We start from the raw sequence: 288358 nt of genomic DNA, 5'->3' as shown, positions 1-288358 counted from the left end.
GACAGTGATACAACTAATTACAATGCTCTTCACATCTGTAAAAATTTGTAAGTGTCTTTGATGACATGCCAAATCTTCTCAGACACCCTTACGAAGTATAGCCACTTGTGAGTCGCCTTCTTGATTGCTCCATCATGGAAGCTCCAGGACAGACCTTGATGGAGTGAAGACCGATGCCATTGATGCTGTAGGCTGAGTTAACAACTCTCTGAAGTTTTTTCCTGTCCTGTGCATTGGCACCTCCATATGAGACAGTGATACTCAGACAGAATACTCTCCACGGTGTACCTGTAGAAATTTACAAGAGCCTTTAGTGACATTTTAAACCTCCTAAGGGATCATGGGATTGGAAGTCTGCAGGGTTTTCCATGATCTTCCCATTATTTGCTGTGGTGGTACACCACTGGCCTACTGCAGGGGGTAACCTCTGTACCTGCAGAAGTGTAAGGGGACAGGACAACATCTGGCTGGCTGTCAATCAGTCGGCCTGAATGGATCAAGCCCCACCCGGTCGGGTATCAATCACCTTCCGGGATACAAGCCTGCACCGGCCTTCTGAGACCTCACTCAGAGTTGCTGCAGCCACAGCTAGCCTGGCTCTGTGGAAGTCTTTGTGGATTATAGCCTATTGTACAGTCTTTATCTTTGTGAGTGTCTGATTCTTGCCAACAGTGCACCACACTTGCCACTTTAATTTCACATCCCACTCCTCCTCTGACCCATCAATTTGCGGTCTTCTGTACCAGTAAAGAGCAGAGTAAGATGGTGACAGAAGATATCTGGACACATTGCACCTTCTGAACTCAGTAACAAATTCTAAAGCTTCAGGCAATCTGATTTTTCAATCTAGGTCAGCTTGTTTGTTCCTCTTTCCCTCTTTTTATCTTTCTGGAAGTGGACGACATGCCCTGCCTGATCTGCTGATCAGGTCTTTGTTCTGCATTTTGCAGGTCCTGCAATCTATTTTTTTTTCATTTGCTAATTGTGCCAGTCACTCATTGACCAGATAACTGTGTTTACAGTTTACCCTATCAGAGATACTCCCTCCCTTCCTCTTCTCTGCAGCTCAACAAGGTTCAGTTCTCTCTTCCCATTCCAATGCAGAATCTTTGACCTGAAACAAATATTTTTTTCTCTTCCTATAGATGCGGCCTGAACTGCTGAGGGTTACCAACATTTACTACTTTTAGATGAGATACAATAATGATTACTGACTTATTTTATGTTAAAGTGGAAAAATCTAAGACTGTTTGACTAAAAGTAGACCATTTTAAGATAGGCACTTGGCCACCAAGCCTCAGCTCTAGATTCTAAGCCAGATGATATGGTAATTACTGAGAGGCTGATTCCTTTAGAGAGGAGTATGTATCTCTCAGTACGAGATAGTCATGCAGAACTTGGAAAATTAGTCTTTTTTTTTTAAAAAAAAGAGTTTTGTGAATCTTTGGTATGGTCAACCTGAGCCAGTTAGAGATGCTCAGTCATTGAGACCTGATCCCATGGGAATGGCATAAAATCAGCCATAATCTCATTGAAAGGTTGAGAATAGATTGATTCCTTATGTTCAAGTATTTGTCATTTATATTTTATCCTTTTAATCATTATTATACATAAATTGAACATGCAGCTGTATCTAATAACTTCTATTTATTATCATGAGGTCCTCATGAAGATTGCTGATCATACATTGCAAGACTTCACCTGGATCAAAAGGATACATCAAATGCTGTTGAAGAGTGGAGAGCACCAACTTCCTAGGATTCCACTTACTTAATGGCCTATCATGGACACACATCTCCTCAGGTGTCAGGAAGGCACAACAGCCACTGCACTTCCTGAGAAGACTAAAGCAGGCAACGCTACCAGCCACCATGCTGTGAACCTTCTATAAGAGCTCTATCCAGAGCATCCTGACTGGCTGCACTACAATTGCTGTAGAGAAATGGATTGAAGGTCAATCCACACGACCAGAAGATTGGCAGAGAGGATCACTGGGGTCTCCTTCCACCACCCCACCCACCCCCCAACAACATGATCTACCAGAATCCTAATCTGAAGAAACCACGCAAAATCATTGAGGAACCCTTCCAACCCACACTCAGCATCTTTTAGCTGTTCTTATTGAGAAACAGGTACAGGAGTATCAGAGCCAACATCACTAGGCTGAGAAACAGCTTCTTGCCACAGGTAGTGAGAATGCTGAACGACGAAAGGAACTGCTCAACCTAACCATCTGAGACTCTCATATTTACAAAACAGTATGTATTTATGAATGAATACTTGTCCTGCATATGCATATGGTCTGTAAGTGTGTTATGTTTGTTGTGTGTCTGGGTGCTTTGCACCAAGGGCTGGAGGACGGTGTTTTGTCGAGTTGTACTTGTGCAATCAGGTGACAATAAAACTTGACTCGATCGCTGTCTCAGAACACAAAATGACTGTTCTGCCTTCAGGTCGTAATAATAGAGATATCAGCTCTTCCTAGTTCCACATTCTTAACTGCTCTCTGGATTGCTTCCACCTGCAAAAACTTTTGTCCCTGCCTAGTGTCAGTCTGCACATCTCTGGCATCACAACTGCCTTTCTCAGCTAACGGAAACGGTTTCTTAACCTGTTCACTGAATACCACCATATGCATTGAAAGTCATGACCTGAATTCAAATAGAATTGAAGACATACCATGCAGCTTGTAGAAATGGAAATGATCAGAAATCCAACATCTTAAGTTCTCCGTCTCATGCGGATGCAATCAATGAAAAGAGTGAAAAACAGGCAGACTACTGAGCTGATTTTCCCCATTGCCAATAAACAATTTTATCCTGTAAATCCACAAAGTTTGCATCCATGCTGCTATAATTTCTCAACTGCTGTGTTCGTGAATTTTAAAGCAAAATTCTTTTTAGACATTACTTGAAACAAAGTCTAAAGTGGTGCTGTTCTCCCTTATGGCACAATTACCTGCCGCTCTGGTTGTCTAGGAAGAATGTTATTAAGCTGTAAAAGGTGCAGAATAAAAATCATTGGGGCGGAAGAGCTCGAGTTATCAGGAGAGATTGAATAGGCTCCCCCTCACCCCCCACCCCCCACCCCCCCACCCCTGCTTTAGCGGAGAAGGTGATGACACTATATCCATGTAATGTTGACTCATCATATGTGTAAACTTTTTCTAACACAAACTCGAGAATTCAGTACTTGAGAATTCCACTGGTCACCCAATTATCGGGATATTCAAGCTTCTCATAAAAGGGAGCGTCCAAGGAATCCAATAATAGCATCAGCCTTGTGACACCCAATAAGGTGGTGATGAAAGTCTAAATTATACAAAGCTGCATCCACTTTTACTGTAACACATCTATTTTCATTTTGCTCTGTATTTCGAACTGGAAATTTAAAAATCATTACTACACATTGTTTGATTTCCAGAATTGTAATTTGCCCTGAAATGATCAATTAGGTCCTCATCAATGGGTTTATGAGGTAGTCCCAGATGAAATAGAGCAGAATTGCTACTTTATAATTTAAACCTATGATATATTTTTATTCAATTTGATAAATGCATGCACTTGTTTCCATGGACATTATTTAATGCTTTGTACCACCAATATGAAGTTAATTCTAACAAATTACAAATAATCTGTCATCTCGACAATGAAGGCCAATCATTCCTTAACAACGCACCAGAGAACAAGAAAATTACTTTAAAAAAAAATACGGCATTGCTTTCAAATTCTGTGAAACAACATTTTTGATTTCAATAGGACTGGGACAAGTATAGGTTGCATGAAAAACAACATTGTGCATCATTATTAAGCATTGAATCTTCATTTGGAGGTCTCTGATAATTGATTAATTGAACCAATTTACTTTCAAACCATCACAATAATTGTTTACACTACAGTAAGAGTTTCTGAGGGGTCGGAGATCATTTTTTTGAAGTCAACCTTCTTCTGGAGCAAGCCACAAATGTCAAAGACATTAAGCCGTATTTTTCGGAGAACTGAGAATAGAATTCTGCAGGATTTGAAGAATCCATCTTTTTTTTTTGCTCTCTTGTTTATAGCCTAATAATTATTTGCAAAATAAGCATTAGACCAGAAAAGCCTTGGCTCCTCAGATCCAGGTATTAAAACGTGTGATGTGGAATTTAGACTTTTCACAGCTACAAAACCATTTCCATGGAGATGAGACATCTTTGTCAGATGTATTAAAATCTGTTACATGGGCACCAAAGGTCAAAGACATTTCTCTGCACCCTGACACACATCCACGTCTAAATGAAATGCCCAGATGTATATGAGAAGTACTGTATTCAGTTTTTCACACTCAAAGTACATGGCATACATTTTCTGCATATTTTTCCACTGAACAACACCTACCAACAAAGATAATAATTTGCTCTCATGGAGTCTGTGTTCTACAGAATGGAAACAGGCCCTTTTCCATGCTCGTCCCATTTGCCTGCATTTGGCCCATATTCCTCTAAACCACACATATCAAACTCTGGCCCGCTGGCCAAATTTGGCCCGCGATATAATTATATTTGTCCCGCAACATCATTTCAAAAATGTATTAGAGGTGGCCGCCGCACCAGTATAGCGCATGCACAGTAATACAACAAATCCCAGAATGCATTGGCGTCAGCCTGCTAATCACCCCCACCTCCTCTGTTTACGTTGCAGGGTCTCACCGTGGACTCTGGTTTTGGGGCCTGGCCGGTGTCGGGGAAGCCAAGGCCACTTCCCAGCGCCCGGAACCGGAGGCCTCGGGCCTGACCTCGCCAGGACCGTTGCCCACTCCCCCTCCCTGCCGCAGGCCGATCCGTGACTCAAGGTGACGGGGCCGCTGATCCGCTGAGATGCCGCCCTGCAGCGAGAGCCAATACCCCCGCACTGTCGTTGTCCAACCCGATTGCCCGCAAACCCCGCCCTCCCGCACACAGGCCTGAGTAAGTATTATGAACTTTAATCTCAGGATAAAATGATCTTCCAATAGTTTCATGTCACAGTGATAAATATATTCCTGGTTAAAAATGGTCCTGCACCTGGATACAAGCTCATTAGGCATAAAACTTGAAAAGTGTGTAAATCAAAAGATATCTGTACCAATGGAAAAAGGGCATGGCAAATAACCCTGCTAGAGTTCATGCCCACAATCAGTCACCCATTTGATTGTTTCAGGAATCATGTTATTCTCCCACATTCTCAATAGCCCTCAGATTTTACTATTCGACAGCACACTAGCAACATTTGACAAATCCTCTATAGAGAAATATTATTTATTGAATATTTTATTTCTCATTTGTTAATGCTTCTGGAAAGAGTTTATCCAAAACTATTATTAAACATTTATTTTAATAAGAAAAAGTTTAACATTACATATGTTGAAAGAAGAGAAAACATGCAGATGTTGTTGAAAATTTTCAATAAATATCTAGTTCGGCCCTCGACTTAGTCCAAGTTTTTAATTTTGGCCCTCCGTGAATTTGAGTTTGACACCCCTGCTCTAAACCATTCCAATCACTTGTCTAAATGTCTTCTGAATATTACAACTTATCCCATCTCTACCACGTCCTCTGACAGGTTGTTCTGTACACCCCACCACCGTGTCAGAAGAAGGTGCCCTTCTTAAATCTTACCCTCTCACCTTGCATTTATACTTTCTAGTTTGAAGTTCTCCTACTCAGGAAAAAAATTGATTATTTACCTTACTTATGTCCCTTGTGATTTTAAGCCTAGATAAGGTTAACCTCCTACACTCCATAGCAAAATATCCCAGCCTATCCAACCCCTCCTCATAATTCAAGCCCTCAGTCTGTGTAGCATTCTCGTGAATCTTTTCTGCAACCTTTTCCAGTTTAATAACTTTCTGACAGTTGAGTGATCGGATCTGCATGCAGTACTCCAAGTGTAGTCTCACCAACCATCTTGTACAATGGTAATACAATGATCTTGCTCTTCATTTACTACGACCGATGAAGGAGGATACATGCCAAATGCCTTTCTCACCACTCGGCCTGCCAGTGTCTCCACTTTCATGGAACTATGCACAAAGACCCTCAAGCCTCTTTGTTCTAATGACACGCCAGACCCCTAATGCCGCCGTGCAAGTCCTGCCCTCATTTCACTGAGCAAACTGCAGCTCCTCACACTTATCCATATTAAATTCCATCTGCCATTCCTTGGCCTACCTTACCAGTTCAAAGGATAAGGGGATCACTGGCAATGAAAAATGTTCGACCAAAGTTTCTCACTGTCAACCACCAATTTTGGTGTCATCTGCTAACTTATTTATCATGCTAATTATATTTAATCAAAACATACTACAATTTTCTCAATAATATTGTTTTCAATAGCTATTGATAATTTTTTTATTTGGCTCACAAGATATAGAAGCAGAAGTAGGCCCATCGGGTCTGGCCCACTATCCTAATCATGAGCTGATCCATCCTCCAACTCACCCCACTTCCTAGCCTTCTCCCCATAATCCCCGATGTCCTGACTAATCAAATACCTGTCAACCTCTGCCTTAAATACACCCAATAACCTCTCTTCTACAGTTGTGTGTGGCAACAAGTTCCACATTCTCACAATCCTCTGACTAAAGAAAATTTTCCACATCGGTTTTAAATTCATGCCCTTTTATCCTGAAGCTGTGCCCTCTTGTCCTAATCTACCCTACCATGGGAAACATCCTTGCACGTCTACTCTGTCTAGGCCTTTCAGCATTCAAAATTCCTCCATGAGGTACTCATCATACTCGTGCATTCCAACAAGTACAGTCAACTTTCTGATGGACTATTATCAATATTCATTATCTATTTACTAAGGTACTGTTAATGAAAAAAATTCAGTGACTCATGATTTATTCAGTTATGACTTGTGGACCCTGGACACTGCATCAGGTAGTATGATTTAGGGATCTGCAACATTTTGAATAGGTGGAAGTCTGGCACAGTGATCCATAAGTCTCACCCAAAATCATTTTCAAGCAGATGAAGTATTGGTCCTACTGGGATTTGCTGCTGTGGTCTTTATACTATTGGCAGGAGATGTCTGCAGATTTCCAGAATCCATATTATTTATAATTTGAACAGTAGCAATATAACAGATTCTTCCACAGTGTGTCCTATTCATACACGTGGTCCAACCCAGAAGAATGAAGGCTGCAGGATCAAACACATGAAAGTCCTCCTCTAGTGTGTGTGTGTGTGTGTGTGTGTGTGTGTGTGTGTGTGTGTGTGTGTGTGTGTGTGTGTGTGTGTGTGTGTGTGTGTGTGTGTGTGTGTGTGTGTGTGTGTGTGTGTGTGTGTGTGTGTGTGTGTGTGTGTGTGTGTGTGTGTGAGAGAAAATTTTGCAACTGCTTTTCCAGCAGTGTTGTGAATGTACTTTTACCACACAAACTGCTGACGTTCATCAAGATGGTCCTCACCATCAACATGGGGATGGTCGAACATTTTTCATTGCCAGTGATCCCCTTATCCTTTGAAGTAAAGAATAAAATAATTACTAATGTTTGGCCCTGGTAAGATTCCCCATCGCACTCTTCTCCTCACTTGGTGGTATATCAGCCAGCAGACACCTAAAATTGTTTTCCATTCTTCCCAAACTACAGATTCTATAAATTATCCACAGTCTATCTCCTAATTGTAGCTGATTACAGAAATTAAAGGTCTTGATGTATTGTGTTATATTTATAGAGAATATAATGTTTTAATGGCTGTATACAGGGATTAGGCGGTGGTCAATGTGGCAGGCACCAAGAGATTTCTTTAGGCAGTCCTTGTACCTTTTCTTTGGTGCACCTCTGTCACGGTGGCCAGTGGAGAGCTCGCCATATAACACGATCTTGGGAAGGCGATGGTCCTCCATTCTGGAGACGTGACCCATCCAGCGCAGCTGGATCTTCAGCAGTGGGCTGATAATGCCTCAAACCGTGCATCTTGGCGCCTCACAATTTGGCGGGCAGCAACCTCCTTTGAAGAAGACCGCAGAGCCCACCTCACTGACAAAAGGCAAAGGAGGAAAAACCCAACACCCAACCCCAACCAACCAATTTTCCCCTGCAACCGCTGCAATCGTGTCTGCCTGTCCCGCATCGGACTTGTCAGCCACAAACGAGCCTGCAGCTGACGTGGACTTTTTACCCCCTCCATAAATCTTCGTCCGCGAAGCCAAGCCAAAGAAGAAGAAGACAGGGATTAGGAATCAGCAAGTTGCCAACCAAATCCTTCTGTGGGAGTTTGAAAACAAGCAATATTTATCAGAAAAGTTTTAGAGTACTAGTTCAATGTGTCCATTCTAATTATTGTTATCTAGACTTTTCTATGTGAATAATTAAGCAACAGAACAGAGTGAATGTGTCTTGAACTGGGTCAGAAAACTAACATAGAATTGTGCTGCCCTCTATTGTTGGAAGCTGACAAAAGAGTAATTCAATTCTGATTAAAACAGAGGCCTGATTGTTCCAAAATAACAACTAGTGCAAGTGCAAAGAATTACAGATTGATTAACAATCATTGAGAACCAATGGGCCAGGGAGTCCAAACATTAGACCAAATCTAGCTCAATTCAATCCACTCAAAATTCACTGCAAAGATTCCACTACACTGCCACTTACAAGTAAATATAATGGACTGGAACTGGTTTGTCATGGTGGATAACTACTTAAAACAATATTGTACCATCCCTTGATGTCAATTCAATTTTATAACATTGCAGCAAAGGTAACAGGACTTCTGAATCCCAAGCAAATAGTGGGGCTAGTGGTGTATCTTCTCAGTGAGATGGTTTTTGCTTCTTCTGCAATTCTTCAATGGAAGAGGAGTTAAATACAATAAGTAAGTCTGCAGTTGCTGGGGTTAAGTACAATCCACAAGTGTGCTGGAGAAACTCAGCAAGTCACACAACATCTACAGGAATTAAAGAGTGACTAACATTTCAGGCACTTTCTCAGGTTGGTCATACCTAACGAAGATCCCAGGCCCGAAAGATTGGTCTTCATTTGCTGCCTGACCTGCTGAGTTTCTCCAGAACATTTGTGTATTGCAACATTGGAGAGGAAGGTGAATTAAACAAATCGAGGATGAGAGAATTAAAGAAAGACAGGAAGAAGCGAAAGAGCAAAGGCCATTTTAAAGATTACATTTTGGCATCTGTAAAATCTAGAATGGCATTTGAGTAAATGAAAGGATGTTGCACAAATTTAAAATCTTCCCTTCCTGTTTGAAAAGGCAGACTGTCAATTCATGTTAATAATTAAGTCCATCCACCACATCTATAGAAAGTAAACTTGCACAGATGAGAATTTTTGAAGTGAACCATTGAAGGACTATCTCACAGGTGTGTCTTAATTGCATTATTATTTTCCCTCAAACTTTGGATACTTTAAGTAATTCTGGTGCATGAAATGATTGCTTAAACTTAAAGACTAAATGTAGATTGTGAAAACCCTGTGCCATTGAGGAAGATGTGACAATTGGTTGAATTGAATGGAACATCAAATGATATCCTCACATGCACCAAAGAACAGAACTTTTGTTGAATTTAGGATGTAGAAGGAAAAATATCATTGTAAAAAAAATTAGAAGGAATATCCATGTATTTACACAATTAAAACTGCATATTTGGGAATGTTACCAAATTCTGAAGATTTGTGTCTCCCAACTTTAATGCAATCACTATTTAAAAGGTGCCTAATATGATATAGGATTCAAAACTCAGAAAATTAAACTTCATGTAAATTAAACTTCTCTGGAATAAAGATGTCCCATGTAAAGGTGAAGATACCTTATAAATAAACTGCTCACCCATTGTAAGAATCCCATGAAGGAGATCAGAGCTGGAAAAGATTGATTGTGTAAGGGATGGAGGTTTGTGGTGTGATCATTTTTTTTTTGCTCAGTACAATAGTTGGTAATAACACTGAAGTAGAATTTGGTCACCATTATAGCAAAAGCTAGATTTGTTGGAAGAGGGGACAATAAACAAATTGACAGCCATATGCTTGTCTTGAAAGCTCAGTAATTTTTTTCCACTGTGGGCCTTGTAGGTTTGCAGTATTTTTCAAATCTCTGTTGTCTTACAAAAATACATGGTGTGCAATAAAAAATGTTCTAACCGCCACATTAAATATGCAGAGAGAAATCTGGAATTGGATTGTTCCAGATGCATTCTCCATTTCAGACTTCACTCTGAAAATTTAGTATAATCTGTGTTAAGTAGTTCCAGATTAAATTTATATGCATCTTATGATCTTCTGCTTAATGAATAGTTTACGTTTGACATTGGTCTTGCATTTTGCTTGCAAAATATAGGGCAAAATTTGGGCTCCTAAGACTACCAGAATCATTCTGTGATGAGTGAGACTGGTTAAATTTGCTCTTTTTGGTTTTCATTACTATATTCCTCTAAATATGCAGTAAAATTTTATTTATCTGTTTTAAAGCATTGTCAGTATTAAGCATGGAGAGCAGCAAATAGGCTATTGCATCTGAAAACCATAATTATGTGGAGAGGCACTCAGATTTCAGTTTCACTGGCTAGTTCTCAAAGTAGCTGAAAGTGACATGATTAATGTGCTCCTTTACAATGGTGTGTGTATGGAAAAGTCTGTAATAAGTGCAAAGGCAGAATAATTACACAAAGCAACGTTTTCCCTCCCCCAAAGGGAAACAAAAGTGAAAGCATGCACACTCTACACACTGTAGAAGAAACTGCTCTAGTGATACACTCTTCATGGTCATAGTACTGCAGAACGATTATAAACCAACAGACACTGAACAGCCAAGCGTGAACAGAGTTGAGTAGGATAAATGGACTGTGTGATTGCATACAAAAGGAGCAAATATTCCTTTCAAGATGGACACAGGGGCAAAGGTCAATTTGATCTGAGAGTGTGACATTAGGGCAATGAAGATGAAGCCATACATCTATGCAAATCCTCCACAACTCAAACCCTACTACGGACAGAGCATTTTGACATGAAAGCTATGTGTAAACTCAAGGTGAACATTAAAGATAAAGAGTGCCACCTCTGGTTCACAGTAGTCCCAGATGGACATGAATCACTGCTTGGTGACAAAGCATGTGAAAACTTAAGCCTAGTCAAAGTGGTTTACATACTAGGGAAGCTTATTGTATTAGCTGATGTGTTATCCAGGGTAACGATGCAGAGTGAAGCACAGAATTTCCACATGAATCTGATTATTGAATCTCTTCCTGTATCTGAAATGAAATCCAAGCAGATCAGAACTGAAACAGAAAAGGATACAGTTCTACAGAAGGTTTCAAGAATATGAATGAAAGATGGCCTGGAAGTTAATGTCAGCCATACTACAACATCAGAGCTGAGCTGAATGTTGTCAATGGGCTAGAACCCCAGACAAAGCAGAATTGAGGAATGACAAACACTGCAATCAGAGATGCTGAAAAGGGTGCATGAGGGGCACCTTAGAATGGAAAATTGCAGGAAGAGGGCCAGAACTGCTGTTTATCGGGCAGGGATAAATGCTGACATTAACAGGATGGTTTCCAGCTGTGAGACCAGTTTGAAATATCACACTAAGCAGTCAAAGTAACCCATGATCATAATTGATTTATCAGCAGAACCATTGCAGAAAGTTGAGAGTGATCTGTTCCACATGGATGGAAATAAATACTTGCTGGATATTGACTATATAATCGAACTATCGAGATATTGCACTGCTTCCTAATGTGCCTGCTGCTTGTGTGATCAAACATATGAAATCAATCTTTGCAAGGCATGGAATTCTTCAAATTGTCTGCAATGGCAATGGACCATGCCACAGCTGTGGAGAATTCCAGAACTTTGCAGAAGAGTATAATTTTTGACATGTGACTTCAAGTCCTCTGCATCCACAGTCAAATGTTAAAGCAGAGAAAGGAGTTCACATAGTTAAACAGTTGCTCAAGAAAGCACAAGACAGTGGCGCAGATACTATCTAAATCTATCGAGTTATAGAGCTTCATCTCTTGAATGTGGCATGAAACCTGCTGGTTTTAGACTACTCACCACACTTTCCTACTCTGCAGCCCAAAACAAGAACAGAGATGTCAAAGATGTTGGACGAAAACAAAAGCATCTGCAATGGAGACAAAAAGCAAACTATGACAAGTCAGCAAGAAGCTTAAGGCCACTGGCACAACAGGACACAGTGAGACTTGGAGATTCCAACAATTGGGACAAAAAGGCTACTGTTCTGGTGGAAGTAAATCCAAGATCCTCCACGGTCAGAACAGAGGATGGTCAAATGCGGGCGAGAAATCAAAAGAGCCTGCTGAAAACATGAGACGCTGCAGGAACAGGCAAATGCAGAAGATCCAGCCTGCACAGCAACATAGGGAACATTACCAGTGCTAGACAGTAGAGGACCAGCAGAGCTGACACAAGTGCTTGTGTTAAGAAGATCCACATGTGTTATCAAAGCACCCAACAGGCTAAATCTCTAAAAGGAAAAGAACTGCACAATTAAAGTTTGTGCTGCTAATATCTGTGTTGAACTTTAAATTGAAATGAATACTGTATTTCTTTATTAACATCTCAAGGAAAGGGATGTGCTAGTGATAATTCTGACCATTAGAGGGAGTCGGAGATGAGTTGTTGCAGCTCAGAGCAGATTCAACATGGATGCCTCCATGAGGTTGTGAGTGCTTTAGCTAATGAAGTATTGTTGTTATAAAATAATGCAAGTTTCTTTATTACAAAAAAAAGAAACATCACACCAAACAGCTAATGAAGTATTGTTGTTATAAAATAATGCAAGTTTCTTTATTACAATAAAAGAAACATCACACCAAACAGTGATATCACAGAAAAATCATGCCACCACATTATTTCAGATGGATGCATATCATGTAAACATGTTATTGAAATGATACATTGGCAAGGAAATAGTTTGGTAATTTTTAATTTTTTTCTGGACAATTTGTTAATGATTTGTTAAATGGAAACAAGGATAGAAGTGGAAAACTTTTCAATATGCATGACCATTCAATAATTAAAACAGTCACAAGGTCAGTTGCACAAGATGGCCAGGGCATATCATAGCACTTGGAATGTAAAAGACACAATGGTTACAGCTTGATTACCTGGCTGAGAACATCTCTTGCTGATCTTAACCAATTGGTAAGAGATCTTCTGAAATCCTCAATCGTTACCTTATTTACCTGGATTTGTCTTGGCAATCAAATGGATTAAAAAAGAGCTGCAAATCACATCTGATCACTTATCGAATAGAGCTTCAATTTCAGAGAAAGCATTGTTAATAATTTGAACTGTATCCAGGTTGAATGATCTTCAGTGATTACCATCTTGGTCAAGAGTATTAGACAATCGTTAATCCACACATGATCCACTTAGAGAGACAGCAAATGAGGAGTCTTTAGAGCACCTAGTAGTGACCTTGCCTCTTCCCTCTCGTGCAACATCTCTTTTCAACCTTCCTTCAATACCCCAGCAGTAACCTTACAGTGAACACCATTCTCTTAGGTCTCCAGAATTCACACCTGACCTAATCCAAGTCTCAGAGATCCCAGGATAAATATAACCCTCAAACAGGAGACTAAATGTCACTGATTTCATTATCGACTACAAACAGCACCCATCCAACTCAGAAGGGCTCATACCCAAAATGTGGGTTATACATCTTTACCTTCCTCTGGAGGATGAAGACCAGCTGAGTTCCTCCAGCATTTCTAGCTTTTTACTACAATAACAGCATCTGCAAATGTTGAGGTTTCACCCATCCAATTTAAAGCAGGTCCTTCAACATTAATCCACTACATTTTACAGTATTGCAACTTGGCCTTGATTTAAGCTTCCTTACATTTCTCAATAGGTTTGCAGACTTGCACAGGAGGTTAAAAAAAAAATGATTTTGGGACATGTTCAGATAATTGCTTTGCCTGGCATGGTCTGAGGGAAGTCTCCTCTAATATTTTTGGATTGATTTCCCCATGTCACACTTTATTGCACATCCACTGAAAAGATGAAACATGATTAGACTGTCAAAAATACAAAATATTAAACTTTTATAATACTAGCTTTCTCAATTGTTTAAATGCAAAATACAGTCATTTTATTATTCTTGTGATTTTTTTTTTTAAATTCTCAAGCAGCTTTAAAAAGCAATGAATGCACAAGCACGTCCACTTAACGTCTCATTTGAAATTTTCAAAGGAATTAAGTTTAAAGCAGGTTCTGTCTGGTGTCCCTGTCAACCACGGCTGGATTACGAGAATAAAAACAAGATGAGCGTCATCATTAACTGCAGAATTTTACAGCTAAAGTACTTTAGCACTACAAGCTCTTTCCTAGATCTGTGTGGATCAAATATTTTAGTTCATTAATATTCTTGGCTATGTTAAAATGCTCAGGAAATTTCTTGGTCTAAAAATGGTTTTAGTTTTTTTTTGAAAAGGATCATTCACATTAGTTGTAGAAAGCAGTCACACTCATTTTATTTCTAAGCAATTACCATAAATTATGTATTATTTCTTTGCATTTACTGTCATAAGCACTTCTTTACTGGATTTAAAGGTAGTTTCTTTTTCCAATTAGAATTGTGAACTTTGAAATTATAACATTGGTCCTTCATTTGCAAAGTTAACTTCTGTGGCTGTAAAATAATCAGTGATTTGTTTCCATGTGTTTATTTACAGTATGTAGGCATAGATTTATAACCCTTGCTCAATTGTTCTTCGGAAGGGAGTAGTAAGTAACGCTGTAATCCAACTGGAGAAAGTATTCCAACAATGCTCTTCAGCGGGAATTTCAGGACCTCAAACCAGTACAATAGAGAAAAGGGTGACCTGTTCTCAAGTCAGGATGGAATGTGACTGAGATGGGAATAAACAGGGAGTAGTGTTTCCATGTGCTTGCTGCCCATTTTCTTCCTAATAGGAAGAGGCTGCAGATTTGAGAGTTCCCTCCAGGTGAAGAACTGCAAGACATTTTGTGGACACCACACATGACAGCAATGGCAGTGGATGGAGCGAATGGTTTTGGATGGTGGATGGGGAGGAGCAAGCAAACAGCCTGCTTTTTTTCTGGATAGTGTTCAACATCTTGAGCAGCTACAACCTTAAAGGAAAGCAGCACATCCAAGTTCAAGGACAGTTTCTTTTCCTACCTTTATCACACTCCAAAATGAACTCACACTGACGCAACTGATGCCCTTTCCCTATATTTTATAACTTTACATTTTTCTTATACAAGATCATAAGATGTAGGACAAGAAATAGGCTATTCGGTCCATTGGGTCTGCTTCTCAATCTAATCATGAGCTGATCCATTTTCACATTCCGCCCCACTGCCCAACCTTTTCCCCCATAACCTTTGATGCCCTGGCTAATCAAGAACATCAATCTCGGTCTTAAATACATCCAATGACCTGGCCTCCACAACCACCTATGGTTTAAAAAAATCCACAGGTTTACAAACCTCTGGCTGAAGAAATTCCCCTACATATCTCTGTCCTACAGAGACACTGTTGTACAGATCACCACTTTCCCAGGAAAGGTTTAATGATCCAAGAACTTGCAACCCTGGCCCTTGCACCATCTTTGGAGCCACACATTTATCTGTACTATCTTCCTGTTCTAACCTTGCCAAGCTTGTGGTACCAGGAGTAATCCCAAAATAACTACCTTGGGAGGTCCGGCTCTTCAGCCTCTTTCTTAACTCCCTAAACTTACTTAGCGGTACCTCTACCTCACACCTGCCTATGTTGTTGGTACCAATATGTACCTCAGCATCTGGCTGGTCATCCTCTCCCTCAAACATATTTTGCCCCCTTGTTTGTTATTATTCCACTATCTGCTCAAGGAGTAGGATTGGCTGAAAAGTATCCAAAATTAAGCTTCTCATTTTACTTCATTATATGAGACAAATAGAACAATTCATTTGTGTTGGAAGAACTTCTGGGCATAAAGAGGTAGCAAAATTCTGGGATTTTTTTTGAAACTTGGCAGAGACTGATATTCAGTCAGAGCAAGAGGGCACATGGAAATAAAATGAGCAGATCAGCTGAAATACCACCAGAGTATGTAGGCTGAAAGGTTTGTACTTATTCAAGTGATCGCAAGACCCTTTGCGCACCTGGCATTTGCCAGAGGTACTGATAGATCAGGCATGGTTGGTAATATGCCTTAATTACTTCCCAGAAACTTGTCCAATGTGCATGCTGTTTATTTACATAGCTTGTATCCCAAATAACATTCAATTTCTAAACAGCAGACAGTGATCATGAACAAATTTCTTTAATGGGGCAAGCAGTGCATCTCCCATAACTAATGAAGCACCTGGTGTCTAATTTCATGTTTTCTCCAGGGACCATTGAATTAAAACTTTTTATCTACAGTCATTTCCATATGATAGCAATTCTCTTCACCAACCATCACCTTGGAGCTCATCTACTGACCAAACAACTTTTAATTTTTATGAATATAACTTTGTGATCTATTTGTTGTAAAAGGAGGAAGCAATGAGCTAAGAAAAGCTAAAACTAACGTGCTTCTATCAATGTCATTAACCACAGGAAATCTAAGGTCTTTAGCTAGGGATTACTTTGATCTATTCCCCCCAGTCGATGTATTCTCTGCCTTGCATCTCCTCTAATGCTGCTTCCTCCGGCGATCTAATGATGGGAAAAGATTAATAGTCAGTAGCGAAATATAGCCACAACTCACATGGAGGTTTTCTGATGCATGTTTAATTCTCAGTTATCTCAGCACAACCATGTTTAATTTGTTTGACACCACAGGGTTCAATTTTCTGACAATGCAAGAAAACATTTTTGAAGAATAGTTGTCCGTTGCTGCCATCTGGTGGCAGATTGCAAGAAGATAAAGATTATTTTATTGTCATGTGCACATTAGAGAAAATTTGTCAACTTTTGTGCAACATGAAAGCCCAGGAAAGAGTGCCTCTAGCCCAGCAGCCCTATCAATAAGAGAAAGAGAAGTAAAAGAGAGTGTCCCTTGCATTGGCCTCCTGCGCTTCTGTAACCTCTCCAGCTGCATGGCCTCATGTGCATTGTAGCAGCCAACCTGAGCTCTTCATTCCAAATCTTCAACATGATAACAAAGCTGCGTGGCCTTTCAGGTGCACTGCTCAGCCTAACAAATCAGGTCCTGTCTCCAGCAACCTGCTGAGAGTCCTTCAGCCTCCAGGCTCCTAGCAGGCCCACTGCTGTGTTCACTGTGCCAGTAGAGCCCTTACCCAGTGATTATCTACCCTGGTGCCCTGGACATGTCCACTTGATACCCCGGAGCCCACAACCCTCATGGTCTGCTGCCATGTTGGTCAAAGACCTCCATGGGATTGCTGATTTAATAAAAACATAACCAGCCCCTTTTACAAGCCATTTAAAACATCGGGCCATTAGCACTATGGCCAGGCAATAGGACCCTGTGGAGGAAACTGGAGCACCTGGAGGAAACCCACACAGATATAGGGAGAACATACAAAATCCTTACAGACAAACCTAGGACACTGGCGCCGTAATCTTTGTCATACTGCTGGCTTCAGTCACTGTTCCATTATGTCCCTTAATCACTTTACTTTTTCAATTTTGACTTCATTGTCAAAACTCTCGCACCACAAATGGCAATTATTTTATTGCTCCATTCTATTAACCTGATGTCTTCCATTGGGAGACCCATGCAATCAGCATAATCCAGGGAAGGAGGTCTAAGTAACATCATTTAGGGCTCAGAAGCCAGTGAAACTCAGGGGGAACTCCTGAATGTCCCAGGGATGCTCTACTTAGAAAATGTTGACAAATAGGAGTAGGTGTTTCAAGGTGAGGTTAAAAAAACTTGCTCTTCTGAATAAGATGGTCCAAAGCCACTCAAATTCCCTCACCTGCAAAATCAAACAACTTTATGTGTTACCTATCTGGTGGTCAAGCTAGCTAGTGTATTGGAGGTGATAAGTAGTTACAATCTACCAAATCATCCTCTGTGGATTGAAATGGTTAAGTTCATCCCTCTGCTGCAAAAATGTATGTTCATTTTTGTTTTAATGAAAACTGTAAACAGAGAAGTAAGGTAATCCAAACATACAACTTAATTTTATGTAGAGAAATGGTGGTCCAAGGTTGCATCAAAATATGTTTAACAAAACTTTTCCAATGTGGTCTTACCAAACATTTGTTGTTTTGGCTCTGTGGGGGGGGGGGGGGGGGGTGGGAAAGAGAGAAATAAAGGAGAGGAAAGAAGACATGGAGAAAGCTGGGGAAAGGTGTGTTGTTCCTCCAATTTGAAGGTGGTCTCAGTATGGCAGTGTACAAGACCATTAACAGACATGTTAGCAAGGGAATGAGGCAGGGAATTGAAATGGGTGGCCACAGGAAGATCCACACTATTGCAGCAGACAGAACGGAGGTGCTCAACGAAGCGATCTCCCAGTTAATGACGATGTGGAAGGACTTGCCAGGAGGAGCGTTAGGCATTCCTAAATATAATGAGCAGTTATATTTAAACATATTGCTGAGCTTGAATGAATAACAAGAGACTCTCAAAAAGATTGGGTGCATACTGATAAACCCAATCTATTAAAAAATGCTCACCAAAAAAAAAATACTGCTGGGAGCTAGGAAATGTCTTTTCTTGTTTTCAAAAATACACAGGAAGAAGAACGGATAATGTAAGTGAGTCTCTTATTTGGCAAAGTGCTTTCATGATCTAAATTAATTGATCTGCAAAGTATGAATAATCAAATGGTCCAATGAAACAACGGTCAGCGTAATGAGGCTCAAATAATTACAGCAAAGTGCTGTACTGATTATATTTTCATTGGAAATGCAGCTTGAGGACTTTCACTGAACAGCTTTTGAACCACTTCATAGGAATTCAAATCATTATTTCAATCAAACAAATTACATTCCATAGAAAATTTTGTACACAATTATTGGGTGAGATTCTATTTGCTATTCTTTGTTATTGTGAGATTTTATCTTCTATTTATACTTAGAATTGTGAAATAGACATATCCCCTCTAATTGCTGCTATTTTCTTCCAGCATTATAGCCAATCTCAGTGGCTAATTTCTGACATTAGATGATGCTTGGATTAAAACACAAACGCCTGCAGACTCTGTGATTAAAGTAAAGACACAAGGCTGGAGAAACTCAACAGGTCAGTGTACTTTATATAGGAAAGATAAAGATATACGACCAATATTTCAGGCTTGAGCACTTCAAGATATGAGCAAAATGCAGACAGTTTCCGGAACAAAATGGTGGGGGGGGGGGTGGGAAGAGATGCAGGACAGGGGGAGGAGCACAGGCAGAAGGCAAAAGGTGGATAAGGGAGGGTACACCAGGGGGAGAAATAGCTCTGTGAACAGAGAGAGAATGGGATGGAAAGCTCGTGGAAAGAAGAGAGAGGAACTGGGAAGAGAGGGAGAATGGGGAGTCGGCTAGCATAAAGCCATCCAAATATAAAGTGTTCCTCCTCCAATTTATGGGTGGCCTTGGTTTGACAATACATTTCATATTATAGGGATGCTCACAGGTTTTTCTACAGATGACACTCAATGTTTTAGAGCTCTCTTTGCTGCAATGCTATCTCAAAATCCATCCATTCCTGGAGTAAGAATTTTCTGCCCATTTCATGACTGCTCTCCAACAGTAAAAGTATGAACTAATGCCTTGAAAAATATAATTGGAGCCATTTTTCAAAACAGCAGGAGTTGTGTTTTTCAAGTGTTTTCAAAAACCCTAAAAGAACTCCACTATCATTCTGCCCTCACCCCCACATTAGACATCAACAAGTAGCATTGATATTCAGCACCAAAACAAACCACTTGGTCGAACCAGTCTGAGCCAGTGTTGTGCTCCACTCAAACTTCCATCTTTCCTCATCCAAATCTAGAATAATTTTCTTGATAATTAAACTGTCATTTAAAAAAAATTAAACATTTACAGGATAAAGAGGATGAAGTAATTGCCTGTGTTCTTTGCCCTCGACAAGGTGATGTTGAGTCACTGCAATCCTTCTGGTGATGCCAGCCCAGAGATTTGCTGGATAAAACCACCTCTGTCCATAATGGAGGAAATATGAAATTTTGTCATAAGTTATAGAAAGATGCCATATGAAAGAGACTGGGGCATTTTGCTATGGTAAGTTATCCTACTGGCCTGCACATATTCAGGACAAGGGAGGAAGCAAGAACACCCAGAGGAAACCCACGTAGTTTGTTTCCAACAGCTATCTGAATTTTGAAGCTCCCTTTATTACATTAATTATGGACTACTCGGACACCACAAAAGGATTGTCTGCACTATTACAAAGTCCTTTATTTTTGCACAAGAATATTTATTATCTATTTATTTATTGTCTATATTTAGCAGCAAGTATAACACAATGCTATTACAGTGCTAGCTACAGGGGCTTGAATCCAACACAGCCTGCAAGGCGTTTGTACGTTCTCCCCATGACTTTCGTAGGTCTTCTTCAGGTGCTCCACTTTCCTCCCATCGTCTAAAGATAATGTACAAGATTTGAGATTAATTGATCTATTTGGGGCTTTGTGACAGAATATGTTGTGTTTTATATTGTATGTAGATATGATTTTGTATCACATACAAACACTTCAAAACAGATCTCATTTAAAATAGTGGAACTCTGCTCAAGCCAGACAGGCAGGCTGCGAATGCCTTTGCAAATGTTTTGGGGTGTGCCCAAGGGTCTTCACTGATGGATTGTTGTTTTGAAAAGCAAGAGATAAAAGAACTAAGAAGGTTTAGGTTTGGAGCCATAGTCTGTCTGAGTGAAGGTTGCTGTTGGGAGGGGGAGGAACTTTGTGGAAAACCCCCATTTTGAAGACTGGTTGTTAGGGCTTAGTTCAGACTGGTAGTCCATTCAACAGCAGAGGACTGGCTACCTAATGTTTCACTTGTTATGAGAAACAAAAAGGAACTCTGTGGAGACCTGAAAGAAAGAGGTCATCATCTGGAAAACCCTGATGGGGCATTTTTTTTTCTGCAAGACACTGACATGGCTGATTAGAAGGGATCAGTTTGTGTCTGTCAAACAACAAATCTCCCTCTGAAAACTGACAAGAACCTTCCTGAGTGGTAACCATTTACCTTTCAAGCACCAAAGCCTGGTGAACTTCATAAATGTTAAATTCTGTGCATAGTACAAGAATTGCCTGATGCTGGTGAACTTGGAGGAGTGAGAAGTGAGATTGGACTGTGAATCAAAGAACTTTTCTGAACTTGCACACACATGCGCTTAGAATTAGAAGGGGGTCAAGTACGTTAATAGCAATAAGTTAAAGTTTGATCCTTTTTTCATGTTTAAAGATAATTAAAAGCAACATTTGTTTAAGTAACCATTTGTTGCTGCAGGGTTTTGGGGTCCCCTGGGCTCGTAACAGCTGGAAGGACCTGTTAAATGCCGTATCACAAAAATATTCAATTAAGTATGCAATTGCTGTTGGGTTTTTTGTTTTTTTTTTTATATAAAGTTGTTTTGTAGTTCGTTTTTACAAAGTGCCTGCTCAGATGTAGCAAGAAAAAAATTCTGGTTTATTTTTATGATGTATATGGCAATAAATCAAATATATCAAAATCAAATATATCAAAATCAAATATATCAAAATCAAAACTCAATGGTGGGGAAAACATCAATGATGCACAAAGTGCTGGAGGACTGCAGCATCCATGGAAATAAAAATAGTTGACATTTCAGGCCAAAACCCTTCATCAGGTCAGGGAGAACAAACAAACTTCACAGAGTCAGACACTAGAGATCAGGATTGAATCGGAGTTGCTGGAGCTCTGGTCCCTCATGCTTTGATTGGTGATTTGGAAATGTCAACAGATGAGATCATTGTCCAACTTGCCCACACATCATGCTCACCACCCATGTGATTCCCGAGGCCTTGCTGCCTCATTCAGGAAACTAGAGTAGTCCACAAACATCTGGAAGCCCTCACTCAGTACAGATGCCCCATCTATGGTATACTGAACAGTCTCTGAAGATCTCGACCATTTAGAAACAGTAAAAATAGTTAAAAATGAAAATATAAAAATAATTGAGAAAGATTTGAACATTTTTAAGTAGCAATTATTTAGGATATGTTGAATTTATATAAATTAATTGGAAAAATTAATGTTCATTAAAATAAATAAAAGACAAACAAGCTCCTCCATTTCACTTTACCTTTTAAGTGAAGATCTGTAACCTTATTCATATAGCCTGATACATTAGTTTCAGATAATTCTAATGCTTGAAAGACTAGATAAGACCCACATCAAACCCAACATGGCAAGATGAAGAAACATCAATTCCTGACTTTCTACACAGCAGGATTCAGGTGAGTAAATTGGAAAATAGAACCACTGCTTACTTATTAAAATTATCCAGCCCATTATTTGTGTTTTATTTGGTACAAGACTATAAGAGATAGAAATAGGCTATTTAGCCCATCAAGTCTGCCCCACTATTCAATCCATTTTCCAACTCAACCCCACTGCCCAGCTTTCTCCCCATAACCTTTGATGCCTGGCTAATCAGGAACTTATCAATTTCTGCTTTAAATACACCCAACATTTGGCCTCCACAACCACCTGTGGCAAAAAACATTCCAGATTTACCACCCTCTGGCTAGAGGAATTCCTCTGTATCTTTGTTCTAAGTGGACACCCTTCAATCCTGAAGTTGTGCCCTCTTGTCCTAGACTCTCCCACCATGGGAGACCACCTTTCTACATCTACTCTGTCCATGCCTTTCCGCATTCAAAGCTTTTCCAATGAGATTTCCCCTCATTCTCCTAAATTTCAACAAGTAGAGGCCAAGAGCTGTCAAACACTCCTAATTTCATTCATTCCTGGAATCATCCTTGTGAACCTCCTCTCTATGATGTAAATGGTGGAATTCAATCTTTCCAAACTCAGTTCTGAAAAATGGAGAAAAGCCTCAACAATTTGTATTATGCTTTATATTGATATACCACTTGTACTCAATTTCTATTGTTTAAAATTGCAGAGACACAAGGTAAGCAGTATGTATAAGATTATCCGTTTCTCTACATTCCGCACCTTCTATCATATATTCTATCACCTCTGGGCCTCTCCCTGGTTTAGGTTCTTGGGTCCCTTGTTTCTACAAGGGCTCAACTCAATCGAGAGCAACTAGAATTCATATTGCGTTCAGGGAAACATCAATTATCATACACACAGCATTGTTAAAAAGCATGCTACATGACTCAATGTCATGCCAAACATTTTAATTTTCTCATCTTTTTTTTTAAACTTCCATCCATTAAGATACACTAATGAACCAAGTTGCTAATCATTTTTCTTCGGCAAGTACTCCTGGTTCTCAGAGGGCTGCAGGTTTACGAAACCACCATATGTACAACAGATGCGATTAACCAGTACTTAGAACCTCATTAGGAAAAACAAGATGGGTTACAGGGCTGTCTCAAGCCTCACTAATATTTAAAATTAGGCTCTGTGCATTGAGCAGTGATTTTCCTAAACATGCCACAAAATTCTTTGTTTTGCAGCAATACTATATAGTGCAAATATTGATATAAATGACATTTCAAAAATAAATAAATAGATAGTGCAAGCAAAATAGAAGAAATTGAGGTAGTGTTTGTAGTTCATTGTCCAGAGAGGACGGAGCAGAAGAAGCCACTGGGAGTTAGTCTTCAGGCTCCTATACCTTTTCCCTGATGATAGCAGTGTGAAGAGAGCATGGCCTGGGTGGTGGGGGACCTTGATTATAGGCTGCTTCCTTTAGGCACTGCCTCTTGTAGATAGACATCTTTGATGGAGTGAAGTCCAGTGTCAGTGATGTCACTGGCTGAGCTAACAATTCTCTGGAGTTTTTATTCCCTGTTTTGTGCATTGGTGCCTCCATACCAGACAGTGGTCCACCCAGCCAGAATGCACACCACACTACACTTGCAGATATTTTCAAGAGTCTTTGGTGGCAAGGCATTTCTCCTCACAATGTATAGCTGCTGGCAAGCCTGCTTTGTGATTGCATCGACATTGAGGCCCCAGGATACTTTCAGAGAAATTGACACCCAGGAACTTTGGCATCAGTTGCTCCAAAGAATGACTGAGCGAAAGTTTCTTTGGTATTAGTATGGCTCATGAAACAGCAGAGAAGTGCATACTAGTGGAAGGTAGAAAGAGAGGAGGGGACGAGGGACTCCCCAGTACTCCAGTTCACCTAGGTTGATTCAGAAGCATTCCTCCTATGATGTGCTCCTGTCTACTTGGGTAGAGAAAGGCATAGAGGGATATGGACCTAATGAGGGCATTCAGGATTGGCATAGGTCCACTTCAAAGTCAGCATCAAGGTGGACCAAGAGGGTCCATTTCTGTGCTGTATGTTCCAATAATTCTACAATTCTACTCCAGGCACAACCACAAGCTTTCTACAAGGGATGGGGTGCAGAACCATTGTGTGTGGGGGGGGGGGGGTGCATCCAAGAACCTTCTGACTGTATTATTGATAAATGCCATTCCATTCATCCCGCAGTCCCACACCTATCTTTTGTAGGTCGTATTACATCTGCTTAACCATAATGGAAAAATAAAAGCCAACTTAAGACTAGAATTCCAAGTCAATTTATAAATGAAAGCATTCCAAATTGCATTTCAGATATTTTAATTTTTAAAATCACCTTTAGCAAGTGCATAAATGCCTGACTCGCATTCCTTCACCTTCCCGAGAACACCCCCACCTCCCACCCCCGCCCCCTCCCCCAAACTGGATATAGATTTGCTGCTTGGAATTTACTGATGCTCAATGGAAACTGACATTAGAAGATGACCACAAGCAGTTCTGAGGCCAAGTTACTCAGCTTCATAACAATTGCACAAAATGAGATCATCTTGCAACTCAACTGGCAATAGCAAGGGCGAGCTCACAGTGGGATCGCAAATATTGTCATTCTGAAATAAGACTACATGTTCATACCACCAGGAGTCGCTCTGACTCCCTGAAACAACAGTCCATGAAAGCCATTGCAAAGTAAATCATTGCATCGCGGACATCGAACATTACAGCACAGTGCATGCCATTTACCCCACAACGTTGTCACAACCTATAGAAATCTTTACAACAAACTAAGCCTTCCCTAGCTTATATTCATAATGCTCCAATTTATTGCAGTCATGCGCCTGTTTAAGAAGCTTTTAAATGCCTTTATTGTTCCAGCCTCCAACCCCTGGTGCACAGAATACTCTTTAAAAAAAACTTACCACTGATGTCTCTCCGAAGCATTCCTCCCCTCACCTTATACAGATGATCTCTGCTGTTTGCTACTCTTGTCCTGCAAGCCCATGCGAACCGCATTATCCCATGCGAACCGCATTATCCCATGCGAACCGCATTATCCCTTCCTCCCCCGCCCCCCCCTTCCTCCCCCGCCCCCCCCCTTCCTCCCCCGCCCCCCCCTTCCTCCCCCGCCCCCCCCTTCCTCCCCCGCCCCCCCCTTCCTCCCCCGCCCCCCCCTTCCTCCCCCGCCCCCCCCTTCCTCCCCCCGCCCCCCCCTTCCTCCCCCCGCCCCCCCTTCCTCCCCCCGCCCCCCCTTCCTCCCCCCGCCCCCCCCTTCCTCCCCCCGCCCCCCCCTTCCTCCCCCCGCCCCCCCTTCCTCCCCCCGCCCCCCCTTCCTCCCCCGCCCCCCCCTTCCTCCCCCCGCCCCCCCTTCCTCCCCCCGCCCCCCCCTTCCTCCCCCCGCCCCCCCCTTCCTCCCCCCGCCCCCCCCTTCCTCCCCCCGCCCCCCCCTTCCTCCCCCGCCCCCCCCTTCCTCCCCCCGCCCCCCCCCCCCTTCCTCCACCCCATACATACAGCTTGTAATAGTCCTGGAAGAAGTTAGGGTTTTGGTCTGGCTCAAAGTCCTGGGGCTCAACACCCCACTGTGTTATTGGATCATAGATTTTGTCTCCTCCAGATCACAATCAGTGAAGATTAGTAAGAACCTCTCCTCCACAATCTCCATCAGTACCAGAGCACCACAGGACTGTGTTCTTAGCCCCCTATTTACACCTATAACTGTGTGGCTTGGTATAACACTAACACCATCTACAAATTTGCTGACAATACCACAGTAGTGGGTTGTATCAAGAAAGATGATGAATCAACATACAGGATGGAGATTGAAAACATGGCTGAATGGTGCACCAACAACCTCACATTCAATGTCACCAAAACTAAGGAGCTGATTGTTAACTTCAAGAAGGAAAACCAGAGGTATATGATCCAGTGAACATTAAGGGATCAGAAGTGCAGAGGGTGAGCAAATTTAAGTTCTTGGGAGTCACCGTCTCAGAGGATTTTTCTGAATCCAATACACTCATGGCATTGTGAAGAAAGCATGTCAGCCCCTTTACTTCCTCAGGAGTTTGCAGAGGTTTGTTACAACACCAGAAACCCTGGCAAATTTCTACAGATGTGTGGTGAAAAGTATGCTGACCGGCTGCATCATGGTCTGATTTGGGGATATCCATATCCCTGAATCCAAAGCCCTCCAAAAGGTAGTGGACACAGCCCAGGGCATGGCACAGACAAAACCCTCCCCACTATCGAGAACATCTACAGTGATCGCTGCTATCAGAGGGCAGAAGCAATCATCAAGGATCCACACCACCCAAAACCCATTCTGTTTTCGTTGTTGTCATCAGGAAGGAAGTATAGGTGTCACAAGACTCACATCACCAGGTTCAGGAACAGCTGCTACACCTTGACCATCAGACTCCTCAATGACAAACAGACTGATTTTTTTTCTCTGCATTGCACAATTTGTTTACGTGTTATCAGTTTACAGTTCTTTAATTGTTTACATATATACTCTATGTACAGTTTTTTTTTGCTCTACCAGTACGTGGTAATTCTGTCTCACTCACAGAAGTAGAATCTCAGGACTGTACGGGTTGTCATGTACAATATGTATTTCAATTTAAATTTCAACTTGTACTTTTGCTTGTGCTAGGACATTTTTTCCCCATAACAATTACTTGAACTACCACCTCTCATGCACATACACAAATAATTACAGTAAAACCCCTGGTACCCGAGCTTATGGGGATTGGTAAATGCCAGATAAGTGAATTTGCCATTTGTTTGAGATTGTGTTGTGTGAATTGGTGAACTGACCACTAGGGGGTGCCAGTTTTAAATTTTGGTAATTTTTTTACCCATTTATTTTCTGTGATTTCCCCGCCCCCCACCCCCCCTCACCACCACCCATCGATTGCTTGAATTCTGTATAACAGGAATTTTATTGTACGAATTAAAATGCAGGAGTTGCCTCTAAAAGGTGCTGCTTCCTGAAAATAACATTTCACCATTTGTTTCTGCGACAGAGCAGATTATGGACACAGCAAAAAAAAAAGTTTGATAAGTCACGGCTAAACACTCTTTCTGGACCTGGAAAGATGAAATTAATTTTCCAAATTAATTTTTTCTTGTTCAATTTCTGTTTGTAAAAAAAATTTGTAATCTGCTCAGTTGAGGATGTTGATGGTTGCTTGTTTCCTGATCACATCACCTCCAGATGGCCTACAGAGGGTAGAATGCTGACTGGATATTCTGCAGAAAATGTATCCTGAACAAGGTGACTTATGGACAAAGTTTTGTCACTTGATCCTCACACCCAAATCCGGTTAACTGTACTGGACAGTAACATGCTTCAAATAAATTAACATTTTAGTGGATGCAAATTAAGAACAGCAAATCAAAAAGAATAAACTAAGAGGAGAAATATTGGAAAAATGATGTTGGATTCTGATGCAAAATCTCAGAATGTCAGATAAGAAAGTCTTCCTTTTTTTTTTTTACCCTTCACTATGGACTTGAGTTATATTGTCAGTTCATATCAGTCTCCGCTTTTCAATTCATAACTGAAGTGCACCAAGTAGCAGAGAATTGTGCTTCTGCAGTAGGCCTTGCCATAGAAAGGTAAATCTCATCCATTTCAGAGAAAATCATTTAGCAATGTGTTAAATACTGCTGTTCACTTCCTCTGACACAGGAAAATAACTATTACAAGTACAGAATCTCATTCCTTTCGGTTTTCATTGCAGGTCCTCCATTCTGTTTATTTATTTTTTCTGTATTTCTGAACTAAATCTTTTCTCCTGTTTATTTTTAAACCTGATTTTGAATCAAGTTCATCCATTTCACTTCCTGTTTAATTCTTTTGCTGTTAATTTCATTGCATTGAAATTTGATTTGTTAAGGAGAGATACTCTCTCCCTCGGTTTTATTGGATCATATTGACTGGCTCAATATTGATTTCAGCTCACACTCTCATTAATGTCATTCAAAAAAAAACTTCAATTTGCAATAGAAAGTCTAACTAATGACAGATGCTGCTCTATTCACTTCAACAGCAGATTATGGCCCACACTTTTACAATGTGACATGAAAAGCAACTTCTTTTAAAACAAAATTCCAAAGACTATGACAAAAGCTAAATATTTTAATGCAAAACATTAAGTCAGTATTATTGTATATAATCACATTAAAATGATTTGAAAATGTATGATCTTGATCAATAATATACATGTATTTGTAGAGATATCCAACTTTATCTTCACATTTTATTAAGATGTAAATAAGGAGAATATCCAGAGCATAAAAGAAATAGCGCTTGGGACAAATGGTTCCAGGGGCTGTTGAATGTCTACAACTTTAATCACTGTCAAATTGTGGCTTAGAAGCATCTTCAAAATAAAACTGAGGGAGCGATTTAGTGACAGCAAGAAATTCAAAAGGATCCTACAAAATCTTGGGTACCAATAAGGAGAAATCAATTGTACTGACAGAGAGAAAAAAAACTATTGCATTTGGAATGGTACTTTGAATATCCACAATAAAAACAGAAAATGCTGGGAATAAACGGCAGCTCCAGTTGCAGCTATGAGAAGAGAAACAGCCAACTTTCAATGTGATGACTCGGTGCCAGAACGGAGAAGACAAAATACAATCAGAGCTGGAGATACTCAGAAGGTCGATGTTGTGCCAACCATATAACCATTTACAGCAAGCAACAGGCCAGTTTGGCCCTACTAGTCCATGCCAAACATCATCTCCCACTGACCCACATTTGGCCCATAACCCTCCACATCTCTCCCATTCTTATACCTATCCAATTTTTCCTTGACTATTAACATCGATCTCGCTCTACCATCACTGCCGCAAGTTCATTCCATACCCCCACCACCCTCTGTGTGAAGAAATCCCCCTTCCGTTTCCCTTAAACTTTTCTTCTTTTACGCTCAATACATGCCCTCTTGCTTGAATCTCCCCCATTCTCAGTGGAAAAAGTCTATCCATATTTACTCTAATCATCCCCCTTATAATTTTGAATACCTCTACCAAGTCACTCCTCAACCTTCTAAGCTCCATGGTATAAAGTCCCAGCCTGCTCAACCATTCCCTGTAACTCAAACCCTGAAACCCCCAACAACATTCTCGTAAACCTCCTCTGCACTCCCTCTGTACTGTTTATATCCTTCCAGTAATTCGGCAACCAAAACTGCACATTTTCCAAATTTGGCATCACCAATTTCTTATACAACATCCCAACTCCTATATTTTATACTCAGATTTATGAAAGCCAACAAACTAAATGCCTTCTTCACCACCCTATCCACGTGATTCAACTTTCAGAGAATTATGTACCATGACTCCAAAATCCCTTAGTTCCACTGCTCTTAATATGCCCTATTTTGATTAGTCCTACCAAAATGTAGCACCTCAAAGTTATCAGCATTAAACTCCATCTGCCATCTTTCAGCCCACACTTCTAGCTGTCCTATATCACCTTGTAAGCTTTGATAATCTTCCTCACTGTCCACAACACCACCACCAACATTTGTATCATCTGCAAATTTATCAATCCAATTTGCTACCCTGTCATCTAGATTGCTAATATGCATGTCAAACAGCAGAGGATCCAGTACCGATCCTTAAGGCACTCCACTACTCTCTGGCATCTCCCATTGAACTGTTGTTGAATTCATTTCACTATATCATTAATACCAAATTCTTCCACCTTCCTTACTAACCTCTTATGGGTCACCTTATTAAAAGCCTTACTAAAGTCCAAATAGCTAACATCCACCACCTTCCCCTCAACCTTTTTAGTAACCTTCTCAAAAAAACTCTACGATTTGTTAGATACGATCTACCATGTACAAAATCACACTGACTACACCAAATTAATCCTTCTTTCCAAATAGTTGTATATACCATCTCCAAGAACATTTTCCATTAATTTTCCCACCACTGATATCAGACGTACAGGCCTATAATTACCATGTCTACATTTGGATCCTTTTTTTTGAACAGCAGAACAACATGAGCCACCCTCCGGCTCTTCCCCAGAGGCCAATGACATTTTAAATATTTCTGTCAATGCCCCCACTAACCTCCCTTAGGGTCCTAGGGAATATTTTGTCAGGACATGGAGATTTATCCACCTTGATCTTTTTCAATATAGCTAACACCAACTCCTCACTAATTATATTATCCTGGGCTCCCTACCATATTTCTTCTCTTCATCTGGCTCAATATTCTTTTCCTTAGTGAAAACTGGAGAAAAAAAGTTTAAAATTTCACCCATTTCCTCTGGCTATCCCCTTCCACCTTCAAGGGTTCCAATTTTATCCCTCACTATTCTTCTACTTTTAATGTACCTATAGAAACCCTTTGGATTTATTTTTAATTTTCCTGCCAAAGCAGCTTCATCATCTCCTTTTAGCCATTCTAATTTCCTTCTTAAGATTATTTTCTTATATATACACTCCTTATATCCTCAAGCAGTTCATCATTCATTACTGTTTATACCTGTTGTACACATCCCTCTTCCTCCAAACCAAGTTCCCAATATCTTTTGAAAACCAAGGCTCCCTACAGTTTCTAACCTTTCCTTTAATCCTCATGGGGACATACCAACTCAGCACTCAGAACTTCTCCTTTGAATATCCTCCACTCTTTCCAGAAAATATCTTCTCAATCCACACTATCCAAATCTTTTCTCATTCCCTTAAAATTTGCTTTCTTCCAATCAAGAATCTCAACCTTTGGCCCACTTCTAATCTTTTCCATTACTAGCCTAAAACTAATAGCATTGTGATCACTAGACCTAAAGTGTTCCCCAACCCAATCCTCTGTCACCTGACCCAACTCTTTCCCTAATAGAAGATCCAATACTCCCCCATCAAGTCAGTTCTTCTATGTATTGATTAAGAAAACTTTCCTGAACACACTTAAATTCTACCCCATCCAGCCCTCTTACTGTATGGGTGTTCCATTTAATGTTCAGAAAGTTGAAGTCTCCCAAAATATACACAATCTCCTTACAACTATACTCATTCAATTCCCTCAGCCCATTTGGTGGTTCTACAATGCACTCTATTAATGTATGCATGGCTCTGCCATTCCTCAATTCTACCCAAATAGCCTCACTGGATGATCCCACCAAACCATCCTGCCACAGCTCTGCTATAATTGTTCTAATAAGAAATGCAACTCCTCCACATTTTATCCCCCCTGTTCTATCACACCTAAAACAATGGAATCCTGGAATAATTAACTGCCAAACATGCCCGTCCTGCCACCAAGTTTCACTGATGGCCACAATAGCATATTTCCATGTAGCCACACATGCTTTAAGCACATCCTCCTTATTTACTATGCTCCTTGTATTAAAATATATGCACTTGAGAGACTGTCCTCCACATATACTCCTTTTGTTACCATCTACCTATTCTTCTCCCCCTTTCCCTTCTGAGCCAACAGTCCAGCCCATGTGCCAGAGACCTAACCTCCATGACTTGTCCCCTGTAGTTCATCCCCCACCCCCAACAGTATCCAAAGCAATATACATGTTGTTGAGGGGAACAACCAGAGAAGTACTCTGTACTGCTTGCCTTCCCCCCGCCACCTTTTCCCCCCCCGCCACCTTTCCCCCCCCGCCACCTTTCCCCCCCCGCCACCTTTCCCCCCCCGCCACCTTTCCCCCCCCGCCACCTTTCCCCCCCCGCCACCTTTCCCCCCCGCCACCTTTCCCCCCCCGCCACCTTTCCCCCCCCGCCACCTTTCCCCCCCCGCCACCTTTCCCCCCCCGCCACCTTTCCCCCCCCGCCACCTTTCCCCCCCCGCCACCTTTCCCCCCCCGCCACCTTTCCCCCCCCGCCACCTTTCCCCCCCCGCCACCTTTCCCCCCCCGCCACCTTTCCCCCCCCGCCACCTTTCCCCCCCCGCCACCTTTCCCCCCCCGCCACCTTTCCCCCCCCGCCACCTTTCCCCCCCCGCCACCTTTCCCCCCCCGCCACCTTTCCCCCCCCGCCACCTTTCCCCCCCCGCCACCTTTCCCCCCCCGCCACCTTTCCCCCCCCGCCACCTTTCCCCCCCCGCCACCTTTCCCCCCCCGCCACCTTTCCCCCCCCGCCACCTTTCCCCCCCCGCCACCTTTCCCCCCCCGCCACCTTTCCCCCCCCGCCACCTTTCCCCCCCCGCCACCTTTCCCCCCCCGCCACCTTTCCCCCCCCGCCACCTTTCCCCCCCCGCCACCTTTCCCCCCCCGCCACCTTTCCCCCCCCGCCACCTTTCCCCCCCCGCCACCTTTCCCCCCCCGCCACCTTTCCCCCCCCGCCACCTTTCCCCCCCCGCCACCTTTCCCCCCCCGCCACCTTTCCCCCCCCGCCACCTTTCCCCCCCCGCCACCTTTCCCCCCCCGCCACCTTTCCCCCCCCGCCACCTTTCCCCCCCCGCCACCTTTCCCCCCCCGCCACCTTTCCCCCCCCGCCACCTTTCCCCCCCGCCACCTTTCCCCCCCCGCCACCTTTCCCCCCCCGCCACCTTTCCCCCCCCGCCACCTTTCCCCCCCCGCCACCTTTCCCCCCCGCCACCTTTCCCCCCCCGCCACCTTTCCCCCCCCGCCACCTTTCCCCCCCCGCCACCTTTCCCCCCCCGCCACCTTTCCCCCCCCGCCACCTTTCCCCCCCCGCCACCTTTCCCCCCCCGCCACCTTTCCCCCCCCGCCACCTTTCCCCCCCCGCCACCTTTCCCCCCCCGCCACCTTTCCCCCCCCGCCACCTTTCCCCCCCCGCCACCTTTCCCCCCCCGCCACCTTTCCCCCCCCGCCACCTTTCCCCCCCCGCCACCTTTCCCCCCCCGCCACCTTTCCCCCCCCGCCACCTTTCCCCCCCCGCCACCTTTCCCCCCCCGCCACCTTTCCCCCCCCGCCACCTTTCCCCCCCCCGCCACCTTTCCCCCCCCGCCACCTTTCCCCCCCCGCCACCTTTCCCCCCCCGCCACCTTTCCCCCCCCGCCACCTTTCCCCCCCCGCCACCTTTCCCCCCCCGCCACCTTTCCCCCCCCGCCACCTTTCCCCCCCCGCCACCTTTCCCCCCCCGCCACCTTTCCCCCCCCGCCACCTTTCCCCCCCCGCCACCTTTCCCCCCCCGCCACCTTTCCCCCCCCGCCACCTTTCCCCCCCCGCCACCTTTCCCCCCCGCCACCTTTCCCCCCCCGCCACCTTTCCCCCCCCGCCACCTTTCCCCCCCCGCCACCTTTCCCCCCCGCCACCTTTCCCCCCCCGCCACCTTTCCCCCCCCGCCACCTTTCCCCCCCCGCCACCTTTCCCCCCCCCGCCACCTTTCCCCCCCCGCCACCTTTCCCCCCCCGCCACCTTTCCCCCCCCGCCACCTTTCCCCCCCCGCCACCTTTCCCCCCCCGCCACCTTTCCCCCCCCGCCACCTTTCCCCCCCGCCACCTTTCCCCCCCCGCCACCTTTCCCCCCCCGCCACCTTTCCCCCCCCGCCACCTTTCCCCCCCCGCCACCTTTCCCCCCCCGCCACCTTTCCCCCCCCGCCACCTTTCCCCCCCCGCCACCTTTCCCCCCCCGCCACCTTTCCCCCCCCGCCACCTTTCCCCCCCCGCCACCTTTCCCCCCCCGCCACCTTTCCCCCCCCGCCACCTTTCCCCCCCCGCCACCTTTCCCCCCCCCGCCACCTTTCCCCCCCCGCCACCTTTCCCCCCCCGCCACCTTTTCCCCCCCCCACCTTTCCCTTTCCTCACACTCCAGTCTGTTGGGGGTGACTGTCTCCCCATAACTGCCTCTACCTCCCTTATGATCTGCAATTCATCTAGTTGCAACTTCAGTTCCCTAACCCGGTCTTCCATGAGTTGCAATTGGATGCACTTTTTGCAGGTGTAGTCATCAGGAACATCTGTGCTGTCCATGGCCTCCCACATCCTGCAAATGGAGCACTCAACTGCCCTAACTACCTCCATCACCAGCTCTTCAAATTTAAATTAGAGTAAATTATATAAACTTAAAAAGAGACTTACCTCATGGGGAGCTCTTCCAAAGCCTCGAGCCAAAGCTTTGAAGTCCCACTCCTTCACTAGGCCACTCACTCACTCACTGGGCTGCTCCTTTAGCAAGCCCTCCTTTTTATTGGTTCCTGCTAATTTTCTTAATTTCCCAATTAATCCCTCCCACAATAATCAATGACCAGCAGTCACCAAACTCATCCAGCTAAAGGCTCCTCAACAAGTGAACAGCAAGATAAGCTGTCCTTTTTTTAAATTCTACTGCACGACCAATGTCACGCGCCTGCGCACTAGGCCCCCACCAGATTTTCAAAATCAACCCAGAAAATTAAATAAACAAATAAATAGATAGCAAGCAATGAGTAAATACACCTTTAAAATTAAATAAATAAACAAACACCAATAAATAAATAAATAAATAAAGAGCAACAACCATCAATGACTACTCACCAGCGACTCTCATGCCTGAAGGCTCCTCACCAACCCACCCTTCCTCATAATCAGGGTACCCTCTAAACCATGCACACAAAGGAAATAAATAAACACACATTTGAGTATGTGTGTGTATGCACAGCTTAGAGGGAACATGGCCTGTAACCCTCTATTTTTCTTTCATGCATGTGCCTGTCTAAGAATCTCTTAAATGCCCCCAAAGTTTCAGCCTCCACCACCATTCCCAGCAAAGCATCCCAGGCCCCCACAACTCTCTGTGTTAAAAATATTACCCCTCGAGTCTCCCTTAAATGTATTTCCCCTAATTTTATGTATATGTCTTCTTGTGTTTGTTATTCCTGCCCTGGGAAACAGGTGCTGGCTGATCACCTTATCTATGCCTCTCATAATCTTGTAGACCTCTATTAAGTCTCCTCTCATCAAAGAGAAAAGTCTCAGTTCTGCTAACCTTGCCAAACAAAACTGGTCTTCCAATCCAGGCAACATCCTGGTAAATCTCCTCTGCACCCTCTCCATTGTCTTCACATCCTTCCTATAATGAGGTGACCAGAACAGAACACAATATTCCAAGTGTGGCCTCACCAGAGATTTGTAGAGTTGCAACATGACCTCTCTACTCCTGAACTCAATCCCCCTATTAATGAATCCCAGCATCCCATAGGCCTTCTTAACTATCCTATCAACCTGTGTGGCGTCCTTGAGGGATGTATGGATTTGAACTCCAAGCCCCCTCTGTTCATCCACACTCTTAAGTAACTAACCATTAACTCTGTACCTTCAGGCTTAAACCTTTAAACAAGGTCTACATAAACCTTCTGGTTTATCCAAAATTGCAGGATTCATTATTGAGTCTGATTCATACCCAACTGGAAAGATTCAAAGCACCGATACAAATATGGCGCAGCTGAACATGCATGGAGAATGGTATAGAGTTATTCAGAGAAACGTCAAAGCAGGTCGTTCACACTCATATGGTTCTGGAATAGTACGATGGGAAGGGTGAGATGGATGGAGACTTTGAGGCGGGTACACCTATGGTGAGGAGCATCCCAGCTTGTCCTTGCTCCACAAGAAAACATTTTTCAGTTGAAATAACAATTTAATGCTCACTAACAAGCAGATTGATCTTCTGATTTAAGACTGAGGTAAAATCCAATTGTCCTGCAATGACGACAGTTTGAATCCATTCATGTGGTTTCCACATGCTTCGTGATCACCAGCTGTTACTTCCAACCCATTTTTGAAAGACAGCCTGACTTGCGTAAGCCCTCAGACTAAGGTGTTAGGTGCTCCTGCTCTAAATCCACGCATGGTCTGCTGGGAGATGAGTTAATCTCCTGGATTTAGTTCAGTATGAAGGCACGCAGAGACATAACTAAATTAATAACTTCTGTTTCAAATACAAAAAGCAGTCTTGTTTTGACCTTGAACAAGCATAAGAAATGCTGAGAATATTTGATGTAGAGTCTTAATCTTAATTAAGTAATCTTAATTACTGACCCATTTTTAGATCTTTAGATGTACTGTTCACCAAAGTTAAAAGAAAATAAATACAATCAGTGATATAACCGTGACAACTCAACTGTATTTCAACACAAACCTTCATGATCAAGGAATCACACTTTCCAATTTAATTCTTATCAACCAGTCTTTTCATTGGGTATCAAAGAAAGAAAGGTTTTCATTCATGTAGTTCAATTTTTTTAAAAAGTATAATTATTGCTGTGACATAGCAAGCAATTTCCAAACAGAAGGTTCTATTAACATGAAACTGACCAAATATCATTTTTGTGGTGTTTTGATTTGTGAATGACACCATCGTTGTGGAGAGGATCTCTAACAATGTGCATAGAAGGGAGATAGAAGGACTCATGACTTGGTGCCAAGACAAGACCAAGGAACTGGCTACAAACTTCCTGAAGAGGAGTGGAGCCCACTCGGTAGTCCTTATCAATAGAAATGGTAGACAGACAGTGTATTTATATAGCAAACATGAAGATACATAAGCCTTTCATCAGGTATGAGCAAAATGTAGACAGGAGCACTAACAGAATGGTGATGGGAGGGGCAGGGGAGGACAACCTTGCAGACATGATGTAATAGGTGGATAGGTGAGGGAGGATACAAGAGAAAACAAAGGAGCAGGGGGGTTTTGCCCTGTGATTAGAGAGGGAAGGGTGTGGAAAGCTGGAGGAAAGGATGCAGAGGGATAGGGAAGGATTGTGAATGGTCTAGCAGTACCCTGTAGTGGAGCATCACTGTGTGATACAGAAACTAGACCATCCAAGACTGTAAAGTAATTGCATGGGGGTTCTGAACATGGCTCAGACTTTCACACATAGCTCCTCCCCTCCGTTGATGCCTCCATGGAAAAGCAGCCAATATTCTAAGTGTCTTCTCCTACTCCGGCCTTACTCTCTTCATCAGGAAGAAGGTTCACAAGTGTGTGATCATGATCCACCACATTCAAGAACAGTTTCTTTCCTGCTGTTATCTGATTCCTGAACGAACCTCACGTGAGCCCCATTGCATCTGCTCCACACCAACTGATCTCTCACTATAACTCTACACTTTTGTACTATGTCTTATCTGCTGTACTATGTTTCAGATGTCACAAAACAAACATTATCACTGCATTTTGGTAGATGTGACTATAAACTTTATCTTGAATTTGACGGGTACACCTGGAAAAATGTCTCTCTGCCTTCAAATTCATATCAGGCATTTGCTTACATAACATTTCCTTTGAAAGACCAACTCCTCCAATTATGACTTTCATGGAATAATTACCAATTTCCAGAGAAGAAGCTGGAGTAACTGCCTTGGCAACATTCAGTTTAATGCAATACTAAGAAGCCATAACAAAATTGATGTAAATTTGGTGATTATTATGGAGAAATTCCTGCAGTGATTGGATTGTGACTCAAGAAGATGGCTATGATTACCAAGCCCAACATCAACAACACATGGGGTGGTCATCTTTGGGCAAATGTTTAACCGGTTGATTCATAGTAGTAAATTAACTGCAAAGGCTAAACAATAAGTGATTCACTTCTTCACTCTTCAGAGCCTTTTTACCTTCAATAAAGTTTAATAATATTTCCAACTTGGGCAAATGGCCACAATAGCATCTACTCATGAGAAAAGGATGGTGTACAAGGTCAACAAACCCCAAAAAATAATCCTTTCACCCATCACTAGTAGCGATAGCAGTGTGTGCAACTTATGAAAAGCCTCTTATGCTTCCTGCGTTCAAAGGCTTATATTGTGGAAAAGGAGATATGTAACATTGAGAATCCACTGTCTGCCTAGAATCTCTTCCCGGACATGTATATTCCTGGTGATCATCTGATCTACCTACAGCAATAACCAATTATAGCAGCTATATATAAACATACAAGCCATTCTTTCCATTTCCACTGGTAAACGTCCACTAATGATAGGTGATGAACATAGGTGGTTAAAACCCAAATCTTAATACCATTAGAGATGAGCATTTATGTGTCATTTATTAATTGAAGCTTTGATGTTGTGATTTTGATAGCCTAATTTCTAAAGTTGCCATCCTCTATAATTAGACCAGACCAGAATTTTGCATTGGGTCTGGCATCATGCTAAATAGGGTCCAATAGCAGCGCACATCCCAATCCATGTAAACTAATACCAAAAGTCATGTTTCCCACTTACTTATCACAGTCATAATATTTTGTATTTGTCCATATTGAATTATGGTAGGCATTTGGCAAAGAGGTCCATGTGGAAGAGGGGATGGTGGCCGTGTAACTGGGGAAGAAAACTGAAGTCCACAAAGGAGAAGGCAAAATGTGAAAGAAGATGATACTTAAGACAGAGAAGTATGAGACAAAAAACCTGATGTATCGCAGAAAAAAATATTCCCAAGACTGGGCCTTATCAGAGTGTTCTACGGACAATGTCACTGCATAAAAGACTTTTTAAATAAATTATATTCTTGTATTTTACTGTTCTGACAATAGGGCAATCCCACCATTTCCATGTGTGTTAATCAAATGAATACTACCTGATGCTAAAGATTTTTGTCCATAGCTTTTGCAGGGCTCTATGCACCTGAATGTCATTCCAAGTGCCTGGGTTGACTGATGCTTGAAAGTTCAGGACAAATACATCCCTTATTTGTGGTGTGACCATGGGATTTGGCCTCATTACATTCAATTTCCAAAAAAAGGATCACTGGCCCAATGCCAGTTTAGTGAAAAAAAAATCTGACTTTTATTTGAGCACAATTGTTTATAAAATAATGGTAATTGCATTTCTGTGGCAAAATCCTGGCTTTTATTTTTCAGCGTATAGGTTCTGACATTAGCAATGCTTTAGAGGATGGGAAGGGGTGTCAGGGAGAAAAAAAATCCCAAGCAACTCATTCCCATTAATGTATAAAGTAAGGATTACACCAACTGCCAATATTCCCACATTTGCTTGCCCTCAATGGAGCCTGTGGTTTTGAAAGAGGTGGGAATCATATGGTTGGGCCCCATCCTAAATTTCCACTGGAAATTATTCACAAATGTAGAGTTATTGTGCCAAAGGTACTGATAAGAATTGGCTCAGAAAATCAGAATTACTGTAGACTTCTCTATCCACAAACAAGGCCAGAAACTGACAAAACTCAGCTGTCTGAAATCGACAAGTTCATGTAACATCCACTTTTAGTTCATGACCATTCTTGAGTCAAATATGCTATCTGAACATCTATCAATTTCAATAATTAATAGGTAGCAGTGGCCATGGGACAAAAAAATATTTTCAATGCAGACAGGAAGTAGAATGAACTCAATGGGAAGATGTATAAAAATAATCTTGAAAAACAATATACCAAATTGAAAAGCATTAAATAATAATCACTTTGGTTTTTCTAAGAAAGAATAGTTTCAATGCTGGTTGCATTCTTTACTTTCCCAAGATAATGTCTTATTTTGCTTGAGATCACAGGGGAAAATGAAAGCCCCCTGGTCCTAAATCTAGTGATAGCATCGCTGAAATTTTATGACTTTCTTTACAGTTTGCTGTATTTGTTCCCTTTCTATGGAATTTACAGCTTTCCAAATAGTGGAACTTTAGTTATGCATGTCAGAATGTTCTGGAGGTAACTCTCAACCAAAGCACAAACCTCTTCTGCAACTACATCCATGGTCAGCATTCCATTAGTTGCCAGAAGATTTACAATTTGAACATGATAACAGTTCAGTAGAGGGACCTCCACTTGTCACACAAATATGTGGGTTTCCAGACAGATTAAAGTGCACGTCGACTTTAGTTTCATACAGCAGGGCGGATTTTCTGCAATGCTCTTATCTAAATACTGCATTTACGATGACAGGCAATTGAGGTCAATATGCACCAGAATTCATTTCTGAAATACATCTACTTGACACAAGAAGCTTTTAGGCAAGGTCATGACTGATTTTTCTTTGTAGACTGATGCTTTCTGAGCAAGCCACTTCTCAGTCTCACTTTTATCAGGGAATAAAAAGAAGTCTGAAGATTGTTACGTAACATGAAAGAATAAAGAATGCAGACGTACTGCATGATCTCAGACAGGAGGCCATACCCTGGGCATTACTAACTCGGAGCTTATTTTTCCAGCCAGCATGTTAGGAATCATAGAATTTTATATCAAGATAGACACTACACCCGAGGTTTTCAAACTGACCCCCCCCCCCCCGAACTCTCATTTTATCTTAAATAATCCCGACGCCATAAGGGCTCTGTGATTAGTAAGGAATTGCTTGACGTGGTATGTGAGGGGAAAAAAAAAGGTTTGTAAACCATACCTAATTGACTCGTTATGTGCACAGTTTCATAACTCCAAAGGAAATGGGCTAATGACAATATTTTCTCAAGCAAGCAAAATATTTAAGTAACAATTGGGTCTAGAGCAGTGATTCTCACCCTTCCCTTCCCACTTACAATCACAAAGCTCTTATGGCATTGGGATTGCTTAAGGTGGGATGTGAGTTGCGGGGGGTGGGCAGTTTAAACACAATTGCGCTATACTTTCAAAAGCAATAAGCATTCCGTTGATTTGTTCTCACCTCCATGTCAGTCCCTTTTGGGTAAATCCCACTACAGAAACTCAAGGACAAAAGCAAGGCTGTGGAAGTTCTGCACCAATGGAGTTGTAATCTTTTGGATGAGATGTTCCATTTGTTCTGTAAGATGAATGTAAAAGTTCTCATAGTGTGTAATCAAAGAGGGCAGCTGTCCCTGATTTTCTGACAAAGAAAATCATGAAAACAGCTTATCTTAATATGAACTCATTATTATTTACAGAGGTTTGCGGTGCACAACTTGACTGCCAGCTTTACTATATTATCGCAATTACTCTAAAAACTTTATAACTAGTTCAAGGAACTTCAAAATGGATGTGAATGGTGATATATAAATGTCAATCTTCATTTGTTAGAACTGTTAATTTCCCTTGCTGCTATGTTAGAATATTCTTTCGATCGCTGTTTATGAAGAGGTACTGTTGGTCCTATACTTGTTCCAGATAGGTCTTGTATAGTTCTCTTGATGTTTTAACTGTACAGGGAGAACAGGTCTGGTGATAGAACACAAGCTTGTCTGATTCTATTGACTCTTCAGTAATATTCATGAGAATATAAGTGGTGTTTGATGTTCTCTTGCCTTCAACAAAGCTGCACTGTTCTTCACTGATCTCTAGTTTAATTTTGTTTCTTATTCTGAACATGATGATTCTAAATAGAGTTTTTGTGAGGTGACTTCATTAAACTAATTGTTCTGTGTTGCACCTGGTTTCTTTGGCATTGCCAAGAATATTGTCTTTCAAGGTCTTCTGGTACTTTGCCACTGTTATATATTCTATTCAATATGATTGCTAATTTCTCTACACCAAAATCTTCTAATCTTCATACGGTTCAACCAGAAAGTTATCCATTCCTTATGATTTCCCCTTTTGCACTTTCTTCATAGTTTGTTCAATTTCTTACTCCATTATTGCTGGGACTTTGTCGTTGCCAATGTCAAAGTTTTCCTCTCGGTCTTTGTCATCGTATAGATCTTTGATGTATTCTGACCATCTTTGCATTATTTTTCATTTTTCCGTAATTGTAGAGTCGTCTTTTGCTTTTATACATCCTGCTTTTACCTTGCTTTTCTTTCTATTTGTAACCTCTTTAATCTCATCATGTATATGTTTACTGGACATAATGTCAACAACCTCCGCTAAGCAGATGATGCAGTACTGATAGCAAACAGTGAAGTAAATTCACAGAAATGTGGATCTACCATCCACACAGAGAGTGAAAGACTTGGCTTAACTTTAAACAAGAAGAAAACTGAAGTAATAGTAAGAGCAAAGAAACCTGATGTTCCAAATTGTAGGACCTTATTGGGAAATGAAATCCTGAAACAAATTCACAACTTCATGGGTAATATCTGATGGCACATGCAAAATAGACAAAAAAGAAAAAAATATCATGTCAAGAACAGCAGTTATAGAAATGAGAAACATCCTAACGAACAAGAAAATAGCAATTGACGTCCGCCTTAGAACTCTCAGCTGCTACATTCTTCCTATATTGATGTATGGCTGCGAGTCATGGACCATGACAAACACAATGAAGAAAAGAATCAATGGAGCAGAGATGTGGTTTCTCAAAAGAATGCTGCGTAGATCATATACAGACAGGATAACAAACAAATAAGTTCTACCAAGAACAAAAACAAAATGTGCATTACTCAAAAGAATCAGTAAACTGCAATCAAAATTATTTGGACACATCATGCGAAGAGATACATTTGAACATTTAGTTACAACCTGAAAGCTGGAAGGAAAAAGAACCAGAGACAGACAGAGAATGAAAATGATCGATGGATTAACATCATGGATAGAAACAGGGGAGGCAACAACTACAATTCAGAGGGTCAGAGACCATGATGGATGGAGAGACATGATTGTCCATGCTGAACGACAAGGTACCTGAATGACTATTGGTCCAAGTGAGCCTCCAGGTAGAAACCAGTTATTCTAATTGTTGCACCAAGAAAGAGATTCTAGAATCTGGAATCCAGCAGGTCAGGCAGCATCCATAGATAAAAATGGTCAGTCAATATTTTGCGTAGGGACCCATTATTGAACTTAATGTAGTAAAGGGTATAATGGGGGATGGGGGGGGTGATGAAGGTGGGGGGAGAAGATGGAGAGAGCTATAAAGTGATAGGGCTTTAAACAGAAGGTCAGAGAAGTGGGGAGACAGGTAGAGGGGGAGACTAGTGGGGGACAAGAATGGGGAAAAATTAATGAGAGTAGGTAAAAAAGGCATGGAAATAGAGAAACCAATTAAAGGAGAGTGTGAGATGATTAACAAAACAACGTTCATGCCAATTGTTCTCTTGACCCATTTGATAACATTGTGATGACCAACTTTTTGATCACTTAGCATAACTTTCTCCTTCTACCCTGACAACATTTCTTTTGATAAATTTGACCAGATTATTTGTTAATTCTCCCAGTTTAAGTGAAAAATACATTTTTTTTAAAAATCAACCTTCTGGAGGAAATCAGTAGGTTGGGCAAAATCAGGAGGAGAAAAAGAATGGTTGACTTTTGGGTCATACCCAGTATGTCCATCACTCTGTCTCTCCCACTGATACTGCTTGACCCAACTGGTGTTTATTTTTTGCTCCACACTCCAGCATCTGCAGTCTTGTGTGGCACCTTTTTTTTTAATATCTTCTCATTGACAAGCTATTTCATCATTTACATGTTCATGGACTTTCTAAAGAATGGCCTCAATGATAGAAATTCTGACTGCAGCCTAGCCAACTCATAGGAACAACAAGATGACCAAGAATTGGCACAATCATTATCTCAGATGATCTTTCCTTGACCCAACACACTAATGGCACCATGAAATCATGGAGAAAGCATGTCAGTGCCTCTCCGCCCTCAGGAGTTTGCTGAGTTTTGGTAGGAAGGAATTAAGGAATGTAAAATTTTCAGTTGGACCTGCAATACTGTATTTCATTCACTGTCAAATCTTTATACTGCTTCATCCACACTTGGATATATTCCTATTTTTGGAACCACATCATAAACTACTTTTTGTCTCCCATCCATGGCACAGCCTAAATCTGCAATTCTCACAGCTCTGTAGACCACAGGATGGCTGATAATATCTTTTTGCTAAGTTGATCTATCCACCACATCAAAACAGATGTGCTGAGTTGGCAGTGAGAGAGGTTTTTTAGGCTTCATTTCCAGATAAAACATTATGGAGACAATGGCCAAAAGCAGGAAGTGGTTCCCAAACTAGGTTAGCAATGTAGGAATTTCCAGCATTATGCTTTTTGACTGGATTTTGCGTTCCACATTAGGGGTAATTTTAATACTTTGAATGGTTGTGGTGCAATGGAGGTTGAGGGTGTTAAATATGAAAAATCACTCATTCGAACAGGAGTGCTTCAGAACCCTTTGGATTTAATCCAAGCATATTCACAATCTATTGGGAAACCGCATTAGGGGAGAGGAAGACTGGTAAAGTAAATGTGTTATCAATTCATTAAGAATGACTTTTTAATTTTAGTTTCAGGATTGAATCCAAAATGTTCAGGTCCCCAATCCCACTGAAATAAACCAGTGAGACCCAGAGAGAGCAGAATAACGTTGGACAGGAACAGAGCAGTTGGCAGTGCAATGACATGATAAATATAGGCACTTCACTTCTCTTGAATCAGTCACAGATCGTTGGTTGGATTCGTGCTTAACTTGTTGTTGAATTTATGCCCTTTTGTACCTACCAATACGTTTACTTACTTAAGGAAGCAGAGAGGCTGCACAGACTTAGGTTGAATAGGAAAATTGGCAAGCAAGTGGCAAATAAAATACAATGTTGGAAAGTGTAAAGTCAAGCACTTTGGTAGAAGGAATAAAAGGGCAGACAACTATTTGGATGGGGAGAAAATACAAAAATCGCAGGAAAGGTACTTGGGAGTCCTTGTGCAGGATATCTGAAAGGTTAACCTCCAGGTTAAGTCAGTGGTGAAGAAAGAGAATGCAATGTTGCCATTTATATTTAGAGAAATAGGTATAAGATCAGAGATGTGATGCTAAGGCTCTATCAGGCACTTATGAGGCCTCACTTGGATTATGGGATACATTTTTGGGCTCCTTATTTAAGAAAGGATTGGAGAGAATTCAGAGAAGATTCACAAGAATGATTCCTAGAATAAAGGGATTAGCATATGAGGGACATTTGATGGCTCTTGGTCTGTTCTCCTTGGAGTTCAGAAGAATGAGGGGGGACTTCATAGAAGCATTTTGAATTTTCAAAGGCTTGGAAAGAATAGTGTGGCAAAGTTGCTTTCCTTGGTAGGGAAAGGACAAGAGGACACAACTTCAGGATCAAAGAGCAGCCATTTAAAACAGAGATGTGGAGAAATATCATTAGCCAGAGAGTGCTGACAGATGTGGAGGCCAGGTCATCGGGTATATTTAAGGCATATATTGATTGGTATCAGAATAGACAGGGCATCAGAGGTTATGGGGAGAAGGCCTGAGTGAGAGAATGGATCAGCTCATGATGTATTGATGGAGTAGACTCAATGGGCCGAATGGCCTACTTCTCTTCCTATAATCTTCTGGTATGAATATTGTTCATGCAGCATCACTGGAGGAAGAGGATGAAGAACATCTGCATCAGCCTGTCAGAGAGAAAAGACAGCTCCTGCCCACAGGGTAATTAATGGAAAGATGTTCTGCTTCTTCAACATGGCAGAACAGCTGTAGCTCAAGAGGACAACACAGCCACTGTGAGCTGGCCCAACTCTCCACTGGATCTGGTTGATACACACTGCTGGTAGCTTTTGGTAGCTGGGATTCTGCCCATCCCTCTACAACTGGATTTTTGATGACCTCATCAACAAACCCCAACCAGTGCAGATCAGCAATGTCACCTCCTCAATGCTGGCCATCAACACCAGAGCTCCCCAAGTCTGTGTGCTTAGTCATTCTCTTACACCTATGATTATGCAGTCAAGTCAGCTCCAAATTAATCTACAAATTTACAGATGACACCACCAGTGTTGGCTGAATACCTGGAAATGATTAGTTAGAACACACGCTGAAGATCAAGAACTGAGATGGGTGGCGCCAGAACAACAATGTTGCTCTCAGCATCTCCAAGACCAAGAAGCTTGTTGTTTATTTTAGGAAGGAGATGAAGGACCACACAGTTGTCTGCATTGTTGGGACAGAGGATGTGAGGGATAGAAACTTTAAAATTTTTGTGGAGGGGGTCCATGTTTCAGAAGGCCTTTCCTGGAAGCAGAGGCAACTGTGAAGAAGGCGTACCAACACTTCTACTTTCTAAGGAGTCTGAGGAGATTTGGCATGATGTTGAACACTCTATCAAACTTCCATTGGTATGCAGCCTCACAGCCTGGGTTAGAAATTCAAATGCCCAGGAATGAAGGCTACAGGAAGTAGTAAACAGTCAGGTCCATCACAGATTCTAACCTCCTATCCATTGCAGACATCCATGAAAGGTGCCGCCTCATAAAGAACCTCTCTACCCTAGTCATAACCTCTTCTCACTGCTACCTCCGGCCGGAATGTACAGAAGCCTGAAAACAACACCTTGAGGCTATTTTTCTTTCCAACAGACTCTCAAACATTCTCTTGTTACTCGAATCGTGGACTGCTCCCACAGCCCAAAAGCACTTTCTGCACCATGGCAAGTCATGGCTTTCTGTAATATGATTATTATTAACTATCATTCTTATGTATTTATTGTCTTTTTTTTAATTCAATTTAGTTTAGTATTTTAGTTTTTATGCAAATACCTGGCTGCAACAAGGCATAATTTCAGTGCCTATATTGCACAATGTTTTTGACAATAGATTCAATCTCATTATCATTTTCATTACCAATGTGACTACCATCCTCAGGACTTCGCTTTGAGGTCACTCAGAGTTCTGCAGGAGAACCCAGTTATGCAGGTACATGTTCAAAATTAAAGTTCACATTTATTGTCCGCTGCAACCGTGTCTGCCTGTCCCGCATCGGACTTGTCAGCCACAAACGAGCCTGCAGCTGACGTGGACTTTTACCCCCTCCATAAATCTTCGTCCGCGAAGCCAAGCCAAAGAGAAAAAAAGAGAAAGAGAATATACATGCATAGCATCACGTACAAGCCGAAGATTCTTGTCCTGTGGGTCAGGCAGAATTTTAACTTACAAGTAATGCATAAAACCATACACAAGAAAAAATACGTATACAAAAAAAGAGAAATGTAAACAAAGAAAGAAATGTAAACAAACTAACTGTGCTATACAGAATTAAATATTCAGTAACAAATAATGTGCCAAGGAAGAGTCCTTAAATGAGTCTCCAATTGAGTTTATTGTTTTGGAGTCTGATGGTAGCAACTGTTCCTGACCTGGTGGTACGAGTCTTGTGGCTCTTTTTCTGACGGCAGCAACAAGAGCAGAACATATCCAGGGTGGTGTCCCTCCATGATTGTTGCTGCTCTCCGACGGCAGCATTCCAAGTAGATTTTTTTAATGGTGGGTAGATTTTTTAGGGAGGGCTTTCCGCTCTGAGGTATTTGTGCCCCCTATACCAAGCTACATCAAGTTCTACACATTTAGAAGTTTGCCAAGGCTTTCAATGTCATTCCAAACCTCTGCAAATTCCTGAAGAAGTAGAGGTGCTGACATGTTTTCTTCATGATAATATTTGTATTTTGAATACACAAAAGGTCCTTGGAGTTAGTAACTCCCAGAAATTTAATGTCTCCACCTCGGATCCCCCAATGAGCACTGGATCGTACTCCTCTGGTCTTTCAGTTGGGAATGATAAGAACATCTCCTCCACAATCTAAGTGATTGTAAACTTGGATTACTTAATATCACCAAACCATGGAGCCGATTGTTGACTTTTTGTTGTCTACTGAGCCACGCAGTCATAGGTGAAAAGCGAGTAGAGCAAGGGGTTAAGAATGCACCCTGTGGAGCTTTGGTACTGATGGAGTTTGTGGAGGAGATGTTCTTACCAATCCCAACTGATTGTGGTGTGGATGTGAGGAAATCCAGGATCCAATTACACAGTGGGGTGTTGAAGCTCAGATTTTGAGTTGGCTGATCAGTTTTGAGAGAATTACAGTATTGAATATCGAACTGAAGTTGACGAAGAGCATCTTGATTCATCCATCTTTTCTGCCCTGGTGTTCCAGGGCTTTGTCTGGAGCCAGTGAGAAGGAATCTGCTGTAGACCTGTTGCTGCGGTAGGCAAATTAGTATGGATCCATTTTGCCACTGAAGCAGGAGCTGATATGCTTCAACATCAACCTCTCAAAACACTTCCTCACTGTGGATGTGAGGGCCACTGGTCAGTAGTCATTGAGGCAGATACCTAAATCAATAAGGTAGATAACATGTTCCTGTAATATGAAGGATAGTTTCTGTGCCAACACCACTACGGACGATGCCAACCTGAAGGAAAGGATATCATTTCCAGATTCTCATTTGTTAATGTGCCAACAGTCAACAGGAAAATGTTTCTTCAGATGTCTGCAGGCAGCTTCTTCGATTCCTTCATTTTATGCCACAAGAGGAAGAAAGTATAAAAGATCTTTTCAGGCTTCCAGACAGGTTTGGGGGCTGAAAATCAAAAGAAATAAAAATAGACACTAAAAGACACCCAGCAAGTAAGGCATTATCAGTGAAAAGAGAAACAGACTACATATTTCAGGTTGTCAAGCATTAAGGTTGGCGACTGAGGGATGAAATAATTGATTGAGACCTGACCCATGACTGAACTGGAGTTGCCAACCAATGAATCAAGATTCCAGATTCAATTTATTGTCCTGTTGAGTCCTAAAAATCTTTCCTTTGTTTATCCTGCAAGAAAAACAGAGTTATAAGTAAACCAGTACAATTTTTAAAACAAGTGAGAGAATGCTTTCAAATACATCGAGTTTGGAGGTGAGGAAATCCATGTTTCAAATAAATAGTGGAGTATTGAGGCCCAGGTCAGGGGAACATTCCTCATCGTGGGCTCAGTAGTGGAGAGGGTCATGAACATCAAGTTCCTGGGTGTCAACATCTCTGAGGATCTGTTCTAGAGCCTCCGTATTGATTCAATCACAAAGAAGGATCACCAGCGGCTATACTTTGTGAGGTGTCTGAGGAGATTCAGTATGTCACCGAAGACTCTTGTAAACTTTGACATGGAGAGCATTCTGGCTGAGTGCATCACTGTCTGGTATGGAGGCACCAAATCTCAGGACAAAACAAAACTCCAGAATGTTGTTAACTCGGCCTGCGACATCACAGGCACCCGTCTTCATACTCCATTCAAGGACATCTACATGAGGTGGTGTCTTAAAAAGCAGCTTCTATCCTCAAAGACTCCCACAACCCAGGCCATGCCCTCTTCACTCTGCTACCATCAGGCAAAAGGTCTAGGAGCCTAAAGACGAGCACTCAACAGTATAAGGACAACTTCTTCCCCGCTGCCATCAGGTTCCTGAATAATCAATGAACCAAAGACACTTTTTGTACACTATTATTTTTATTTTCTTATATTATTGTTGTAAGATGGTTCATAATATGAATGTTTGCACTACAGTTTGCACTGGTGATGCTGTGCAAAACACCAAATTCTGTGACTTGTTCATAACAATAAATTCTGATTCTGAGGTCTTGAAGTCTGGGGATTAGTTCTGAGGGGATGATGGTGTTGAATACTGAACAATAGATAATAAAGAGCATTCTAATGTCCAGGTGTTCCAGGATTTTATGTTGAGCCATTGAGGTTTTGCTGCAATTGATAAATTAGAACAGTTCCATGACGCTGCTCAGAGAGCAGCTGACATATTCCCAAGGAGTTTGCGGAGGTTTGGTATGACATTGGAAACCTTGGCAAAGTTCTAAAGGATGTGTAGTGGAAAGTGTGCTGACCGGCTGCATCACCGCCTGGTCTGAAGGAATACCTCTGAGTGAAAAATTCTGCAAAAGGTAGTAGACTCAGGCCAGAAGATCAAAGTTAAAACTCTCCCCCACATTGAGAAAACCTACATGGAACATTGCCACAACAAAGATCAAGAATCTACATCACACAAGACATGATCTGTTCTCGCTGCTGCCGTCAGGAAAGAAGTATAGGTGCAGCATTTACTCATAGTTCCAGGTTCAGGAACAATTGCTAACTTTAGAATCATAACCAATGGTCTTAATCTGATACTCATTTAAAGCCTCTTATCTGACTCATTTTTTATCACTATACATTTATACTTGTATATCTGCAAAGTCAATTTGTTTAAATTTATTCTTCCTTTGAGTATTACCATTACTGGTAATTAGAATTTCTGCTCGGCATGCAGAGAAAGAATCTGTGGTCATGTATGCACTTTGAATTTTGATTGCCATGTACTCCACTGCATGGCACAGTAAAGTAAGCCAGACTCGGATATTTGGGTTGGACTGAGCTTTACAGCAGAGGAGCTAAGGAAGAAAGCAGAGCAGGAGGTGGAAGAAGGAAGCACCACAGTTGCTATACAAGAGCCACACATTATTTCTTGGATGTATGGGGCCCCCTGTAATTGTGTGGAGAAATTGACATGCAATTGGAAGCTTATCTGTGTCTCTGAAGAAAATGGATCAGCCCACGCTGAGTTGCACAAGGGTCCAGTCCAACCCCTGTAGCTCTTAGACAGTCCATGGCCTCTACATACCAAAGCAAATAAAGAGAAGTTGGCACAGCTCAGCAGGTCAGATGCTGAGCCCTTCCAGCTTCTCATTGCTTGCTCAAGATTCACACATCTGCAATTTCTTGTGCCTCTGTTGGAAGGGAAATTGACAATTAATCTGGCAATATTTTGGTAAACACTGATAAAGGCCAATGGGGATCAAATTCGGATGCACTAATCCTCTTGTTCTGATAAGATCATGAGAACATACACACTTCCATGCTCATCAACCATGAGATTACTAGGTAATTGGCTGCAGATGCCCAAACGATGCAGTGGAAGTAAAGGATTCTTACCGACAATGATAGAAAGCAATTAATTTAAAATGTTTCCCCAGAATGGAAACTACACATTCCAACTTAAAGTAAAAGTGCAGACATATACTCATCTTCCATCATAATTATTTTGTCCTTTTTCTTTACACTGCTTTTCCTTTGCACTTTAGCTTCACCAGAAATCAAAGCAGTTTTCAAGAATTTTGCTCTCACAAGTGTTCTTTAGCAAAGGCATTGATTTGGCACCTTTAAAGGTTGTCTCACACGAGTGCAGTGACAGATATGACTATCAGATGTTTGACTCTTGTAGAGTTCCAACAGAAGAAGGATACAACAAAATTCAATTTGATATCAGATCCATCTCTATAATGTCTTTCCATTTTGCCTGAGTATGTTGAACACCTTGTCTCTATCCATCACAATAGCATCGTTCTCCCAGTGGCACCCATTTCAATTTCCTGTTCCACTCCCTCTGTACATGATCTCATACACTGCCAGACTGAGACCACCTGCAAATTGGAGGAACAACACCTCATCTTCTGTCTGGACACCCGCCAACTGGATGGCATTAACGTCAACCTCCAGTTTCCATTATGAAACTTACCCTTCCCTCCAGTTTAGTGATTCTCAATCTTTTTCTTTCCACTCACATACCACTTTATGTATTCCCTATGTCATAGGTGCTCTGTGATTGCTTACTGTGGGTGGGAAGAAAAAGTTTGAAAACCACTATTTTAATCATACCTAATTGACTTGTTATGTGCATGGTTTCATAACTCCAAAGGAAATGGGCCAATGACAATTTTTTCTCAAGCAAAATATTTCAGTAACAATTGGGTCTAGAGCAGTGATTCTCAATGTTCCCTTCCCTTCCCTTCCCACTCACATACCTCCTTAAGCAATCCCTTACTAATCACAGAGCACCGATGGCATAAAGATTGCTTCGGGTGGAATGTGCGTGGAAAGAAAAAGGTTGAGAACCACTGCTCTATACTCTCTCTCTCTCTCTCTCTCTCTCTCTCTCTCTCTCTCTCTCTCTCTCTCTCTCTCTCTCTCTCTCTTTCTCTCTCTCTCTCTCTCTCTCTCTCTCTCTCTCTCTCTCTCTCTCTTCCCTTTCCCTGTCTTCTTTCACAGAGCCAAAATCAATTCTCACCTTTCCTCTTATCATATCCACTTTGGGCTGTTAGTTTAGACTCCTCTCCTTCCCATTCTTCCCCCCCTTAATCTCTAGTCTTTGTTAAGATGCCTGCCTGCTTATTGCTTTAACCTTGAAGAAAGGCTCAGGCTCAAAACATCAGTCATATATCTTTGACTCCAGTGGGCACTGTGAGACCTGTTGAGTTCCTCCAGCATTTCTGTGTATTTTACTACCATCTCAGCATCTGCAGACTTTTGTGTTTCTGTTTGTAGCATGTTAGGGTGCTATAATATTCTGATCAAAGCAAACCTTCGTGGGAACCTACTGTGTGATTCACACTGTCAGGATAACTCAGATCCTACATATAAATTATACATTTTTCAAGCATTTGAGAGTCCAAGAGTCATAGAACATGTAATTGGGTCCAATCAATCCAACTGTGCTGACCAAGGGGCCTATTATGTGCAAATCCCATTTGCCTGTGTTTGGCCCACTCTTCATTGATTTTTATTTTCATTGACGTACTTGTCCTCAAGTCTTTTAAGCATTTTATGTCTTCAATTTTCAATTATAAATAATTTTGCATTCGATAACATGATGGCTTTAGCATCACATGAATCCTTGAGGAATGTAATTGATGGATCATGTCACTTCCTATGAGAACAAATCATCTTAGTGCAGGTGACATGATTACCAAAGAAAGAATATTTTGATGGATCCCATGTTCATGGAGGAGGAGACCATAAGGGTCTGAAATAAAATCCTCTTTTTACTTAAAACACTCAAGACTAACCAATGGCAATTCATGAAACTTCTTCCCAGCTCTGCTCCCAGCCCCCTTCTTGATACAACCTCTTACCCTGCTTCATTTTTAGCATCATTTTATTTTAGTGATGCCTACTCACTTTCTCGAAATCTGTGTGAGGATTTCTACTTCACGTTTTCCCCACAGCTTCGTATTTTCAACGTTTCTCATGAGCCAAGCAATTTCCCCTTCTGGCCTTTGTCAGACTATGTTTATAGCTGATCTTTTATGAGGTCTTAGAGAGGAAACATGGAAGGATTTTACCATGCTTGCCTTTTGATCATCGCCTGGTTTTAGTCTGGAGAAAAAGGTCAGATAGGGGTAGTCATACTAATGGACAATAAGCTGATAAATAGTGTGAGATCCTGTCCACCTTTTTTGTCACTCGGCCTGGATCGATATAATATAGATAATAACTGGCTCATTATTCTAAGCTGCTGTTTTCCTTATTACGTGTTGTCTCTATTTGTATGAACCACAGCAAAATTAAATGATTTTTATGCTCCTTTTACACAATTGATAGTCACATAAGAAGCCTTCACATCCTTCGCTCACATGGGCATCTGCTTTCAATTATCTTGCGAACTGGTGGTTGATGAGCATGGGTGTGTGTATGCTCCTATGATCTTATCAGAACAAGAGGATTAATGCAACTGAATTTGATCCCCACTGGTCTTCTGGTGGGTCTTCATCAGCTTTTACCAAAATATTGCCAGATTAATTGTTGCTGGGTGGGAAATAAACATCTTCTCTTTCAATGGCAATATATTGATTAGTCTGGTTCATATAATGTGGTAGGGTTTATGCATTATGGTCCCGATGCAGAGATATTTTTAATTTCCACTCTGAGTACCACTGGAACATGTCTGATTTCTTCCAACATTATTGAACCACTGAAACATGAGCATCATTTCAATTTTCTACGTAGTAGGTTATGGACAAGTAATAAATCCAGTCGAGCTTCAAAATATTATAATTTGGGGAAATTTATCATTGTTAAGAATTTTAAAAGTAGAAATTTGTGTGGACACCTTTGAACATTGTTTAATGGAATCTGCAAAAAAAACCTTTCTTTTTTAAAACTATTTACATTAGAGGGTGGGAGAGGCTATCCCTTGCCTAAATATTTTAATGAGAACCATCTAGCAGTGCAGCAACAGATACCAGAAAGTGTGAATCCTAATGGCTCAGGGTGTGCAAAATCACGACCTAAATTGAGACATGTGCTACTGTTTCCCTTGTTTACACAAGCCTCCATAAACACTGGGCTGCCTGCTCCACAGCCCGTCTCCAGTTTGCTGATAAGGCTGGCTGAAAGTTTGAACAGTCATGCTGTGTCCCTGTCAATCTTTGCAAACTAGCTGAAAAGCACTGGGGTGGAAAATATGGCTCCCTTGAATCACTTCTTTGGTAAAGACAAATCAACATTTGTGCTGTTGGAAAATTAAAACAGCAGAAATAAAGTGTAAAGTAAATGACTGGCAGACTGCAGGTGCTTTTATTACAGCTTAAAATAGCAAAATGGTAACATTGTTTGAAAAAAATGGCGATGAAAATCCTGATGGAATAAAGTGTGCGTATGAATAATTTTATTCGTATGATTTCTTGTCAAACTTGATCCAGAGTTCCTGATGTACTTTTAGCTCCTTTAAAACCAGAATTCACAAAGACTATCAATTCCCACATTTCACAGTTAACCTGGAATAGGAATTTCCTTTCAACTTTCTCAAATGCATTTTTAATTTCAACCACACATATTAATTTTGAAAGAATTAGTAATGTCTCTTATAGAAAGTTGTAGATTTTTCTGTATTTTTAAAATAACTTTAGAAAGGTGATTTCAAATCACCAACATGCTTTATCAAGTATTACATTTACATGTATGATGGTCCATCAGCAAACTTGACACATCACTCAGAAATGTTCTAACATGGATTTTTCCCACGTGCTTCTATTCATCTTGACTCCACGAGACTGCTCCATTGTAACAGACGGGCTTTGAACTCTGCCTGGCACGCATACATTTCCTGCATTAATGGGGAGCAGTTTAGTAATGGAGTGATTGAGATTCCTTTTGATTCTCTCTCTTATGCCTGTCTCTCTTCACATCATCACACTTTCAGGAAGAAGGATTGGCTGAAAGCTGGCAAAATCGGAGTGCTGCTTACAGCTGCATGTGTTCACGGTGCTCCAGTGGAACTTGAAAGTGACATCCTGGTACTTGACTGGAATTTTATTACTACAGTCAGAAGCAGGAGACTTCTGCTGAAGGAAACCATAACCCAGCCCTCACCTCCCAGTTAATTTTTCACGCAAGTGTTGAAGGCGGTGTTATCTTTGTGCCTTGCAGGCACATTGCCCCATATTGTTAAGGTTACACTTTCAACTGTAACGTGTACATTCATACAATATTTTTTTCATATATGCAGGAGATTTCAGGAAATCTAATCCATATGATTACTTGTGAAGATCTCATCAAAAACCAGGATCTCTAAACATTTTTTTTAAAAGACTTTAACCTTTAATAAATTGCAAAATAATATGGTGTTTTATTGCAAAATCTGTGTGGAGCATTCATACCTAGATCATCCTATACAGCTAAAAGTAGGTCTTTCCCTACCCTATATTGTCAACATATCAAAGAGAACAAGCTGGCAGCTTGGCAAAATGGGCCAACGCCATTGTTGCAAAAATTATGGCGCAAGTCAGAAATATCAAGGCATATCTTCTTTGTTAAGTAGGAGGACCCTGGTCTATTAATCAAAGGAAAACCAATAAACATTTTAATGATTACATGGGTCAGAGTTCAAGCCTGCCTTGATACAGGAATGATTAAACTGTCATTAGGAGGACCCTAAACACCATCACAAAGCATAGATGAAAAATCAGCCTCTGATTAAAGAACAAAGTAGATTAAGTATGAATTGTTTGCCTGTATTTACGTGTATAGATTTTATAAAAAACTTGGTACATGTTTTAATAAACAATTTTCATTAATCTTTATATTTATACCAAAAAACAATGTTCATATGATTAGATCTGAATAGTCCACAGCTATGTCTAACCTTCGTCCTTGGATTAATTGAGCTGACAGAATTATTTTACCTCTGAGTTATCCTTTTCTAGACTTATATCATCGCGCCAAGAGTCTAAATACATCAATACTTCTCTCTGAGTTGTTGCATAACGGTCACTAAACTGCCATGGCAGTTTGGGATATTTATTTTCATCAAAATGAAATACATCAAAAAGAATGAATTTTGGTAACCAAATACAATTCTGTGAATTTTGATGGACTATTGTATAAAGTATTGCTGACTGGTTTGGGGAATTGCTATATTTTTTTTTCAATGGGGGTCCTACACTGCCATAAAAGTAAATTTAAAGAAAGTAACAGTCCATTTAATATTTTATGGAGAAAAAAAGTTGCTCTTTCACTTGAAGTGTCTTTCCCATAAACTTGATCTTGTAGAGAAATGCAAAGATTTACCTATACAAGAGCACTTATAGAATCTCCTGAAAGCAAAGTCATTAAAAGTTACATAATTGGTTTACTCAAGAAAAATTTTAGAGATTCCTTCAATTTTTGATGGATTATCTGCTTGAATAACCTTGAATTATTTCATTTTATTTGTTTATTTTTAAAGTAAATTAAATTATTTTTAAAATTCAATTGCAGCAAACAAAAAAAGGAAGTCAATTCCATTTCTAAGCAAAAGAATCTTGCAGCTCTCTCACTTTGAATACACACCCATAAATAACATTCTACCATTGTGCTCTTCATGTGTTTTTTTAAACATTAAAATTTCTATTAATCTAGCCTGATGTAATTGCTTTACTGTCTTGTCTTAAAACTGAAAAAGATCAAGCAATTGCTTTCTTTGCTAATTTGTAGCAAATCATTTTTAAATTTTCCTCCCTTATTTCACAAAATACTGTTGCCCACTCGAACTCATTACACTGTCTCAATACCATATCTAGCTGTATATTGTAAAACAATTTGCACAGCATTCAGTGCTGGATGAGTAGAAATGACCTCAAAGTAAATATCAAGGAAACATCAAAGCTATTTAATTTGTCTCAGCAACAGGATAGCTTGTTCTCCACTGCCATCCGATTCCTGAATAATCAATGAAACAAAGCCACTGCCTTACTTTTTGCGGCCTATTATTGTTAGTGTCCCATTTATTTATTTATTTATCTATCTATCAATAGCCATATTGTAAGATGGTTATAATATGTTTACACTTTGATGCTGCCACAAAACTCTGTATTTCACGACTTACTCATGAAAATAAATCCTGATCCTGATTCTGATTGTGCGTTCGCATGTTTTGCACTGAGGATTGTATTTCTTGATTCCAAATTTCCAATTTATTGTCTGAATACGTACATGACATACATGCAATCCTGAGTTTCTTTGAAAGAGTTTCCCCTGCTTTGTTCCTTGCAGAAACATCTATTACAATGCTTTACTGGCTGTTTTTTTTTCTTGTTTGTGCTTTGTTATTTCAGTCACAAAAAAAATCTGCTGACCAAGTTCTACTTACTCCCCACCAGAATATCATTGACCTGAACTGACTTTTGGTTAAGCAATGCCTTAATATTAAAGTCTTCATCCTTGCTTTAAAATCATTCCACAACATTCGCCTTCCCTATTTCTTCAATCACCTCTTCCTTGTAATTCTCTAAAACTGTGCTCTCACATTTCTCAAATTCCAACTTTTCAAGCATCTTGATATATAACAATTCCATGATTGACAGCTATGTCTTCAGATGCCAAATCCTTGAACAGAGGAATTCTCTCTTTAGCTATTTTCCCTCCTTGTTATCCTTCATATTTGAAATCTCTAATTTTTACAAGTTTTGGATCTCACCTTAATATCTTTATGCAGTTCATGGTCATTTTATGATGTTTGAAAAATCTCTCTCTTAGGACTCATTTTACCATGTGTTGTCGCAGAGAAAAAACTGCATTATTATAATATAAAAAATGCATTCCATCTAAAATTCAAACATAAAAGAAGGAAGACATCATAGTTAAACACTTGATCAAGCGAACTAAGTTAGGTGCAGAAATTTAAAATGAATTCATGTGTTCCCAATTCAGGCTGGGTTCCTCCTGAGTAGTTCAAAAACAGTTGGAACACGAAACACTAGTGCACAGGATGGAAGGATTTATATAATCTTAAAGAGATTTTTAAAAATCTTTATGCATGATTGTAAACTATCCCTTTTACATAGTTAACCCTCAATAACACTTATTGATACACTGAGGATCTTGCAAACTCTGGGAATCTCAGTTTACGCTTGATGGTGTAAAGTTTGCTGAAAGTTACCTGGTAATAGTATATTTCAGAAATGGAAACTAGTTGTGGGATTTCCTGGATATTAGATCAGAGACATGTACTAAAAAGTGATGAGATTCCAAGCAAGTCAGACACTGCAGATGAGCACCAAAGCAATGTAAAAACCATTAAATTATATTTGACTAACAAATAGGATAACGTCTAATATTTATGACCAGGAAAATTATTAATGAGGGCACAAATCTCTCAGAGCTTACTGTATAAGATTTCAGAAAATTATTAACAGGATTTAACATTGAGATATATATTGCAAACCAATATTAGAAAGTCAATAATCTTCAGTGTTTTTGATGATGAAGGTGAGGTCAGCCAAATTTATTAAAAACTTTCCAGTTTTCCAGGGGACATCCTCTGGCTCCTTTGCAATGGATCACTTATTGAGGTTAATATGGTAGAAGACCTCATCCAATTTTTCAAGTTCAAGTTTATTGTCACATTACAGCTGGTACATTGAGAAAGGGTTTGGTGTGAGAACAGTCCAGCAAGGCAACTCTTACATGCATGCCACAGTACAAAACAGAAGAGCAAGAGCACATTATAGTGTCCAGTATTATGGTGAAAAGATAAGCTGGTACACAGCAAGGGCAATACGAGATCATTATTGTAATGTTTGATGAGGAGCCTAATGGCTGCAGGATAGAAACGATCTGTGAACCTCACAGTCCACTGACGGGAGGAGGGAGAAGAGAGGGTGACCAGAATGGGATTGGTCCTTCAGTAGGTTGGTTGGCTTTCTGAGGCAGTGGGAAGTGTAGATAGAGCTGATGAAGGGGAGGGAAGGTTACGTGAAGTTCTGACCTGCATTCACAACCTTCTGCAACTTCTGATCTGGGTCACAGCTGTTCCCCTACCACACTGTGATGCATCCAGCAAAGATGCTTTCATGAACCACCAGTGGAAGTTGTTCAGGGACATGGGGGACATTCCGAACCTCTTTAGACTTCTAAGGAAGTGAAGGTGTTGGTGTGCCTTCTTGACAACTGCATCAACATGGCTGGTCTAGGTCAAGCATTGGGAATGTAACTCCCAAAAACTTGAAGTTGTCTGCTATTTCCACTTCAATGCTGTTGGAGTGGGCTATATCTGTTGATGTGGACAGGGGAGTGGGCTCTACCTGTTGATGTGGACAGGGGAGTGGGCTCTACCTACCCTCCTGAAGTATCTGATCAACTCCTTTGCCTTGCTGACATTGAGGGAGAGGTTGGTATCTTGGCACCAGACTTCTAAACTCTTATCTTGTATTCCATCCCATCATTATTTTATACCAGGCTAACAGTTCTTGTGCTGTCAGTGAACTTAAAGATGAAATTGTAGTGGTATCTTCGTATAGTAGGGAGCTGAGTGCACACCCTTGAGGAGCACTGCTGTTGAGTATGATCACAAAAGAGGAAATGCTTCCAACCTTGACTGGAAGCCTGTAAGACAAGAAGCGGAATGTCTAGGCGCAAAAAGGGTACTGAGGCCAACCTCCTAAAGTGTGAGGATACAAGTATGTTTACTGGGAACTACAATAATGTAGTCAATAAACAGCAGATTTTGATGTTCATGTGTTTCAGGGCTGAATGGAGAGCCAGGGAAATGGCTTCTGCCCTGGTCCTGGTTGGATTGTAGGCAAATTGAAATGGTCAACTCAGGCTGGGGGGGGCTCAACATGACGTGAGTCATGTCCAGCCTCTCAAAGAACTTTCTGATGGTGGATGTGGGAGCCACAGGTCAATCCTCCTTTCCAACAATTATTGTGCTGTTCTTTGGTACTGGTATGATGATGGCCTTAAAGCATGTAACAGCCATGGGCTCTTGCAGAGATAGATTAAAAATCTGTGAACACACACACCAGCTCATCTGCACATGCTCTCTGGGTATGGCCTGGCACACATAGCCCAGTTGCTTTCCTGGGTTCACTATCAGAATATCGATTTGATATCAGCTGCAGTGACCATTGGTGCAGTAGTTTATGTAGTTACTGAAGTCACTGTCATAGCCTCACTGGCTCCCTATTCAAAGCAAGAATAGAAAAGATTAAGCTCACCAGGGATAAATGCACACCATGACATAGTCACCAGGTGACCATGATGTCCTCCTGGGAATCATGAGGAATTGAGATAGGAGTGGTACCTCCTCTTAACTTCCCTGATAGCTTTGCAAAGATTGTACTTCGATTTACTGGATTGGACAACTTACATCTAGGCACATAACCAAGATGACCAGTTTTCCAATGATTATTGTACCCTGGTCTTCCAGCCTTTGGTCATATACCCAGAAAAGTCTCCCTGACGTTTCTGTGTCCAGCCAAGAGAGAATAAGAGCTATTTCTGGGAATTTGCTGGATTCGTCCCTGTCCTTGCCTTAAGTTACAAAGGGGACTGATGCAAATTACAATGAGATACATTAAACAGCCTAAATTGGGCACAGACATTGTCGACAATGATGTCAGACACTGAGAGGGAATGGGTTTTTGATGGTATATTTCAACATTACTGCAAATTGAAATTTGGCACCAAATGTGCTGCATAAAATCAAGGCCCAGGAGTCTGGCCTCTTTCCCGAATAAAATAGTGTGAGGCTCCAAAAAGGCAATGATCTTCCCATTGCTTTGGTTCGACATCTCAGGGAGTAGAAAATATATGCAGTGTCAAGTCTGCTTCGTGAACAGCTCAAGCAATCCTGCGGACCCCCCAGGCACTTTACTAATCTATTCAACCTTTATTTAAGCAGTAATAGAGCTGGGATTCACCTCTCACTGTTCCCCAAGCACTTAAATTTCTAACAGTTTCCACAGAGCGTGATGCATGTGTTAATCAGGGTATATCCAGGTCCCTCTCCTGGCAGGTAATTTAAACGTTGGTCTGCACCCTGATAAATTGACTGGTGGGTATCCATCAGTGCAGGATGCAAATATGGATCAAGTTCTTCATTGTTTTCCAACTAAACTAAATTTATTAGCTTATAAGGTCTTTATTTCAAGGGTTTTTTTTTTGTTTTTTTGTATTATTACAAAATGTAAAGACTCTCATAGCATTGCCTGGCATCCCCAACAATAAGAGAAAGAGAAGCAAGAGGCTCTTCAGATTCTTTCCTGCACTCCAACAGCCTCTGCATCCACACATCCTACCGTCCGATCCATCGATGAACCTGAGGTCCCAGTTCTGACCATCCAATACAAGCAGGAAGCTTTCAGCACCAGTGGCCACTTTGGGAACCCCTTTTTGCCTTTGGCATCCTGTCAAATCCCATTCCCACTAGCCAGTCTCCAGCAGCCCGCAGCCTGCGTGTGGCCTTCCTTCGCCAATCAACAACTGCCTGAGAGGGACTGAGCCCCTCATTGCTCCACTGGCCTTGATCACCTTCCCCATTGGGACGTTTACTTTCTCAGTTAGGAAGGGAGAGGGTATTCTTCTGCCTTTGGCTGCTGATGGCCCAAAATTCACAGCCCCTCATGGTCCACTGCCAACATAGAACACAAACACTTCTGTGGTTTCAAGATGTTTTTTTAAAAAAAACAGCATCAAGCCATTTAACAAGCTGTTTAAGATCTGTACGGGGCCGTTTTCATCACAACTGGGCACTGGGACCCGGCAGAGGAGTGTTGTGTCTCTGCTCCCCACTCTCCTGGGTTCATGCTTGTGGTAGCTCTGCCATTGCAGTAGGTCCAGCAGTGCTGCCATTTTCACTGCTTCCCCTTTTACTTAGAAAGAAATAAAACTGCCGGTTTTTCTTCATTTGCTAAACCAGGGTTTTCAAAATATGTCAGAATAGGGACACATCAAAGTCATATCGTTTTATAAACCACTCGTTATACTTTTGTTTTAAAATCAAAAAGGTGATAAGAAATCTGATGAGATAACATCACTGCTGAATGCCTGAGACAACCCATTTCAAGCTCATTTGCCTGCATTGTTATCTTACAGGGACACACAGGCAGGTTCCAAAGCACCAATGTGTGTTAGAAAGTTTCCATTAGCCATCCTAATTCCAGAGCAAGAGTTTCATTCCAAGTATTGTTTAGACCAGTGGTTCTCAACCTTTTTCTTTCCACTCACATACCACTTTAACTATTCCCTATTCCATAGGCACTCTGTGATTACTAAAAGATTGCTTAAGGACATATGTGGGTGGAAAGAAAATGTTTGGAAACCACTATTTTAATTGTACCTCTTTGACTCGTTATGTGCACGGCTTCATAACTCCAAAGGAAATGGGCCAATAACATTTTTTTCTCAAGAAAAATATTTCAGTAACAATTGGGTCTAGAACAGTGATCCTCAACCTTCCGTTCCCACTCACTTACCACCTTAAGCAATCCCTTACTAATCACAGAACATTTATGGCATAGGGATTGCTTAAGATGGAATGTGAGTTTGGGGGGCAAACGTTGGGGAGGTGCTGGATGCAGCAGCGAAGTTGAAAAAGCAAATGCCAGGTGGCACAAGAGGTTTGCTTGCATGGTGGCTGAGCAGATCATGAAGATGGTGGCCATGACCAAGGTAAGAAGTGGCGCAGGCTGTTGGTGGTTGCCATGAAGAAGATTCTCATGGTTAATGGCTACACTTGGAGCACCACAACTTGTAGGTCAACTGAACCGTGTGCAGCTGGGTGAGCTGAGGCTCACTAGTGCAGATAGCTGGCTGCAATGCCTGGAGGACCCTGCCGCCTGCCGGTCGGTGTGGTGCTGAAGGCCGGTGGACAGCAGGGCTATCACAACCTGTCGATTGCGCACAGCTTGTTTTCCCCTCTGAACAACTGGCTTCAACAAAGATTTTGGAGCTACCAAGAGATGGAAGCTGGCCAACTTTTGGGGCGCTTTTTGCTGTCTGCGCAGGTCAGTGTACAAGAAAGGTGGATTGTTTCGGGGTGGAGAATAAACGGCAATCAGCCCCATGTTCTGCTCCCCGAATAACTCCCAGAATGTGGGCTCATAGTGATCAGGAGAAGGGAAGGAGTAAAGACAGATTGGTGTCTCACAACCCTATATCCACAACGTATGTACGTACGTACGCGTTCGTGTGTGTGGTGTGCCCGCGTGCATGGTGAAGGACACTTAGAATGGAAACTGTGTCTATTGGCAGCAACACATTTAGTATGTGGTGGATTTTTGTGTGTGCTTTCTGTGCATTATTTTTAATGGGGGGGGGTGTGCCGATATCAATGGTAACTGTAGGCCATCACTTTACCTAGACATGCCACTGAAAATGATGAATTTCTCATTTCTCCTCTGAGCCTACTTAAACTATCAGTGAAGGCTCTTATATTCAGGAAACAATATGTATGTATTTATTTGTATGTTTGAATCCTTGTCCTGCCTGTATGTGTGTTATGCCTGGTTGTGTGTCTGTGTGTTTTGCATGGAAGACCGGACAACACTGTTTTGTCAGGTTGTACTTGTTCAATCAGGTGACAATAAACTTGACTTGACTACTTTTAGGGTGATGACTTGTCTATTGAAACTGGATCATGCTACCTAAGCACAGACCTGTGCCCTAATCACAGGATAATCTTGTTGATCTAGAAATTGCAGGGAAATGCCAGCTGTTCCACTCAGAATCTTTAGCAGTTCTACATGCAAGTGCCATGAATCAGGGCTTCTTCGGAATTTGGGTGTGAACTCTACTTGCCCAAGCTTGCTGTCCTCATAACTAAATCCATCTTGACTCTGTTGGGCTCTGGTCCAGTGGCCATATGTGAAGATGAGGCAACTCCTCAATCGCATACAAGCCTCCAATACCCAAGAATCAGGCAAGAAATTTGCTGGAAGTTGACAGAGATCCCAGTCCACAGAAAGTTAAACCCATACGTCGACAGCGTGCTGGTGGTTTGTTATGGCAGGAAGCTGTTCAGTCAAAAGTTTGGACTGTGTGCTATGTGTTGTAAATGTAATAGTTACAATTAGAAATGTGATGAAATAATGGGGTGGGGTGATTAGGGTGGTTTTTCTTTAGGATTTCTTGTAGTTTTTTTTCTATGTAACAATGAAGGATTTTGATTATTTGTTAATATTTTAATCATGTAATTGTGGTTATTATTTTGTTTTCCAATAAATAAAATATTTAAAAAAGAGAAATGTGATGAAATGCCTGAGTTGTGTTAAGGCAAAGAAAAGGATCATTGTGTCTGAAAGTTACAGCACCGTCAAACTTAGAGCTTAAATGTTCATGAGATTGAGAGCATTGAAAGAAAATGAGGGTGCAAGAGCTACCAGTGAGAGAGGACAAATGCAGAGCATGAACATTAGCCATAGCTTCATTGCTTGCAGTCTTATCTCATTATATTCTTGGCCCCAAGAAGCCCCACTTCAGGCAACTCAGCAATGTAATTTTTTTAATGCTCCAATACATTATTGGTGCAATTCTGCACACATGGAGATACCATATTTTATAGGAGAAGTTAAACTGAAGGAAGCTCTGTCTGGTCTCTCAGGTAGACGAGAAGAGCAGTTATCTTAGACGCCTCAACCCATATTTACTCTTCAGCTTAGAATGCAAACAGATTACCTAGCAATTGATTATATACTTGTGCAAATTGACTGCTGCAATTCTACAGCACAGAAGTGACTGCTTTAATTCTAAAATATTTTGCAACCTTCTGAAAGGACCGGGGAAAGCTATTGTTTGAACCTGAATATCACTTCTCTATCTTAGATAAATAGATAGCATTTTAAAGCATATATGTCAATTTCTGTGAGATTATAACATTGAAAATACTTGACATCTCAGTGAAGAACTAAAGATAACTGTTACACATAAATATCGTGCTTCAGAAATACCTGAGCAAGTTCACGATTCTCAAATTGCTGAACGCTTTTCCCAAATTCTCCCTTCTCATCTCACCTCCCAAAGAGGTGAAGTACCATTCTTGCTTATTTAGTAAAATCCACATCCTGATGGCAAGATGATTTGCTCAGCCTGATTAATAAATATAGGAGGGGAATTAAAGTAAGGTCTAGAGTTACATTGAATGGTTGCTCAAGGTGCTGAATAGCGTATTTCGGCTCCTATGTCTTATGCTTTTATGAGTGCAGGGAAGGGAAAATCTTAGAAGTTTGGTTTGTGGGATGGAAGGAAAAAAATAAAGTCTGAGTGATAAATCAAACCATTATCTGTTTGCATTTGGAGATAGTTGGCAGAGGACTTAAGAGCCCAGCAACTCTCTGCATTCCAGGGTGATTTATTACTTTTGGCAGGTGAGTATTTCTCATGATCCAGTCTGATGATGCCAACATTGGCTCCTGGAACAAAGGGCAAAGGTAGGTGCCAGTACAAGGGAACAGTTAGGATGGGAATGTCTCGTGGTTCGAATGGTGACCTGGACATAAAAGGGAGGGAAAAAATGGGTCAGGGAAGCCACTGGGAATAAAGCGACAAAGAGTCAACATTTGAGATTTTTCAGCTGCAGGTGTACAATTGGAGAAAGCTTTTGCAAAGGACAACATTAAAAAAAAAACATGAAATATGGGTAGAGAACAATTCAAGGAAGTGATAAGAGGTTGCCCTATCCGTAACTGAAACGGCAAAAGTAAGACCTAATGAGATGGCAAGGTCAAGAGATAACCATTGAATGATGTCATTTGGGGAGTTTACTTGGAAGCCAAGGAGAGGAATTAATTCAGAATTCTGAGGATAATGGTTTGACATGAGTGTTAAAATGAAAAAGGAAGATTCAAAATGCTGAGCGACAAAGCAAGAAAGGAGAAATGAATCGACAGTTGATTGACTCAGAGACAAGATTGTTGCCATTGCGTTAAGTGATTTTCTGATTTTGCAAAGATTAAAGCTTCACAAAGGATTCTCATGGAATCACAAAACAAAATTCCGAAAATGACACAATCCTTATTAAATAATTCGCTGAGCTCTTGCAAGGTCGTACCAGTTCCTTCCCCAGACCTCTGCAATTTTTCTCAAATAAGTATGTATTCATCTTTCTGCTGAAGGAGACAATTAACTCAATTGTCATGTTAACAGATGAGGCATAGATTATATGGAACACAATAGTACAATTGATAGGTCGGTTCATAATGCTGACAAAGCCTTTTGAACTACTTTCAAATGTCCCTGGTAATCCAATATGTTAAATACATTTCAATTGCTCCTAGATGTTGTTTTAAAATTCTGGGGGAAAAAAGAATAAAACAGTGATAAATCATCTTAAAGTACTCGGAGACAATTAAAAATATTTAGGCAAAATAAAATACATAAAAAACAAGTGAATCTCTTCCTTGTTTTTAATTTCTTACTCAAGTTCGAAAAGAAGAGCTCACACTCACATTATGAGTTAGGCACCAGTAAGTTTATAACTATCTTGCCAAGGAATGTTTTACTTGGATCAGAGCTTCTACAAATGACAGATAAAAAGTTGATTTGTACTGATATTTGCACTACAGCCAAACTATCCAAGCATTCACAGCAGTTCCATATATCAACAAAATCTTTATTCTGCATTTCAGATTTTTTGTTTAAAAATATCGTGCTAACTCCATGTGAAACTAATTTTGCTGTGTTGACTATACCCAGTGTTAATAATGGAACAAATTCTAAATTCATCATTAAGAGCTCCAAATGGATCAGGAATTTTATACAATGCAAATTAATAGGAAAAGAGTTTGAGCATAGAAACTCCATGGCTGTTTTAAATTATACTTGGATCATATGCATGTTTATCTGATTCATCATGCATTGTATTTTTATTCAAAAATATAATACAATTGATATACCAGAGATGCATTACAGTTTCAGACAAGGAGATCCTGGACTTTTTTTTATAGCCACTCTGTGCCAATCTATTATGAAGCGTTCCATTTGAATTGCTGTAATTACTGTTCTCCATCTGGGATATGTTTCTTTTGGAGAGGTTCAGATAATGATGGTCAGTCTGTTTATTTAATTGCTAGATCAGTATCAAGATACAAAAATCAATGATTAGTTGATATTTAAATGGTTAAAATGTTTCTTGTATTGATCAGTGAAGACATATTTCAACCATAGAAAGTCCTGTTCATTTCCAGTGCTAATTAAGAGTCTATTCTTCAATTCTCGTCTGCCAGTACAATGAGACAATATATAATTTCTAAAAGCAGTCCTGCTGCAAGTCAAATCCAAGTTCAAAAGGTCAACTTTCAGATTTATTGTCAGAGTACATACATGACATCATATACAACCCTGTGATTCCTTTTCTTACGGGCGAGGCAGAATTACCACTTTTTGGTAGTGCAAAAAACTGTACATGCAAATAAATAATGTAAACAAAATGGCTGTGCAATACAGAGAGGAAAAAAAATCAATGAAGTGCCAAAGTAAGAGTCCTTAAATAAGTCCCTGATTGAAGGAGTCTGAAGGTGGAGGGGTAGTAGCTGATCCTGAACCTGCTGGTGTGAGTCTTGTGGCACCTTGACCTTTTTCTTGATGGCAGCAATGAGAACAGAGTGTATGCTGGGTGATGTGGATCCTTCATGATTGCGGAAGTATTCCCTGTGGATATGCTCAATAATGGGGAGGGTTTTGCCTGTGATGTCCTGGGCTGTGTCCACTACCTTTTGCAGGTCTTTACGCTCAGGGGTATTGATGTCCTCATGCCAGACTGCAATGCAATTGGTCAGCACACTTTTCACCACATATCTGTAGAAATTTGCTATGGTTTCTGATGTCATACCAAACATCCACACACTCCTGAGGAAGTAGACGTGCTTTCTTCATGATGCCATTAGTGTGATGGATCCAGGAAAGATCCTCAGAGATAGTAACTCCCAAGCCATTTGCTCACCCTCTCCACCTCTGATCTCCCAATGATTACTGGATCATAGATCTTTGGTTTTACATGATGACTGATAGACTGGTGATGTTTAGCCTGAACAGTTGAACTATCTCTTGCTTCCTTTATACATGAGCTTGGATTCAGAAGTTAGCAGTAAAGGGACAGAGTTCATCACTGACCATGAAGCCTGGTCAAAACACAAAGACCCAGCAGGGCTCCATAGCATTAATTCTCCTATGGTTACTTCATATTAAGTGGCTGTAGCATGACCAATTTAGCTGAGAAGGCAATTCCATTGAAGAATTGTCACAGACAAAATATCCCATTCTAATCTGTCAAAGGCCTTTTCCACATCCACAGCTATGGCCACTGCTGGATCCACCCCCGACTGTGCCAGATGTACTATATTAAGCAATCTAGCTATGTTGTTCACTGATTGTCTCCTTTCTGAAAATTCATCTTGGTCTGGATTCGTTAGTTTCAGCAAATATTCTGCCAACCTATTGGCCGATGCTCTTGCAATGATTTTATAATCTTTAATAACAAGATGGGTAAAATTGGATTGGGTCAAACATTTATTAATTGGGGTGAAAAAAATATACTGTACACAGTGTAAACATGTAAACAAAGAACTGTAAACAGATGATAAATGTAAACAAACTGACTGTGCAATACAGAGAGAACAAAAAGAAAATCAATAAAGTGCACAAGTAAGAGTCCTGATTGAGTTTGATGTTGAGGAGTCTGAACCTGAACCTGGTGATGTGAGTCTTGTGGCATCTATACCTCTTTTCCGATGGCAGCAGCAAGAACAGAGCATGTGCCTTGAGGTGAGAGTCTTTGATAATTGACGCAGCTCAACGATGACAACATTCTCTGTAGATGTACTCACTAGTGGGGAGGGTTTTGCGTGTGATGTTCTGGGCTGTATCCAGTTCCTTTGGAAGGGCTCAGGTGTATTGATGTTCCCTTACAAGACCATGAAGCAGCTGGTCAGCACACTTTCCATCACATATCTATACAAATTTGCCAGGGTTTATGATCAAAACCTCTGCAAACTCCTGAGGAAGTAGAGGCACTGACGTGCTTTCTTCGTGATGCTATTGGTGTGTTGAGACCAGGAAAAATCCTCCAAGATAGAAGGCCCTTTCATGCCAAGCCTCCACCTGAAAGGCGGCTATTAGCATGGAGGAAAAAAAAAACTTATTTACAAGGAGTCTTGCATCGCATTCATATTGAGCAGTGCCTCATAGTGCCCTCTGGAGCTGATGGAGGTTGGGCAACTGGTGCAATGGCGCAGCCAGCTAAAAATACGCAGCAGAAAGGTTCCAGCTGCAAAAGGATTGTGGGTGAGGAGGACAGCCATTGTCCTGCCATGTTTTGAGTTGTTGACGTGTGGCCCCGAAGGCTGATGTTGCCCAGTGAGGTGCTGAAATGGCCAGCAGGGCTGTCACAGCCAACACCAACTACCTCCGATGGCCCCCACCCTGACAGAACTCACCCCGACAGCCCCCTCCTTGACAGCTCCTGCCAGCACCCCCCCCCAACTTGACGGCTCCTCCTGGCTACCCCTGACCTGACGACTCCCTCCGGCCGCCCCTGCCCTAAGGGGTTCATGGAGGGAAAGGGATGAGTGGGTGGATGAGAGGGGAGATGGGTCACTGGCTGACAGTGTAATCGTGACACCATCAGCCTGCCCCTAGCCAGCCGCTTGCAGCGACGCTATATTCATGTGAGGTGGCGGAGCAGCTGAGAAGGATTGCAGTCAGCGACTTGGAGCCGGCAAGGGTGTATTCATAGAGGTAAGTCTCCCAAAGCAAGAGCGGAAAATCTCCACCTTTACAGTCAGGCTTTTTTCACTGCATGAAAAGGCCTAGTGACACCCAGGAATTTAAATTTGCTTATTTTCTGCACCTCTATCCCTCAATGATCTCTGGATTATATACTCCTGGTTTTCCTTTCCTGAAGTCAGCAATCAGCTCCTTAGTTTTAAGTGCAAGTTTGTTGTTGGTGTACCATTCAGTTAAGTTTATAATCTCCATCCTGTGTGCTGACTCATTCCCTTCCTTTATACAACCCACTGCCATGGTATCGTCAACAAATTTGTAGATGGTGTTATTGTCATTCCGAGCCACACAGTCCTTCAGAGCTCTCTCAGTGGAGACCCATGAGTACAATTTGCCACGAGATGTATTGCATTGGTCTTGCGCTGAAAGTAGTGAACTAGGTGTAAGCTGAGAGGGAAAAAATTTTAAAAAAGTCTGAAGAGGCAACTTTTTCATTCACTGAATGGTCCATATCTGGAATGAGCTGCCAGAGCAAGCTCTCAAAGCAGGTGCAATTATGATCTTCAAAAGACATTTGGATTCGATATGTGGATAGAAAGTGTTCAGAAGGATATTTCACAAAATTCAGGCTACCCCAGAAGCCAACTTAGTTAGTACAGAAGGGCCTGTCCGTTCTGTTTGACTTATTCCAATTCAGCCAGGGGAGTAAGATTTCCATTTTTATTTGGCACGATTTGTCGAGGCAGAATTTTGAGCACAAATTAAACCCAATGTAGATCTTGCTTTTGATATCTTCTGCCTGGCTTGAAGTATACTCTAGCAACAAATAAAGGGAGCTAGAATGAGATTTTCACAATTTTTTCTCATCTGTAAATATTTGAATCAGGTGCAAGAATATTGACACATATATTTTAAAACCCTTGAGATTATTTTTTTTAATACTCTAAAGGGGATAAATATTGTATCCAGGTGTAATTAGAAAAATGACTGTAATCATTATATAATATATTTTATAACATTTAAATTGTGTTGAGTATTTGTAATAATTGTCTGATTTAAATATATATTTTTTATTACAAGTCAATTCTGAAACTACATCTTATCATCACTGCTGGCTACATTTTATAAAATGATACTTTAAAAGACCAGCAGCAGTTCCATAGATGGCAGATTTTATGTTTGTTTCTGGTCAAAAAAAAAATTAGTGAAAACTTCAGAAAAGTAAACTCTTTTCAAAATATGTGCAATTTCAAACACTATTTGCACCTGAATTATCAGTTGTGTCCGGGACAGAATCTCCACCATAATGTGTTTAGCAAATTGCTTTATTTTTCATGCAATTAACAAAAATGTTCAGAACATAGCACTTGTTTAATTTTATAGAAATGTAAACAAATTTAGGAGATATAGATTAGGTCTGAGGGCAGGGCAGTAGAAGGAAGCCACTTTTTCTGAAGAAGGAGAAAATCTTAGATGGAGGGACACCCTGGGAGAGGATGTGGTAGAGATGGAGGAATTGAATGAAAGGAATAGAATTCTTACAGAAGATGAGGTGTGAAGAACATAGAAAATCGAATATTACTGCACAATACGGGCTTTTTGGCTCATGATGGTGACCTGACCCATATATACCTGTCAAAAATTAATGAACAAAATACTCTAAGTGTGGTCTCACCATAAATTTGTAGATTTGCACATGACTTCGTGTCCTGACTAATGAAGCCCAACATCCCATATGCTTTCCTACTGTAACTATTCAATCAACCTACATGGCAACCTTGAGAGATGCATAGAGTTGGACTCCAAGGTCCCTCTGTTCCTCCACACTCTTGGGTATCCAACCATTAACCCTATACTCAGCATTCTGGTTTGACCTTTAAAAATGCATCACCTCACATCTGCCACTTCCCCAAAACCCCCAAATCTGCATCCTGTCTATATCCTGTGGTAACCCACAACAGCCTTCAACACTATCTACAACCCCTCCAACGTTTGTATCATCCACAAACCTACTGACCCATCCCTCTACTTCATCTACCTATAAAAATAACAAAGAGCAGAACAGATCCTTGTGGAGGCGTAATCAATGCTTATAGGAGACAGGGTGGGCTATTTGTTTCAAACTCTTCTTTTGGAGGCAGCTTGTTCAAGGACAGCTTCAATATTACAAAATCATAAATAAAACCCAATTCATCCTCTTTGAAGAAACAAAGGCAACACAATTGTCCATAGTCATGAAAGAGGAGATGGGACCAGAGGTCTCAGAGCCATGATCATTTTGAATGGTGGGACAAGCTTGAACCATTGAATGGTCTACTGCTGCTTCTACTTTCTTGTGTTTCCTTGATCAGCATCCATTGCTACATTTTTCTACTGGGATTCTTAACAAGTAAATTAATACTAATCAGAGAAAGGATTGAAATAATTAACCAAAAATGTCATCTAAAATGGGCACCAGTTGAGCTAAACAGTATTTGCAACTGGGAAGTAGGTGTACAAATATTTGTTTGGCAAAGACCTTCTCTCTGTAGAAGCTGCCAATGAGATTATAATTAGAGGGAGATGCCATCAGTGACCAGTCCCACATCTAATGCTCCAAGCCAAGTATATCTGTATCATCAGGTCATTTTAATTCGCATTTGAAGAAGCAACTGAAAGATTCATCCTGGGGTCTCAGAATTTAATGCAAAGTTCACTGTGGTACACAGCTGGGATGTCAATTGTGTGTGTGTCCACTTTGAAAAATAATTATTAAACCCAAATGTACCTTAACAAACTGCAACCACCTTTCTGATGAAAGCTGCATCAAGGTTCTTCTTTGGCTTGGCTTCGCGGACGAAGGTATTCATTACACAACAACATTCGGGAAAGAACGTGGTCAACTACTGTTCAAGTATCAGGTTACATTATTTTGCTGTCTTACAGTACAATATCTGATCAGAATGAATTTATTTTAACCTCTGTCAGCTTACATAGACTTCATTTCATAAAACTAATCTGTGTCATCTGTCTGTTTAAACATTTTCCTCGTTACCTTTGGAAACTTCAGATGATTTTTTTGGGGGGGAATAGATATATAGTTACATGTATGTTTTCCACTGACGCCAACAAAAATCATAACAATGTGGTTTTGGTATTGGCTAACCTTAACATTCTAATTTAACCTGGAGACCTGCAAGTAGATTGCTTTTACTAAATTATATACCGTAGCACAAAGGTGCACAAAAGTACACAAATATCTTATTCTGCCCTGTAGCTAGCAATAGCTTGTGTATTTTTTTAATGTTTCAGTTTTTGAAACAAGAGTTCAAGTACTCAAATTTAATTTTCTTTCACCTCCCCCCCACCCTCCCCATAAGTTGTGACCGTTACTCGAAAGGATTTTTGGAACGTGATGCAAGTTCTTTATTAACTGTCAACTGTCACAAGTCTCCAAATGAAGTCTAATGTCCCTTTTACTTCAAGCACACCTTTCCACAGCTTTCTGTTTCTGAGTGGCTGTGGAAGCTGTCAGCCTTTAAAGCAGATCTTGCCCAACATTGCATGGACAAATCCATTAAGGCTAGTTGCACGGGATGATTTGTGCCTTTGTTGGTAGTGTAAAATCAGTCACTTGTTTTGACCCTGCTCTTGCTGGAATCTGAAATGGGTTCCCCGGATGTTTGTGCTCAGTTCACTCAGTTCTGCTAGCTCTTGCTGTTCGATTAAACAGTGGGACGCAGATCAACGTTTTACCACATGATTCTGCCAAGACTTCGCAGAGTTGTACTGGGTTTTATCTTTCAATACTCTTCTGTGCTTTTCTGATTGCTATTTGTTGACTTGGATAAAATGAAATAATGCTGTAAAACAGTTTTGGTCCAATATTTATTTCATGTTGTGAAATGCATTCATTGAAGACAGTTGGTAATTAGCAAATGTACACAATAATCTTACTTGTTTAACCACCACTGCTGCTATAATAACAAGCATTCTTTCATTTTAATGTAAACTTCTAAATGAGAGGAACATATTTCCAATATTTGATGACAAATGAGTTGAGCACCTAGGAGAAGGTGGGTTCTTGAGATTAGCCTATGCAGCTGCCAAACTGGGTATTAATAACATCGGAGGAATATCACTGTGGTAAAATATTGGTCCTTCATCATTAGCCATTTGCTAATGTTTGTAACAGCAGCTAAATTAAAAGGTGAAAGAGCTGAACAGACAATAAACTGGCCCTATTTCTTGGGCATCAGATTGCTCTCAATAATTGAGGGGAAAGAAAGACCTCAACAAAAGTATAAATAGCAACAAAATGGATGTGAGCTGTGACTCACATTCATGTTTTTAATATAATAAATATTTGAAGAGCAGAAAATATTGTCATCTATTGTTGGGGGCTGGTGGTGGGCTGTCAGGAGGGAGTGGGGCGGTGGGATTGGTGTTGGGGGCTGGTGGTGGGCTGTTGGGAGGGAGTTGGGTGGTGGGATTGGTGTTGGGGCTGGTGGTGGATTGTCAGGAAACTCTCCAGACAGCCTGCTGTTTGGCCAACCTTTTGTCAGGAATATATGGGCAAAATTGTTCAAGGGAACTCTGCCTGGATTTAAAAGAGTAGGTAGACTCACTAGAACTACTTTTCTAAAGGAGCACACACTTTGGATAAAAGCCACTCTCTTCACGGTGGCACAGTTAGGGGTAGTGGTTAGTGTGACGTTATTACACCGCCATTGACCCAAATTCGAATCCGTTGCTGCCTGTAATGAGTTTGTATGTTCTCGCTACGACCCGCCATGATTTTCCCTGGGTGCTCCAGTTTAGGGCGGCTCTGTTGGCATAGTGGTTAGCTCAATGCCTTTACAGTGACAGCGATTGGGACCCATTCAGGGTTCGATTCCTGCGCTGTTCATTCTCCCCGTGTCTGTGTGTGATATCCCCAAGGTCTTCAGTTTCCTTCCACCGTTCGAAACCTACCAGGGATATAGGTTAATAGGGTGTAAATTGGGTGGCACAGATTCATGGGCTGAAATGGCCTATTACCATACTATATAATTTTAATATTTACTGCCACCCTCCAAAACGTACTGGGATGTAGGTTATTGAGTGTAATTGGACAGGAAGTATTTAAATGGCTGGAATCGCAGACCCCAACCCTAACCCTAAACCTAACCCTAACCATGTAATAAATTAAAAAAGAACTATAATTTCCTTTCATTCCATCCATCATGTCCACATCCAGAATGAAGGGAATCAGTGCAATGGTCCCTTTAGTATTACGAAGGATTGCAATAAGACTGCAATCAAATGTATTGGAGACTTTAGCAGGAGTCAGGAAAGTTTGAAGAACTTGAGGACAACCCTATTTAAATATTACAATTTTACTTTTTCTAGTCAGTTACATTTTGCATCTTTCAACTAAGTCAACTAATTTGCTTGACGTTTAGGGAATTGCAAGTGTTCCACAATAGTTCTGTATTATAGAACCACACAGTGAATATAGCCATGCAGTAATACCTGTACCCTGTTGAAACCAGTCAGCTCTGCATCAGCTGGTTCGGAAAACAATGAAATGAATTGATTCCAGTCAAGTATAATATTTCTTTAACTAAAAATTCATTTCGCCTGATTGTATTGAGAGCGGGGTTTATTAAAATGATTTGAAGTCACTTATTCCATTGCAGAGAGAAATAACGCGTAAATTATATAAATACACTGAAAGAGCAGAAAAGAATTGGGCAAGCCTTGTGGTTCTGTGATTTGGTGAAATCCTTGATCCAAAGCCAGGCCAACAGGGCATAGGCATTCGATGATGGCAGTACATCCATCCTGCAATGAAGATAAACTTTTCTAAATTTTGTTTTCTACTGAAGTGAAATATGGTCAGAATGTATTTATGTGGAACAGAATATTGTTCAACATCTTAAGAAACATATCTTGAAATATCCAGACACATTCACAAACATAAAGCATTCTCTCGAAGGACATGTAGATAATAAGAATGTTTACAATACAGTTTCTTCATGGTTAGATCCATCTGTCAAATCTGTTGAGTTTTTTCTTGTCTTCTGCATTTTGGATGTCCAAGTTGAAGATTTTGCACTTTTACTAACAACTAATTGTAGATTACAATAATTCCTCATTTTCAATGTTTCTTTCAATTGCTCACCACCAAAGCCAAAATTGCATTCCAATCCGATTTTCTGATAAACTATTTATCTTTCATTGCATCTGAACTTATGAAGATAAGTGGGAAAAGGAAATTGGTCTCTGAAAGTCTTTGATAGCACATGCTGTGAAAAGCCTGCCTCACTGTTATTTAATGCTTCTGAAATAATGAAATATGTTTTAAAAACAATTACTGTATTTGATGGCCTATAAGACCTCCTTCCACCCCCCCAAAATTGCTCAAAAGCATCCCCCGGGACTTATATGCAAAGTTGAAAATGGTGAGTAACGTCAACAGTGATCATCTCTGTCATCTATTGTTGGGGGCTGGTGGTGGGCTGTCAGGAGGGAGTGGGGCGGTGGGATTGGTGTTGGGGGCTGGTGGTGGGCTTTTGGGAGGGAGTGGGGTGGTGGGATTGGTGTTGGGGGCTGGTGGTGGGCTGTCAGGAGGGAGTGGGGCAGTGGGATTGGTGTTGGGGGCTGGTGGTGGGCTGTCAGGAGGGAGTGGGGTGGTGGGATTGGTGTTGGGGGCTGGTGGTGGGCTTTTGGGAGGGAGTGGGGTGGTGGGATTGGTGTTGGGGGCTAGTGGTGGGCTGTCAGGAGGGAGTGGGGCGGTGGGATTGGTGTTGGGGGCTGGTGGTGGGCTGTCAGGAGGGAGTGGGGTGGTGGGATTGGTGTTGGGGGCTGGTGGTGGGCTGTCAGGAGGGAGTGGGGCGGTGGGATTGGTGTTGGGGGCTGGTGGTGGGCTGTCAGGAGGGAGTGGGGCGGTGGGATTGGTGTTGGGGGCTGGTGGTGGGCTTTTGGGAGGGAGTGGGGTGGTGGGATTGGTGTTGGGGCTGGTGGTGGGCTGTCAGAAGGGAGTGGGGCGGTGGGATTGGTGTTGGGGGCTGGTGGTGGGCTGTTGGGAGGGAGTGGGGTGGTGGGATTGGTGTTGGGGCTGGTGGTGGGCTGTCAGGAGGGAGTGGGGCGGTGAGATTGGTGTTGGGGGCTGGTGGTGGGCTGTCAGGAGGGAGTGGGGCGGTGGGATTGGTGTTGGGGGCTGGTGGTGGGCTGTTGGGAGGGAGTGGGGTGGTGGGATTGGTGTTGGGGCTGGTGGTGGGCTGTTGGGAGGGAGTGGGGTGGTGGGATTGGTGTTGGGGCTGGTGGTGGATTGTTAGGAAACTCTCCAGACAGCCTGCTGTCAGACCCCTCACTGGTCCCGCTGCCCTACTCCTCCCCTCACAACAGCCCGTTGTCTGTCACTGCGCTGGTCCCGCCTCCTCACTCCCCCCCCCCCCCCCAGTAGCCTGCCACTACTCTCCACGCTGGTTCTGCCACCCCACTCCCTTCCAGTGGCCCGCTGCCGTTCCCATGCTGGTCCCACCACCCGGCTCCCCCTCTGGGGGGTGGGGTGCGAGGCGGTGGGACTGATGGTGGGCTGCCAGGGGGGAGCAGGGCGACAAGATCAGTGCATGGAGCAAGAGTGGAAATTTGTTTTTATAAAATATTTTCTGCTCTAGCTAACCTTCTTTTGTTTTGTCTTGTAAATTACAGCAGTATTATTATTAAAAAGATTTTTCCTGTTGTCCTAGTTGCATGTTTTGTCCAAGTTTTATACTGTAGCTACATATTTCAATAACATTAAATGCTTACCCGTAAATACACTAAAAAACATTCTTGGTATTCCCTGATGAAATGGTGGGGGGGTGGGGGGGGGGGGAGGGTTCTTGTATGTCCATGGGTCTTATATTCCATAAAATACAGTAATTAAAAGTGTAAACATTCAGCAAAATAAGGAAGAGTAAACAAAAAGCTTTGCTATTTTTTTAATAAAAGCATAAATCTAAGAGGAAAGATATTTGATAAGTTACAAAACATCCCTGAACTCAGTGGTGAGATCGGGGCCCAAGCAATTCACTCTAACCCTGTTCAGATGTTCTCATACTCTTGTACTGTAGTTAGCTAACATTGGCCTGCAGAGTGGGCAATTAGTCACCATGCCCTCCAGACAGAGCTATATTGACGTTATTTTCTTTCAGTACCCTTTGACCGTGCAAATCTATTTTTTTCCGGAATCACTTAACTCCGGTAATAGTCTTCAAATGTAACTCCAACAGCATCTTGAGCTTATAAACCGGATCCAATCTTGTCTTCGGTGGATAAAAATAAGAGATGGAAGGCTTGTGATGATCTACTAGTGTTTACTTAATGATGTGTTGAGATCCCTCTCTCGAAATAAATTATGTTGTCTTGGACTAAAAGCAGCATATGAAAGCTCAGCATTCTTAATGTGTATTTATTTTCACTTCCTTCAGTATGTCCTAAAGTATTTCACATTCAGTTAAGAAATTTTCGAATATAAATATTTTTGAATGTTTGAAATTGCAGCAGCTCTCATAATCACCATAATGATCCAATCATTGATGAAGTGATATTGGCAAAGGAATAGCTTGTGATGAAGGCAATAAGATGGTACCCTCAACAACACACTTGTCAACCTCTTTTGTGCTCTCTTTTCTTTCCCAATGTGCGACAACCAGAATTGCACAGGGTCCTTAGGGTGACCTAACCAATGCTATATACAACCATAATATTTTTTTAACGTAGTCATAACAGGCCCTTCGGGCCCATGAGCCCTTTTCCCCCTAGATACATGAATTAACCTACAAGCCTCATCTGTTTCTTTGGAGGAAGGGAAGAAGCCAGATCACCTGGAGGAAACCCACACGGACCAAGGGAGAAGGTACAAACTCTTCAGCAGGGCCGGATTTGAATCTGGGTGGCATTCACAATTATTATACTCCAAGTCTCAATCATCTATCAGTAGTGTCAGGCCCTCACTACTCACATTTCCCCATCAAATGATCTGAAGGATGCATTAAATTCTTACTTTAAAAATTGAGGTATATTTACATCAATCCGTTTCTCTCTTGGACATTTTACCTTGTTTGCACCTGGATCTGTTGTTACACTGGACACAGAAGTGCCTCATATATCCTTCCTCCAGGTACACGGACTCTGTATCCATTGACTGACAATAAAACTCAGGAAAAGTTTCAGACATCAAAGTCGTCATGCCAATAGTGATCCCCTGGCCTACGCTCCATGCCAGTTCTGGGAAGGAATTGATTCTTGTTTTATGGAAGTGTCATCGGCATACAAAACACATTTGGCACTAACAAGTTTATTTCATGGGCACAATTCAGGATGCGAATGTAAGTTTGTGCTTGCCCAGAAGAACATTTGTAATCAACAGATTGTGCCTATGTGTGTGGTTTGGAGGAACTGTATTTTTTTTCCCCAAAATGGCAAGAAAATGCCTGACAACAATGTGGCCTGTTGAATCCTGTATAGTGGTATTCACGAGCAAGGAAAATAGTCAGATAGCTCATTCAATTACTATCATTCTTCTATTTTCTTTCAAAATTCAAGATTTCTTCATTGGCACTTAAAAGTACAATTCAAGTAATATCACACAAAATTGCCTTCTGCCTGCCATAATGCAGTCAAAAAGGTGTCATTAGTATCGCCCAGTGCCCCTTAGAAAAAGATAGAAAGAGAAGCAAAAGAGAATCCCTTCAGATTCACCAAGTGTCTATGGATTTTCCTCCAGCTCCTGCAGCCTCTGCAGCTGTACAGACTCCTGTTCAATTAATCAGCAATCTGAGCTCCAGATGCAAACCTCCGACATGATCAGTCAGCCCTCAGTGCCCAAGGCTCTTTGGGAGATGCTCTTGCCTTCAAGGACGTATACTTAGCCCACTGCTCTACTCACTCTGCACCCATGATTGTGTGTCTAGGCACAATTCAAATGCCATCTACAAATTTATCAAAGTCACCATTGTTGTCGGCAGAATCGCAGACGGCAATAGGAAGTGTACAGGAGGGAGATGATGGAACAGCTAATTGATTAGTGTGCAACAACAGGAACGTTGCACTCAACGTTAGCAAAACCAAAAAGCTGATTGTGGACTTCAGGAGAAAATCAGTACACAACATTGAGGGGTCTGCAGTCGAGAGGGATAACACCCTCAAATTCTTGGGTGTCAACATCTCTGGTGTCTCCATATCAATGCAATCAATAAAAAGACACCAGGAGATTTTGTAAGTTACCGAAGACACTCAAAGATTTCTGCAGGTGTACCAAGGACACCATGCTGTCTGGTCGCCTCAACCAGCAACATCTTGGGCACCAGTCTTCAATCTATTGAGGACATTTACAAGAGCCGGTGTCTTAAGAAAACTGCCTCTATTTTCAAGGACCCTCACCGTCTAGGCCATGCCCTCTTCACATTGGCACCATCAAAAAAAAGGTACAGGAGGCTGAAGACACGCGACCAGCGGCACAAGGACAGCTTCTTCTCTGCCATCAGATTTCTGAATGGACAATGAACCACAGACACTACCTCACTTTCTCCTATTTTCTTGCACTATTTATTTATTTTTGAAATGTATTTTATAGCAATAGTTGCACTGTAATGCTGCCACAAACAATCCATTTTGTGACGTTCATGACAATAAATTCCGATTCTGAATTCCTGCTCCCATCTCATGTGAACTTTCTATTCATGTTGAATAGTGAAGTCCGCACAAACGAGATGGTCATGCTCCAAATTTGGATACTGACATTGAATGAAATAATCAAAATCATCAATTTGTAAATTCAAAACTATCGTCCAATGTTGATATTCAGTGACAAGTCACATTGAACGTTTAGTGTTTTCATGTTTTCAGTCCACAAGTTTGCAATAATCTCAAATCATTTTCTTCCCCATTACTCTTGTTCTATTCAGTTGAGGTTAAAAAAAAACATTTATAAAAAAATGATGTTGTGCGAATTTTTTTTTCCCTGTGACCAAAGGATGTGCGCACTGAATGCTTGTGCAAATGTAAACTTGAAGCTGTTTCAAGATCATTTTGGCACAGCCTATCTCTCATGGCTAATAAAACTGTATTGGCATGTTTTAATATAATACATGTATGATTGCACTCAATGAAGTAACGTATTTAGTTAAGATTTTATTCTACATTATTTTAGGTAACTAACCTTTTGTGAGCACATTAATTTCCTTTGTACGCCGGCTGCAAAATATGTGTGTGTGCAATCGTGCCCAGCTTAGAGGGAACTGCGATTGGAGCATCTATTAAATGGATTGACAAACGGATTGTTCAAAAAGATTAAAAACAATTATAAATATACATTTTGTATTTGCACCAAATAAGAAAATAAGAATTCCAGGAATTCTTCTATTATTTTTACAACAGACATCTGACAAGAAATGAAATATCTTCTGTGAATGCTGCTGTTTTTACAACTTTTTTCGAAACATTGCCATCACTCTGCGTTCTTGTATGGAAAGATTAAGATGGTCTCTTTGAAAGTTTTATTGGCACCTTGATGGCCATGCTCCCAGTCAAATAAGAAGGTCACAAATCATCAGTATTAACAACATCTTGTGCAGTATGGAATATTAGTAGAGTGCATTAGTCAAACTGACCTGGATAAGATAACAAACATAGCAATAAATATCAAATTAATGTCAACTAAATATTATATTTTGCCTCAGCAGAGCAACAAATAATACAAGTTATAAAATGAAGGAATGAGAAGGCTAGAGCAAAGGGTGTGATGTGACCAATAGCTCTTCCATGGTCTTCACAGGGGAAAGAACAGCCCCATAAACAATGGGAGAGATTACATCCAGCATCATGTTACATGTAGGTGCTCAATCTGGGAGTACTTTGTTTCTTCGTCATGTGAGTCAATGCAAGATGGAACAAATATATTTTCTTTTAGTTATCACCCATCCCTTTTGGTGCCTGAGAAGTTCTAGAATTTAGACCCAACAACAGTGATGTGTGACTTGGAGAAGAACCTGCCAGTAAAGATGTTTCCAATGGACCCTGTTCATTATTAGTCTGTATGTACTCCGGGCTATATGATAAAAGCAATTGTTCCCAGGGACGCACAGAGAGTCAGACATCCAGGACTGCTGGAAGATCATCAGCTCGATGAAAGACACACTTTAGCCTGCCTAAAACGTTTTAGCCTTTAAGCGCACCAAGATGTCGGTGAGGGAATGCTGCAGGCTGCAGGAGTATGGGCTTAGAGAAGTACAGAAGCTGGGTACAGCCAGCTCTCGAACACTATATGGGGAAGGACCACAATCAAGAGTCCTCCCATTACCAGGCCTTAAGGAGCTGAGTCAGAGGGGAAGTCCCTCAAATAACAGAGTGGGAAGAAGTAACAATGTACCACAATGGTGTATTTAGACAACAAATGTAACAATTTACATTGATTGGAATGTACAGATAAAATTGACACTATACGTGTGAAAAGTCTTTGAATAGTTTTCTCTTTTGGGGTAAATAAGTTATTGTGAATAAAGTTTTTGAGAGAAAAAAATAATGATAAAAGCAACTTATATTCAAATATAAACTACCTTATTGGAGTCTAAATAGTATGATGTTATTATTGAAGAAATTCATCTGAAAGGGAAATGAACCTTTAATTTGATGATATTTCAAACAATTAAGGAATATATTGAAAGCTTGTTTTAAATCAGTGGTTCTCAACCTTCTTCCTTTCCATTCACATACCACTTTAAGTAATCCCTAACCCATCCGTGCTCTGTGATTAATAAAGGATTGCTTAAGGAGGTGTGTGAGTGGGAAGGGAAGTTTGAGAATTATTGCTCTAGACCCAATTGTTACTGAAATACTTTGCTTGAGAAAAAATTGTCATTGGCCCGTTTCCTTTGGAGCTAAGTAACCATGCACATAATGAGTCAATTAGGTACGATTAAAACAGTGGTTTTCAAACATTTTCTTTCCACCCACATATGATCTTAAGCAATCTCTTACTAATCACAGAACACCTAGGGCATAGGGAATACTTAAAGTGGTACATGAGTGGAAAGAAAAAGATTGAGAACCATTGATTTACATTGTGCATTTGTATCACAGTTCTACATCTATCATTAACACTGCACATTATCAGTACATTCCCTGAAGGGGTGTGATAAATAATATTAAAGTATAAAAACAATTACATTTTCATTGCAGACACAGTACTCAAAAAATATATATTTTCAAGTACAGTGATTTTTATGTGAAATCCACATTGTTATATACTGGTCAAAAGAATGTTCATTTTGGTAACGTTAATTGAGGGAGGAGTATTGTTCAGCATTCAAAGAGAATAAACTGATATTCTTCAAATAGTACCACAATGCGCTCAATTATTAAAGCAGGTGGGCAGAACATCTGTTTTAAATATCATCCGCAAATCAACATCTCTGACCACGCAGCATTCCCCGAGCACTCCACTTAAATGTCAGTCTGGATTATGATTTCAGAACCATGCTTCTCTAAAGAACTGAAGCTCCAGGGAATGGAAGTTGTATTAAAGTTGCTTTGCAAAGCTTCAGTTAAACTACCTTTGGTATGAAGGCATGCAGTTTCGATTTATTGGAATGATACCTGGACCCCAAGGGTTGCTGGAAATACTACTTGGTAATTTGTCTAAATTTGCCTCTTTTTAAAATAATGTCTCACTGCACAGCTTAATGCCAACCTCATAAATCAATACACTCACCTTTGAGATTTCAAATTGTCAGTTGCCAAAATCTGTCAAAGTAATCTTTGAGCTTCTCGTATCCTCACGCTTTGCCCACCTGACTGTTTGTGTCGCCATCTCCAGACTTGGATCTGCAATACCTCTCCAATGCACTTTGCTCATTGCATGGGATACGATCAGCTTTCTGCTCCCCACACTCTGCTCTGATCTGTTCCTCCATTTCTTTTAAGTTTACTCTCCTCGACAGTAATTAACTATATATGTTTTCACAAGGCTCCTTAACCTTAAATGGCACAGTCCTGGCAATTCAAAAAGATTTTATGAGTTAATTCAGTGTGGATTTAAGAATTGCATCTCCCTTCTCCACCCCCCCACCCCCACCCCACTCCCAAGAAGGAGGAGCACTGAAAAAAAATTCCAAGAGGCTCCCTGACCTATAAGATATCAGCAGTGCTAATGAAATGAAGACAAGCAAAACCTGCCATACAGCCTGCTTTCTTTGAGAAAAAAGAATTTTGGTGTGCTGTCAAGGGCTGAATGTAGTTATAAAAACAAAAACTATGGTGCAATGCCAAGGACCAGCCATATCCTCAGCTCACAGACACTTGATGAATTTGCTTATGTTCCTGTGGGTATAAGGTAGTATATTTATCACGCTGCCTTCATTAACCAGTACTGAGTAGAATTAATTGAAACCTTATGAAGAAATGCCGTAAATAATTGACGTTACCTGTGACTTGAAAGCATACTCTCAGTGTAGCATTTTCTCATGCTGTTAGGTGTTCAGGGAACAACGAGTTAGAAGCGTTAACAACTCCATAATATTCTTCTACAAGTTCAATATTGGTTAACATAGCTTGCTATTAAAAAAATTGTCATTTTTTCAGGTGTAAACAGCTTGCTTGGGTCAGTTAAAAGCTTACGTTTCCCAACCAATGGGGCATTATTTACAAAAATTCTTACTCGTTCTTTCCTTGCATTCATTGGCTTTCTTCAAAGAAGGAACATTTTGGAACCGTAAGCAGTGATACAAAACTAATGAAAACAATTTGACCTGAATAATGATAATCCTTTGGAATAATTTGATTCATGACGAATGATGAATATTGCTCAACCACGTTGTTTTTCTAGCAGTATCATCAAGATTGTTGAAGCCCAAATAATGCTTAACATTCAGTCACAAGGAATTGGAATAGTCAAATCTGCCAAGAAAAGTGTTTTATTTCTAATTAATGATTTGTATCAAAGATGATAATTGAAGTGGGAAGTGAACCATAATTTCACTTTTTTTTTGTAATTTCACTGTAAATCCCTCTTTTCCCAATAAAATCATTTTTGATTCACTTTAGCCCTTTCACTCTGGCTAACCAGAGAATTGGCCATTCAGTGATCCAGTTAAGGAAGCTGTTTTTGCCTTTCACACCGGACCAATGTTAACCGATTCTCTGTGTCCTTTCACACTTATCACAAGGCATCCCTGGGGATAGGGAATGTTATCCTCCACCGGTGACATCTGAGTGACATTCATGGAGTGATGGTGAACCTGCCCTAAATCCTGATCAATGTATTATGATCTTGTATTTAAACAAAATTAATCATGCCTAATTATAACATAATTATGTTCAGCACAGTTTGAGCCATTCAGATCTTCTTGTTGTTCTGACCTTTATAATTTTATAAAATACCATGGGAAAGCATAGTCGCTCTTACAGAGTATTTTGAGGTAACTTGGGATGAATTGCTAGAGTACTGCACAATTTATGAACAGCGTGGGAAAGTCCTAGCGGCAATAGCTCACAATGTATAAAAACCATTGAAGAGAGCTATGGTGGACCTACCCTCGCAGAATTCTGTGCAGCAGCGAAAGGGCTGTATGCACAGAGCACTTATGAGCATTCATGGAGGGGTTTCTCTGCCACATAGAATTCTGGGATGGCAGATACGCCTCTCTCTTCCCTGTTGCGACTTTCCCATGGTTCTTTAGACATTTATAAAGGTTTATATAGGTCGGCAAAGTTTATACCTTCTTTTTAATCTTTTGTTTCCTTCACGTTCCTGCACTCACACAAAAACGTAATCAAAGTGTCACTGCTTTATCCCATAATACTCTATGCCCCTTTCACACTGGACTAATCATTTGCTGGGGTTGATACTACCTATCAATGTACAATTATCCCTGATATCTGATGATGCCTGCATGCCAATTAAAAAGCTTTCACACTGGACCCTTAACCAGTAGATTGGCCATCAATTACTGGGACAAGGTGCCAGTGTGAAAGGGGCTATTGAGAAGGCAATTGAGAAGTATTGAGAAAAGACATCAAATTGGAGTTTCGCAGGCACAAAGAACAAAAAAAAATCAAGAGATCAAATCAGCTGTTGTTAAACACGAAGCAAACATCTTCTGTCAGGCAATCCAAGGATGACTACAGGTCAATTCCCTCACCAGCTCAGGAAGGGTAACCCGTAGGGATGAAAGGAGTCAAAGTATCACATATCAGGTTCCGGCCCTAAATTGTGCAGTCTTGGAAATTACCCAATGGGTGAATTATCTTGTGGATGCCTTGCCTGTGGGAACTATATTCATGGACCACCACAAATATTAAAAACTTGATTTCACCACACAATATATTTTAGCGATTTCCATATTGCAATACTCAGACTTTTAGGGAAGTTGCATATTTAGGTATGATTCATAACATTTTCTAGTGGTTGAAGTTGCATTAGGATACACATGGGCTTGAAAGGAGATCGTGAATTGTGCATAAGAATCCATGTAAAATTTCAAAATCAATTCCGCAATGATTGTGCTTGGATCTAGGCTGTTTTTTTAATGAGTTATACTGATCAATGAGGAGGAGACATTTTTGCAAGTCTTACTGAAGGAGTTTACGTAAGTGTTCTTGCTCTACAGATTGGAGGTCATTGCCTTTGGTGGTGTCAGTCAATCTTGGTGGCCAGTGGCGCTATTCACTTTAATACTTTAGCAGCCTTGGTGGTGCTTAAAGCATAAGCAAGCAGATTTGGTATTGTCAGAATCAGATTATATTGCCATGAACATGTCACGAAATTCATTGTTTTGTGGCAGAGTCACAGTACAAACATTTACACAAGCCATATTTCAAAATGAATAAGAATAGTGAGATAAAAAGAAAAAGGGCAAAGTGATGTAGTGTCTGTGATTCATTGTTCATTCAGAAATCTGATGGCAGAGGGGAAGAAGCTGTGCTTGTGCCATGCAGTGTTCGTCTTCAGGCTCCTGTACATTTTTTTACAATGATTGCAGAGTGAAGAGTGCATGGCCTAGGTGGTGGGGTCTTTGATGATAGAGGCTGCTTTCTTAAGACACCGCCTCCTATAGAGGCCCGGTGTCAAAGGCAGAGATTTTTCCTGTCCTAAGCATTGGCATCTCCATACCAGACAGTGATGCAACCAGACAGAATGGTCTCCATGATACACCTGTTTTGGAGATTCTTCAGTAACATATTGAATCTCCTCAAACACCTCACAAAGTATAGCCTCTGACGAGCCTTCTTCATGATTGCATCGACATGGAGGCTCCAGGACAGATTCTTGGAGATGTTGTTACCCAGGAATTTGAAGTTCTTGACCCTCTCTCATGCTGAGTGCCTTGATGAGGACTGGGTCGTGATCTCCTTTTGCTAACATTGAGTACAAGGCTGTTGTTACGGCACCACTCAACTAGCTGATCGATCTCCCTCCTGCACACTTCCTCATTGCCGTCTGTGATTCTATTGAGAACCATGGTGTCCTTGGCAAATTTGCAGATAGCCTTTGAATTGTGACTAACCATGCATACAGACTCTACACTCTAGACTGTGCAGAGGAGTGGGTTAAGCACGCATCCTCGGGTTGCGCTTATGTTGATCGTCAGTGAGGAGGAAATGTTATTTGCAATTCATACTGACTATGATATTCTCATGAGGAAGTCAAGAATCCAGTTTGTTTATTGTTAGCACATTGATCCCTTATCAAAACTTCCAGAGATCCTTTACAACTGGCACTTGAGTAAATGTGCTGGGATTTCCACCATGAAACAGAAAAATAATGAAGGATACCCCACAGCATTTACAACCAGTAAGCTACTTTGGAACGAGAGTGACAATTAGAAAGGAGAAAATATATCTTTCAAAACTGCTGGAAGGAAAAGCAAACCATCACCACAATCCTTTCTCAGGACAGAATGTCAGCATTGAGTTAGACTCAATGAATTACATTCACATGTACAGCACCAGACTCCCATGCAGACTTCTGATCAGAGATCATTCTGAGCTTTGATATGGGAAGAATGTTGGCTGCACATGGATGACCTGCCAAAGTGGTATAAAGGAGCACACCGTCTCACAAATGAGCCAATATACAACCGAGCTGGATCATTATTCCTTACGAAGAGCCCAGGCCCGAAGTGTTGGTTAACCTTTACTTCCTATGAATGCTGCGTGGCCTTCTGAGTTTCCCTCACACTTCTGTACTTTGCAATTGACCCCAGCACCTGCAGTTTTTCTTGTTGGACTCACACGCTACCATCTATGGAGGAGTCTGCCATCCTCACGTTGTCCTCATTCACCACAAGACTAGAATGGAAGCAAGTCACCCTTGCTCCATAGGAGGGAGGAATAGAATAGAATTTGAAAATCAGATAATGTAAGTCCTTTAAAAAATCATAAGGAGAGAGATTCTGTTTTGGTAATATTGGCTGAGGAATGAGTCTTTTCAAAGATACTGTGATAGTACAGATCTATCACTAATCTTTTTTTGGCTTGGCTTCGCAGACGAAGATTTATGGAGGGGGTAAAAAGTCCACGTCAGCTGCAGGCTCGTTTGTGGCTGACAAGTCCGATGCGGGACAGGCAGACACGATTGCAGCGGTTGCAGGGGAAAATTGGTTGGTTGGGGTTGGGTGTTGGGTTTTTCCTCCTTTGCCTTTTGTCAGTGAAGTGGGCTCTGCGGTCTTCTTCAAAGGAGGTTGCTGCCCGCCAAACTGTGAGGCGCCAAGATGCACGGTTTGAGGCGTTATCAGCCCACTGGCGGTGGTCAATGTGGCAGGCACCAAGAGATTTCTTTAGGCAGTCCTTGTACCTTTTCTTTGGTGCACCTCTGTCACGGTGGCCAGTGGAGAGCTCGCCATATAACACGATCTTGGGAAGGCGATGGTCCTCCATTCTGGAGACGTGACCCATCCAGCGCAGCTGGATCTTCAGCAGCGTGGACTCGATGCTGTCGACCTCTGCCATCTCGAGTACTTCGACGTTAGGGATGTAAGCGCTCCAATGGATGTTGAGGATGGAGCGGAGACAACGCTGGTGGAAGCGTTCTAGGAGCCGTAGGTGGTGCCGGTAGAGGACCCATGATTCGGAGCCGAAAAGGAGTGTGGGTATGACAACGGCTCTGTATACGCTTATCTTTGTGAGGTTTTTCAGTTGGTTGTTTTTCCAGACTCTTTTGTGTGGTCTTCCAAAGGCGCTATTTGCCTTGGCGAGTCTGTTGTCTATCTCATTGTCGATCCTTGCATCTGATGAAATGGTGCAGCCGAGATAGGTAAACTGGTTGACCATTTTGAGTTTTGTGTGCCCGATGGAGATGTGGGGGGGCTGGTAATCATGGTGGGGAGCTGGCTGATGGAGGACCTCAGTTTTCTTCAGGCTGACTTCCAGGCCAAACATTTTGGCAGTTTCCGCAAAGCAGGACGTCAAGCGCTGAAGAGCTGGCTCTGAATGGGCAACTAAAGCGGCATCGTCTGCAAAGAGTAGTTCATGTACAAAAACAAAGGCAAGAAATCAGACTGCTCAAACTACAGGGGAATCACGTTGCTCTCCATTGCAGGCAAAATCTTCGCTAGAATTCTACTAAATAGAATAATACCTAGCGTCGCCGAGAATATTCTCCCAGAATCACAGTGCGGCTTTCGCGCAAACAGAGGAACTACTGACATGGTCTTTGCCCTCAGACAGCTCCAAGAAAAATGCAGAGAACAAAACAAAGGACTCTACATCACCTTTGTTGACCTCACCAAAGCCTTCGACACCGTGAGCAGGAAAGGGCTTTGGCAAATACTAGAGCGCATCGGATGTCCCCCAAAGTTCCTCAACATGATTATCCAACTGCACGAAAACCAACAAGGTCGGGTCAGATACAGCAATGAGCTCTCTGAACCCTTCTCCATTAACAATGGCGTGAAGCAAGGCTGTGTTCTGGCACCAACCCTCTTTTCAATCTTCTTCAGCATGATGCTGAACCAAGCCATGAAAGACCCTAACAATGAAGACGCTGTTTACATCCGGTACCGCACGGATGGCAGTCTCTTCAATCTGAGGCGCCTGCAAGCTCACACCAAGACACAAGAGAAACTTGTCCGTGAATCACTAATGTATATAGTGTATATAGTTACAGTATCTAGACTGTGCTTACAGAGATTGGCTGAGAGCTAAGCCACGCCTACTGTCTGGGCCTTAAAGGGTTGTGTCCCTAGCCAGGTCAGATCATTCCGGACTGGTCAGCCACCTGTGAAGAGCTCCTGTCTTTTGCTAATAAAAGCCTTGGTTTGGATCAACAAGTCTTTGGTTCTTTCGACGATCTCTACAGATACCACAAGCATTGCCTTAGGATCTGCTACCTTCATCTTGTTACCACCTCATCCAAAAGGTTTGAACTAGGTTGCACCCTTTGATATAATGTGCTTGGATTTCTGCAGAGAGGTTTAAATCCATGATCTCCCATCCAAGAGGTGAGAGGAGCTGGTGCTTAAATAATGTAGTGTTATAATGTGGCAATTCAGGCACATGCAACTAAATAACTGAAGTGAATTCTATTTTTAAATGTATATTGCAGCCCATGACCTCAATGCACTTACACACGTTTGTCATGTTTACGCTGCATTCGATGCAAGCTGTACGAGAAGAAACCTGAGCACTTCAAAACCGTGCCAGTGCATTGCATTTTAAATTCCACAACAATCAAAAACAACAATATACAACAACTCAGCAGTTGGTGTATGGGAAACCAGTTTGTTTTGTGATGAATGCTCCAAATTTGAATAACTTGGAGGTTTCCTCCTTTAATCCAATGTAAATATTAGGAGGCTGAAAGGAAAGTTCCATTTGAATGTTTTGAAAGAACTTTAGCTTTTCCTTTTGCGACTGAAGCCCCAGAGCAACTGTAGAATGAGCTTTCCTCACATTATTGGCCAAGGTCAACTACTTTGAAGGGCCCAGAAGAGTCATGGAACAACTTCAGACTTCAAATTAAGACCTGAAAATATAAAACACGACAGCAGAATCAGGAAAAATCTGAAATAAATATACATTTCCAATTTTGTTTGCCATTTTTTTTCATTGAAATAATTCCTTGTAAATATCAATGCTTTCTATTTGAAATTGAATGGATTTCTTGCTGCTCGATGTCTTTGTCAGTCTGTCTGGTACATTTAAACCAACCCATCTCTTTTGGATTTGTTGATTAAATATCCTTTATTCTGGATTTTTTTTCCCAGGATAGGCATTTCACTGCCAAGGCCAAAATTTATTGTCCACCTCAACATGTTCTTGAGAAGATGGTGATAACTTTGTTGAACCAGGATAGTGAAGGCACTTCAACAGTGGCATTGGGTAGAATGTGTGACTTGGACAAAACTTTTAAGTGGTCCAGCTTTCATGCACTTCCTGGCCTTATCCTTCATTTAAAGCTTTAACAGCCATGTATTGTATCCAAGTGGTTAACTAAGAAAAATGTCCCAAGTTAATTTAAATGAATATTATCTGACAAAAGTTGACTGTGGCGGTTTTCAAAATGCCCCCCAAAACTCACATTCCATCTTAAGCAATCTTTATGCCACGTGTTCTGTGATTAGTAAGAGGTTGCTTAAGGTGGTACATGAGTGGGAAGGGAAAATTAAGAATCACTGCTCAAGACCCGAATGTTACTGAAATATTTTGCATGAAAAAATTGTCATTGGCCCATTTCCTTTGGCGTTACGAAACCATGCACATAACGAGTCAATTAGGTACAATTAAAACAGTGGTTTTCAAACCTTTTTTCTTTCCTCTCACATACAACCTTAAGCAATCCCTTACTAATAACAGAGCACTTATGGCATAGGGATTGCTTCAGGTGGAATGTGAGTTTAGAGGGGAAGTTTGAAATCCACTGTCATAGAGGTATCTGATCAGGGATGCTGTAAACAATAAGAGGCAGAGAAGTTCAGGGAAGGTTTTGCAAAGTGTAGTACTCATGGCACACAACTAACAATTGTGAAAGAAGAAAGGGAGTCATTCAGGCCAAAATAAAATGTCACATGTTCTAAGGTATGGATAGATGTAGCTGATTACAGGTATTGGAAGGACTGATTCTACAGAGAGTTTTGAACTTTCTGCAAAGAGCTTTAAATTTGATGCATTATTCAATCAGGCACCATTGTCGATCAAAACACAGGAGTGAAGGGTGGCATAATGCTAGTTATTCCACCATTCAGAATCTTTGAGTATTAAATATGCATTACTAATAGATTTAACACAAGTTTGAGAGTGGTGAACACATCTCAGACCATCACACAAACCTTCGTCCCCTCCATCAACTCCATCTATATTTCCTGCTGCCTTGAAAATGCAGTTATCAGATTAAAAAATATCCCACCCTGGCCTCATTCTTTTCACCCTCCTTGCCCCCCAAACTCACATTCCATCTTAAGCAATCTCTATGCCATCACAAGTGTGAGATCACTCACCATCAGATTCAAGGAAAGTTTCTATCCCACTGCTTTCTTGAATGAACTTTGGTCGAGTAAAATAATGTTTCCTTTGCTCTGTTCTAACCGATCTCTTCGCCTCAAACCGTGCATCTTGGCGCCTCACAGTTCGGCGGGCAGCAACCTCCGTTGAAGAAGACCGCAGAGCCCACCTCACTGACAAAAGACAAAGGAGGAAAAACCCAACACCCAACCCCAACCAACCAATTTTCCCCTGCAGCCGCTGCAACCGTGTCTGCCTGTCCCGCATCGGACTTGTCAGCCACAAACGAGCCTGCAGCTGACGTGGACATTTACCCCTCCATAAATCTTCGTCCGTGAAGCCAAGCCAAAGAGATGTATGGAGTGACGAGCTCCATTATGAACTTTATCACTGTACTTCATTAGAATCAGAGTTTATTAACATGAACATGCCACAAAATTTATTTTGCAGCAGTATCACAGTGCAATTTTTTAAATATAAATCTCCTTGCAAAATAAATAAAAATAGTGCAATAAAAATAAAACGTCAAAGTAAATCTGTGGTTCATTGTTCATTTAGGCATCTGATGGCAGAGGGGAAAAGCTGCCATTGTGCCACTGACTTCTCGTCTTCAGACTCCTGTACCAATTTCTCGATGGTAGCATAATGAAGAGGACATGACCTGGCTGGTGGGGTGGGGGGTTCCTTGACGATAGAGGCTTGACACTGCCTCTTGTAAATGTCCTCGATGGAGTGAAGACTGGTGCCTGTGATGTCGCAGGCCAATTCTGGATTTGTTTTCTTGTCCTGAGCATTGGTACCTCCACACCGGATGGTGATACGACCTGCAAAGGTTTTCAAGAATCTTTGGTGACGTATCAAATCTCCTCAAACTCCTCATGAAGTATAGCCACTGGCGAGCTTTCTTCATGATTCCATTGACATGCAGGCTCCAGGACAGATCCTCAGAGACGTTGACACTCAGAAATTTGAAGTTCTTGACCCTCTCCACTGCTGACCCCTCGAACAGGGCTGGTTCATGTTCTCCTGATTTCTTCTTGAAGTCCATAATCATCTCCTTGCATTTGCTAATGTTGAGTGCAAGCTTGTTGGTGTGACACCATTCAACTGTCTCCCTCCTGTACGCTTCCTCATTGCTGACTGTGATTCTGCCGACAACCGTGGTGTCATCGGCAAATTTGTAGATAACATTTGAATTGTACCTGGCCACAGAGTCATGGGTGTAGAATGAGTAAACCAGTGGGCTAAGCATGAAGCCTTGAGGTGTGCCTGTGTTGATCCTCTGTGATGAGGTGACATTGTTTCCAATTTGACTGACTGTTGTCTTCCATTGTGGAAGTGATCTAGTTGCAGAGGGGATGCAATGGGCCTACATTTGACAATCAACTTGAATTTGAAAAAGGAGCAAGATTAGTTGATAGGAAATATACAAGCTGAATTGATTCAGCCCTCCGCCCCCCCCCCCCCCCCCGCTCCATTCAGATGGGCTACCTCATGTCACTGTTGTCACCAGCAACTCCAAGATCCCAGATCATACATCCCTGTCATGGAAGATAGTCACCAATTCTTCAAATCAAGCATGAACAAACTAGATGGAATTGAGCTGGGGAACCTTAATGAAAAGAACACAGGGAAATGAAAATGCAAATGCCTGAAATTTGAAACATAAACAGGAAATGATGGAAACATTCAGCATCTCAGGCAATTGAGGACAGATGAGTTAATGTCTTGGGTGTGGAGCCTTTTGCAAAACTATTTCTGCTTGAAAAATGTTGGTGTTGGCTGGCCACAGCTTTTATGGGCTGCCGTTGTTCCTGGATGTGCAACAGCCCTGCCTTGTGTACACTTCAAAAGGAAAGAATTATACTCCTCAGGGTGGCTAAAACCTGTCAAGAACATTACTTAAAACAATTCATAAAGTACAGATTCCACTTGCTGAAGCCTGGATGTCACACTCCTGCTTTAGATTTGAAGCTGACACTGGTGTTTGAGTAAATCATGGAATAGATCAATCCATTGCATCACAAGCTTGGAATTACTCTATGGAATGTTAGCATATGTAAGTTTAATATGTTGGTCTAATTGTCATCTTCTATTAAAATAGACATGTGGTTCACACAACAGCATTAAACAGCTGTTTGCTTGCAGCAACATAACACAACATAATGTTTTTGGCTCCACAGTTTGATTTCACATTTGGAATGGTTCATAACACTGGCATTTCCAGACACTGGATGCTATTGCTCAAAGCATGAAAGAATGCCTATAACAGAAACATGTTCTGTGTGCTTGAAGGTTATTGCTGTGAGCTGCCCAGCAGACACAACTACATGTTCTACAATTTTTTGGCACTGAGAACTAGCAATAAATATATTCAACAAATGGACCTCGAAGGTACACTGGACAATGAAGATTTTGCTTTCTGAATACTTTTGGGTATATTTTATGAATTTTGGGATGCTGGATCATGAACATCACCTTAAAAATTTACTTAACATATCATTTGTTTTAATGTAACCTATTTCTGTGATCTTCTGTCATATTTTGTCTACTTCAAGTATACAAAACCATCAAGTGCAACATGCCATTGAAAATTCATTTTTTTCATTCACACTTGGACTCCTTCCCTGCTGATCTTAGTGCAGTCAGTGACAAACACGGGTGAACGTTTTCACCAGAGCGTTGCCACCACGGTAAAGCAGTATCATGGCAAGTGGAATCCATCAGTGCCGACCGTCTGTTGTTGAACACTGACAGGAGAGGCATCAGATGCTGAGTACAAATGAAAATCAGCACCAAAACATTTTTTAGGTCAGTTGAACTAACGCAACGTGTCCGCGTCATTATATGATTAAACATGGTAAATTCAAGAAAAGTTCATTTACAGTTTCTTCAACTTCTTATGTGATACAGCAATCACCTTTATTTTTGGCTTGAAGTTGTCCGTCATTTCTTTTCAGGAAGCAAACCTTTTGAAAAAAAAAAAAATTTGTTGAGTCGTAGTATTAGGACAGGGAACTTTCTCTTCCATTTACTAATGAAGTGGACATAGAATGATTACATAGGAATACATTAAATTTTGCAGACATTTTGGCTCTTCTGGTCAACATTGGTGTTTAAATTCCATGCATCTCAACTCACACGCTGTTTGTCTAATCCCATTACTTTATCATTCTGTTCTTTTTCTTCCCACATATTTTTATTGTGTTTCTCTTAAGAAGATCAAAGCCCTCTCCAATCCTAAACATGCACATGCAAGCAGGCTCTGGGTAACAAAGTTTCTTCTGAAAAACTCCACAGGTTGGCAACATTTAACATCAAGATTTAAATTGCAGATGAAGTAGAGATAATCCTTCCAGTCTTGTATATCATATTTTCAGTGTTTGCTTGCTTTTCGTCTTCTTTCCTGGAATTTAGATTTCATTCACCTTCGTTACATATGTCTCTTCCAGACATGCCTTAACTGCTAGAACCAGTAAGCTTTACTAAAGCTAAAGGCACTCAGTGTTTGCTTGTTTTTCGTCTTCTTTCCTGGAATTTAGATTTCATTCACCTTCGTTACATATGTCTCTTCCAGACATGCCTTAACTGCTAGAACCAGTAAGCTTTCCTAAAGCTAAAGGCAATCTGCGGGAGAACCTCATCATGTTAAGGAGCATCAAAAGTTGGTGAAAAAAAAGTGCTTGATGTTTCGGGCTGAAGCCCCCTCTTGTGATTCATCTTAACAAAATGCATTAAAATTCAATTTATTTCTTAAGACATCCAGCAAGTACCGTGATCCATAGTCTACAGCACTTAACATTTTTTAATTTTCAAATTTAATTTTTAATTGATAAATATAGAGAGGCTGCATGGTGACAGGCCCATCCGGCCCACAAGCCCTCATTGCCCAATTACATCCAGCTGACCAATTAAATTACGATCCCATATTTTTGCAATGCGAGAGGGAACTAAATCGCCCAGAAGAAACCCACACAGTCACAAGGAGAAAATACAAACTCCATAAGAGCAGCAGCGGATTCAAACCCAAGTCATTGACGTTGTGATATTATTTTTATTATTATTTATTCACCCACAGTAGAAGGCGATTCTGGCCATTAGGATTCATGCCGCCCAATTACATGCAATTTACCCACAACCCCGTATGTTTTGGAGAGTGGGAGAAAACTGGAGCACCGGGGGAGAACCCACTCAAGTCATGGGGAGAACGTACAAACTCCTTACAGGCAATGCCGGATTTGAACCTGGGTTGCTGGGACTCTAATTGCTTTGCTCTATCTGCTGTGCTAACTATGTTACCTAAAATTTATATTTATAAAGGATTTATAAAAAGGATTAGAAAAGTTCAATGATTTAATCTCAAGTTCATAAAGCAGTTGCTTTGAATGTGTTGAAATTGGGGTTATCAAGACTATTGATAGTAGATCCAAAGAAAAATAAAGTATCTGCATTCATAGTAAAAGCAATGTATAGATTAAGTAACCCTAGTTTCTTGTCAGATATCTATGGAACATATTAAGTTAATGATGTGAAACGTGGAGATTTTGGCAACATTATTGGCGCTTGCCACCATAGCCCAGAAAAATCCATAAATATTTCTGTTCATCCACTTTTCACAGCCTGTACTCAACATGCATTTCAATAGAAGAGCAAGAACTTATACCACTAATAGAGGTGGCACATTCAATTCAAATTCATTTCCATTTTACAGGACTTTCTTGTTGCTTACTTATTTGAAAAGCTATTTTACAATCTTTTCAGAGCTTCGTAAAAAAATCCTTCTAACAGCTTGTCAATTCAAATTTTTTAAATGTTTAAACAAATTATGTTTCAAGCATTGTAAAGGTAGAAAGTTTAAACAGTTCTGAATTTGTCTGCATTTATTTCTCTCACTGTTGGTCTTCCTTTCTGATTTTGTGGACAGCCTAAATCTTTTCCTTTCCATGCAATGTCAATAGGAACCTTTAAAAACTTCTCACAGAAAATCTCTGTTTTATCCAAGTTCATATTGGGACCATGCCTGAAGCTGAATATACTGTTTTAAGCCCAGTGCCTTAGTTAAAACAGTATATTCTGTATGTTACTGAACAAAAATATTTTAACCCAATCTCTTCCCCTGTGCTCAGCTATGTTCCTTCTGTGTAATAAAGTCCTCTTGCAGTAATATTAACGTAAAGTGTAATTTGCAAAATTTCTATGTTTTTAACTGCAATTGAACAGAGCTTGGTGAGTTTATATCTGGAGTGAACTTGGTGAGTTTATATCTGGAGTGAACTTGGTGAGTTTATATCTGGAGTGAACTTGGTGAGTTTATATCTGGAGTGAACTTGGTGAGTTTATATCTGGAGTGAACTTGGTGAGTTTATATCTGGAGTGAACTTGGTGAGTTTATATCTGGAGTGAAATTGGTGGGTTTATATCTGGAGTGAACTTGGTGAGTTTATATCTGGAGTGAACTTGGTGAGTTTATATCTGGAGTGAACTTGGTGAGTTTATATCTGGAGTGAACTTGGTGAGTTTATATCTGGAGTGAACCTTATCTATGAAAGGACATACTTGCCATTGAGGCAATAGAATGATAATTCACTAGAGCAGTTGTAGAGATGATAAGTCGGCTGTATGAGGAGAGATTGAGGAGACACAGACCTCAGTTTTTAGAGTTTGGAAAGGTTAGAAAATGTAAAGGATTTGACATCTTAAAGCAGGAAACGACCTGACTGAAGATCTTCAAAACAGGGGCATAGTTTGACAATGTCAGGAAAGTTATTTAGAATTGAGCTGAGAGAAATTTCTTCAGCAAGAGGGTGGTGAACTTTTAGAGTTCTCTCTGGAAGTTCAGTAAATACATTCATTCAAAACAGAGGTTGATAGATTTCTAGATATTCCAGGAATCAGGATTTGGGGATAGCGCTGGAAAATGCTGTTGAGGTAGAATATCAGCCATGATCTTGATAATTGATGGAGTATGCTCAAAGATCCAGATAGCAAGCTCCTTCTCCTATTTCTTATGTTCTTATGCCATGTTATTTATCTTTGCATTTAAATAATGAACTGATGAAATAAATATCCACAATGTTATTGTTAATGAGGTTAAATTGATTTATTGGTGTGGAATAATCACTTTGGCAGCTATCCATTCCCCATCTGTTCTCTTAGGGAGATATACATGATCTTAATGTTATTCCTGCTATGTTGAGTCATATTTATCCCTCAATTAATGTGACTAAAACCAGTTATAATCTCCTTGTTGTTTATAAGATATAACTGTCCAAAATAGCTGTCCCCGAGTGACAACACTTCAAAAATGTTCAATTGCTGTAAAATCTTGAAATGATCTGAAGTCATGAGAGAAATGGAATAGGAAACATTGCCCTTTAATTGATCTCATTGCATCTAAACTAAATACTGAAATACCAGACTATCAAATTACTCAGGAAAACATTCTGAAATATAAATCTATATGCGTTCAATATTAAAAATATTTCATATTTCTATTACTAGTTTATTATGTAGTACTTTCTATCAATCAAAGAAAATCTGCAACAATTATTTTTAAAATTTTAAATGTTTTCTGAGAGGCCGAATACTTTACATTTCTCAACAAGCTGCGTTATTCTTTCAGGCAAAGCATTCACTCCATTTCATTTGGCTATGCCAGGTGAGAAATGTTTGACCTCTGATCCTGGGATCAAGTGCCCGATCTTTAAGGTTGGCAACTGCGTAGGGTTGTTTCTTGACATACCCCAGCTGGTAGACAAGAAGTACCCGCTAGATGTCTGCTGGAGCATGATCGATTGTTAGCTACTGAGCCTTCTACTCACTGAAGTTATTGTAAGGTAGCGACAGACGCGGTGAGACCACTCACAACCCATTACTCAGTGGGAGCTACAGCAGCCCCAGGAGGGATCACTTATTAATTGCTTTAGTCTGCCTGACAAGGTCAAATCCATTCCCTATAATGATGCATCTCGTCTGCTGCAGGAAAGAAGAAATGTTTTCCTTCACTTGTAAGTGCTGTAAAAGACCATCCATCTCCGTATACTCCATGGAGATATCAAACTACATCTGTTTGGGAAAGACTATTCGGAGGGTAACTGATGGCCAGTTTGATATTAGCTCAGGGACCACAGTCTGCTCGTCTTTGCATTTAATTTAAAGGGATCTATTTTCCAGCATATTACTGGCTGATTCTGTGATCCACAGGCTTGCAAACTTTTTGCCTTCTTCGAGCTGCATAGGGATTGCATTCCTCAGAGCTCAGGGGTCACAAGCCAAGTTTAAATCAAAGTTCTTGCTGATCTACACAAAAAAAATTTCAAGTCATTGTAAATGCAGATGGAAATTCTTGTATTTGTGTACCGCCTTGTACATCCCACTTTTGTTGTTCCGTAGTGGCTATGAAATATTTTTTATATTGCCATCACTATTCTAATAGAAGACATTTTGCAAAGTAAATTCATGATTAAATAATCAGCTTTACTTTAGCTCTGTGAGGGATAAATGCTGGTCAGACACTGGGCATAAGTGGAGTCATAAAATCAAAGATGCATTATGGCATTCAAGGAGACCATTCTATCCAATGAATCTCTGGCAGCTTTTTGTTCAATCTCACTCTTTACCTATAAATCTGCATATTATTTTCCCTCAAATGTCTTTCCAATCCCATTTTTAAAGTTTTTTTCTAATATTAATGCCATCTGATAAGACAGATGGGGCTTTGGGGTTAACAGTTTAAAGGGAAGATGTCACAATGTTCTCTCAGTGCTGAACTGGTGTGTCAATCTACATATTTGTGTGATTTAATTGCTAGTGAGTCAGAGAAAAAATAAACAATTTCCTTTAGCAAACTTGCAGAATTGTGAAATTCATTGTGAATAAAGCAGATCCCCATCACATGTCCAACTCTGACTGTGAACACCCAACCTGAAGCTATCAACCATAGACAATTCCACAAGACTGGGCGCTTCATCTCATGGACCATAATTTACATATTTATCTGATAATGCACCTGAATTTCAAGATTCTTTGTGAGTTGTGATTACTGATATCCTTGTAAAATGTTAAAAAAAAGGCTTGGAAATCCAGAACAATGTAGTGGCAACAATTTGTTACATGACTTTACATTTGGAAGATATTCAAGTTATATTTGATGTTTCAAGCAGTGTCTATCTATCATTTGTGGTTTATTTTGCCATTTATATGCTCCCCACTCATTGGAAATGGGGTAAGGCCTGCATCACTCTGGTCACAACTTCTTCTCACTGATACCTTCAGGCAGAAGGTACCGAAGCCTGAAGACCAACACCTCTAGTTTCAAGTACAGTTTCTTTCCAGCAGCGATCAGGCACTTGAACCTGCCCGTGATGCAGGCACTTTTACAAGGCTTCTGAAGAGCAGAAAATTTCAGGAAATTTATTATATAAATTCCATCCCGTAATTTTTTCACTTGGCATTTCTATAGAGAAACTTCGGAACAATTCCAAAAGAAATTAGCATACTTACCTTCGGTGTGTCCCAATGTGGTCATTTACACAGGGGCACTTTTACACATCCATTCTGTGCTGCGGAGTTTGTCAGAGTGGGGGCGTCTTATTCATTAGGCCTGTTTCTTACTGAGCGGCTTCGGTCTATCTACACTGCAGCCGCTCCTTAAAAATGTGTAGGGGGATCCCGGTGGAAAAGAATTACGGGATGGAAATTACATAATAAATTCTGTCTCAACATTTTCACACTGCCACCAGAGTAGAAAATTTCCTGACATTTTCTGCTCTTCAATGGCAGTGTAAAAGTGCCTTCTGGGACGCCTACATACTTTTACAAAGCGGCTACAATGTAAAATGACCGCAGCCACTCTGTAAGAAGCAGGCCTAATGAATACGACTCACCCTCTCTGACAAACTCTACCACGCAGGAAGGCTGTGTAGAAGTGCCCCTATGTAAACGACCATATCAGGACACACTGGGGGTAAGTATGCTCATTTTTGTTTGGAATAATTCTGAAGTTTCTGTGTAAAAATCCCAATATGCTGCTCCAAAACACAAAAGGACTGCCTGCACTATTGCGTCAGATTTTCTTTTGCACTAGGATTATTGTCTTTTAATTTAATTCAATTAGTTTATTCTTAGAGTTTTTCTTTATAGGTATCTGTTCGGTTTCATTAAGCAAGTCTTTGTACAATGTGTCTTTGTACAATCCACTCATTATCATGAGCTAGGAAAAGATGTGTGGGGCAGTAGGAGGAGTGTTGCTCAATCCTGATGTATTCCTAACTCTTTCCCCTCTGATGCTAACTAATAACAGAAGGACAGTTCTCCTCAGCAGAGCAGTTTAAAGAGTTGCTATTTTAACCGCAGGTATTCCAATGAAATGCACAGGCTTAAACTCCAGCAAAGAAGTTGACATCAACAGGGATCCAGATTCACATGAGCTTCATGGAAGCCTGGATCCCCACTGATTCCTGGAATGATGCACTGGGCCCTCAGACCCCAGCCTCCCCCCTCCCAATATTTCATCCCATGCCAATCGTATTTCAATGCTCTCATGTCTCTCTCATTCCCAATTCTTATTTCTACTAGCCCACAGTAATGACATCCAAATTTGTTTTGGGCAAGGGTCAGAAATGGGGTATGTAAAGGGGCCTGGAAGATAAATCACTGGGGCTCCTTATTCCTAAAATGTGTCTGCCCTGATGTTGGACCCATCTTGTTGGACAAATATATTCTTCCTGTGTCTGCCTGGGTTTTCTTTGGATGCTCTGGTGTCTTCCTACTGATTAAAAAAAAAGATACCAGAGTTGTAGGTCAATTGGATGTAATTGGGTGGCCGAGGTTGTGAGCTGGAAAGGCCTGTTAGCCTCAGATTTCACTTGTGAACTTCTTTAGTTTCATGATTTTATTGGAAAATATGATTTTTTATTCTTCATTTAACATGAAGATACTGGTATTCTCATTCCACAAACATAGCTGCAAAGGTCTCCAGTTATGTTTCTCATGGCTCTGAATCAGGGTCACATCTAGGAGTGGAAATGCTGAAATTGTTGCTTTGTGTCAGGCGCCATCACATATCTTCTCACGGAAGTAGAGTGCAATGGACCACAGCTGTGCCTTTGCTAACATAGTTCATCAATTCTATTCTAGGTAAAGGTCTACCAGTGCTTCGTAATGATTGAATCGCTTAGACTAGGTCTGAGCCTGGAACCATAAACCTTTGCCCCAGAGTTTGAACAATCACACTGAAGTGGCCCCTACTGTGACATATAACAAAAAACAAAAATGATGCTTGGTTATTCCTCAAACAAGAGGATCCACATTTCAACTTTATTTCCAACTGAATTTCAAATACACTATTCAGCCAAATAGAAACATTTTAATCAAACATCGGCAGCAAATTTTGTGACCTATTCCGATACCATCATTGAGAGAATAGTTTACGAAGAAAAATATAGTAGACTGGATTATTATTTAAATAGTGAAAGATTGCAGCATGCTGTTGTGCACAGGGACTTGGGAGTGCTTGTGCATGAACCACAAGAGGTTGGGTTCAGGTGATTGAGAAGGCAAATAGGAAGTTGGCCTTCATTGCTAAGAGGGATTGAATTCAACAGCAGGGAGGTTTTGCGGCAACTGTATAGGAGGCTAGCGAGGCAGCAGCTGGGGTGCTGCATTAAGTCCTTACTTGAGGTGCTGCAGAGGAAGTTCACTGGGTCAATTCTGGAGATGAAGGAGTTAGCCCATGAGGAGAGATTAAAATTGCCTGGGACTATACTCGCTGGAGATTAGAAGAATGAGAGGGGATCTTCAAAAGCATGTAAAATTATTAAAAGGGATAGATAAGATCGAAGCAGGCGAGTTGTTTCCAGTGGTTAGTGAGACTAGACCAAGGGAACATAGATTCAAGACAGAGACGAGGAAGAACTGGCACTCCTAGAGACTCGTGAATCAGTGGAATTCTTTGCAACAGAGGCTGCCTCGGTATATATATTTAAGACACAGAGAGATAGATTTTTGCAGAGCAGGGGCATTATCGGGAAAAGACAGTCAAATGAAACTAAGTCCATGGCCAGATCAGCCATGATCTTGTTGAATAGCAGAGCTGGCTGAAAGAGCCAGATGGCCAACTCCTGCTCCTATTTCTGATGTTCATAGAGTACACCAAGGCACTGAAAGATTATACATACTGGAGTCAAATGCCTAGAATCAGGAATATTGTAAATGTACTGAATTGTAGAATAGAGACACAATGGGGCTTACTGTTATTAGATTATAATGTGTAGTGGGAAAAATAATTTCACAGGTTATCTTTTTGGCAGAATTAGTTATCTTGGAGGCTGGACAAAGGAACAGTAAGTCAATAGGTTGAACATTGTTGAATTGTTTTACCTAACAAGTATCAATCAAATTTAGGATTTACAATTTAATTTGGCTCATCATCTACAATAATTGGAGAACTGAGTTTCAGTTTTGCACCAGCCATTATATGAAAAGTGCTCTCTAATTTCACCCTTAATGATCAAGCTCTATTTCTTTAGTTGTGGCATTCTCTGGATAGAGGAAATAATTTTTTTTATCCCTCATCACTCTTTCGAATCCCTTTGCTGTATCAATTTAAACACCTCAAATAAATCATTCTTCAACCTTGTAACACAGAAAGAAATCCAAACAAAGCTTATATAAAGTGAACCATTAAAAGAACATTATTGGAACATTGTGAGACGTAACTGTAAAATAGTTTTAAAGAAAATTAGAATTGAGTATGCTCCACAAATCATTAAAAGGCTGCATTTGGAGATCACTGAAGCTGGTTCGAATGGAAATTGACTGAGGAATTTTCCAATACAGCAGCCTCTACCTCAAGATGACCAAAAGGTCCAATTTTTATGTAACTAATGTTCATTGGCTGCACTCGTTTGGGAGGAATCGCACCACATTTGTTGATGGAAACTGCTGGAAGATGTGTTCAATCTGCCCAGAAAATAAATCTTGTTCTGAACATCATAGCCACGGCTGAGGTGAGGAAGACTGTGTGCAGGATAAACCCACACAGAGCAGCTGATTCAGATGACACACTCGGTTGAGTGCTGAAGATCTGTGCAACCCAGTTGACAGAGGTCGTAATGGACCTCTACAACATCTCACTGCAGCAGTCCACTATCCCCACAGGATTCAGGGCAGCCAACATCATCCCAGTGCCCAAGAAAGCGACTGTAACCAGACTAAATCACTAGCACCCAGTGGCACCGATGTCTACAATCACGAATACAATCAGCTGGTGATGGATCACATCACAGCAAACTGGCCCACAGATGATAACAATAGCCTTGACCATTCACTCTGTCCTAACCCACCTGATACTCCTGGCTGTGGTCATTGAATTCAGCTTGGCATTCAACATAATCATAGCTCAATGGCTGGTGAATAAACTGTCTTTGGTGCGACTCAACACTCTGCTCTGCAACTGGATTCTGGACTTCTTGACAGAAAGATCACAGTCAGTCTGGGTTGACAGCATAACCTCAAGCCCAATCACACTGAGCCCTGGTGCACCTTAGTGTTCAGTCGCTACTGATCATGCTGCTGACTTGTGACTGCACTGCCAGATTCAATCCAAACAGGATCATCAAATTTGCGGATGACACAACAGTCATCAGTAACAGTGATGAGTCGCATGACAGAGAGGAGGTTGAAAAGCTTGTTGAATAGTATGAGAACAGCAACCTGAGTCTCCACATGGACAAGACAAAGGAGATGATTATGGACATCAGGAGGACAAAGTCGACCATTCTCCACTACACATCAATGGTTCCATCATGGAGAGAACAGAGAGCACAAAGTTCCTTGGTGTCCATATAAAGGATGACATATCCTGGACACACAACACCTCCTCATTAGTTATGAAGGTGAAGCAGGGCCTACACTTCCTAAAGGAGCTGAGGAGGGCAAGGCTTCCAGCCCCCAACTCGACAACCTTTTGCAGGAGCATAATTGAGAGGGTCCTATCTAGCTGCATCATGTGGTATGTTAGCTGCAAAGTATCAGACCAGAACGTCTGAGCAGAGGATAATTATAACGGTTGAAAGCATCACTGGAGTCTCCTTTTCCTCTATTGACAATATTTACTGGGAGCATTGACTAAAGAGGGCTCAACCAATTGTAGAAGCCCTCTTCCATCCAGCGCACGGTATATTTAACTCACTACCATCAAGAAGGGGATACAAGAGCATCAAAATCAGGACTGCCAGACTGGAGAACAGCTTCTTATCACTGACTATGAGACTGATGAACAATATCCTCTAACTGTGTAAATCATGCGCATATATTTATTTTTATTATTAATTTGATCATTATGTACTGTGTATTGCGTGTGTATGTGTACGTGTGCGCAACATGGTCTGGAGAAACGCTGTTTGGACGGGTTGCCTATGTACATTCAGATAATAATAAACTTGAATTTATTGTCAACTTTAGGAAGGAGAGGCTGAGGGAGCTTCTGACCCTTGATCTAGGCCCCTTTGACACAATTGCCCATCAAGATCTACAATCGACCTTGACTTGTCATCAATCCAGCTCACTCCTCTGATTTTTATTTCTCTCCCTCTGATCATTCACTAATTGTAGCCTTCATAGGCATTCCCACTCAAATGCCAGCCCACCTTTCACTCTGGCTGACCACTGACCAGAAATGGGAGAACAAAATTATTCAACTAAGACCCTGGTTAAATTAACCAGGACTCCTTTTCTCCGTACGCCGGTATTTCCAATAATTACCCACCTCACTCTCACCCGTCCCAGCCAGGTCAAACTAAAGATTATCCACACTATGTGCTCAATCCAGAGACAGGTTCATCTGTCTATCTATAAAGAGGAATGAGATTCAGAGCATTTTCATAGAGTGGGTACAGGCTCATGAACTGAACAATAACATGTGCTGTAAAATGATACACAATGTCCACTTTAAACAGCCAATTGCAACTTTCTGATCTATTATGCAATTTTCCAGTTTAGTCTTTTCTACTGCCTTCAGGATTGCATTGAATAAAAAAATTCCTGTGAATCACTCTCCCATGATATGCTTACAACTATGTTGTTGCTAAGATGCAGCACCTTGGCACATTATTTTCCAGGAACACAATTGCACGGGGCATGTCGATTTATAGATTGTCCTGCATTTCATTACCTTTCTATGGCCATTACATGGCCCATGATTTCATTACCTTTCTATGGCCATTACATGGCCCATGATATGTTAGCAGCATGTTCTTTGGCTTTCATTCGAAGGACAGCAATACTTGAGGATCTTCGTTCACACTCTGGCCTTGGTTCAAAGGCATGTCCATCAGAAGAGCTCGACAATACAGAGTCATTAAAGAGATTGTTTAGAGCTACTTGACTGAACTGGTTTTGATGATTTGATATGCCCATATAAGCACTGGCATTTCTGTGCGAGTGAGGGTAGGGCGACATACAAGGGGACGATTCACGTGGTAATACACAGGACGACACTGCTGAGTTGGTGGGGCTGTTTCCTGCCCACAAGTTGCTCTGCAGCTGAAAGAGAAACAGATGAGTGGCATAACTATCTATTTTCTAATCAGAATTAGGGTTCAACATCTACTGAATATCCAATGAAGCATCAAAGCATTTTGTTCTTCACTATATTACGAGCTCCCATTATAGTAAAATGGGATTATCACTAAGGGATAGTATAGATAGGAGGAACTGAATGGTCACAGTTAGCATTTCACAAAGCTTCATCACAACCCAAGTCAGAGCCCAGTGACAATTCAATACTTTTGAAGAACTGAGGGAAGGCTTGTCACAGTCTGTTCCAGATTTGATAGATTTTACAAAGTTATTGTGATTTTGCAAGGGAGAACCATTTTGACTGCTGAAGAGAAAACAGCTTTTTGAAGCAACTCTTGTGGCCAGCCATTTTGTGGAATTCAGAGCATGACTGGGCCTTTTTGGTGGATTGACCTGTACCAGGAGGGTCTTTTGGAAAGCAAATGCTTCATATTGATTGTGACGAACAGTGAAGGTCACTTGGAAAGACCGGTATCAGGGGTTTGGAAGCTTTGTGGAAGCTGCCCAGTTCGAGTCTTGGCTACTAAAGCACCAGGAGTGATATGACCACAGCTCACGTGGATGGGCATTTCTTCAAAGGCAACGCAAGGATAATTCGTGAGTCTGTAGCAGCGACAACTCCAGTCTCCCCGTCAGTCAGTTCAACCTTAATTCTTAAATTTCAAAGGCCGTTGCTTCAACACTGAATTTAAAAGAAAGAACTTTGAAGTAACTTTCTAGATTTTGGCCTGGACTGTAATGGTTTGTGGGTATAACACACACACACACACACACACACACACACACACACACACACGCACGCACGCACGCACGCACACACGCACGCACGCACGCACACACGCGCGCACACACACACGCGCGCACACACACACGCGCGCGCACACACACACACACGCACACACGCACGCGCACACACACACACACACACACACACACACACACACACACACACACACACACACACACACACACACACACACACACACACACACACACACACACACACACACACACACACACACACACACACACACACACCTGTGCATAGTTTTGGATAGATATAGTGTTAAGGATAGTTTAAGACTTAAGACTAAAGTTTAAGAGTAAAAAATAAAATTGGTGTTTTAAAATTAAACACTATCCTATTGCTGTTCGTTACGTGCAGTTCGTAACAACTGCTGTTCAGTAACATTTTACAGTGTAGCAAGTCATGTCATCTTATCTACTTAGGGAGAAAGCATTCAAAGAAAACTTTGTTGTTTTTCCAGAATGACACTTCATCAGGTAAACATAAGGAATCAGTATTTAAATTATGCTTTCATGGGGAAACATTTTATATCACGATCTCTTTGCATCCATAAATAACTTACAGAAAAGAACAAAAAGAAATTTACAAATGATATTCTATTAAATGCCTTAACTGTTCTGATAAGGCATTCTCCAATGCAGCCTTGGAACAGCCTTAAAGCTAAAGTACCCAAAAATGAAAATCTTTTAAGCTAATTGCTTTCACGAGATTAATTTTCATTATGTAAGTGAGTATCTTCAGTCAACTTGAGATCATGTAACATTCTACAGGAGATCAATCAAAGGCATTTCAAAGTCGCTCAGGCATTTTGATGTATTTTCTTAATAAAGTGTCTGAGTCCTGCAATTCTGCACCAGGAACCGCAGGACAAAGCTTCTAACTGCCATCAGGTCTTGGTGTGAAACCATCCAAGCTCCCAGTGATGTGTTTTTAAATTATTTGAATTTATTTCACCATAGCCAAGGTACCTGCATCCAGAAGGAATGGAGGGAACTCTTTCTCCAATATTCAAAATGAAATTTTAAAAAAGGGTTGAAAGACCTGCCATTTTAACGGCACTTCAAAAGCAGCAGTCATGTTGCAAATGTTGGTGCAGAAAAGAAAAATGGATTTCATGAAAATGGATGTTACCATCTGAAATTAAAACATCAATCTAATATTGTGATTGTCACTGCCAATATAGACTCCAGCTAGCTAGGGTGCCAGGCCATTCCAAAATATGATTATTGTTGAACAAGAGCAGTTGAGACGGGGAGCATTATTCCCTGGGCATGATTACTGATTAATTCCAGCTTGTTACACTCAAAATATTTAAGATGGTTTAAGAATTGTTAAGAATTATTACAGCGCCAATGTTCTTGTTTCGAATCTGGCACCATCTGTACGGCGTTTGCACCTTCTCCCCATGTCTGCGTGGGTTTCCTCCAGGTGCTCCGGATTCCTCCCACTGTTCAAAACATACCGGGGATTGTAGGTCATTTAATTGGGTGGCATGGCCTCATGAGCAGGAAGGGCCTGTTACCAGCGTAGACCAGTATGTCTAAATTTAAATTTAAGAATTAAAAAAAGTAGTTTAAAATTAAATGGTTCAAGACTGACAGACACTAATCAGACAAAAATAGAACAGAAATTCCAGAGAAACAATCACCAAATGAATAAGTCAAAGGAGAAAAAAAGTTCAGAAAATTCATAGAAAGAGAAAATGTAAATATTGGTGAAATATAATGGGAAGGACTTAAATTTATAAACAACAGATGAAAGACAGAAAGATGAGAGAAAATATTGCTAAAGCTCCGTGGAACTTAAATGCAATTGATATTGCTTCACCAGGAATATATTAGTAAAGTTATTTGACATATAAATATATATTTTGCTCATTCAATTAAAAACAAAACTCCAGATGTTGTACAAAGTGTTGGTGTGACCACTGAGGTTTTGTGTACAGTTCTGGTTGATCAGCTTCAGGGAGGACTTCATTATGAAGAAGGATGTGCAGAGGAGATCCACCAAGGGGATGCCTGGACTAGAGTGCTTGAGTTATAAGGAGAGATCTGATAGGCTGTGTCTTCTTTGCCCAGAGCGAAGGAGGCTGAGTGGTGACATCATAAAGATTTACAAAACCTTGAGTGGCATAGATAAAGTGAATGCTTCATCAGATTTGTAATGATAAGAAAACAAGCAAGGTTTAAGATACAGAAAAGAGGAGAGGTGCAGAGAACAGAGGGACTGTCTTCAAAAGGGTGCAGACCAAGGACCAAAGACTCGGCTCAGCAATATAAAACCTATTTGTTCTTTCACTGTTCTATTTTCGATGAAGGACCATTGACCAGAAACGGTGACCTTGTCTCTCTGTCAGTTGATGCGACCTGACCTGCTTAGGGCTGCTAGCATTTTCCTGTCTTTGAAACTTAATTCAAGGACCAGAATACACTGTTTTGTTGGGTTGTACTTGTACAATCGGATGATAATAAACCACTTATTTCAGTTATTTTTTTTTACCATGACGATTATTAATCTGAAAATTCAAGATTTCCTTTAAATTGGATTATAATAGATGTTTTACAAACTAATAGTGTCTGGTTAACTCTAAAAGTCTGATAATATTGCCCTCCAGGCAATGGGAAATAGAAGGATTGAATGATAGATATGGAGCCCATGAGGATGAATTACAGCATTTAGAACATAGAATGAACTTATTCTTCTTCCTCATGTAGATAGAAAGACAAGAGCACACAGAAAGACATTCTCTTTGGAAAAGAAAGAACCTGGGGTGATAACAGTTTGAGTTTCTTGTTATCTTTATGTATCTGTAGAATCAGCATCAGAAGAGATCTAATTGGGGGGGGGGGGGGGGGCACAAACTGCCGTTCGAGAACTCATTCAATAGGAGGGGTGGAGTGGGTGCCATACCTGCCATGGACCTCCTCTGTCTGCTGCACCATCACTACTTCCCCCCTTCCCCTCCCTCCCTCTCCCCTCCCTCTCCTCTCCATCCCCCTCCCTCCATCCCCCAACGTTTCAGATAAATGCAAGTGCTTTTTGCGCGTGGAGACAAAACCATGTGATTAATTTTGATGATATCACCCAGTGTAGTTCACAACCCCCTAGTGACACTAGTACTGTGAGTGGGTGGAGGGATGCAATAGTTAATTTGGGAGGCGGGCATGGCCAGCTAAACTCCCACCCCCCCCCCCCCCCCCCCATCCCCATAACACTGACCCTGTATTAGCTGGATTAACTATGTGCAATCACTTTAAAAATTCTATCAAAATACCACAAACATCTCTTCAATGTTTGTAAGAATTGAGGTATCTGTGCTTGATAAAGTACTAAATGTTGAGATTCATGGCGTGGCAAAGAAAAAAAAAAGTTCCTCTATTCTCCTATAAAGGATGATTCAAACCATAACAAGAGGTTTCTTGATCTTTAACACTTTGAAATTATTGGTGAATAGGGAGAAAGGGGAATGATTTCTGTTTATGCTTCGCAAATATCAGAATTAACGTGATACTCAATGATCAAAGACTCCATTTATATAATGCTGTTGGAATGCAGTATTTAATGCATAAATTGATGCAATATTAATGTAAATTAGCAATGGAGAATTGTCTCACATGAATGAGAAAAATGTGTCAGATTGTAATGTGATTTACTAAGTTCATCAGATTGCTAAAAGTGTTCCATAACAAAAATGTATTTAATTTCTTCCAAAGAATAACTTGAATTCAGGAAAGGATCCATTAGATTATAAAATAGCGAATATAAGTCCTTTTGTTCAGATGCCTGCCAACATTTTGTCCATACCTTGATGAAAAGCTCAAGCCTGTAACGTTAGTTAGTGAGACAAAGATATATTGCAACTGCTGAGTTCTCCAGCATTGTGTTTTAACTTCAATCACAGTTTCTGCGAACTTTTATGTTTAATTAAATATAACTCCTTTATTCAGAAGAGCAGAAGAAAAGGAGACAGGAAGCTAGAAATTACGGGTCAATTAAGCTTAGCATTTGTTAGGGAGAAAATGTTAAAAGTGGTTATTAAATTTAGAAAGGCACTTAGAAAAGTTCAAGCCAATCAGGCAAAGTCAATGAGGTTTTGTGAAATGAGCTGTTTGAAGAAGTAACAGGCACTGTGGATAATGGAAAACCACTGGATACGTTATATTTCCAGAAGGGATTTGATAAAGTGCAACATCAAAGTTAGCATGGAAAATAGAAGCCCATGATTTAGGAGGTAACTCTTAATGTGGTTAGAAGATTGTCTATCAGGAAACAATGTCATTCTTTGACAAGAAGTGTTGAGTCAAATAAAAATTGGTGCTGGTGAGTTTTGACAGGGCAGATGCGGAGAACCTATTGAAAATTATATACACGCCATTGATGAAGGTGTCACAAGTATGATTGTAATTTTGCTGATGACTTAAAGATTTTTTTTAATGGGTCATGAAGAGGACATAAGGATAGTATGAAGATGGGTTCAATGGGCAAATATCTGGCAAAAGGAGTATAATGTGGAGAAGTTGAACCAGTCTATTGTAAAAGGTGAAAGGAAAGAATATTTTACTCAAATGGAGAAAGATTTCAGATCTCTAAAGAGCAGAGGGATCTGGGTGTTTTGAGGTACAATTTACAAATTGTCATTTTGAAGATAAGTAATTTGGAAAAGTAACAAAATGTTATTGTTTATTCATAGGAGATTTCAATAGAAATGTTAAGAGGTCAAGTGTCAGTTCTATACTGCAATGTCAAAACCATATTTGGAGTACATTAAAACTCCTGTTATCTGGAATTCAAGTAACCAGCAACTTCAAGCAATCGGTAAAAAAATACCAAAGTTTAAAATTGACCTGCCTTGCCGTTAGTTTGCCAATCACACAATAATGGAAAACTCACTTCTCCGGCATTTAGTAATTCCCATAGATGCCAGATGCCAGGGGTTTTACTGTACCTCATTCAATATTTATGTCCTTATTTAAGGAAGGATGTTAATGCTTTGGTAACAATTCAGAGAAGGGTTACTAGACCGATATATGAATGGCTGAGGTATCTCATGAAGGATGGTTGGAAGAATTAGGTCTGTGTCTTCATACATTTCAAAGAATAAGATAGGACTGGATTGAAACATGGAAGATGCTGATGGGTTTGACAGGGTAGATGTGGAGAGGTGATTTCTTCTTGCACAAGAGGGTATTAAAAATAATACACCCACTCCCTTCAGAGAGAATAGAGTCACTAAAGATATCTGAGGTGCAGATCGATTTCTAAATTTTAAATGTCTAAATTTGTAAACATTTAAAAAAATTTTACACATACAGGCCATTTTGGCCCACGAGCCCATGCCACCCAGTTGCACCCAATTGACCTACAACCCCCAGTATGTTTGGAGAGAGGCAAAAAGGAGTAAAAGTTTCTGGGGAAGACAGGAATATAATATTGAGGTTATAATTAGTTCATCATTATCTCATTGAATGAAAATCACAGGCTTGAGACCCCCTGGCCTAATCATCTCCTAACTTATTTGTTCATGTGCCCATATACATTATGGATGTATGGGCCTAGTGAGAGATTCATTGAGGAGTTTACAGCACAGACGGAGGACAAGGGAAAAATATGTCCTTTCTGAATAAATCTTGGCTCTCATTTACTGGCTCTCAGTCCCAAACTAGGTTGCAGCACATTAAGTCTTCCTGCTGCTTTTTTAAAGTGTGATAATCACAAGATCACAAGGTATAGGAGCAGAAGCAGGCTCTTTACCCCTTCAAATCTGCTCCGATATTTTAATCATGAGCTGTTCCAGTCACCCACTCAGACCCACTCCCTGGCTTTCTCCCCATAACCCTTGATGGGTCAAATAGCTGTGACTCCGCTTCCACAGCTGCTTATGGCAATAAGTTGCACAGAATACTTTATACTCTCTCCACCCTTTCATGGACTGAGTGTACCATTCACTAGTTGAGAAAAGAATAATCCTTAATCTTTGCATTCTAATTCCTCTCCAAGTTACTATAAATCTATTCCCCTTATTAATTGTTTTCTTTTGGGCAAATAATATATACCCAAAAGACATCTTAAAAGGCATTGAAAAATTTTTATTTTTAACATAATCAGTTTAATGTCACTACATGCTCTTCCAAGGAACAGGCTGCTAGGAATAGTGGAGGACCCAGATATGATGGTAGCATTTCAGCGGCTTCTAAATAGACACAAGAACATGCATGGAATATCATTTTAGTTCAACTTGATGTGCAGTGCAGACATGGGCTGAAGTGCCTGTTAATATGGTGTACATTTACATGTTCTATATTCTGCTATCCTCAGAGATTGAGGTATTTGTTCCTGTGTGTCTTCTTTAGATACCTACCTGTGAATAAGTTTCAGTCCTGGGTAAAAGAGACACATCGTAGGAAGTTGCAAAGTGGCTACGAGCTTGTTGTAACTGTCCATAGCGTTCCCTTTTTCTCCATTTTGCTCTTCTATTTTGAAACCAAACCTGCAAAGTATAACACATGTCAGAGAGTGGCACAACCCAGAGAGAGGTTAAAATCTCAGTCTTTGAAAGGATAGTGGAGTAGAAAGTATCACCACATTTAAACTCAGCTGCAAAGGCGCAATGTACTGTAGCATAAGTGAGGACGGATAGCCAGTAAATGGGTTTATTCTCATTCCTTATGTTATGGGCCGCTGAATAACGCGAGGATAGGTTGCCATAGAGGAATAAAGATTGCCCATTTGTATGGTTATCATCCAGGGAAGTTTCCTTGAATTTTTTTTCTGCCTATATTATTGAACTTTGCACAGGGAGAAGATCCACTGAAACTTAGTTCTCCAGCTTAATGTGTGAAAGATAATTTCAGCTACCCAACAAATGGTGTGAGATCATTACAACATAAACACAATGACTTGCTGGAAGCACTCAGCAAGTCAGATGAGACAACTTCCATGGGTAGAAATGGTCAGTCAATGTGTCGAGTTGGAACCCTTTATCAGAGCATTCACTAGTTCATTGGATAGTAAAATCAGTTAATAATCTGAGGACCCTTTGAAAACAATAGCTGAACATACAATGAAGGAAATGGTGAGATAAATGTTAATCTTGGCCAATCAAGCAAATGAATCAATCCAGTATCCGGTGGAAGGTAAAATAGGCAATTAATTTATGATAGGAAAAGTTAATGGGAAACAGGTTGTTGATTTGCTATCCCCTGTGTTATGTTACACTGCAGGCTAATTTTATATCGCAATTTATCCCTGCTGAGAAAATATGTATCCCATAGGAGAAGTGAGAAACAAATAGAGCACAATGAACATGGAAGTGAATGATTGCATGTTGGTTTATTTCAGGAACAAGAGATATATCTATAAGTCAGTTCTGTATGTTTACACTGAAAAATCCATCCTCTCTTGTCAGACAAAGTAAATGGTCCATAATCAGGGATCACAATAAAGGAGAAGCAAATTGGAAGTGAGGCAAAGCAAATTGTCTTGAGGACCTAAGGAGTTTGCAAAGAGATATTGTTCAGCTAAGTAAGTGAGCAACGGTCTAGCAGATGGGGTTCAACATTGGGAAATGCGAGGTCATCCAGTTTGGAAGAAAAAAAAGAGCAAATAGGGCCATTGTTGAAATGGTGAAAATTTGCAGGATGGTGTTGTACAGAGACCTGGAAGTACTTGCTCATGAATTGCAAAATGTTAGTATGCAAGTACAGCAGCTCTTCTAGAAGACAAATGGGATATAGGCCTTCATTGTTCGAGGGATCACATTTCAGAGCAGAGAAGTGCGACTGCAACTTTACAGGGCCCCGATGAGGCCACACCTGGAGCACTGCATGCAATTCTGCCCTCGATCCTTGAGAAAGGTCCTACCACCTCTGAAGGTTGTGCAGAGGAGGTCCACCAGGTTGATTCTAGAAATGAGGGGAGATTGAGCTGCCCGTGACTATAACTCATGGGAGTTCAGATGGATGAGGAGGGATATTGTAAAAGCGTAAAATTACGAAAGGAATAGATAAAGATAGAAGTTGAAAGGCTAATTCCACTAGCAGGTGAGACGAGAAGAGGACATAGCCTCAAGATTCATGGGAAGAGATTAAAGACAAAGATGAGGAGGAATTACTTCTCTCGCAGAATTTGTTGAACTCTGCCTCATGAAGCAGTGAAGGCAGCCTCTTTTAAAGTATTGAAGACACAGCTAAATGGACCTTTGAATGGTAGCTGAATTAAGGATTATGGGGAACAGGTGAGTTAAGTGGAGCTGAGTCCACGGCCAGTGCAGCCATGATCTTATTGAATGGTGGAGTAGGCTTAATGGACCGTATAGCTTCCTCTTGTTTCTTATGCTATGTTCTTATGAAAATGATATCCATGTGTAAAATTCCATAATACAATGTATATGGCATCAACAGAGAGATGGTCCTCCTACCACAGCCTCGTCTCTTAGTTCCAGCAAGAATTGACACGTGTTCCCAATTTCATTGCTATTCTCTTTGAATGGCATGAAAGAGTTGGTGTTTCCTTTTGTTGACGCTGTCATTTTGTTCTGCCAATCTGACAAAAGCCTAAGCAAAGGAATGAACCCACATAATAAAACAAGCCTAGTAAATTGGACAAAGCCATGACTGCTTAATTAATGGTCAAGATAACTGTTCAGCCAATAAATTATTTAGTTGGGAACATTAAAACTAATAAATCATTCCATGCAGAAGGAGGTATACTGCTCAATAAAGGACTGATGCAGGCCCACAAGGCCCTCTCCGGGTACAGGAGAAATAGAAACAAATCCAGCAGAGTAGCCATGATAAAAATCAGCCCAACCTCTGTTTCTGGCTGGTTGCATCACTGTCTGATACGGAGATGCCAATGCTCAGGACATGAGAAAAAAAAACTCTAGAGGGTTATTAAGTCAGCCTGCGACATCACGGGCACCAGACTTAACTCCACTGAGGACATCTACAAGAGGCAGTGTCTTAAGAAAGCAGCATCCATCCCCCACCACCTAGGTCATGTCCTCTTCTCTCTGAAAATGGTACAGCAGCCTGAAGACGAGCATGCAGTGGCACAGGGACAGCTTCCTCCCCTCTGTCATCATATTCCTGAATGAACAATGAACCACAGACACTGCCTTTCTTTAACTTTTTCTTGCACTATTTTCTTTTTTCGTAAGGTCTGCACTGTGATACTGGTGCAAAACAACAAATTTAATGGCACGTTCATGGCAATAAATTCTGTTTCTGATTCTGATGGACAAATACCAATGATCTCAATATTTTTGTCCTGTTGTGGGTGACATCACAATTTGCAATTTACTGCCTAAAGGCTCATAACTTTTTTTCAAACCAAGAGAAATGAAAGCTGTGTATATTTTCCTTGACTTAATGCAGATTCATTTTTGGATTCGTAGACATGACAATGTGATAGAAATATTTATTTACATAATGTCTATACAGTCAGAAAGTAAGAATGTTGAGAGTGATGGCTCGGGGGTTTGTACGAATCTTCTGGAAGGGTGGCAAGGTTAGCGTATCAGTTTGTGCAACGCTGTTAAACGCCAGCGATCGGGACTTGGGTTCAAATCCCATGCTGTCATTAAGGAGTTTGCACATTCTCCCCATATCTGCGTGAGTTTTCCCTGGGTGCTTCTGTTTCCTCCCACCGTTCAAAATGTACCAAGGGTTGTAGGTCAATTGGGTGCAGTTGGGTGGAATGGGTTAGTGGGCCAAAAGGGCCTGCTACCATGCTGTATGTCTAAAACAAAATTTAAATTTAAATAGAGGTGAATTGTTATCACTGAATTGTTGCTTGATATCCCAGGCTATTAATTAACTTTATCTTGAAAGGCTGTCTTAAACTAAAACTGACATTGTGAACAGAGTGAGCAATATTATGAAGTCAGCAGAACCCAGACGTTGGGTGATTGTTGGAACATTTCTTGTCGACTATTTTAGCTACAATGCAACCTATCATTTTGCTCTTTAGAATTTTCTGGTACTGCTTGCTTTCTTCTTCTCCACAATTAAACTTTAGTCCATTGACAACAGTAAAGGAAACACAGTGATTTTACAACGTAAATTTGCATTTTCTTTTCTTAATTATCTTATCCATTCAGATCCACTGATAAATTAAGCGGATTATTAATTAATAATTATAATTAATTAAGGATTGCCGTGCTGTTTGCTGATATTAATGTTATAATTTTTTTTAAATACCAGCATACACTATTAAATCACTAATGCTATAGACCTCTCAAAAAGGTACTGGCCTACTTTTATAGACACTGTAATGGCAAGTTCAGAACTACGGCCTAGTAGATGTTATTTCTTGATCTCTTCATTGTCTGTGCTTCAGGATATATGATAGAGAATTAATATATATTTAGTCTCAGCCAAGAACAGTGAAGATATTGATTTGATTAAACGTGAATTTATTTGATTTTGCAGGGATTACAGATGGGTAGCAGTGAAAGAAATTCCCACAGAACTCCCTTTGGAGAGAAAAACATTTTGTTCATACCTTGAGGAAGGGCTCAAGCCTGAAACATTGGTTATGTATCTTTATCTTTCATTTCCATCTGGGCACTCTTTGGATGCCATTAACATCGACTTCTCTGGTTCCTGCTAGCCTACTCCCTGTTCTACCTCCCTACCCTAACCCTCTTTATTCTTTCCTCCAGCCTTCCATCCCTTTCCCTCTCCATTCACAGAGCCATGTTTGCTGGTGTGTCCTCGCTACTTTATCCATCTATAACTATCTGCCTGTGGGACTGTTCTCCTTCCCTTGTCTCATTCCTCCACCATTTTGTTTAGGCGCCTGCCATATTTTCCTCACACCTTGCTGAAAGGATCAAGCCCAAAACATTGGTTATGCATCTTTATCTTTGCTCTCTTTATTACCTTTGGGCAGCATGGTTTTCATAGCGGTTAGCGCAATGCCTTTACCTCGCCAGCGATCGGGACTGGACCTGAGTTGAAATCCTGCGCTGACTGAAAGGAGTTTTTGTATTCCACCTGTATCTGCATGGATTTTCTTAGGATTTCCTCCCACTCTTCAAAGACATACTGGGGGTATAGGTTAAGGGGATTTAGGACCATATTGGCCTATTACACAGTGCTGTATGTCTACATTTTCTTCTGATATTTTAAATTGCAGCTAAATAAATAGGTGCAAGTTATAGAGAAAATTCCAGAAAACTGAAATCTTAGGTTTTCAATTGAGTCCTTTGCAAATCGTTGTGACATAATTTTAGCTAGAATGAGTATTATCCAAACTCAAGTTGTTTTTTTCCCTCCATTGATAACAGTGCAACATATTCCGAACAACGAAGTGTTGTAATATTCTGCTTGGAGCAATAAAGTGACAGATATATAAATCTTGAAGAGAATATTGAACATGAAATAAGCCATCGGTTGACTTCCTATTAATTTCCTCATTGAGATTTGGAAACCAAATACAACAATTCAATTTTTTTTTCCAAATCCCGGGAGAAGGAGGTGGTTTGAGGGCAGGAAGAGTTCAATGATAACAAACCAAAGAGGAAAAAACGTTGAATCTCAGAGTAGATAATTACCTTATTTCTGATACTCGTAAAACAATTATGTCTGTTACCAATGTTTTAGCTCATAAATTTAAGAATATATCTTATTTCTAAAATAAATAAATGGAGATTGTTCTAGTGTATGCAATGTCAAAATCATATGAAGTAGATTTTAACATGCCAGTAGAAATAAGATTAATTTCCATGGGCGATTGTGCACACACACTGATATGTGTTCAATATATTGAACAGCATTAGGGATAGTCTTCATAACATCCAACAAGAACAGCATAACTTGAGTGCATTAAAATCATTTAGTAGTTACTTTGCTTTCAGTTTTGTATCTCCAGTTACTAACATACACTTACAGAGCCAAGACTTTTTGTCCAATGATTGATGTCATAGTTAGTAGCATCCATACATCCAGCAAGGTACAGATCCAGGGTTAAATGACAAAGTCCACAAGTTACTCTCTGAATTTCAAAGATTTGTTATTCAATTAATAATTCTGATGTAAGATTCCAGAAGTCATGGCGGTCATTTATGACTCACTGTCTTACTTTATAATTTTACTCCAATTTAATTAAATTGTCTGACCTGTACCTTTTTCCATGTTCCTTATATTAATATATATTTTTTTAAATCTTTGTTTTTCTTTTAATATCAGTCATATTTAGCATCTGGCAATACAGTTAGGAAAGGGGTTTGAGTTTTTATCCTCTACTATTTTCTTTCTTCTTTTTTTGTATTTTTAGAGGTTTTTTTCTAAAAAAAGGTATATACCATTTAGAATGTGATTTATATGTTAATGATTTACAGAATACCTTATTTAGTTTATGTTACTGACCATACTATCTTATGGATTTGAGTACAGGAGCAGAGAGGTATTGATGCAGTTCTATAGGGCCTTGGTGAGACCTCACCTGGAGTATTGTGTTCAGTTTTGGTCTCCTTATCTGAGGAAGGACATCATTGCCATGGAGAGAGTGCAGAAAAGGTTGACCAGATTGATACCAGGGATGGCGGGACTTGCATATGAAGAAAGGCTAGAACGACTGGGCTTGTACTCGCTGGAGTTTAAACGATTAAGAGGAGATTTAATAGAAACATTCAAAATTCTTAAGGGATTTGACAGGCTAGATGCAGGAAGATTGTTCCCAATGTTGAGCAAGTCTAAAACCAGGGGTCACAGTTTAAGGATAAAGGGGAAGTCCTTTAGGACTGAGATGAGGAAGAATTGTTTCACTCAGAGGGTGGTGAATTTATGGAATTCTCTGCCACAGGAAGTGATTGAGGCCGGTTCCATAGCCATATTTAAGAGAAAGTTAGATTTAGTACTTGTGACTAGGGGGATCAGTGGGTATGGAGAGAGAGCTGGAACAGGGTACTGAGTGGATGATCAGCCATGATCAAAATTAATGGCGGTGTAGGCTTGAAGGGCCAAATGGCCTACACCTATTTTCTATGTTTCTATGTTTCTATTGAATTGTACCCTTCTTGTTTGTATGTTATTTATTAAAATCAATAAAAATATTTTAAAAAGAACAGAAACATCTTCTATCAACTTTGTGAAGATAGTATTTTGCTATTTGTCTCACCGATGGTGCGCACTGAATGCTGTCAACATGTTGTTTCATTGCATTATATATTAATCAAGTCTACTCTGATAGTGAATGTTAAGGATGTTTTCCAAAAAGTAATCATTTCTGACTACTCCAAATTAACTTCTCTGGCACATTTGAACAAGCTTTGAACAAGCTTTCTGATTTTTTGGAAGTGATTTTTAAAAATGATAATTTTAACAGGGGCAACCACCCTTTTAATTTTTAATTTAGACATACAGCACAGTAACAGGTCATTTCAGCCCACGAGCATGTACTGGGGATTTAGGTTAATTGGGTGGCATTGGCTCGTGGCCCATAATGGCCCAGACTATGCTGTATGTCTACATTAAAAAATAAAAGATTGGCTACCCCTGCTTTAGGGTTTATCATACGGGAATGAGGTCTTCATTCCTAACAAATTGAAAAAAATTTCAAATTGCAACACTGAAAATATTGGTGCTTTGGCAGATTGTGCAGAGGTTTCCAGAAGATATTTCTGGGTCAAGATTATTCAGACTCCCAGCTTCATTAGACAAAGCCATAGCACCACAAGTTTGTCATGGGTAAGATGCAAAAGCAGGTTAGCCAGCAGGTTTGGCCAGACAGATATGAACTTAGTCTAGGGTTTCATAGTCTGCAAATAGTACTGGGCTCCACTTAGCAACATGAATCAAACCATTAGCAAATTCACTCATTGCCGAATGCCGCAGCCCCAAGTTTATCAGGTTTGCTTTGTGTCATTAATTGGCAAGTGCTGCAATTTCACATTCTTGAAGGAATTTCAATGCTGAGACCATTAGCGAGTTGTTGGTATTGTAAAAATTGTGGGAAAACAACAGCAATTGAAGCAACTTCGGCATTTCCATGCTTGTTCTGGAAGATGCTGTCAGATTTATTCCTCTATAAACAAAGCACTCTGACAGCCTCGCTAATATTAATGCAAAATCTAGCCAAATATATTTGAAGATAGCCATTTTGGATTATCTCATTACAAATGCCATTTATTTGTGCACATCTTTCATCAAACACCAAAAGCACATTCTGCTGTTGTAGAGAAATCGATCATGTCAATATTCAACAAAAGATTTATTCAGTGAGTTGCTAGCTAAATTTAACTGCTTACCTGGACTCTGGCCTCTGTGAGCTCTGTGCGAAGAGCCAGCTGTTCCCTAGCATATACATCAGGGTAATGAGTTTTCTGGAACACTTTCTCCAGTTCCTCTAACTGTAAACTAGTGAACGTAGTCCTATTTCTTCTTTTCTTTGTGCTGGAGACATTGGAGTCGCTCTTGTCAATGTTCTGATCCTCCAGACCTTTCAAGGGGGACACCTTCATATTGCAATAATTCTCAATGGGTCTCGACAGGTCAGTGCAGGCAGGTTGACCCATTGGCTTCGAAGCGCCATAATTAACTGGATAACAAAGAAAACAATGGGACATTTGATACAGGAACCAATTCATACATGCAGTTTGTCAAACACATCCTCCCACAATAAAAACAATACAACTTCAAAAACAATATAAAACCCTGCAGATTTTGAACATCTGTAAGACAAAAACTAAACAGCTAGTCTGCCCGCAATCGGAAGTAGGAAGTCAAACTAATACTTCAGATGTGGACTCTGATAAGCCTAGGAACTGAATGATAGGCAAGACTCTTAAGAAACAGAACAGAACAAAATTCAAAGCAAGAGATTTTATAATTGAAATGGATTCATCCACTTACTGTGAAGTTTCACCACCATAGGAAAACACGTTTAAAAAATAGGTGAAGAGTCAAAGAGGGATTCAAAATTTTATCATAAGTTACCATTGACTAAATTTCTGAAATCTAAATTTAGTGCTGGAGTTCTGTATGCATCAATTTCTCAAACCAAGAACCACTGCTGTGTTTTTGTGAACATTTGTAATATGGATTTGGGTCAAAGACATCAATCTGAAAGTTGTAGTTGGCAGGAAACATCGAAATGTAATCAAGTATGTAGATTTCAAGAAAGTACAGACAGGTGTTTGGTAGATATCATACAAAATGATGTGAGGTTTTATATTTTGGTAAGAACTAAGTGAAAATGTTAAAATAGCTAAATGCATAGATTTGAAAGTGAACACAGGAACACGGTGATAAGAAGTGGGAGGTCAAATTAGCAAAGCAAAGAATAACTCATATGGGATCTTGAACTTTATATCGAGGCACAGGGCACAGACTCAGCTGCCATTGCATAGAACTCTGCACGCCAACAGCATGAATGTTTCCATGGGGCTGAAATGGACAGAACATGGCATTGTTTTCTGTAAAGAATAGCATGATTTGATGATTCAGAACCATAAGAGGCTTAGATGGGAAAAAAAGAAAACTTGTTTCCAAATGGATAAGAAGTTGATAATTGCACTGTAGAGATGTAAATTGAACTTTAAAAAGAACCAGAGTCAACATGAGGAAGTATTTTCTTTGCACATCAGGTGTGAAGGTTTTGGAATGCATTCCCAAATGGTGGAAATAGATTCAAAACAATCTTTCAAAGAGAATTGCTCAAAAGTGGAAAGAAAATAGCAGGAATACAGGGAACATGCAGAGAAGTAGGATTAACTGGATTGTCTTTTGAAACTGCTCCATGGGCAGAATGATCATTTTTCTTGTACTCCATTGTGTTTCTACCCCAACACTTTGAATGGGTATTCATGTCAAATTTTGTTGAACAATTGTTATTGCACAGTGAGGTGGGGTATATTTCTATGCAGGCTCTGACCTCAAGATGGTGGCACTTGTGCTGGCAGCAGCCTCAAGAGATCGTAGACTCTGGGAAACAGAGCACCAGAAAAAGGGGAGACCAGCCCCCTCCCCCAACAATTTGAGAAGGAGAAGCAGAGGAGATGACCCTACAGGATGATTACAATGGTGGCGGACTCTACGGCTGAGGTACAGAGGGGCGGCAGGCTGTTGCCGACTTGAGACAAGGAACCCATGCAGGCTGCGGACTGCTGGATACTGACTTGAGACTGTCTGAAGGAGTACCAGGACATGAGAGGGTGCCGAAAGCGAGATGGGATCCTGTTGGGCCTTGGAGACTGAAGACTTCCTGATCGTGTCAGAGGTTTGGGTCTGGAACTCGGGTGGCTGATGGTTTGGACTGAAGTCGGGGTGGCTGCAGAAGCTACGGGAGCGTGGAGGCGAATCCACTGATATCCATTGATACCGAGGGTCTCTCTTTTGCTTCTTTCTCTAACTGTAAAGGGCACGGGGAAATTTCTGCAACCACTAAAACAGGGAAATACTGGTGGACAAAACATGATTGTCACAACAAGGCAATAAAAGGATAATGATAATTAATGATAAAATCTTTAAACAAAAAATGAAAATCATCAAAAATAGAAATGGCAAATGATCCACGTCAGATTTCTGTTAAACCAGATCTCTGTCATAGGAAAAGTTATAGATCCCATCTTGCTAGAAACTATCGTCTTGCCCTCTTAAAGGCACTGGAGAGATAACTGAAGTTGTCATGCCAGGGTTCAGATCAGAGTACACTAGAATACCCAGATGAAGGTTAAAAACATTATCATTGCTTTACTTGATCTTGTAAAGACATCAGAACCCCCATTAGAATAGAAATCCATGACAATGTTTAAAACAGTTACTCCCCGTGCCCTGAGACAGCAAGGAACTATCATATGGACAGAGCAATGGATTCAAGCCACCTTTGAAAAAAAAAACACCTACACCTGCCTCCTGGAAATCTCTCACCACTCCAAATGGTGAAGGGGTATTTGGTATGGTACTGAAAACCACAAATTCATGCATTGGAAATTCACAAACCCCTTGCTTAAAGAATGCCAAGAGCACCCTACCTCCCAAATTACTCCCGTGCCAAAGTGAACAGGTCCCTTTGGCTTCGTCAGCTCCTTCTGAACCCACAGGACAGGAGTGGACCGTCCTTACTCGAAGAAGACTTTAAAAAGAAGCTACATTTCACAAAAATAATCCGTTTATTATTCTAGTTATTGGTGATGCAACGTGTGCGATTGTAATGAAGGATAGATGGAAAATGGAATGAGTTAGAAAAGATATTTAAAAAAGTCAAGTGTCAAAAGGAACGATTGAAAGAGGTAGGGTGACATTAAAATGGGGCTTGATTTCCTATCAGAAAATGCTGATCCCAGTGTTTGTACCATCTGCTTGAAAGTTGCATACATGTGCAAAAGGCCTTTCTGGAACATGAACATCAGAGTGTGATTTCGCCCTAAAATTCTTTGCCCACTGACAATTCAGACACTCGCGCCTTATGAGGCGCCGACCATTGAAAAAGAGTGATGGATTTCAAACAAATCATGGAACAGTTGCAAAATAATCGAATTTGAGAGAAAATATGACAAAAGTTGGATGTTTCTTGCAGGTTAAATGTGCCAGAGATATTTGTGTTCCTTTTTTTAAAAAAAACCTCAAAAAATAACGATATCTAGACATAAAGCGGGTTGTTTAACTGGATCCATATGCACAGGATAACACCGAAATTACATTGTTTTTGGATGGGTCTATACCCATTAGGACTGACTAATATCAGACAATCCGCAACACTGAATTTCAGTCCGATCATGTGGAATTCCAAACCCTAAAGGTGAACATTTTATCGGAATGGTTAAATCATCTTATTTTCAATCAAAAGATGCTTTTAAAAAAACAAGAGAAGGGAGGTGATTCCTCGGATTTTAACACATCATTTATTCTCACAGCCACTGATCTTTCTAAGCTTCAGCATCATTTGTCAGACGGAGAACAACCGGTTCTCCAAAGTGCCCAGGACCGCTTATTTTATTTATGAGCTGCCGAGAGAGAGAGAGAGAGAGAGGAGAAAAGAGAGAGAGAGAGAGAGAGAGAGAGAGAGAGGAGAAAAAGAGAGAGAGGGGGGTGGGGTGGGGACAGAGAGAGAGAGAGAGAGAGAGAGAGAGGAGAAAAAGAGAGGGGGGGGTGGGGTGGGGACAGAGAGAGAGAGAGAGAGAGAGAGAGAGAGAGAGACAGAGAGAGAGACAGAGAAAGAGAGAGAGAGAGAGAGAGAGAACCCCATTCTGGATCTTTGATGCTCCTCAGAAGGAAACGGCAACCATGGGCTCACATCCTGTCACTGGAAGTTATAAAGCTCGCCCATGAGTTGTGACACTGGCTCGGAAACGGATTTTATAGGAGACACGCTCATTCCTCGTCCGTTTTCTGAACATGCCGATCATCTGCAGTTGGTTTTTAAATATTTAATGTATTTAAAACACATAATTGCTCTGCTTTTTTAAAAAAAGCTGGGTGCTTTTGCGTAATTTTGGATCTGGGGAAACCCAATTCTGCGCTTGATGAAAGGTGAATATTTTCAACTCCTGACCAGTTTGTGATGAGCGAGGACGCAGAAGAGAAAGGAGAACAGTTCCCGGGAAGTGAATTTTGCAGTAGGTCATCCACAGGGGGTTCGTTCCAGAAGTAACCCGCGCCCTCTCCCATCTCAACCCTTCCTCAACAAGACGATCCTTGCGCGGAAGCTGAACACAGCCCCACGTTTGGCCGAAAGCAGCTTTGCTCATTTTATAACAGATGCAGAACGGAGTTGAAATTCAACCCTCGCAGGTCGTTGGCCAACCAGGAATTCCGACTTGTTGCTCACGGGGTTTCGCACTTCACCTGAACAGTTTCAGGGTGGGTCAGACTCTGCTCGAGTTAAATTCCGGATTTGGGAGAAATTTCGATTCTCCGCAGAAAGGCCGAAGCGAACTGCAACTTCCCGGGACGCGGTCGCTGCCCGTCTCCGAATGCACATCGGCCTTCGCTTCGGAGACGAAGGCAACCAGATCTTATTCAAAGAACGAGGTCTGCACGGTGTCGTTTCGTTGGCACGCCAGTTCCATTCCGCAGTCCTCTCTGGAAGCGATGGCCCCTTGAAATGATCAGAAGTTGATGCACGTTCCTAATTAAGTAAAATCCTTAATCTCCCAGTAGGGAATAAACATTTTCAGAATGAAACATATCATCGTAGGTCGAGATATTTTTTTAAAAAACCGATTGAGTTTGTCAACCGAATCATTTTATTAAGCTTCCTGAATTTACTACCTTAATAAGCAATCATTTATACAAGCCCAGTCTGCAGAATAATTTGCTGCAATGTGTTCATCTGGCACCGGAGCCCATTGGGATTTATCCACTAAATTGAGTGTAAAAAAAATCTGTAAAATTGTGAAGAGGTTGAGCACAGGTAACTTTTACACTGAGAGCTGGGCGAAAATCTTAAATACATTTCTTTATGTGGGCATTAGATGATATTTGTTTGCGTCAAAAGGCGCGATGTGAGATTTTTAGAAGATTTTATGAATCCCAAAGATTAAAAAAAACATTTAAATACATTGAGCAAAATTCTTGCAGTTGGACTTTCAAACTCCACCAGACAACAGGGGCGAATTCTCTGAAAAGTACGTGGGAAACATATTGCGTTAAATATTTTTGTTTAATTCATTCACACGGATTTTTTTTTGTGTCTGCTTCCAAATTTAAAGGGAAACATTAAAATAACGTGGCGATCAAATAGAAAACGACGCCGGCTGTCGCAATTCTCTGCTCTTTTTGATGCAGAACCGACGACACAACTGGATTCATTTGACCACAACGCAACACTGATGCGTGCATAAGTGTGTGTGCATTTTAAATATGTATGTATTTTAAAGCGTCATCAAATTCCGGTGGGGAAACGGCGATAACGGTGGTCGAGTCTTGACAACTTGCATTGGACGTTCTTTCAACATCAATTCAAAGATAAGGGTGGACCAGAACTTCCCAAAAGTAAATGGACCATCATAAATCCAAGAATCTCCTTCTGAATTAACATTCATATTTTCATTTTAAATAAAGTAAACGCCTGAAAATGAATCTTGCTTCTTCCCGAATATATTTAGTAAGAATTTAGCAATGTGCTTTGAAAAATGTAAATAATAGGACCAATTAAAAGTTAATCGAATGCCACAGTAGCCATTTCTATCCAGGACGTGCAAAGTTCAAGAAAATAAATTTTAAAAATCCTGTCATTATTTATTTTTCTAAGAATTCCTGGGATATAACATCACCAATAACGCCACTACAATGAGCTATTTTCAGAAATCATCTAAGTCGCTCAGTATAGCAGCTTGGTAGGTCACTAACATTCCATCCCAGCACCGGTTTGAGTCCGGAGTCACCGAGAGATTGAGTTGTTCTTTATATTGCAATCAAATGCGAGGTCGTTTATATTGATTTTTAAAATTTATTTTATAAGTGGAAAACCATCTTCTCGCGATGGGACGTAAATAAAAGCTTAATTATTTGAGACGACCTATTACAGTACCAGTAAAGTATCAATATTAAATGCCACCGTTTGCTGATGGAAGAAGTCTGCCCTTGTCCTCAGTCAGAATTGTGTCAATCAAGTGATACGTTTTTCAAAGTGAGAATGAAAGTGGTCTTAAACTGTACCATCCCTCCCCTCCACCCCATCCCGGCCGGATTGGGCCCGACCCGGAGATTCTGGGATACCTAGCTTGGTGGATGGAGTACGAGCCACAAGTAATTTCTTCCTTGGGTGAGGAGTTGCTTGGGTTCGGTTGGCAACAGATGATCCAGCAACCCAAGAACCCTAGATTCGCATAATTAGCACTTGCCTCCCCTAAATAATAAAGGAAGCCACAACCCCCCCCCCCCCACCCCCTCCACCTTAGGGGTGGGATACGCCCCTGAGGCTGTGGACAGAATGCAGTTGCAGTTTGCTTCGGGGATTTGCCATCCACCTTTCGTGTTACCGCTTCACTCATATTCAGCCCATCAATGAATTTTATTCCCCAAGACCCATATTTATTTGCCCACTGAAAACGAGCATCTCTGACATTTTAGATCCTAAAACAAAACCCCTGCAGTTGGAGGTTTTATTTGTAGCTGTTTTCGATTTCTGAAACGGTTCCACCAATTGCACGATCGGTGACTGAATGAAGATAAATAGTTTGTGATGGTAACATATCAACTCCATAGCGAGGAACAACCGGAACAAACAGCTCTCCCTGTTGTTCGCCTTTGATAGCGATGATATCGCACTCGAAAGCAAGTTGCAATTCCTGAATTAAGAGTTAAATACAAAACTACAAATGATCATCGCTAAGGTGATCGCAAAGGCCACGTATGTGGGTCTCAACCCACGTTCAAAGCACTTACTGGAGATTTGTTTAAATGTCCTGATGTCCGATCCTTGGGACAACCCTACCCTGCGCACTTCCAGGAGTGGTGTGAGTGCGGATTCTGACGGCTATTGCACCTACCGTTCGCACCGTCGACCTGGACGGGTTTCCCCGGCCTCTCGCGGTGCTCGTTGCCTTCCATATGAAGGAAAGTTTGGATACGTTTTGATGCGTTCTTGTGATAGAAAGTTCCCCCCTCCATACTCTCCATGACTTGCTCCAGAGTTGCTCCGGCCCCCGCGTAGTAGTCGTTTCCTTTCGAATGATGGCCAGCGATTGGAAAATTCTCACTTGCAAATTCCATAATCATCCAAACCGATTTTACCGATGAATCTCGATCAGGACAAATCCTTCCTCTCTGAGAATGAGTTCAGCTCGAAACAGCAGCTTTCGGCCGTGGACAGATTTGTCAGAACTATATAGAGTAAAAGCTCTGGGCATCTGAGTGGAACCTCCCCCCCCCCCCCCCCCCCACCTCCCCAATGGAGTGAATATGCAAATCTCTGAATCGAACTCTCCACCCAGAGCAACTACCAAGCAGTAACCGAGGCGCATCGTTTAAGTGCCCTTGGTTTCCCGAAAGTTTTAGACTTTTTGGGGGGTTTCATTTTCTTCCCTCACTGTTAACCAGAACCTGCGTTTAAGTTTTAGTCAACTGCAAACTTTTCTATTGTTCAGGTCCGTATTGTCCGCGATATTTCCTTCATGCTTTTTGAAGGTGTTTTTTTCCCCTCTTCCCCCTGACTCTATCCAACACAACAACTTTGGATAGAGCATGCATTTTAGAGAACATATACGGAATCGTATTGCTGGAATCTTCAATAGGCAAAGAAGGGACTCAGAGGTCAGGCAGTATCCGTGGGTGGAAATGGTCGGTCAACGTTTCGGGTCGGGATCCTTCCTGTTCTCGCAAATCAATACCGTAAATGACAATCTGAAGATGTTAGGACCAGATTGTTTCGTGTTGATTTCTGGGGCAGTGCCGAAAAACAAAAGCATTAATAAATGTGTCAGTATGATGGCTCGTTTTATTTTTATTTCGGAAACAGACAAGTTTAAGGCAAATCTTTCTCCATTCTTTCGGATTGCTAGAGTCCAGAAACACGACCAGTGTGGAATTCACCAAAAAGCACGAGCGAGGCTGGAAATCTCCGAGCAAAGGTGCGGTTCGGTGGGTCTGGTTTGTGTCGGTGTCCAGCGGACTGGGACGCGTCCCTCGGCAAGAGCGGTAAGAGACCGTGACTCACTGCGGGCTGGTGGGGGGTAAAGCAGTTCGTCGGTGTCTCCCTTCAAATTAAACGGTGTGTTCAGCCACGAAACATTCATTTCTCGAAATATTTAAAGAATACGTGTTAAATAATCTTCAGTAACCTAAACAACGTCAACGACCGGAAAGTTACGATCCGTTTCGCAGTTGGTCTAAATTGTTAAAGCATTTGAGATGACAGGATGAAAAAAAGAGACAGATTATTCATTTCGCAAATCTTTCCACGTATTTTTTTCCCCGTGAGGTTCAAAACTAATTGTTCACCGCTATATTCATATCCTCGTCACCCCCCTCCTCTCTCTCTCCATTATATATAGTTTTTAAAAGGTCAATTGATTTCATTTGGAGACTTTTCTATTTCCTCCCACTTTGACTCAGCTCTGATTAATGCTGTCGGGTACGATGGATAACATTTATATTCCCTGTTGAGTTACCTTCAATTGGCTCTAAATGTATACATGTTATCGCGCCGTTTGAGTTTGCAACCATAATCTTTCAGTGGACGATAAAGGCGATTTACATTAAGCTGGCGGCATGTTATGTCGTATCTTGGAAAGAAAATCTGTGTTGGAGATCCTAAAATCTTCCCCTCGGTAGCCTAAATAAACGACGAGCAACGTCCTCTTCGCCGAAGATGAATTGTTTATTGGCTTAAACTCTGCCAGGATGAGACTTCTCCGCAAGTCGCGTATAAACGCGGGTTTGCATTGTGACATTTGCACGGGGAACTTTACACGTGAAAACACAGGCTCAGTTGGTCTCACCCCCCCTTCCCCGGAGGATAGATCGCGGGCCAGTTTAGAGCATCAAACGCTACCGAGGGGAATGCGAACATCAAGTGCAGTTTGAAAATATGAGTGAAAACGAAATTTACCACCACCCAGAGGGCCCAGAACCATAAATCCCGCTCCTGATACCACCAACCACAGACTTAAGGTGGTGGGGGAGATATTCTAGGAACAGAGTATCTGGAACGGGCTCTTGAAGAAGTGGTTGAGGCAGCGACGATGGCAACTTTTTTTTAAAGGAAATGAAATGGACGGACACATGGATAGGATGGGTTTCGGAGGGATTTGGCCCAACGAAGGCAGATGGGACCAGTGTGGGTTGGACATTTTGGGACCAGTGTGGGTTCGATATTTTGGGACCAGCGTGGGTTGGACATTTTGGGACCCAGCATGGGTTGGACATTTTGGGACCCAGCATGGGTTGGACATTTTGGGACCAGCGTGGGTAGGACATTTTGGGACCCAGCATGGGTTGGACATTTTGGAACCCAGCATGGGTTGGACATTTTGGGACCAGCATGGGTTGGACATTTTGGGACCAGCGTGGGTTGGACATTTTGGGACCAGCGTGGGTTGGACATTTTGGGACTAGCGTGGGTTGGTCATTTTGAGACCAGCGTGGGTTGGAAATTTTGGGACCCAGCGTGGGTTGGACATTTTGGGACCAGCGTGGGTTGGACATTTTGGGACCAGCGTGGGTTGGACATTTTGGGACCAGCGTGGGTTGGACATTTTGGGACCAGCGTGGGTTGGACATTTTGGGACCAGCGTGGGTTGGACATTTTGGGACCAGCGTGGGTTGGACATTTTGGGACCAGCGTGGGTTGGACATTTTGGGACCAGCGTGGGTTGGACATTTTGGGACCAGCGTGGGTTGGACATTTTGGGACCCAGCGTGGGTTGGACATTTTGGGACCAGCGTGGGTTGGACATTTTGGGACCAGTGTGGGTTGGACATTTTGGTTAGAGTGGCAGATTGGGCCGAAGGGCCTATTTCCATTCTGTAGGACTCTTCCATCTGGAAAATACAGCAATTTCAAGAGAGTCCAAATGAAATGCAAATCCTTTGAGATTTGCAAAAAAAAAGAATCCTTACTATGCAGTTTATAGTCGCTTGTGATCTATAACTGGAGATCTTTATTCAGCGGTCACGTTCAATGGTCTGAAAGGATCAAAAAGTAATTGCAACTATCCGACTTTCCGCTCCGTCTTTTGTTTTGGTTTGCTAAGAGATTTTTTTTCCCCCCCTTCTCTCTCGTCAAATACAATCGATGTTTTCTACACCAGAGCATTCCAGGAGCACATGACACACATGTAATGAATGCAATAACTACTTTTGAACGGTATTCTGTCAATTTACGACACATCTCAGTGCGTGTGGCGAATCCAGTGATATACGCATCAGGAACCAACAGAAAGAGTGGACTTTATAGGTTGTTAATGACAGTGTCCGTAGTATATTTGTACCCTAGTTTGTTTCCACTGCAATGTTACAAAGGAGTTAGCCTTTGTAACATTAAAATAGTCGTGCTGTTTTGGAAGGTGATGGAGCACCGATAGGTTAGAAGAAGACTAGTACACGGATTATAAAATAACGAAAAATATGCTACAAGTCTGTTTTACATTTTTCCCTAGGGTGGTCAACTTGTTAGGTTACCTGTGTGTAGTTTTCTACTCACAACCATTTCAACTGCTAACACACACACACCCATAGATACATAGGACATATTCTTGCTTGCATGCATCTCAAAACAAAATTATGTTGCAAATAATACATCGAACTAATCTCCAGCAGGCTGTTGATATTACTGACGTTTTGATCGGTCGTAGGTTCACGCCCGAGAATAGCCAAGGGTAAAACAGTCTCGTTGTCCACTGAATTTTCTTTGATGTTTTGAAGGCTAGCCTCAAGCTACAAAAACATTCTTTTGCAGTCTCCTAAAGTGGAGTTCGAGGCCAGCGGAGATACAGCACGTAGAAGTGTCCTGGGATAAGACCGATGTTCAGCCCCCTTGCATCTTTATTTTTCAATTCCATGTTCCAGTTTCAGGCTCAACTTCTAAATGAAAATATAACTCTGGCTATTCAGATTTGATTTTGCAGCACAATGACATTTTTCAACATCATGGTGGCAATTGTTTTTGCTTCATCGTTCTAATTTTTATTCTATTGACAACAATATCTGTAAAAAAACCACTATAACTGCCATAATTAAACATTAAAGGTGTCATTTTCTGTAATGTAATGTGCGTAGTTTTCTGGTATGTATGTAGTTAGGTATCACCGAGGTATTTTTTAAAATCATTTTATGTTTTGAAATGTGGTCTTCAAATAAATTATTATTGTCAGTGTTTTGTGATTGGCTTCAGAATTTGAGGTTATTCCTAGTCCTTTATCTTTAAATGAAGACTTTGAATACAGTTCTTTTACTGCCCATATTTAAAAACAATAAATGAATAAAACATAATACAATGCACAAAAGAGCTCAATTCAATCAGAAAATAAAATTAATTCAGCATGAAAGAATCCGAGAAAAGAATGAAATTATGTCCATGAAGCATGAAAGTAGTTTCACGTTCAATGTCAAACTTTACAATCTCCAAAGCATTGTCTATAATCTACAATGTTATTATTGAAAGAAGTACATACACTTAAAGAAGGTATCAGATAGAAGTGGTTTTCTTAAGTGGGAGCTAGAACGGTTGGTTAAGTTGCTCATTTGATTTACCTGGTCAATTTACTGGACAGTAATGATACTCTTAATTGTACTTTAATAGTTTTATTTTATGTGAATATATAACCAGCTTATGGATTTGAATGTTCACAAAACAAAATCAGTATTTGAGACAGAGCTGTTCTTCACAAGTTATTTAAAAAGTTACTTTTAATGCATTCTGAAACTACATTTCACACAGCTTAGATGAATTGTTTTGGAAATGGGGTCTGTCATTTTAGTGAATTTAGTGTTATGACAGCTGGGTGTAAGAAAAAGAATTGCATATGCTTGCTTGGTATTTTTGATTTTATTCTCTTTGTGAAAATCATCGCTAGAGACTAAAAAATTCCTGTAATCTATGTATTTCATAATAAAAAGTCACACTTTACAGTCTTTCCAAAATGAGAATCTCATCAAAAATCATTATTTTGTTCACAAGGTCTGACAAACAACTATTCTCACTCAATTAGAATGGGGATATTTACAAAAATTATTGAAATTTTTAGCCAGACGTGCAAAACATTTTAAATTTTAATTGCATAACTTTTATTTTAATGCAAGTTCCTATGAAAGCAAGTAATGACTAGAAAGATTTCCCTTTCCTCTTCCCAGTTCCCCACCCTGTACTAAGACGCATTGGATGGTCACGAAAGGAGAGGCGTTCCTGCTTGAAAGGTTTGGAGCCAGTCTTTGGTGGTACAGTGGTTTCTATTTGTCAAATAAAAATGAAAATATATTAGCTCACTGTAAGTAAAACATGATTGAAATAAAAGGTATTCTATTAACACATTTAGCATATTATTTGATGAATTTATTTTGACGGATTTGAAAATGCATGCAGAAACATTGATCGAATAATTTCACTGCTTTAAATACCTTTGCCTTTTAACTCATTGCACTTTACCCAAGTGCCTAAACTTCATTTATTTTACCTCTTTTTCATATAAACAAGATAATCAACACATGAAAATCTTAGGGAACATGATCAATAGGTACTGGTGCCATGATGTCAAATGGCATAGATATCCTATGGTATGGAATACTTTGTATTACATTATTGAGAGATAAATATTAAAAAGAGGCATTCTGAACAATAAAAGCTCTCTGCATAAATGAGTATAAAAAAGAAGCTGCTCAACACACCATAAAACTTGGTTACTTAAAAAGTTTTTTAAAGATCAAATGGCAAAATATCTTCAGTGTATTGTACTGAATAGTTGTGAGATATTAATTTTGAATCTATTAATCGAACCTAGTTGGAATTGTGTAAGAGCCCTCGCAATAAGAGAATCTACCTAAAACCTTTAGGGCCACAAATACCATCTTTTACATTTCTCAAGGCAGTAAACGAGGATTTATGTTGTCAAAAATCAAACCTATCTATAAAAATCAAGGAAATAGTCAAATGAGACATGAGTGTACTTCAGATTAAGATTATAATACTGGTATTGCCTTTTCAATGCATTTTCAAAGATGCTTTGTGTAGTATCTTTGTCATGCTAGACCTTACGGAAAATCTCTGCAGAAGGGCAGCTTTCTTTTAAAATAGGTCGCTTGCTATTTCCTGTCATGCTTGATTTTTTTTTGTGTCTGTGGAATGACCTTTTCAAACAATTACAGCTGCCTTTTTTAAAAGAGGAAAAATGAGCATCAGCAAATCTCAGATCTTAATATGCATATCAGAATGAATTTTAAATGGATCCAAAGAAATCCTATGGATTAAGAAGGATGTAGCCTTGGTGCCATCATAATCTTCACTCATTAACGGGCAAGTTACATTTTTTAGCCAGTCTCAATCAATTTAAAAAAAAATAAAACTCCACTTTGGGAAAATTTCATTGAACTAAAAATGTCTAGTTAATCACAATTGGAGTGGGATAGGGGGTGAGATTTGGATAATTCTGCTTTCTACAATTTATAGCAATATTAAGATTTCTTCCAAATAGTAACCAATATCATTAATCAGTTTCTCTATCTTAATTAGCAATACTGGCCAGAGGAAACCTTCATCTATATTTAAATGCACAATTTTTTTACCTCCATTTAATAAAAACTTTTATGTCTAACTCTTGCATCTTCTGTTGCACATTTTAAAACAAATTAATTAATCCGTTATAATTATCATTTAAAGCCACAAAAATGAACGCACACCAGGGAAATCTGAAAGGATTCAATTATTTAATTTATTTCCTGTTTATTCAGTCTTAAGCCATCACTGGTAAACAAAATGCAATACTCATGAATTCTTTTTCAAATTATCCAATTTTTTTTTTCCCGCCCCAAATATTATTGCACATGCTGGAATGCATTTCTAATGAACAAGACAATCACAACCCTTTTATTCTTGTTCTTCAATATATCAACAGGAACATTCACTGATTTAGCAACGCTTAAGGAGAAGAACGTTGCAATGCATTTCACTGAACTGTGATCAGATGGAAATAGATGATAGAGACTAGAGGCCAGAAGACAGAATTGGCTGGGTACAGATCACGAAGAACTACTCAAAACAGCCAATAGAATACCAGTCCATTTTGAAGGGCCTGTAATGCAAAATGTTGTTACTGTGCAGATGTGTAAAATTTTGGTTAGACAGGAGCATCCACAGAATTGTATAAAATGTGGGCATTACACTTCAGAAAGACTATATACTGTATTGAATATGGAATGGTTAAATTTAGATTCTAACAAATGAAACCGAAACTATAAGTGTTGTGTCACGTGAACAAGTTGAGGTGACTGAGGTTTTATGATGCAGGTGGGTTGTTTAACATGATAAATGGGTTCAAAAGGGTTGATGAAGGGAAATAATTTTCTCTGGTGTGACCAAGTAGAATAGGGAAAAACCTTAAAATTAAAGCTAGACTTTCCCATGGTACTGACAGGAAGCACTTCTTGACACAAAATGTAGGAAAAATCTGGATTCTTAAAAAAACTTTTGATTAGGTCAATTGAAAATGATGCAAGTAAGATTGTTGATTTGCACTTTCAGGCACAAGGTGTTGGCAAGAATTCTGCTGACTTAGACCCACCTTTGGTTTCTTCAATTAGTCATCAGCACTCCTTTTTCCTGACTCCACTGATCACTTTCCAACTTGTCCCTCAGTAACCTGCTTGCTTTCACCACTCTTTCCACTTTTATATTTGATTAAAAAGCTACCATTTGGAATAATTCAGTGGAACCGTTTGCTGACTCCTAGGTGAGATGAAAATTATTTACCTTCAACTATTTTATCAAATACCTTTTATAATGCTCCCAACTGCAGCTGAACCATGGAATAAACTTTCTTTATCTCAACCTTGTGTTTTTTTTTAAAAACAAAATCTTCTATCTGCTTGGTTTCAAGACAGGTATCTGTCACTGGATGTCGCTTCTCTTTTCTTTATTCTAATCAAAACAATTGTTATTTTGAAAACACTACCAAATCTTCTCAATTAACTTGTTGGAGAACAACTCAGCTATACACAACAACAAGTCCTCATCCTGAAAGCACACGGATAAATATCAATCACATAGACTCCAAGGATTTTTTTCTTGATTATACAATGGCCAGAATTAATTATAAATTATTGATCTAAGGTTGAATTATGGTTTAACATACTTTTATTAGCCCTGAATTTGATTTTTTTTTAACCAGTAGAGGATTTTCAAACCATCTCCTGGATTTCCTGAGCCTACTTAAAAGATTTATATACCAAGCAATTTATTTCATACTGCACATTAGGGTTAGGGATATAATCTATGGAAGCAAGTGGAATGGGGGGTTAATTTCCAAGATATTCAATAATTCAAAAGGAAATGCATCTTCAAATGAAGGCCTGATGAGGGACGTGTCGACATAGGAAACAATTGTTTTGTTACATGTTCGCAGGGAAACTATGAGTAATCGAGTCCTGGCCTTTGCTTTTAACAGTCAGTTAGCAACATGAAAAATGTGGGAAGACGCATGGCTAATGGGTCACTAATATATTAGATCAACTTAGTCAGCCAAACCAAATGTGAAAGCTGATAATATTAGGCCAGTGCCAAATATGATGAAAGCCTGATTGCAAAATAGGCAAAAGACACAAATCATATTCAGTGAAAAGTCCTCCTACATGATCACTGACTAGAATAAGATGCATTTTCTGTTTATTTATGCAATTAGAAGAGTTTATAAATGTTTATGCAGTGGAAATGGCATCATGGGGAAGAGACCAAACTGGGCACGTCGGAGCCAGTACCACAAAGTTGAGGAACAGCTTCTTCCCAAGGGCAGTGAGCGTGCTGAATGACCAAAGGAACTGCTAAGAGTAACCATCCGAGACTCTCATTATGTACGAACAATATTTATCTATTTGTACAAATTAAACACTTTCCCTGCATATGTATTGTTTGTCTGTATGTGTTTTATGTCTGGTTGAGTGTGGCTGGACAAGAGAGCTCTGTTTCGTTGGGTTGTTCTTATACAATCAGATGTCAATAAACTTGATTCAATGACAAATCAGACTTGAGCAAAATAATTACACGGGAAAAAAAATTCAAAATAATGAATAGGTATGTATTTTAGTTAAAGAATATGAAAGTTCATTCAGGAGGATAATGGAACATATGATATAGTAATAGTACTTTCCCCCAGAGTTTTAATTAGAGTTTTCAGGAGTACTAATAGATTCTTTCAAGTTTGATTTGCTTGCATCTGTGGTTGTGGACAATGCTTTGAATTACTTCTTTATATTATCTTCAGTACAAGATTAGATATCGATAGTACACTGACAAGCAGAGATCATGCAAATATGGTACCGTGAGAATCATACAAAGGAAGGAGGTACTGACCCTGGTGGTATTCACTCGAAAGTGCAAAGAAAAATTCAGTCTGCAGTCATTCATATGTACCAAACTATTGTTCAAGTAATGGAGGCTGGAAAGGCTGATTCAAAATAACTGATGATCCAAAAACTTCATATTTATGGCAGGCATATTCAAAAATGGCTCATAAATTGTACAATCATCTGGATACAGAATTGGATACAAGGGATCACACCTGGTCTTTTGGTAAAGTAGTCTTGATTCTGTCTCATCACAGAAAGTCAAAACGTTAAAGGATGTCATCAGCCTGAATGACAATGCTTTACTGTATATAAAGGAGGAAAAACCCAACACCCAACCCCAACCAACCAATTTTCCCTTGCAACCGCTGCAATCGTGTCTGCCTGTCCCGCATCGGACTGGTCAGCCACAAACGAGCCTGCAGCTGACGTGGACTTTTTACCCCCTCCATAAATCTTCGTCCGCGAAGCCAAGCCAAAGAAGAAGACTGTATATAAAATAAGCACTAAAAATTATCAAGTGTCCTCAGGTTTTCTTTATCCATGACATGTCGAGAAATGTTTCTTCAATACATTTCCAATCATAAGTATAAAATACATATTGTTTTACTCTAGTCAATGTATTTCAGCTCTGAAGTGTTATTTGGGGGCTTACATTAAATACAGGACCATTACCAGGTCATATTTTTTAAGTATCAACTCTCTTCTGTCATTTTTAAAAAATGTTGGTAGAGTTTCCCTTCCAATTATGGTTTTGAATCACAGAAAGAAACCTGATATCTATAAGAATCATTTTGAAGAAATAATACATTAAATTCTCATCTTCAAACGATGGACTGGAAAAGAGATAAATAAAATCATTTATTATTTGAATGTGCTAGAATCTTGCAGCGCACTCGATCTGCCATTTTCACATTTTGAGTAGATCACCGTTGCTTGGTGAAGTAAAGAATTACCTCAGCCCTTACTTTGAACATGATTTTATACTGTCGAACAAGTGAAATAAGGTTAGGAATTATTTAATTTTCAGAAAGCAAGTTTCAAAGATTCCAATAATGATCACATCTCAGCAGTTTACATTACAAAATAACCATCATGAAGGATTTAGAATGCAGACTTACTTGAGGATCCTGATGAATGCCAACGATTAGCCTGGAATTTGCTACTTTGCTGGCTGACACGGCTTACGGAGACCAAGTCTAAGCCTGAGCTTTCTTTGCCTAAAGGTCTTGCCTAATGTAAAGCAAAAGTAAATAATTTCTTCTGTAGGAAAGTTGTTAATTTTCTTGGACATGAAAACTATTGATGCATTTCAGATAATTTCTGTGATTCCATGGGAAATCAAGTATTCACTTCATTATTGGTTACAGAAGCTAATTTCAGATTAATCCTCAAATTGATACTTACTAGTTAGTCTCTCAGGCTAAACATACATTCAAACAAAAGATCGAAGAGGATTTCTACTGTATGGCATACACATCATCACAGATTATAAACCATCTAGTTCTGTACCCCCTTCCAGCTGTGCCTTCCTCTCTGAGGAGTTTGATTATTTCTACGCTCGCTTTGATCGAGAGAACATGGAGGTCACCTTCAAAGTGGATCTTCCTCCTGATGAACTGCCTCTTTCACTTTCCATCTCTGATGTTTAGCCCACCCTGAGTAGGGTGAATGTGCAGAAGGCAGCTGGTCTGGATGGTATACCTGGCCGTGTGTTTAGAGTCTATACAGAACATTTGGCCGACGTCTTCATGGACATTTTCAATCTGTTCCTGGCCCAGATAGTGGTTGCCAAGAGCTTCAAGATTGCCACCAGTGCCGAAGTGTCCCACCACCATGTGTCTGAATGACTTGTGTCCAATTGCACTCACCTCCATCATTGCAAAGGGCTTTGAGAGATTGGTTTTATCACATTTGAAATTCTGTTTGTCAACCACCCTGGACTCTCATCAATTTGCCTATTGGATCAACAGGTCAACTGATGATTCCATTTCCACAGAATTTCACTCTACCTTGACCCACTTGAACAATTCCAATTCTTATGTCAGAATGCTGTTCATTGACTTTAGTTCAGCATTCAATACTGTGATTCCCTCCAAGCTGATCATCAAACTGCACCAGTTTGGTATCACCTCATCTCTCTGTAATTGGATTTTGGAGTTTCTGACTAACATACCCCAATTTTTTAAAGTAGGTCATCTCTTTCATTCTCACCTTGAACACTGGCATGTCCCAGGGCTGTCTGCTGAACCCTTTCCTGTATTCCCTTTTCACCTCTGACTTCGCTCCTGTATATGGTTCTAATTTCATAACTAAGTTTGCAGATGACACCACGGTGAATGGCCTGATCAGAGGGGATGATGAGAGGACCTATAGGGATGAGGTCCAGCACCTGGTCACAGTGTGCTGATAACAACTTGGCACTTAACACTCAGAAGACCAAGGATATAATTGTGGACTTCAGGCATGCTGGAATCCACACTCACATCCATATTTATATGAATGGAGTTGTGGTAGAACGTGTAGCAACCTTTAAATTTCTGATGATCTCACCTGGTCCCTGAACTCTTTCATTCTGATCAAAAAGGTGCAATAGCATCTTTAAATTTTCTGCGGAGAATAAAGAAGTACAGCTCTGTCCCTGGATATTGATAGACTTTTGCCGATGTACCAATGAGAGCATATATATGGCATCTCAGTATGGTATGGCAATTGTCTCATATCAGACCATAAAGCATTTCAGCGAGTGGTGAAAACTGCCCAACAGATTATCGACACTCAATTGCCCACCATTGAGAACATCTATCGGGAATGCTGTCTGGGCAGCATTATATCCAAAATATGGACTTTTTTTTTTTTACTCTTCTCTCATCTGGTAGGCACTACAAGAGCCTTGGCTCTTGAACCAGCAGGTTCAAGAAGAGCTTTTTCTCCTCTGAGGTTGTGACCCTGCTGAACCCTAAATCACAGCACTGAGTGGTACTGCACTCACATTGAACTGTCAGTATTTTTATGATTGTTTGCTTGCTGAATCCACTTGTTTCTATTTGCTCGTAGTTATTTATATTGTATTATAGCACTATCTGGTTGGATGTTAAATATTTAATTGGCTTTGTATTTTACTGGCAAAATGACAAAGTTGAATCTAGTCTAATCTAATACAAAAACCTCAAGATGTCTGCTCAAGATCCCAGCACCTGCAGCTTTTTTTTTCCATTTGGACAATGCATGTAGTTCAAACATAAATAAAATGAAAAATCACTTCAAATAAACATTTAAAAGCAAAACAGAACCGCAGATTAACAAAAAAATATTTACCATGTCAGACCCCATGCATATTGAATTCTGTTTGCATCAAATTGGTTTATAATTAGAAAAATATCCTTACCATGAGTTGCACATGACCACCATTCAATACTTCTGGGTTCATCTCTGGCAGGAAGCGATGACTGAAATAAACAAAAAACCAACGTGAGAGAAGAAGATTCACAGGAACAGACACAGTTTTGAGCATCTATTAATTCATGATTTGGAAATTATAGAGTGTCAAAATAAACTCAACCTATTATGTAGTAATTTAGAACCCAATTACATTTGATGGCAAAACTGAGTGGTACTAAATCCCGCTTGCAACAGCATATTGATTCATTTTTTTTGGCACAAGAAAATGATTCATAATCATCAGTATTAATTAGTTGGGTGTTTCTGAATAAAACATTTTTTTATTGTTTATTGAAAGGTTAATTTATCTTATTTTACTTTTCTAAATTGCATAGAACATGATGTCCTATCAACATACAATTTAATTCAATGCATTGAAATTGTACAGAGAGAAAGAGTGAGTGTGAGTGTTAGTGGACCATGTTTACTGTAGGGAAAAACTCAATTTGGATTAATTGGAAAATGAACCAAGGACAATTATCAATTGAGTCGGCAACTGATAATTATGAAGCAGACACCAATTTATCTACATCTGTTGGCTTACATTTTTTCTTATATTTTTTCTAACAACCACCGAGCTATGTTAAATACAAGTTATTAAATACTGCAGAGTACTTTCCGTTTCTGTAATTTAGAATCCGTGTAACTATCAGTTCTACTTTTCTTCATAAGTAAACTTAAATATAAAAGCATAATTTTTATGATACCTAATTCAGAGTGAACTCTGTCAGGCTCCTCAACAACAAACTCAGAGACTCATTTAAGGACTCTTACTTTTGTTCTTTATTTTACTTTTCTAAATTGCATAGAACATGATGTCCTATCAACATACAATTTAATTCAATGCATTGAAATTATTTTTTTCCCCTCTGTATTGCATAGTCAGTTTGTTTATATTTCTTTATTTACGTGTATCAATAACTTCTTGAGTACATTGCCCGCAGGAAAAAGAATCTTAGGGTTGTATGTGATGTCACATATGTACTCTGACAGTAAATCTGAACTTTGAACTAGGTATCCATGCAAGACTTTTTATTTTAAAATGTAATATGCCCCAACAAATAGACAATATTAAGGGTATGATTGTATTGAGTAAGAAGTTAGCGTAGCTATTGCAGCACCAGCAACCTGGATTCGATTCCAGTGCTGTCCTTAATGAGTTTTTACATTCTCCCCATGTTTCTTGGGTTTCCTCTGGGTGGTTGGAGGTTGTATGTTAATGGGGAATTTCAGTGGCATGGGTTCATGGGCCATTGGGGCCTGTTACCGTGCTGTATGTCTAAAATTAAATTAAAAATAAATTCTGATTATTCATATGTTGCATCTGAATTACGGTACTGAACCAATGTGTCAGTTATATGTGTATAATGAGAAATGAGTTGCATCTTGAATAACAATGAACAATCAAGATTTTGCTTCCTGAAACTATATGGGTGTATTTTATGGCATTTAAGCTGAAGATCACAAATATCACCTTAAAAGTTTACTATCATGTACCTATTTTTTTTGGGATTTCCTTTCATATTTTAAGTCTACTAGTACATTGCCCACAAAGCAAGCTGTTTTGGTCAGTCCAAGGATGCCTGGGCATGCAATCAGTCCAGATGCTATGCAAATGATGACTTAGGCCTGGGCATGAATTGCCAGGATAGAGGCAGCTCACATATACAGATGCTGTGCATTACATTGTTTATAGATTGAATGCATGTTGATAGATGTGTTCTTCGGGCAATAGTGAGCGTACTTAAAAATAGCTTTTATTGTCTTCAGGACAGCAGAAATCTCTCCTCATTGTCCCAATAGCTGTGATACATTCTGCTACCTATTGTGGCAAGTATACGATTATGGTTCAAAGATACAACATGACTGCACTCAAAGAAAGGCTATGAACTTTACTTTGGTTGTAAAATTGGTGACCAAGTCAATCCCTGGACTCCTCATACTTGTTGCATAACATGTGCAATGAACCTGAGAGCTGGGCCCAGAGTTAGAAGCCAACGCCATTTGCAGTTTCAATGCCATATTCAATAAAAATTAATTTAATGATTCTCCAACTTCCTACATGATGCAGCATATCTGAAATTATCTGTGTTCAGCTTGAAGTTGAAAAAAAAACAGGAAGAAAATCTTTTGGGAAAAAAAAATTGTTGTCCAGTGCAATTAATTATCCCAGTTATCCAAAGTTTTCATTAAACTGGCACTTTAAATGTTTTTCCACATAATGCATGCTTGCCATTATTGGGATAAATTAATACAGGACAACAAAAACATACATTGTAATAAAATGCATGCGATCACTTCCAAGAAGCCTGAGGGGTGGTAAAGACATTTTATACAGCGTGTCTAATGGCTCCTTAGGACCAGGTATGGCAAGCATTGAGCTGCAGGAAATTGTGAAAGAAAAGTTATATTCTGAGTTCTAGTTTTAGATTAAGAATCAGTATGGGTAGGGTGCAGTTGGCTGCTTATTTACGTCTCCTACCAAGAATAATGGCCTTTCAAAGTTTCAGGCCATCCTTCCTTCTTGCACTCTGTATCTCTGTATTTTATTTAGAATGACAGTGTATAAGAAGAAAATTTGCCCAGATAGAGATTTGGGGCCTACATGGAGAGAAATTATCCTTTCCACACAAGCAACCTGGAAAAAATTTATGTTAGAAATAAACTGGAGTCAAAAAAATATGATAGAACAAGGAAGAAAACACAAGTTCACAAGATAGTATTTCAATAATTGATACAGCAAAATATACTACTAATTATTTGGTGAGAGGTTAAGTGAAGCTTACTCAACAAGGCAGATTTTGGGTTAAAATTGTATAATAGAAAATTGGAAGGACATTGAAAACATTATTTAATCACTTGTGAAAAGTAGAAACCTTGTTTGTTAAAGTTGTGCACCCAAACCAGCAGAATATCATTCTAAAGAGTTAAATGTGATATGCTTCTTTGTGGATGTTGCAAAGTAAATTGCCAATAAGCCTGTTTTTAAACTGATTCTTTTTGACTGTGGAAATAGTTGGCCAGGTTGACAATTATAACCACCCTGAGATGGTCCATGAAGATGGTAGTGATGCTTTTCTCCTGGAAAAGGCGGTATGTTGTAATAATTGGGTTTCTTGCTAGGTTACTTTGCAGAGCAAATGAAAATAAATCATATTGTTGTGGCAATGGGATAACATATTGGTCAGGCTCATCAGATTTTCCATTTTTAAGGAACATGAATGAATCAGTTTGGTTTTGATAATTTGAACAGCCTGCAGTACCCAAAAGTTCTGGAGGTCATGGAACATTCATAGAAAGGAAGTCCTGCCCCTGAACCAATTGAATGACCATTTGAACCTTTGCACCAATTGGCACATAACTCAAGATTCAATTCATGCCATTTTAATAAAACAGTGTCATATTACATGAAATTACTTTTGCCAGCTGCAAGATTTTCCATCAGCAGAAATTGCCTGAAGTGCCTCAGAGAAATAGAAGCAAAATCCAACCCCCCCCCCCCCTGCCGAGCCACTGAATGTCCGTAGATCTGCGATCTGCGCTCAGTGCTTCTGCAGCCTCTGAAGCCACAAAGAGCCTAGTCCAAACCATTTGCAACCCGATCTCCCGATCTGAACCTCCAACACGATCAGGAACCTTTCAGCCCCTTCGGCATCACCTCACATCCTGATTCCGATACCTTGTACCTCTTCAGCCAGTTTTGAGCCAGTCTCCAGCAGTCCAGAGGCCGGCAAGAGTTTCTCGATAGCAGACTCCAGCAGTCCCAGTCTCTATGGGTTCCTTGCCTCATGTCACCAGCAGACCGCCAAATACATAGGTCTTTCAGCCATAGAGTCCCTTCACTGGTCCGCCACAGTGGTCACTGTCACATGGGTCGTCTCCTCTGCTTCCCCTTCTCAGGGATGGTCTCACTGTTTTCTGGTGCCCTTCCCCAGTTCTCTGCTCTTCTGGAGTCTGCAATCCCTTGTGATTTCTGCCAATCAGAGATGCTGCTATCATGGGTGCAGACACTGCAGTTGCAGGATTTAAAATAAAACTGTCATTGGCTCCTTTAACAGACTGCTTAAAGCCTGCAGGGAGTTGATGGCAGTTGGACTTGGTGGTTGGAACCCATCAGAGCACGATATCTCCGGTCCTCGTTGGTCCGCACCAACGCTACCATTACAGCGGCTCCAGCATAATTCAGATAACTCAGGCATAATTCAGATGATAACACGTGATTCTTTAAATGTAACCATTAGCATGTAGCTTTATTCAAACACGATTTTATACCTACTCTTCCCCATATTGTTGATCCCAACAAGAACACAATAACCACATCTCTTCAATTGTTTCAAGTTGTATTTGAAATGTTTCTTATCCTGGCATCAGATGGGAAACAACCACAGAGGTTCAAACCTATTTCTGAAGGATGTCAGCAGTCTCTGCAATTATTACATTTAGCACTACCATAACATCACAATTTTCTCATCTTCGTATTCTGGGTAACCTCCAAATGCTATGGTCAGTATTCTTTTATGTCTTTATCCTCACAGAGAGTAACAATATTGTATTCAATGAATCAGGTTTCTTTCCACAAAGTTTTGTTCAGTATCTCGCTCTAGCTCATTTTGTTCTGGAAACTATCAGTTATCCTATCCTTTCATCCTTTTAATCAGGCATGGTGTACTCTTTCTATGGCCTCCACATTCTTTCTGTAATAGGATGACCAGAAATACTCACAGTACTTCCAAGTTCAACCAAACCAAAGTTTTATTATGCTGCAACATTTCAAGGTGCCAATGGACTTGAACTTTAAGATCCTGCTCCATATTAATGCTTTGAAGTCCTCTGCATTAACTGCAAACTTTTTCCATTGTCTTTGACCTCCAAAAGCAAAACACCTCAGACAGCACGATTCCCCCTTCATGAGTAGAAAAAGTCAAGCTGTCTAATTCAATAGCTAATTTAAGACCGAGATGATCAAAGTGACATTTTCAGTTATGTTGGATCATGATCTGCTTAATCCCCACACACAGCAGTTCACCCACACAATCTGGGGTTCAATACCTTAGCTAAATTTTTTTGTGGCTTTTTTAAAAAGCACACTAATTTTCACAAAGCAATGATCAAGAAATCAACTTCAAGCTCATACAAACCACTGTAAGACTTCCCATGGTTTGCTCTCCTGTAGGTTAGTGGAAATTGTACACCGTGGCCCACTTGGGGGTTAGTGGTAATGGCCTGCTTCCATGAAGTATAACTATGATCAATGCCTATCCACAAAAATTCCACATTTCACAAACACATTGTACTCCACCTACACAACATACTGCCTCCCCAACAACCAAGGCCACTCTCCCAATGGCAAGGCCATCAATGAACATTGCTACCTCCCTAAGCCATCAAAGCTTACCTACCAACACCTCCCACCCCAACTAATGATGCCAAGGAAACTGATTCTTGCTGCCATCCTGTGACAACAGGTTTCAATGACATGCTCCTATCTGAATTGCCAGGCTTTTCCCTAATAGTACCCAGGATCAGATCCCTCCCTAAACCTACTTGATCTCTTATTTCTTGGCTCTTGTCCATTAATGTCTTTTCTAAGAACAAAATTCAAAAGCCATCCACCCCCCTCTCAAATCAACCAAGTAATGTGCTTTAAAGATGCCAATCATTTCTAGACAAAAATAACTTTATTAAAACCAAAATAAGGTTTTATAAATACTGCATAGTTTTACCTATCTAGTCACTGGATGTATTGCTAAATTTAAAAAAAAATATCTACAACTGTTCCCAAAGTATTGAGTTTTAAACTGCAATGATAAAAATGGCAATTTTGCTCTATTAAGAGGAATGACTTCAACTCGTTTCCCCTTCAGTGATCATGAGTAGTTAGCGGCCACAATACTTTAATCTACAATAAAACTTCAACAAAAGTGACAAATCTTTGCTGAATAATGTTTATTATGGCAACAATGGTCTCTTGAGAGGCAGAAGGCTCATAGTTTTGAATGGATCATTTGACATATCTAAGTCAATAGCAGCTACCAAAGAGCATTTATTGAAGCAATCAGTCTGTTGTGTGTGGCCAATGAATTTAGTAGATTTCTAAATTGGCTACCATGATAGATTAAAGATCATCAACCCTATATAGAACAGGCCTAATTTTGAATGAAATTAAAATGTTTTTCCTCAATGATGGGCAGCTAATCACATGGGTGTTTCATATTCTGGTGTTAAGTTAAAAATATATCCTCTATCTTTTTCTCTGTGAAGCATCATTTATCACCTATTCCACTCATACAGCAATATTCACATCATTTGTTAAATAAATAAAGATCTCACTGTTGCTTTTTTCTAAAATGTCTTTCTTCACGGTTCGTAACCTGAGTGTGAAGCCATTGATAGGTTGCTTGTAGAGTCTCCAATGAAGTTGCATCTTGGTGACTGGGTTCTTCAGGCACTGAATCAAGCAAACAGAATAAATTATAACCATCTCCAACTAACTTCAGTAAACTGCAAGCAAAACACTGGAAATATTCTGCTGCAGAACAATAATTATTGGCCATGATTTCTATATTATTCTGCACAATAGATATTTCATCAAGAAAATCATTTCTTTTTGCCATTCTTATATTAAAATTAAACAAATGCAGTGGTTACATGTTGAAATATTCACATTTTTAAACAAAATTAACATCAAAACATTTTACTCAATATTATTTCTTTTAAACCTGCACGTTTAAAACAAAACTGCAGCATTTAAAAAGATATAATATATATATTTATTTTATCAGGCAGCTGAGATTGAAACATTTGATGCATGGCACTTAAAATAAATTTAAAGACATAAATCACTGATCAAAAGGAGTTTTTTTTTTTCTCCCCAAGGATTTCACAGACAAAAAAAATGAAATGGAAAAGGCAAAAATCCTTACTTGGTCAAAGTTGATCTTATTTCTATCAGATTTTTTTCTGAATAATGCTGCTTTTATTTAAACTGATATTGGTAGGAATAAATGGCCTCTGCACCCCTTTATCCTTTGTGCTGACTGACGTGGCGCATCTGGCTTGCATCCCTTAAATAACTACTTTTCATTTTTAAGAATCTTTTGAACAAAATTATGAAATTAAATCAAATGTTCAAGTCCTTTCATAAATACATAAACACAACAATGAATTTGAATTAAATAGTTCATCGTTCTTATTTGGCAGCTCAGGGTTATGTCACTGGCATTAATACTCCAATTCCTTTTTCTTCTAAATCCAAACACAAGTGGCAGAAAAACCATGTAATTAACTGAAGGCTGACTAGACAGTTGACTAAAATAAGCCTTCTCAGGAAGCTTTGGATTTATGTTCTTTTTATGCTATATACTTTGAATCAGAATGTTTTCAGGTTGGTAGAAAAAAATCCGCATTCATTTTTTTGATAGACAACTGGATTAGTGAACTTAAGTGCATGTACAAATAGTACATACATACTTCTAAAAGGAATAAATGTGCATACAGGCTTATCATGTGGATCTCGGGGATTTTGTGCAATCAGAGGTCACTATCTCTACAGCAGAAACAATATCACAATATTAAAGAATGAAGGCATTCAGCACTGAGTTAGTGACAGTCACTGAGGTCAAGACCATCTGCCATTAATTTTCTCAAAAAGGAGAATAATGGACAGTCTATGTATTGCTTCCAAACTCCCTACTGAATAAACAAGACAAGGTCATCTGCAGGTTAAATTTTGTCCAAGACATTTTCAAATACTTGTGAAGAGCACCATTACTTGTTCTAATAGACATGCTTCTGTGTTATTCCCCCAATCAAAGATATTCACACATTTATACACAAATAAATAACTTGAATATACATTTGAGGCACAGTGATTAACTGGTAACTGGGTTGTAACAAAGATTTTTTTTTGTAACTGAAGATTCATTCCCAAGAATGAATATTGAGTAATGTTTCAACAGTTACTAGATTACCATCTCTGCAAGGGGCGCTAGGGAACTCCGAAGCTTTACTTGGCACATTTTAACATTTGTGGTTTTATGAAGACAATGTCTCAATTCTCACCTCTTTTGTTTAACTTGGTAGCAGCAGAATAATGCCTATTTATGATTTGAGCAATTAGATCTTGATGGATAATTAATGAGCCTTGCTTTTCATTTTGTTTTTTTTTATATATAAGATTAACTTGTTGATCTTACTTGGTTATAAAATATTCCAAATTATATAAAACTTTAAATTCTATTTTCAAGATTTAAAAAATTAAATGAATTCTATTAACTGTTGCCTAAATTATACAACTATTGCATTATATTTCAAAGTGCAACATTTAACAAAAGCGGTCATGGGATGAGGTACTGATTGATGGACTGGTAATTTAATTTGAATTGGTAATTTAAACCTTATTTATCAAAAATAATGAAGGCATTGGGTTAATTTGCATTATTTTTATTTACAAAAATTATAGTTAATTTGATCTTGCATTAATCAATTGATTTCATTGATCATTTTTGTGCTATTTCCATTGACTGAAGTTTGGCATATTTTTGTAACAAGAACAGGAAATCTAGCTCTGATCTGGGGCCATCAAAACACCTGCAGGGAGATTTCCATGTTTATTTTTAACAAAGCTCAGAAAAGAGTCTAAATACTCAGAAAACTTGCTAAAATTAACAGCCCAGTGGAGATCAAAGCTTCATCATTCAAAGGGGAAAAAAAAGTTGCAGGGCAAAAGTGGACACTGGCAAGTATTTGCTTTCTAAAATTAAACTAACTGCTTTTAAACAGATATTCTCTCAGGTGGTATTGCAATTATTTTTTTTGTTAATGCAAAAATTACATTATTTGACAATTATAATAATCCACAATAACACATACAGGAATAATATGTAAATAAGATTTCCCGTCTATGAACCTTCATTGGAACCTGACAGTTTAACGTGAAATGTTAACTTTATTTCTCTCTTCACAGTTGCTGCCTGCCTTTGATGAGTTCTCCCAGTTTTTAAATTATGGATTTAAATCCCAGAGCAAGTCTTCCCAGGTCCCACCATAAATTCCAACATTTTCCTTAAATCAATATAATTCTAATGGGATTAAGGATTGGTTACTTTGAACCTTTACTAAAATTCTTGCTTGTTCACAGAGAAAGTGTCTTGTTCTTAAATCCCAACTGACTGGAAGTTGCAGCATAAAAGCTTTATTTTAACTTCCCCATGCCGAATGATACACACAAATGTGGGCCTGAATTAGAAGATTACTTACACATTCCCACTGAAGTTTCAGCCGACGCCCATTTAATGCCTGCATGTTTGGTGCCTCAAGAGTGCAAGTACTATGGTTCCTTAATTTAAATCGGATCCTGATCTACCTTTAACCCTCAGCCGAATGAATCTCAACCAGTGCCACAGCTGCCAGAGCAAAAAAAAAGCAGTAAACAAGATCAGTGCTGAGAGGGCCTTAGCCACATTGCTTATCTGAATTTTTAAAATAATTGTTTCCTTATGGTTTAGGAAGACCAAGAGTACGTCTTCAGCTCGTAAAGAAAAGTTGGGCCTCTCGTCTCAACAGCGTGTGCCCTGGAGTCCCTGAAGGTGGTCTCCAGCCACCCAAAATTCTGCTTCCACCCGCCAAGCTGAATCATTCCTATTGGGTTTGGGCAAGAGGTGGAGTACAGTAATGAATCGCAGGAGTTAAAATCTCTCCAGGCCTCACACAATGATTTAATGTAAGCATGCTGGCTGCCATCACCTCCACACCTTGCACTCAATCTTTGAATTGATGCTGAAATGTCAGGAAAAGCAACACTACAGCATTTGGTCAGTCTGACTGCCATATTTCCAGTTGTAATCAAATGTGAAATATGGAACATCAGTCAATATGCTAGTTTTTTTTCCACTGTACCTTGGAAAAATATTAAATAGAGTGTGAACTTCCAAACTACCTAGCACTTATGTTTTCTGGATACATCTTCAATGAAGGTACATTAAATTCTTTTATGAACATGACTCAGTTTTATTCTGCTATTGTTACAATACTTCTGGATGCTTTATTAATAATTGAAAGCTCTTCCACCATGTTGATGACAAAAGAAAAGACCGATGACAAGCACAAACATGCTGGGGAAAATCAGCCCGCCATGCAGCATCTGAAGGAAGTAAAGGGTATCCAACATTTCAGGCCTGGGTCCTTCATCGGGTATATAAAATGTTGGTTAGCCTTTATTTCCTATGGATGCTGCTTGACCTGTTGAGTTTCTCCGGCACATTTGTGTATTGGACTCGACCCCATCATCTGCAGACTTTCTAGTTTAATTTAATGACACTGCCAAATTACTGAAATGAATAATACAGAAGACATAACAATTACACTTTTTATAACGTTCTGAAACATGCTTTGGCGTCATATGCAACATCTGCAGTGTAAAATGGATTTGTTTTCATCATTAAGGAGAGGTAGAACAGTACTTTTGATCATTTTGCGAGATATTTTTGAAAGAATTACACCACATCTATTTTACCCATAGCTTTAGTTCAGAATGAAAAAAACTGCAAGACTTGCATTCACATCACTTTCAGGATGTTCCTAGGTGCTTTACAGTAAGAACTTTTGAACTCTTATTATTATAATAGAGCACATTAAAATTTTGACGAGTTAATATCTATTAAAATGAAATACAACTTCAGTTGTCTCCAGCAAAAATAAAACTCAACAGGTCAAGCAACATCTGAAAAGAGATGGAGACCCTGCATTAGAACTGAGAAGATATGAGGGAGATGTCCAGGATAAAGAGATGAGGGGGGAAAGTAGTGAGGCAGGAGCTGGCAAATGATAGGTGGATCTAGGTGAAGAAGGGTTGATGGGAAGATGGAGCTAGGCAGGGAAGGGTGAAGAGAGCAACATAGGCCACATGGAGAACACTGAGTGCAATGGATAGGTTTGGAGAAGGTATGTGTAAATCCCTGCCTCCCCATGCAGAGTTGTTCAGGTCCCTGGATGAAGGCAAGTCGAGAAAATGTAACTGCTAGTGCTAGATGCAGAGGCTGGAGGGGTGAAAGGTTAGATCTGGAGGTAAGCAAGGTAAAAGAATGGAAAATGGAAGCTATGTTAAAATTTGCATTTAAATTTTTAAAATTTAGACACAGCATGGCAACAGGCCCTATTGATCTACAACCCCGGTACGTTTTTGAACAGCAGGAGGAAACCAGAGCACCCAGGGGAAACCTATGTAGACATGGAGAGGAAGTACAAACTTCTTACAGACAGCGTGGGATTTGAAGCCAGGTCCCAACTGCTGGCATTGTAACAGCATTGCGCCAACCATTGCACTAAAGATGCCACCCTATTTGGGTGAGGACACTATCTTCTATGGTGGAGCAGATACTATTTCCTGAGAAAGCACAAACTTTCTTGTCATGGAGTGGAAAGTATCATCTTGACAATTGATGACCAGAGAAACTGAAAGGGTGGAAGGAGGTGTAGCCAAGGTAGCTATGGGGTTCCACAGATTGATAGTAAATATCAGTGGATAGTTAATCTCCTGAGATGGACATAGAGACATCCAGAAAGGGAAGAGAGGTTGGAAATAGTCAAATGAATTTGAGAGTAGGGTGGAAGTTGATAAAATTGACACGTTAGGCAGGACCAATGCAGATGCTATTATCTGCAGCCCTTTGGTATATCCACTTATCACCTTCCCGTCTCTGTCATCTGCACCCTACATGGCTCCATCTGCCCATCAGCACTTCTTCATCTAGAGCCACTATTGCTTGTCAGCTCCCACATCAGCCCCTTAGACTGGTTACCTCCCCATTATACTCTCAGTCCTGATGCAAGGTCTCGCTCCGAAATATCAACTGTCACTTTCCTTCCAGATGCTGCTTGCCTGGTGAGTTCCTCTGACAGGTTACTTGTTTGCTTTCATACTCTTCAAATTAATCACAGTTTTGTCAATTTATCAGAGTTATACTAGAACAAAGAGGTAAAGAAATTATGATAAAGGTATTTGAATCAAATTTCAACCCAGAAAAAATCTGAACCTTTATTGGTTTAATTTGTGAGTTACTTTTAATGTTTACTATTTTTTTAAGAAAAGTGCTCTATGTATGGCTACTACTGATTGCTAACATATAACAAAATGCCAATTAATGCATTATATAGCTGCAGGAAATCAGTTTCAGAATTTGGTAAATGGATGCTTGGAAAATATTTTTTTCACTTCACTTTTTTTTAAATAAAGTGACAAAGTATTTAACTAAAATTCAAAAAATAAAGAAAATACAAAGTGCATAGATAGAACAACTCCTGCAGTGTTTTACAGTTCTCCATGAGGCAATCCTGTGAACTGGGCTTGCACTCTGCCAGAAAAGTGGCTCTGACCCATAGAGAGCTCCTTGAGATCACCAATGCCTCAGGCCTTAATGCTTTCTCCAAGAAGTCTTATGTTTCAAGTATCAGTTTGGATTTCTTCTGGAGATGATTAACGCAAACACAACACAGATTTTTTCCAAGTTATCCAACTCCATGTGTTTATGTTATTCTAGTTCTTTTCTAGATTTTGCTGGCTATATCTACCTGCTTGAAGTCCCTATCATTTTACACCCTAAGAGAGCCATTAAGTCCATAGTTTCACAAACTCATATATTTCACTCCATGATTACATACAACTATCCTGCACAGATGTGAAACGAATTGAAAAACATCTTTCGTAAACAATTTTTTCTCATTTCAACACTTTTAACTCTATATTGTAACCACTTTAATATAGGATTTGACAGTTAATGACCTCCAGTCATCTTTCTTAAAATTATTCATGTTGCATAATCCCAAACTGTCATTTTTTTTTAAACTGGCAAAGACATAGCTGTTGGAGCAGTTGAAATATAAGTACTGTATGACAAATATAATTAGAAAAAAATAGAATTGAGTGGTGTATTCATAGCATTGTTTTCCCTGTCCAACCCTCCCTAAATAATAAACCCTACCATGATCTTTTTCCCTTTTTTGAGCCCCAATATTGAATGTCAGATATCAGATTCAATGTCAGAGTACATATATGGCATCACATACAACCCTGAGATTCTTATTCCTGTGGGTGAAGCAGAATTGCCAGTAACTGGTAGTGCAAAAAAAACTACACAATGTACACATTCAAACACATAAAGCAATGTAAACAACTGACTGTGCAATACAGAGGAGAGAGAAAAAAAACACAATAAAATGCAAAAGTAAGAGTCTTTAAATAAGTCCCTGATTGAGTCTGATGGTGGAGGGGGAGCAGTTGTTCCTGAACCTGGTGGTGCCGGTTTCTTTCCTGTTGGTAGCAGTGAGAACAGAGTTTGTGCTGGGTGGTGATGATCGCTGCTGCTCTTTGACGGCAGCATTCCCTGGAGATGCTCTTGATGGTGGGGAGGGTTTTGCCTGAGATGACCTGGCTGTGCCCACTACATTTTGCAGAGCTTTCTGGTCTAAGGTATTGGTGTCCCCACACCAGACCGTGATGCAGTCAGCCAGCACACTTCCTGTTACGGCCTGGAGGATGAAGCTTCTTTGACCATGCACTTGTCTATAACAGCACTCATTATTGATTTATTCTAGAAGGTTGATTTATCTGATGCTGGTATATGCATAGTCTTTTTCATGAATTAAGTGAGAAATGCTTGTATTACACTATTGTAATTCATAGGAAATTTGAGCTTGTTAACAAAATTGCAGCACAAAATAGCATTGGAGATTATGAAAATCATTTACAAATGCAAAATTGTATTGAAATTTAATAGGTCAGATCACGTGGGTGAAACTGGTGAAGATTTTGAATGGAATCACTGGAACATGCTTTTTTTTAAAAAAAATGGATGCAAGCCCAAGATGTGCTGCCAAATGTGGAGCTTTTGAATGCACAGACTGATTTGGAATACTGAATTTGTCAGTTCATTCCATCACCAGACTCTCCATGGATTCCCTTTATTTAAACTAGGGAATTACCTCTTGGATCCAGCACCCAATTAGACCTGGCACAGGATCTGAGATCCCACTGAATTTAATGGGGAATGTAGGGTTCACTTTAAAAAAAAAGATTTTGTTTCAGTTTAATATTTTTTCATTTGGTGCTTTTAGATGTTTTTAGTTTACTCTAAATTTTATCATAAAGTTAAATATTTTTTTTTAATTAGAAGTAACAGTTTATATACTCTTGGAACTATCAAAAATATACACAAAAACAGTGAAATGGCACTTGTGGCTTTTACAAAGGGCAGAACTGAGTTGAAGCTTTCTTGGGAATTTTAAGGCAGGGCTTTGCAGCGCCTCAGTGAAGGTCCTGGTATTGTTCAAACCATGCCACCAATGGCCATGATGCTTCAAGTAAGACAGTGCATTTATATAGATGTGGAAAGTAGAGATGTGGGGAGAGTGAGTAAAGACTCACGATTATTATCTGAGCAACCAAATCCAATCTTTTTTTGAAAAATGATATTAAAAGTTTAATGACTTAGAGATTTAGTAATATTTGTAATGCTTCATTCTTTTTTTAAAATTCAATTGTTAAACACACTCAGGCACTTATTTCATTTAGAACACACCTTTGAAGATTCAATGCAGATCCTCTGTGATAGATGGAAGGACTGAGGTCATTGAATGTGTTCACGGATGTCAAATGACTTGCCCTGCTTATTTCAGTGTCATTTGCACACATTAAACTGCACATATGAGCCTGCATATTGAGTTTAACTTCGACTATGAAGAAATACCCCCTCTGGTGCTACTTAGGGGCTGTCATGTCCATACCCTTTCTGGAGAGTCCATATTTTCTGAGCAATTTTTTCTTTAGATACCCTTATTCCAACTACACTCTCCAGTTTTCTTGGTACTGAGATCCTCTGTCTGAACTTACTTCTTACAATAATTTTACATGTGACTCTTGCACTGCCAATTGACTGCCCAAGTCTTACCTGCTCACCTCCCCAACCAAACATCTCCACTGAACACCTCCAATTATCTCCCTTCTCCAACTGGCCATCTGTGATCATCTTATCCTTTCTCCCACCTAACCAGGACCCTCCTAAGGTCACTTCCTTCACCATCTCCGATGGTTAGATGACAGAACTTCTTTTTGTCAGGATTTTCAAATGCCCTCCAAGGCGTCAAATGATTTGTCTTTCAACAACGTTCATCTTGTTTTGGGTTAGTGATATTCTAATTAATAGGCTTTAAGGATACCTCTCAGACTATAAACACCCAGAAGTACTGCAGGCCATTTTACTTCATGAATCTTTTGCTATTCCTGCTCAGGTTGACCTGGGACTGTCCAAGAAGGCTTGCATATTTTAGTTTCCAATTATTCAATAAGGTTTATAGCACATAACATAGCACTGTTGTTTGAATGCTCTTATGCAATTTACAATCTATATTATAGTAAATATTGGAAATGTTGAACAAAGAATAAATTTACCCCATATGTTCAAGTCAAATGTTTCCATTGTAGTAACAGGAAGGACAATAGTTTTAATAACTTCAATGTTTAATGTAATGAATTTATAAACCAATGTTAAGGGAAACACATATTCAGATCCAAAAGATTATTTATTAAAGATGGATCAGGTACAAACAATCCCAACAATTTATACAAAGTGGTTAAGAGTGAATGACATTTTATTTTCCCGTCGAATTGCGCAAATGGTCATCAATTTGATGTGTGTGTGTTTTTCCAGACCACTTAATTTTCAACATAGAATAAACCCATGAGTTACAATGAACAGAACCCCTCTTGTTTTTCATACAGTGTAAATCACAGATGAAAATAAATGATTGTTAATTATAAATCATACAATAAGGGTAAATGAATGGTTCCTTTGTGTAATTTTTTATGGGAAATTGTACTGATAAGAAATTGGTGATAAGGATGGTGGCAATGAAAGTCGGGGAAGCTCTATAAAGGGTGGAGCAAGATTAGTTGGCAAGGGGAAGATTCAATATTACAGGTTTGATGGGTGATGGAAAAGGGAGGCTAGAGTAGCTTGGGTGATGCATCTCACTTCTTGCTCACAAGAGGTAAAGTACATTTACCTTGAGGTGGTGGCTATTTTCATCTTGAATCCATAAGCAGTTAACCAAGACAAAATGCCTTCACTTTATCTTATTAAAATGTAAATGGTGTTGCTAAAGGTTGGTAATTAGGCTCTCATTTGTCCATTATGGGTGCCTTATTTATGTACTTCAAAATTTAAGAGGTAGATTTTTTTGATCCTGATAGTTGATTAAATCTAACCTTCTACCACATCATTGTGGAAGAAAAGAGTTAGTTGAAATCAGTTAAATATTGCATATTATAGAAATGACATTATTTTAATTCCCACTTGATGCAATAATCCAATGTGCGATGAAGAGATGAGAGTTTCCTATCGAAATGGATTTAAAAAAAGATACTATTCGAGTCAGATCAGAGCACATGTTGTTGCATCACTGTTGAATGTGCAGTGACATTTTCTTTTGTATTTCATAATTTCTCAAAACAGGAAGAGGACATTTAACCATATAACCATTTACGGAGCAGAAACAGGCCATGTCAGCCTTTCGAGTCTGCACCGGTTCACTAGAACAACTCCACTAGTTCAAACCTCCCACTCTCCACCAATAATATCTCTACCAAACATATATCTTACCAAAGATCGAATTTGATAATAAAGAAGAGTTCTTATCAATACCAAAACCTTCCCTCATCTGATTAAAAGATAAAAATTTACCCTCTTTAAACAATATCCCAAATTTTTCACACCTTTAAATCTCCAATGTAATAAACTTCGATTATGTATTGAAAAAGGAATTTGATTATTATACAACGGAGTCAAAGCCGATAATTTACCCCTAGGAGCCTGTCATTTTATTTTTTTTATCCATAACTTCATTAAATGTTTTAGTATAGGCACATTATATTGTTGTAACAAATTTATATTCCATCTAAACAAAAATTGATGTATTTCAAATTCAAGTACAAGATAGCTCTCGTAGCAATCCCATTCCCTCATGCTTTGCCCTGTAAGTTATTCTCTCATACATTGTCCCTCCACTGACCTGCATGAGGGGCAATTCAACCAGCCAATTCACCCAGCAACCAGAATATATTTGAGACGTGGGAATTAACAAAAGCACTTGGGCATGGTTAAAGGGAGAAGATGCAAATTGCACACAGACACCACCAAAGATCAGACTGGAGAAAGAATCTCATGGTTGTATGTGATATCATGTATGTACTCTGAAAATAAATCTAAACTTTGAGAGGGCTGCACTCTCTGCACCACCACTCTGTAGCCCTGTGGCACTGCTGTGTCACTTCCTGCTTACAGTGGATTAGAGTATCCTTTACTGCTAAATTATAAATGTTAATTTGCATAAAAAGTATCTCTAAACAGTGAAAGTAATCAAATAGCAAAAGATCAAACATTGTATTTTTTTTAATTTCTGGAGTAACACCTTGGCATTCTGAATGGTCTCTTGAATATACAGAGGATGAAAGGATATGGCCAAATGCAGGCAGATAGGATTAGTTTAAATTGACACAATGGATGCTACAACTATGTTGGTCGGAGGGCCTGTTCCTGTGCATTGATGTTTTATGTGCATGTTCTATAGATGCATACTTTCTCCTGATAAATGTCCTGTTATCTTAAAAGTTATGATCGAAATTCAGTGTTAAAGGTATGTAACAGTTGCAGAATTATATTGAACTTTAAATTCATATTACATATTTTTAAAATTTTAGAGATACAATCTAATAACAGCCCCTTCCGACCCATGAGCCTACACCACCCAATTGTACTCATTAGCCTACTAACCCTATACTTTGGAATGTGGGAGGAAACTGGAAACCCAGAAGAAACTCACGTGGTCACAGATTCGAACCTGGCTCACTGCCGTTGTTACAATATAGTGTTGCACTAACCATGAACAGGAACACAGAAAACTGCAGAAAGTGGTAAAACCTAGCCAAGTCCATCATGGGCATGAACTTTATGTGCATCAAAAAGGCTCTTTGGGAAAGTCTTGCAAACAGGGGAGTTATGGCATTAGAACAGCAAGTCAAACATTAGAGTGATTTCTCATGAGTTAAAGAGTTTATTGTCATATACAGTACATCTTCATTGTGTTCAGTTCTGATCATCTCATAAAAGATGGAAAGAAATGAATGCTTTAGAGAGGGTGCAGAGTAGATTTACCGGGATATTGCCTAGATTGGAGAATGTGTCCAATGAAGAAAGGTTGAGTGAGCCAGGACTTTTCTGTTTGGAGCAACGGAGGATAAGAGGCAAGTTAAAAAATATGGTATACAAGATTATGAGAGGTATTGATAGAATAGGCAGCAACTTCTTTTTTCCCATGGTGGCAATGCTCAATATCAGAGGTCATCTGTTTAAGGTGAGTGGAGGAAAGTTAAGGGGAGATGCCAGGTGTAATTTTTTTTTAAAACACTAACAGTGGTAGAGGCTGGGGAAGGTCATGGAGGCTGGTATTACAAAATAGATCACACTGCATCAACTGCCTTTACTTGCTAATTGGAATCAACAAAACTGAATATTGGACAGGAAATGTAATAGGTGATGCAAGTCATTTTGCATAGTTGCCCAACTCACCTTGATACTCCATTATTTACCAGCATGAATCAATACTTTTAAATGTTCAATGCAAAACATGTCTCTCAAATCATTGGATTTAATGTTGCTGTTTCCGCTTACCATTAAAATGTTTCGTACAATCGTGTATCTTCTTTGAAGATTTTGTGGGAAAATATTTAATTTTCTTATTCTTGAACAAAGCCAATCGAGCTATTGGGTCTAGGATAAGAATAAGAAAACATGTTCAGTCTGGTTCAGAAATGGACAAAAATGTCCCAGTAAGTAGTCATGGAGTGCTATATTACCACGTTAGTATTCTGGGCTAGTTCCATTTGCCTGCATTTGGACTACATCCTTCCAGGCTATTCCCATCCATAAATCTGTCCATATGTATTTTGAGTGCCAGAATTTTGTCCATTTCAACAGGATCTTCTGGTAGTTTGCTCCAGATATGAATCACCCTCTGAATGTAAAGGATATTCCTCAGGTCCCTTTTAAAATCTCTCCCCTCTCACCTTAAAGCAATGCTCTCTAGTTCTAGAATCATCTAGCCTTGGAAAAAGACTGTGAGCATTCACTCTAACGGTGCCCTTCAAGATTTTATAGACCTCTATAGGATCACCCCTGATCCTCCAACACTCTAGAGAATAAAGTCCAGTCTATCTCAACTCTTATAACTGAAGCCCTCTAGTCATAGCAACACTGATCAATCTCCTGTGCAACCCTTCCAATTTATTGATGTCCTTCCTGTAGCTGGGTGTCCCAGAATGCCCACAGAACTCTAAATGTAGCCTCATTAACACCATTGTGACCATTTTTCTTATTGTGAAGTATGATCAAATCACTGACCCACTTTATCTCGCCTCTCCAAATACAAATTAAATTAGGTTGACTGAATTTGTCAAATATCACATGAATGATCAAAATATGTGGACTCTGTACCCATCAAATTTGTCAATAATCACACAGGTCTGCTGGAACACAATGGCAAAAAAATGAATTTACCTCATGCAGCCTTGCCGTTTGCTTCATACTCCCATGCAGCAGATTGCAAACACCACTGGCTTTTGAACCATGAGCACCAAATCAGGCAAAAAAAAATGCCGAGAATACAGCAGATGACTTCAGAATGCCTATACTTACAGGTTTTGCATCATACAATGAAAGCCATACGTCATGTGACAGTTGATAGATAAACCATTTGGTGCTTAATTATCACTTCCTCAGCATTGTCTGCTAAAAATGATCAGTCCACAATTTGGTTATGCATGCCAGCATTAATAACAGCATTCTATAAAATGCAGAGAGTGCAACCGTGTAACCACTTATGGACATAGACCATAAACAAGCCAACCAAGTAGCAGCAGGAAGTGAAGGGAGCAGGATATCCAAGACCTCTTTTCTTCCTGGGCCTTCCATAGAGGACTCAGTCATGTGTGATGCAAGAAACCAGACTCTGAATTCTCTAACCCTTCCCTTAGCTACTGATTATTAATAATGTCCAGTTGGCCACAGGGCAAAATAAAAGCGACCACAAAGTAAAAGTTGCCAAAGCTATGAATGGAACCATGGTATTTTGCATACGAAAGTCAACCAGGCTCCTGGATAGACATGGTCTCTGCACTAGGCACAACTCTCTCTTTTCTTCCCCACCCACATCCCTTCTCGCAACTTGTGCTGTCCTGCAATACAGCCACATATTCTCACAGATTTTATTCTGGGGAATGCTTCCAATGTACCTATAATTGGGCCAAATCATTGTACAAAAGCCTTTAAGCCAACAAGAAAGTCCTTTAACTACCCATGAATCTTTGTATCTTGTAATAACCATAGTAAATGCCAAGCACAAAGAATTGTGGCAACAGCCAGAAAAAAAAATAGTGATTAACTACTAAGTTGTGGAGGGAGCTGTACCGAAGGTCATTTTTGTTGCTGAATCACACAAGAGCAAGAGATCAATTGATTACAGCGAGAACTCTAAAATAATTAGTTCTGAAAATTGGTTGCCATCATTCTCTACTAGCTTTATACACACTTAGAACTGTTCATTGTGTTCAACAAACATTCCAACTATCTCCTGCAAAGTTCATGCTATAAATGTGCCCATACACAGAATCATCCACTGAAGAGCATTTCCAGCATCTCAAAATGGAGGTGCAAAATTGGATCAAAGTATTAGATTGGGGGTTGGGTTCCTATTTCTGATATGCAAACTTGAACCAAGCAGCTTGGACTTCAGAGTCATTTTTCCTCATGACCCCAGTGAAGAGAGAAAACAACATTGTGATACAAGTAAAAGGCCAGTTAAATGATATTATAAAATGCTTGATGAACTTCTGTCAAAGGCATTAATTGCAACTGCTTATTAAATGATGGAACCTTGTATTGAAACAATTCTCCAGTCATATTTGGTCTGCTACAATCTACAGATGTTGGCTGTAACAAGTATGGCTGATAGCACAGACAGACTAACATGGCAAGTGAATTCATACAGTAAAACATAATAAATGCAGTGCACAGAGGAAGCATAAATATTGTAATCAATCAACTGTAGCTTGAGATTCAAGGAATTATTGCACTTTTAGGGGGCAATACTTAAATAGTGATCAGTTGCTTAAACTTATGACACAATTAATGTAAAAGCACAAAAAGGAAATGTTCAGCAGGTCAAGCAGGATCTGTAAAGAAATATAATGACTAATTAACATTACATCATTGTGAAGGCTGGAATTCAATTTTGTAGCTTTGTTCATGTATTTTTTTCTAACATTCAGCATCCTACTTACTCAGTAAATAGAATGGTGCCAATATAATGATATATCTATCCATGTTCCAATGGGCGGGTGGCCAAAAGGCAGATTGAGTGACATAGAACAAGTTCCTTGCCAGTTTTTTTTTTATCCTGCCTTTCCTGGATATTCCAAGACTTATGAAAGGAATTCTCCTGAGGCACATAAAGTATGTTTGACATACAAAGATGAAATTCTGTTGTAACCTTGGAACATGTTCAATGTTTTGATGTCTTCTCTCACGCAACTTGTTTTTCATTTTCCAAACTTTTTGTATTGTTTTGTAAAACTTTCTTCCTGATGTTCAAAAATCCTTTATTGCCATGTAATAACACAGATGTAATATTACGCAAAATTGACTTTAGTCTGCTGTAACGCGAAGATTCATCATCAACAGAAATTGCCAGGTGCCCCTTACAATCAGATATAGAGAAGCAAAAGAAAGTCACTCCAGAGTCACCGAGCGTCCATGGATTTGCCTCCTGTACCACTCCCGTACCCTCTGCAGCCACACACCCTTCAGTCCAAACCATCAGGAACCTGAGCTCCAGATCCAATATGATCATGAACCCTTCAGTATTCTCTTGCATCCTGGTTCAAATAGCTGGTACCCTTTCAGCCAGTCTTCAGCAGTCCACAGCTTGATGCGAGTCCTTAGACTGTAGGCCTGCAGCCTGCTTGGGTTCCTCACCTCAAGTTACTAACAGCCTGCCACCTATGTGTTCTTCAGCCATAGAGCCCCTCAATGGTCCACCATCGTGGTCTCTGTCCTGTAGGGTCACTTCCTCTGCTTCTCCTTCTCAAGCAGGGGGTGGTCTCCCTGTTTCTTGGTGTCCTGAGCCAGTCCTCTGCTTCCCCAGAGGCCAAGACCCTGCGGTTGCAGGATTTAAAAATAAACCACTGTCAGCTCTTTTAACAGGCTATTTAAAGCCTGTGCAGAGCTGTCAGTAGTTGGACTGGGTGGTACTATGTTTCTACCCCCCAGTTCTCTGCAGGCCTACACCAATGGTTTTGGTGCCAATTGCAGCAGCTCTGGCAATGCCTCCTTTTAAATATAATTTGCTGGAATTTAGTATTGTTATCGAGGACTATATGTACTTTCCATCGCTAACTTGCCTTTTAAAAAAAAGTTGGTGAGCTACGTTCTTGAACTGCTGCAGCCCTTCTGGGGAAAAAAAAACTCCATTGTTGTTGGACTGGGAGTTCAACACTTCAGGACCAGAGCTGAAGGGATGGCAAATTCCAAGTCAGAATGATTTTAGACTTGGAGGGAAACTTGCAGGTGGTGGTGTTCCCATGTGCAAGCAGCTCTTATTCATAATGATAGAGGACATGAGTTTGGGAGGTGTAGCGTGGGTGAGCAATTGCAGTGCATTTTATAGATGGTACACACTGCAGCCACTGTGCTTCAAGAGTGGAGCGACTGCATAATCTAGATCAGTGGTTTTCAAACTGCCCCCCTAAACTCTCATTCTATATTAAGCAATCGCTATGCCGTAAGAGCATTATGATTAGTAAGGGATTGCTTAAGGTGGTACGTGAGTGGAAAAAGGTTTGAAAACTGCTGTTTTAATCATACCTAATTGACTTGTTAAGTGCACGGTTTCATAACTCCAAAGGAAATGGGCTAATGACAAATTTTCTCAAGCAAAATATTTCAGCGGTTCCCAATCTTCTCTTTCCACTCAATCCTTTACTAATCACAGATCACTTATGGCATAGAGATTGCATACGGTAGAATGAGTATTTTTGGGAGGGAGGCAGTTTGAAAATCACTGATTTGCATAATAGAGCACCAATCAGGCAGACCAGTGAAATTCATGCATTGTAGGGTAACCAGGCATCCCGTATATATAGGACATGACCTGTATTTAATGAGTTTGTCCTGTACCCTGTATTGACTTTATCAGGACATCTTAAATGTCCTGTATTAAGAATTTTTTTTTAAATGTCAATATATGTATGTATATGCAAATTGTATATAGAAATAATTTGAACAGGGTTTCCTGCATTTTATTTTGCATATCTGGTACCCTAATTGTTGGTGCAGCAGTCATGAAGACAATGGAGTCTTCCATCATGTTCTATGATTCTTGATTACTGCCTTGTACATGATGGAAAAACCTTGTGAAAGCAGGTTTGCCAGTTATTGCAGGATACCCAAACTATAACCTGCTCTTGGAGCTGTTGGTAATGATGCATTCTGCTGATCTTTTGGTATACATTGATAGCAAGGGGCTCATTGACAGGATTGGATGCAAGAGTAGTTTGCACGATCCTCTCTTGTCAGGGATGGTCATTGCCTGACACTTTTGTGACTTAGCACTTATTGGCTCATGCTTGAATGTTGCCTTGGAATGCTTCATTTGCCAAGGAGTTAAAAATGGAAATAAACATTCTGCATACATCCCCACTTATATTGAAAGGAAGTCAAAGCAGCTGAAAATGACCATCCCTCATTCACTGGTCTGAAGAACACCTGTAATAATGAATTGGGATATTGTTTAGATATTACTCCAACTGTCTGAATGTTTTCCTCTTGACTTCAGATTTATCAGTGTCTGATGCTGCACTCAGTCAAATGCTGCCTTGACATCAAAGGTAGTCACTCTCACTTTAACTTAGAATTCAGAATTTCGTTCAAGGTTAGGATGAGATCTGGAGATGGTGATATAAATTTGGGGCTATTAATCCATCCACCATATCTTGACACAGATGCAGTGTTGAATCATACAGGTGAAACAAATGTTTGTTACTTTATGACATTTAAAGGAAACTATGTTAAGAATCAAGTAAGATGCATTTACCTTTTCTACTTCCTTCCATTATTTTCTCATGATCTTTCCATTCTCATGAGCATTACTGACATTAGTGGAAGGCAAGCAGCCTGGAGCACAGGAAATCAATCTATGTGTCTATTTACTAAATTTTGTGCTTAAGTCATACCCCTGCCATGTAAAACCTAAAATGGGTCACATTTTTCAGAATAAAATGTGCCCTATTATGAAACAATTCAGCACAATTTATTCAACAAATATTGGATTAAATTGAAAAGACACTGGCATTGTTGGCATCCAGAGACATTACAAAAGCAACCAGCATTTTGTGTCACCAGTTTTTAATGTGATAGTGGGGGGTGGGGTGGGAGAAGAGTTGAATGAAAGATAAATATATAAAAAATTATAAATTAGAAATGAGCAATCTGAAAAAGAGGGAAAGGAATAAGGCAAGAGAAACTGGTATGGAAGGACATTTGGAGGCTGTCACAACTGGTCTACTGTTGTGATTTTTAACAGCTGAATAAGATATTAAACTTGCAAACTTTGGAATATTGATGACAATTGAAGAGTACAAAAGATGCGAATCAATGAAAGAAATTAAGATAAGTAACTAATGGTCAATTCTGAGATAATGTTACAGAGAGAAAAAGGAGGGGTCAGATAATGTTGCAAAGTGCCTTAATGAAGCCCCCAACATGGTTAAACTAATGATAATTTGTGGAAATTTTGGGATGAGAGAATGAGTATTGAGTAAAGGAGCATTTGTGAGAGTGCAACAGGACAAATGAATGTTATTTGGGTGTTTTATTGTAAAATAACTACCTCAAGCATTATATGTGCCACTGTGAACTTGCAGGGAAGTTAGATTTCTTGATCCATTCACTGAACTTCACTAGTGCCAAAGAGCTATAAGAAATGGATGTGCTTATGTGAATGAGATCATTAAACATTTTTTGGCGAGGTGTTCAGATCCTTTGGGCATTATTTTTTTGCCTTGACAACTTCAGCAAATTTTATCCACTATTGTTGCATTTCTATTATGAAGAGCATTCTCGGCACAAAGGGTATGGAGGTGCTCTCTTCTTTTCAATTCTGAATGCCAAAGCAGATAATTGCTCATTCCAGCAATTGGTTTGTCAGTGTTTGACAGTCATTCCCAAACAGCTGGAATCAACTTCCAGCACGTCCATTTCAATAGGTATAGGCACGAGTTCAGTAAGTAACAGCAATAGTGAGTAGTTGCTAAACACCCCTGAGAATGTTGGCGGCAATATTCCACCAATGTAACAGTGAAATTCAGAAAGCAGTGTCCACATGAATTTCAGATGCAAGTGACTGATTTCAATTGGGAATTAAGTCCCCGTGCATTGCAATTTTAACACTTGTTTTCCATTTCAATCAAATTTCCACACTAAGGACCCTTATTAATGACAGTAAGAAAACAGAATGAGAAGGTGGTAAAGAACTAGACTGGAAAAAATGAAAAAGACTGCACATAATAAAACTTTCAGATAATCAGAATTTATTGTCATGAACATGTCACGATATTTGTTGTTTTGCAGCAGCGTCAGAGTGAAAATATTGCTACAAATTATATTTAAAAAGAAATAAATTAGTTCAAAAATAAGAGGAAGTGAGGTAGTCTCTGTGGTTCATTGTCCTTTCAGAAACCTGATGATAGAGAGAAATTGTCCTTGTGCTGCTGAGGGCTCGTCTTCAGGCTCCTGGATCTCTTTCCCGGTGGTTGCAGCACGAGGACATAGACTGGGTGGTGATGATCCTTGAAGACAGAGGGTGTTTTCTTAAACCACTGCCTCTTCATTCAATGGAGCAAAGGCTGATGCCCATGATGGTCCTGTCCTCTGCATTGGCACCTCCGTACCAGACAATGATGCAACCAGTCGGAATGCTCTCCATTGGTAACCAAATCTTCTCAAACTCCTCACAAGGTAAGCCTTCTTCGTGATTGCATTGGCATAGAGGCCCCAGGACAGATCCTCAGAGATGTTGACTCCCAGGAATTTGAAGGCCTCGATCCTTTCACCGCTGACCACTCGATGAGGATTGGTTTGTGTTCTCCTGATTTCCTCCTGAAGTCCACAATCGTTCCTTGGTTCTGGTAATGTTGAGTTTAAGGCTGTTGTGGTTTCACCACTCAACGAGCTGATCTCTCTCCCTCCTGTACATGTCCTCATTGCCATCTCTCACGCTGTCAATGACTGCGGTGTCCTTGGCAAATTTGCAGATAGCATTTGAATGGTGCCATTGAATGAACTTTGGAGGAGTATGCGCTCTAACAAATAAAACATATTTGCACAATGTCTTTGCATACAGTTCTGTAGAGACACAAGCTCAACTCTGATCTTTGCACCTGTATTTGGGGATCAGATGCTCAATATTGAATCCAGGGCACAGCATTAACATTCCCATCAGAGTGCCAGATGCATTTTACATATGGTCCCCCCAGGGCTTCTGTTGCACAATTCCATTCCCTTGAATAGAGCTGATAATCTTGTTTGAAATAATTTGTGCTTTATTTTTGCCAATTTCATTTTATTTTGAAATTAAATTCTTATTCTTAATAGTGTTTCAAAGGAAATTTGGTTTTTAAATGACCATTACCATTAGAAATATTTAAAAAGTTTGTAAAGTTTTGATATCTGCAAGTTGTAATAGTCTAGGGGCTCAGTATTCACTTCCCAAGTTACAACTCTTGGCCTTTTGCTTCATGAAGTGGCTACAGCAGTGAGGCCTCCAGCTCGACTGTGCCAGAGAACTGCAAGAAATAAATGTGGCCATAAAAAGGACATGGGGATGATGGTGAGCGATGGGAATGGATTGGTTGTGAGTGTGGTCAGCCAGTTGGATTGAGTACAATATGGCTCATTAATTTTCCATTCATGAACACAAAATTACAATTGCACAATATGGCCAAACAAATCAAACACAGAATTTCTGCAAAGCACATGCTATGACAATAAACTTGCTCACTTGTGGCTTAAGACTTTTGAACTACACGTAAAACAAAACGAACAGTTTTATCGATAATTGAACCTAACTCTGCCATCCAGACTGCTTTGTTGGAACGTAAACATACCCTGCAATTTTTTTGCCTCTGTCTTCTTGGATTTCATTTTCTGAGCTCGTTTGAGCATTAGGTGTGCAGTGTGAAGATCCTTAAAGCCCCTATAAGTAACAACAAAAAGGCAAGTATCTTAAAATAATCTGGGATAAACATGCAGGTTCCTTGAAAGATTATAAAAAGTTAACATTAATACTCAAAAACTATGAAATTTATACAAATTTATTTTTCAAAAATATTACGAGACTATGACATTCTTCTCAACATTTCCCAAAGTCCCAATATATGGTATTTATCCAGAGTTGTAAAACATAGATCATCATAGATTATTAAAAAGCAATTAAAATTTAAAAAAAAGTTACTGAACCAAATGTTTCACTCTTAATTGAGAGTTTTAAGGATATTTAAGGATTGAGAGATTCATTAAGGGGGAGATTCAAACTAGAGGACATCATTTAAGATTGAAGGGGGAAAATTATAAGGGGAACATGAGGGGAAATTTCTTTACGCAGAGGGTGGTGGGGATGTGGAATGAGCTTCCGGCAGACGTGGTCGAGGCGGGATCATTAGTTACATTTAAGGAAAGACTGGATCGTTACATGGATAGGAGGGGACTAGAGGGGTATGGACCAGGTGCTGGTCAGTGGGACTAGGAGGGTGGGGATTTGCTACAGCATGGACTAGTAGGACCGAACTGGCCTGTTCTGTGCTGTAAGTGGTTATATGGTTATTGATAAATATTGGCATACATTGCATGGTTTTATTTATTCTATTCAGTTATTTCATTAATGAGAAAGAAACTTCATAATTTGGGTTTACCATTCCAGAGAGATCTGTTCTTCTTTCTCTGACATGAATGTAGCCTCAGATGGTGCTGACAATGTTTCCCTACATGAACAAGTAACAGTAAAATACTTTCTTTAGGGCTGTTAAGACAACCACAAGAGGTGAACAAACATTGCACATTAAATTAAGAAGGGAGAAAGAAGTTTGAAGCAAAATGCGAGGCACGGCAAACAAAAATATTACAAAGGTTTGAATCCTGAGGAACGATAATGCCTTAAATCTTGGATGTCGCCTTGACATCACAGCTAATTTAGCATTAAGATCAAAGGTCAATTTCAACAATTTAAAGACTGTTCTTGATAGACACAAATTAAGATGATTGTTACGGAGATTATATCTGCTTACTGTCAATGACACCTGCAATCGCCACTTGAATGAGACGTTCAGCACACTGGCTGGCTGTAATCTTCCAAAAGAATTGTAATTACAGTTCAGAGGCTACTTCATCTATTATTACCCATGGTCCTGCTAACTTTGTCTTTGGAAATATGAGTCAATTTTGATCTGAAAGCTGTGTATGATCAAGTGGGCACCTTCACATAACTTCTGACTATACTCAGTGTTAATTCACTTGAGCCCCTATCAGCTGCTGAAGAAAGTGGAAGGTTATGATGCCAGACAGTGGACGGGGGTAGGGGCAGATGGAGAGAGATGATTAATTACTGTATTTTGAAATTTATTACCAAAAAGTCAGAATTAAGTAAATACTATTGTGAAAAATCACAGGGGGAAAAAAAATACAGTCCCTGGGTTACGAACATCTGACTTACAGACTACGTTCAGCTTCAATGGTTTGTTGACTCGAGGAAGGAGATTGCCGTCCACCATTTTAAGTCTGATCATGTTACAATTAACATTGCTGTTAACAATCAAACTCTGCATAATATGCCTGTTAGCCTGTACTTTAGTGTAAGAAAACACCAGTGCAGCAAGTTCTGACTTATCTATAAATTTGACTTAAAGATAGAATTAGGAATGGATCTCGTTCGTAACCTGGGGATTGCCTGTAGTATGATTTATCACCACGAGCAGCTTGTATTATCTATTTAATGCTGTATGTTTGCTGCTATGCTTTGTCAGAAATATTAACTGTATTGTTCACTAGAACAGAACACAAAGCATATGGATACAAATAAATAGATATTTTCATAAGTTACTGCCTGGTGCATCCATTACAATGCTGAAGGTGAGGAAATAATTTATTATGTGCTTTGTATTTCCATCATCTATACTTGAGAGAAGAACATCAATACATAAGTAGATTTACAACAAAATAACCTTGATATCAGGCTATTTCTACCTGGGTGAGTACTGCTGAAGAGGTGATGAGCAGGCCTGTTCATATTTTTTAGCAGTATTGATATCATCTCCTTGCCATGCCAATTGTGGTTGCCTTGGTAAGCCAAATGAATCGGGAGTATAACGAGTGAGAATCTGGAGGACAGAAAGACAACAACCTAACAGACAAAATAATTGTGACATATCCTTTCACAAATGATTACTTGGCCAGGTATTGAAAAAAAAATCAGTTTTAAGTATATTTAAATTTGGCTTGTTATTGACAAACAGATTTTAAGAAGCAGAGGGAGGAGGGAAGAAAGGGAAGCAGAAAATAATAGGGTGGAGAGCACAATAAATATATTTTTGATCCATTTTACAGGATACAAACATAGATGGCAAGGCCAGTATTTAATGCCCTCTCCAATTCTTCAAGAGAAAGTGGTGGTGAGATAACTTTGTGAAACATTGCAGTCAGTTGGTTAAGTTTTTTTACATTGTACTTTTAAGTAGCTCTGAAATTTAGACATTGCAATAGTGGCATATTTCCAGGCACGGATGATGTGTGACTTGATGGGGATCTGCAGTGGTGATTTTGCTGCCCTTGTATTTCTTGATTGAAGCAATGAACAAGATGGAGTGAGTGGTAATGGTCAGGTTTGAAAATTAGATCAGTTTTGAGGAGGTGCCAATGGGATATGCCAAATTATTATCTGAAATTATGAAGAATAATTCAGAGGATCCTCAAAATTGGAAATGGAAAGAACGGGAAGTGCTTATTACATCAAGATATTGAGTTCTGAAGGATCTAATATACATAGTTGGAAGAGAAAAAAACTACGTGATATGTTGAACTTCATTGGAACAATGTAAATGGTAAGGGGAGAGATCAGAATGGGAGTGAGGCACAGAATTAAACAGAAAACTGACTGAGAACTCAAGGGTGACATTCATTAGATGATAACTTGGAAATAAGTAGTTCCACTATTTTCAATTTTTATTTTTGCATGGGCTTCTTCCAGTGATTTGGTCACCTTAGGTTTATTTGTCACAAAATACCTAGTAGAGTGAAAATCGTTCTTCTGTAAACAGACCAACAAGTTATCTCTAACATGACATACACCGGTACAGGGAAGAAATGGTCTTTAAGTCTGATTGTGTGTGCTTTCACATTCTTAAACCTTCTTCCCAATGGGAAAAGGAAGAAGAAAGTATGTCCAGGGTGTGATGTTGGTTGCCTCTCCTAAGCAGCGGGAGATACATTTAAAGTTCATGAAGGAGAAGGAAGTTTTTGTTACATCTTGAGCTGCATTCACTACCTTCTGTAGCTTTTTCTGATCTTGAGCAGTGCAGTTTCAGTATGATGTTGTGATGTACCCAGGAAGTTAGCTTTCCAAAGATGTATGGGCTGATGATTTAACTAGCCATTGAACATTACCCCTGTAGGCAAGTAGTTAAATCTGGGGCAGTGGGGAATTGATGGGAATGCAGGGATAATGAAATAAATTAGTTTAAATGAATGCACTGGTGATTAAAATCTTTCAAACAAAAAAATGTTATTTTCTATTTCACATGTACACCTTTTATTTGAAGAAGGAAGAGCTTTTATTCATAATGTCAAATTTTTGAGACTGGTGTTTTTCCTGTAATATATCTATCACAGAGTCTGATGTGAGGGTCAATGTGTACTCTGTGGGTCAGAAGGTTAGTGTCCATGCTATAATCAAATTAGGATTCTGCGATAGATATATTTCAGTAAAAACAGCGTTCTCAAAAACTTTTCCTCCCTTAAATAAAAGGCAGAATACAAGTGAAAGAGAAAATTTTAATTTTTTAATGTTTGTTTGAGAGAGCTTAATCTCCAGTGCATAGCTTTGATTTTCAATTAATTTATTTTCTGAACTTCAAAAGAGCACGAACTGACATGTGTGGGAATTGAACAACTCCGTCGTAAGAAAGGTGGGGAAGAAGAATTCAACACAAATAACTGCAAATACAATTGTGTTTATGAATTAGCTCATGTACAAGAGCTTTAACTAAGTTACAACACGACAATTGCAGGATGTAACGCAACTTCCAATACCTTGCAGTTTATGTATTGAAATTTTTTTAAAAAAATCACCCAACAAAAAATAGTAAATAAAGTGAAACAATTAGCCTTCCTGATGCTTGAGGAAATGTGGCAATAATGAAGGAGCTATGTCCTGGTGAATCTTTACTGACTTTCAAGTACAGTGGTCCACATCCTATTTTCACTTCAACATTCATTCATTTTGAGTGAAGTCACTTGACAATAAGCTATTGCTAAAACTTGATATGATTTGTTTCCAGTGCTTATTTTCAGTTTGCAATTTGTTTATGAGTACTGTTTCAACAACTTCCCAACTATAGGATTAAAATGTGAATTATGTTAATAAAGTAAAAAAAGCTGATAGTCCTTTCCATCATACAGAAAAATTCAGCCTTCCCTTTTCCTCTTCAAAACACCAAATGCAAAGAATAACCAGAACAATTAAACTGCTTCTATTTGAAGTGGTTCTCTTGTGCAGTCTGAAATATCACTTCTTTCATTGTTTGTTAATCAAACCACATTCTTAATACATTCTAATTCTGTGCCAAATATACAGCTGCAATGCATCACTTCATGGTATTGCAGAGAAATGGACTGCAAACCAAAATACAGCATAAAGCAATTAATTTAAGTCTTTGGAAGAAAACCCATAAGACAAATTCCATGTGTTGCTGGCGATAGATGTCAGGGCATTCTGAATACTTGTTTTTATGTTTCGCATTTCTTGATTCATCTTCCTATACCACATTTAATCAAAAATCAGTTAAAATGGCAATGGAGCTGGTTTCTTAAAGTACAGTACATTTCTGATCATCCAAAACACTCAGAACTGTATTGGTTAACTGCATTTTTCAGATGATTGAAAAATGGCTTTAACCAGCCCAGTAGCATCAGAATACTTTTATTGGCCATCACCAATCCCCGACACCACCCCACCACCATCACTAAAGCTGCCTTGGAGTCAGAGATCCCCACTCCAATCCCTGACACCTCCCCATCGCCGAAGCTGCTTGGGAGCCCAAGGTCCCCACTCCGATCCCAGACACCTCCCCACTGCCAGGAGCCTGAAGCCTCCACTCCATCCAATGATGCAGAAAAATCAGTTTCTCCCCCCCCCCAATGTGTGGTTACCTAAATGCCCTGATTAGATTTGTTCTGATGCCAACTCTGGGGACAGCAGAGAACCAAATACAGTGGAGGGTAAAGAAGAAATGGAAAGAGAGAGGGGAGAGAATTATCTGAAATGAGGATAATTTCTCCAATGTGCTGCCTGACCCACCGACTTCCCCAGTCACTTACTGATATTACCAAACTTTTGCTAACAGCATGTCAGAGCCCCACATGAACATGTCAGAGCCCCACATGAACATGTCAGAGCCCCACATGAACATGTCAGAGCCCCACATGAACATGTCAGAGCCCCACATGAACATGTCAGAGCCCCACATGAACATGTCAGAGCCCCACATGAACATGTCAGAGCCCCACATGAACATGTCAGAGCCCCACATGAACATGTCAGAGCCCCACATGAACATGTCAGAGCCCCACATGAACATGTCAGAGCCCCACATGAACATGTCAGAGCCCCACATGAACATGTCAGAGCCCCACATGAACATGTCAGAGCCCCACATGAACATGTCAGAGCCCCACATGAACATGTCAGAGCCCCACATGAACATGTCAGAGCCCCACATGAACATGTCAGAGCCCCACATGAACATGTCAGAGCCCCACATGAACATGTCAGAGCCCCACATGAACATGTCAGAGCCCCACATGAACATGTCAGAGCCCCACATGAACATGTCAGAGCCCCACATGAACATGTCAGAGCCCCACATGAACATGTCAGAGCCCCACATGAACATGTCAGAGCCCCACATGAACATGTCAGAGCCCCACATGAACATGTCAGAGCCCCACATGAACATGTCAGAGCCCCACATGAACATGTCAGAGCCCCACATGAACATGTCAGAGCCCCACATGAACATGTCAGAGCCCCACATGAACATGTCAGAGCCCCACATGAACATGTCAGAGCCCCACATGAACATGTCAGAGCCCCACATGAACATGTCAGAGCCCCACATGAACATGTCAGAGCCCCACATGAACATGTCAGAGCCCCACATGAACATGTCAGAGCCCCACATGAACATGTCAGAGCCCCACATGAACATGTCAGAGCCCCACATGAACATGTCAGAGCCCCACATGAACATGTCAGAGCCCCACATGAACATGTCAGAGCCCCACATGAACATGTCAGAGCCCCACATGAACATGTCAGAGCCCCACATGAACATGTCAGAGCCCCACATGAACATGTCAGAGCCCCACATGAACATGTCAGAGCCCCACATGAACATGTCAGAGCCCCACATGAACATGTCAGAGCCCCACATGAACATGTCAGAGCCCCACATGAACATGTCAGAGCCCCACATGAACATGTCAGAGCCCCACATGAACATGTCAGAGCCCCACATGAACATGTCAGAGCCCCACATGAACATGTCAGAGCCCCACATGAACATGTCAGAGCCCCACATGAACATGTCAGAGCCCCACATGAACATGTCAGAGCCCCACATGAACATGTCAGAGCCCCACATGAACATGTCAGAGCCCCACATGAACATGTCAGAGCCCCACATGAACATGTCAGAGCCCCACATGAACATGTCAGAGCCCCACATGAACATGTCAGAGCCCCACATGAACATGTCAGAGCCCCACATGAACATGTCAGAGCCCCACATGAACACGTCAGAGCCCCACATGAACACGTCAGAGCCCCACATGAACACGTCAGAGCCCCACATGAACATGTCAAGTGAAACTTTTTGACGTCACAAAAGTTTTTTTTTGGATAACTGGGAATTTTGGTTAAGTGGTTTTCAGATAATCAGAAATATACTCTGGTACATACCTCTGATTGCAGGTCAGTATTTTTGATTGGAATAGTTTGAGAAGAAATCTGAGGATCTAGTTTTATCCAGTCCTTGTCCAAGGTGGCCTAAAATAGTAAATTAGATGAGTACTGTTAATCTATATTTTTCAGAGGTTTTAGTAAAGCAGTGGAAACAAAATCAAAAGCTTTCATTTAACACAGAGAGACAATGGTAGTAAGACACACATCATAAAATTGCTTTATATTAGAAACCTAATATTAGCTTGGCAGAGATTGTTTCATCTTTAAATCAATTGTATTTGTCATGCGTAGAATAAAAATATTTCAAAATGCTTTCTTTCAGTCCTATTGAAAGAATTTTAATTTTAAGTATACATTTTTCATGTCAACATGGTTGTTAATATTTGATAATGAAATATGGTGGCAATCCTCAACTTCACAGTTCATACAATTTGTTGGTTATAGCATCAGTTCATTTACAATTTGGTAGTAATCAAGTTCATATTTGCTGCTGTAATTTACTTGTTGAAGTGTCTGTTTATAAAACACGTTAAAATGGGTCATTTCTAAAATAAAATTCCCAGAGCTCTTTAACAGCAGAATCCTAATGCCACTGATGCTCCAAGAAAAACAGAAGCAGAATATTTCATATTATTGGTGATAAATAATGATGTGCGTAACATCACTTCTTGCACCCTAAAAAATGTTAACAATTTTCTTGAGCACAACATGATCTATTGCTGTGGTGGTATAATATAATTTTATTGGGCTGTTTTAAGATTTTGAAAGTTTTGAACATACTTTATATATTCACATTATTTAGCTGTTTTGAACACATTTGCATCATCAAAAGTGGTGATTCAAACTTTTCTTTCAGTATCTGCAGCACATTCCAGATATTGATCTGTGTCTGTGTGTGTGTGGGTGGGTGGGTGGGTGTATGTCTCTCTGTCTGTCTGTCTAAGTAAAATAACCTCCTATTAAACCCTTCAAAATTCCTTCATGCCTTTGTATACCTGGTATTAGGCCATCCTCAGCCTCAGCTCCAGGGAAAACAATTCCTCCCCATCTACAGAGTTCATATATTCCTGTCAGAATTACAGGTAAGATGTACGGAAGGTGTATGGAACCTTCGTTTTCAAGAGATATTGAGACCCTGGTTAAGAAGAAGAAGAATGGGACCATTGCCTGAAGAGGGCGCACAAAATCAGTGAACCGTTGCGGACTCGAAAGGCCAACGTGGCCGGTTTCCGCTCCGTAAATGGTTATATGTAATCTATGAAAAAGACCCCAAAATGTGAATCTGTTTCCACTCCAACTAGGGCTAGAGCTTGCTGGAAGATGACAGCAGTTTTGCATCATTCTACCCCAATTTGCCACAATAAGCAACAGATAGATTGACACTGCTGCAAAGGTTGAGGGGCATCAAAACTGTGTGCATGTTCTTGATTGGCTCTTTGCTAAGTTCTGACATTGGACTGGACATAGAGCACACATTTGCTGAGGGAATCTGTCTATTGAACCTGTGCCAACTTCGACCTTGTGATAGTCCATTCATTTCAATAGAAAAGAACTGGTTCAGGGAGGTGGGACTAGAAAGGGGTGTTTGGTTCGGTGCGGACTAGAAGGGCCTAATGGCCTGTTTCCGTGCTGTAATTGTTGTTATGTTAAAAGGAGAGTAATAAGCAATTCTTATTTTATTAATTTAATATTTGCTCTTTTTTAAATATTTTTCGTGATTATGGCTTAATAGGCTTTAGATATTTTTTTACGTAAGAAATATTCAAAACAGTTGGCCGATTTGAGTCAGTTGTCATAATCAGAATTCAACTCTTTTACAGTCAGCATTTAATATACCCTGCTTTGCAAAGCAGTGCCTTTTCATTTAGGATTCAAAGAGCTCTGGGCAACAAGACAGCAGGTAGTAGAAAAAATTAAGACCATGCTGTCCACATTGGACAGATGTGATTGTAAGTAAGTTTCTGCTAGCAGCTAATTCTGGCCCATTCTCTTGGCGTGTATATATAGCTGTCAATAAATCCTAGATTTAACCGTTTAAGGACAGTTACAGATAAATTAATGACTGTTATGTAATAAGTGTAACTTTGATTCGGTAAATGGGGATTCTTTTTCACAAGCACAGTTGGTAATGCATCAACATGAAGATGTTAATATTGAACATAATGCAAGTGAATGCTGGACGCTTATCAAATTGAGGTTTTTAGTCTACGACACTAGGCCAGGAAATTCAGGTGCTGCTCATCTCCTGCACATCATAGTGATAGTTTTATAGCACAGAAGAGATCCTTCAGCTCAACCTGTCCATGCCAACTTAGAGGTCTACTGAGGCTCATCCCATTTGCCTAAATTTGGCCCATATCCACCTAAATCTTTTCCACCATGTACCTGTCCAAGTGATTTTTAAATGTTGAAATTGTATCTGCCTTTGATCGCTTGATTCCTCATTCCTACCATCCTCTTTGTGAAAAAGTTGACTCACGTTCTGTTTAAATAGTTCCCCTCTCACCTTAAATTTCCCTCGTTTTTGACTTACCTACACAGTGAAAAAAAACTTATTTACCTTATTTATGTCCATCATCCATGCTGAATGATTAATTTTGCAACCTATTTAAACAGAAGTCCCACCACCAAGTACTTAATACACATATTGGAGAATTCCTTCATATCTCATTTAAGTTCTCATGTCTAAAGGACAATTCTATTTGCTCATTGTGATAGTACAGACCTATCACCAATATATATAGTTACAGTATCTAGAGTGTAATGACTGTGCTTACAGCGATTGCCTGAGAGCTTTGCCACGCCTACTGTCTGGGCCTTAAAGGGTTGTGTCCCTAGCCAGGTCGGATCATTCCGGACTGGTCGGCCACCTGTGAAGAGCTCCTGTCTTTTGCTAATAAAAGCCTTGGTTTGGATCAACAAGTCTTTGGTTCTTCCGATGAGCTCTACACTCATCACTGCTCCAAGAAAATCAAGTGGCAGTTTTGGAACTTGTGCATCACATGCATAATGTTCCATATTAAAAGAGGCCCTGGAGTACATCTCAACTCAACAGGGAGAACCTAACCCAGGTACTTTTTTTTTTAAAATGAAGAACCTTGCCCAGATTACTTTCACAATATTTCTAATCTTGTGGTTTCCCTCCACATTCACCTGCTCCCTAACAACTGCCCCAACCCTAATCTCTTAAATGTAAGCCCCAATCTCCATTTCCTTTCCTTGGCCAAACCCAACCACCCCATCCCACTCCCAGATGAAGCACTGATTTCCAGATTCAGTGCCAGTCCCTGGCAACAAACTTCACACCAGCACTTGACCTCAACTTCTATCCAATATCCTCATGAGGCCTCTTTATTGTTACGCCTCTCTCCTAGGGTGACCATTCCAAAAAGAGGACATGGTCATAGATTACTACGTATCATCATATGGTCATAGGTGTAATAATCTATATCTAAAGCTCTCATTTTGACTATAACTGAATTTTGCAGCCTTCGACCCACATTCAAACAGACTTGAAAACATCCATTTTGCATGATAAACTCTAGGGAACTTGGTTGGAGTTTGTTTACCTCATCAAATACAAATTCATTCAAATTAACTTCTTCAAAGACATCATCTTCCTCAATATGAACAGCTGCTAAAGCATGAGATAACTTCTTCCGTAGGTGGTACCCTCGCCAATGTGCCTATAAATAAATCCATAATAAAATCAATTTTATATAAAAATTAATGAACCTCAAACTAAATAATCAGATATGATTGGGTGCAACTCAGGCAAGGCCAAAGTGTAACATTTATATCCACTTACTTGATTTGCAATACTATCAACACATTCGGCATTCAGTGTCTCCATCACCAGTGCACTGTGAAAGCCATCTAAAAATGCACAGTTATTCACAGAACATTTCTTAATCTTGTGTTGCTGTGTTGAAATGTTGGAGCTTCCTGTCCAACAAACTGTATGGTGGAAGTACTTTCATCACAAATGCTGTAGGTGAAGTGCCAGATGACGAAGTAGACAAAGACGACGTGGTCAAACAATCTTCATTTTCTTTTATATCACAAGCACATTTTGTTTATCATTTACTCCTGCCTAAGTTTTACTCTCTCAATCTTTTAAGTCACTGATACATCACTTCCCAGCATATCTAAATGGAATTGGTATAGTGTCTATATGAGTATTTTGAAAGCACAAGGTCAAATAAATGAAAATATAAAAAGTGCATGGTTGACATGTATTATTTGCACATAATTGTACTGATGAATGGAAATGATTTTATTTTTCCAGATACACCTCGGCTTTGTGAATGAAGATTTAGGAAGGGGACTGTCCACATCTGTTGCTGTCCGGTTGCACCAGCTGCAAGGGATGGTCAAAGATGTGGTCAAGTCCTTCGAGCATGCACAATGGATTTTTTTTTAGGTGGAGGGCAGTGTGCACAGTACTGGCCACACCCTTTACATTTGGGGTTTATCTGCCATGGCCTAGCAAGCTGGGACGGTGACAACCAGGCCCTTGGATCGTCCGTGTTACGTCAGAGTGTACTTCTCCTAGATGGATAGCCTGACATCTGCCCGGGCTTGAAATCAGAGTTGTCCTTCTCTTAGGTTGGCTTCCAACCAAGGCTAACAAGCCCAGCCTACCCATCTGATTATACTGCCGGGCACCCAGGGACATAGCAAATTTAGTGAAAATGTGGGACACTGACGAGAAGGTGTTGCTACGGAGGCAGTAATGTAGGGGAGGCCATTTGCAGTGACCTCATTTCAAGCCTGCCACTCTCACTGTAGCCACTGCACTAGTTGCATTGAGAGCACATACATGTCATCTATGTGTCCTTGCTTTATAGCATATTGCATCTGCAGTCAGCCTGAAGGGATGAGCAATGTCATGCTGACTAATGGTTTAAGCATGAAGATTCTGATTGAAAATATTTTAATGCACTGAATGATTTCATAGATTAGTCTCTTCTCTCACCCCCCCCACCCCCTCCCCACCGAGTTTAGATGTAGTTGATTAAAAATCTTGTACATAAAGTGTCTAAAGTCATGCAGAAAATCCAGGGAGTAAGAGATTCATTCTTTCATAGGGAAAACTCCTAGCCTCTTTTGACAGAGCAACCTTCTCAACTGAGGAATTAACTTGGTGATTCTCTTTGGACTACTGCCTGGATCTTTGATAAAATTGCAATCATATCAAATGCAATCAGTAATGATTGAATACAAAGGAGACATGATTCCTTTTCCTTAAGGAGTAAGCACTAGTCATCTCCATTATTTTATGATGACCAGCATTCATCACCACTTCGAATGATCCAGAGACAAGTGTGGCAATGACCTTGACAGCAGAACTTCAGGGAAAGAGAATGTAGCTACAGTGGAAGATGATTAACATCAGAAACCTCAGACTTCAGATAAATCTTTCCCTGGACAGTACTTGATATGAGAGTGAACCCACCCCCCTTCCCTCCACCCGTGTACCATTGTAGAATGGGATCCAAAGGCTTTTCTTTTCCTCCTTGGACTAAAACTTCAGCCATGCCCAAACAACTTGTGTCCTGTACTTCTAGCACAAGCAGTGGGATTACAACAAGCACCCATTGCAATGTAGTATTCATGGATGCACCTCCCTCAATGTCAATACTCCTTCTCTTGGTTCTAGCAGCCAACAAGCATTTAAATACCGGTTGAAGCAAATACCGCCTTAAGAAAGCCAACTTTCTTTAAACATTCCATTGTTTCTGATTACTGTGAAAAATGTGGCCCAGTTATAGGCGATATAAACATGTGATAATGTCAGTCTATATGTATCACCTGCCGTAAAAGAATCTTTCAAACTGTGTGATACTCACAAGATGACCGTGTATAATAAAAACACAAAAGCACATTCTGCTTGAAACACAATCACTCCTCAGAGCAATACTATATCTACAGCTAAGACAAAGCACAAATAAGAGATTACAGTAAAATGCTTCATTGTCACTTAAATGAATAATCATAAAAAGGTAGACCTAAGTAGTGAATAAAATATTGATCTTATAATGGATGTTGAATTGTGTATCCATCCTACCTTTGGTTCCCATGGATAAGTTGGATTGAATGGATATACAAAAGAGGGTTAATGGTGTGAGGTCGGGAAATTGTAGATTGTTGAAAAGTAGGTTTCTCAACATCATGGGCCAAAGGGCCTATAAAGTGTGTAATGTTTCTATGAAATTAAAGAGCAATTAAAATGGTTAAAAAGAAATGTGGAAATTACAATGAAATCCTGCAAAAGGCATTGGCCTCTACTGGCATATATCCAATAATGCAATGGGAACTGCAGAGGACCTGACTAGATTTTGTCTAATATTAATAAGTATGGATGTTGTGCCAGAGAACCAGAAGGTTCCTGTTGTAATACTTCTGTTAATTAAATGTGAAAAGGAATGAAATAGAGATCAACAAAGCAGTTACTCTGAAGCAACTGCAAGGAAGTTTACCTTAAATATGTAAACTTGTCCTCAAAATACAAAATCAAGTGACAATTCAGACATGAAAAACCAATACAGATTCATGAGACCACTAAAATTTAATACATTTCTTCAAGATTATGGATAAACTTCTTGTTAAGAACATAGAATTGCTGGATGTTTAAAAAAAATAAGATTTGTCTCCTCATACTGTACTATCCAGGCAGATACAATAATAGTTGCTGTTATCTAATAACAGCAACTATTCTGCAATAGACCCAGGCATCGTCACAATGAAAGCCCCAGTGATGGAAACTCAAAGTCACATTTATCACAAATGGTCACATAAAACACAATGTTTTTTTCTAAAATGTTGAATCACAAACGAATGCACATTTATCATAACAAAATAATTTTACCCACAGTTTTCTCTAACCTGGATGATGACAACTGCTTGGTTTCTGCTCTCTTCACGATCATCAAATAACTTCCATTTCTGAGGAGTCTTGCGAGCACTATTCCAGAAGGAAGCTTTCTTTCTGCCACAGTAATCCCTCCATGCAGACTGAATCACTGAAGCTGCATTATGGAGTATCACAAATTTAAGAATATCTCTACGAATACGGTATCCTCGCCAGTGGGATTGCAAGACAGTTGCTGCATAGCTGATAACACAAAAGAAACAAATTAACAAATAATTAAAATTTTACTTATTCAGCTTCTAACTTATAAAGTGATTTTAAACTTGATTTGGAAGATATGGGGTAATTGAGAAAAATACTCTCACTGGCCAACAATGGTAATTTATATTAAAAAAAAAATCTTTAAGTTAACAACTGACAGAAAGGCTTTTCTTCCTACAACTTGTTTCATTGATTGGTTTTCATTCCATGCATTATTACCCTTAGAGACCCCAAGAATCTCATTGTAGCCTACTTTTCTTCTCCCAGCAACCTATCAATCTTACCACAATGATGGCATCATCGAAGTACATTTACAACTCAACTTTACCTTCATTTTGTCATCTATCTACACTCCTCCACTCTGTGAATTGTCAACAAGTTTGCCTAACATCCAGTGCTGGATAAACCTCAACCTTGTATGATTAAACATTGCTAAAACGCAAAATCATAAACTTCAGCCTCTACATGAAACTCAAAACACACTGAAAACTTGAAGATGACTGTTCCTAATCTGACCTATTGCACCACATTCTCTCCATCACCTACTTTCATCTCTGTAACATTGGCTCTAGCATTTCCAATGTGCTACTAATAGCTTTAAGCTTGCTTTTCTAGATGCAATTATTCCCATAATTCCTGGGAAAACTACTTCAGTATCTTCCAGAATGTAGGAATCTAAACTATATTTTCCTTCATGGATCTTTAATGACAGGTAATGATGCAATGGAGCAAGATGATGGAGGGCCAAGTTCTCTGGATGCTTAGCATAAGGCTTATTTTTCTGAACAATTCAGTAAATCAGTTAATGATTTGGATCTTAGTTGCTGAGTGTGTACTCTGGGTTTAGGAAATGGTCTTGTTTCTGGAATGGATCAATCAAAATGAAAAGTTTCCAGTTCATTCTGTAGATTAGCTCCACTTTAGCAGGAAACTTGCTTGAAATGTAATGCCGTACCACAGGAAGACAGATTGAGAAGAAGGTTGGAACAATGGCACCACATTGCCTGGTCTGTATTGGGACTGGGCCCCTGATGGATCTATCCATCGGTACCAGGACTTTCATGCCATCACACAGACGTAGAATGGAGACAACATTTCAGTAGCAGCCAGATTTTAAAGGATTCTCCACTGACTCTCGCAGCTGGCACAGAGTTTTCAAGATTGAAAAAGGCTAAGAATTAAGATCTATGCTATTCCTTGCATTTATCATTTTGTCAGAACCTCATTTTTGACACACCCACATTATAATTCAGAGAAAATCTGTTCAGTTGGTTAGAAGATGGGACTGAGAGGAATTCTTGTCACAGCTTTCTCTGTTGTTACTGCAATTCTTTCTTGAAGGTGGCAAATGTGAAGATGCTCATTATTACAGACCTTTGAAAACTTGTGGTATGTTCTTGTTTTTCTCCTAGATAGGAGGATAAAGCTGTAAATGTGTGTCAGAAGTTATTCTGTAACAATTCAGCATGGTCCCAAAATGCACAAAAATAAAACAATAATTCTTTTCAGGAAATGAATGTTAAAGTCTTCAAGAACTCGAGAAAGCTCACAGATGATGGACAATGGATGATGAATCCCATCAATAAGAGCTACAGAAAATCCATAATGCTTAGATAGCACTGAGGTTACTGTATTGTGAAGAAACCATTGGATTATCCACCAAAAACCTTATTAGATTAATGAGAATGACTAAAAGATTCAAAACCTTATGAATCACAGAATATTCTTGAATTGGGAATTCCATCCCATGGGAAAAACAAAGCTCTCCAGGCACCTGAAGATTTGAATCCAACAATAAAGGACAGTATGTGAGTGAACAGATCACAGAAGATCTGACAACTAGCTGATAATCAATTTGCATGGATTCTTTAGTACTGTCAAGGCTAACAGTTAAATCAAAACCCTGTAGGCAGAACTATAACCTGTAACAACTTATGTTTATCACTCACTCCTATTTTCACAAGTCAATCGATCTTCAATTCTCCAATTTACCTTCATATTCAAGCTTTTTATAGCCTCTCACCATGACCTCATCAACAACATTGCTCTCCAAATCTAGCCTTCTATTGTATTTGCAAAGTACTTTCTGGTTTCTAAGAGACTTCCCTCCCAAAACTTTCTCTATCGTTGTCTCCTGTGGAGCACATTGGGAATTTTCTGTGTGTTGTATTAATGCAAACTTATGTTGCTGAACATCTGCTAAAATTCTTGAAATGCACATCTGATGAGTGTTAACCTCCTTTTGGGAGTAAGGTAGAAATTCTGCTTACTAAGATAAATGGCACAGCACTGACATAAATGGAGGCTAATTATGATAATATTCCATTTTGTATTTTCTAAAGGAAAACATCAGAATCAGAACTTATTGTCATGAACAAGTCATGAAATTTGGTGTTTGTAGCAACATTACAATGCAAACATTTATATTATGACCATCTTACAACATTACTATAAATATAAAAAAGTAAAAATTAGTAGTGCATGAAAAGTAAGGCAGTGTCTTTGGTTCATTGATTATTCAGGAATCTGATGGCAGTGGGGAAGAAGCTGTCCTTGTGCTGTTGAGTGCTCATTTTTAGGCTCCTGTACCTCCCCCCCCACCCCCCCCCCCCCCCGCATGGTTGCAGAATGAAGAGGGCCTGGCCTGGGTGGCGGGGGTCTTTGAGGATAGAGGCTACTTTTTTAAGACACTGCCTCATGTAGGTGTACTCAAATGAGTGAAGTCTGGTGCCTATGAAATCACTAGGGCCGGATTAACGTAGTAGCAAAAGGCCCTTGCGTTTATGTACTATGAATTATGAGAAACTTTGTGTAGCTGCTATAAGATACCACACTGATAGTCTGTGTTAATAACCTTGATTAAAGGTGATAATTGGCTAACTTTAAATATTTGTCTATATTTTGGTTTGACCATGTAGAAATTACAGCACTTTTTATACATAGTCCCCTTATTTCAGGGGACTATAAAGTTTGAGACATTTGACTTCACAGGTGTTTGTGAGTACTCAGGTATGTTCAATTGCTTCATTGGTGCAGGTATAAGAGAGCTAGGCTTGCTTCTAAGCTTTTGATCACCTTTGGAGTCTGTAGTTGGTATTTTACAACACGAGGACCAGAGTTGTGCCAATGTAAGTCAAATAAGCCCTTAAGAGGCTGAAAAATGAGAAAAAAATCAGTAAGAGACATCACCCAAACTTTAGGATCACCAAAATCAATAGGTTTAAAAAAAAAATTAAATTTAGACATACAGCAAGGTAACAGGCCATTTCGGCCTATGAACCTGTGCTGCCCCATTTATACCCAATTAACTTACACCCCTCAGTACATTTCAAATGGAGGAAGGAAACCAGAGGCCCCATGGAAATGTCACATAGATACCGGGAGAATGTACAAACTCCTTACAGACAGCTCAGGATTTGGACTCTGCTCCCAATCGCTAGCACTGTAAAGGCTTTGCACTGACTGTTATACCAGTCACACTGTCCTTCATTGCTTGTCTACACTGCAAGATGCAAACCATGGCAAAGGTGGTATGCTTTGGATCTCGCGCCTCAACATTTTGCTCATGCCATCACTCTGATACAGGTTAATCTTTGTCTAATCTATCCACAAAACCTTTTTCCAGAATTCTGCAGGCTATTTAAATACTTCTTGGCAAACTGTAATCTGGACATCCTTTCTGTGGCTAACTAGTGGTTTTCACCTTGCCGTGTAGCCTTGGTATTTCTTTTCATGAAGATTTCTGCAGACAGTAGCCATTGACATATCCACACCTACTTCCTGAAGAGTGTTTCTGATCTGTCACATATACGTTTGGGGATTTTTCTTCATTATGACGATGAGAATTCTTCTGCCATCAGCAGAAGAGGTCTTCCTTGGAATATCAATCCCTTTGCGATTACTGAGCTCACCAGTACACTCTTTTTTCTTAATAATGTTCCAAACAGTTGATTTTGGTAATCCTAAGGCTTGGGCGATGTCTCTTACCATTTTATTCTTCTTTCTCAGCCTCAGAATGGACTCTTTGACTTTCATTGACATTTTCCTCATATTGGAAAATGGCAAACATTGACTCCAAAGGTAATAAAATGCTTAGAAGCAATCCTAGCTCTCTTATACTTGCACCAATGAAACAAACATACCTGAGTAATCACAAATACGTGTGAACCCAAATGTCCCAAACATTGTGGTGTCCTGAAATGAGGGGAACTATGTTAAAAAGTGCTGTAATTTCTACATGGTCCATTCAAAATGTATACAAATAACCTTGAATAAAATCTGGAACTTGTACTTAAATCACGTGAATTGTTTGATAACTGTGGAGCACAGGGGCAAATAAAGGGGGGAAAAAAAGTGTCTCTGTCCCAAACATTATGGAGTATACTGTATAAATTACAGTTCATGCTGACGTTTCAAACATGTTAAACTGTGAAACCACAATGAAGGAATCAAAGTTACAAAACAGAAGTGGTAATGACAAGGTAAACATGCAATTTTAAAAGTCAGAGTTTAAAAGAACAGAAACAATCAAAATATTTCTTTTCCTGTAGTGGAAAAGGTGAATATCATGGAACAATAGCTTCTAATGTTAATCTCTCATCACTGCTACGTACCATCCCATATGATATGCAAGGCACATAATTTATATTTTGTATCACATTATAGTGTAAATTGAATTACAATTGGCTGTGGATGAACTAGTCTCAAGTTCTTATTTGACTTCTTCAGCACAAAACATTTCTGAACTGTTATCTAAAATAAAAATACACAGTTGACAAACACACAGATCTGTATGCATTACCTTTTCATGTTATCCTCTGAAATTTGTTGTTGATGACTCTCACACTCTTTATTCTGTGATTCAGATGCCATCCTGTTGGATTCAGAATGTATTTGACCCTTCTTTATTCTGAAATCTTGAAGAGAAATAGCCGTTCTTTCTAGGACTGAAAGGAGCCTGGGGTTGCAGTCTTTGGAATCCTGGCAAGCTGTGTGTGAAAGATTACTTTGCTTGTTGCTTTTGTGGGTAACAGGAGTTTGAACCTGGACAGAATCCACTTTGTGGTCAGTTTTCTGACCATTTACATTTGCACAATTGATAGTCAGCATCTTTTGTTGCTTTCCACCGTGGAATTCTTCTTTATCACAATTAGGGTGTTTATTCCCTTCAGAACTACATAACTCTCCATATTCATGAGCATATCTACATTCTTCAGCCAGCTGCATCAACTCCTCACAGTGATAACAATGTAGATCTGCGATCTCCAAAGAATTCAATGTGCTATTAAAAATGAAAAAAAAAATCATGACTCAAAGGGCCAAGTAGCCTCCTTCTACGTTGTCAGGTAATATGAAAATATCATTGATTCATTAAGGTACTGTTGGATAAATACAATAGTAAAAAAGGATTAAAAGATTATGTTGACAGGAAGAAATGGTAACAAACTCTTATGGGGCAAAAGTAGACACAGAATAGCAATCTGTTGATCTGAATACCCATTTCTGTTTTAATTCTAAATAATTATTTTTCTGCTGATAGCTTTGAAACCTAGGACACTTTCTGTTCAATTATATTTTCACTGGTCTATCCAATCTGAAACTTTTTTTGCAATTCATTTTCATTGTTCTTGATTTTGCCTGTAAATTGAATGACCATTCTTCAACCATGACACTGCAAAACCAGAAGCAAGTTGCACTGAATTCTGGAAATTTCAGAATTCCTGCTCAGAGAATGACCAATTATGCTCTGGGTTTCATTCCATCTAATCCATAAACAAACACACCAATTTACTGCAGTGGACAGTTCTATTGTATCCCATGATTGAAAAATAGTTAAAATAGCCAAAGGCAGGGCCATATTAGAAGTTGTATAGAATATAGAATAGTTTTGAAAGGCGATTTAAAAAATCCTCATATCTCATTTATTTTTAAAATGAAATTTATTTCATTCAAATCCTTGATTGCCATCATAAAACACTGCTGGAAACCTATGATGTTATTGCAGGACATTATTTTATGTAAATGCAAATGTTCAGAGAGCTGTATTCTTTTAGGAACAAAGTCCAATTCCACATTAATATTAATTGGAATTTAAAAAAAGCAATTTCTTCATGCAAATGACTGGAGCTGTGCTAGATCTGGCTGGTGTGCAATTATGGAGCCAGATATGTTCAAGAGTATTCAGAGCAGACACTGGACACAATTTTGAGTCGAGCAATTGAGTGGGAGATTGATGCACTGGTGTATGCCCTCAGACGTAGTCTCCTCTGCTTCTCCTTCTCAAATGGAGAGATCACTACTCGTTTGAGGAGAAGCAGAGGAGACAACTCATGGGGCGTTGACCAGGGTGGTGAACTGGTGAGGGGATCAGCAGCTGAGGAACACACAGGCAGCAGGCTATTGGTTACTCAAGGTAAGGAATCCACACAGGCTGTGAGCTGCTGGAGACTGCAGTCAAAGGATTCATACTGGGCTGTGGACTGCTGGACTGGCTCGAGAGTGGCTGGAGGCAACAGGTATCAGAACTGGGGTGTGAGAGGGTGCCAAGGGCGCTATAGAGTTCTTAATCATGTCGGAGGTCAGATCTGGAGCTCGAGTTGTGGATGGTTTGGAGTGGAGAATGGGTGACTGCGGAGTTCTGCAGGAGTGCTGGAGGTGAATTCACAGACAGTCAGTGAATCTAGGAGATGACTTTCTTTTTTCTGATCTTTCACTGACTGTAAGATGTGCTCGGAAAGTTGTGCTGATGGCGAATCTGTCTAAAGGCAATTTTGTGTAGAAATAGTTTTTAATTACATGACAATAAGAGAAAGCTTGAATCTTGAAGAACATTTCATATTTCCAAGCTGAAATGTGAAGGTACAATGGTTACAAGGTGCTGTGACATGAACAGTTCACTTCTGAACAGACAAAATGTAAATACATTTCTTCTTCTTTCTTCTTTGGCTTGGCTTCGCGGACGAAGATTTATGGAGGGGGTAAAATGTCCACGTCAGCTGCAGGCTCGTTGGTGGCTGACAAGTCCGATGTGGGACAGGCAGACACGGTTGCAGCGGTTGCAGGGGAAAATTGGTTGGTTGGGGTTGGGTGTTGGGTTTTTCCTCCTTTGCCTTTTGTCAGTGAGGTGGGCTCTGCAGTCTTCTTCAAAGGAGGTTGCTGCCCGCCAAACTGTGAGGCGCCAAGATGCACAGTTTGAGGCGATATCAGCCCACTGGCGGTGGTCAATGTGGCAGGCACCAAGAGATTTCTTTAGGCAGTCCTTGTACCTTTTCTTTGGTGCACCTCTGTCACGGTGGCCAGTGGAGAGCTCGCTATATAACACGATCTTGGGAAGGCGATGGTCCTCCATTCTGGAGATGTGACCCACCCAGCGCAGCTGGATCTTCAGCAGCGTGGACTCGATGCTGTCGACCTCTGCCATCTCGAGTACTTCGACGTTAGGGATGAAAGCGCTCCAATGAATGTTGAGGATGGAGTGGAGACAACGCTGGTGGAAGCGTTCTAGGAGCCGTAGGTGATGCCGGTAGAGGACCCATGATTCGGAGCCGAACAGGAGTGTGGGTATGACAATGGCTCTGTATACACTCATCTTTGTGAGGTTTTTCAGTTGGTTGTTTTTCCAGACTCTTTTGTGTAGTCTTCCAAAGGCGCTATTTGCCTTGGCGAGTCTGTTGTCTATCTCGTGGTCGATCCTTGCATCTGATGAAATGGTGCAGCCGAGATAGGTAAACTGGTTGACCGTTTTGAGTTTTGTGTGCCCGATGGAGATGTGGGGGGGCTGGTAGTCATGGTGGGGAGCTGGCTGATGGAGGACCTCAGTTTTCTTCAGGCTGACTTCCAGGCCAAACATTTTGGCCTATGCTATGGTTAAATAACCAACTACCTTCCAACAAATAGATTGGTTATCACTTTATTTAGTTCTTTGTTAAGAACAAATGTTTTAGATTTGCTGCATTTTAAACTTTGACCCGCCAGGTTTTAGAAATTAGGGTTTGGCCAAAGATTTTGAGCTACTTTCCTGCTCACCCGTGTTGATAAAAATTTTGCAATGCTGCTTCTTCAGCAGGTAGATAAATTAGCAAGTCAATTTACTGTGCTGGCTTATTGATGAACTCAAAAAGATAAAGAATAATATAGTAACGAATACAGAGTAAACAACATTTTTAAGTGTAGGAATACTAACAAATCATTAATTACTGCTCCTACCTTTCATCCCACCTGGCAAGTTGAACCTTTTCAAAGGCTTTCCTCCATTAAGCTATCACATCAAATGTTCCTCTTCTTTCTTGGCTCACACCCTCATCAAGCTTCTCTTGCCTAGAAAGCTATCTACCTTAGAACCATATAACCATAGAACATTACAGGCTCTTTGGCCCTTTTATTCTGTGCCACTGATCAGCACCTAGTCCATCGCCCTCCATACCCCTCCATCCATGTACCTGTCCAAATTCTTCAATTCAGCAGGCAGCTCTTTTCCACCACTGTGTGGGTGAGATGTTCCCCCTAAATATTTCCTCTTTCAGCCTTAATCCATGTCCTCCGGTTTGTGTCTGACCTACCCTCAGTGGAGAAAGCCTACCTACATTTACTCTATACGCTTCATAATTTTAAATGCCTTTTTAAAATCTTCCCTCATTCTTCTACATTCCAGGGTAAAAAGTCCCAACCTGTTTAACCTTTCCCTGTAACTCAGTTCCTGAAATCCAGGCCAAATCCAACTAAATCATCTCTGCATTTTTTTCAAATCTTATTGACATCTTTTCATTAGTTAGCTGACCAAAACAGCACACAATACTCCAAATATGACCTCAGCAAAATGTCTGATACAACTTTACCATGACATCCCAACTCCTATACTCAGTACTTTGATTTATGAAGGCCAACATGCCAACAGCTCAAAGCTCTCTTTATACCCGTGATGGTGCTTTCAGGGAACTATTAGTCTGTATTCCAAGAACCCAGTTTTACCACACTCCTCATTGCCCTACCCAGGGTCAACGCAAGAACAAGTCTTAGTGGGGGACATTTGGGGGCACAATCCAATGCTAAAACACTTGCTCAGCAGGGGTGGGGATGGGTCCCACCTGAACCTCCTGTGCAGTGGCTGCGGCGCCATCATCCCTACAATGTAGCAGACAAACAGACTGCTTATATTGTGTGGTGACTAGTGACACTTAATGCATGCTAGTGATGCAGTTAGGGGTGGGGGGGTTACAATCTCATTTGGGAGGGCGATGGTTGTGAGCAGGTTGGGGGGGAGATTACAATTCCTTGTTTGGGGGGTGGGAAATGCCTGCAAATACCCCTCGCCCCTCTCTCCCTTGGTGTCAACCCTGGCCCTACTATTTACTGTGGATGTCCTTTCTTGGTTTGTCCCTCCAAACTGCAACAATCTCACACTTGTCTGCATTAAATTTCATCTGCCATTTTTCAGCCCATTTTTCCAGGTGGACCAGATCCTTCTGCAAGCTTTGAAAACCTGCCTCACTTTCCACAAAGCTGCCAATCATTGTGTTCTCTGCATACAATTTACCACATTATCATCTAGATCATTGATATAGATGACAAACAACAATGGTCCCAGCACCGACACCTGAGGCACACCACTAGTCACAGGCCTCCAATCTAAGAAGCAATCATCCACTAACATTCTCTGGCTTCTGCTACATAGCCAATATTGAATCCAGTTTAATACCTCACCATGAATACCGAGCATCTGAACATTCCTGAATAACCTCCCATTGGGGTCTTGTCAAATTCCTTAGTAAGGTCCATATAGACAACATCCACAGGCTTTCCTTTGTCAACATTCCCTGGTAACCTCCTTGAAAAATTCTATAAAATTGGTTAAACTTGATTTAACAAGCACAAAGCCGTGTTGGCCATTCTTAATAAGTCCTTGGCTACCCAAATACTTGTGCATCCACTCTCTTAGAATCCCTTCCAATAATTTAGGCTCACCAGCCTACAATTTCTTGGGTTACTTTTGGTGTTTAAAAAAAAAAACAGAACAACATGAGCTACCCGCCAATCCTCCCGCACTCTGGTAGCACACCCATGGCTAAGGATATTTTAAATATTCTGCCAGAGCCCCTGCAATTTTTACACTAGCCTCCCTTAAGGTCTGAGAGAATATCTTGATGTGCTCCTTTGCTTTAAGACAGCCAGCACCTCCTTCTCTTTAATCTGTATCAGTCCCGTGTCCTCACTACTTGACCTAATGTACATTTTTCCAAAATTCATGGATACTTATCCACAACACTATACTTGAATCCCAGAAATTCTATTTCCTCATCCACCATGATAACAAATCAACATTCTTCATGACTCCAATTGTGGAGAGCACATTTCCAACCTCTTAAATGCTTCATTGCAGAATTCTCTCTACTTTCCCTCTTTTAAAAACTACACCTTTGACCAAGATTAAATAAAGCCCTTCTAATATATTCTTTTTTGGCTTTGCAGCTACTTTGCATAATTATGATTCAGAGGGGTGCTTTGGGAAATTTTGATTGTTCCATAAGCTCCAGCACGAATGCTTGTTGTAAATATGCCAATCATTTTCATTAATTTTCTTGTGCATGACATAAGGCAATTGAAAGATGGTGTAGAAATGCCAATTCACCAACAAGACATTTTTACTACATATTGAATTTCATTTAAGCCCATACCGGAACTAACCTCAATGGAAATCTCAAGTTAAGTGTTGATATATTAAAACTGGAAAATACTTAAACTAAATTATCTTGTTTCCTGTTTTGTGCAATTCTTTAATCAAACCAACTTATGTGTCAAAAACTGTGTGTTTGCAAGAGGTACAGCCTCAAGTTACAGTCAAAGAGGATGAAATGTGAAAAAGGAGACTTACTCCAGTTCAGTTTTATGTCTCTTGTGTAATAACTCAATGTGCTGAAGCTGGGCCTGACACACAGCCAGGAAACTCCCTGTTGAAGGTTCTCTAAGCCTCTCTGCAGAAGCCTCATCAGTGGAACTAATCCTTTCACCATTCAGCATCTCCAAGTTTGGCAGTGCTTTTAGGATTGAACATCTGAAAGAAACAATACAAAAAGCTAACATTAAGAGATTGCTAGTACATTTTAATGTTGAATAATTTTAATGAGGAGAATGGGCATTTCTCTGTACACCCCCTTACATAAATGATCAATGTTGAATATCTGGTATCATCCTTAAATATGATTATTCTAAACAAAAATTCATATTCTAACACTTTAGGATTATTACAATGAAAATATAAAACAACCTGAAAGGATAAATGATTTGGAACTTCAGTGTCAAAACATGTGATTAAGTAAAATGTAACCTTTCAATGAACGTGCCCCCTTCAGAAAAGAAAAAAAAAATGGTCTTAAGCCAGAAACTAATTCATATCAGATCACTAGTGAGATTAAAAGTGAGAGAAAAAACATAATTTGTCACACTCCTCTGTGAATACTAAATTGTGTGATGTAGGGGTAAAAAGCACAACATGCTCTCTTTTCTGCCATAATATGTCATCTTTCTGTTTTATATTAAAAGCTTGAAGAAATATCTGAAAGAAAAATAGAGCAACAAGGAATATTATAATGAATTTAAACATCCTTGTAAATAACCCATCAACTTGCTCATCAATGCTCCTTATGAGGAATAAAAATTAAGATCGTTTATTTGATTGATATTGCAACAGAAGATACTTTGCAGAATTTGCGAGGAAATGACCATCTATTAAAGATAAATTAGCATTTTTCTCAGTATTTCCTTTTCTTGTCATCCCACTTTTCTCCTTTACTGCACCAAACAGGACCTTCAGCCCAACACTTCCTCCAAACACTTCCTGTAACTCTTATTTAAAAAAAGTTTTTTAAAACCTAGATATAATGTAGGATGATTTTAGCATACATCATTACTGTCAAAAACTACTTTTAATTGAATTAGATTTTAGTACATGTAACCAAACTGCCAGGAATAATCAAAAAGAGTAAAAAAAAATGCAATGGATAAGCTGGATTTCTATTCTCGATAAAGAAAAATTAGGTGCTGATTAAGTCTCCTTTTGAAGAAGACCGCAGAACCCACCTCACTGACAAAAGACAAAGGAGGAAAAACGCAACACCCAAACCCAACCAACCAATTTTCCCTTGCAACCGCTGCAACCGTGCCTTGCCTGTCCCGCATCGGACTTGTCAGTCACCAACAAGCCTGCAGCAGACATGGACACACCCCTCCACAAATCTTCATCTGCGAAGCCAAGCCAAAGAAGTCTTTACAAAAATTTCACTTTTCAACTATTTCAACAGTTTTACCTGAATTTATACATGGACATTAGTCCACGTTTTCCAAATTCAGAGCCAACGATTCTTATTGGAACTCTCAGCTCTAGCGTACATTACTGCGCAGTACCTCAGACCTCCTGAAATTCCAATGAGCTGACCATCGACGCTGGGACGCATCGGATTCTTCACGGAATCCAGAGGTATCACATAAATTTTATAGATTCCATAAGGACTTTGCAGGAAAATCTTCCCAAACAATCTGTGGCAAATCACTGGGCTTTATTGACTTTAGTGAGGAGAAATGGCTAATGGCAAGATCAGCTGCAGATTTATTTTGAAATATTTAGTTGTTTATTGAAATATGTCTAATCATTTAATTCATCCTTTTGTTTTATTATTTTATTTAATAATAAAATTATTTTAAATAAATTTAAGTGGTTTTTAATATTAATGAACTTAAGATGATAACCCTGCCAGCAGATCTCAATCAGCTCTCGAAAGCAATTCCAAATGGAAACCCACCAGTCTCATTTGAAAAGAGCCTGGGCATTCAGTGTCTTTCATCTTTGAAGTTGCTTCATAGTAGAAGACTGGGCCAGGAGACCTGCATCAGGTAGAAAGATTATTTCAGGGTAAGCAGGACAGCAAGTTTGGTAGAAATAGCAAGCTCAGAAGGGCTTAACAATCAGTGGAAGATCAGAATCAAAACAACTGGATATTCATTTTTAATCAGTTCCTGCATTCTGCCACAAGATGGAAATCTAACACCTTTATTATCACCCTAAATAACCTCTAAATCCGGTGGGTTTGGTTTATTATAGTCTTTACTTCATATTTTTGGAATTACGTATGAGCCCAAGACATTGTGCCAAGTTTAACAATGTAAAATTGGTGTAGTTTTATTTATAATGTTGTGCTTCCATCAGAATTCTTGAAAAAAAAATCTGCCGTCCTCAGCCCTGCCAGTTCCTTTCCAACTCTCCATAAATTTTGTTCAATTGCTTCTGCTTCCTCCAGCTCCAGTCAAGGTACCAATAAATTTTATGTCAGCCAAGCTTCCTCCAACCCCAAATTACTTTCAGTGCATGTTCTTTTTTTGTTATTGGCACCAGTAGCTGTTGTCACTCACTCCCTGCCCTGATCTCAAGCTTCATGTCTTCATCATTATAATTTACTATTACCAATTTTAAAACAAATTTCAACCCTGTTCTCTCCAACTTTGCTTTACATTTCCATGGCACTGCATAGCTTCCCCCAATAAAATTTGCCCCATTCCTACATTTTCCAGAAACACACTGGCCTCGATTCCATCATTCCCCACGTAAATTTCAGGGGTCCCCCCCCCCCGCAAAAAATATGGTTTTCAATCCTTCAACACCTCCCATCTCTGGTTACTTTTTTTTGTAGCCCTGAGACTTCCATTCAATATTTTCAGGAAAAAAAATGCAATTGCATTTTTCGTTTTACTCTCATTTACTGAGTGCAAAGAACAAGTTAATTATTCTAATGGTCTTAGTCCTTGGACAATTTTTAATAGGACTCAGCCCCTTGAACCACCTTTGCATTTTTTGTTTTGAAGACTTTAACTGATTGATAGTCACATTTTAAATCAACATGCTTTCTCTTCCTTTTGTTAAGGTCTTTTGATTTTAAGTAGAATGAACTTCTGGAAAATGTACAATTGGATTAGCTTTTTACAACATTGGCACCTACCAACCCCAGAAGGAAGATAGAAAGCTTTGCATTCCAACATTGCAAAGCTGGACAGAGGCCAATTAATCAAATAAGTCATTTAAGCGAGATTTGATGCAGTCTTGTCCCTCCTTTGGCTGATCTACTCTCTCAATCCTGCACCTGTGTCGTTCTGACCACTTCCTCAATGCAGTACTGGCCCTCCATCACCTCGTGTGATGCGTGTATGCACGTTCATCCATTCCCCCTGAAATGCTGGTGACTCGATTGCAAATTGCCGAATAACACAGACCACACAGAATATTACAACACGAGGGCCCTTCGGCCCATGATGTTATGCAAAAAATGTAAACTGATTCCACATCAATCTAATCTTTTCTCCCTCACACCAATAACCCTCTATGTTGAACAAAACCTTTAATGTAATGATATTGTACCTCCAGTGAACAAAAAAAACCAAATATTAAACACTCCTAGTTGGACTTGAGATGTTAATCATGTGAAAAAACATATCAGCCTATAAAATGGCACATGCAGCATTGTTTTGAGGTTCTACATCTTCAAAAATAGACTTAACTTGGAATAGTTCATGCAAATGTGAAATTTGATGGGGCAACTCTGGTCACCGATTATTCCCAGCATTAGGCTACCCCCACACAAACTGACAGCAACTGGAGCTCAAAGTTCCAATCAATGTCACTGTCTCGCACGAACTAGGAAAACCTATTTTTGTTTGTTCTTTTTCCTGCTAATTAAAAGGTTATTTTGCTGATGGGGTGATTTTGGACTGGATGTAGATGGTTTAGACACACGCCAAAGCCCAGACGGTGTGTCTTTGCTTCTGCATTTAGCTGCTGTGACATTCATGCTGCAGGTGTCCAAGTAATTATTCAAATGACAACATTCATGGAGGTACAATTATGGGCTTGGCTGGCAGCTTGGGACAAGAAAAAAATGTCTATCAGTGAAGAACCTACCCCAAAAGATCACATCCTACCTGGATCACTATGACAAACATATTCAATTGCTCAACAATGACCACCTTGAAAAAGTTGACATATGCAAAATGTTGTAATATCATCAGATACACTTTCAGACTGGACTGCATTCTCTCTAGAGGTCAAGCTTACGCAGATTCTCAACTTCCTAAATTATTTTATTTCCCAAAAGACAATTTTCTGAGATCAAAAAGAAATTATTTTATCTACTTTCATCTCAGTGAAGAACAAGCGACATGCCAGACCTTGAAATTTCAATTTCAATGGCATCCAACACATGCAGACAACTATCGACTGCACTCTGGTCAATAAAGGTCTTCCATCAATAACCCAGACCTTTTGATAAACTGTAATGGCCCCCATACTTTGTCAGATCATATGAAACTTTCCTGATGGTGGATACTGATTCTGGAAAGCACGTACAATTTGTTCACTTTCAACAGCTAACACTGAATGAAGAGATTGATCCTGGGGGAGAAGGCTCCTTGACTCTATTTCCTGCCCCTTTGCAAGTATTTGTTTTATAAATAGTGACCTCGGCTAGTCTTTTGTCCCTAATCCCCTTCCTGCCTACCTCTCAGCATATCTTATTACCCAAAATTTATTAAGTCCCTCTCACTGAATCTAGAACTTTGTCATTCTTTGCAGTCTCCCCTTCTCCTACATCTGCCAAAATGGTCTGCTGTCTGATTGATATTGCAAATGCACCTTTAAGAGCTAACACCCTCCAATGGTTCTCCAGTGAATATATGCAGGAGAGTGTCTACAGCTGCTCCAAACTTGGTACCACTGATTTACACAGAGTATCTTGTTATATTCTGGGTGTAAATCATCATAAGTAGTTTATTTTGTCTTTTTGATCGAGATTACAGTATCTTGAAAGGTGAATCAATTTGCTCTTTAGTGCAATAAATAGGTGAATCCAAACTCTAGCCCATTTTTTAAATTTCAGAAACTTACAGTAAAGCCATGAGAAATAACTAGTATTTCCAATTTTGCTAAATTCTGTCTTCTTTAAGGTTTGTAGGCATAATTTCTTAATGAGCCAAATAATTTTTTTTCAAGGCATATGGTGGGCTAACCAAGCAATATAGTAAAATCCCCGTTATTCAGAATTCAAGCAACTGACAGAAAAATCCTGGAAAATAAATAGATAAAAAATATGAAAAGTTTAAAATTGGCGTCCCCTAGTGGTTAGTTCACCAATCACTCAACCTGAAACTTCACTTATCTAGTATCTATCAATCCCCATAGATGCCAGATACCAAGGATTTTACTGTATAATTAAAAGAGCAATGATACAATGTATTTGATGTAAGTAATGTCTCATAATTTTGCATTGTTAACTTGCTAAAAGTACTACAAGTTCCCTTTGAAAAAACAGACATGCACCTTTTATGTTATTATATGAATTATCTAATATTTGTTTTAAACTGTTTAAAAGAATTATTAAACCAGGGATCATTTTTATAATTTTGGTCTTGATCATTTAATCTCTGGTTAATTGAGAAACTAACATAATTCTTGCACAAATGGCAATGTTTGCTGACTTGATCACTTTGGCTCTATTTTCAACAGAAAAAGTTTTTAAAACTGTGTTTGTCTACATTGATATTAAACCTTTGATAAGAAGTGGTAAATTCCTGCATTTTGCAACAAGGTGCAATACAATCTATTTGAGCGTATGTTCAGTCTGGTTACCCTGTGGCTTTAATATTGATCGAATTTTTAAGCCAACCATCTTTAATGCATTTTGATTGTGAACTTACAGTAACCTTCTTCAGAAAAGCCCAAATAATAGCAGTTATCTTGCATCTGCTTTCATCTGCAGCCAGTTTAATGCTTCCCAAACTAAGAATGACGAACCAGTGCAAACAGCTATTATCACATGCATTTTTATGTGGTCACAACTGTCAAAGCACAAGTTTTATGTTAACTACCTCACAGTTCTGAAAACCCCACGATGAACAAAGAATCATCATGTTACACATGAGAGTATAATATTTGAAAGCCAGTCTCCTAAAGTACACAAGTAGGATCAATAGCCTTACTCCATTATTATTCCTAACATTACATAAATTTCTACTACCAGCTTATCTTGCTCACATTGCTTTGGAGGCGTCATGAAGCTATCGTCCAGTAGAAGTAAATAATGATGTGCTGTTTTTAAGAGTTCAGTAATACAACATCCACATGTCTAAGAGTACAGCAGTTTATTTCCAGTTGTGATCCATTTTAGCTGGTAACACAACTTGCATTTCTGCTCATAAATAGGTGCTCAAAGCCTAACACAGTATTGTCAATTTGATTAGGAGCATATTGTTCAAGTTCAAATTTATTGTCAGAGCACAAGCATAATATCACATACAACCCTGAGATTCTTTTTCTTGCAGACCAGGCAGAAGAAAAAGATATACTACATACACACACACATACATACTAAAGAGAGAAATGTAAACAAAGAAAGACCGGTCAACAAACTGACTGGAAAAATAATGTGTAAGAGTCCTTAAATGAGTCTCTGAATGTTGTTCAAAAGTCTAATGGTGGAGAGGTAGCAACTGTTTCTGTACCTGATGGGACAAGTCTTGTGGCATCTATAACTCATTCTTGATGGCTGTAGCGAGAACAGGGTATGTCCTGGGTGGTGTGGATCCTAGATGATTTCTGCTCCTTTCTGACGAAAGCATTCCAAGGAGATTTCCTCGATGCTGGGTTACATACTTTCTTTTCTCACTTATATATTGTAATTTAAAGTATGGGTATGTTTATTCTAATCTGTGGGTTTGGACATGGGTTCACAGGCATTGCCAGCATTTTGGTGAGGTAGGTCCCATTGATTCAAATAAAAGATATGTGGTGAAGACCACATACCCAGAAATTATACTCAACTTTCATTAAATACAGAGAGGCAAAGATTTGCATTTTTAGTCATTTGGAAAGATTTGACTCATTTAGGTAAACAGTTAATGAAATCAAATACTGGTCATTGTAAAGCATTCAACTTCCTTTGGTTAGAAAATTAGTAACACATTTAGATTTTTCTACCACAGAATAAGTAAAGCAGAGAATATTAAGGGAAAATTGGATGAATTTGATTCAGAGCAAGATACACACCTCAAGAGAGATTAGGGCAACAAGATTTTCTTCATATTTCTAACAAAAAGAACAAATATGGGTTCAATTGGCTGTACTCTATCATTAACAAGCTGAGCCACAAGCTTACAGTTATATCCATTTGTAAAACTTATTTTGACGTACATTGATATTGAGTGCAATGGCTGCTCTGCTGCTGGTGAAGACACAGGAGAGCAAGGGTAGAGAAAGAGCACTGCTCTAAAGGTTTCTAATGGTCATAATGCCGGTAGCTCTGTTTGGGGTTTAAACAGCCCGTTAAAGGAGTCGACAGAATTTGTAAGTAAAATCCTGCAACCACGAGGTCTGTGCCCAGGATGGCCGTACCTGTGCACGGCAGTGGCTGTGAGGGATTGCAGATTCTGGGCAGCAGCGGACCGGAACAAGGCACTAGAAATGGGGAGAACAACCCCTGTTTAGAAGGTGAAGCATGGGAGGTAACCATATAGGATTGTGACCAGGATGGCAGACCAGCGAGTGGCTCAGCGGCTGAAGGACCCATATAGGATGGTGACCAGGATGGCAGACCAGCGAGTGGCTCAGCGACTGAAGGATCCATATAGGATGGTGACCAGGATGGCAGACCAGCGAGTGGCTCAGCGGCTGAAGGATCCATATAGGATGGTGACCAGGATGGCAGACCAGCGAGTGGCTCAGCGACTGAAGGATCCATATAGGATGGTGACCAGGATGGCAGACCAGCGAGTGGCTCAGCAGCTGAAGGACCCATATAGGATGGTGACCAGGATGGCAGACCAGCGAGTGGCTCAGCGGCTGAAGGACCCATATAGGATGGTGACCAGGATGGCAGACCAGCGAGTGGCTCAGCAAGTTGCATTCAGCAAGCTGCTGAAAGCTGGAGCTCAGGTTGTTGATGGATAGAACAGGAGTCTGCGTGGCTGCAGAGGCTGTGGGAGCACAAGAGGTGAATCCGTGGACACGGTGCCTCCGAAGGGACACACTTTTGCTTCTCTTTCTCTTGTACTGTAAAGGGTGCTGAGCAATACTAATGGTGACTCTTCGTCTACCTTGCAGCAGGAAAAAGATAAAATATATCATGTATGTTACATTTTAAATGTTTTATTGCATGTCAATAAAATGAACTTTGAACCTTCATACTCACCTTTGGCCATCCAGAACATATCAAAAACTGGTAAGCAACATGAGAAAAAGAGATAGTGGGGTTAAAACATTCCCATGCCGAAAAGCTATGTTGAACATAAGATGTTGAAACAGAAAGTCTGCACCATTATGTGTATCAGACTTGCGGTCTTATTCCTTCACGACAGAACACAAGGATGAGGTACAAGGGACAAGCACATCCAGACCTCCTAGGTCTGCACTGGAGGATAAATCTAAAGGTTTCAAGTTTGGGACAATTTGGAACATTGGAGGAAGGTGGGTATAGTTTTGACCTGGTGCATTTAATCTTGCCACTTATAAAACTCTCCTGGACACTCATCTTTCTGAGGACCACCACCACTTTTTACCCATTTGTCTGAATCACACTCATCATCTTCATATCAGGTTGCATTGCAGGAGAGGTATATGTATTCAGCATACAAAATGTCCCTTGGAGCATGGCCATCAATCCTATGAGCACAGATGTCCATTACAATCATCAATGTTTTTGTACTGAATGTACATTGATGAAATTAGCACAACAGGGACCTCTAAATTGGTGATATTTGTCCTGCTAAAAGATGCCTATTTTGAATCTGAGAAACTGAAGATGAAACTTTTAAATCTTTTCTTATGTCCTGCTTATGTTGCCCAGGCCTTCCAAATGGAGATGAGCGAACAAAGCACGGGTAAACTTGCAGTTTCGTGTTAATATTCTTGCTAAACTTGTACATAATAGGGGCAGCTTTCGCAAATGACAGCAGATTTCATTATTAAGTGAGCGGCTGCTAGGTATTATGAAGCCTGGACAACTGAAGCTGACAACAACCTCAAGTAACACATTATCAATGTCAATTGATGGTGCGATGGTAGGGTCAAGAGCCATGACTTTATTCTCTTTGATGCCAATGAACAATCTGAACTCTTCACATGTAAGAGAGTCCTTTTTATTCATTGCTGGAGATGTTACTTGATGTGGTACTTTGGTATGGCATTGCAGACATGGAAAAACATTCTGATCTGAATCTGAAGCACTTTTGACTAGGTATCAAATTTATTGTCAGAGAACATGCATAATATCACATACAACCCTGAGATTCTTTTTCTTGCAGACCAGGCAGAAGAAAAAGATATACTACATACCCACACACATACATACTAAAGAGAGAAATGTAAACAAAGAAAGACCGGTCAACAAACTGACTGGAAAAACAGCAAAAAAAAAATAGTAATAAATAATGTGTAAAGTAAGAGTGGAGGCATTAGGTATAAATAAGGAGGTAGTGAAATGGATTCAGCAGTGGTTGGATGGAAGGTGTCAGAGAGTAGTGGTAGAAAATTGTTTGTCCAATTGGAGGCCGGTGACTAGTGGAGTTCCTCAGGGTTCGGTCCTGGGTCCACTATTATTTGTTATATATATTAACGATCTGGATGTCGGGGTGGAGAATTGGATAAGCAAGTTTGCGGATGACACAAAGATGGGTGGTGTTGTGGACAGTGAGGTAGATTACTGCAGATTAAAAGGTGATTTAGGAAGGCTGGAGGTGTGGGCTGAGAAATGGCTGATGGAATTTAATACAGATAAATGTGAGGTGCTGCATTTTGGAAAGGCAAATTTAAATAGGTCATATACATTGAATGGTAGACAATTGAGGAGTGCAGAGGAACAAAGGAATTTAGGAGTTATGGTAAATAGTACCCTCAAGGCTGATACTCAGGTAGATGGTGTGGTGAAGAAGGCACTTGGAATGTTGGCCTTCTTAAATCGGAGTATTGAATTCAAGAGTAGGGAGGTTATGATGAAATTGTACAAGGCATTGGTGAGGCCAAATTTGGAGTACTGTGTACAGTTTTGGTCACCAAATTATAGGAAAGATAAACAAAATAGAGAGAGTGCAGAGAAGGTTCACGAGAATGTTGACAGGATTTCAGGGTCTGAGTTACAGGGAAAGGTTGTGCAGACTGGGGCTTTTTTCTCTGGAGCGTAGAAGATTGAGAGGGGACTTGATAGAGGTGTTTAAGATTTTAAAAGGGACAGACAGAGTAAATGTGGATAGGCTTTTTCAATTAAGAAAGGGGGAGATTCAAACTAGAGGACATGGTTTAAGATTGATGGGGGAAAATTATAAGGGGAACATGAGGGGAAATTTCTTTACGCAGAGGGTGGTGGGGATGTGGAATGAGCTTCCGGCAGACGTGGTCGAGGCGGGATCATTGGTTACATTTAAGGAAAGACTGGATTGTTACATGGATAGGAGGGGACTAGAGGGGTATGGACCAGGTGCTGGTCAGTGGGACTAGGAGGGTGGGGATTTGCTAGTAGGGCCGAACTAGCCTGTTCTGTGCTGTAAGTGGTTACATGGTATCATGCAAAGGTAAGGAGCAATAATGTTAGAAAAGTATAGCTTGACCATAGATGACAGAAAGTCGAATTGAAGGGGTATTATTATGAAAAGATCAGTGATGAGAACACAGTTGTTTGTGATATATATATATATAAATGATTCGGACAAAAAATAAAGGAAGTATACAAGAGTATACTAGAGAGCTAAAAAAAATGGCTGAATTGTGGTCATAAGCAAGATTGTCAAAGGACATAGATTAATTGCAAAAAGTTGGTAGAGAAATGGCAAATGGAGTTTAATCCATACAAATGTTAAGAGTTGAACTTTGGCAGGTCAAATCTAAGAGGAAAATATACAGTGAATGTCGGCTCCTGAGGAGCACTGATATACAGAGGGATCTTGAGGTGCAAGTCCATAGTTCCCTGAAAGTAGAAACACAAGTATATAGGGTAGTAAAGAAGATGTACAGCATACTTGCCTACATTTGTCAGGATGTTGACCATTAAAGTTAGGAAGTCATGTTGCAATTGCATAAAACTTTGGTTACATCACATTTGAAGTTTTGCGTGCAATTCTGGTTGCCACATTAGAAAGATGCAGAGGCTTTGGAGAGGATGCAGATGAGGTTCTCCAGGACATTGCCTTAATTGGAGACTATTAGATACATATGGAGAAGTTGCACAAACTTGGATTGTTTTCCCTGGAATGTCAGAGACGAAGAGTGATCTGATAAAAGCATATAAAATTATGAGAGGCGCAGATAGTCAGTCATTTCTCCAGGATGGAAATGTTGAGTACTTCGTGTTACATGAGCAAGAAATGAGCAAGATTTTAGGGAGACCACTCAAAGTATTATGTGCATTTCTGTTTTTCCAGCTATAAAAAAATATATCATTAAGGTGGAAAGGATGCAGGAAAGGTTCAAAGATGTTGTCAGGACTGGAAGACTTGAGATCTAAAGAGAGGCTAGAAAGGCTGGGACTTTTCTCCCTGGAACTTATGAGGCTGAAAGTGACCTTATAGAGGTTTATAAAATCATGAAAGACATAGATAATATAAATTCTCAAAGTGCTTTTGTTTCCCCAAGGTAGGAGAATTTAAAGGAGAGGGGAAAGGTACAAGAGAGTCCTGAGGGGAAAGATTTTCATAAGAGTGGGTAGATATATGGAATGAGCTGCTAAAGGATGTGGTAAAGGTGAGTATAATTACAATGTTTAAAAGCCATTTAAACAGGTAAATGGCCAGGAAAAGATTAGAAGCAGGGGTCCCCAAACTTTTTAAGTTCCTTGACCCTTTCATGGAATCCTTCGGATGCTGGTGACACTGGATGGCGGGGGAGGGAGGTGGTGGCTCTGGACACCACAAAATTTCAATCAACCCCCTCTCACCATTTATTGACCCTCTTTCAACCCCCTGGCATTTATCAGCCCCTTAGATTGTCCCATCGACCCCCAAGGGTTGATATCAACCACTTTGGAGTCTCCTAGTTTAGAGGGATATGGGCCAAATACAGGCAAATGTGATTAACTCAGATGGACAATTTGCTCACATGAACGAGTTAGGACAAAAGGCCTGTTCCTTGCTGTAAAACGATATTACTCTACATCAAATTCTGGATGGCACAGATTATGGTCACAGGGTGATCTTAAAGCAGATTAATGAGATAAATTATGAGGGGAGTGGTAGTACCTGTAATAAGATGGTAAGGGAAGTCAGGGAAGCAGAAATGATTAAAATGTTTAGAAGGCATTTAGGCAGGCACATGGACAGCCAAGGAATGGAGAGATATAGAACATGTATCAGAAGGTGGGATTAATTTAAATTGGCATCACAGTCACTGTGGGCCAAAGAGTCTATTCCTGAACTCTTCTGTTTTCTAAAAAGCAGAGAAAAAAAAAAATTACAGATTACGTCTTGTGAGGGAAGGTGGAGGGAAAGAGCTTGATGGACAAAAGTGAAGTGGCAACAGAATGAGCAATTTTTACATCTTTGGTAAGTATAAATTGAAGGAGACAATTATTTAAAATCAGGATATGCAAGATGCCAGAAGTGAAGGAGAGAACAATATTGTACTAATAGTAACAATCTACATGAATCCTAATTTCTCATTCACAGCTTTGAAAATTCCTTGCAATTCCTCTACCTGCCCAATCTATTGTTCTCCAGCATATTTCAGTATTCACATGGCAGAATCTTGCATGTTAGCTAATACAAAAATATGATTTGGCTCACCTCCAGCCTGATTCTTGCTGAAAAGGATTCTCATCCAGTGTTAACTTCAAGAGGCTATGACATCCTTTAAGAGATAAAAGCAAGCTCTTTAGATCTGTGACAAAGGAAAGATATTCAGAATCAGAATTTATTGTCATGGACAATTCACAAAATTCACTGTTTTGTGGTAGCATCACCAGTGCAAACATTCATTAAAAACCACCTCACAAAATTAATAAAAATACCGCAATAATAGTCAAAGTAAGGCAGTGTCTTTGGTTCATTGATCATTCAGGAATCTGATGGCAGTGGGGAAGTAGCTGTCCTTGTGCCACTGAGTGTTTGTCTTTAGGCTCTTGTACCTTTTACCTGATGGTAGCAGCGTGAAGAGTCTTGACCTGGGTTGTGAGAGTCCACAAGGATAGAGGTTGCTTTCTTAAGACACCACAAAATTGATTTAAACAGATAAAATAAATAATCTGAATAATGTAAATGTTAAAAAGAAAATACATGCTGAAAAGCATGTTGAAAGAGTTTCTGCACCCCCCCCCCCCCTCTGCAGGTCACTGATGATCTCCTTCATCTTTTTTGACACAGAGTTTCAATTTTTAACCATTTGATCTTCAACTCTAAAAGTCATTTGATTAGGACAACAACTAGTCTAACAGATAAGCAGGCGATCACATAAAAATGGACAAAAATAAACAATAAAAGGAAAGTAACAGACGTCGACTTACCTGACAAGCGATTATCGCTAATGTTGAATCTCTCCAACATCTGAAACTCAGACATGGCTGTAAGGCGTGTCAGACTGAAAACAGGAAATGGTGCAGAGTTCAATTATCTATGAATTCCATCTCTAAGTCCTCCCTTTTGGGATAAAAAGCCATTTAATTTTATGAAATTTATGTCAGCTTCCTCATTGACTAGAAATGTACATGGAAATTGTTCACACGAACAAGGACAAACATAGAGAATATCATACATCTGCCTAGTACATTTTGTGTTGTACTGAAGTAAAGTATTTAAAGTCTTCTGGCCTCAATACAAAATTCCACAACTTTAGATAACAACCATCTCCAGATTTTTCTAATTTTATTTCAATTTTTTAAACATCCATCGCATTTTCGCTTTGTAATTTCAGATAATGATTTTCCTTTTCTCATTTTCACTCACTCAGAACCACCCTTTGCTTCCTTCATTGTGTTCCTATTTCACCTTATACAATATATTCTACTTTGTGATTTGCTCATACCCATGCTTCTTTCATTGCATCTTAATATGCATCGTAACATATTTATCCTCAGCTTTTACTAATTCTACTGAAAGATTAGTAATCTCCAATATCAACTGTTTCTCCTTCCACAAATGCTGCTTAATTTGCTGAGTATTTCCAGTGTTTTTTTTTCATCTTTTAGATTTCCAGTATTTGCAATATTTTGCCTGTGATTTTTTCATGTAAAAGGCTCCTATTTCAGTAATAAACCATTACCAAATTATATTTTTAATAGTATAGGATCTACCCAAAAATAACCTTGATAGTGATCTGAATCAATGTGATAGAAAGTTAATCACCATTTAAATGAATAGAAGAATCTCAAAAATATTTAAGAATAATACATCATAGAATACAAAAACATTATGCTGGCATATTTAAATATCTCGGCAAATTGTACAATTCAACTTTTTTTTAAAAAAGCAAACATTATGCCTCTATTGAAAAAGCAAATGCTAATTCTCCACTAAAATTATAGAAAATGTTATGGGCCCAGAGGACCCATAACCCAGCAGCAATAGAAATTCACAAAGACAAATGGTTACTTAAACAAAAGTTGCTTTTAATCATCTTTAAACATGAAAACAGGATCAAACTCTAACTTATTACTATTAACTTAACCCCCTTCTAATTCTAAGCCCACGTGTATGTAATGTGTGTGCAAGTTCAGAAAAGTTCTTTGATTCACAGTCCAATCTCATTTCTCACTCCTCCATGTTCACCAGTATCAGGCAATTCTTAAACTGGGCACAGAATTTAACATTTATGAATTTCACCAGGCTTTGGTGCTTGAAAGGTACATGGTTACTGTTCAGGGAGGTTCTTGTCAGTTTTCAGAGAGAAATTTATTGGTCACTGATTCCTTCCAATCAGCTACTTCAGTGTCTTGCCGAAGAAACTTACTCCATCAAGGTTTTCCAGATGATAACCTTTTTCTTTCATGTCATCACAGAGTTCCTTTTTGTTTCCCTTATTTCAAGAGAAGCATGATACAGCCACCCATCTCCTCTTGTATGGACCATTCAGTCCCAGCTGCTGAACTGTAGAACTCCATCTCTATCACTCAGAGAAAAACACATGACCCTCTTAGAACAGCCAACTGCACCCAGACAGACTGTGGCCCTGGACCTAATCATCCTAATCTGTTTATCTGTTGGTTTCCAAAACAATAATCCATTACTCAACAGCATGTCCAATTAACACTTACTTGTGAACGCCTCATAGGCATTCTTCAAAGTTTTCGCAAAGGCACTCGGAGCCATGACTGTCTGGCTAGAGCAGAGCTCTGGTATTTTAAATGAGATCTGTTTTGAAGTATTTATATCTGAGTGTGATGTAACTAAAAACCCCATAATTTGCCTCCTTTAAAACATATCTATATACAATGTAAAATATAACATAAATCTATCACAAATCTTTTTGCAACATACAAATAACGGGCAATAGTTAATTCAAGCAACCATCAAAAAATAAAATAAAAAGGTTAAAAAATACAGAAGTTTTAAATCAGAATACAGAATTGTTGGAAGCTATAAATTAAGAGTTGATTTGTTGGTTTATATTTAAATAGAACCATAATAAAACCCCCAGTATTAGGCACCCATGGGGATTGGTAGATGCAGCATAAGCTTATTTGCCAGATGCTTGAGATTGCGTGTTGCATGATTGGTGAATTAACCACTAGGGGGTGCCAATTTTAAACTTTTTTTTTACCTATTTATTTTCCACAATTTTTTGCCGATTCCTTGAATTATGGATAATGGAGATCTTACTACATCTTATTCTGTCATTTAAATGTCTCACACATCATCTCGGAACTTATCACTTCCGGTCATATCCCCCGCACAGCCTTCAACCTCATTGTTTCTGAACCCCGCATTGCACAGTTCTACCTCCTATCCAAGATCCACACACCAAATTGTCCTGGCAGATCCATTGTTTCTGTGTGGTCCTGCTCCACCAAACTGGAATCCACTTACCTCTACTCTGTTTTGTTCCCCACCCTGGTCAAATCATCCTTCACATGCCTTCTATCACTTCAACAACTTCTAGAAACTCAACTGCTTCAACTTTACCATTGGAATTCAATTACTATACACCTCCATTCCCCATACAAAAGGCATCAGAGCTCTTTGATTCTTTCTCGACAATAGACCCAACTAGTACCCCCTCCACCACCCTCCTCTGGCTGGCAGAACTTGTCCTACCCTCAATAACCTCCTTTGACTTATCCCATGTTCTCCAAGACAAAAGGGTAGCCATGGGCACCAGCTACACCTTCCTTTTTTGTTGGCTACATGGAGAAATCAATGCTACAAGCTCCTCAACTCTTCCTCCCCGACATCAATGAATAATTTAGTGCTGCCTCATTCATGCACCATTGATGAGCTCATTGACTTTATCCATTTTGGTCCCATCTTCCACCTGACCTCAAATTCATTTGGTCCATCTTTATCAACACTGTCCCCTTTCTTGATCTCTCTGTCTCCACCATACAAGACAAACCCTATCTACATATCTACAAACCAACCAATTCACACCCTGTCCTCTGTAAGGATTCCATTTCATTCTCTCCATGCCTCTGCCACATCTGCTCCCAGGATCATCTTCTATGCTGGATCATCAGAAATATCCTCCTTCAAACAAGGTAGTTTCCCCTGTCACCACCAACTCAGCCCTTACCTATATATTCTTCATCACCCATACATCTTCTCTGATCCCCTCCATCCTCAAACACAAGAGCAGGATTTCCCTTGTCCTCACTGGCCACCACATTGAACAAATCATCCTCTGCCATTTCTGTTGCCTACTACGTGATCCCACTACCAGACACATCTTCCCTGCTCTTCCTCTCTTTGTCTTCCGCAGGGCTAATTCCCTCCATGACTCCCTTGTCCACTCTTCCCTTCCCACCAATCACTTTCTTGGCATCTACCCCTGTGACTGCAGGAGGTGCTCCAGTTGCACCCACACCTCCTGCCTCACCACCATTCAGGGCCCCCAAACAATCCTTCCAGGTGAAACAATGCTTCACGTGAATTTGCAAGGGTCATCTACTGCATCTGGTGCTACTGTTGTGGTCTCCTCTACATTGGAGAGTCCAGACACAGACTAGGAAATCGATTCATTAAGCATCTTGGCTCCATCCGCCGCAATAGTGGGGATCTCCAGTGGTCACCCTTTTCAATTCCCCACCCTTTTCCCTTGCCGACATGTCTGTCCGTGGTCTCATGCACTGCCAGACTGTGACCACTGTTAGGTCTGCTTTGTTCATGAATGAGTGAGACAAACACCAGACTGAGTTGAAATCAGGGTTCTTTGTTCTTTATTACCGGATTGTAACACTTGCAACTAACAATGTTAGTCGGAGAATGCATTCTGCCGTTATCAGCAAAATGGTGATTTTTTATACCCTTGGATACGTGCTTAGAACATCATCATATCATTACTTGTCCAATGACTAAAACTGTTGCTATCCTTTCCCTGCTAGCTTCCTGCCTCTCAATCCATCAATGTCTCTCTTATCTTGTAAGTACAAGGATGCATTCACATCTTGTTACAGCCCTGCACAGGGTAACTCCTTACACATTCCCATCTCATGATGTTTTACCTAACAGGAGTACAAGGACACCTCCCCTTCTTGTTACAGCCCTGCACAGGGTAACTCCTTACACATTCCCATCTCATGATGTTTTACCTTACACCACCCACAAATTGGAGGCACACCTCATATTCCATTTGGCCATCCTCCAACCAGATGGCATTAACATCAACTTATCCCCGTCTCCTTTCTTGTAGTGCTCTCTCTCTCTTCCCTTTTCTCTCTTTCTCTTTTACCATTGCTCTGCATTCACAGACACAAAATTCCTCCCCCCCACCAATAACACCAATAAATGTTCATCTTTCCTTTCTCTTAGCCTCTTAATATCCAATTTTGTTTGTGGCCTGTATTCCTCCCCATTCCGTTTATTTTATTCAGGTGCCTGACTGGTTGTTCTCATACCTTAAAGGGCTCAGTCCTAAAACACGAGTAATACATCTTTATCTTCTATGGATACTGCGAGACCGGAGTTTCTTCAGCATTTCTGTATTTTTACTGCAATCACAGTGACTTCAGACTTGTGTGTTTTACTCAATGCCCTCTGGCTCCCCCATTTGGCTGAATTAAGGTTTTACCTCTCAGAATTTGCCATCTTTGAGACATGAAGGTTTTCTTAATTATGGTCAATTTAGATACTGTTCAAGAAGCCCAAAATATATTTCGTTTATATAATTTTTTACACAATTATACAAACAATGAAAATATTTCTTTCAAAAGCAAAATTTCACAGGTCTGAAACATTAATAGGAAATGTTACAAATACTCAGCAACAAGTTGTGCTGAGAATTACTAGTATCCTCTGAACTTAAATATTTTATTTTTCTCTGAGTATGAAATAAGAACAAAAGTGACAATAAGGACCCTACAAGTTTCACACGTGTTCCCTTGTGTCGATAGATGAAAGGAAAAAGTGGATAATTACATGGAGGGGAGAGGATTGGAGGGGTATGGACCAGGTGCTGGTTAGTGGGACTAGGAGGGTGGAGATTTGTTCCGGCATGGACTAGTAGGGCCAAACTGGCCTGTTCTGTGCTGTATATGGTTATATGGTTATGGAAAGCACACTGGGTTGATTCAAACGGGTGAAATAAAATTCATAAATATGTAACATTCAACCAACCACATAATATGCCATTTAAATACAAGGACTGCCTAAAGAAATCTCTTGGTGCCTGCCACATTGACCACCGCCAATGGGCTGATCTCGCCTCAAACCGTGCATCTTGGCGCCTCACAGTTCGGCTGGCAGCAACCTCCTTTGAAGAAGACCGCAGAGTCCACCTCACTGACAAAAGAGGAAAAACCCAACACCCAACCCACCAATTTTCCCCTGCAACCCCGTCTGCCTGTCCCGCATCGGACTTGTCAGCTACAAACGAGCCTGCAGCTGACGTGGACATTTACCCCCTCCATAAATCTTCGTCCGCGAAGCCAAGCCAAAGAGAAGAAGAATGTTAACATCACATTGTATAAGCTGCTGTACAATGTAATTTTCATTGTACACATTTGCAGTTGATCCAACAAGTGTGAAATTCTTTTTCATTAAAAATAATTTGAAAACCACATATAGAATGACTATATGTGAATCTCCTTGCAAATTTCCAAATATATTTTGACATATGACAAAAAAATGAAAAAAATCACATAACTAAAGTACATGTATTTAGAATTTTGTATACATTCCATCAAGATAACGTTTCAATCAGAAATTAATAAAAATTTTTGAAATCTATGTTGTAAGATGTTTTCAAACGTGTCAAAAGACATTTTAGTAAAACATGATACATAGCATTTTTAAAACTGCAATGCATTTTATATCTAATACTCAAAAACATACTCTTTTTCACATTTGGAATTGGAATATTTTATAAAATGATCACATTGTTTATCAGGAGGAGAATTCCTCACCCCTGAAATATAGTTATAGATGGTGAGAGTATGAAATTGAAAACCTATACCGTCTGAAAGGTTAAGTAAAAAAAAAATGAAAAATTATTTCAACTAGAAATACACTTCAAATAATACCAGTTCTGAAGTAAAGAATATTCCAAAGTGTGAGGCGAACCTATTTTATGGTACAAGAATAGCTTATAGAGAGCCATATGGTTGCAGTGGATCAAATCTTAATGTTCTTATTTATTTCCCACTAGCCAACATGTAGAAAAAAAACAAGCACCATCTCAATGACAACGGACTGGCAAACGTTACTCTTTTCTTCAGATCAATCAACTTCCATTTGTTTAGGATCCCAATGTATTCCAATTGTTTAATTTCTTCATACATCCTTGCCGACTACCATCTACTGCTTAAACTGGGCTTATTACCAGTTATAAAATATGCCCACATTTAATAATTCCATGAGATTAAATTTTGTAAAAATCTCCTAAACATCAACATTGACACTCATTACAATCAAATAATTTTGTGATTAATTTTTTAAAAAAAGCCATATTTAAAATAAATTAAAAATTATCTGAACCTGTAAAAAGTTTTCTTTCCTGTCTAACACCCTGGCATTAATTAAAATGACAAAAAGTTGAGTTGTGAACATTCTGGACACACCACCAGTTGTATCAAACTACATTTTGGTTCGAGAAAAATTTCGAAAATGGTAAAACAAGCATTGGTCTGAATTCTCTGAGTGACTAAGAATTCCTATCTTGTTGTTAACTTGTCTTCTTGATTCTTGTCAACTTTGGGCTGCATCTGGTAGAGCATTTTCCTTCAATACTCTGCGTCCAATTTAAGAACTGGTCTTGCCATAGTACCAAAAAGGATTTTGGTAGGTGAAAATTTAATTTTAATTTGCTGAAAAATTCAGCCCTCACCAAGTGAGGTGGTTTGAAAATTCTCTTCCATTCAGCACGATTGGTTAAGAATACTAGGTACTAGGTTGCTTGATCATTATTTTTAATCATAATAACAAGTGGAACCCTTGCTCATAATATTACTAGGAAATTGAAGTATATTTCACAGATGAAGGTCATGTTGACTAGAATGAAACCTTCTGAATGTGTTCCAAAATGATGAATTGCTGAAGTAATCTCTCAACTAGATGGGTTTGTTGGAACACTGCTATCAGGACAAAGTCACTTGGTTGCTGTATTTGAAATAAGCATTTATTGGCAGAGTATTCCACAGTTTGGCGGGCAGCAGCCTCCTTTGAAGAAGACCGCAGAACCCACCTCACTGACAAAAGGCAAAGGAGGAAAAACCCAACACCCAACCCCAACCAACCAATTTTCCCTTGCAACCGCTGCAATCGTGTCTGCCTGTCCCGCATCGGACTGGTCAGCCACAAACGAGCCTGCAGCTGACGTGGACTTTTTACCCCCTCCATAAATCTTCGTCCGCGAAGCCAAGCCAAAGAAAAAAAAAAATTCCACATATATATTTTACTACTGACAACATTAAAGTATTTTATTTTTACTTTATTTGTCACATTGTCGTAGCAAAATTATACAGTAGAAATGAGTTGTCACAGCGATAAAACGTGATGTAATTGGGCCCAGAAGGAGGAAGAAGAGTTGTGCCCCTTTCTCAGGTGATTGCCCCGTTAATTCATGCACTCCAGCTTACATCTTATACTTGGCTCCGTGAGGGGATTGGAAGCTAGGATCTGCAAACGTACGACAGTATTTTACAGCTGACAAAATTCACAGCTTTAACAGATATTGACAAGATATTAAGTAAAAAAAACCAAAATATTACATTTAGATTGCAGACAGAACTAGAATGCCAATGAGGAAAACACTGGGTAATGAACAACACTTAGAACATAAATAAGATTTACAATCAGGAGTAGGCAACTTGGTCCTCCAAGATTACCCTAAAGTTAAATAAGATTATTGCTAATCTTTTACCTCAACCCTGCTGTCCCATTTTATCCACATAATCCTTGTTCCCTTTTGAGCATATCTGTCAATTCACTCTGCAGTGAATTGGAATTCACTATCTGTGTGTAGAGTAGACAGCCGACCCCTCCTCTTGGCTCTGCCCCCCTGTCGGTCACAATATAAACTCTGTTTTCCCACCTTACCCCTGATTCAGCTGAAGACCTCTGTAAATACTTGCCATTAGTTGTAAGTTAACAAAAGCATGTGTGCTCCTCACAAGTCGCCGAGTACTATTGATCACGTTACACGCTCTTAATTTTAAAATGTTCTGTGAACAATAAATTGCATTCATAGAAAAGTCACTGGATGTCTATCAATCAACTCAACTTCCAAATGTTTTTTTAAACAACACTTAAAGCCACTGCATTAATGACACTTCCTAAGACAGTTAACAGGATTATCTCCAAAATTATTACAAAATTTGACAGCGACTCAAGAAAGTGAGAATCAACAAACAAAAAGATTAGCCGAAGATTGTTAACGGTCAACTCCTTATTAAAACCGTGACTTTTAGATTCTCTACCAGGTAAAAACATTATCCCAGAATTTTCTCATTTTCACAGTTTCTAAATGTTATACATTTTATTGAGCTCACCATCATTCTTTTGTACACTGGAGTATAAAGAATGTAATTGAACTGAACCTTTGTTGCACTCCTTCCTTCCTCAGGTTAGGTCAACATCAGGCATGAGCTGACAAAGAATTTCCCAATTGCTTGCAGTACTTGCATGCTAATTTTCAGTGACTGCTGGACTCTGACACCCAGATCACTAAGAATGTCAGTTTAATTTTGAGAGATAAAACAGATATTCTCAGCAATTACGTAGTCTTAGCAATATATCTCATTAAGTTTAGAAGATACACAAAATAAAAATGGCTTTTCTTGAAAATAGTATCATTGAAAAAGAATTTCAACAAGTCCTTACATTTGGCATCCACATAACATGTCCCAACATTTTTATTAATACTTATTCATCATTGATAAAGATCAGTTTCTGTTCAAACTCAATTTTCTAGTTAAATTTGGATAACCTAAATGCAGAGTTCCATCGCATATATCACAAAAAAAATTGTTTCCGGGCTTTTTGCCCTCATGTTTCAGTTACAGTGAAATACTCCCTTAAAATAAAAGAGCAAAGGATTTAATTAGTTTTGCTTATCAAATCCCCTGTGCATATGTTGCAGCAGAGAAGACGAGGGTTGTTTTTTTTAAAAAAAAGCACACCAAAAGACACATGGCAGAAGTATACTGCTTCAGAAACAAACCTGATACCGACAGCAAAAAACACACTGCCACAAGTTAGATATTTTATCTGGACATAAAGGAGGAAATAACAGGAAAAGATCATGCATTTGCGAAAAAAGAGAGAAATCTAACTTTGGACCATTCTGCAAACCAAATATATGAGAATAAGCAGATGGTTTTGGCTCTGCCGTGCACTAAGTTCCAATAAATGTTGGAAAGAATAGGAACAGGAGTAAACCATCTGGGCCTTCAAGCTTGCCACACTATTCAATATGATCTTGACTAATCCTCCATCTTAATACACTATAACTACTCTTTCCATACCCTTTCATTTTTTTAAAATTTAGAGATACACTACAGTAACACAAGCCCATCCATTCAATTACAACCATGTGACCTGTAACGCTCTCCAGCAGAAATTGAGAGATGCATAAATGAATTAACAAAATTTATTAACAAACTAACAATAATAGAATTAACCCAATAAACTTAACACTCAAACACCAGCCTTAATAGCAACTCTATACAAGTACAGATTAATATATGGCGTATGCGGGTGAAAAAAACACAGAGCAATGGCCCCCTCAAAAAAAAAGAAAGAACAATAAAATTCCCAAAACAAAACCCCCAAGTCAGCCAGTCAAGGAGGATCAGCTCACAGATCTGATCTCCAGTCTTGGGACTATTTGCTTCCTTGCCCACTGATCTTTTAGTTTGAGGCTGTATCCAGATGACCCTGGATACAGGGTCTCCTGTTAGGGTACACAAGACGGGCTTGAATTTTGAACGTAGCAACAACCACCTTTACTTTTTTCACCTGGGAATTTTCACAGTGACCTCCTGGTCACCACAGGAGGTTCACAACCTCCAAAGTCCTCTTTAGGGTTAATAAGTGACCTTAGGTCACACAAATCTTTTGAAGCCTTTTGAATCTTGTGTCACACAATTCCTCTCCTTTGGACACCCTGGCTTGAGTAGTCCCATGAATCCTATCACATGAAATCCTCCTCTTGAAAGGGAGAGGCACTGGTCAGTCCAACACACACCCTGTGTATCAGTTTCCCAAACTGCTGTCAGAACAACAGTGCTGACATCTGAAGACAAAGTAACTCAGTCTTCCTTTTTCCACTGAAACTATTGGGTGAGCACACTGACATTCAGCTCCAGACAGATGTGCTAGCACCCGTGAACAAAGCAACTCAGTGTGCGACTTGCTGAAGCTGCCAGGTGAGCATGCACAGTCAGACTAACTACCTGACTGCCTGCAGTCCAATCCATCAACTAACCTCTTCAAAACTAGTGCACTGGGCTTTTTAAACTGCCCATTGCATGCCTCCAGCTCTCCCCATTGGTGGAGAGAGGTTAACAGCCACAGGCTCTCTTTCCTGCAAGCCCACGGACTTCCACCGCATGGTTCCCATGCTTTGACAGCTGCCAAAGTTCCCTAGCAGTAGCCCAGTGCTATCACAGCACCAAGCAGCGGTCAAATCCTCCACAGTAGGTTCAATCCTGTTCTCAGTGAAAAATAAAATGGTCCAAGGTCCATAACAGACCAATTAACTGACTAACCTGTACATCTTGGAACATGGGAGAAACTAGACCATCTAGAGGAAACTCCATATGGTTCTATTTGTAAGGAGTTAATACAAACACCTGACAAATAGTGGTGGATTCAAACTGTAGGTACTGGTGCTGGAATAGTTTTGCACTAACCACAAGGCTAATCATGCCTTTAGCCTCTAGAAATTATCTTTTTTTTTCTCCTCACAGTCATTCATCTTGATCTCCACAGCTTTTAATTTTCACAAGTTTAGCAATCTCTGAGTAAAGAACTTCTTATCTCAGTCATTGATGTCTATGACCACGGGTAAACGACTCTGTAGCCAAGTCAATGTCCTCCCTTCATTCAGACTCTCAAAATGCACATTTCAACACGAGCACGCAGTTTTTTATCCCGGCCAACCTAGCAATCAGTCTGGTGAATTATTTCAATGGTAAAGAAATCCCCTTTCCAAAAAAAGTGCTTGAAACTGCACATTATCGCAGATGTGATCTCACCCAGGACTTGAACAATTTGGCTAAACTCAGTGGAACTAACTTCCCATTCATACTGAATATTTTGTGCTTTAGGCAATATTTTTTCTTATGTCTTAGAAAAAATACAGAATACTGACCAGGCCCAACTAGAGTGGATATATATTTTGATTTAAAAAATAATTAATTTAATAAATGGAATCACAGAATCATGTACCACAGAAACAGGCCTTTCAGTCCAATTTGCCCCTGCCACCCAAGTTGTTTACCAAAGCTGGTCTTATTTGCCTGCATTTTGGCACCTATTCCTCAAAACATTTCTAGTCCATGTACCTGTCAACATGTCTTTTTCAATGTTGTAATTGTACCCAGTTCTACCACTTTCATTGGCGGCTCTTTCCATTTGTCCACCGCCTTTTGTGTGGAAAAAACAAACTCTCTCTCAGATCCCCTTCTAAATCTAAATCTTTTCAAAACTTGCTACATTTTTTCCCTTCTACCTTAAATCTATAAGCTCTGGTGTTAGACTCCCCGAGCCTGGACAAAAAGACTATTTAGCTATGGAATACACAAAAGTGTCAGAGAAACCCAGCAGGTCAAGTAGCAACAAAAAGCATTTCCGGTACTTTTATGTATTGCACTACAATAACAGTGTCTGCAGACTTCCCACTTATTATTTTACATATCATCTCTTTTAGGTCATCCCTATATTCCATGGAGAAAATTCCTAACCTATCCAGCATCTCCAAATAATTTTGCAAAAGCTCAACTGGACCAGCCTTATAAATAATGTGGTCCCTTAAGCAGGTCTATAATGCAAGGGTTAAAAAACAATTAAAATGGAGTTGTATGCTGTCAGAACTCAGGCCTATTTGAAAAGATGGTCACTCCATAGCTTAAGGAAAAGCAGTTGGAGAAGGCAACTTCCAGGCAGATGAAGGCAAACAGGCACCTTGCTCCAAAACAGTTTCTCATTTTGAAAAATGCTGGGAGTCATGAAACTGAGGAAACCAATCAGAGCCATGGTCACAGCACTTGCTTGGCTCAGCTGTACAAGGGGAGGCACAAAAGTACAAATGTACAAAGTAAGATGCCAAATAATTCAGAAGAACAGAGGAATCTTGGAATGCACATTGGTAGTTATAGTGGTACTTAAGAAAGAACTGGATATATTATCCTTATATTGGCTAATGACTGATTACAAATGTAGACAGGCTGATGTTAGAACTGTAGAAATACAGAGTTATCAACAGTGTCTCTTACAAAGTCTAATTCAGAATGTCACACAAGAGGAATCAAGATTTAGATAAAAGAATGTTTTTACTCGTGCATTTTGTCTTTATTCTCAAGGACAATCAAACTTTGTACATTACATATTTTCAATTGCATTTCATTTTTAAATTTACTTTCCCTCCACCCCAAACAAATGCTCCTAACCAATGTTTCAAAACCAAGTACATCATTCTATTAATCACATTAGCTGCAGTATCAAGAATCTTAGTATTAAATGACGATGTTCATGCAACACATGAATAAGCCACACCTAAAATGATCAGTATCATAATACATTGCAGATACTTAAAAAACCCAGGCGATATTGAAAACAACTATTATAGATCTTACCTGTTCTGAGAAAGAGAGAGAGATTGAAGCATTGGCAGCCAGTAATCAGCCAGCTCCTTCAAACTGGAGATACTATTGTTATCCAAACAAACGTCACGCAATAACACATGATTTCCAAATCTGGGTAACTGCAGAAAAGTTAATGGAATTCTGAAAATTTCCATCTGTTTATTTTGTATCATAAAGTGCATTGGTAGCAATCATACTGCGATTATATATACGTTACATTGAATTAGTATTCTTGCTTTATTTAGTTGATTATTTTCCTCTTTGACTACAAAGAAAATCCAATTTCTATGGCAAGGGTTGAATGAATTATAATGAAAGCTACGGTGGCTTTCCTCAAATTTTGGTGTTGGTATTCAGGAAAAATGATAGCCAATTATATTTAGGAATGTTATATATTGTTTCATTGATATTGAAAAATATATTGCATTTAATTGGGAGGGGGGGAGAGAAAGAGTGGAGCGCGAAGGCGCGAACGTGCACGAGAGAGAAGTGCTGCCTTGTATAATTTTCTCTATTGCCTTCACTTCAGATTTCTGGCATCTGTAGTTGTTTCCATTTGAATCGATTTTCTTTTATACGGAGTGTACAAGTGGCCCTACTCTTAAGTCTCAGCTGAAAGATGATGTTTGCAAATGTGCAGTATTTTCTCACAATTCGATTATTAGTACAGTTTAATCTAAAATATATAGATTGAAGAGCAAATAAATTTCACCATCTTAAAATTGTAATAGCCAGTAAAGCAATTACGCAAAATATTTTTTTACATTCTGCATCAATATTTGATTACACAACAGCCACATTTTCCTGTCAGCAACTCAATGTGACTTTCCCACTTTTGCAGAACTCTTTATTAGTACAAATGAAGGACCTTTGACGCGAAATATTTGTTTTATTTCTTTTTTCCTAGATGCTGTATAACCTGCTAAGTGTTTCCAGCATTTATTGCTTTTATTACTCATTGCAAATTCTTGGTGACGACTTACAACAAATTGCTGGCCAGGTCTGCAATGGTGAAGTCCTGCATGGGAGCAGGGTTTGTTGTGCATTAAGATCATTAGACTGGGGAAGGGGAGGTTTAAAAAAAAAGCTGTCCAGAAAAAGATAACACAAATTTTGTAAAACTAACGAGACCACATCCTCTGGCTTACTTGATTGTCAAACTTGTCAAAGTCTAGGATGGGTTTTCAAGCAAAGCAAATACTCAAAAGTAATTAAAAAGAAACACAATTAAGAATTAATTCAAAACAATTACAAGCTTGAACTAAACTCAACTCGTAAAAAGATGCACGTGAAATTTAAATTCAAATGAATGAGGAGTTCTGATTTTGTGCAGTTGTGTACAGGAATTGGGATGGGGGTGGGGCATGTACATGGGAAAGGTCTGTCTATCCCTGCAAAATGTCAGCCATTGAGACACAATTGTGTATCCATTACATTTGCGTTAGCATTTTAAAATAACTGGCAATTTGCTGAAAGTGCAATTCAACAATGACCTAAATGCTGGCATCTGAATGAACAGTCTAATAGTTGTGTAATGCAAATTTAAGCTTCATACAAAGACTGGGAAGGAAGTAATAATGGATGAATTTATTGCCAAATTAGCCACAGAAAGAAATAAAGGAAAGGCTGCAAGACAAAAAAAAACTGAGCAAAAATAGAAAATTAGTTTCTGAAATCACCAATATTTTTACAAGCTTTAACTCTTCTGACAGCTCCAGTTACAACGACAAAGAAGTCAACCAATTAGTGGTTAATTACATCTTGAAAATTGATATACTAAAATTGAAAAGGCTGAATTTTCTGAATTGAGTTTCATTTGTGTCTGTGTTAACAACATTAATAAAACTATAGAACATTACAGCACAGAAAAAAGGCCTTTGGCCCTTCTAGTCTATGCCAAAATATTATTATGCCTGCACCCAATCCATAGACCTCAATACCCCTCCCATCCATGTACATGTCCAAATTTTTTATTAACTATTAAAATTGAGCCCACATTAACCACTTTAGCTGACAGCTCACTGCTATATGTGAAGAAGCTCCCCCAATGGTCCCCCTAAACTTTTTCCCTTTCATCCTTAATCCTTTGGAATCTGGCAATTTTTAACCTTTCATTATACTCCAGATTGCGTTCATGGGTAAACTACAGAATAAACCAGCTGCTGGTTGGATATAAAACCAGTCCCTGGAAACGGGGACACAGAGTATATGCGTTTGCTGGTAATCCCTGAAAATTGGGACATGGAGTTCAAAGGGTATCTCACCTAGCCTCAGTGAAAAAAGCCTAGTTGCATTGACTCTGTCTATACCCCTCATACCTCTATCAAATATCCCCTCATTCTTCTATGCTCCAGGGAATATAGTCCTAACCTGTTTAATCTTTTTCCTAAATTCCCAGCAACATCCCAGTAAATCTCATCTACATCTTTTTCACTTTTATTGATATCTTTCCTGTAGGGTGACAGAAACTGAACACAATACTCCAAATTTGGCTTCACCAATGTATTATACATCTTTTCTATAACATCCCAACTCCTATACTCAATACTTTGATTTATGAAACTCTACTTACAAGCCTTTCTACCTGTGTCACTACTTTTAAGGAATTATGTATCTGTATTCCCAGATCCCTCTACCATTTAGATTTCAGATTTATTGTCAGAGTACAACATGACATCACATATAACCCTGAGATTCTTTTTCCTGTGGGCGAGGCAGAATTACCACTTCTTTCTTTGGCTTGGCTTCGCGGACGAAGATTTATGGAGGGGGTAAAAAGTCCACGTCAGCTGCAGGCTCGTTTGTGGCTGACCAGTCCGATGCGGGACAGGCAGACACGATTGCAGCGGTTGCAAGGGAAAATTGGTTGGTTGGGGTTGGGTGTTGGGTTTTTCCTCCTTTGCCTTTTGTCAGTGAGGTGGGCTCTGCGGTCTTCTTCAAAGGAGGCTGCTGCCCGCCAAACTGTGAGGCGCCAAGATGCACGGTTTGAGGCGTTATCAGCCCACTGGCGGTGGTCAATGTGGCAGGCACCAAGAGATTTCTTTAGGCAGTCCTTGTACCTTTTCTTTGGTGCACCTCTGTCACGGTGGCCAGTGGAGAGTTCGCCATATAATACGATCTTGGGAAGGCGATGGTCCTCCATTCTGGAGACGTGACCCATCCAGCGCAGCTGGATCTTCAGCAGCGTGGACTCGATGCTGTCGACCTCTGCCATCTCGAGTACCTCGACGTTAGGGGTGTGAGCGCTCCAATGGATGTTGAGGATGGAGCGGAGACAACGCTGGTGGAAGCGTTCTAGGAGCCGTAGGTGGTGCCGGTAGAGGACCCATGATTCGGAGCCGAACAGGAGTGTGGGTATGACAACGGCTCTGTATACGCTTATCTTTGTGAGGTTTTTCAGTTGGTTGTTTTTCCAGACTCTTTTGTGTAGTCTTCCAAAGGCGCTATTTGCCTTGGCGAGTCTGTTGTCTATCTCATTGTCGATCCTTGCATCTGATGAAATGGTGCAGCCGAGATAGGTAAACTGGTTGACCGTTTTGAGTTTTGTGTGCCCGATGGAGATGTGGGGGGGCTGGTAGTCATGGTGGGGAGCTGGCTGATGGAGGACCTCAGTTTTCTTCAGGCTGACTTCCAGGCCAAACATTTTGGCAGTTTCCGCAAAGCAGGACGTCAAGCGCTGAAGAGCTGGCTCTGAATGGGCAACTAAAGCGGCATCATCTGCAAAGAGTAGTTCACGGACAAGTTTCTCTTGTGTCTTGGTGTGAGCTTGCAGGCGCCTCAGATTGAAGAGACTGCCATCCGTGCGGTACCGGATGTAAACAGCGTCTTCATTGTTGGGGTCTTTCATGGCTTGGTTCAGCATCATGCTGAAGAAGATTGAAAAGAGGGTTGGTGCGAGAACACAGCCTTGCTTCACGCCATTGTTAATGGAGAAGGGTTCAGAGAGCTCATTGCTGTATCTGACCCGACCTTGTTGGTTTTCGTGCAGTTGGATAATCATGTTGAGGAACAAAGTCCCCCAAAGTTCCTCAACATGATTATCCAACTGCACGAAAACCAGAATTACCACTTATTGGTGGTGCAAAATACAAGATAAACAATATACACATGAAAACAAAAATGTGAACAACTGACTGTGCAATACATAGAGGAAAAAAAAATGATACGGTGCAAAAGTGAAAGGCCTTAAATGAGTCCCTGATTGAGTTTGTTGTTGAGGTGTCTGATGGTGGAGGGGGAGCAGCTGTTCCTGAACCTGGTGGTGTGAGTCTTGTGGCACCTATACCTCTTTCCTGATGGTAGCAGTGAGAAATGAGAGTGTGCTGGGTAGTGTGGATCCTTGAAGATTGCTGATGGCATTGTTTCCCGTAGATGTTCTTGATGGTGGCGAGGGATTTGCCTGTGATATTCTGGCTGTGTCCATGACCTTTTGAAAGTCTTTATGCTCAGGGATATTGGTGTCCACATACCAGACCATAATGCACCCAATCAGCATACTTTCCACCACACATCTGTGGAAATTTGCCAGGATTTCTGATGTTCTCCCCAAACTCCTGAAGAAGTAGAGGGACCTTTTGTGTGTTTGGTCCAAGAAAGATCCCCCGAGATAGTGACTCCCAAGAACTTAAATTTGCTCACCCTCTCCACCTCAGATCCCCTAATGATCACTGAATCGTACACATCTTATTGGTGGTGCAATAAGATGGCTTTTCCTTCCTGGTCAATTGGCTCCTTGGTTTTGGTCACATTGAGTGCAAGGTTATTGTTCATGCGCCATTCTGCCAGGTTTTCCATATCCCTCCCTTCTTTATCATGTATGTCTTTCCTTGGTTTGTCCTTCCAAATTGCAACACCTCATATGTGCCTGCATTAAATTCCATCTTTCAGTTCTTTTTTCCAGCTGGTCCAGATTCCTCTGAAAACTTTCAAAGCTTTCCTTGTTATCCATAATGTCTCCAATCTTTGAGTCATTGCAAACTTACTGATCCAATTTACTACACTATCAATGAGATCATTGATATAGATGACAAACAACAAAAGTCCCAGTACTGATCCCTGAGGCACACCACTAATCACAGGCCTCCAGTCCGAGAAGCAACCTTCCACCAGCACTCTCTGGCTTCTCCTATCTAGCCAATGTTAAATCCAGTCTACCATGAATACCAAGCATTTGAACCTTCCTGACTCACCTCCCATGTGGGACCTTACATAAGTCCATGTAGACAACATCCACTGCCTTTACTTCATCCTAGTAAGCCTCTGGAAAAACTTTAAGATTGGTTAAACATGACTTAGCGTGCACAAAACCATGCTGACTATCAGTCCCTGGCTATCCACATATTTGTTTATCTGATCTCTTAGAACATCTCCAAAAATTTACCTACTACTGACGTCAGGGTCACTGGACTATAATTTCGATGGTTAATTTTGGATCCTTTTTAAACAAAAGAACAGCACAAGCTCCCCTCCAATCCTTTGGCACTTCACCCATGGCCAAAGACAATTTAAATATTTCTTTCAGAGCCCTTGCAATTTCTACTCCAGCCTCCTTAAAGGTCGAAGGGAATATCTTATAAGGCTCTGGGGATTTATCCACCTTTATTTGGTTTAAGACAGCAAGTATTCCTCCTCATTAATCTGATAAGGTTCCATGACCTCACTGCTTGTTTTCCTCATTTCCTTAGTCTCTACGCCAGTTTCCTGAGTAAATACTGATGCAAAAAGCCCACTTAAGATTTCCCCCATCTCTTCTAGCTTCAATACATAGCTGACTGCTCTGAACTTCAAGGGGACCAATTTTATCCCTTACCATCCTTTTGCTCTTAATATACCCATAGAAACCCTTCGGATTTTCCTTATGTCTTATTGCAGACCTGATTTCTTCAAGTATTTTCTTGCACTTTTATACTCCTCATGTACCTCATTTGCTCATTGTTACCTATAACTGCTACACATCTCTCTTCTTCTTAACCAGATCCTCAATATCCCTCAAAAACCAAGGTTCCCTATGCCTGTTAATTCTGCCAGGAACATACCAACTCAAAATTTCACCTTTGAAGGTCTTCCACTTAACAGAACACATCTTTGCCAGAAAACAACTCATCCCAATCCACGCTTTCGAGATCCTTTCTCATTTCCTCAAAATTGGCCTTTCTCCAATTTAGATTCTCAACCGAAGGACAAGACTTATCCTTACCCATAATTAACTTGAAACTAATGGCTTTCTGACCACTGGATCCAATCTTTCACTGTATTTGAATAATGATGTAGGCAGCCTGATGCCATTAGTGAAACAAGCAGAGCAGCACAAAGTCACACTTCTGTGTTTAATGGCCGAGTATCATATGTGTCCCTTCTGCTCCAGGTAACCCTCCTTGAATATGAGAGGATAAGGTGTAAAGTTAGTCATGTCAGCAGGATTAACCAGAACCAGATGAGTAACAAGAATTGGAAGCTCATGCCTGCAGTCAAGGAAACACCCCAGGCTGTTTATAATTATAGCTATAATACAGTACAACTCCAATTATGCAAAATTGTTTGGACCCGGAAGTGACATCTGCTCGGCTCCAAAAAAAATGTTTTCAGATATTTGAGGATTTTAGAAAAATCAGAAATCCTCATTTATCCAAAAACCTTTGAAGCAGAAATGACATCACAGATTTTAAAAAAAATTAGAATTTTCGAAAAAACCCTGAATAGAATTTCGAGTTTTTGGTGTTGGATTTGTCTTATTTCGTTCAAGTTTTTTTGGTGAGAATTAAACATTATTTCATGCTTAAAAAGCCTTCCCTTGTTGTTGTTTAAACATTGTTACAAGTGATTTGCTGTTGCTACTGGGCTGTTTTTAAAAATTGACCAGTTATCTGAAATTATCATTCACCCAAAATAGGCCCGGTCCGGAACATTTCAGATAATCAGTTGTCCTGTAATTTAAAAACCAAATTTTACTTTTTGACTGCAGCCAAATCTCCGTGCAATACCTGATCATTGTATCATATTGGGCTTCCCAGTCTTTCAGAAAGAGTTTGTTTATAATCACTGGAAGCTCTTTTAAATTTAAATTTGTTGAAGTTTCTGTGCCATGAGATCTATTTCCTCTAATTATATTGACAGCAAATTATGCGATATATTGGTGAGACAAAATTACAACCAATTCACTTACATAAAAATGTAAGGCATTCAAATGAGCTGCATCTCGATAAAATTTATGGATTTGTGTCATGAAGGCTTATTAAAAAAGGCAAGCAACGGCACATATTTCTACCATAAAAATGACTAGGAAAGAATTGAGGAAAAAAATTGTCATTAACTGCATGTCTTGGGTTGGTTTCAAAGCAGTAGTCACACCTCAGATGATAATAAATATAATTTGACCTTTGCTTTGGCAATTCAAAGCAACATCCAGATCTTTTGATTGTGGTCATGCCTAGCTATCCATTATATATTCTCTGCATATCACCCCAATCCAAGAACATAAAGGCTCTAAGTTGCAGTATTTTAAACTTTATTCTAAATTATTTTTTTCATTTCTTAACAATCATCTGCACAATTGTTACTTTTACCTCAGAAAGGTTGTTGTTTTGTAACTTCAGAGTTTGAAGAAGTCCACAGTTATCAATACCTTCAATACTGCTGAGATGGTTAAAGGAGCAATCAAGATAAATAAGTGTGGGAGTTTCCCTTAAATCTTTTGTGCTGATCAACTGATTATGATCTATAACCAGCCTTTGGAGTTTCTTCAGAGATTCCAAACCACCTAGACAATTACAAATTTAAAAAGAAATCAATGTTGGAAATACCCATTATTACAAATTCACATTTTATGCTTTATCTTAACTAGTACTTAATTTGTCCTTTGAATACAACACATTCTTTACTTACACCATGTGGAAGCAGAAACTGGTCTCTATTTGAATATTACAAGCAATGAACTCAAGCTTCTCGAGTTTGCATCTTGATCAGCCATAACTTAACTTTATGTGATGACATTTTTGCAAAACAGCACCCACAAACCGAGTTCCCAAATGTCTAGCATCGTACAAGATTTCCTACATTTTAAGGGAAACTTGCTCACTCATAAGATTTTCATTCAGGAAGCCAATGTTCCGATAAAGAAAACAGAGCGCTTGGAAGGGTGGAGAAACAGGAATCAGCAGACTAGTCCAAACCCTTTCACGGTTGGCGTACCGGTTAGCGCAATGCCTTTACAGCACCAGCGATTGAGACCCACGCTGTCTGTGAGGAGTTTGTACGTTCTCCCTGTGGTCTGTGTGGGTTTTCCCCGGGGGCTCCGGTTTGCTCTCACCATTCAAAATGTACCAGAGGAGTAGGTTAATTGGGTGCAAATTTGGCAGCATGAACTAGTGGGCCGAAAGGGCCTGTTACCGAGCTGCATATCTAAATTTTAAATTTTAAAAATTAAATTTAAATTTAAAAGAGCTTCCAGTGATATAAGCAAACTGTTTCTGAAAGAATGAGAAACCTAACCCTGCACAGAAGATTGGCTGCAGTCAAAAGTCAACAATGTCAAATTTGATTTCTAAGTTATTAGAGCTACAATTGTAATCAGCCTGGGGTGTTTCCTTGACTGCAGGCATGAGCTTCTAATTCTTGTTACTCATCTGGTTCTGGTTAATCCTGCTGACATGACTAACTTTACACTTTATCCTTTCATTTTCAGGAAGGGTTACCTGAAGCAGCAGGGACACACATGATAACCAGGTCTGGCTGGTGAATATCATCCATGCAAAGGCAAGGAGACATCATTGCCCACAAAAGTAAATGATGAGCTTACTGGTTAAGCAAGATCCTTGGGTGAATGACATAAAGTCAGGGAATCGATAGATCACTACAGCTGGGCACCTCCATCAGTCCAAACAATTTTGTAAACACTGCCAATTATGGGAGAATCATCTGCAAGTATTTGGAAAATAAAAAGAATGGAAACAGAGATCCAAATGTATAAAACTCAATATGCCCCATCAACAGCCTGTTCTTAATTCTTGGTGTTGTGTACGCACACGGAAGGGTGACCCCCAACCGTGCGATAAATGCTGATTGGGCCCCTTCGAGGTCCAGAACTACAAGTGAGAATTAGAATACATTTCATGAGTAATTATAAAAAAGTATTTAATAATAATCAGGGCACATAGTCCTTAAAGCATTCAGGTGATCTTCTTTCTCTTTTGAATCACCTCGGCGTGGTTTGCTGTGCCAGTCTTTGCTCAGGATCCGTAGATAGTCGGGTCGGTGGTTGAATCAGCAGCGACTGCCCACCTGACTTTCAGTGGTGAATGCTCATCTTTGCTGCCCTCCTGGCTGCGTGTCTCGGTTACTGGACTCCTTGGCTCCACGACTGTCTTTGCCACTCCCTCATTCAGCCTGAGGAGTGGGATGATCAGGGCAAGCCACAGCAGGTCTGGTTCCACTTCCTCCAGTTCATGCTTGTAATTGGTCAATGTGTCACTTCCAATCTGTCCCCCACTAGAACAGAGGGCTCAATTTTTGTAAGATTACTCCTACTACCTTTATATTGTCACGTCTCCAGAATGGAGGACCATCGCCTTCCCAAGATCGTGTTATATGGCGAGCTCTCCACTGGCCACCGTGACAGAGGTGCACCAAAGAAGAAGTACAAGGACTGCCTAAAGAAATCTCTTGGTGCTTGCCACACTGACCACCGCCAGTGGGCTGATATCGCCTAAAACCATGCATCTTGGTGCCTCACAGTTCGGCGGGCAGCAACCTCCTTTGAAGAAGACCGCAGAGCCCACCTCACTGACAAAAGACAAAGGAGGAAAAACCCAACACCCAACCCCAACCAACCAATTTTCCCCTGCAACCGTGTCTGCCTGTCCCGCATCGGACTTGTCAGCCACAAACGAGCCTGCAGCTGACGTGGACATTTACCCCTCCATAAATCTTCGTCTGCGAAGCCAAGCCAAAGAATCTTGTATCAGAACTCTCTCACCCACTTCCAATGTTCTAGATGAGGTTTGTGACAATGCTGTTTTTCTTTTTTGTAGTTGGAGACCCAGATCTGGATGAAATATGGGCAGCCTGGTCCACAGGTTGCAGCCAAACATTAATTCTGCTGGGGTGTGTTTTGTGGTAGAATGCAATGTGTTTCTGTTCTCCAAGAGGAAATCTGCAATTTTGTGTGTCCATGAGGCATTTAGAAGTTTCATGGTTTACATTGTTTTTTTTGAATGTTTTTACAAAATGTTCTGCCTCCCTATTCGTACTTGGATGATAGGGTGCACACAAAATATGTCTGATATTGTTGTCACGCATAAATCTTTTAAAATGTTCTGATGTAAATTGAGGCCCATTGTCTTTAACTAATTTATGAGACCATCCATAAGTGGCAAAGATGGCTCATCGACAGTGTTTTTTGGTGTTTTAAAGCTATGAAACTACTGGCCATTTGGAATGTGCATCCACAGCTTTTAGGAAAGACTCACCCACGAATGGTCCAGTGAAGTCTACATGAATCCAATGCCAGGGTTTGGATGGCCACTTCTATGGGTTAGATTTGGCTGGCGGCATTTTTGGCTGCATTGACTGACATACTTTGCATTCTCTTACTGTTGTTTCAATGGCTCGGTCTATGGACAGCCAACAGACATGGCATCCAGGCACTGCGAGGAAGATTAGTGATGGGGCTGGCAAATCGCCAAGCAAGGATTCATTCATGGGTGAGACTCTGACACGTGATGCTTTCTCATCCTTTACTTCAATTAGACTAACCTGGCTCATATTATATATATATATATCGTGTGTGTGTGTGTGTGTGTGTGTGTGTGTGTGTGTGTGTGTGTGTGTGTGTGTGTGTGTGTGTGTGTGTGTGTGTGTGTGTGTGTGTGTGTGTGCGGGCTTATTACCAACACTTGGGATACAATGCTGGCAACCTAACTTACCAAGGATAATGTACTGGAAAAACTATCAGAATAACCAAGCTGAAAAATTCACTGGCAAAGCAATTTGATCAAATGAGAATACACTACCAATAAACCCAAGTATTTGCAGTCATGAATTACTCACCTATCCGAGTGATGTTATTGTGTGATAATTCAAGGATGCATAGGTTACTACATTTACCCAGACCATGCATGGAGGAGATTTTATTATGACTAAGCAGAAGAACATAGAGATCTTCTATCTCAAGGCTATGGATATTCTTGATGTTATTTTCCTACACAAGTGGGGAAAAAAAAATGTATTCAGGGAGCATTTAAAATAGCACATTCATGTTCTAGTCTTGATAACCCTCAATACTATCTTTAATGATTTTATTGTTGGTTTTGGCATTCTAGTTCTATTGGGTTGGATGATAGTTGTATTACTTCACAAGACTTCTGGTGGAAGTATGTGGTGCTTTTGTACCTGTACAATCCAGGGATCATTGACAGGAGACGTTCTAGAATCTAATGGTGCCTGCTCATTTGTGTCTCAAATAATTTAGCGGCCTTTTGCTCAGCTATCTGGTTTCAAAAAGAAGATTGTGCATACAGCATCTAAGGGGCTGAAAACACCTAACTTTTTGTCTTTGATGTGTTCATCTTTAAGCAGAGAAATATTTTCTTCGTAATATTTTTCCTACAGTATTAGAGATGACAGATCTTCCAGCCAGCATTTAATTTGCAACATCACCCAGCATCTCCTTAGTGCAAGATTTGAATCTGAAACCATTTGAAACACTGTGCTTCTTACCATACATTGTTATCTGAAGGTACTAAACATATACAGCAAGAATGCAGTTATAGCTGAAAAGTCCTTTACCCATAATTGGAGATAGTCTCGAGCAAAATTTTCCATTACCAAAATGGTGCAACGTCTATCATGACCTGCCCCTTTAAGAACAAAATCTACACATCAGTGGAATATTTTCTAAATAGAAACATCCCAAAGAAAGTTAGAAGCCAATTAGTGAGGGATGTTTACATGCTTGCTTTAAATTAGGTAAACTATAGTTCGAATTTTGTCTCTACCCAGATGATAAAAGAATGGTTTAGTTGCTCATAAATACCTAGCATCACCTTTGGTTAAAAAAATATTAAAAGTAGGGCTAGTTTCCTTTCTTTTTGGAAAGATTGGACAATTATGAATTAAATAGTTCATTAAAATATTTCAATCATTCAACAACCGAGACTTAACTGAGTTATTGATAAATGGGCAAGGAGGATATAATTGTTATAAACTAATAATAATTCAAAATCAGATGATTTTCTTTTACCTGTACATCAATGTATTTTAAACCTTTGCAATTATTAACTCCATCCAATGTCTCTATTCCACAGTTTCGAAGTATTAGGGATTTTAGTCTTGGACACTGTGAAAGTGTGGACAGGCTGCAGCCTGGCAAATCTTGAAGAGTGACCGTTGTTACCTAATTTCAAGAAAAGTGTGTTATTATAAAGAAAACTATCTTCCACAAAATTGTTTTCATTTATAATGATAGACTAACACAGTGGTTTTCTCTGTAAATCCTGCAGTTTGGTTCCAAAGTTTCAGTCCATATTTTTATAATGCCTCAACATTTGTGTAGTCATACCAGTTCCATCCAAAATGTGAGGTTCTAGATCTAAGACTAAATTACAACAGCTATCCACCAAATTCAAACATGATAGGTTAACCTATTTCAAAGATACAATTAGTTAAATGATGTATATATTTCTAGAATTATCATGGATATGTTAAATTTTTGTTCACTAATTCATTTGAAAATAAGGTGCTTGGTGGGTTGAACCGTGTGATATATTCCACATGGCATAAATCTGCTAAAATAAATAACTGAAGTTAAAGGATAAAAATCAGTGTTCTCGTTTTCTTCAACTCTTAGTTTGAACACCACATGAAGTAGAAATATCAATCAAGGCTAAAGGACATTTATTTGAGGGAAAGATTGGACTAAATGAACCAATATGGATTTTGAACATATTATCAAACCAAAGTACAGTAATTACAAATAGAGTACTTTATAATTAAGGCTTCAGTTAAGTATTATCAATATATAGTGGTCCAATAATACATTATATTAGACAGATATTAATTTATCTTCTCCATTGCATCTCCTTTGCTTTGATAAAGTGAAATTTGAATACACAAGTTCAATTTGGGATGCTACACATCACTGAACAATTGAGATTCCAATGAACCAGAATTTGTTGACAGGAGTAAGTTGAGGGTGGATGTCTTAGAGTGCAAGCTCTTCATTTCTGAATGCACACAAAGTACATTTTTCATAACATAAATCAACAACTTACAAACTGCTGACATGGGAGCTACTGAATCTACCTTGACATGTAGTAAGGACTTCACTTTTTTTGCATTGTGATGGTGCAAATCACATGGAGGAAAACAGTTTGGCCTTCAGATGTGTCTGTGCAATATCAAAAAAACAGCATGAAGATGTTGAAATTTGCTTCAATTGAAGCAATTTTGTGTATATTTCTTGGTGCCCTTGTGCCAGATGTTGTCTTAATGTACTCAGTATTGGATGAGGTTTTTGTGTCCGATAGTGGACTTCCTGGCATTAAATCTAAGCAACAGTGATTTGATGTGCAAAACACATAAATCTGTGAAATTTGCAACTAGATTGGAATGAAAATAACTTTTGCTGACTCATCAGCTTTGAAGCAGACAGTTCAAAAGCACAAAGAACAAATTGCACTGAGCATACTTCATGGAAAATTGCCTCACACCACTCCAGATGGTCAGAGCTTATTCTGTTTACTTCTCCTCTTCCCTACATCCTCAAATGCTATGTTCCCACCAATACTAATTTACAATGTCCACATTAGAAACACTCCTCTGCATGGATTGTAAGAGTGTGTACTATCCACGAGAACCACATTATGAGAGAATACCAGAGCTCAATACCCTACACTTTATCGACGTCGACTTCACAGGCAACCACACTTCAGTCAAAATTTCCTGAAAGAGCAATGTCAATGCAGGCTTTTCATTCACAAGATGAACCTCACTGACATCCGCATTCTCATAAACCTTTAAGTACACATTCACACATGTGTCTACACTCCTCTCACCCTCAGTCACCCTTACGCTTGACCAACTGGCCTCAGGATTCTTCCCGCCAATCTCTGTTGATATAATTCATTACTGACGTATTAGGAAAATCAGTGATTAACTTTATTCCATTAATCAAAACTTCAACTGCTTCTCCATCAGCTCACAGAGAAAAATAAACTGGTCATACACATTTGCAAATTGCATTTGTATCTTTGGAGACCTCCTGCTTGGCTTTGCCCTCAGTCAATCTGTTTAGTCCACTTGAAGGAAGATATATTAGTGATGTTATCCACAGTCTCTAAAGGTTCCTCAGTGAACCTGTGAGCACATTCTCTCTGTTCTCAAGAATTAATGCTGCAGTAATCTGAAAACCTCACATTTCAGTAACTGCAAGAACACTTGAATTAGCTTGTGCATTTGTCTTTAAAGACTAATTATGAGCTCTCAGCAATATTACTAAATGTTTGCAGCGGTAAGACATTTGACGTGATCTTTTCAATAATGCCTATTATTATATACACAATTACTTATCAATTTACTTAAAATGCCTATCAATTACCAAGAATATTGTTGATATATAGCAATTGTTATTGAACCTTAGAACAATAAGCATAGGAAAGGCACTTACAAACCACACTACAGCACAGAAACTAGCTCTACTGACCACAGTACAGCACATGAACAGGCACCATGACCCACATTACAACACATGAACAGGCAGTACAGCCCAAACTGCACCACACAAACAGGCAGTACAGTCCATGGTACAGCATAGGAACAGGCACTTTTACCACATGTCTGAACAGCATCTGATGTCCAAATCAAGCAAAAAATCTGTTTTTACTCCCTTAACCTATGAGTATACTCCATCCGCTTCATGTGTGTTTCTAGAAGCCTCTTAAACACTACATTTTAAAGCAGCAGGCAGGGGACACCTGATGGCTTTTTTAATACTGGAAAAAATGCTACAGATGCATTTTTAGGTTATGTTCAAGATCAAAAATTTGGCTCAGAGGTGGGACCTACAAATTTTGATCAGGGAGAAGTCAGAACCCTACAATTGATGATAAAGACTCCGGAGTTTGAGTCAGATCAAGAAGGAGTGACAAGGGTAAGTGAGGGCTGTAGAAAGGGTGTGCACAGTTTGACATTCTGAGTGCACCTGAGGCAACATCTGGATTTGGCCTGAAGAAGAACACATCAGGGCACCATTGAGGGGTGCCTGTCCAAGCATTATGACAATGACGAGGATGCTTGCATTGGATTAACCAGCATTTATGATTTTTACACATAAATAATGGAAAATCCTGTAAAAATAATTTACATACTCATGTCCAGAGTGGTGATTTACTTAGGAAGCACATTTACACCGACTTCCTCTGTTCTCAGAGGGTAAACATCATATTCATGAGCCCATCTTCTTACGGAGTGTCTGCAAGTAAATTTAAACTGCAGACAGTCAATAAAAATATCTCGGGGTCCAGGAAGAAAAATGATGGGATCGAATTTAGCAAATAAATTCCGTCATGACATTTTTACATTGCCAGCGGAGTGAAAAATTTACACAAATTTTCTGCTTCTCAGCAGCTGTGTAAAACTCATTATTGTTAATTAACTGTCGCTGTCAAGATCAGCACATATTGGATTAACAGTTTTAATAAACTGGATCCACTTATTGAAGGATATAAAAATCAACCCTGAAATTGACTAATAAAGTCAAAGATGAGTGCAAGTTCAATTCACAATCTGCAGAATTTGCCATATTTGGCTAGATATTCAGTACAACTGGCATGAGAACATTGGAGATTGGAGAAGGGAGGGTCAAATATTTTGTTTGCTCCCTTCAGATTATCAGATAATACTGTAGGATATCCATACATACATGCATTGTTAAGACAGAATATGATAATTTAGGATCAGATGCAATAATTCTCACCAAGAGAGAGTGATTCCATAGAACATTACAGCTCAGAAACAAGCCCTTTCGGCCCTTCCAGGCTATGATGAATCATTTGTTGCCTAGTCCCACTGACCTACATCCAGTCCATGGCCCTTAATACTCCTCCCATCCATGTAATGTCCAAACTCTTCTTAAATGTTAAAATTGACTCCACATTCGCCACTTCAGCTGGCAGCTCGCTCCACACCCACATCACTCACTGAGTGAAAAAAATTCCCCTTCATGTTCCCCCTAAACCTTTCCCCTTTCCCCATGTCCTTTGGTCATCTCACCTACCCTCAATGGAAAAAGCCTCTCTGGATTTATTTTGTCTACCCCCTCATAATTTTAAATACCTCTATCAAATCTCCTCTCATTCTTCTATGCTCTGTAACTCAGTTTCTGAAATCTGGGCAAAATTCTAGTAAATCTTCTCTGCATTCTTTCTATCTTTTTGATATCTTTCCTATAGTTAGTTGATGAAAATTGCACACAATACTCCAAATTTTGCCTCACCAATGACTGATACAACTTTAAAATAACACTTCAACTACTGTACTCAATAATTTGATTTATGAAGGCCAATATGCCAAAAGCTCTCTTTACAACCCTACCTGTGAGCTATGTATCTATATTCCCAGATCCCCTCATTCTACCGCACTCTTCAGTGCCTTACCAGTTATCATGTATGTCCTTTCTTGGTTTGTTCTTCCAAAATGCAACACCTTACATTTGTCTGCATTAAATCCATCTGCCATTTTTCAGCCTATTTTTCATACTGGTCCAGACCCTTTGTAAGCTTTAAAAACCTTCTTTGCTGTCCACAACACCTCATCTGCAAACGTGCTGAGCTAATTTACCACATTACCATACAGATCATCGATATAGATGACAAACCTTAACGGTCTCAGCACTGAACACTGAGGCACCCTAATGTGGCTATCCAAATAATTGTATATCCGACCTCTGAGAACTCCTTCCAATAATTTACCTACTACTGACGTCAGGCTTACCACCCTACAATTTCCAGGGTTATTTTTGGAGCCTTTTTAAACAGAACAACATAAACTACCCTCCAATATTCTGGCACCACACTTGTGGCTAAGGACAATTTAAATATTTCTGCCAGATCCCGTGCAATTTCTACACTAGCCTCCCTCAAGGTCTGAGGGAATATCTTGTTAGGCTCTCGGGATTTTTCCCACGCTTATTTCCTTTAAGACAGTAAGCACTTCCTCCTCTTTAATCTGTATAGGGTGCATGACCTCATTGCTTGTTTTTCTTACTTCCTATGATACTATGCCCATTTCTTGAGTGAATAATGATGAAACATTTTTTTCAAATCTACACTATCTCCTTTGGATTCATACAAAGCCAACCACTCTGATCTTCAATTGGACCAATTTTGTCCCTTACTATCCTTTTGCTCCTAATATATTTGTAGAAGTCCTTAGGATTTTCCTTCATGTTGCCTGTCAAAGCAACCTCATCTTCTTTTAGCCTTCATGATTTTTCATGAGGGTATTCTTTCATTTTTTTTTTTATATACTCCTCATGTAACTCATTTGCTCCATGTTGCCTATACCTGCTAACCTTGCCTTTAATGTTGAGAGGATCATACAAACTTTGTACTTTCAAAATTGCACCTTTGAAAGTCCTCCACTTACCTCGCACATCCTTGCCTGAAAACACCTTATCTGAATCCATGTATTCTGGATCCTTTCTCATTTCCTCAAAATTGGCCTCTCTCCAATTTAGAATCTCACCCCGAGGCCCAGACCTATCCTTCTCCATAATTAACTTGAAACTAATGGCATTTTGATCACTGGACCCAAAATGTTCCCCTGCACATACTTCTGTTTCCTGATGTCTCCTTCCTAAATAGATCCATTATTGCACTCTCTCTATTTGGTACCTCTATATATTGACGAACTCCAAACCATCCAGCTCTTTTACTGTACGAGAGATCCAGTAAATATGTGGAAAATTAAAACCTTCTACTATCGTAACATTAGGTTTCCTGCAGCTGTCTGCTATCTCTTTACAGATTTGCTCCTCCCATTCTCATCGAGTATTGGGCAGTCTATAATACAACCGCGTAAGTGTGGTCACACCTTTCCTGTTCATCAGCTCTACTCACATAGCCTCAGTAGACAAGCCCTCTGGTCTGTCCTGCCTGAGCTCAGCTGTGATATTTTCCCTGATGAGCAACACCACTCCTCCCCTTTCATCCCCACCCAGTTTTCTCACATCTAAACCAACATAAGCCCAGAACATTGAGCTGCCTCTCCTTCAACTAAGTTTAACTAATGGCCATAATGTCTAATTCCAAGTGCCGATCCAGACTCTAAACTATCCATCTTTCCTACGATACTCCTTGAACTGAAATAGATGCACATTTCCCCCACGTACAACCCATCGACTTCTAACTGTGCATGTAATTTTTTTACATATTTTCACTCCTCTATCTGCTCTGGCACTCAGGTTTCCATTCCACTGCAAATTTAGTTTAACCCAACAGAGCAGCATTAGATAATCTTTCCACAAAGATATTAGACCCACTCCAGTTCAGATGAAAACCAACCTGTCAGAACATGTCCCACCTTCCGTGGAAGAGAGGCCAATGATCCAGAAACCTGAAGCCCTCCCTCCTGCGCCATGTCTTTAGCCACGTGTTAAGCTGCATTATCCTCCTATTCCTAATGTCCCTAGCATGTGGCATGCATAGCAACTCTGAGATCACAACCCTGGTAGTCCTTTCCTTCAATTGAACATCTAACTCCCTGAACTATCCTTGCAGGACCTCATCACCCTTCCTACCCACGTCATTGGTCCACATATGGACCAAAATGTCTGGCAGCTTACCCTCCCTCCTGAAAATGCTGTGAACTTGATCTGAGCTATCTCAGTCCCTGGCACCAGGGAGGCAACATACCATCCAGTGTATTCGTTCTCTTCCACAGAACCTCTTATCTGTCCCCTTAACTATGGAATCACCTATTACCTCTTCTCCTCCCTTCCCTTCTTAGCCACAGGACCAGACTTCGTGTCAGAGACCTGATCACTGTAGATTGTTTCACCCCCCCCACCAACAATATCCAAAATGGTATTCTTATAATTGAGGGGAATGGCCCTGCACTGCCTGTCTGTTCCCTTTCCCCCTCCTGATTGTCATGCATCTACCTTTCTCCTGCCACCCCAAGTCTGATAGTGTTCTTGTAACTCGTGTCTATCACCCCCTCTGCTCCATCTCCTCAATTTGGCTTGTCAGGAGCTGCAGCTGGATGTTCTTCTCGCAGATGAAATCATCAGGGATAGTGATAGCTTCCCTGACGACCCACATTCTGCAAGAGGAGCATTCCCCTGCCTTGGCTGCTATTCCCACTTTTCATGACTAGAGGAAAAAAAATGATAACCAAAACCTGCCCTTACCCGTGACAACCTGCTGAATTATTTTTGTTCTTTGAATAGGGGTGGCCCTTTCTTACTTCAACTTCTACAATCCGTCACTTCTTATCTGTTCTCGCCGAAGCCTTACTACTCTGACTCGGCCCACTCCAACAATGGCTACTCCCTCAATGTCAATTTACTTTTTTTTTAAATGGTCCATTCGATAGCTCCTAGACTTGACACATTAAGATTAAAAATAACAAAATAGGAACGTGTGAAATCAGAGGCTCGTTTCATAGACAGTTGAGCTTTGAGTTTTCTAACAATATGCAGTACAAGACTAAGAAAGTGAAAAGGTGAATAAAAATGTCTTACTAAAATTACTCAAAGTAATCAACAATTAAAAAAAAAGTAAACCTGCTGAAGTGAGGTCCAAACACTTGAGTGCAGTATTGCTTCAGGATTTAGAGCAGGTAGCCTGCTGATGGAATTATTTCGAAGTCTTATCTCTGGCTTCACATTTTTTCTCTCATTTTCTCTGGAAATTTTGGACCAAGGAGTACAGACTTTCATCCAATTTAATCTCTTTTGCTCAACGTTATCAAGAACAAGCCCTCTGGTGAAAGTGTTTTCAAGAGTAATATCCATGTTTTCAATCACTTTGCAAGGATCAATCCAGGCATCATCTTGTATCTTATTGCTATTAGTGGTTAAAACAGATTGATCACCACCTGAGGGTTTGCCAGGAAATGCGTCTGCAACTTCACAAGGAATGATTACTTTCATTATGTTGCTTGTAGGTGTTGTGACATTTGATTCAATGGCAGGTGTATTCTCTGCCTTACCTTCCACTGTCTCTTCAGCAGGAATTCTCTTTTTCACATTTTCACCCGTGTCTCTTCCAATTATACACTGATCTTCAATCCTACTGGAATTTAGGGGAGAGTTCCCAGGTATATTATTAGGCAAACATACATGTTCATTCAAAGAAATGAGCATGCTGTCCATACTATTGCAATTTTTAATGCTGAAATCTGCATCAACTTCTTCAATCATCTGGAGCACAACTTCCTTCTCAGACTTTCCCTCTGTTAGCTCTAATCTCCCCGTGTTCTTTTTCAATTCCAGAAACTTACTTTCTTCTGCTTCCTTTTGTCCTTTTTTCTTATTTTTTGCCAGCTGTCTTTGTTTCTCCTCTTCCTCCAGTTTCTGTAGATTTTCCAGTTTCACTCGTCTTTCTTTTTCTAACCTCTGTCGCTCTTGTTCTTTTTTCTTTTCATACTCAATCTGTCTTTGCTTCTGTTCTTCCCTTTGTAGCCGTACACTTTCTTCTCGCTTTCTTCTTTCCTCCTTTTCAACACGATTTTGTGCTGCAAGTTTCCTTTTAATTTTTTCTTCAAATTCTTTCCTTTCTTGTGCCATCTTTAGGTGCAGGTCTTTTGTTCTCATCCTTTCATCCCGTTTCTCCTTCAATACAGATGCATACTCTTTAAGAATTAAATACGTCCGGAATCTTGCCTGAATCGTCGTTGCTGCTCTGCAGTACAGCTCTTCTACCCGCTTCCTTTCCTTTTCTTGCTGTTTTTCAAAGATTTGCCGCTCTTCATCCAGTTTAAGTTGCATTGATTGTATTAATGCCTAGAAATTCAAAACATCATGTAAATACACAAAATTGCTGGAGAAACATAGGGTCCATAGAAGGAAAAAAGATGCATGACTGATAATTTGGGTCTGAGCTTTTCATCAAAAAGGATGGACTTTGTTTCAAAAGTAAATTATGATGTTGGTGAAAATATAATTTTACCCCACTAAAAAATAAGGCAAATCACACAGCAAAGTAGATTTCAGGTAAACAGCAAACAATGGTTGAATGACAAAAAAAAAAGCTCAAGGGATAACATCAGCTACTTTTACTCCTGTTTCTGATGTTCTAGTCCAAAACCAAGGTTAATTTTATTGTCATATAATAATACATTAACAAAGTAACTTTTGGCTGCCATTTCTATTGCCCTGCATCCAACAATATGAGAGAAAGAGAAGCAAAAGCTTTCCTTCAGAGACCCTGTGCCTGTGGATTCTCCTCCAGCCGCTCCCTCAGCTACAGCAGCTGCATAGACTCCTGTTCAATTCATTGACAACCCGCACTCCAGATCCAAAAGTCCAATATGATCAGGAAGGGTTCAGTCCTTTGGAACCCCTTCCTACCTTCAGCACCCTCTCGAATTCTGGCTCTGGGACCTGGCCCCATGAGTCATGTCCAGCTGCCTGCACGGTTCCCCTGACCGTAGGTTGCTTGCAGCCTGTGTGAGAACCTCAGCTGCTGAGTCCCTCACTGGTCTGCTGCTGTAGTCACCTTACCTGTAGGGTCCTTCAGCTGCCGGGCCCTTTGCTGATCCACTGCTGTGGTCACCATCCTATTGGGTCATCTACTCTGCTTCTTCTTCTCAATTGAGGGGGCGGGGGGGTTCTCCCTATTTCTGGTGCCCAGTGCCTGCCTGCTGCTCCTCCAGAGTCTGAAACCCATCATGGCCGCTGGCCAGCACACGTGCTACCATCTTGGGCACAGACATGACATTTGCAGAATTTTACTTACAAACACTGTCGATTTCTTTAACAGGCCATTTAAAGCCTCGATGGAGCATCAGGACCAGGCAGTTAAAAATCTTCAGAGCAGTGCTATGTCTCAACTCTCCCAAGCCTGCACCAGTTTCAGTACGGGCATTACAGCAGCTATGGCATCAACACCATTTAGCAGAACATCAGCAAAAACCACCATTCGACTATTACATATTTTTTTTTAAAAATCAGAACATGGGGATAAATGTTGGACAAAGTAACTGATTGCCACAATTTTTCTGAAAGAGAACATATGTTTCTTCTCAGTTACTGTATGCCCAGTGCAGTGATAAATTAATGAGAAAATAGTAGTGAAGAGAGCTGCCCATGTGGGAGAACTGAATGATATCACTGACTTTATGGTAATAGTGATCCTGATTTTGGTTGATGGCGTTGAGAATCAAGATATATAACAGATGAAGGAAACGCAGTCAGTTCAGATCATTTTTAATTTATGATGAGATCAGGCAGTTTTCAGATCTATGACGAGAAGCAGAAGAGTATGCTGTGGTTAGCTGTATCAAAGGCTGAAGGCGAGTCAAATTGTTAAAGAAAAATGGTTCATCAAAGGGTGCAATTCATCAAGAGATGTAATTCCTAACTTAGCTGGATGGCAGCATAATGGAGTTGAAGGGCTGAGACCTCTTTCAGAGATGGGCACCAATGGGTGGAGACAGATGATGCCATGAGGCTGAAGAGGATGGAATGGTTGGCAGTGAAGTGGAAGTTTGCAGTGAGAGAAACAGAGAGCCAGACAATATAGTGGATCAAGGCAATTTTTGAGGGAAATTTAAATCTTCATGGATTATTTCTGAATGATTTGAAACATTTAACTCTAGTAACATAGCCCCACATTACAGTGGTTCAGGTGACAAAAATTTGCCCTTATGCACAAATGACTGACAAAATATTGGAGAAACAGAATAAAAATGTGCTCTCAGTCAATTTATGAGGGAAAAGGACAACGTTAACACAAAATGCAAAAGAAATATTGTCAACAGCTTTTGTAACAGAAAAAAAATCACAATATGCAGTTTTCTACAAACTTAACTCTACCATAACATGGTGTATTGTAAATTTGCAACACGATACGCGATTCCAAACATTCCTCACCTCGTGATGCTTCAATTCTTTTTCCAAAGCCTCCTGGTCCTGTCTGATTTTCTCTTCTAGTGTAGCCTGCTCTTGCTGCATGAAGTACAGTTGTAATGCATTACATGACAGGCAAATTGTAGTTACGTAATACCACTATTGTACTCTTACATTCGAAAGACTAGCCATTTTCAACCAACTTCAGCCTGACGTACCAATAAGATAAATAATCTTACATCCTCCAGAGCCAAATTTCAGCTAATTTATTTCACTGCTTGTAACATGAAGAAATTGATAAAAGCATTGGGAAAGGCTAAATCTCAAAATAATTTTTAAAATAATTCCAGAACTTTTGATTTTCAACATCGCCGTCAATTGCTCCTCTCCTTGTAGTACTTTTCTGTCCAATGGATGAAATGTAATATCTGCCCTTTTATCTACTTGCATATAAACCTATAATCAGGAGCAGGGCCAAGACGCTTGTAAAATCATGGATGATGTGATTATAACCTCAATTCTACATTCCTTTCTACACATGGTAACTTTTCATCCACCTGTTATCATGTATCTTATCATGCATTCATCTGTCCCTGTATTGAGAACATCTAAAGGCTCAATATCTACCGCCATTTTTTAAATTTTTTTTATTTTTCACACTATGAACCATACTGACCAAAATACACACAAACTTTTCCCTCTTGAATATACAGTGTCATTTTCTCCCCTTGTCCCCCCCTCCCCACCCACTCAACGTTCAACATATATGATACATTAAACCCATTAAACAATGTTCTCACACAATGAAAATAAACAAGAAAATTGTGTCATCTACTTTTACATACTGAGTCAGTTCATTTCATCTTAATATCTACCGTCATTTGAAGAAGTTTCAAACACAATCCTTGAAAAAAATTTCACTTCAATTTTAATTAGTCATCCATTGTTCTCAATGTTCCATAAAAAGGCACATCATCTCCAGATTCACCCTCACAAGACCCCAAAGGATCTTTCAAGTTTCATTCAAGTTCCCCCTCACTCTTTTATATTCTAATAGTTAAAAGTCCCTTGTAAGACCACCCATCATTCCAGGCATTTGTCTAGCAAACCTTCTCTGAACTATTTTCAATGCAGTAACATCCTTCTTTAAATAGGAGGCTACTTAATGTCTGATATAACTGAAGCATAACCTCCTCACTTTTGTTTTCAACTCCTCTTATAACATTCCAGAAAAATGTCCTTCAGCTCATCATGTATTTAAGGCAGAGATTAATAGGTTGTTGATTAGCCAGGGCATCAAAGGTTCAGGAGAGAAGGCAATGGGTCTGAGTGGGAAAATGGATCAGCTCAATTAAATGACAGGGCAGACTCAATGGACTGAATAACCTATTTCTCCTCCTTTGTCTTATGGTCTTATGTTCTTGAGTATAGAGCTATATTAATCTCATTTACTCAATCCATTGCCTTCTACGCATTAGCAATTAAGGTGGTCACTTAGTCTCACAATATTTAAATTAAATATTGTGAGATTACCTCCTCCACCAATCACTCTGGCACGGTGTTGCTGATTTCAACAACCTCTGGAAAAATTCCCTCTTCAAATTCCCTCTAAATTTCATGCCTTTTACCCAAAGCCTATGCACTCTAAATTTTAGATAACCCTGCTAAGAGGGAAAAGTTTCCTACTATTTACTTGACCTATAATCCTATTATTATGTACAGTATACTTATATCGGCCCTCTTTCAGCTTCCACCATACCGAGGAAAACAAACACTACCAATCCAATTTTTCCTCAGGGATACCTGGGACAGCACAGAACGAGACACAATGCTGCTCTAAAGGGTTCAAACACCCGGTCCTAATCCCGGCAGTTCGATACAGCTTTTAATGGAGCCACTGGTGTTTGTAAGTAAAATCCAGGAACCAAGATGGTGGTGCCTGTGCTTGGTAACAACCACGAGGGGCTAGTGAGGCCTCAGGAATTGAAGACTTCCTCATTGTGTCAGAGGTTTGGATCTGGAGCTCGGGTCATCAATGGATCAAACAGGGGAATGTGCGACTCCTGAGGATGCAGAACCACTGGAGTAGAATCCACAGGCACTCAGAAACATTGAAGGGCCTCTTTTGCTACTCCTTCTCTCTTATTGTGAAGGGCGCCAGGCAACATACTCTATGCTCCAGCTCATGACAACAAGTATCCCATATGCCTTTTCCCCTTAGTTTACCTGTGCTGTAACCTTATGGGATCCATGAATTTGAACGATGAGTTTCTTCTGTTCCTCAATACACTTAATCAACATCACTGTATGTTCCATCCTCATTTGTTTTCCTGAAGTGCCTCAGCTCATACTTATTATGATTAAATTTCATCTGCTTTTGCTCTGCCCTTCTTAACAACTGATCAAAAATCATCCTGGAGACTAAAGCTATCATCCTCACTCTCAACAACACAACTGATTTACTCCTCATGGATGTCCCAAGCCTGGCATTTTTTTATTTCCCCATTTTCTAGCATTTGCAATTTTGCACAGATAGTTCTTACCCGCCTCTCTTCTGTTAGTTTCTCTACTTCTTCTTCAAATTGCTGCTGTCTACTCTTGGCTCTTTCCTCTTCCTTCTCCACTTGTTTCTTCTCTTTTTCCCTCTGTTCTTTTAGCTCTATCAGCTTGATTTTCTGTCGTTTTTCTTCTTCAAGTTCCCATTGCTGAAGTGTTAGCCAGCAATGTTCCTCCACTTCTTTGCATTTGGAAGTTATAATATTTTCATCATCTGAGAGAGGCAAAATGAATATCTGTCTTGAGTGTTTTTCTCTTCAATTTTACTTTCAACTACAAACATAAAAGTCTTAAAGCCAATTCTCTCAAAGCCGAGATTCCAGAATGATAGATTGCTATGAAGTTACCATTGAATGTTTACTTTCATACCATTCAATTAATAGAAGTCCTCAGTTAAGTTTGCCTCAAGTTCCTAGCAACTTCTCATTGCAATTTATTTGAACAACTAATTAAAAAAAGGCAGATGCAAGGAATCCATAAAATAAGAATACTGGAAAGAAATTGCAGGCCTAGGTGTAAAATAAAACAATGACTCTACATTTGAAATTAGATTTTTGTCAGCCCAGAAAGGAAGATAATGATTTCCAATAAATAGGAATTACTAAACAAATATTGAGGTAAAGTGTCAAAGTATCAGCACTTGGTACTGGAGAAATGAATTAAAAATAAACATCTGGTAATAATTAAAAAAAGATTATCTCCAAGGAGCAATTAAGAAAGCATAGTGATATGAATGTTCTCTGCCTTTGTGATAATTTCATGACTGCTGACCCAATCATCTCCCTTAATATAAATGTGGGTCATAAAACAACCAACATTTCACATTTCTCTTGCATATTTGGATTAACAAAAAATGTCTCTCGAAGTTTTACACAATAAGCTTTAGCTTAATTTCACCACAAATCTCATTAAAAAAACCCAAAGGAACTTACTAAAGAATGGAAGCAGTTGATAATGGTTAGCAATAATGACGGTGGTCAGTAGCAAATGGTAAACCACAAGGTTCTGAGCCAAGTACCACAATGATTGCAATTCAATAAATAAAATTAAAACATCAATAATAAATCAAAGTGGGTGTGAATGGTGCAAAGATAATTAAAAAAACATTTAATTACAGTCAAGACAACATACAGCACAGAAACAGATCATTCAACCAATTGAGCCCAAGATAATTATAGTAATCCTTCCAGAATCCCATTTAGTATTATTCTACCTATTTTCTCTCCAACTACCTACTACGGACAAGTTACAGTGGTCAATTAACCAACCAATCAACAAGCCCATCAAAAGGGCAACAGGGTTAACATCACAGTTAGCGCATCACTAACAAAGTGCCAGCAACCCAGGTTTGAATTTAGATCAGATTTCAGATTTATTGTCAAGAGTACAGATATGACATCACATAAAACCCTGAGATTTTTTTTTCCCTGTGGACGAAGCAGAATTACCACTTATAGGTAGTGCAAAATCTGTACATAAAAGAAGAACTGATTGAGTTTGTCATTGAGGAATCTGATGGTGGAAGGGAAGCAGCTATTCCTGAACTTGGTGGTGCATGTCTTGTGGCACTGACACCTCTTTCCTGATTGCAGCAGTGAGCACAGTGCTGGGTGATGTGAATCCTTCATGATTGCTGCAGATCTCTGATGGCAGCATTTCCTGTAGATGTTTTCAATAGTGGGGAGGGTTTTGCCTGTGATGTCCTGGGCTGTGTCCACTATCTTTTGGAGGGCTTTACTCTGAGGGGTATTGGTGTCCCCATACCAGGCCATGATGCAGCCAGTCAGCACACTTTCCACCACATATCTATAGAAATTTGCCAGGATTTCTGCTGTAATACCAAACCTCAGCGCTCTCTGTAAGGAGTTTGTACATTTTCTCCATGTCTCCGGGGGTTTCCTCCACATGTTTCCTCCCACTTTGAAAACATATGGGGGTTGTAGATTAATTCGGTAATTGGGCAGCATGGGCTTGTGGGCTGGAAGGGCTTGTTAATGTGCTGTATGTCTAAATATAAAAAAAATATTTGGGGTGTTAGAAGAAACTGAAAACCAGGAACAAATCCATACAGTCACATGGATAATATGCAAATCCACACAGACAGAACTAAACCTGAGTCCTGGCTTTGTGGGACAATGGGTCTTAGAACTGTGCTACCCCTTCTTTTGTTCTTTTATATATACACTACTCAACTTCTTTCATGAAAACATGGTTGCAAAATGCTTTATAAATCTTTATGGTTGGAAGCCATAATATAAATGCCAGCACTTCTTTCTTTTTATTACACTTACCATTCATTTGAGAATTTGTGTGAGCTTTTTTTTCTTTCAAATGATATTCAGACTAGCAATAAAAATTACATCTCAACATACCCAGAAAATTACTCCATGGAATCATGTTTCAATATCTACCCAAGTCATAATAAATCAATGTTACAAAGTATGAAACCATGAAATATGTATGAATTTACCTGAAATTCTCTCATCCTCTAGAGGCTGATCAGTTGTCTCTATCTGAAAATTAGACTTTATGCTCTTTTGAGATTCTGCATCATTTCTTTGTTCTCCCTCTTCTATTTGGGCTAATATCTAAAGAAATCAATTAAAAATGTCAATTTGTTTGCTGTCAAACCATAAATCAAAACATGCTGCAGATCATAATGTATTACTATATTTTTGTAGCATAATCAGGTCTCAGCCAAAATGCCAAGCAAGTACCTCATTACGATATTCCCCGACTGCCAATATTACACACAATAATCCTGGAGACATTCCCAACCCATTTTATTTTCAGCAATACAAACTATTTTCTTGAAGACATTTTTCCTGCATCTCTAACTATATCCACAGTTCCCATCTTTAACAACAGAAATAGCACAGAAAATTCCTTATTGGGGGCCACCCAATTATACTACTTCCATATTCTTCCCTTTGTTGACAACAAACTCCTGACCAAGCATATCACATACTCACGATGTCCCGACATACAAATTTTCAAAGCACAATGGTCCTGCTCTTGCATTTTTTCCCCCCAGCAAATATTGCAATTTTTTTTGGGCTAAATCTCATGTTCTTTTTCAGCAAATCTCACGCTTTTTTGGTGAAATTTCATTTGTTTGACAAATCTCATGGTCCTTTTTCAGCAAATCTTGTGTTTTTTCACCCGATTTAATTTTACAATAATATTGACTGACGATGGGAGTCCCGGAACTGAACCTCATTGTAAGTTGGTGTCGGCCTGTATTATGTACTTCCCTGGAAAATGGATTCTGCAGCGTCACATTTTTTCCAGCCCACACACCTGGCAGAAAAGTGGCAAATAACAATTCTGCCACACAAATACCAGGTAAATAAAAATAGAAAATGCTGTAAGCCCTCTGAAAATCAAGTACCAGCCATAATATATTTCAAGACCTGTCATTAAAAGAAATCAAATATGTTTTACATTGCAGAGATGGGGAAAATAAAAATGGAGAATGTCTGTGATAGGTGGTTGTCCAAAATCATCAATGGAATAACTGCTTCAGATACTGTCTTCTTTGGCTTGAATTCACGGACGAAGATTTATAGAGGGGTAAAATGTCCACGTCAGCTGCAGGCTCGTTTGTGGCTGACAAGTCCGACGTGGGACAGGCAGACACGGTTGCAGGGGAAAATTGGTTGGTTGGGAGTGGGTGTTGGGTTTTTCCTCCTTTGTCTTTTGTCAGTGAGGTGGGCTCTGCGGTCTTCTTCAAAGGAGGTTGCTGCCCGCCGAACTGTGAGGCACCAAGATGCACGGTTTGAGGCGATATCAGCCCACTGGCGGTGGTCAATGTGGCAAGCACCAAGAGATTTCTTTAGGCAGTCCTTGTGCCTCTTCTTTGGTGCACCTGTGTCACGGTGGCCAGTGGAGAGCTCGCCCTATAACACGATCTTGGGAAGGCGATGGTCCTCCATTCTGGAGACGTGACCTACCCAGCGCAGTTGGATCTTCAGTAGCGTGGATTCGATGTACAGATTAAAAAAAGGCTGATGATCTTCAATTACATTCTGTGTGCTCCAACACACCCAGATACAAGATGAGGTGCTGCTTCTTGAGGTTCTGCTAAAGCTAACAGGAACTTGGATTCTATTTGAACCCAGTATTTCATGAATATTGAAAGTCAGTAGAAACCAAAAAGGTATTTGAAAATTTGTAAAGTTAAGTTTATTGTCATCTGATTGTACAAATTCAACCTGACAAAACAACACATACAGTATAGCTTTTGTTTTATTTATAAAATACATAGCCCCATTGCTCTATCATTCACCAGTCAACTTCATTATGCCAAACATGGTTATAGCCTTTACATTTCCTCTAGTTTTGAAGGACAGATGATTTGTTTTTCAAAGCAAATAACACTTGTGGTTAACTAAAGGCAGAACAGAACACTACTTTCATTTAAGGTCTTCCATTCAGTAGCTTATCCACAAACCAACAAAAGTTATTCAAGACAGTAGAATGCAAGTGGTGACTAGAATGTAGTTGGAATTTTTATTGGCTTAGAGAATGATTTTAAACACAAACATTTATTATATTTGTTTTCATATAGTAGTGCTATTAAACTGTGAAAAGTTTTAAATTCACAATTGAAAAAACTCTCCACGTTTAAAGAAACATTAATAACTTCAGAATGCATGATTTATATTTCTACTGATGATAGAGGGAGAAATGTTCCAAGATTCAGTAAAGCATACAGCATTAAACACTGTTCATTGTGTCCCACACAAGAGGTGCATAAAAGAATTTCTGCATTAACTTCTAACACTGGCCAATTGACCCACTGTTATCAGGGACTGGCAAGACAAATCTCAGTTGTTTCCTGCACTGAGACTTGGCTAAAAGACAACACACTGCTATCCAATCAAACGGTTTCACCATTCGTAGACTGGATCGGAAAGCGGATTCTGGAGAAGGAGCAGGAGCTGTTTTGTTAATACTAGATGGTGCATGGACATTGGGATTATGTCGACATCTTTCTCTACTGCCTTAGAGCAAATCTCAATTAAATACAGATCCTTCCATCTACCCTGAGAGTTCTCATCAGTGATTCTTACCAGAGTTTATATCCCTCCTGATGCCGATTACAAACAGACACTTGCACAACTGCATGATACACTCAGTGAGCAAGAGACGGCCCAGCCCGATGCAGTAAAAGTCTTAATCGGCAGCTTTAACTAGGCATGTGTCAAGAAATCCCTGCTCAATTACTATTTAATTTAACCTTCTGTACCAGAGGTCCCAGCACGCATGATTATTGCTACACCAAGATAAAGAAGGCCTACCATTCTTTTCCAAGACTGCATTTTTGCATGTCAGATCACCTGGCTGTGCTCATTCTGCCTTCATACAGAAAAAGCCTCAAAAGAGAGGCTCCGGAGATCAGGACAGCTAGAAGGTGGTCCCAGGAGTCTGAAGTACGGTTACAGGACTTCTACTAGGACTAACCTGAGAATCTGAATGATTACACAAGGGCTGTCACAGACTTTATCAAAACAACTGTGGATGAGTGTGTCTCCATCAAATTGTTCAAGATTTTCCTCAACCAGAATCCCTGGACAAATAATGAAATCTGGAACCTGCTGAGAGCCAGATCAATACAGAAAATGCAGGTATGACCTGCAAAAAGCTGTTTCCAGGGAAAAGCAGAGATTCCAGATAAAAATTAAAAACAAAAGACTCCTGACAGCTGTGGCAGGGCCTAAATGCCATAAATCTTGTGCAGTAGAAGATAGCAAAGCTTCACTCCCAGAGGAATTCAATGCTCCTATGAACACAGTAACAGCAAAGAACAACCCCTCCTCACTCCCACATCCCCTGATGATCCCATCCTGTCTGTATCTGAGGATGACAAGCATGCTGCCTTTAGGAGAGTGAATCTGAGGAAAGCATCTGGACCAGACAGAGTACCTTGCTGAGTATTAAAAATCTGTGCTGACCAACTTATGAATGTATTCACATCGCACTCCAACAGGACATGGTACCCACTTTTTTCAAAAAGACGTCAATCATACCAGTGCCCAAGAAGAGTGCAGTTACTTGCCTTACTGACTATTGTCCAGTAACACTTACATCAACAATGATAGGGTTTTGAAAGTGTGAAGCATATCAGCTCCTGTCTGGGTGATGACATGGATACACTACAGTTTGCATCAGGTCTATGGCAGATGTCATCACATTGGTTCTACACAAAGCCCTGGAACACCTGGATAGTAATACTGCATTATTCAGGATGCTCTTTATCAACCACAATTCAGCATTTAACAGCATTGTCCCCTCAAAACTGATCAGTAAACTCCAAGACCTGGGACTCCACACCCCACTGTGTAATTAGATCATAGATTTCTTCACCTCCAGACCACAATGAGTGAGGAATGGTAAGAACATCTTCTCCACAATCTCCATCAGTACCAGACCACTACTAGGCTATGTTCTTCACCCCCTGCTCTACTCACTTTACACCTACAACTGTGTGGCTCGGTACAACAATAAAGCCATCTACAAATTTGTCGTGGGTATTGTAAAGAAAGGTGATGAGTTAGCATACAAGAGGGAGATTTAAAATTTGGCACCAATAACAACCTGGCACTCAATGTCACCAAAACTAGGGAATTGATTGTTGACTTCAGGAAAGAAAAAACAGTGATCATTGGGGTATAAGAGGTGGAGAGGGTGAACAAATTTAAGGTTTTGGGAGTCACTATCTTGGAGGACCTTTCTTGGACCCAACACGTTAATGGAATTGTGAAGAAAGCATGCCAACATGTCTACCACCTCAGGAGTTTCCAAACGTTTGGAATGACATCAAAACCTGGCAAATTTCTACAGATGTGTGGTGGAAAGTGTGCTGACCGGGTGCATCACAGTCTGGTATAGGAACACCAATACCCCTGAGCATAAAACTCTCTAAAAAGGTAGTAGACTCAGCCCAAGATGTCACAGACAAAACCTCCCCACTATTGAGAACATCTTCAGGGAATGCTGCCAAAGGATAGCAGCAGCAATCATCAAGGATCCATACCAGCCATCACGGTCTGTTCTCACTGCTGCCATCAGGAAAGAGGTGTAGTTGCCACAGGACTTGCACCACCAGGTTCAAGAACAACTGCTATCCCTCTGCTATCAGATTCCTCAACAATAAACTCTATCAGGGACTCCTTTAAGGACTCTTTCTTGTGCACTTTTTCTCTCTGTATTGCAATCAGTTTGTTTACATTTATTATGTACTTAGTTATTTATTTGTTTACATGTATATGCCATATACAATTTTTTTTTTGCTCTATCAGTAAGTGATAATTCTGCCTCGCCTGCAGAACAAGAATACCAGGGTTGCGATGTGATTGATGTATGTACTCTAACAAGAAATTTGAAATCTGTTACATGCTGTTTATTCCACTCAAAAACAATGCGATAACCTTGATTACAATTACTGAGTTCTTTCATGGGCGTCAATTCATATTTAACTTTGGTAAAGAATGAAAATCTTCAACCAAAACTCCTTACCCATGCAGCAGTGCACAAATATTTTCAGAACTTTTTTTTCATAAACAGAACTTAAATTTTCCAAACACAACAATTCAAGGTAACAGCTGTACCGACCTCTGTGGACAGAACCATCAGCTTCAATGGGGGCCATTAAGTAAGGACTGCACATCCAAAAAAAATCAAGTGTAGCTTATAACAGCCACATGGTTTGATTCAGATCCTCTTTGCATCCTTATGATGTTTTGAGTTCTGCCTATACCTTGAGATTAAATCAATATATAGTTAAACCCCTGATAACTGAAATTTAAGCAACTGGCAGTCTCAAGCAACTGGCACAAAAACAGGAAAATAAATTTTTAAAAGATTAAAATAAATAAGAATAAAATAACAGGTAAAATATACAAGTTTAACATTGTAAATTAAATGTTCTCTGAAGTAACACATAAACCTTTGGTGAAGATGGGCACAAATATTCAGCCAAGCAGAGTGTCTTGGTCGTGCTTTGCTCATAGCAACTGTTGAAAAAAGTTGTGCTAAACAGCAACGACGTTGCCCAGGATGAAGAGCTGGTTAATGCCGCTAACCATTGAGGTTACTCTCTTAAAGTATCTCCTAGTTCCTGCTTAATAAGAGTCACTCCAGTCAGAGGCTTTATCTGGATATTTGGGGAGGGGGGATTAATTATTTAATAATGTTATAGTTTGTCTTTCAAGCATCTTTGTGGTGGGGGGTGGTGGAACCTGCAGTTACAGAGAAGGTAAATATTTTCAAAGAATTCAACTGAAAATAAAGTAAAATGCTTTAAGGTTTATATATTCATGCAAGTGCAGTTGGTTCCGTGTAAATACAGTATAGTAATTTTGTGTTTTAAACATTGTTAGAGTAAGTCTCAAGCAACCAGAAAATACACTTATCAAGCATCTACCAGTCCCATAGGAGCCGGATACCAGGGATTTTTACTGTAGTTGGTGACAAACCGTTGGAGAATTTTGTCTTATCAATAAAAAAATGTCAAAACAGTTTATTTGGTAACTTAAATCGAAGAACTTTTCCTTTCTACTCCTAACCAATTTGAATCCTTGTTCTCAATGTTAAAATTGATATGACAAATTTCAATTGGAAATCATACAATGCTTATGCTCTACTCATTCAAAAATATCAAAGTATCTTCAGATTTTAATAAAAATGAAAGCAAATTTGGAATTTACCTTCTCCTTCAGCTTTAACTGGTCCTCACCAAATTCAGAAGCCAGCTCCATCAATATTTCTGATCCAGGACAATTCTTCTGCACAGGATTATCAACATCTGTGAAAACAAAGAACAATACAAGTACAGCTCATATTCCATATTAAAATGGGCTCTTTAAAATAATATGGAAATGAACAATGGAAGCAAAGATTCTGAGGCATAAAATACTGAGCTCAGTAAAAATAATTTGGACTTGTGAAGGAAATAGTTTTGTATGAAAAGGTGTATTATTTTAACTTAATTATTTATAAACTAGAACTGACGAATACAAATCTCTTGTACATTCTTGCAGCCTTCATAAATTGACACATCGTCTAACATGAAAGACTCAAATTCAAGGCCCCTTCACATTTGCAAGTGATCCCAGGAATCAAACGGCAATCGGCTTTTAAAGTGCCAAGTGTAAAAGCAAAATCAGCTCAACACCAGCGTCAGATGATATCATTTCACGCTGGGGATTGACTGCCTCTAACCCTAGTACAAACCCAAATCAGGCTTCATGATTGACAATTCATTCAATTTTCCACCCACAAGCCCTCCACACACCTTTTATTAAAATTAAATAAACCAACATCTCTCCAGGTCCCTATTAGGGCTCTGATATTCTAGATCCTCACCCCAGATCCGAAACAGGCCTTCAGACTACTTTTCATTACTGAATTTAGCACTACATGACCATGGAGTGACGAGCACAATTTTACTGAGCATATGAATTTCCAGAGCAACGTTTCCAACATCTGTTCTTACTCTTCAAACTATAATACCAACAGTTCAACTAAGCATCCTTGGAAGAATACTAATTATAAAAAAATCTTTCATAACAGTATCATTCAATTTTCAGACAACAGATCTAACAACCTTGCATAAATGTACTTACACTCAGGTTGCTCCAAATTCTGGAGAATCAGCTTTTCCACAGCTTCACTTCTTTGTTTAATTTGTTCCAAGTAGCAAATGACAGATGTGGGTAAGTCATCTGCATCCTAAAAAAAATTAACTCTAAGATCAAATACAATTATTTCAATGCTTAATCCTCTTGGAATGCAATTTTATGACAAATTTAAGAGCTCACAGGTTCTGATTCGTTGAGTATATCCTCTTCCAATTCCTCCTCCTTGGATTCCTCTATTTCTGATGAGGAAATCTGGATTTTGCTTAATTCAGCCTCAATGGCTTCTTCAAGCAGTTTGTCTTCATCCATCATTTCCTATTACAATTATATACCTCAGTAGCTGAACATTTTATCGTAAAGAAAGTGACAACATAGTGTAACATCAGCACACAAATTCACAGTGAACTTTGGTGGGTCTTCAAAGCAAGGGCACATTTACAGATGTTATTGTACAGTAAAACAAAGTCTGTTACCCAAACAATGAATTTACAACAAAATAATGAAGACAACAAAAGCTGAAAAGAAACTGAATATACTCCAGTAATAAAAACGGTGTACTCTGACAGATTCACATAACACAAAAGAAAATTTCAGAAGTTTGTGATCATTAATTTCTATAATAGTTGATTGTAAAGAACAAAGCTGAACTGGTCCTGAGCTGAGAGGACATTAAGTATTAGGTCAAGAACACAGAATAAAACTGCAGATGAAGAAATGTTAGTACTATGATTGCACATACTGAAAAGATCAAATATGGATCAAGCAAATGAAAAATAATGTGGCAAGTTAGAAAATAGCATAGAAATTAAATATTTAGTCTATTTAGGAAGAATTTAAAAAAAGTAATTGCCCGTGAGTCTGACGTCTGTGGTGGGCAAGTTGATGGAAAGTGTTCTGAGGGATGGTAATTACAAATATTTGGAGGTACAGGGAAGATAGGGAGTAATCAGCATGGTTTTGTCAGGGGTAGATCATGCTTGACAAATCTGATGAGTTTTTCGAGGGGGTTACAAAAAAAGGTTGATGAAGGGAAAGCTGTGGATGTTGTCTATTTAGACTTTAGTAAAGCTTTTGACAAAGTTCCCCACAAGAGGTTAAGAAAAAAGGTGGAGGCATTAGGTATAAATAAGGAGGTAGTGAAATGGATTCAGAAATGGTTGGATGGGAGGTGTCAGAGAGTAGTGGTAGAAAATTGTGTGTCCAATTGGAGGCCGGTGACTAGTGGAGTTCCTCAGGGATCGGTCCTGGGTCTACTATTGTTTGTTATATATATTAACGATCTGGAATTAGGGGTGGAGAGTTGGGTAAGCAAGATTGCGGATGATACAAAGATTGGTGGTGTTGTGGACAGTGAGGAAGATTACTGCAGATTAAAAGGTGATTTAGGAAGGCTGGAGGTGTGGGCTGAGAATTGGCTGATGGAATTTAATACAGATAAATGTGAGGTGTTACATTTTGGAAAGGCAAATCAAAATAGGTCATATGCATTAAATGGTAGGCTATTAAGATGTGCAGAGCAACAAAGGGATTTAGGAGTGATGGTAAATAGTACCCTCAAGGCTGATACTCAGGTAGATGGTGTGGTGAAGAAGGCATTTGGAATGTTGGCCTTCATAAATCGGAGTATTGAATTCAAGAGTAGGGAGGTTATGATTAAATTGTACAAGGCATTGGTGAGGCCAAATTTGGAGTACTGTGTACAGTTTTGGTCACCAAATTATAGGAAAGATATAAACAAAATAGAGAGTGCAGAGAAGGTTCACGAGAATGTTGACAGGATTTCAAGGTTTGAGTTACAGGGAAAGATTGTGCAGACTGGGGCTTTTTTCTCTGGAGCGTAGAAGATTGAGGGGAGACTTGATAGAGCTGTTTAAGATTTTAAAAGGGACAGACAGAGTAAATGTGGATAGGCTTTTTCAATTAAGAGTGGGGGAGATTCAAACTAGAGGGCATGGTTTAAGGTTGAAGGGGGAGAATTATAAGGGGAACATGAGGGGAAATTTCTTTACGCAAAGGGTGGTAGGGATGTGGAATGAGCTTCCGGCAGACATGGTCGAGGCGGGATCATTGGTTACATTTAAGGATAGACTGGAGTTACATAGAGAGGAGAGAACTAGAGGGGTATGGACCGGGTGCTGGTCAGTGGGACTAGGAGGATGGTGATTTGTTACGGCATGGACTAGTAAGGCCAAACTGGCCTGTTCTATGCTGTAAGTGGTTATATGGTTAAAAATTGTAGCTCACAGTTAATGAGGAGCTGAAAGGCAATTCTTTTAATAAAGGCACTTGGGAGATTAGACACTGAATGCAGGTAAAGATTAGGCACTGAATGCAGGTAAAAATTAGGCACTGAATGCAGGTAAAAATTAGGCACTGAATGCAGGTAAAGATTAGGCACTGAATACAAGAATATGACCAGTACCAAAGGACATGTAATCCAATGTTTTGAAAGAGTTGAAGATGTTGGCGGCACCTGGTTCATTGATTATCATCTCCCAGAATTCCATGAACTAAGAACATGCTAATGAACACAGATAAAAAGTAAATTTGTAATTTACAGGTTAGGAAGCTGTAACTAATGGTGAACCACATGATTCAAATGTTGAGCCTCAAGCTATTTTCATCTTGCATCGTTGCTTTGGAAACTACACTTTGTCTCCCTCATCCAAGTTTATAATCATGCAAAGGCAGGAATGTGAATTATAAGAAACAGGCAGAGAAGATATAATAAAATGCAAGATGATATGGTCAGGCTCAGTGAATGGACAGTAACATTGAAAATGGAATATATTAGTCACTACATAGAATTTTTTTTTTAAATGCTGCAGGAGCACCAGAGGCAAATCCAGAGACACCCAGTATCTTTTGAATGGACTCTTTTTTGCTACCCTTTCTCTCTTATTGCAAGGGGCATTGAGCCATACTAATGGCAACTCTTTGTCTGCCTTACTGCAAGAAAAAATAAGTTTTTTGTAATATTACATTTTCTGCATTATTACATGACAATAAGGGAATCTTGACGGAATAGTATTGGTTTTCAGAGGTATCTGTGTACATGAAATACTGAGAGTTAATATGGAGGTATGGCAAACAAATAGGAAGGCAAATGGTATTATTGCTATTATAAGAGGTTTTGAGATGATGGTAACATTGCACTTGGAATAATGTGAAGACTCTTGCTTCCCTATCTAAAAAGTGCATGTTTACCACACTGAATCCTGAACGATATCTGATTTGAGGAAAAGAGATTAAAGACATTCTCTCTGGAGCTACAAAAATAATAGATAATCTGATTGAAACTTCTCACAAAATTTGGCCAAAATCAGAATTCAGAGACACAAAATAAGGCATCCATCATTCATTATTGGGATGAGAAAAAAATTTCTTCACTCAGGTCTTTGTGAAACTTCGGGATTTCCTACCAAGGTGTAGCGCTAAGGCTTATCACTTGGTGTAAATTTATTTATGTGTGCTGCCCAAATACCCTAATTAACCTACAACCCCGTACATCTTGGTGCGGGAGGAAACCAGAGCACCCAGAGGAAACCAATGCAGAAATGGGGAGAATGCACCAACTCTTTACAGACAGCGCCGGATCCAAACCGAGATCACTGGCTTAGTCATAGCTTTGCGCTAACCACTATGCTAACTGTGCCTCCGATACTGAAACTTGAGAGGATTTTTTTTTTTTTTTTTTTTTTTTTTTTTTACACGTCAGGAATCAAGGGATATGGGGTTAGAACAGGAGAGCAGTCCTGAGGTGAAAGGTCAGTAATGAGGGTTGGTGCAGGAACAAAAATCCCAATGGCCTACTTCTGCTATTGTTGATGTTCTTTAAATAAATTTAGGGTCCTAAAAATTTGTTGAAAGTAATAACTGATCATGAAATATGTTAATGGAAAGAAATGTGAATAGATAGATCCAGACAAAAAATGTTTTCTCTTTTTGTTTAAACAGCTAGAATAAGAGATGTATTTTGCTCAAAATTACAACATCAGCTGCCTCTTGCATCTCTACAGGATATCGGAGTATATTTAATTCAAAAGTGCTGACAACCCTTGCCAAACAACCAACAAGTGCAATCTAATCACTATAAATTTAGCAAAGAAATTGTCTGGAAGCAACATCCGTACAGATTTAGAGTCATATTTTGGCAGCATCAACAATTCTGAGAAATTCATACACCACAACCTCCCCCAAAAATCCCCAACCATAACATTCTTGGCAGTAGAAACAAACTTTTACTGATGGCCATTTGTATTTACTGGATTTGCTGAATGATGTACTACAGGGAGAAATATGCCATTAATAACATGCATTTACTGTATTCTTCCAGAGCAGAGGAAGAGGATTTGGCCAAGCTTGCCCTGCCATTTTAAGTATGATCACAGCTAATCTATGCTGGCCTCAAATACTTCTGAGCCAGATACCAATAACCTTAAATTTCTCAATCTTACAAATATTTTACTATCTCTACCTCAAATATATCTAATGATCTACCACACTCTGATGGGCAATGAATTCCAAAGATTTACTCTGCTCTTAGAAGGAATTTATATGCACCCTTTCAAGTGGCCTGCTTCTTATTTGACAGTACAGTAACAGTACAAGTACAGAAACAGACCCATCCAGCCAACGAACCTGTGCAGCCCAAATACTCCAATTAACCTCCAACCCCATACATTTTCAAGGGTGGGAGGAAACCAGAGCACCTGGAGGAAACCCACCCAGACACAGGGAATAGATGGTACAAATTCCTTACAGACAGTGCCAGATTCGAACCCAGATTGCTGACGCTGTAATAGCTTTGATAACTGCTACGCTAACCATGCAACCCAAATATTGCTCCATGATGTTCCCTGCTTGTCACTCTCCCATTTGTGAAATTCTACCTTGATAAATATCTTTTGGATCTGATATGTTTCTGCAAGGCACCCCTCATTCTTCTAAACTCCAAGGAATACAGACTCAAAGCAAGCAAACAAGGCTACCCATCCCAGCTTCCCCCAAACTAGGTAGCTTGTTAGGTCATTTCAAAAAGAAATTATGCATTGACCACAGTGTTCTGTTTCTGAAATCACACACCAGCAGTTGTGTGGAGAGAATTAAAATTGGATCACCTGTGTAGCAAAAATTAGACATCCACATATGTGTCCATTGTATCAGAAGATGCATCTCCCTTCTCTCTCCAATTCTCGCAACATCCCATATCCCTGACGTCTACCAGATCACAGGATAGATTTGCCAAACAACTACATCTTTTTTGTGGTTTTAAACTTGAGCTGGATTCGTTCATAATTGAATATTGGAGCAGACCCTTTATGGTTTTAATAGCGAGCTACGTATCAGCATCAGGTTAGTGATACATGCACAACTCAGGAGGTGCCAGCAAATTAACTCTTTGCCAAGGGACACAGCGAACCATTCCTGGAAGATGTGTGAAATGAGCCGAATGTCCGTTTCCCGATGACAACTGGGGCTTCACGTTGCCGGGCCGGTCCGGGTCTCCGGACATCGGCCCGATCAGTGAACCTGGCACTCGCTGAGCAGCGGGATTGAAGGGTTCGGACAGAAGCCGCGGCAGCGCCGAGACACCGGGATGCCCACAAGGCAATGGCCATTTGCCACATCCCCCCCCCCCCCCAACCAGCCCCTGTACCTCACCCCACCGCCGTCCAGTACCCCCCACCCACCCCACGCCGCTGGCCAGGCGTCTCCTCCCCCACAAAGCAGCCGCCCAGGTCCGTGTTGACCCCCCCCCCCGCCGTTTTACTCCTGCCCCTCCTTCCTCCCCATCTACCCCCTCCTCCTCTTCCCTACCCCGCCCGCCCGCCCCCTCCTCCTCCTCTTCCCTACCCCGCCCCCTCCTCCTCTCCCCTAACCCAGCCAGTCCCTCCTCCTCCTCTTCCCTACCCCACTCCCGTCCGCCCCCTCCTTCTCCTCCCTAACCCATCCCCGTCCACCCCCTCCTCCCTACCCCGCCTCCTCCTCTTCATTAACTCGGCCCCCCTCCTCCCCTAACCCACCCCCGTCCCCCTCCTCCCCTAACCCACCCCCGTCCCCCTCCTCCCCTAACCCACCCCCGTCCCCCTCCTCCCCTAACCCACCCCCGTCCCCCTCCTCCCCTAACCCACCCCCGTCCCCCTCCTCCCCTAACCCACCCCCGTCCCCCTCCTCCCCTAACCCACCCCCGTCCCCCTCCTCCCCTAACCCACCCCCGTCCCCCTCCTCCCCTAACCCACCCCCGTCCCCCTCCTCCCCTAACCCACCCCCGTCCTCCTCTTCACTAACCCACCCCCGTCCCCCTCCACCTCCCTACCCCACCGCCGTCCCCGTCCCCGCCACCTCCCTATCCCACCGGCGAGTCCCCGACCCCACCGGTCCCCGCCACCTCCCCGACCCCACCGCCGTCCCCTGCCACCTCCCTACCCCACCGGTCCCCGCCGTCCCCTGCCACCTCCCTACCCCACCGCCGAGTCCCCTGCCACCTCCCTACCCCACCGCCGAGTCCCCGCCACCTCCCTATCCCCCCGCCACCTCCCTATCCCCCCGCCACCTCCCTATCCCCCCGCCACCTCCCTATCCCCCCGCCACCTCCCTATCCCCCCGCCACCTCCCTATCCCCCCGCCACCTCCCTATCCCCCCGCCACCTCCCTATCCCCCCGCCACCTCCCTATCCCCCCGCCACCTCCCTATCCCCCCGCCACCTCCCTATCCCCCCGCCACCTCCCTATCCCCCCGCCACCTCCCTATCCCCCCGCCACCTCCCTATCCCCCCGCCACCTCCCCGACCCCGCCACCTCCCCGACCCCACCGGTCCCCGCCCCCCGCCACCTCCCCGACCCCACCGCCGTCCCCCGCCACCTCCCTACCCCACCGGTCCCCGCCGTCCCCCGCCACCTCCCTACCCCACCGGTCCCCGCCGTCCCCCGCCACCTCCCTACCCCACCGGTCCCCGCCGTCCCCCGCCACCTCCCTACCCCACCGCCGGGTCCCCGTCCCCCGCCACCTCCCTACCCCACCGCCGGCCCCGTCCCCCGCCACCTCCCTACCCCACCGCCGAGTCCCCGCCCCCCTCCACCTCCCTACCCCACCGCCGGGTCCCTCCTCCACCACCCCCCCGTCCCCCCTCCACCCCCCCCGTCCCCCCTCCACCCCCCCCGTCCCCCCTCCACCCCCCCCCGTCCCCCCTCCACCCCCCCCGTCCCCCCTCCACCCCCCCGTCCCCCCTCCACCCCCCCCCGTCCCCCCTCCACCCCCCCCGACCCCACCGCCGAGTCCCCGTCCGCTCGCCACCTCCCTCTCCTTACCGAGTGAGCCTGCGCTTTGCTCCCGACTCCACTGCTTCCACTCACGCCACCACTCCGTCACCGTGGCAACGACGTCGCGGGTGCGCTCCCTGCGTCGGCGAGCTCGGCGCCGCCTTCCCTTCCGCGCATGCGTGATGCGTGTGGGTTTCACTCAATACTGACAGTCCATGAGATTGCAGGGGACCCAGTGGGAGCATTAAGGAAATCTGGTTTCCTCTCTTTTGTATGCAGTGAATTCCCTTTTGGCTTGATGTTGAAGCATTCTGAGAATATTAAAATTAAAAACAGAAAGTTCAGAACAAGCTGCACCTTTGAGCAATCTGTTTCTCTCTCTCTCTCTCTCTCTCTCTCTCTCCCTCCACAGATGCTGCCTGATCTGCTGAGCATTTTCCATCACTTTCTACTTTCCAGCATCTGGGGAAGAAAACGACCAGATCCAGTAAAAGAACATACAGAAGGCGAAGCAGAGAAGTGGTTGAGTTGATTCCGCGGCCAAGGGGAGGCATTCTGCCCCTTCTTGTGCCCACCCCACTTCACCAGCGGTGGGGTGGAGGGAGGGTTATAAGCCCGTGTTTGTGACGTCACAGGATGCGTGACGCAGGTGCGCTGAGGAGGTCCACGGCAGGGATGGCCCTCGGTCCACGGCAGGGATGGCCCTCGGTCCACGGCAGGGATGGCCCTCGGTCCACGGCAGGGATGGCCCTCGGTCCACGGCAGGGATGGCCCTCGGTCCACGGCAGGGATGGCCCTCGGTCCACGGCAGGGATGGCCCTCGGTCCACAGCAGGGATGGCCCTCGCTCCACTGGGTGAGTTTCCGAACATTTTCAACCACCCTCCATGCTTCGACTTGTTCTGATGCCGACTCTGGTTCGTTTGGAGGATGAGGAGAAAAGCTTCTGTCGTTTATTTTCTATTTTCTTATCGAGAAAGCCAAATACCAAGCATTCAATGAACAGTGGTGGCTGAATCAGTAATGCCTCAGAAGTCAAAGCACATGAGAGATGATTTCCACAAAGAAATATAACACTCATGGCAATGCTAAATGCTACATGAAATTATTCCATCATCTATTGCCATCCAAGTTGTGTCAGCAGCTCATTATTTAAACATGTGCCAACATTGTCAAAGGTTGGGTAGCTTTGCTTGTAGTTTGAGCCTATACCGTGCCAGTGATTGGAACTGGACTGGGGTTTGAATCCTCTGGTATCCGTAAGGAGTTTGGATCTTCTCCCTGTGTCTGTGAGGATTTCCTCCCAATGCCCAAGATGTACTGTGGATGTAGGTTGATGGGGTGCAAGTTGGGCAGCATGGACTTGTGGGCTGAAATGGCCTACTACTAAATTGTCTAAATTTAAAAAAATATATATATATAGTAGGCCATTTGCCCTGCAGACATACTCTACTATTCAATAAATATTTGCTGATAATCAATGTTGGTTACCTGTTCCTGCCTTACACATAATTCCAAGAATACTTCAAGATTTTGTTATTGCCATGTAAAAAAGCGAAATGTAAAATAACATGACATTTTATTTAGTTTGTCATAAAGCAGATGAGGAGTCACCGTTAGTATTGCCCAGTGCCCTTGCAGTAAGAAAAATAGAAGCAAAAGAGAGTGCCTTCAGAGTTGCTGAGAGTCTGTGGATTTGCCTCCAGTGCTCCCAGTGCTTCTGTTCTAAATGTTGGAAACCTGAGCTCCAGTTCCAAACCTCAGATATGATCAGGAAGCTTTCAGCACCTGAGGCCCTTAGGGAGCCCTTCTTGCCCTCAACATCTTTTTGAAGCCTGGCTCCCATGAGACAGTTTCCAGCGGCCCACAGCCCATAAGGGCCCTTCAGCCATCCTTTGCTGGTCCACTTCCGTATTCATCATCCTGTCTGATCATCTCCTGTGCTTCTTCTCAATGGAGGGAGGGAGTGGGTGGGGGGAATGTTTCTCTCTGTTTCTGGTGCCCTGTACTGATCTACTGCATCCCTGGAGTCTGCAAACCCTAAAGGCTACTGCCAGCACATGCAATGTCATTGTTGGGCATGCACTCCACTGTTCCAGATTTTAAATAAGAACACTGTCAACTTTTTAAACAGGCAGTTGACAGCCTATATGGAGCCATCAGCATTAGGATCAGGCAGTTGGACCCTGCAATGGTGCACTGTTTCTCTGCTCCCCACACCAGTAGCAGGACTACCTTTGCAGCAGCACTGGCCATGCTGTCATTTTTTTTAGTTAGCATTAACCAATAGATTTATCTCTATGTCTGTTGTGGATAACCACCATCTGGTTAAAGAAATATCTCCTGACCCAAGTTTTAAATGACATATCCCAAATCCAAAGACTGTGAACTCATCATGGTTCTGGACTCTCAGGCACCTTGAAAAAGAACTGTTTATTCCTCCTCTTTGTTTCTTATCTGTCAACAAGTTTTTGTTCCATGCCAGAGCAATATCCCTGCAGGATGAGCTTTATCTTAGACCAATGGTTCTCAACCTTTTTCTTTTCACTCACATACTACTCTAAGTAACCCTATGCCATCAGTGCTCTGTGATTAGTAAGTGATTGCTTAAAGTGATATGTGAATGGGAAGGTACGGTTGAGAATCATTGCACTCGACCCAATGGTTACTGAAATATTTTGCTTGAGAAAAATTGTCATTAGCCTATTTATTTTGGAGTTATGAAACTGTGCACATAACGAGTCAATTAGGTACGATTAAAACAGTGGTTTTCAAACTTTTTTCCATCCACATACCACCTTAAGCAATCCCTTACTAAACACAGATGGCATAGGGAATACTTAAATTGGTATGTGAGTGGAAAGAAAAAGGTTGGGAACCACTGTTTTAAACCACAACTCTTATGTGATTTTATCAAAAACCTCTGAAATTTAAAATTCACTGCCCCTATTTGTTTTCCCAATACATTTCACTGGTTACATCTTCAAAAAAAATGTAGTTTTTCCTGAAAATAATTTCCCTTTCCCATATTGATTTTGTCCAATTCCATTTCTGCTTTACAAGTATCCTATTATTACATATTTTAGACTGGATCCTTTCAATTTCCCTATTATCATCAATAGACTAATTGTTCCATAATTCTGTGTTTTCTCCCTTTTTTAAAAAATTCTGGAATGATGTTTGCCATCCACCAAATTGGAGGAATTGCCCCAGTGTCTTTATATTAAAAAAAAATTGGAAAATGACAACTTATGCATCTCTATTTCTAGGTGTAATTTGTATTGTACACAAGGATGCAGATTGTTAGGTCCTGGAGATATGTTGATCTTTAACCCCATTAGTTACCTGAACATTATTTTAAGACCTCATTATTCATGAGATGTAATGGCAGAGATCTCCCATGGATTTTAAAAAAAATTAAGGTGGTTGACAAATCCAAATATATATCATAATCAACTCTTCCATGGATGGAGCAACTTCTATGTAAATTTCACTTTGTGGATTTCAGCTTGTAAGTTTCAGCTTGTCAAAACATGCTAAAACATTAAAAACACTTGGGAACCTGGCTCTAACAGAGAAAAAAAAACTACCCACATTCCTGATCCCCAGTGTTCAAAATCCTGACCCTGGCTCTGGCTACACATCAACTGTTCATGTTTCACTACTTGTCTGCACAATATATCAAATCCAATCCATCTTGTAGGAAATAGGATATACCAGGCACAACAGAAGAGGGGGCTGGAGAGCCATCTATATATATCAACATTGGCGGAGATCCTCAGCCAACTTCCAAAGTACAGGGATCTACAGATACTTTCAAGGTTAACAAACACGCATTCATTGAAGTTTACAGCACAAGAAATGGCCCACATGCTTCACCACAAGTTTTGCCAATCGACACTAATTGTATTTGCTTACTATAGGTCTGTAGCCTACTATGCCTTGCTTCAATGTCCATTAAACACAGTGCTGTCTCCGCTCCATCCTCAACATTCATTGGAATGACTTCATCACCAACATCGAAGTACTCGAGATGGCAGAGTCCGCAAGCATCGAATCCATGCTGCTGAAGACTCAACTGCGCTGGGTGGGTTACATCTCCAGAATGAAGGACCATCACCTTCCCAAGATCATGTTCTATGGCAAGCTCTCCACTGGCCACCGAGACAGGGGTGCACCAAAGAAGAGGTAGAAGGACTGCTTAAAGAAATATCTTGGTGCCTGCCCCATTGACCACTGCCAGTGGGCTGATCTCGCCTCCAACCGTGCATCTTGGCGCCTCACAGTTCGGCGGGCAGCAACCTCCTTTGAAGAAGACCGCAGAGCCCACCTCACTGACAAAAGACAAAGGAGGAAAAACCCAACACCCAACGCCAACCCACCAATTTTCCCTTGCAACCGCTGCAACCGTGCCTGACTGTCCCGCATCAGACTTGTCAGTCACCAACGAGCCTGCAGCAGACGTGGACATACCCCTCTATAAATCTTTGTCTGCGAAGCCAAGCCAAAGAATTTCTGACTATTTTAAGAATCATTGATGTGTGGATCTGAATCATTCATTCCCTCATCTAAAGCCAAGATGTTTCTATAATAGCAAGCAAGGATGAGCTGAATTTCCAGTTTGATAAAGATGAGATCCAATTGGTGTCCCTTTCGATATTTTTTGTCCATTTTTATTTCCATTCTTGTCTTCAAATTAAATGAAACATTCAAGTTTATTATGAACTGACTGTACTAGACAAAACAGCATTTCCTGGGACACACAATACAAACACATAATTATCACCTACTTGACTATACACACACAAAGATACAATTTAAGGCATATATTATACACCACACACACAAATATTTTGCTATTGCTAAGTAATGGCCAATAGTATTTTCAGTACCACTTATGATTCATGTAAAACAAGCTTACTTTGTCCACTGATTTATGTCATTCCATTTAAATCCAGTCTCATGCTTTGATGTTTTAAAAAAAAACCTGAGAGATTGAGTCATCTGGGACTGTACTCGCTGAGATCTTCTGGAAATGTATAAAATTATGATAAGATAGAGGTAGGCAAGTTGTTTCCATTGGTATTGGAGACCAGAAATAGGGGACATAGCTTCAAAATTCAGGGTAGTAGATTTTGGATGGAGATGAGGAGGAACTGATTTTAGTACAGGGCAGTGAATCTGTGGAATTTGCTGCCCAGTGAAGCAGTGGAGGCGACCTCAGTAAATATATTTAAGACATAGTAAGGGAATTAAGGGATATGGGGAAAAGGCAGGCAGATGAAAATGAGTTTATCATCAGATCAGCCACGATCTCATCGAATAGTGGAGCAGCCTTGACAGGCCCTAAGGCCTACTGCTCCTATGTTCTTATGTTCTTAAACTGAAAAAGTGCAATTCCTCATTGTTCTATTTATAAACTGTCTTGGAATGAAGCTAAAGAGCTGAATGGTAATTATGAGATCATATGGTGGAAACCAAAAATAAGAATATCAAATAAAACTTCAGGCGTCTGTAAAGTGCTCACCAGCTTGCAACTAATCAACTTGTTTGCAACATTATCTGAACCAGCTGATCAACTTGCTTTCACATTGTCACTTATTTAATTGCATGAGAAGAATAACTCCTTATGTTCATGTGCAACATCGGAGGTGTTCATGAGTCAGTATTCTGAGTAGGTGGACTGCTTTCCTCCCATTATGGTCTCGCTGTGAACTCTTGCAATTTCAGTGAATAAATTACCAATATTCCAATTAGATTAAAAATAGGTTCTTTATTTTGTTGGTACCACAATACCAAGAACAAAAGAAATAAAATTGCCAGTTGGCAAAGTCTTTTTGTAACTTTCTTATGAGTCAATGTTTGAAGAAACAACTGATTCTCAGCAAATCAATGCATGACAATACAACACTGTTTATGGGCTCACTGGAAATATTTTATTTTTTAAAAAATTAGACACCCTTCCAGCCCATAAGTCCATACTGCCCATTAACCTAATTCATCTACAACCCCAGTACATTTTGAAGGGTGGGAGGAAACTGGATTGCCCAGAGGAAACCCACGCAAATTTACATTTTCGAATACCATCATCAGGAATGCGGGTCTGAATGAGTTAACTCTTTTTAACCTTAATATCAGTCTGCTTGCTGCACCTTTGCCTTCTCACACAGCACTTCCTACAGAGTCCTTCGCATCTCCAGCAATCTGCTCCACAGTTTACTGCGGTCTGGCTCACTTCCTTCAGTAAATTACCATTGCTTAATGACTTAAAATCCAATCCTCCAGTTTGAAAGTCCAGATTATATTTCTTATTTTCGTGGTGGTTTCCTGACCATAGACAATACATATAGGGTAGGGGATTCCACCATTGTATTAAGCCAAAGAGACCACTGCAAACTTGAGTGCTGCCATTATTTTCCAAATTTTACTTTCTTTGCTGAGTTAATTGGATAATGTGATCAGAACCTGCAATTGACCAGATACTCCAATATAGTAGCAGGAAAATATAGATAATGTTACTATTCTTTGTTGCCATTGGGAGCTCAACTCTGAAGGTACATCAATCAATTTCACAGATTTGGATTCAATTGTGATGGGCTCTTCATTTAAATAGGTATCCTATTATAATTGTTGGTTCGCTGGCAACTTAGAACCAGTGAACAAATGCATGCATGTGAGCGAGCCTGTTAATGGATCTTGCAAAGAATTGTGTATTATTTGAATTGGTCTTAGTGTGTTCATTGTAAAGGACAGAGGGGGGTCTGTTGACACAGTAATATGTGGAGAAGGAACTGTAGAGTAGGAGAATTGGCTTAGTTACCAGAGCTATGACTATAATGTAGTTGCTGCAAAAGGTCTATTACTTATTTATTGAGAGGGGTCCATTTGTTCACTTATTCATGAAGAGAGATACAGACAATGCATATAAGAGAAGGGTTGAACTGATCATTGCAACAAGCACTCATTTATGGTGTGAGACACTTCAATGTTTTCTGATTTTGTATTGATAGAAACTGGTGGTGCAAGATGTTAGGTCCTCATATAAATACAATAAATTTCACCAATCCAAAAAAACAATTTTACAAGAGATAATGCCTGCAGGAAATCAACTTGAATGCATTTAAGACACCCAGCCACAACAATACTTCCTCCTAAGTGTTGAATCAGAATGCAATTTCTGAGTTTGAAAAATTGTTTGCCGAGAGCTAGTCACATGTAATTTGATTTAAAATGGGCCAGTATACAGAATTAAACAAAAATCAATGACTTGTTTGTCTCTGGTCACTTGCTAAATTATTTTGAATGCACTGTGAAAAGAAAGACTGAGGATAAATCACATACAGGGACTGCTGAGCACCACCCAGATAAATATCCTGACAGTACATATACTTCCTGTCATCAATTCCTCTCAACCATATGCCTGTGGAGAAAATAAAGGTAACCTGGAGCATACCAAGGTCAATTGTAATTTTCTCGTGCCTTTCCACATGATCTTCCTATCATCTTCTCTTGCTGAATATAAACAATATGTCCCATTACAAATAGTTAGCATTGAAGCAGGTCACTATTTGATACAGTGGAGTTAGCCTTGTACTATCGTAGAGAACTCAAGCCATCAAGAGACTGTGAACCATCCGTGTGATACAGTCAACTTCAATGTCAAATGAAATACAAGCTGCTGCAGAAGTCATCAGATCAGGCAGTATTTGTGGAAGCAAAGGGTTGGTTGATGGATTGGGTCAAACCACTGCTTTAGCTCCTAAAACAATCCTATCACCCTTAACCATCAGAACACCACTCTATTCAAAGTAAAACATGAAAGAAATGCAGATATCGTGATTGAAGCAAAACACAATTCTGGAGGAACTCATCAGGTCAAACAGTGTTCTTTATATCGCAGAGATGTCAATACAGAACCAACATTTCGGGCTTGAGCCCTACATCAAGATATGAAAAAATGTTGGCAGGCATCCAGCCCCTCCCACCCTACCATTTTGTTCAGATGCCTATTGACATTTATCCATACCTTGATGAAGGGCTCAAGCCTGAAATATTAGTTATGTACCTTTATCTTTGTGATATAAAGTACACTGTTTGACCTGCTGAATTTATCCAGCATTGTTTTTGCACTTTATCCAATTTATGTTTAAAAGAGATGGTTATCTCAGTTTCTTCCATATGAGTGAAAAAGAGATAATTTAAAATTTGAAATGTGTTCCTCACCACTCAGCATAACCTTTCATACTTTCCTGATCATTTGCTGATGGGATCAGATTTCCTCCATGTTTTTTTTCCAAACATGCAACACAGTAATAGGGTCTTACCAGCTCTCAAGCCCATATCGTCCAATTACTCTACAATCCCTGAACGGTTTGAAGGGCGAAGGAAACTCACGCAGACATGGGCAGTACAGTGCCAGATTCGAACCCATGTCGCTGACACCGTAACAACTTTCCATTAACTGCTACGCTGACTATGCCGCCCCTTCACTAGCCGCCCCTAATGCTAACTGCTTTCTCCACACCAATCATACTCTGTTGCAAAGAGGACAACCACAGCTTCTCCACTTTAACTTTTGCAACTGAAATTACTCACCCCTAGAACCCATTTCCAGCAAACATTTTCTGCACTTTCCCTAGGTCCTTGGTAGGTGACCAGACATTATGTTGTTCATTTCAGATGCATATACATTCCTCTGAATAAACTATGTTACCAATTATCATTTGTAGGCTTCACTGTCGTGGGAAATTCAACAAAGGGAAGAGAAAAATCTCAGAACTATTTATAAAATTGTCAAACATTAATAGTTAATCAATTCTGTAAATTTAAATTTGAATTTGATTTTATATTGTTTAAACTGTTTGTTTTCCCCTTAGTATTAGTTTGGCTTGAGGTAGCATCTGTTGAAGTGTATATATTTTTAAAAATGTATTTTAAAAGATTAATAGTTTGCTGCACCAACTATGATTTCTTACATCTTTTAATATTAATAATGCACTGCTTTTTATTAACTATGTTATTGATAAACCTCTTCAAAAAAATTTGTACACTTATCATGATTTATTGTGTGCACTGAACTTAATTAATCCTATTTCAATAGTGCAAAGCTCCCAATTAATATTATTGACAAGAACTTTCAAAGCATAATGTCACAGACTAAATGCTTAACTCTATTGGGACTGAATTACAAATTTTTTTTGCAGAATCCTGGCAACAAAACATAATGAAATGGTTGGCCATGGAATCTGCAAATTCATTTTCCAAATCAAAATCATTTTTGTATTTTATATTCAATATAAAATACATCCTTAATTTTAATTCATTCACTACATTTAAGTATTATAGATTTCAGGTATCTAATAACAAAAATATCAAATATGTCATCTTCTAAAATAAATAGCTATGAATATTTAATCATTTATTGTGCCTGAAAATGATTTTCAAATTAATTTATTTCAATGCGAGTGCGTTACAATACCATTCATTCTTGTATAGGCTGAGGAACAAATGCATCAGTCCAGGTAACTTAAAACTAAAAAAGTACAGTATATAAAATCATTTTTAATACTATTATATCCATCTTTGTAACAGAAGTTAGTCTGCAATGAATATCTTAAAAGAAATTTGACAATATCCTGTAATTGTACGGAACTTTTTTTAAAGACTTCATGCAGTTTAATATATATCATCTGAGGTGCACAAATATAATGGATTGATTAATGGATAGATAGTGAAAATACTATATCTAAACTATATGTCTCTTTCTCATTCCTACCTTTCTTTTAACTTACTGATATACCTTTATTTTTCAGATTTCAGATTTATTATCAGAGTACATGCATGACTTCACATACAACCCTGAGATTTTTTATCTGGTGGCGAGGCAGAATTACCACTTATTGGTAGTGCAAAAAAAAAACTGTATATAGTGATTGCATGTAAACGAATAAAGAATTGTAAACCAATAATGACTGTAAATAAACCAACTGCAATACAGGGAGAATTTTTTTTTTAATCAATAAAAGTGCAAAAGTAAGAGTCCTAAAATGAGTCCCTGATTGAGTTTGTCATTGAGGAGTCTGATAATGAAGGGGTAGCAGCTGTTCTTGAACCTAGTAGTAAGTCATGGGGCACCTTCGCTTCTTTCCTGTTGAGTGGTATGGATCCTTGATGTTTGCTGCTGCTTTCTGATGGCAGCGTTCCCTGTAGATGTTCTCAATAGTGGGGAGGGTTTGGCCTGTGATGTCCTGGACTGTGTCCACTACCTTTTTCAGGGTTTTACGCTCAGGGGTATTGGTGTTCCTATACCAGACTGTGTTGCATCCAGTCAGCACACTTTCTATCAAATATCTGTAGAAATTTACTAGGTTTTCTGGTGTCGTATCAAAGCTCCACAACTCTTTAGGAAATAGAGATGCTGGTGTGCTTTCTTCATGATTCCTTTCATGTGTTCAGTCTAGGAATGTTGCTCCAAGATAGTGACTCCCTAGAAATTGAATTTGCTCACCCTCTCCACCTCTGATCCCCAATGATCATTGAATTTGTATACCTCTGGGTTTCCCTTCCTGGTCATCAATCTGCTCCTTAGCTTTGGTTGTTGGTGCACCATTCAGCCAAGTTTTCAATCTCCCTTCTGTATGCTGACAAAAGCTACAAACAAACTTTATTCATTATCTTTACAAGTTAATGACAAATTTTTAAATTAAAAAAAAGCTATTTAAAGTACATTAACCTATTTTATAACAAATATGGATGAATCTGAATTTTAAAAATGTTAACTTTTATCATATATTTCACTGGCTTTAAGTTTACTCAAAATATTTTCTTATTCAATTTCTATAGAAAGTTTCTGAGAAAAACAAAGTCCTACATCTCCACCTTCATTGAAATCCCAATAAATGATAATGATATCAAACTGGTTTTAGATCAAAAATGTCTCTATTTGCACGGGGTCCCACCCATTGTGGATGGAGCTGAAAGAAACCTCAGACTCAGCTGGGAGTAAAATTAAGAGAAAAAGGAGTCAATATGTACAAAGTGTACAAAAAAAAGCATTTGAATTTTGCGCAAAGACTTGCTAGAGAAACTCAACATTCAAGCATAGAAATGGCCAGTCAACATTTCGAGTCAGGACCCTTCAATGAACACAAAGAGAAATCTTACACTTTTCTGTACCAGAAGGCTTTTCTTCCCCCATTGGTACAGGATTGTAAATTACCATCAGATACAAGAAACAAATATACCAGTGTGTGGCAGCCTTGAGCCAATTGCTCACAAATGATGGAGAGGCACATGTATAAACAGAACACAAGAGGGCGGTAGTTAAACAGGAAAATTTGCAGACACTGCTTGTAGAGCAGTACACAAAGGTTCTGGAGAAACTCAGCAGGTCACGCAGCATCTAAAAGAGGTAAAGAATAGTCTAGACAATGGGCTCAGGTCCAAAACATCAGTTATTCTTTACTTCCTATAAGTGCTGTGTTTCTCCAGCACTTTTGTGTATTTTGATGGTGGCTATATTTAATGCCTGAACAATTCTTCAGTAGAGAGCCAACCAGTGTTTTGACAAGAGTTTGTAGCAAATAACACAGTTGGTGGCACGGATGGCATAGTGGTTAGTGCAATGCCTTTACAGCTCCAGGGATCGGGACTGGGTTTTGAATCCCGCATTGTCCCTAAGGAATTGGTACATTCTCCCTGTGTCTGTGTAAGTTTTCCCCATTGGCTCCGGTTTCCTCCCACTATTTGAAACATATTGGGGCTGTAGGTTAATTGGGTGTAAATTGAGCAGCATGGTTTAGTCGGTTGAAATGGCCTGTTACCATACAGTATTTCTACAATTAATTTTTAAAAATTAACATATTTGTTGTGTTTGCATTTTGAGACACTACAGCATTTTTTTTAAACTTTTGAAACTGGATGCTGCAATAATTAGCATAATGAACCTTTGCCTCTGGGATAAAGGTTTAAGCCAGGGCAGGTCTCATTAATCAGCCAGACATATGCAAATTAAAATAAAGGCAACAGGGCAGATGGAAGCTGTCAGATATGTTTGCTGTCAAAGCAATCTAACCTTTTACTCAAATTATTCCAGATCTGATATCTACAGATGCATTATATATCAATTTGCATGAACACTACACATATTCAGATCATGGAGCGAAGCCAGCTGATCTTCCCATCTCTTTGACATACTTGCTGGATTATGCTTCTTTGGGAATCTCTGGTTTGCATCTTAAAAGTGCTTCTCTCAATGTACCTGGTTCAAATCAATCCATGCATATTAAAGTGGGATCCCCAATGCACATTGTTTTTTTTGGACCTTGTGTGTATCCAGATGTGATCATATGGCACCCATTTTATTTTTTGATGTTTTGTGTGACCAAGAGTCACTGCTCAAATATTGGCTGCTTCTTACCTATTATAACTGTCCCTTTACTACCTGTATAATCTTAAAAGGCACCAGGTCATGATTCTATTGTAAGTGTTGGAGTTTAAATGGATTGTTTGTATTTTGCCCTCTGATATTTACCCTGGGCAATATGGAAGTAATTCCTGTTCCCTTCCCAAACCTTCATGACAAGAAGGGGTGAGGGTGGTATCTATTTATTCAAGCAGAAAACTTTCACTGAATCTCACAAATTTGTGATCTCACTCACTCTCCCCATCTCATGACTCTGGTAGAAAATGAAGAGTAATGGGGTGGAGGTCAATTGGAAGTAGGGATGCTTTATTCTCCATTTACACAGAAGTGTGGGAGGAACTCAGCAGGTCTTGCAGCATCCTTAGGAGGTATGGAGATATAAATGATGTTTTGAGCCCTTCTTCAAGATAAGATTAAGAAGCAGGCCAGATCCTGAATTAAAAGGCTAGGTAGAAGGAAAGAAAGAGCAGGGGAAGGAGTACAGACCAACAGACAAAGATGTTAATTGGATATGGACAGGAGAGGGGAAAGATGAAAATTGGTAGCACACCTCTCAGTTGAATGGCAGTTCAATAACACTCAAGAAGGCCAGCAAAACATCAGATAAAGCTGAAGATTCATTGCTCCCAACACACCAGAAGCAAAACCTCCCAACTTCAATTCATTATCCTAATTACAGTAGAAGTCAAAAATTCTGGTTGCCTGAAATCCGGACCATTTGAGAATCTGAACTTTTCAAAAACTCAAACTTTTTTAATTTAGCGGGCTTTTGTGTGCGTGCATACCAGCATGCATAAGTGCCACAAATGCACATTCATTTATATACTGTATTTTTATTTTACAATGTTCATTTTTAAACATAATTTCAAGTATTGACTTTATTTTTCTTTAAAATTGCTCATCTTGATAAATAAAGCTTGCTGCATTTGTTAATGACCAAACTATCAAAATTTACCAGTTCATCCCTTTATTCCAACATAAATTTAAATTTTAAAAGTACAGGTTGAACCTCTATTATCTGGCACTCTGTGGTCTGGAAACTCCCGATGTCCGGCATGTTTTGAATCTGCTGCCGATAGTACAAACTCCTTACAGATAGCGTGAGACTCATACCCCAGTCCCGATTGCAGTAGATTCAACTTTTACAGTGCCAGTGATTGGGACCGGGGTTTGAGTCCCACGCTGTCTGTAAGGAGTTTATATTAATGTCCTGATCGCTGGCTCTGTAAAGGCACTGTGCTCATCGCTACACTAACTGTGCTGCCCCACACAATAGTATTTCCTGTTTTAAGCTTTGTTTCTATAGGGGGTTCCCTGAGGGGTCAATTTTTGTTTTTTGGCATTTTCTGTGGTCTGGCAATGGCCAGGTCCTGACATCATCAGATTAAAGAGTTCAACATGTACTGCCCGAGTATCTGTAAAATCAGAAAATCTGGACTGTCCCAATCACCAAGCAGTCTGAATTTTAGGATTTCTACTATTTGTATTGCATGAATACTGGTCTTTCTCAAATCATGAATTATAGGGTACCAAAAACCATAGCCCTGTAATCTCTCAAAATTAAGATGATGTATTTCCATCCCCCAATCCTGCTAAAATGGATATTTTCACATATTTCCACATTGCACCTCTTTTGCTAGATTTTTGTCCACCCTCATAATCCATCAATATCTCTTTGACCTCTTTATGTCCTCCTTAACACTTACTTTTCTTTGTTATCAGCAAATTTAGCAACAATATTTCTGCAATCTGTAGGCATTGTTGGTAACCACGCTTATATGAAGCATTAATCAACTAAACTGTTATTTAAATTATTTTCATTAAGAATACTTTCCTGTTATCACACAAAATATTCTGAAATCAAAATAATATATTAACATGTCAACAAAGAAGAAAGATGTTTTAATAGAGAAATACAAAAGCTTCAGATGCTGGATTCTTGAGCAGACAAAGAATTGCTGAAGGAACTCAGCAGGTCATACTGAATCCATGGGCAGAAATGGTGTGAACCTTCAGGAGCTTTGATTACATCGATCTACAGAGGATACTGTCTGGTCTGCTGAGTTTCTCCTGCATTTCTTTGTGCAGAAAGATATTAATCAATGGGTAAGATATTTCAAATTAATTGGTTTATTTTTTGCTGTTTACTTTGAATGCTTTATCCTCTCCCTGTTTTTAAATCTCCATTTTTAAGTCTCCCTTCCCTGCTCCACTCATTCAACCTTCTGTGAAATTGCTGCTTTAATATAGTTATCACACTTCAATGACAACCTGAGGCTACAGATCATTAACCATGTTGTCAGCTTCAAATTTGCATGCTTGTAATTCCAATTTCCTGGGAGTTATCAGCTGCCATGATGTTTCAATAGAGTCATCAAATCAGTTTTAAAAAATCTTTTAAGTGTGATTCCCACCAATTCCAATGTATGAACCATTTTGAAGAAATGCAGATATTGCATATGGTATTTACAACAGTAACTTCCCATGACATTTAGTAGGCTGGCTGTTTTGGAAAACACTGCAAAGAACAGGGAACATTTAAAAAAATCTTACTTCTCCTTACCTCTATTATTTGGTGCAGAATTTACAGATGAGAAAGCTGCCATTTTGAATATTCAATTAAGAATTGCATCATTTCTCCTTGAACAGTGTTTACAGGGTAGAAAGATCCTTGAATCAAAAAATGCCCAGTTGATGGCCAATAACCATTATAGCCTAACAAAAATGCTGGAGAAATTCATTCTTTATGTAGCAAAGTTAAAGATACGTAACAAAAGTGTCAGACCTGAGCACTTCCTCAAGGTATGAGGTAAAACCAGGGAGTTTTCTGAAGAAAATAGTGGAGGCTGGGGGAGGAGTACAGGGCCACGGGTAGATAAGGGTGAAAGGGAAAAAAAGAAAAAAATGCTTAGCTAATAGTGGAGGAACGGGTAGGAGGAATGCAGGGTTTGGAAAGTCAGAAGGGGGAGGTGCAGGGTTAGAGATGTCAGAGGGTGAAGGTGGCAAGTAAGGGAGGGCAGGAGGAGTTGGAGGTTTGGGGAGGTCAGAAGTGGCAAGTAGTAGATGTCAGAGGGGTACCCCAATTTCCTCCAATCTGGAGAAGAGAATCTGTGGGGTTGTCCTCCTGATGGCTGTCCAATATGTTTGGACACTGGGGGCCAACATGAAGGCTCATGCATTTTACTCATAATTCTTACAACATAGGAGGAGGCTATTCAGCCTTAGCACTCCTGGTGTTCCCATCTGTCCCATTTTCCCACTTAATTCCCTGTAACCTATCCTCTTTCACAATCCTGTTGATTCCACCCTGATTCTCCTCACATCAACTTACACTAAGAACAATTTACAATTTCAAGTACTTTACTGACTTGGGATATGGGAAGAGACAAGAACACCAGGAGGAAAGCCACAGGGAGAATGTGCAAATTCTATACAAGAAATTGGATTGAACCAGGATTGGCATAATCTTATAATAGGCATAAAAGCAACATCATCCCAGCCAATCTTGTATTTCAGCAAAAAACAAAATTCTGGCAAGTGGAAATGCATAACCAACATTTATAAACTAAGGTATCGCTAATGTTTCAGGTTTGAGCCACTCATAAAGGTATGACCATGGTATCTACAGATTTTTGTGATTATATATTTCCACCTTTGCTATATAAAGGTCCTGACCTGCTGAGCTTCTCCAGCATTTTGTTTTTTTTTAACTTCAATGACAGTGTCTACATATTTTTGTGATTTACTTGTATATCAGCAAATCTGCCCTGCACTAATCCTAAGCCCCATGACTTCTTGAATATCAGAAAAGGAAGCATGTTCAGACCCAGGAGGAAAATATCTGAATTTGCAGATAGTATTATTAGTCCCAAATTCTCTAAAGAACATTACAGTGGAACCCTGATTTAAAGTGCCCCAATTTTTACGAATCTGGGTATAATGCGATGAACCATTGGACCCTTTTTTTGCTCTTTCTGAAGTGGAATACACCATTAGAAAACGTAAAGCTTTCTCCATGAAAGATAAGCTTCACTTACCTGACATGATCAAAAATAAAAGTCAAACTCAAGTTGTACAAGACTCAGCATACCTGAATCAAAACTCTGTGGCTGGAAATCTCAAGAAGAAAAGTTACGCGTGTCGCTTTGGAAAATTGAGGAAGAGGTGGGACTAAAGGCTAAACACATGAAAATAGCCAAAGATATCAGCCTCAATGACTCCCTGTACGAGTGGTTTGTTCATTCACGCTCAGAAGGCCTTCCAGTTTCTGGGCCTATTCTCAAAGTTCAAGCCAAGAAGTTTGACCAGCTGATCAACAGAGAAGCTTTGCAGTTCACAGCTAGCAATGGATGGCTGTCACGGAATTTCTCAAGTGTTAGGATCTGGAGAAATTCACTCAGCCAACAGCGAATACCCGGCAGAATTGAAAACTCTCTTCGAAGAAGATGGCGAAGTCAAAGATCAAGGGTATAATTGTGTGGAAACAGACCTCTGCTACAAGATGATACCAGACTGTATGCTGTCTTGCAAAGATGACACTCATCGACATGAGGGATTAAAACAATGCAAAGATCACGTAACATCATTTTGTGTTAAGACTGGAACACAAGTTAAAACTTCTCATGATTGGCCAATTTTGCTCACCCTGCTGTTTCCATGTCAACTTAAAGTTATTACCATTTGAATACATGTAGAGCTGATAAGCTTGGATGACCAATGTCATCTTTGAGGATTGGTTTTACAAAACTTTTGTCCCTGCCATCTGCGCTCATTTGCGCATGCAAAAGCTAGAACTCAAAGCACTTCTTTTGCCTGACAGTTGTCCTGCCAGCTGCCAACCTAGTAAGCCACCATGGAAAGATCCAAGTTTCTTACTTCCCAAAGAACATTACTTCTAAGGTCCAGTCCCAGATCAGAGAATTATCTCCATGTTCAAGCAGAATTATAGGAGTGAATTAATTTGTAGAATTGTAGATGAATCAACAATGCTGGAAGACCATCTGAAAAGTAGGAACATTAAGGAAGTTTACCACTTAGGTGGGAAAGGCTGTGGTAAAATGCTGGGAGAAGGGTCTTGGTCCAGCCTTTTCATCACGACAGTCCACCAAAGAAGATGAAGATGAGAAAGAATTCTAAGATGAAGAGGTTAATGAGCCAGAGAGGCTGTTTGAAATTACAAAGAGGATTTTCACTAGAGGTACTCTGCCGATGACGATTGCCCAATATATGAGCACCTGACAGACTCTAAGCTTGTCTGTAATGTTACTATAGCACCAGATCACGAACCACGGGAGGATGATAATGAGGAGCCCCACCCCCTACCCCCATAAGTGTCTGAAGCCATTCAGTACCTCAAATCTAACCTATGTTGGCTGGAGACCCAGGATGTGAACCACATAAAAATCCTCCAGCTCCGAGGCATTTTGGATTTCGCTCGCAGCCAGTGACATGATGTATTCAAGCAACAAACACACTATTGTTTTTTACAAAATAAAATGATAATTGTATTCTTTATTTTTCAGAAAATGCTTTTTTCGTGATCCCGATTTAGAATAACCTCACTTTATTCATGATGCAATTTTTTTTTGGATCTCAACATGGTTCCACATATTTCAGAGAAACTGTTGTACATAAAGAAGGGATAGAATTGAATAGTTGTCATACCAAATATAAAAATATAAAATATTAAAAATATTCCTCTTTAGATGATTAAAACACTAAGAAACATGCATGTTAAAGTAAAAGTTTGATTTATGTTCTCTCAGGTGGATGAAAAGAATAAAACAATGCCACAGTTGTAGTGGTATGCTGGGGTGGGTGGGGGGGGGTGAGTGGGCAGAACCAGCACTAACAACTTAAAACTCATGATAGCTAGACACATCAGGCTTCTATCTACTGGCAACTAGCCACTACAGCCACGAGGCATAGTGACTCAGCAGCACCCATAGGTCTATGGAGAAGCCTTGGCCTACTCAACATGAACATCATGAGGTACTATGTACTCCAGATGTCATGACACCAGGTCACTTGTTGTTTGTCTATATCAAGCCTGACAGCACTTCAGTAAATGCTTTTGCTCTTCTCTGCCTGAAACCTGAGGTGTGGTCTCATTATTCATCCTATTTCAACATGATGGGCATATGTCCATAACTTACATCTGCCACAGTACTATTTCTGAAGAACATGGTGCCTCTCTCGTGCCTATAACAATAATGACCCAACAAATAACAAACAATAATGATCCAACATCATTAAAAAATAATAGAAAATACACAAATGCTGGGAGAACGCAACATGCCAGGCAGTATCTAAGTCAGTTTTTTGGGTCGGGACCATTCGTTAAGACTGGTGAAGGAATGTTCAGAGATTTGAAAAATGGGCAGGGGGAGACTAGTGATTGGCTAGAGGGAGAGAATGGGGGAATCTGTGGTAGGTTGAAGGGAGAGGAAGTATAATAGGAAGGAATGCATGGAATGTCTGGGAGGTACATGGAGAATAGGTAAGGAGAAATTGTGAAGGGAAAAGAAGAGAGGGAGGATGGGGTGAGGAAAATAATAATTACAAATAATAATTATTTAAAAATATTTTGTAATGCCTTCAGTTAAAAAAAATAATTGTCTAATTGTTATAAAATGGCAGTTGGTGGGATCCAGCAGTGTACAAATTAGCTGATCTTTCCTGCATTCCAAATATGGTCCCATTTCAAAATTATTCCCTCAGCTGCAAAGTTCCTTGGTGCAATATCAGAGTAGGCAAGATGCATTATAGTGTATTCTTTCTTTAGTTTAAAATTAAGCAGGCCATGTTAAGTACTTTCAATTTAATTCAAGATTAAATGAACCCTGAAGGTCAAAGATACAGATTTTATTAACATTTATTGTTAAGTAATATCCCAAGGTCAAAATATATTTTAAATGCAATCTCATTGTATTCTGGAGAAAGCTAGAATTAAGAACAGTAAAATCAGTTTTGAATATTTCTGAGGGAGCTGTTCTAATTCCATGTAAATTGCTGAACTTTGAATTTCATTATGTTTAATAACTTAATAGATTAGATTTTAAGCTTTTAAAACATTTTGTAGTGTCTGCATTTAAAACAAAAAAATGCAGCAGTGTTTTATTTTGTACAAAGGATCTGTAATAAATTATCATAATTATCAAATAGAAACCATTCCTACTATTTGTTATGAGATATAATTTAATTCTGATGCATCATGAACTCAATACTTAAGATCAAAGATAAAACAAGTATCAAATTGTGGTCAATGCAGTTATGAAGCAATATTATAAATGGAGGACACACAGCATGTGTGTAGAGTGAAACAAAAGGCCTTTTCATGCCAGGTCTCCACCTGGAGGCCGGCTATTAACATGGAGGAAAAACATAAACTTACCTTTCATGGAACAGCCCTAAAAGCTCCTGTGTCGCATTCATGTTGAGCGGTGCCTCATAGCGCTCTCCAGAGCCAATGGAGGTGGGGTGACTGGTGCCATAGCGCCACCCGTCATAAATACACAGCAGAGCAATGACAGTCTTCTTTACCCCATAATCCCCCATGCAGCTGGAACTGCTCTGTCTCCCAGAATAGTTCCAGCTGCATGGAGGATTATGGGCAGGGAAGATGGCTATTGGTCTGCTGCGATTTGAGCCGCAGAGAGCGGCCCCAAAGACCAAAGTGGCCCGGTGAGTTGCTGGAGTGGCTGGTGGGACTGTCATACCCCCACATCAGCCGTCCCTGCCCTGATGGCCCTTCCATTGAAAGCCCCCCTTGCTTGACCACCCCTGAACTATAGGGAATGCTGACGCTGGAGAGCAGCAGTAGTCATCAAGGATCCACATCACCAGTAAACATGCTCTGTTCTCACTGCTATCAACAGAACAGGGGTTCAGGAACAGCTGCTACCCCTCTACCATCAGATTCCTCAACATCAAACTCAACTAGGCCCCATTTAAGAACTCTTACATTTGCTCTTTATTGATATTTTTCTTTGTATTGCAGTCAGTTTTCATTTCTCTATTTGTTTACATATGTACATTGAGTGTAGTTTTATTTTGCAGTACAAATAAGTGGTAATTTGGCCCTGCCAGTAGGAAAAAGAATCTCAGGATTGTATGTAATGTCTTGAAAGTACTCTAACAATACATCTGAAATGTCCCCTCATGATTTTACCTCTGTCAGGTTACCAGTTAGCCTCATACACTCCAGGAAGAAAAGTACCACCCTACATAGCCTCTCTTTATAATTCAAGCCCTCATCCCAGCAAGATTCTCGTAAGTCTTTTCCAATTCAATAATATCCTTCCTATCATTCTGGGAAACTAGAACAGCCATTCTCAACCTTTCTTTTGGCTATGGCCTTCTTAGGACTCTTAAATACCTGGATCCTCTTCCCTGTGAGGCAGTCAGGTTTAGTTGGTCTCTTCTGTACTTCTCTTTTACTGCCTACATAATTTTTTTTAAAATTACAATTTTGGATTTCAGTTCATGGTCCTTAAGTGTGCCATGCCCCCGGGGTTGTGGGGGGGGGGGGTGGCAGTAGTGGCGGATGTACGACCCCTGTCGAGAATGGCTGCTTTAGAACAACGTAATTTGGCAAGTAGAACTCTAGACCTGCATGTATGATGTGACCTGGGTGTCAATATGTTAGTTATTGAAAGCAAACATGCAATCCATTTGCAGAAAGCCAGACTGCCCAGCATGTGCCTTTAATCAAATATTTTTTTTAAAGAGATCTATTTCAGAGAGTGCCTCCCATTTTATTTTTCTTTAATTTTTTTTTCAGTCAGGTGAAGATCTCTTCCAGATTTTCAGTTAAGTTCACTGGTGCTCAACTCACTTTGCATCCCTAAACCTTCTGGCAGGCAGAGTGTTAAGTGTTAACAATTCAACAGAGTTGCAAACAATTCTCAGCAGGCTCCAGCCCATTTGTTCAAATTGATAATCTTCAATCAAAATTTACAAAAGAAATTGTACATTTCTTAGATGATTTACTGGGAACTTGATTGACTCAGATTGCTTAATAGATTAATAGGTTACAAGGAAAACAACTGAGAGGGCTGCAATTAAAACATTTACAGGTCATTGAACATTGATTGTTGAGTTTGCTTTGACAATTAATTGGGCTTTCATAACTTCCTTTATTTATATTTTATTAATGAATAAACAATCTGGCTTTTGAAATATTAGGAAGGATTGGAAAACTGCAGTTAAGAAGTACATGCAATCTTCATTAAGGTAATTATAACAAATTATTGGTTAATTAATTATTGAGAAAAACATTTCCCATCATGAAAATTAATGTATTATTGATACTAATCATTTATTAAGTAAATCACAAAATTTTGTAGATGCCGTGTTTGAAGTAAAAACACAAACTGCTGGAGAAGCTCAGCAGGTCAAAGGGTGCTTTGTGTAGCAAAGATAAAGATACAGAACCGATATTTCGGGCTTCAGCCCTTCATCATAATATGAGGAAATGCCTGCAAACATTATCTAAGCAAAAAAACATTAAGCAAAAAAATGACAGAAGTAGTGAGGCAAGTTCTTAAAACTTCTATGAAGAAGTATCACATCCTTACAGACTCCTGGAAACTTCTGGAAACATTGCTGCTCAAAGTGGAGAAGGAGCCTTTTGGGATGGATTGACAATCTTGAGGCCATGTATCAGGGGTAGATGGAAGTCCTCCAGAAAATGGCAATTGGAGCACACTACCTCATAAACATCTAATCACCAGCCATCTTCAGTCTCCGGTGTTGAAGAATAGGCAGCTCCAAACTATGAAGCTCCCTATTGGAAAAAGTGGACATGCATCAAAAGTTGATTATCACAAAGAGAGAAAAAAACAGAATAAATAGATTTCTTTGACACCTGAAAGAGATAACTGGTGGAGTGCTTCAAGATCAGGTCTTGGTCCCCAATTGTTTACTATTTACACTAATTATCTGGGGGAGGAGCAGAAGTTTGCCAATTACCTGAAAACTGGTGGGAGGACATGTCAGAATGAGTTTATTTGGGATACTGCAAACAGGATTTAGATAGGTTGAAAGAGTTGGTGAAAACGTAATGAATAATATTTAATGTGGGTAAAGTTCAAGATCAGAGAGAAGAATCAAAAGGCAGTGATTATCTAACATCATAAAGATTATAAATAAATGGCATGCAGAGAGATCTAGTTGTCCTCGTGCATGAATGACCAAAGGTTAGCAGGCAGATGCAGCAAGTAAGCAGAAAGGCAAATTAGTCTTTATTACAAGGGGATTAGAGTTTTAATGTAGGAAATATTGTTACAATTCAGCAGGTTATTTGCGTCTGTCCATTGTCTCATGCACTGCCAGTCTAAGATCACCCGTAAATTAGAGAAACAACACCCCATCTTCCGACAGGGCACCCTCCAACCAGATGGCATTAATATCAACTTCTCTGACTTTCATTAAACCTTCCCCCGTCGCCTTTCCCTAGCCCTTTTCACATTTGCATCCCATTAAATTGGCCGTTCAGTGTCCCGGGATAGGAAAGGGGGTTTGTCTTTTCACATTTGATCACTCCTAACTGGGACACTGAACACTTTCATACTTGCAAGGAGCCAGGGTTAGGAGTGTTCTACCTTCTAACGGTGATGTCATGAGCAATCGAGTGATGTTAGACCTGTCCTAAATCTTGATCAATTTATTATGATCTTGTATTTGAACAAAATTAATCATGCCTGATCATAACATAATTAAGCTTTATGTACAGCACAGTGAGTCTTTCAGCTCCTGTTGTTGCTGAGCTGACCTATATAATCTTTTATAAGGGACCATGGGAAAGTGCTAGCAATAAATAGCAATAGTGGATAATTTATAAACAGCGTGAGAAAGTTGGTACCGCTTTAGCACACAATTTATAGAGCGTGGAAACGTTTATAGTGCCATAGCGCACTATTTACCTTGCGTAGGAATGTTTGAAGCACTTTAGGGCACAATTTGTATAGCATGGGAAAGTTGGTAGCTTTGTCGTCTACAATTTATAAATACTGTGGGGGGGGAAGCGATGGCGGACCTGCCCTCGCAGAATTTCATGCAGAAGAGAAAGGGCTGTATGACCAGCTGCAGTAATGGAGCATTTATAGAGAGGTTTCTCTGCCTCATGGCATTCTGGGAAGTGAAGTCCACCATTGCTTTATTCCCCCACGGTCTTTATAAATTGTGCACTAGAGCACTACCAACTTTCCCATGCTGTTTAAAAATTGTTCGCTATTGCTATTTATTTCCTCTCTCTCTCCCCCACTGTGACTTTCCCACAGCTAAATTTATACCTTCATTTTAATCTTTTCTTCCTTCACGTTCCTGCAAAAGCTTGGGTCATTTCAATCCCATTTCAAACTTACCTGATTGCAACACTGGTGTCTGTAGACGTCGGGGATTGTACTAGGAGTCGAGGCTGTCAATCCCCAGCGTGAGATGACATCATCTGACCCTGGCGTTGAGCTGATTTTGCTTTCACACTTGGGACTTTCAAGGCCGATTGGTGGTTAATTCTTGGAATCACTTGCAAGTGTGAAAAAGGTTCCTATCTCTATCCTTCCATTCCGTCTCATTTTGCAAAAAACATGATAAATTCTTAACTTGTCCTATATCACATCCAATTAACACATTGTTGGTCTTGATCCTTCCCCCATTGTTTGAATTCTGAGGTTTCTTGCTTCTGGCTTATTCTGTTTATTCCATAATTAAGTGCTCAGGCCCAAAATGTTGGCAATATATCTCTGTCTCCTATCAATGCTGAAAAGATCAGCTGAGTTCCTCCAGCAATTCGTAGTGTTTTTGCCAAAATACCCTCATTAACCTACAAACCCCGTAGTTTTTTTATGGAAGGTGGAGGAAACTGGAGCACCCAGAGGAAACCCACGCAGACAGGCGAGAATCGACAAACTTCATGCAGACAGCACTGGATTCGAACCCTGGTCACTGGCACTGTTGCATGAATTGCTATTTTTTGTGCCAACCAAAATTCTTTGACATTTGAATGAGCAATGATAAGGTTGAAGCAATAAAGATCTTAAGCGGCAATGACAAGGTTGAAGTTAAGGCACACAAGAGATTTCAGGTACTGAAATCTGGAGGGGGAGAAAATAAACCAAACTGCTGGAGAAAATAGAAGTTGGGCAGCATCATTGAGAGTAATTGTCAATGTTCTGGATCAACAAGACTGATCATGGGAAGGGGAGATATCCAGTGCAAGGAGGAGAGGGATGATTAGGAGCCAGTTGGGGATTGAGTGAAGGATGAGGTGGGAAAGAGGCAGATGATTATTAGGTTCAAGATAAAGAGAAGGGAGGGAGCAGGTGGATGTTAAGATATTTCTGCTGGTGGGGATTCTTGAATGTGGGGGCAGAGTTGCAAGATAAGGTGGTGGTCATTTAAAACTAAAGGGCCTGGGAGGTTGGTGAGTATCTGAAATTATCTACCAGTAAATGGTGGGAAGCTAGATTGTTGGAGGTATTTAAAGAGGAGGTAAATGTATATTTTTTGAATGGGCTAATTGGTTGTGATCATAACGGATTGTAGGGCAATC

General features: G+C 40.0%; 2 protein-coding genes and 2 long non-coding RNA genes across 11 annotated transcripts in view; 2 read left to right on the top strand and 2 right to left on the bottom strand.

Annotated features, from left to right (window-relative positions):
• Window positions 1-2584, top strand: part of LOC138745622 (uncharacterized) — a 60660-nt gene extending 58076 nt beyond the window's left edge. Inside the window, exon 4 of the long non-coding RNA XR_011346370.1 lies at window positions 1661-2584. This is a non-coding gene — a long non-coding RNA (uncharacterized lncRNA). The remainder of the gene's footprint in view (window positions 1-1660) is intronic.
• Window positions 2585-102392: 99808 nt separating this feature from the next.
• On the bottom strand, window positions 102393-129215 carry alx1 (ALX homeobox 1). Its single transcript, XM_069902839.1, has 4 exons — window positions 128934-129215; window positions 121749-122038; window positions 113856-113984; window positions 102393-106653 (listed from the first exon to the last, which is right to left on the bottom strand). Exons 1-4 carry the CDS (start codon window positions 129160-129162, stop codon window positions 106333-106335), a joined length of 969 nt encoding a protein of 322 aa, XP_069758940.1. The 5' UTR covers window positions 129163-129215; the 3' UTR covers window positions 102393-106332.
• A 219-nt stretch (window positions 129216-129434) lies between these two features.
• LOC138746143 (uncharacterized) lies at window positions 129435-134369 on the top strand. Its single transcript, XR_011346724.1, has 3 exons — window positions 129435-129530; window positions 129945-130080; window positions 134236-134369. It is a non-coding gene; the product is annotated as an uncharacterized lncRNA (long non-coding RNA).
• Window positions 133774-263504, bottom strand: lrriq1 (leucine-rich repeats and IQ motif containing 1). Of its 8 annotated transcripts, none has more exons than XM_069904042.1 (28): window positions 261240-261738; window positions 258542-258640; window positions 256300-256434; window positions 256105-256210; window positions 255187-255284; window positions 248946-249063; window positions 246463-246689; window positions 243944-244018; window positions 240632-241852; window positions 233090-233242; window positions 231898-232048; window positions 228417-228610; window positions 220846-220973; window positions 207907-207980; window positions 207191-207284; window positions 194265-194444; window positions 188199-188678; window positions 183151-183379; window positions 179832-179948; window positions 176260-176346; window positions 171270-171403; window positions 169943-170011; window positions 169139-169227; window positions 160593-160691; window positions 148204-148321; window positions 141821-141881; window positions 139554-139665; window positions 133774-134331 (listed from the first exon to the last, which is right to left on the bottom strand). In XM_069904042.1, the coding sequence occupies exons 2-28, from the start codon at window positions 258599-258601 to the stop codon at window positions 134207-134209; spliced, it is 4734 nt and encodes a 1577-aa protein (XP_069760143.1). In that variant the 5' UTR covers window positions 258602-258640; window positions 261240-261738; the 3' UTR covers window positions 133774-134206. The 8 variants fall into 8 exon arrangements, 7 of the variants coding, with proteins under 7 accessions (XP_069760143.1, XP_069760144.1, XP_069760146.1 ...); XM_069904043.1 differs by having other exon boundaries at window positions 207191-207254; XM_069904045.1 differs by lacking the exons at window positions 258542-258640; window positions 261240-261738 and adding an exon at window positions 263431-263504.
• Between the last annotated feature and the right edge of the window lie 24854 nt (window positions 263505-288358).

Source organism: Narcine bancroftii, chromosome 11 (assembly GCF_036971445.1).
Source record: "Narcine bancroftii isolate sNarBan1 chromosome 11, sNarBan1.hap1, whole genome shotgun sequence".
In the NCBI taxonomy this organism is placed as follows: Eukaryota; Metazoa; Chordata; class Chondrichthyes; order Torpediniformes; family Narcinidae; genus Narcine; species Narcine bancroftii.
This window is presented reverse-complemented; position numbering and strand designations above follow the sequence as displayed.

What these genes read in the sequence shown, in the direction of transcription:
- alx1 (XM_069902839.1), bottom strand. Translation starts at nt 129,162, where the DNA reads ATGATTATGGAATTTGCAAGTGAGAATTTTCCAATCGCTGGCCATCAT. An exon ending in TCACAGAGGCCAGAGTCCAG is followed by an intron (nt 113,985 to 121,748) that starts GTAAGCAGTTAA and finishes TATACTTTGCAG; the next exon opens with GTTTGGTTTCAAAATAGAAG. An exon ending in GGACTGAAACTTATTCACAG is followed by an intron (nt 106,654 to 113,855) that starts GTAGGTATCTAA and finishes TTTCTCTTTCAG; the next exon opens with CTGCAGAGCAACTTGTGGGC.
- lrriq1 (XM_069904042.1), bottom strand. Translation starts at nt 258,601, where the DNA reads ATGAACCAGGTGCCGCCAACATCTTCAACTCTTTCAAAACATTGGATT. An exon ending in TACTCAACGAATCAGAACCT is followed by an intron (nt 256,211 to 256,299) that starts GTGAGCTCTTAA and finishes AATTTTTTTTAG; the next exon opens with GATGCAGATGACTTACCCAC. An exon ending in ATGAATTTGTATTTGATGAG is followed by an intron (nt 176,347 to 179,831) that starts GTAAACAAACTC and finishes TTACTATTTTAG; the next exon opens with GCCACCTTGGACAAGGACTG.